A 243,793-nucleotide genomic window follows, 5' to 3' on the forward strand; every position below is an offset into this window, starting at 1 on the left:
TGCTATTTCCCTGCCTCAGACTGTGTGATCTCCCATGGACGGCCTCCTTTCTATCCTCAATGCTGGTGCTGAATATATGACCTTTATTGTGAATATCTGTCCATGCAGTTTTCCCATTCTTATTTTTTACCATGGGAAATCTTTAGCCAGAAAATGCAGCTTTCATCTGTGGTCATTTTCTGGATATTAGCAGAGCAGCTGTCTCTGAGTTTGAAAATTCATTTGTCCCAACATTATTGAAGGTACGAGGTGTGTTTCTTCATACATAAGCAGTATTTATTCATAATCAACTGCTAGAATGAATTGAAGAGATGGAAAAAAACACTTTCAGAGTAATGTATTTAAAATTCATACTCTTAAATATCAAATAGTCATTTGCTATATACTATGGATGAGAATGATTTTGTTGGATTATAAGTCACATGCAAAGTAATTTCTTCCCTGAAAACTATTTATAATGAATAACTATCTTTATTTTTTCCCAATCTTTACCATCTTACAAAGTCTTGCTACTGCATTCTCAAACATATTTTCACTTCTTTTTACAATAACTATTATAAAATTAGAAGTCTGTACCTCTCCCTGGTAACTGCCAGTGGCTTCATCTGGTTCCTCGTTAGGCTCAGAGCTCTGTGTCTCCTACTTCCCTTCTTTCCTATTCTCTTTTACATTTCCTTCCATGCACTCTTTGTTTTCACTCTCTCTGAAGAAATATATTGAAGTTTCCAAAGCTCTCAGACACATACCTCAGCCATGTGCCTTGAGAAATAGTTAGATGCAATGAACAGAACTTGATATCTTTATAATGATAATTTAATGGCTGTTCCACTTGATGTTAGGAAATTCCTCAAAGTAGTCAGGAAAAGATTACAATGTGTGCAATCATTAAGAATATCTGATAGGCATGGCATGAATCATAGATTAAAATGTGTCCCGACTTAAATTTTAAGCATTAGCTTAAACAATTCTCCACAGAATAAATACTATCTTGACCTAGATTTTGATTATTACCTTTCATTCAATCCCAAGAAGACCTTCAGGCCTACTTGCCTAAGGCAATCCTAAACTCCAAGGTTTTCACATTCATGAAAGAAAGATAAGAATCACTGTTGAGAAGTAAGAAATCCTCCTCTAGTATGGGGAAAAATATATCAGTGTGGAGTTCTCTCTTTGTATCTATTAGCAAAATCAATCACACTTTTGTAAAACCCTAATTTATCACTACCAGTTCACTTGCCTCTCCAGCCATAATCCATGTTAAACTGTGGGTGTCACTGGAACTGACTGCAGAGCTGCAGTGGCTCTGGAGCCCCTGTGGAAGCCACCCCGAGGGATTATGTGGGCTTTGTGGGAGGGCTGGCATGAACGGAATTAGTGTCTTCTTATAAGAGGCTGGAAGGCATGTTCAATTCCCTTCCAGGAAGTGACGAGCCACAGGACAAAGCTGCTGTGAACCCGGAAAGTGGACCCACAAGGAGACACCGCGTCTGCCCGTGTTTCCCTAGGACTTCCCAGGCTCTAGAACTAAGAGCAGATCTGCCTTGTTTATTAGCCACCACTTTTGCCTTGTGTTGTTTTTTAAAATATATAGGCTAAGACCAAGAACACGGTTAGAGTGTTCAATAATCCCCACAGATACAATCCAAATGCCGCAGTTTTAACGTTGACAACATAAAGTCATAGTCCCAAAGCCCTAGAAGAAGATGAAAACCACAACATAAATTTAAAACACTTTAAATTCTTGGGTTTTTTTTTCTCCAATTCTTTTATGATACAAACTCCCCCAATCCATTCCTATCTCCTAGCACCACATCTTTGTCTTGCTGCTCTGGTGTTTGCGACCCAAGGAGACCTGTTGTCGGTCGTAGCCACATGGCCTAGACAGCCTGGTTCCACTCTACACAGTTGCTGTCTGCGCTAGACAAAGGGGGACTTCATTTCAGTAAATCCTTCTAGAATTGCATTAGCTGGCAGGGAGGCCGGAGTGGTTATGTGGTGGCATTCTGAGCTGTGCTCCTCCCTCTGTCACATAACTGAAAGAGCCCAGAATATAAAACTGTAAGCCCAAACATATTTTGGGAAAATTGAAGCTGACAGCCACTGTTAACTTTTAACAACCCCTTTCTGCCTTAAGAGCAGGCATCCTGGCAGCTACTATGTAGGTAAACTTTTAACAATGTCTTCCTGCCGCCCAGCTAAGCAGTTTCCAGTTAGGCAGTTACTGTGGACAAAGATTAGCTTCTAACTATCACCTCTCCGGGACTCCCTGCTCTGTATTCCCGAACTTTCAACTGTCCCCCTATGGAACTCTACTCTCTGCCTTACCTCCTGTCAGGGACGACGAAAAGCAGCTGTGTCAGTTACAGGCTTTCGCAAACATCTTAAATTAGCATCCTAAAATCACGGGTCATAAATCTTAAACTGTAACATGACTGTAGCCTGACCACAAGATTATAAAAGCTCACACCTGGTACTATGAGAAGAGGCTCAAAACCTGCTTCCATGGTCACAGTGTTAGAAGCCTGAAATGACCCATGTCCCCAGCAAGCAGGAAGTTTTTTGTACCCCATAGTGATTGGAATAAAGTTTATTTCTGGTTCCTAGACTTTGGTAGTTTGTACCCCATTATTTGTGTGCCGTTGGGACCCAATAATGATAAGGCCAATTCATTTCTCTGAATTGTTTGCCAAATACATTGGGCCAAATGGAAAAGCAAGACTTTACTGATAGACTTTGAAATTCGCTTGTAGATACCATGACCACACCTAATTCCAAATTTGTTATTATGGTTTAGGGACTCAAACAAATTCACTGCCCTGGGTAATCTCCTCCAAATCTTCAAATAAGCATTTATAAAACATCTTGTCTTTACCTGTCTTTAATATATAAACAAACTGATAGGTTCTAGAATTTCTAGACCTAGCCTGAGTATGAATTCCATACAGTTGATAACAACCAGAAGGACAGTTTGAAAGGCCTGCCATCATCAAAATAAGGCACATGCCAGGTGTTTTTTCTGTGCTACATTTAATTCAATTATTGAAGGCTTTGGGCACAACTCATTCATTACGTAGTGTTTCTTGGGACCTAAGAGTGTTGGGTCCACGGGGGTCACACAAAGATGGGGACAGACCACAGAAGTCTAATACACAAGAAGCAAACTTTATTCCAGGAAAAAAAAATTTAAAAAAATAATCTCCATGGGTCGCAAAAAGCTTACCAGCTAGCTGTGACCAGAGCCAGGGATGGGTTTGTAAAGTCGTGGCAAAGGACAGATTTTGTACCCTCCCTTTCTATAGTAAGAAGCAACAAGCATTAGGCAATAATAACAAAGGAATCTTTACAATCTTGAAGTGAAACTCAGATACAAATCGCCCTTCTTTACAATTTCCATTGACCGAGTTGTTCAGTTAAACTAGTGCTTGTATTTAGTGCATTGTTTTCCCCTGGCGTTCCTTGATAGTGTTTACCAAGGCTCTGCACCTCCCCTGATGCTGCCAATTTCGCATGGCAGAGAAGGGTATGGGAAAATGCACAACCAAAAAGGGAAAAGTCACGTACATCCCATCATTTAAAAGTTAACTCAGCCCACATCAGTTGCTGGTCATGAGTGGCCAGGGGGTTATCTAAAGCCTGATCCTCAGTTTGCAGAGTGACCCTAAGTCTGCAGAGGACCACTTTAGCCCTACAAACAGAGCTATGGGTTGTAAAGCAGAGTAACCCACTGTTAATAGTTAACCCTTAAGCTGCTGACAGCCTGCTCTCATTCTTCTAGGCTTACAACTTTATGTTTCTTTAATTTTGCATTCTTATTTCTGGAATCCACATTTCTGTATTCTTATTCTTGGACTGTTCAGGAACAGCCTCGTATCGGCAAGTCTTTGGACCAGAAAGTCACCAGGCTGACTCAGGACCTCACTCCTTGACTCCATTTTAAAGGGTCTAAAACTGTTTATTGAGCACTGTTTACCAAGAGTGATAGCACACAGTACACAGGGGGCACTCTGAGGCTAGGAAGTTACACCCCTGCCTGCTGTTGAACATAACCCAAATACCAAGACCATCTGAATCTACTAGCAAGGAAGAACTCAGGGCAACGCACAAAGCTCCATAATCACCCATCAACATTGGCAGGCCTAACTCTGCAATGGCACGTCTGTGAGCCATATTGGCTAATATAGGAATTGTTACCTTGCAGTGCGTCTCAGCTTTCTGTAACGGAGTTCCTGGCTAAGGAGCCCGGATGTTTCCATTCGGGGCTTGCTCAGCAGAAGAAAACACGCTTGAGCTCCGCGGTTTCCTTGGCTGAGTCAGGATTGGGCAGTAACCAATTTTTGATTTTCAGGAATTTCTCAAATAAAGCATTGTATTTCAATGGTAATAAGGAGATGAATTCTGATCTTCCTGCTTTTGAAGCTGCCAGACAAAGTTGTCTGATTATCTATCAATCAACTCCTCATTTTGAAAGGTTAAGGCTTCGGCAAACTATCAGTTTTTCCTGATGTGACTTTGCTGGCTCTTCAGGAATAGAGTCCCCTGAATGTCAGTTATCACTCATGCTTTTTGTTTGCATGAATATTTTCAAAAAACTATCTACATAAGTATTTTATGTATTCTACAAAAAACAACCCCCCCAAATGGTCCTTCTGTATGCCTATTAAAAATAAATTGTGCCACGCAAGACTTCCGTGGAGGGACTGGGACGCCAACCCAGCCACAAAACTTTCAGCCTACAATTTGTCTGCCTACAAGATGAGCTGTGGTAGTAACAGCGGCGCAGAGTTTATGGAGAAGGCAACCAATAACTAGTGCAGGCTGAGACTTAGGCCACGAGAGAGAACCCACCCCCTGACCCCCTGACCTCTTGACCCCCTGACCCTGCCCAGAGAACCAGGACTGGATGGCCCAGAGGACTAGGGTAGAACCAAGCATGACATCAATGTAATGATTCCTAATGCTATTCTGCTAGACTCAGACTGGTACCTAGACCAATGGTCATCAGAGAGGCTTCATTCATCAACTGATAGAAACAGATATCCACAGCCAAACATTAGGTTGAGCTCAGGGAAGCCAGCTGAAGAGAGGGAAGAAGGATTGTAGGAGCCAGAGGGGTCAAGGACATCACAAGAAAACGCAAAGAATCAACTAACCTGGTCTCATAAAGGCTCACAGAGATGGAAGTGACAACCAGGGAGCCTGCATGGGACTGAGCTAGATCCTCTTCATAATGTTATGGTTGTGTTGCTTGGTGCTCTTGTGGGACTCCTAACATTGGGAGCAGGGCTGTCTCCAACTCTTTTGAGGGCTTTTGGGACCCTATTCTTTATACTGGGCTGCCTTGCCCAGCCTTAAAACAAGATGAGGTGCCCGAGTCTTACTGCAACTTGATATGCCATGTTTGGTTGGTATCCATGGGAGGCCTGCCCCTTTCTGAATAGAAATGGAGGAGGAGTGGGTAGGGGGCACAGCAAAGGTGAGGAGGAGGGACTGGGAGACAGGAGGGAGAGGAAACTGCTGTTGAGCTGCAAGTAATAAATAATAATAACAGTAATAATAATGTAATTAAAATAAGTTCTTCTTGAGTAACAACCGGCGAATTTCCTCACCGTTTAGAAGAAGCTGTCCTCATGTGGAGGAAGCATACTACAGACTCAAATATTCTATTCTGTTACAGGGGCAACCATGAAAGGTTTTCTTTGTTCAAAGTAATCTGTGTCTTTTGATGCAAACCAAAAACCAAAAGCAAACAAAAAAAATCCCAGTACCTGTCAATATTTGAAAACCAACAGATCAAACTTTAATACAGTTTTTTAACAAACACAAGCACACATACAGACAGACAGACACACACACACATACACACACCTGTAAGCCCACCCTTCTTCAGGAAGGACATGGCTTCCTGTCTATCCAGTTGCTGCTCTTGATCCAACTGCTTCCCAGCCAGCCCCTTTGCACTTCCACCACAAATTCTTCAGACTCCGCGGCTTCCACTTGTTTATCCTTTCTGTCCTGTTTCCTTCCCATTGATCTCAGACTTGAAAAATTCACACATCGGACGCCATGAGTCCAATGGCAACTTTGGATCATGCACCTCAGATTAAATTGCATCCCTAAATTTTTCTTTTTTTTGGAATATTTTTATTGAAAATATATTATCCTTATATTAATTATTTATGTTAGGAAATTCAAATTTTAGGACTTAAAATATTCCTGTTTTGCACTTATTTTAATAAGGAAAATGCATAGTTAATATGTAGTAAAAACCTATAGGCCCTGTTAACATACAGTTCTCTGAGCTTTGGCAATAGTATCACTTTTCTTTATGTAAAATGTAAAATTTCATTGCCATTTACACTGCTAAGTACACAGTTCCATCACTTTTGACAGCACAATTAAGACTGAGGAACAGTATGGTCTTCCCCCGGTTTTTGCACGGCGCCTCCTCCTGAGTCATGCCCTGTCCCTGGAGGCCTCCCTCTGTCTTCTGTGTCTGGATTTCCTTTCCTAAGCTGACACATAGCCGGACCTACCATGACATAGGCTGAAATCACAATTAGGACTGTGGCTGTGGATCTCGATGAAGAGCATGGCACGTGTTGGATCCTGTGCTTGTGAATTCCTTTATTTTCTCCTTTTTTGGGTTTCTGTTTTTCTTCTCCCCCTCTTTTATATATATAATATAATGTATTATATCATATATAATATTATTTTAATCACACAGTATAATCTGAATACAGTTTCCCCTCCCTTTACTCCTCTAAGATTTTTCCCACCTCCTCTCCCATCAAGATCCACTCCTTTTCTGTTTCTCCTTAGAAAAGAACAGGCTTCTAAGAGATAACAATAAAACATGACAAAATAAAATATAACAAGATAAAACAAAACCTATCATATGGAAGCACTAACTCTTATCAGTGGAGAAAGTCAGCAATAGATCAGAAAGTCTACATGGTGAACAAGGATTTCAAAGAGTCTGGTGACCTGGAGGAGGGAGCTTTGGGTCTCTATAAGATGCATCGTGACGTGTGATCTTAAACTGGACTTTCCCTTGGAGTAGTCCCTAGCTTCTCTGCATGCTGCCAGTAGGGACTTGTCAGGGTCTGGGTCACCCTATGCCTTCTGCTTTCCCCCACCAGTTATGACATCATCTCTTCTAGACAACCTATACTTACAGCGGTGGAAGCCAGGCTGCACAGGCGGCTGAGAACAGTTTTTATGGAGAGAGAAAGTGCATTAGTGAAGACGCACTGATGTCAAACAGGAGGAGATGTACGGGCATCACATTCATGATGTAAGAGGCGTAGGATAGTTTAGGCGGATGCTACAGTTCTCAGTCATAAGTACAGCTTGCTAATCATATTGATTGCTATTATTACTACATGCTGTCCTGCTTATTAACGTGGCTTGAAACTGTAGGAGGAGACTGCTTACATTCTCTGCACCATTTCTATCCATAATCCATGCTTAGCTCCAGTTAGTGGAGCATAATGGCTGGGATCATAGAATCTGGAAAATGAGGCCTGAAAAACATGTCTGTCGAAATCTCAGCTGTACAGCTTTCTCCTGGGAGAACTGAAGTGACGTGGGAGCTGTGTACTCACCACACACCTGCAGGTAGCTTGACTTGGCTGTTGTGAGGCACTGTTCCAGGGGAGACATGAAACATTGTCTACCTACCCCAAAAAGGGAATCAGTGACAGACGCAGGGAAACATACCACCAAAGTCCAATTTCCTGAAGCAGTGAGTGTATGGGGGTTACTTATAGAAGCATGGTAAAGCATTATAGGAGCAGAAACAGCTCACAGAAAGTCACATCATCAAAGCCCACCCAGCATTGGTGATGGCTCGTGAAAGCTAGGATCCTGGAACTCAGCACACAGCTGCAAAGGCAATGCTGTTGGGCTTTGTCTTCTTCCAGGCTGCTATGCCTGTCTGAGAGTGTCTCTCAGCAGTTCTTACTGCCTACATCAACCTGGAGAGGGAAGAGCATAGTAAATCTGGTCAGTTTCAGGAACTTCCTGAAGATATTGAATTGTTTGCTTCCTGACTATAAAAGAGTTCTCCTGTAAGATGGAATGCTTCCATTCCCTTTAGAACAGTGGTTCTCCACCTTCCTAATGTTGAAACCCTTTCATGCAGTTCCTCATGTTGCAGTGACCCCCCTCAACCAGAATATTATTTTTGTTGTTACTCATAACTATAATTTTGCTACGGCTATGACATTAGTGCAAATATTTTTGAGAATCACTTTAGAAATTCTTAGTCTTAATTAGTTTCTCTCAAAATGAAATTCTATTATTCTGTAGTCTAATTAAAGTAGAAATTAGGAAGAATATCTCCTGCTCCATTCTGCTCATTTTAATTTTAGTGATAGTTTCAATTTAATTCTTGATAATATTTCATATATGGGTACTTTTTATCTTGACCATCCCACCTGCCCCCCCTTGGTTTCCAACACATCCTCATCCTGTCTTCAGGCTCCTTTTTCTATAGTTCACTGAGTCCAGTTTGGGCTGCTGTAATGCACCTGGGTGTGGCACCATCCCTCAGAGAGACAGGTTCTGTTGAACTCTGGCCTTGCGTAACCTGATACAAAATGAGGAGAAGAATTTAGCAAAGTTTCTAGATGAATTGTCCAGGGTCTTTCCAGAAAGTTGATATATAAATGGCTTAGAATGCAAAGATTTTATCTAAAGAGATGTCTATTTGAAATAAAATTAAGAGAAATCTGAAGAAGACCAAAAAACTGATATAATTTTGCCTCCAGGTGAAGAGGAGATTAAAAGAAGGGGAAGTAACTGCCTGTTAGACTGTTAGTAGGCAGGAGAAAGTCACAGGAGAGTCCTTAACCAATATGGCTGTCACAAATGCCAGGGTGTCTCAGTGCCCCTGCTGCTCCCAATCACTGATTAGAGACCATCTAAAGGAGGCCAAGAAGTCAGACATTTGAAACACAGCTCCTGGCCCTTCACTCCTGGAATCGTTTATCTGTGGAGAACATTCTCATGCCAACAAGAGAGATTGCAGGTAAGTGCTATCCTACTCCCAGGAAAATTACATTACTGGTAAAATTTTTCATAAAGCAGCTAGTGTTACTTTCTGGTTCTAGTTTTTAATATCCAAAATTCTTCCTTTCCAGTTAAGTTACTGTAGTCTGAAGATGTCCCCCTTAACTCGTGTGTTCAAACTTGTCACCAACACAATATTACTAAGAAACGGAGCTTTAAGGGGTGATTAAATTACAAAGGCAGAGCTCTCACAGGTGTGAGCATGGTTCTTATAGCAGAGTGTGGTCTCATTGTGGTTTCATATATAGAGGTAATCTTGGAGGTCAGGTCCTCACCACAGACTAAACATACTTATTGTTTGGTTTAATCTTAAGAAAATCTGCTCGGCCAATGCAAAGAACTCCAATCAAACGAGATCAGACCGTGTTTAATAAATGCGGCACTCTCGGGTGCACGAGACAGCATGGTGGGAAGACGAGCCCATGCAAACCCAAAACCACATATTCCTTTCTCCAGAGGGATCCTAAATTTCCTGTGGGAGAGTCAGTGCTCAGCAAGCTGGGAGTTAGAGTCCAAGTGCTTCACAGGCTGGGAATTGGAGTCCAACTCAATATTACATTCTAGATTCTTTGGATATAGTGGTGTTAGAGGGCTTGGGTCTCACTTTTGACCAAACACTTATACCGAGGGCTTGGATTTCTCAGTTTCCAAATATTCTTTATAAATTTCCTAGTTCTTAGAAAAGGCAGAACAAACAGACCAAGAGATTGCTAACCAAGTTCATTTCCTATTCTTTTACAATTCTTTATGGCTCTCAAAAAAGTTTCGATAAAACTCACAGCTTTCTCATTACCACAATAACTGGGGAAGGAGGCTAAAATAGGCCACCCCAGTGGCAGTCAATGGTCCTAAAGTATCCCTCATTGAATTTCCATTTTGCCTAAGCTACTCCAATCAGACGTCTGCTCCCCAAGCTTTGCAGGTCTGTAAACTCTGCAGCGTACCCAGAGCTCCATCTTAGAAAAGGCCTTAGCCAAATTCCCACATACTGAACATTTCAGCTACCTTTCTGCTGCTGTGATGGAGGATGACCAAATGAACTCAGGAAAGAAGGGTCTTGTTGTAAATCATGACTGCAGAGAGGATGCAGTTCATCACAGCAGCAAGCACGGCCACAGAGAGCATGGGCAAGCCTATGGCAGCAGGAAAGAGAAGTTGATTGGTCACATTTCATGTGTACATGGGGAGAATAAAAAAGGAACAGGAAGTGGTGTGAGGATGCAAAACCTCAAAGCCCACCCCCAGTGATGTACTTCCTCTATCAAAGCCTACCCCCAGTGACGTACTTCCTTTGCCAAAGCCCACCCCCTCAGTGACGTCCTTTCTTCATCAAAGCCCAACCCTAGTGACATACTTCCTCCATCAAGGTTCCATCTCTTTGCAAAGATTCCTTATTTCTCCAACAGCATCACCAGCTGGGGACCTCGTGTTCAAGCACATAACTCAATTCATGGTCAGAATGTAACTTTCAAGAGAATCTCAGCATTAACCTGTATATACTCTCAGTTAACCAGAATCACTCCAATCTGTTGAGGAGTCTCTACACAGAGAAAGTTAAGAATGTGGTCATCCTTAATTGTTGATCATTAAATCAGAGGAAACAAAATTAAATAAAGACAGCGATGTAAGAGAGAAGCTTTGGAGAAGGCAGACCAAGTCTCTTTGTCAAATGATCTTGTAGGTAACAGACTGCCTGTAAAGAAACCTATGACTTTAAATGTTTAATCTCAAAATAATTACTTTATTTCAATTATTGCAGGAGTTCTCCCATATCTAGACTATAGGTAAGACTATAAGATCACTATTTATTTAAATTATAATATTAAATAACTTAATATGTTTATACATATGTAGATATACATATATGTGTGCAACAACAATCTATGAAAAAAAGGACCATGAATTTGAATTTGAAAGAGAGTAAGAAGGAAGACACGACAGTGTTTGGAGGGAGAGAAAAAGGGAGAAAGGATGTAATTAGATTATAATCTCAAAAAACAAAAGAAAAATTATATGCTACTATATATTTCTAAGTATATCAGTTACTATATATTCAAGTCTTCATGGTCTTTGTTGTGGCGCTCCTCTGTTTGGGGGCTGGTTGTGTCCTCCACAACGTTCTGCCTGGCGTTAAGTGAGCTATGTGTGTCTATTACGGTCACCTCAGCGTTCCAGGTACAGTACCAGTTTTCAAGCTTTTAAAGCTCACGTTGCAAGCACCATCCCATCTTTGTAGTTTTCCGTGACTTCCCAAGGCTACAGCTGTATGGTCCCTCCTCAGAGCAGTGATTATGAGGCTGCACTGCACTGCGGACCGGGACTGGGAGGCTCCAGAGGGGAGCATCTGCAGCAATGATCTGCCCTCTGTCCAGCTAAATGGTTAGGCAAAGTGGTGGGACACAGATAGCTAGTGGTACTTGAATGACTTGATGGGTCAGGGATTGGTACCTAGGAATCAGGAGTTGATCATGGTGATGAGTTGGTTGGAGACCTTAAAGAAGGAATTAGTCTGGAACAGAGAGGATTAGGAACCGATTGGGACCTGACAGGAAAACAGCTAAAACCGTTAATTCAGACCATTAGGAAAGCAAGAATATTGCAGTCCTCTTTATTGCTAAGGGACAGAGCTAAGAAAATAAAAATGCAGCATATAGTACTTATCCGTCTTCACTCCTAGAGGTGAACTCCTGGAACACATAACCTATCCTAATATTCCCACTTGCATTTGAATGAGAAATGTCCCCAGAGGCTCAAGTATTTGAAATTTTGCTTCCCACTTGGGAGTGCTGTTTAGAAGTTTGTGGAATCTATAGGATAAGGAGCCTTGCTGTGGAAAGCACATCAGCCGGTGCTGGCTTTGAGGGCTGTAAATTCACTCTCTCTGCTCTCTCTGCTGCTTGTGTGCAATTGAGATGTGGTTGCTTAGCTTCCTGGGTCTGCCACTGAGCCTGCCGCCATGATGGACTCATATCCCTCCGGAACTGTAGGCCAACATTAACACATCTGTAAGTTGCTTTTGGTCATGGCGTTTTTTCCCATGGCAACAGATAAGTAACTGATAGACTACCCTACCCAAAGCCTTGTTTGAGGAAACAAAGATGTTCAAATCCAATGGTTAGCTCCATTATTTCATTATTCCCTTTATACATCTATTTCAGCTTGCACGAATACCTTTATACCTAACAACTTGTTTTCTTGTGTGGTGTATTGGGAGCTAAGGTAAGATTTTTACCAAGCATGGAGTTTGTCACTTCTTGCAGCAATCTTTGCGAAATATCATTGCATTCTACATCTGTTCTGAATTTAGAGTTCCCCTTGCACACACAGTTACAGATTTTTATTGTTAGGAAATCAGAAACTGCCATTTTACATTACATCAGGAAAATACTAATATTGTTTCCTAATACTTCTGTCTCACGCTCATGGGTGTGTGAGTGAGTGGCTTGATAGAACTTTACACACGTTGATCATCGTGCTGTGGTAGGGCAGCTCTTGAGTGTCCTCCAAAAGCCTGGAGGCTGAGAGCTTGTTGTCCATCCTGTGACACTGTGGGAGGTTGTGGAGCCTTTAGTACTCGGGGCCTAATGGAAGGAAGGTCTGTCACTGGGGACGTGCCCTTGAAGAGCACACAGGAAACTAAGCTCCTCCCACCTCTCTCTTTGCTTCTCGAATGCTATGATGTAAACAAAGTCTCTCTACAAAACACTTTTATCATGATGTGCTGTGTCAAGCCAGACCAAAGTGATGAGCCAAGTGTCTATGAACTAAAACCCCTGAAACCATGAGTCAAAACAAGTCTTTCTCTTTGTAAGTTTATTTATCTCAGGCACCATTCATAACAGAAGAAAGCTGGCTTCCATGAACGTACACACATAACTAAAGTGTGTAAATGTACACACATAACTTATGTCTGTAAAGAGATTTGGTTGAGTATTCAAACATTATTTTATGGAGATTAATCTCCACTTGGAGAAAACATTCCTATTATAATTGTACCCATTGTGAAAAGGCATAGAAGTATAAGTAAATTTTCAAGAAAGCACATTTCCCTGTTCAAGTTCAAATGGCATTCTTTTTAAATTAGCAGATTTATCAAATTGAGGAAGGAGAACTTCACCCAGACAAAAGCGAAGTGTGAAGACTCCAAAGCATGCGCAATAAATTACTGTAATGCCAAATGGGACTCGCATGCTAAAAGGTGACAGATTCTTTGTATACTTTATAAGTTTTGAAGAAAAAGCACCTGTAATTCGACTTCAAACCAAGGAGTACAGACTAGATACCAAACAAGATGCCAAACTAAATGCCAAAGTCCCGAAGAGTTCCCAGGGCACATTAGGTGGTGAGAGTTCTAAGGAAATCATTTCTGAGGCCCTCAAACTTCAAATGTGCCCTCTCGTATCACTGATGTGAGCACCGTGCCACCAACCTGCCTCTGCGTGGCCCACTCACTTCTCCTCGTTAAAGTCCCACCGAGCAACGGGACGGCTGGGAAGTGTCTGCCGGTTGTGTTTGATTAGATCTCAAGTGATGTTTCATAAGTTCTCTTAACCGCAAAGCACTTATGACAGTCACAAAAGAGCTGCCCACGCCAGTAAAACCTATAAAGGCCTTTACATTCTGTGTTTAGTGCAAAAATTACTTTCAAACATCAATAAGCAAATTACTTGTTTTACCTTTAAATAACTGCTTGATTGCACTGTTTACAGTAGATCAATAAATATCGACTAGACTTCTCCATCTGATTTAGCATACAGATCCAAAATGTTTGAACCTCAAATAGCTCATGATATTTTCAGTCTGATCAATAACATCCCAAGATATGGTACAATATAAATAAAATACTTCAGCCTTAACTTTTCAAAACTAGTGTTACTAAATCTCTGAGTACCAATAGAAAATAAATGCAATTATTATGTATATTCTTTCTTGCCATTTCTCAAATAAATTGCAAGGTTTCAAGTTTTACTTTAGAAGAAATACAATACTCTAAAATGCTTACTGTGAGCAAATATATGTAACTAAGACATACAAGTGTGTGTCTAAATTAAATTTATTATATTTGCATTATTTAATACAAATATAGTATTTAATAGTTTCTTAATTGGTATCAAATAGTACCCTTTATAATAACCAAAACGTCTGTTTTAGCTAGTGTCCTAATTACCTTTCTTTTGCTGTGCTATAGTAAGCTGACCAAAGTGATTCAGGGCAGGAAGGGCTTCCTGCAGCTCACAGGCACAGGTACATCACTGCAGATGTTGAAGCAACAGGAGCTTGAGTGTCCAGCTACATCCCCAGTCAAATGCAGAGAGAGAATGTGTGTGTGCAGGCTTGCCAGCGCTCAGCCAGCTCCCTCCTTTATATGTCATCTAGGACCAACCCTTGAAACAGAGCCATTCTCACCCAGGGTGGGCCTTCCTGCTCCTGTTATCCCAGTTAAGAAAATCCCTTACAGGCACAGCGCAGGTCAACCTTACCTAGACAATTCTTCATTGGATCTCTCTTCCCATGAGATTTATCGGAGTGCATGGTATTGTGGGATTGCTTGCTGAATCACTTTGAAGCCAGATGCAGCTCAAGGCAGATGCTAAACGAGAACTGTAATTTTCTCACAATAGAGTGAGCTATAAAGATGGTGAGAGATTGTAATTCATATCAGGCCACAGGAGGTAAAAAGCAGGCAGTAGGGCCAATGAGAAGACTCTGCAGGTTAAAGTGATTGCTGCCGGACCAATGACCTGAGTTCAGGTCCTAGGACTCACACGGTAGAAAGAGACTGAACCTCACATACATAAACAACACAAATACAAGCACTTTTTAAAGGATGGGCAAAGATAAATCCAACAACATCAAAAATAGGCAAGCATTTAGTGAGATGAAAACACTGTGAGAAATTGCCCTCCACCTTGTAGTATTCAGCCATTTAGAGATCACCCCTTAACAAATGCCACTGAGATGAAATATTGCTCCATCACAATGTGCACGGAGAACACTGGCTATTTCTTACTCTTGGTTTTTTAAATGCCTATCCGTGTGCTGAGCCACTATGATTGTGTGTATCCCAGAGTAAGCGGTAGGAAGACAGAGAGAGAGACAGACAGGGACAGAGAATTAAGTCTCTTATAGTCTAAATTGCAGAACAAAAAAGTCACAGTTGACAAATTACTACTACACTGGAAAATGAAAGTACAGTTAGCCCTGCTAGGCAAAAGCAAATTATTTTCATCTTATCTAATAACACAGAGGTGAGAACAGTGTGTGCTACATATGACTTTTCTCCAGCGAAAGGTGCTGTCAAAACGATACAGTCACTGTCAGCTTACCCAGTTTTCTTCCATCTGCTTCCCCCAGCAAACATGCAGATTATATGGGAACAGTCAATGAATTATTAGCAGCTATTCTTCAAATCTGAATTCCGACAGCAAAAGAGTATTTGTTTGCAATTAATGTTTTGAGAATTGCATTCATGATTGCTGTACTTAAATCATTTCCAATTCTTTTCTCTCCCCACAGCACTTCCTACGCCCCCATTCTCCCTCAAATTTATGCCCTCTTCTTCCTTAATCACTAAAGTCACACACATACGGGGGAGGGGGAGAGACAGAGAATGAGAGAGAGAAAGAGAGAGAGAGAAAAATAGAGAGACAAATAGAGAGACAGAGAGAAGCAGTAAGCAGACTTACCTAAAATAATACATAGAATCCACAATGTAGTCTGTGGACCAACATATGGTTCTCCAAGCAGCCCCAGCTCATAAAATACACTGTAGTTGAGTCTGCCTAAGGGAGAGAGATAAGAACCTGAAAGGCTGGGCCTGGGAACTCCAGGGACAGAAGTAGAATCTGAGATTAAGATGACCGAGTCAAAACATGACTTTTAGGCAGTAATTGCCTTCAAAGGAGGCCACTGATTGTATGGAATAAATGACAAATATTATTAGATTTTTTTTTGCTTTGCTATTCAAACTTCAAATTCTAAGGCATGGCATTTAGATATTCAAAATATAGCTGGCATTTTCCTGCCTGCTTGGTCACATGCCCAAGCCCTTGCTGGTGGGCTAAAGCAGCAGTTTGTTCGCCTTGGGATGGGTATGCCAAGCACGCCATATTCTTCTGCATATGCATCCTCAGATAAACAGCAGATGCTGTGGCTGGGTTGCAGAGACTGTCTTAAGAAGGGACTCCATACCCAGTTAAGCTGTAAATCAGATGCTAGGACTATTGTTGATTTCTGCTCCTGGAAGCGGAATCTACTGATAATCACTATAGCAGCCAAGAATGATAGGTTATGCAAAATGTTAACATTAAACAAGGAAAAACTTTCCTGCAGGCAAATATAATTCATAGAAAAAAATACAGCCTTAAAAATCTGATAACTGAGAAGAGATTCTGTTCATGAAGAAGAATCTATTAAAAAACGGTAGCAGCAGAGCTCAGAGGTAAACACTTAGCATGTATGGGTTGGGGGGCTGGGGCTGGTCCAGCACCTCCAACTAGAAGGCTATCCTGGATCAGCAAGATGGCAAGGTACAGGCACTTGTCTCTAATCCCCGGAAACTTAGTTTGATCCTTGGGCCACACAGAATGGAACAAGAAAAAACTAACTGACCCAGGTTATTTTCTGACCTCCACATGTGTGTGTGCATGCACACACACACACACACACACACACATGCACATACACATACACGCAACTTAAAAATTCTAAGCCAGGCAGTGGTGGCACACATCTTTAATTCTAGCACTCAGAAGGCAGAGGCAGGCAGATCTCTGTGAGCTTGAGATCAACCTGGTCTATAGAGCGAGTTCCAGGACAGCCAAGGCTACAGAGTGAAAACCTGCCTTGCAAAACCAAACAAGTCTAAAGGAGCAATGGAAGCGACCTCCCAAATACTAAACATACGTTTCTTTCCACATGCAAAAGCATCAAAAAGGGACTAACAAATGACATTTTTAAATGTTACAGATAACATAACAAAGTGGTTAACAACAAAAAAAATTAAACACCATATTTGTCAGGGTTAAAAATTCGAAGCAGGAGCTCAACATTAATAAACAGGATCGAAGAAGAAAACATCTAAAAGGGAGAATACTTTCAAAGCAATAGCTCACAGTTATCTGAATGTGAAGAAGGGTATGGAAAACTGACTGCAAGAACCTAATGAAATGTCTAAGCAAAAAAGTAGAAAGGAGAATTAAGCAAGTCTGGTGAGACACACCTACACACGCAGCACTCAGCAGGATTGGATGCTCCAGGCCAGCCTCAGCCACGTAAGACTTCCTCAGAAAGAAAAAGTCACGGTGGCCATCATTCGTAGGAGTTTCCAGTTTCCTCTTTTCTGACAGTTGAGCAGGACTTAGAAGCCAATGGGCCATTTTCTACCATTATCATCTCTCTGTTACAGGTAAGTCATGTTTGCAGGTGACGGTCCTCTCAGCCCAGTTCTCCTGTGGCAGTAGCATGGAGCAAAACCCAAAGTTGCCTTGTGACAGCTCATAGTGTAATTCAGAAATGACTTTGATGTTTTAAACCACTGAGATGTGTGATTGCCGTTGACAACATAGATCTTCTTAGGGGTCACGTAGGAAAGGACAAGGAAACCGGCTTTAGAGCTCTCGTCATGAGCACCGGACTAGGCTAGGTAAGAGGGTACTTTCTAAGTGTTACAGCCCCTTAGCCAAAGGACAATGTCAGCCTGAAAGGATTGAGATTCTCTAGAATATTCTTTATTCAGTGTTGCACAGGGACACACGAGCCAAACAAAAAGGATTCAGGGAAGTTTTCCTATCGAAATTGATGAGTGAGGTGTCAAAACCGCACTGAGATCTCTTGTGGGGAGTGGCTAGGATGTGGTGGCATCACTGGAGCAGTGGAGGTAGCATTGAGGAGAGTGTGACATATCCTAAATACCTGTCTCTGCAGCAAAGATCAAAAGGCACTCTGGGTGTCGCAGGTCAGTGACAGCCTCAAACAGCAGTTTGTATCTGCCCCCATTCCCCTTGGAATTCTACATGCAGAACACGAGTCAACTGGAGGAACTTCCGTCTTTCCTGTCATTCACCCAGTTCGTTCAAAACCTGTGTGAACGTGTATCACACCACAGCCCCCACAGAGGAGCTACTACAGGAAGTTATACAAGAAAAGGAAAAGATTAAAGCTCACATTTACATGGATCTCATACCCTCAGGGAAGATGGACTCATAGAGTAAAGACATCTATGAGCACGAGGAGTTAAACAAGATGCCCCATTAGGGAAAAATTAAACTCCTGAGTTTTAGAAATGAGAACAAATAAGGACAGAGTAATTCCAAGAGACCTTAGACTTCTTAGCTGACCACAACTCAAAGTCGGCTTGTCGTTCTAGAGACAGGCTTAGCAAAGTCATTTCTGTGGAGGCTGAGGAAGAGAACAATGGCTCTTTTATTTCAATGGATAGTTTCATGAGGTTAATGGGCATGTTGGATGCCAATCTGTGGGTTTTTCATCAATCTCGTGGACGAAGGAGAAACACTGAAAAATATTGAGAAAAAGAAGTGCCCTGAAGGAAGCAGCTTAGGGGCATTCTCAAACTCAAAGTCCTTGGATTGTGGAGATTTCTCTGTTGGGTCCACTTAGAGACCAAGCTCCTCCTACAGGCCACGCCCACTCATCAACAAACCTCCCCCTCCAAGCATCACCCCTGTGCTCAAAGAGTCTGGGAGCTGCCCAATCCCAAAGGCCATTTTAGCCTAACTCCGCCCCCTCCCGTCCCGCCGCGCCCCTCCGTTGCCCCGGAGACGCTCTCCGCGTCCCGCGGCTGCACTTAGGTCACTAACCTGGGAAGAGAGGCCAAGGGGGCGCCCAGCACCCGAGCCTGCAGGAGTTTCGTCAGGGGACACAGAGACTCAGTTGTCCCCAAAGCCCAGTTTTCTGAGGTTTGTGGGACAAGGCTGGAGACAGGACCCGGTCATCCCCCGGGAGAACGAGCTGCTCTTTCTTCCCAGGACCCCTTCCTCCATTACAGGGCCTGCAGCTTCCTGAGATCTACCTGCAGACACAACCCTCTCCCTAGAGGAGCGAGACCACCCAGCCCACTAAGAAAAGACAAACAGATGTGGGACCAGGCACACCAGCCTGTTCAGAGGTGGGCGGAAGCAGAGCTGAAGGCTTGCTCCGTGCCCTAAAGAGCCGGCTATCCTAAAGCATGCTTGAGATGGTCTGTGTCAACACACACGTAGTTCTGCTGTTTGGGGGGCGTTTTGTTGAGTTAGTGAATAGTCCCATAGCGACTAATTGGGGCGTTTCACTTTTCAGTTCTAAATATATACTGGCTACTTTTACTAATTTTCTTTTTTAACCCATCTGGGTGAGTTTTGTTTCTTGATTTGGGGAGTACAGAGGAAGTATTTTACTGAGTAATTTTTTTTTTTCTTTTTCCTTTGCTTTTGTACTTTGCTTATTGATTTTGCAGACTGGCACCCGAGGGCCCAGAGAGATCCGTTATCTGCAAATGTAAGTTGGATGAAATATGTCCTTCCTTCTACTTGATGCTTTGATTGAGTCACTAATAAATGTCAGGCGGTGAGGAATGTGTGATTGCTACTTATTTTACAACCTATCCAATTGACCACCACAAAGTGCTAAGAGTGTCCAAAAGTTTTAAACTTATTATTATGTGAACTTGTTTTCCACTCTTGTGAGAGGTATAAACCACTAATGTATCCTGCAGTTTCTTTCATATTTTGTAGCAAAAGGACTCTTATAGTGTGGAATCTACAGTGTGGGAAAATCATATATTTTGCGTTTTCTCGGTGGTACACAACAAACTTGCTTGCTGGAGTTGTCGCCTTTGCTTCTCACATCTCTGTTTTCGCTGTACAGCGATTGGACCTGGAGGTCTTGTCATTCACACATAGCCTTCTCTAAACAGCCTCTGTGGATGCAGTCACCTGCCCTCCTTTGTGGCTCCTTTGAGGACAGGTCAAGGGGGAGCGGGCAGGAGGGTTACCCTTTGAAGTTTCACTTGGGTCCAGAAACTTCCACTCACACCGTAGGACACATTCGGCCTGACCCAGGCTCCCAAGCCTTTCATCCTCTGCTTCCCCATTCTCATTTGTCTTTGTATGTAAGGCCAAACGTATAGGCTGTAACTGCGGCTGATGTGAGCGCCAACCAGCAGATCAAAGAATGTGCCAAATCTTTTCTGAATACCAACTGTGGGATGGCTTCAGGCGGCCTTTTGATCTTTGTCTCAGCCCCTGTGGTTCCACATATAACACTGCCCATTCGCTGGCACCGGAGGGAGGGGCGATGCCCCTGGGTCCTCCTCATGCACTGCTTGAACTGGGTTCCAGGGGCTCAGCACATCCTGGTCACTTCCTTCTCCCTTTCCTGAGCGACTGCCCTTCTTGCAGCTTTCTTCTGTGGGCACAGATTGGGGTAGACCATGGCCAAGGGGTTGGGGATGACTTCCATCTCTGCTGCTGACCTAGGCAGGTGGTGCACAGCAGGAGCGGACTAAATTCCTCATTACTGAGTTGAGGTTAGAACGCCAAAGACTGGGAATGATGGGGAATGACTCAAGTCAAGTTCACAGTGAACAAGAAGCTTTTGTCACTCTACAAACCACACCCCACCTTTTTGTGTGGGGTTGTGTACCATAGCTCCCTGACACACTGGCATTTCCCCACGACTTCGGGTCTCCTCAGCCCTCATTCCTTATGACAATGACGCTACTTCCTGCTTTAATAAATGTCAGCATCAATAAGCCCAAACTTATGAGGCATGAAAGGGAGGAGAGTAACCTAGGAAGAGAATTTGACCCAGGATCACACTGAATACTGAGTATATTTCAAATCCCACATGAAGATGTGGTTCAAGTTGCACATTATTTATTGCATAAATAAATACAGTGGCGACCACACATTGATTATAATAAACAAAACACCTTTGCCTAAACCATAAGCAAAGTAGGGTGTGGGTTCAGAACAAGGAGAGAGGCTGCTAGACATCCACCCTAATGCTTAGCTTCAACTTTCCAGGACAGATGGGTTGAGCAACATTTTTCCAACATGCAGTTAATAACTTTTTTCCCCACTTTATAATTCAGCTCTGACCACCCCTCATTCAGAGTTTGTGCCTTGAGGCTTGCCAGCAGGGCTTGCAATACTTACATTAAACTAAATTTAAGAGTAAAGGTGTTCCCGCTGCTCATGTTCTCAGATCAGAGGAGAGCAAAATGAAGGAACTGGCAGCTGAAACTTTAATGGTGGGAAACGTTGACTTAGAATTTGAAGGAAAAAAAAATCGCAGTTGATCTGTGTGACAAAGAAGACACATTCTTTTCCATGTCTATCATTCGCATTTGGCTTCATTATAAGCTTATATTGCCTTGCAAACTTCAGCTAACCCTCTTGGTTTTGTATAATATACTGGAAGACCTAATTTGAGGGGTGACAAGGATATATGCTGGCCATACTGGAGCTTCTGGAGGCTTCTCCATCTGCCTGCACATAGCTGAGTCTTCCCAGCATTTGAGAAGCTCTCCATGAATTTTTTAAAGATTTCTGGAACTGTGAAGACCCCGAGGCTCTAGTTCCCATCCTATAATATTCTGGAAAGCAGGATGGGGCCTCGGGGTGTATTCATTTGTGGGACGTGCTGAGCAGAGGAAGGGCTCGTTGTTGTCTCTATTAGAAACGCACTGGGCATCGATGGGGACCGAGACTAAGTACATTCCCATTTATTCTGTAGTACTGAATATTCCGGAAGAAAGGTTTCATAGATTCTGGAGTATGCTTCTGGAAATAGGGTTTGAGGAGCCTTTGTGTGTTCATTCAAACACATCCATGAGAGTTTTCCTATGCTAGTCAAAACTCCTTAACACATGTATGTGTAAGACTTTGATTGAACAAGTTCTGGGCATCCAGATAAACCAACTTATTGATATTACATTTGATCAGAAAAAAATCAGATCTTTTCAAGTTGCAAGAGAGTTAGGTCATTATATTATCCTATAATTAGGATATTATATTATAATATCCACTTCTGGTGCCTATTCTGCAGAAAAAAAAACAATACTTTGTGTCTAGACTGTGTTTTAACTACATATTATGCGCAGGCTACAAATGCATAGAAAAAGTTGTCTTTTGATTCATGCAGTTAAACAAGTCTGCATAAATAGGGTAATAGGATTCTAGTGTATCAAAAGTAAAACACTAATCTGTATTTAAATTTTCCTTTTAATTATGTAAAAATATTTTAGTCCAATGTGATCATCTTTTTTAGGAACTTGAGACCAACACTATCAATATTGACTTTCACAAGATTTCCCCTCAAATTTTAGTGTTTCCTCCCCGTACCCCAGCCCTAGAGTGTCACGATACTATAGCACTCCACTGTGTGGATGTCTGACCGCATCTCTCAGTTCTGCTTCTCCCTCCCAACCTCTCCTGCCAGATCCCCAGCAGCCTCCGCGGCACCGGTCTGCATCCCAGCGTTTGTTTCTCTATGTTTTTTTTTTTTTTTTTCTGCATTCACATGACCTGTGTCTGGACAGGTTTGTCACTACTGGAAGTGATGCTGTGAGGACTGCGGGCCCAGCCTAAGAGAGATTCAGCTTTCTTTCTTTGGGGTACTTGCCTTTGGAGCACTGTGTTGTCCCTAAGAAATCCTGAGGCTGCTATGCGATGAGGAAACCAAAAATATATGACCACACTCCATGTATGTGCTCTGGAGGACAGCTCTGTTTGGGGTCCCCGCTGGTGGCCCTTGCCATCAGATAAATGAATGGAAATGAGTCTTGTCCTTAGTTGGGTTACTTGAGCTTCTAACACACAGAAGGGGTTCCAGTGATTTAGGGTCAAAGAAAAGCTAGGTGTGAGAGCGAAAGTGGTTTTAAACAACAACTTAGCCAGGCGGTGGTGGCGCAGGCCTTTAATGCAAGCACTCGGGAGGCAGAGGCAGGCGGATCTCTGTGAGTTCGAGACCAGCCTGGTCTACAAGAGCTAGTTCCAGGACAGGCTCCAAAACCACAGAGAAACCCTATCTCGAAACACCAAAAAAAAAAAAAAAAAAAAAAACAACTTTTAAGCCAATGCGTTTTGAAATGATTACGTGGTTTAGCTATCTGCCTCCTCAGGAAAGCTGCCTTCTTCATGGGAATTAGTCTTAGCATCTATCGCATTAAAGGGAAACCTTTATTTGTGAGTGTTGAGGTTTCTAGGAAACAGCAAAATCTGACCTAATCTCCATCATCGGTTGTGACAGGAAAGTGACAGGAAAGTAAAGCATGAATCGCGGAACCCAGTGACCTCCTCATTCTTGCGTTGTTACCATGTCCCTTAACAGAACTATCTACAAAGCTGAACCATCAATGCATTTATGGATTCTCTCCTAAGCCACTTTGGGGTAGAGGTACAGACAATTGTGCAAAAGACAGACAGAGGAGGGGATGAGAGGCGCAGCCTGTGGAATCCACTCTCTCAGTAGCTTTCCTGCCTAACAAAAGCAGTAGCTCGGCATAGAGAGGCTTCCTCACCTCAGACAACACCTAATTCATTGCTGATGATATCTTGTCTTTGTGGATTCTTTAAAGATTTATCCTATTAAAACCAACATTCTGCTTACATTTTGCAGTCACCAATGACCACCTTCCCCCCAGTTCCTGTGGCGCGTACAAGGCTTGCTGTCTTGGCCAGGCAGAAACTGCCATGCTCTCCAGGAACAATTCCAAGGTATGAGTCCCTGCTTCTCTTCTCTCATCCTACAGAGTACAGTTTTGGCAATCATGGATGTCAATAGCACATCTCAAAAATTGCAATTGCATAAGGAAAAAAGATAATACATTATATAGTAAAATGTTCAAATTCATTGTTTTGAAAGGCTTAATGAATCTTGCTCAAATATAATCAGTGTTTACCAGGCTGGTGGTCATTTAATAATTTTATTTCCTATGAAATTATTTTATGTTTTCTACAGAATTTTGAGATGTTTTCTTTTTGATATAGGCACAGAGGGACTGAAGGAGAAGCTTTAAGATGGAGACATCTTAGCTCACAAAGTCTTACAGGCTGACTTCTGTTTTGGGGAGTTATTTCAATAGGAAATTGCTTCCGAGTAGGCTACATTGGCAGGCAGGATTTAGCTCAGAAATAACAATGGAAATCTGAAAATGCACCTCCTACTGCTGCTGCTGAGGATTCTGAGGATCTGAGGATCTTGAGGATGCTGAGGACGGCTCCCAAGCTGCCGGAGCTGTCACAAAATGCAGAAGAGGAAATTGGTTCAGTTATCATATTTACGGCTATTAACAGATACTGAGATACTTCAAAGTTGCCATTTGTCAGGGTATTAACTTTTAGAAATGCACACATTGCTAATAACTAGAAAGAGCTTGCAGATGTACCCTTTGCCATTTTCTTTTTATGCATTGTGTCAATTCCTGCAGAGTATGACAATCAAATTAGTGCGAGATTTCTTTGTTATCACGTCTCATTTTTAGTATCTCCTAGAAAGACCAAAGCCCCTGAACCAAAGCATATTCATAACCAAACCAACATAAATATTCTTTTAAAACTGTAAATCAAATACTTGGCTTTAGGAAGGTAAGAAATCTTTCAATAGTGCATGTAGACATACTTTTGTGTGTTTAATTTTTAAAATATTTACAAAATTTGAAAAGCTTGCTCCATCTTGCTTACTTTTCAGTGATTAAGATTACAGATACATACTTTTTCTAAGTGAACAGTAAACACAACTGATCTCACTTCCTAAAAATAAGATGGATTTTACAAAGAATCTTAATTAAAGAAAATATTTTCATGGTTACTATTTGGGAAAAAGCTTTTACAAACATTCTTTAATAAAAACTCGAGGTAAATCATTACTGTTTGGGGACGTTTAGCACCATCCACATAGGTTCTGGGGATTTAATGCACTTTTGTCTTTAAAAAATATAGGTGCTAATAATTTACACATTTTTAAATGAAGTCTCTTTTAAATTTTTTGCATCTTGAACCTCAATAGTTAGAGATGTATGTGTGATTTAAGAAAAAAACACAAGCAAGTTCTTAGTAGGGCATGATGGGGCACATTCGGAATTGACCAGTGCCTGGAGGCTGAGGCAGGCGGTTGACAGGACTGGGTGTTCAGTGAGAGCTGTCTGAAACACAAGAACAAAACAAACAGAACAAGTGGAGAAAATGACCTTTTCAAAGAGCATTCCAGCGAAAACTTTGCTAATGTTTGGAACACACACGTTTAACACATTTGTATCAGCAGTAGTTTTTGACTCAAGGTCCTGTACCAAAGAAAATAGCGAGAGGGTTATACAGCAAAATCCATGCGTGAGATGGAAGACAGTGCAAGCCTTGCGAGAAAACGTCGCTACTCGAACACGTAACCTGTTGCTATGTTGATGTGTCTCCCTCTACCCGCTGGATCTACTCTTCCCTAACTTCTTACCGTGAAGGTTTTGGAAATGATCCTAACAACTTTAGGTTGCAGCTGGGGCAGAGCGTTCGCCGACGCTTTGTCTGCCGAAACAACTTCCCTTCTGGTACTGTTTTGTGCGTTGGAAGCTCTTTAACTTGGTCAGCCGATATTTTAATATTTTTTTCCATATCATTTAGGGCTCGATTGATCAAAGAGAAAGACGACATAGATCATTACCTGGAGCAGAATTTCAAAGGCCTGTCGAAGGAAGAGGTTGCTGCGTAAGTCTGACCTCTTAACGGGGCTTTAATACAAAGTTTGTTTCTTTTGTCTGAATTCTCTCTTGGAATTTCAATTTTCCTGTGCAGTAAACTTTTTTCCACTGGAACATGGCATTTAAAAATTAAAACTGATATTAAATAGTGATAAGTCACGTCTATTGATCTTACACACATCAAAGTCTTTAATTTTCGGGCTCTCAAAATTCTTATATTTAGCAAGATATTATACCAGCACATTTGCAATATTGAGTTAAGTATGAGCCATTAATTGCTTATTAATCTCCATTTTAGGGTATGTTGCCTCTGTGGGGAAGAAAAGAGTTTTCAGAGAAAGATGTATATTTTTTTATTAGTAATTTAAAAGGTAAAAAAGAACTCTTAGTGGTACATTTTGTTTCCTCTGTCCAAAAACCCTCAAAAATGTCAATGGATAGCAGTTTGTTTTTAAATGTAAAATTTCTTTTAAATTGTCTGGATTTATTCTTTTAATGAACAGTATGAACACTGCTATTTTATCACTAGCCAGAATCTAATCTATGGGAGGAATAGCAGTATATATATATAAAAAAAAAATCCATGTATGTTAGAGGGATAGGTAGAAATCTTAAAGAACAGTTGGAGAGCCTTAAGGATCTTCACATCCAGGGTTAGCCGTTAGGCACAAGGATTGAAGATTGGCATCTCCAAAGGGTTATATGCATCGCACTGAATTCACTAGATTTCTTCTGTAATGCTTAATGCAAATGTTTTTAAAAGATTCTCCCAGCATATTGCTTAATGCAAATTCAATCAAAAAATATGCCTAATAATGTTTTTGTCATAGGCTACATACAATACAAAATTTTGTCTCTTAATATATTCCATTATGTTTGATTTGACTTTTGCCAACATGAGTATTGCATAAACAAACAAAATAGCTCATCTTGTCAATAACACCAGCATAGAATGACAAAATTTTATAATAATTGGACTGGGGGAATGGCTCAGTTGACAGAGTGCTTGCCTAGCATGCACGAAGCTCTTGGTTCAATCCCCAGCCAGAATGAACCAGGCATGGTGGGAGACCCATGCCTGTAAATCCCAGCACTCAGAAGTCAAAGGCAGGAAGATCAGGAGTTCAAGTCTATCCTTTATTACTTAGAGAATTGGAGGATTGCCTGGAGTACCTTGAGACACTATCTAAAAATAACTTTAAAAATTACAATAGTTAACAAAGCTGTTCTGAAGAGTGTTGTGTGCGATTGGGATGTTTGATTGTAACTTGGATTGATAACTCATTAGCTTGCCTCGGTAACCTGTTGAACAAAATTAAAGGTTATTATTGTATGATAGTGTGGTTACTAACTTTAAGAAATATATATAGCCGGGCGGTGGTGGCACACGCCTTTAATCCCAGCACTCGGGAGGCAGAGGCAGGCGGATCTCTGAGAGTTCAAGGCCAGCCTGGTCTACAAGAGCTAGTGCCAGGACAGGCTCCAAAGCTACAGAGAAACCCTGCCTCGAAAAACTAAAAAAAAAAAAGAAAAAAAGAAAAAAAGAAAAAAAAGAAATATATATAAAATACTTGTATACTTACTTAAGTATAATTATGTCCAAATAGCTTAGTTGTGCCTAAGTGTTAAGAATTAAAATAAGAACTAAATATATATATATATATGGAGAGAGAGAGAGAGAGAGAGAGAGAGAGAGAGAGAGAGAGCAAAAGTCAACACGGTGGAAATTTTGTGCGCACGAACACTTTGCAGACTATTCAACCCAAGAGAGTCCAAGATAGATGATGTTTATGACTCTTGGCTAATTATAGCAACACTATTACTCTTTCACTAAGTACATCACAGATCGATTTCAAATTCATCACTGTGTTACTGCAAACAGTAGCACGGAGCAGTTTTGAACCTCTCATATTACCTCCTCCTCAAAGCTGAACCTGCATGTGAGTCACAGAAGCCTTTCCTGCTAGAACTAGATGCAGACCATTAGTGTGCAGAGAGCTTGCACACAACTCACAGTTACGCTCTTGATTGATACTCCTTCCAGGCTGCACCCTAGACAAACTAATTGAATAACACATAAAGGAGAAAACTGATGAATGATTGCAGCATCTCCCAGAAATGCCCAGCAGGTGCCGAGAAGAATTGTGCATATTCTATTAGCTGAGGAATTGCTACATAAAGCGTTTTATTAGCCATTCAACTCTAAAAAGATAAATTGGTCAACAAGTAGGTACTAAATACTTACCTCATATCTACTATGAGATTTTTCACATTGGGAGAGACAGTGACATTTTACTGTAAGATACTTGACCCTATCCCAAAGTCTTAACATGCATTTGAGATATTAAGGCCTATGTGTAATAGACAGATATGTTACGGATGAGTGCCAGTGCGCTGGGAAGTGCAGCCTAGAGACCAAGGATAAAGCAGAAACAATAGAGATGGCAGGAGGAAGCTTATCAAGGAATAGCACAGTAAAGTGATCGGACTGATAAGGTACGGGTAACCAGCACGGTAGCAGCAGGTAGAGCAGGTATGCCATGTAAGGCATACCTCAAATTCCCTCTACTGCCTTATTCTTCATTAGAATGCTAAAACATTGTGTTTACTCACTATGACACTCGATACACACTAGATTTAGTATCTCCTAATATGCTGCGTTGGCTTGTTTCCAGATGACCTCTTGCACATGCCCCCAAATGCAGCAGCTTACGCACATCTAAATGCGTACGCGGTGGCTCTCCTGGTTGTGGTGAGTGGGAAGGTCCCAGTCTTGTTCTAAGTACTTCTTGATCCTTCTATCTGTCTCCTTCCCTCCCACTCCTCCTTCAGTAAACACCGTCAAGTTCTTCCTCTCCAATGAATCCACGGCACTAGTGTTCAAACCTCCGTTAGTATTTCTGGTCTTTTTATGCCTGCAAGTGCTTTCTCACATCCCCCTCCCTGCCTTTTGCAGCAAGCAAAAGCATCATGCTAATATTTTTCAATGCATTTGTAGTGGCTATCCTTATGAATGTCTCTCCTTTTGCTCTGGCATCCTTCCTCTCTGCCACATCTGACAGGCCTGTCCTCATCTTGAGTGCCGCCTTCTCTGCGTTCGACAGAATGCACTCGGTCCGTTCTTGTGGCTTTTGGTAAATTTTGTTGGATGACATTCCTCCCGACAACATCACCTCAGCCTCCTCTGATGACTGCATCTCTGTTTTCAGATTCTCAATGGGAAGGAAGCCGAGGGCTCTGCCCTAGGCCCACTCCTCCAGCTATCATCTCAACTGGCCCCAGTACTACCTGTAAACACTAGCAGCAACGTCATAGCTCCCAGCACCGAGCTCTCCAGCCTCCAGTCTTACATCCAGATGCCTCCTTGGTGTGTCTACTGAAGACACAAAAGACATATCACACGGTTACAGCACCCTGAAACTAGGGTCTTGGCTCTCTTACACTGCTCTCCCACGGTCCGCTCCGGGAGGCTCCTACAGTTGTCCTGCAAGGCAGCCTTTACCATGCCCCATGCCCAGCAGCAGCAAGGTAAAATATCCCTAAGCCCCAGCCCTTCTCCCCATTATCTCACTGCCCATCTCGCCAAGGTCTTCAGCACAATCTTCTAGTTGCTCTTCCTAATCTACCAAACCTAGTGAAACTTAAAAAAAAAAAAAAATTGATCTAGACACGCTTTTCTCTAAAATTTCCTAGAGAACATTCCATTACTTCTGTGGCTCATTTAAACTCAGCAGTTCTGAAGCCGCGTGTGGCTGTGGCTTGGCTGGCCTCTCTGACTATGGCCCTGGTTTGGCCGCATCTGTCCTTGTGGTGTGGCTTTATTACTGATGCTCCTTCTTACCATGTGGCATGTCACTCTGAATGTGCCCATGCTTAGGACCTCTTTCCCGTTTCCTAATGTGGTTTAAATAAGTCCCCAAGCAGAGTAATTGAACAATCGTCACTAGAGAAATCATATTTTGCTTTGGAATGGGTAGAATGGTTCAAAGCAAAGACTTCAGGCTTTATCTAACCTATATATACAGAAGGAGTTGCAGTATCCTTTTTAAAATCTTTACTGAGCTTGCTCTTTGACAAAACCATACATGTATAATGTGCATTCTAATTATTATAACCCTCTCTACTCAACCTCCACCATTCTCAACCTTTCCCTCATTCCTAAAAGTCTCCCCCTTATTCTCCTGGCTTTGTTGTTGTTTTATTTGAGAGTTACTGAGTTTACCCAGGATCATGTGTGGCTGTGGCTCTAGAACTATAGCTGGAGCTTAGTGGCTTCTCAGTGGGCACACAACTGAAGACAGTGACATCCCTTTCCCCAGAAGTCACCAATGGTCAATAGTCCATGGGTAAAGAATAGAATCCTTTAAACTCTTCCATGAGTGACTGTTGATGGGCCCGGTCCTGTGTCATAACTGCATTGACTAACTTTGCCTCTCCTGGAAGATAAAATGTCATGCCCCTTTTATCTTCTGACTCTTATGCTTGTTCTACCCCATCATCTGCCATCTCAAGCAGCCTGGGCTTTAGCAAGAATATAAATGTCTTTTTAGAGTTGCTCGTTCAACTGTTACTTATCCTCAGCACCTTGAGCAGTCAGGAGCCCCTGCATTCACTGCTGTTTATTGCAAAGAGAAGCCTTTCCTATTAAAGTGGCGTTGGTCTATGGGGATAACTGTAACTATTTAGAAGGTAGTTTGGGACCATGACAATCTAGGTAATCAACAGTATTACGCTTACCCTGAAGGTCATGGGTTTTTAATTAGGTTTGCAGTACCAGGAATAAATTCTCTCTTGAGGAGCAGACTACACTACCAGTCAGACAGTGGTTGGTTACCCCCATTCCACTCATTTTGCTTGATGGGTTGATATAAATCATAGCGTTCCCATCTGGACAAGATCACTGGTGCCCTTCTTTCCCATCAGCCTGTGTGGCACCTTCCACCATTATAAAGGCAGGGAGGAAGCTTCCAGATCAGTTCCTGCTGGGTTCCTTTATACCTTTCGAGCAAGGTGTGTGGTATCTTCAGTGACAGACAGGATCCTAGCTCTTGAGACAGGGCCTTTCACAGTCCAGCTGGCCTTGAACACACTCTGAAGCTGAGCATGGCTTTGAACTCTTGACTTGTCTGCCTCCATTTCTAAAGGCACACACACCATCATACCCAGCTTTATGTTTTTTAATTTGTGTATACCTATGTGTGAGTATACCAATGAGTATGCGTTGGCAGACACCTGTGAGACCCAAAGAGAGCCTGTGGCTTTGGATACCTGATGCTGGAGGTGCAGGTGGCTGTGAGCCACCCGTTGTGGGTTGTGGGTGCTGAGAGCTGAACCTGGACTCTCTACAAGAGCAGCCAGCACTCTTACCACAGAGCTGTTGCCCCAGCCTCTACTTTAGTAATTGTTAAGTGGGCCTTTTTATCTATATCTTAGATATTGCATTATTCAAAATAATCTACTCCGCATTTGTACTTGACAGCAACTCAGCCTTATTACGTAGGTCTGTGTGATATGTTTACTGATATTGATCTTTTAACAGCTGACAATGGGTGAATCAGAACCCTTGGAGCACTTTGGATTTTTATTTATGTATATTATCAGAATGTAGTATGGCTTTTCTAAAAACACTTAAAATATCACTTATTATCGTGTCTTAATTCCCCATGAAGCTAAGTAATAAAATGCCATCTATAGATACAAATACAGATCTCTGGGGGCAGTTTTTGTAACATTGTATGTAAAGATACAAATGAGCAAAAATCATTTGAGGACAGATAATGTTAATATGCTCTGTATTATTTTCTGTTTCAAATCCCAAACTCTAGCATGTGGACAAAGAAGGTAGATTTAGACCTGTGTGCTTCTCTGAGCTACCGCTTTCTTTGGGAGTGTCTGACTCTGAGCCTCATCAGGTATTTGTGAGTCGGAGGAAAGGCAGCAAGGACATCCATTTCTATAGCCAGCAGGTTTGTGGTGGCAGCTGGGTTGGTAAGGGGCTTGGTGCACAAGCATGAGATCCTGAGTTTGCAACCCCAGCACCCAGATAAAGCCAGATGTGGCACTGAGCACCGGCAGTCCCAGCAGGGGAGGATCCCTGGAGCTCCGTAGCCAGCCAGTCTGGATCAACTGGTAAACTCCGGGCCTAATGAGGAGGGCAGTGAACATTGTTTTAAAGCTGCTTCCTGTTTCATTCTGAGCTGTGTATCTCCTGTTGGTACCAAATAAATTAGCATTTCACTGAGTGGCTTCCGTCTGGATCTGAGAGCCATCTAGACAGGCTTTCCAGGTTTGCCAGTTACCCACCAATCAGGTCCGGGGTTTGCATAAGGACCAGAGGCTCTAGATGTGAACTAGACCTTAGTCCGGATTTAACAGTTCAGAGCATACAGCGGGAGTTTAAACTCCTCCAGGTGTGCTCGTCCTCTGCCCTGTTCATTTCTTTTGTGAAATCAGTTTGTTTTCCTTTAAAACATTGCTCTTCTGTAAGATAATAGGATCTCTAAGGCAGTTAGCAAATTAAAACTTCTAAAGAAGTCAGTTGCCGAGTAAATGGTGATACGAGGGTGTTAAGCAGGGGTTGTCTTTGATAATGTATTCTGTCAGTATTAAAACAGGGAAGACTCAAAGCTATTCAGAACATTTTAGATTTCTATCATGGTTGAAAAACAATCCCTAAAATATTGATATCGCAGTGCTTATAAAAATATCATTCTCCTGGCCCACACATTCACCCCACTGTTTTGTTTTTTGTTTTTTTTATTTTGGAAAGCGGGGATGTTATTAGGCCAAGAGTGGCACTTCTCAGTGCTTAAGGCAACACAGGCTGTCGGCTCGCAAGGATGCTTCTGTGTACTCAGTCTCTCCAGAAATGGCTACATGAGGGTCTTTCCTAGCCAGTGCAATTGTGTGTGTGTGTGTGTGTGTCTGTGTGTCTGTCTGTCTCTTGTCTGTCCATTTAAAAAGTACATTATTCTTTTTGTTAAAAAAGTTTGATCTAACTATGAGAAATGATGAAAAGAAAAAATAAGGCAATATGTTTCCTTTGGTTTTTAATTATATTATTTAGAAATGTCCAGCTGCCCTTCATCTGGAAGATAATTACCAAGATACACACATGTGAATTACATGTTTGTAAATATGTGTATATTGATCTCTACGTAAGTATGTATCTTCAGACTTGTGTTTAACTGTTAATATTAATTTTCTGTATATCACTCAAAAATCATACAATAAATTTTGACCATTTTCTTCAGGTTAACAAATACCTTAAAATTAAACACATCCAGGAAAGCCAGAAATAGAAAAACACATCCTTTTCTTCTTGATGAGCCACATACCCAGGCAAAATTCAGCAGTCCTTTTCTTGTAAGGCTGACAGGGATACCCCACTAATTCAGGTATGAGAGTTAGACTAACCAACATTTAAAAATCTAGAAAAGACTCATGTATGTCACCATCAGGAAGAGTGCAAACCTGTCATTGGGCCAAGGCAGTCAACTCAGAAATTACTTGAAATTAGAGGGGTTTTAATTGAATAGACTTGTTTGTGTTTTTCCAGTTAGATGATCAAAGCCAACAAGAAAGAAGCTAAATAATGAGATATCAATTCACAGAACCCACCCAAGGGATTAGCCCCCACCGCAAGGGGGGCGGGAAAGGGCAGGGCACTGGAGCCTCCTCCAGCCTCCTCGCCTCCCGTGGTCATGAAGTCAGGAGTCAGTAGCAGTGCACCACTCTTTGCTCGTCTTCCAGTCCCCTCCCTGAGACAGGAAAGGGTGACACATTTCAGGAAGACTGCAATTATACCTTCACTTATTAGTATTTGTTCTGCTTTAACTTTTTGGTATGACTTTTATTGTTTGGAAATTAACCAATGTTGATCCCCAGCCCCTAAATTAATTAAATCTAATAAAATGTTCTTAAATTAATTAAAACTAATGAATTATATATGCATTTAGTCATTTATTAATTGACTAATTAATCACCAAAGTATCTTCCAAAATTCTTAGGTGATCAATGAGAAAGAATTTTTTTCAAATTTCTTTTGTGTAGTTTATTTCTCTCATTCCATGCAGACTGTTCTTGAGGGATCAGATGTTCCTTCCTCAGAATAATTTCTGAGGAGACTAACCTTTATTCTAAATCTGTTAGGAAATTTTTGGTGTATTTTCTACAAGGAGGTGATCCCTCATTCTAGTGTGAGCTCAAGACTGCTCTGCTCCGCACATGTCTTTCTGTGGAGTGGTCCCAGCTGAGAGCTGAGAGTGGCCTAAGCAGGGTGAGTTAAAGGAGATTGTGGGAGGGTGGATGCAGGGGCGAATAGAGGAGAAACAGATGATGAGCTGATAGGAGATTGTGGGAGAATGGATGCAGGGGTGAGGGAAGGCAGAAAGAGATAATGACTCTGCTGACCGCACCTGAACAGCTGGGGCAATGTCTTCCTCCCAGCCGAGTCCCCGTTCCTCCAACAATGTGCAGCACACAGCAGACCCTTAATAAATCCCCTTCACGTCAGGCTGCTCTTCCCCAGCATATCCTGCCCTTCCCAGCTAAGCCCTTCCATTCCCACTCTGAAATCGCTGCTGTAAAATAACAGCTGCAGTGAGCACTTGAAATGTTTGGGTTTCACATGTGTAGTCTGTACTCGTCTTTTAATCCTAGGAGAAATGTCTGTCAGTTCTGTCTATAACCAAGAATAAAAGTATGAAGTTACTTGACCAAGGTCACCCAGGTAATCAGGACCAGCGCTGAACTTGAATCCTGGTTCCAGCTCTGTGATCCACCTTTGTCCCTTGATGCCACCCTGACTCGGAAGCTACCCGGGGCTTTACTAAGTGCTCATCCTTCTCTTCTTCCATCCTGAGGGCACTGCCATACTTGCCCTAGACTTCATGGTCCCTTTGTGTCACTGAGTGGCTCGGTGGCATCAGGTAAACTTGCTGCTCGTCTGTGCCCTCCTCCCATCGCAGCACTTCCAATGCGGTCACTGCCATTCTGCTTCCTTCACCACGCTCTGTCAGGATGGAGGCAATGCTTTGTTTATTGGTGCACCTATGGGGCTGATGACAGCCCCAGCTCGCAGGCAGTGGGGACTCTATGAGCCTGCTACCTGTGCTGTGCCTGGACCGCCTTCCATTCCTTGTCCTCCCTCATTACCTGAGAAGCTCTTTCTTTTTCTCCTCCTCCTCCTTGGTCTGCTGGTTTCTCACTGTGAGGCCCCCTTCGCCCCCTGCTCTCACCCACACAGCAGAACTCCAAGCTCTTGTTGCTGCTCTCTGAACAGCTGTGGACCATCAGAAACATGGACTTTATTTCCCTGAGTGCTACTACTTAATAAACTATATATTGTGACCCATTAGTTTGGGGACCACTGCTAGCATTTTAAAACTAAACTGAGAGTTTGTAAAATAGAATAGGAAAAAGTGTGTGTGTGTTCAGTGAGAGGCTTACTGGAGCAGAGGATAGACATTAAACCCGGATGCGGGACTAACTTCCAGCTCTACACTCACAAAGAACTGGCTGGATTTGGATAACTCACTTAATCTCCTCTAAACTCAACTTCTTCATGTGGAAAAATAGGTAAAGTGATAGAAAGGGTCTCATAGGATGTCTATAAGGATTGTGCTGATTTATCAAAGGAAGAATGAAATATTGTGTGTAGCAGGACTTTTAAACTTTTGTTTTAATTTTCTATATGCACTGTATGTGCATGTACAGGGAGACACTCGGCAATGGGCACTGTGTGTATACATACAGGGAGACACTCAGCAATGGGCACTGTATGTGCATGTACAGGGAGACACTCGGCAATGGGCACTGTGTGTGCACGTACAGGGAGACACTCGGCAATGGGCACTGTGTGTGCACACACAGGGAGACACTCGGCAATGGGCACTGTGTGTGCACACACAGGGAGACATTCGGCAATGGGCACTGTGTGTGCATGTACAGGGAGACACTTGGCAACAAGCAAGCATCCAAAAGGCAAGGGGAGCCGGGCGGTGGTGGCGCACGCCTTTAATCCCAGCACTTGAGAGGCAGAGGCAGGCGGATCTCTGTGAATTCGAGACCAGCCTGGTCTACAAGAGCTAGTTCCAGGACAGGCTCCAAAACCACAGGGAAACCCTGTCTCGAAAACCAAAAAAAAAAAAAAAAAGACAAGGGGAGCTAAGCTGGGGAGAAAATGAATGATACAAATTAGGCCGGATTCCAGACCCCTCCAGAATCCGCAGGATGGCACTAGACGCTGCACCCACCCACCAACCTTTCTGCATTCCTCTCTCCCTCCCTCTGTCCTTCCTCCCTTTACTCCTCTCCTTTTATGTATTTATACATTTTATACATAAGCATTCCCGTGCAATGGATTTCCCTTTAAGGGCCACATCAGCTATATTATGTACAGCTTGAAATGCTGTTTTTTCCTTTTCTTTTGTTTGCTGTGTTTTTTGAAATGCTTTGTTATTTTGTCTTCTGAGGTGGATACTCTGAACTTCCTTTTTATAAAAATAAAAAATAGATTCAATGCTAACACAGGAAAGAAATATTAAAAATGTGAACAGAAAACCATTGAGAAAATAAATGGAATTTTTGGCTGTTTTTTTTTTTTTTTGTGAAGAAGACAAACGCAAATAATCTTTAATCAAACTATTAAGAAAAAATAGGAAATACTATATGCCAACTTTCAAGTCTTGTTTTTTTGGTTTGACTTGAGAATGTGGACACATATTTAAACTGAAACATGGTATCAAAGCAACAAGAAAGGAAAGGAAAATGTGTTTTTTTAAAAAAAATTACTTAAATATGTTCTCATGAAATTGCAGAATATTACATGTAAAGAGGAGAGGCTTTCCCTACTGAGCAGGGGAAGGAGCTAACACCAAGATCAGATTCCTACTTTTATCTACAAAAGAGTCTGAGTCAAGAACAAGAAAGGAGTTTTCCAGATTGCAGGATGCTACAGCCGGGCAACATCAGAATGTTCACATACGATGCAAAAACTGACAGCATCCATGCACATGCTCACAGACACACACAGAGAGACACATATGCACACACACACACAGCACATGCATGAGTGCACACACAAACATACACAGACACACAGAGAGACACACCTATGCATGCACACGTGGACACACAGACACACACAGAGAGAGATAGACACGCACACATGCACACAGATACACATGCATGCACACATAGAGACATACATACACACATGCACACAAGGCAGACACACACCCACACAGCTACACACATTCTTTCTAGACACCCCTCTTCCTCATAAATGGACGTACTAGTAGAATGGGAGGATACAGAATTCAAAGAAAAGATGACTATTCAAGCCAAGAAACAATTCCAAATACAGAAGTTCAAAATACATGTCATTAGGGTTACTATCAGAAGAGCTAGGATCACGTGCCGAAAGATATGGGGATGGCATTGCTCCAAGCCTATCATGTATCATAGCGACAGAAAGATGATTAGAAAGCAGATTTCATGTGTGAAGTAAAATGCAGAGTGGTAACACAGCATGTGCAATGTATGTTGCATATATGTACAAGACTGTTAAGAAATAGGCTTCAAAATCAGCAAATGAATCAATTGCCCCCAAGTCTTTCCCCAAACTGATTAAATGTCAGGTTTCCACGTTTACATTCTTATGCCTCCCACATCCGTGAGCATATGTGTTCTGTCCTTCTAATTTATTTGTCTTTCCTGGCAGCAATGCACAGCCCTCTTCGTCGGTATGGTTGCAACAGTGCACCTCTTTGTTCTAAATGCTTTTCCTAAATATGGCTATTTTGTATGGATTTTAAAGTGATCTTGTCAAGAGTCAGGAAAATCTCATTGCATTTCCAGTGAGGATTTCACCAGATTTAAATGTCATCATTAAAATCCTGAGCCCCCACACTAACAAGAACTCTGCTTTTGTGCAGTGTTAAGTGGATACAGTAACAGCAGCGTGCCTTCGCGTACCTGGCGAGAATATTCTGATGGACTGAAAATGTCAAGGGTTTTTCAGTGTATTTCTATAGATACATATTGCCAACAAAAGTTTCCTTAATTTCTACTTTTTTTAAACATTATGGGTTTTTAATATTACTAAGTAATTTCCTGGTAGTTGTGTGTGTGTGTGTGTGTGTGTTTGCTTGCTCATCAGTTTTTTTTTTCTGAGATGATCATAAATTTTGCTGAAGAGATCATGAAGTTACTAGGTTTTTAAATACTGAACTATCTTTCAATTCTGAGTAAACCCTACTTATATGGTATATGTTTAATTTGCTTTCTCTGTGTGTGTGTGTGAGTGAGTGCGCGTGTGTGCGTGTGTGCATGCATGTGTGCATTTTCATCTAAATAGTGTTAACCTGCAATCTTCCTTTTCCTGCCCTACAGTTTTATAGATAAATCGGATAGTTCTATGGCCAGTGTTGTGAGTGTCATCTGAACACACCATAATTGATAGCTGTTGCTGTAACCAAGGTTGTGTTGCTGCTCTGCACATCTGCTTCTGTGCACATCTGCTTCTGTGTTCCTGCTACCATTTCCTTCTCCGTACGATGTGAAGCAACTTCTTTGTCTTTTTCTGTAAGCAGTTGTTTGTTTTGTGAGACCCCCCATGCCTCCCCCTCTTTTATTAGTTTCCATTTTACTCCTGATGTTTTCTCTCTTGCTTTTTCTTTGGGCTTATGTTACCGTGTCTATTTCATCAGGGTTTCCCCTGTCATCCTGAGCCGAGAGCTCCTTGCTCACTCAGAACAGCTGCTCCCGACTGTCTCTTCGGGAAGACGCTGCCTTTTCAGGGATGTGATGTTTGCGTATCTTTAAGATCCAAAATATTTTAAATTTACATAAAGGGTTTCACTTTGAAGCAGTGAATAAATTAGAGTTACATTTCTGCATTTGCGGGTGAATGGATGTTGCTGTTTGCTTTCTTCCTATCATTCAGTGGGAATAAGCAGTTGAGGAGGGAGCCTTGGCTTAGAAGATACGCTGTGCACAATATCCATTTATAAAATTCCAAGTGTAGCTAGTACATGGTGGATTTTTATGAAAAATTCTTATACATTTGAGAAATTAATCCATTTTCTATATTTGAAATTGGGATCTGGTCGCCAGCTGGAGTCTGTTGTTGCCATCAGCCCGGGCATGTGGCAGCCATGGAATCTCTAAGTTTCAGAGAGAGAATGCATTGCTGTTGATTTTCTACTCTTTGAAGCTATGGAATCGGGTGCATTTTTTTCTAGCTGCTGCATTTCTCAATAATCTATCTATTTATAACTCTCTGAGTATTTTTTCTGCTTGAATTCTGTTTTGTGTGCTATTGATAACACTGCAAATACTGCAAATGCCGCAAATGCTGCAAATGCTGTAAATGCTGTAAATGCTGCAAATGTTGCAAATGCTGCAAATGCTGCAAATGCTGCAAATGCTGTAAATGCTGTAAATGCTGCAAACGCCACAAATGCTGCAAGCTTTCCTCCTGTTGGCATTCTCACTGTTGTGGGGAACAGAAAGAAAGAGATGCACACTTTCTGCCTAGCACCTATCTATTCAGCACTGTTTTGTATTCTCAAAAATACCACCTTCCTGTTTTACAATAGTCTTACTAATGTATTATTTGATTTTCAGTGTTGCTGGTCCTAACTAGTGATGTTTCCTAAATGTTTATGATAGCTGCAATAAGGATGATATGATGCTTAGATGAGCTATTGATTCCTAGATGCTATCTTGCCAACGCATCAGAATGATCAAGTTATATTATTTTTATTCATGTAGTTTTTACCATTTTTTGGAAGCTTGATCCTCTCTGCACACAGCCAGTCTGTGAGAAATCTTTGTTTCTCTATTCACCTGTGTGGTACCCCTCACTTTGCAATGATAACTAAAAAGCATGAAATATGGACGGTTTCTTCATATGCCTTATAATTTTGTACTTATCGCAAGTGGGACAAAGAAAACAGATTCTCAACTTGTTTTCTGTGTGGGAGAAAGGTAAAGGGCTCTTCCTGGAGAGCTGGGCCATTGCTGTGGTAGAAACTGGAGAACCCGGAAAACAGAGTTCAGCTGCTGCCCTTGGATCTAACTCTCTTTAGTTAATTCACAACAGGCTTTCTTCCTTTTTTAAATGAACTTAATTTTTAAAAAGGAAAAGGAAGATAAAGGAGGGATCAATGGTGTGGCTAAGGAGTACGTGGAAGGCAAGGAGGGAATTGAGAGGAGACGAAAGAGCTGATGTTTTTGTTTTCATGACAAATGTCATCACCTCGCCAGAACTGTCATAATATGAGAAATCAAAATCCCGACTTTGCTATATATTTTAGATTAAATAATGTTTTGTTTTTATTTTAAATTATGTAGTTTTCTTTTTGTGTTTTAAGGGTGTTTCATTTCTCTTCAATACTTGTCATGCCTATAGCTTCATTTACATGACATTTCCTGTCAACATTTTAATGCTTTTTAAATAGCCTAAAGAAATAGGTGTGTGTGTGTACGCACGCGCACGTGCGCGCGCGCAAGTACAAGCGCAAGAGTGTGTGTGAGTGTGCTTAAGTGTGTTTGAGTATGTGTGTCGGTTTGGAGGCAGCAACATGAGAACAGTTCCAAAACTGTAGGTGTAAAGAATCGATTGGTTTACTTTCCCCCCAAAAACCCACTTGTGTAGTTGTTTTCTGTGAAAGGTTTAAAAAAAAAAACAAGTTGAAAAAGTTCTAATCAACTTTTGTACATTATGTAGAACTTCATTTTCTAAACTCTGCAAAAGAAAGTTTCATATTTAATGGGAAATCATGAATTATTCCATTTAGTATCTACTTCCTCCTTTCAAAGACTTGATCTGGATAAAAGGCGGGGTGAATAATTTCAAAAAATACAATACATTTTTAATGGGAAGGTGCAAACTACAGACTCTCATGACTCCCAGCAAGAGTGCAAGAAACAGAATTTTATTTGCAGAACTCAGCAAACTCTGGCACAAGCAGTGTGAGACTCTTGCAAACAGCATGGCAAGCCCGCCCTCGTCTTACGGCAAATGTCGGTCCCTAAGATCAGTCAGGGCATCCTCCAGCTTCCTGTTTCTATTATTGCATAGTTCACTCAATTCGTGTGAAAAATTAACTGCTTCGTTTATAAAGATGAGAACCAGAATAAAGAAGGTGGGTAGGTTTTGTTAGTTCGTTTTGAGACAAACAATCCCAAATAATACGATTTTAAAATTGTGATAGACACAACAAATTACGTTTTAAGAAAAGCACCGCTCCAATATCCTGTGGAGGTTATGCTAACACAAATTACCGTATTAATTTACGCAAAAATAGTCAGCTGCTGCAGCAATGTTAATACTTCTGTGTGTTCACAGTCGTGACATATAAAACTAATTTTTAATTCATATTCAATGTTTTATTCGGACATAATATAATACATTTATATTACTGCTCAAATTTCCTCTTTCTCACTAAAAAATTGCTTTAAAGGGGGGTTTTCTGTTGCCTTTCCAAGGGTTGAAAACTACAGTGTAATTTGGACAAAAAAAACATGAATCCACGTGGCTCCCCCCATACCCAAAGGTGTTCAGACTTCTGTTGCTTTCTGACTTGAGCCTCATTCCCTGGAAAATTCTTACACATGGCATTCGGTTCATGGCTCTTCTGCAAGGGAGTGTGACTTTCCCAGGAAGGTCGGCAACTAGTTAGATCACATACAACTGGAAGCTCGCAGAATGAGCTTTCTTCTAGTTTTTTAAATCAAAATTCCCAAAGATGCTTTTTTTTTTTTAAAATGTGGCTAAGTTTGAGGTTTTTTCAGCAAAGCTGTATGCTGCTAAAATTGTGTGTGACAGCTTTGTGGACGGCTAGTTGGTGCTGTGCTACCCTGGTGGATGTGCTGTTGATTCGTGCCCAAATAATACACTGTGGTTCAGCGCCTTGACTGAATGGAATCACATTTAACATGATCTATACATTAAAATGCATTTATATTACTAAGAGAACTATTTAAAACCATTCAAAGGCTGAGGTCCTAGGCTGCCCGCTGAACCAAACAAATCCCAAATCTTGTGATATCCAGTAACTGTGGCCAGCAGGATACTGTTGGGTTGATAAACATCACCGGTCTTGTAAGAGTCACTGCATTGAGAGCCAAACATCAGTTCCAACAGTTGAATATGTGACTTAACTTTTGTTTCGCAAACAGAAATATTTTATGTAGTCTAAAATGAAGTCACTCATCTTGAAATGAATTCTTATTGAGAGAATTCTTTGTTGACCATGTTTAAGATGTGTTAGCCATCAAAAGAATTACATTAGTAATGTCCCACAATGAGTTAATATTATTACTAGGTATCTTGAAAAAAATGAAAAGTTGTGCTTGGGTTAAATAAAATTTTTCAAATATTTTCAAATTTGTGTGAGTGCCATAAAAACATTGAAAGTTTGTACTTTCTGCTTTGTTAATAGATATGAATTTGTATTTTTCAAAATTATAGAGCAAAACTTGCATGCATAATAGTTTTCCCAAAGATTCAGATTAATAAATTTATAGTTGTTAAGACAATTTCATAACAATTTTATTTAGTCATATAGTAGATTTTACTTTTAAATTAAGAAGTTAATTTAGATACTTAATTGAATCTAAATCTAAATGGAATATCCTCTTATATTAATATGGACATTCTAACTGTTGACTATACTTTTATTTTCATTTTTTAAAGCTTACATAATGGATGATACCATACTTACTTGGGTAGTGAGTCTAATGAGATTTTATAAGGAACATTTTACACAATATTGTAACAGCATATAAAATCTATAATGCCACAATTTATAGCACAGTACCTGTACATCCAAAATTGTTTTGAAAATTTTCCTTTAAATATATACCCTTAAATTTCATAATAAATCAAGATGGTGATCATGATTATGCCATGAAAATTCTTATCATATGAGTAGACATAAGTAAACAATATGAGACTTTCTTTGTTGAGGTGTTTGTGTAAAATATCCATATGCTCTGTGCTTACATCATGTCCATCACATGTGCATAGTTCTCCAGGTGTTGAAATGTCTGGGAAAATGAGCCGTGTTAATCCTAATGAGCAATTCTAACTGTAATGAGCAGTCATAATAAAAAGTTTTAACATTAAATAACCAAATTTAATCGTATAGAAAATAAACGGCATTTGGCTGTCTGTAATTAGTGGATGTCCCAATACGCAATGTTGCTTTCAGGGAAACCATCACAGTTGGAAAGTGTTTCCGTTTTTCTTAGGTGAATAGAAAATCCTTATTAAGTGTGGGGTGTTTGTGACTGAATCAGCACCCTAATTCTTCCCCGATGAGAGCGGAAAGGTTCGAACAGAGTGACGTGAGGTGCCACCTTGTCAGTGTACGTCTGAAGCAAGGGAGTATTGTTCACTGATCTCACAGACAGCTTCGGTCTTTGTTCTCGACAGCTGGATGAGGTAGAACACCGTGCATAACTTTACAGTTATATTATTTGTGTGACACCTTGTTTGCATTTCAATTAAAATAATTTTTGTATTAAGATGGAGAATCAAAGTTATCAGGTTTACATGACTGCAGTTTGCTAAATCTCCAGTAGATGCCCCCAGAGACCAGTCAACTCATCAGGAGTGCTTGCACTTGGGAAAGCAAGGGATTTTGTTTTTCTTCTTTTTAACGTTAAAACTCTATTTCTAATTATATTTGGAAGTACATGGGAAATAAAACAAAAGTACTGAAAGTGTTACGTCCCTTCGTGTGTCACTCCCCGGCGTAGATTACACAGAGAGGATGTTCTCAGTCAGCACTAGTCACTACCGGGACTAAGGAGTATTGAACGCTGACGTTTATGTAATGAAAGCCTCATTGTTCACGGAAATTCCATCTATTTTTAAAATAAAGTCATTCTAAGTGCTGTGGGGATTTTTTTTTTTTTGTCTCTTTTCTATAGCTTTATGTGTTTATAGAGAAATTCTTCATGGCGTTTTAGTTTGGTTGTTTGTTTTAGCTTTGGAGAAATTTTTGAAAAAAAAATGTGTTCAAACAGTGTTTGTTTTAGCTTTTGAAAAAAAATTTGGAAAGAAAATAGCGTTTGAACTGACCCGAAGCGCTTACTGCAATCAGCGTGTCTATGCCAGGGAAATAACTTCTTCTTTTTTTTTTTTTTTTTCATTTTGATCGTGTGTGATATTTACCTACATTGAAAAGCAGGAGTAAGAATAGTGTTTCACTTTATTTTATGGAAATTATATTAGCTGAAGCTGTTTCAGTATTCGTTAAGTAATATGATTATCCCGCAGGTGATTCCAGGAACATTTATCCCTCTGATATGAGTGCAAAAGTGTTAAAACTGACACAGATAACCCACCAGTGGCTTATAAATATTAGCTTAATGGAATAAAAGTATTATCCTGACTTTTGATGAGCTCTAACAGGTATTTTGAGTTTATCTTTGTCAGATTAAATAAAAAATTATGATCTTGTCTCAAAGTATTTTTTTTTTTTTTTTTTTTTTTTTTAGAAACTGTGTTTGAAATCTTTGAACGTGAAGGTTTACTCTGGTAGCGTACACTCCAGACCACCCCTTAAAGAAATGCATTGCCTTCATTCCCCAGATACTTAGAGAGGCGATAATGCTTAGATTTTGAAAGTGCACCTTCAGTTGACGCATGCTCACATGCACAGAGAATAAAGGAAGTTACCAAGCCTGTCTGTTTCATCCCTTGACCTTTTCCATGTGCAGAAGGGTGAGGTTTTCATTCTTTTTAACTGTTTGCCTGTGTGCTGCCTTTATACCCTCTAATGAGACTCACAGCTATCTAATCCATTTGTCATGGGCATTATCACCTGCCAGCCCCTCGGTTTAAGGAGGATCCTCTGGAGAGTCACAGAATGACTCCTGGTCACTTTCCCTGGCCCAGCCTGAACACAGATTAGCTCCGATAAAGAGAACATCATTCAAACTGGAGACTGTGTCATAGTTGTCAGGCTACGTCGTTTTTAAATAAACAATGCAAATAAGCAGAACACTGTAGAGAGAAGGAAGAACATAAAATAATTTGTGTAATTGTCAGCACCATGGAGAAGTGGGAAAGGTTACGAATTGGTAAGCAGAAGTGCGTGCGAATCTCAACTCTTCCACCTACATACAGGCTTCTGTGACTTTGGGCAGCATAGAGATTTTAAAGGATTCTTTCTGTAAATTAGAATAGTTTACCAGACTGCCATTGAGTGTTACTTTTAAATGGCAGTAGATCCCATGTAGATAAAACTAGATTCAATTCTGTTTTAAAATCCATTCTCCATCTGCAGCCCCCATCTGGTGTTGTAGTCAGGGTTTCTATTAATACAAGAAAACATCATGACCAAAAGCAACCTAGGTAAGAAGGGTTTGTTTGTCTTTCTCTCCCACATCACAGTTCATCATTGAAGGCAGAAACTCAAATGGGAGTGGGAGGAACCTGGAGGCAGGAACTGAAGCAGAAGCCATGGAGGGGTGCTGCTTACTGGCTTGCTCTCCATAGCTTGTTTAGCTTGCTTTCCAAGCCCACCAGCCCAGAGGTGACAGCAACCATAATGGGCTGGACTCTCCTACATTAATCGCTAATTAAGAAGATGCCCTACAGGTTTGCCCATAGCCCCACGTTATGGTAGCATTTTCTCCACTGAGGTTCCCTCCTCTCAGATGACTCTCTAGCTTTCATCCACTTGGTGTAAATACTAGCCCATATGCCCTGGAAGTCTCCTGTACCTGCAGTGATAGCTTCCCAGATTTTATATAGATGGTTGGTGTGTTCATGAATGTCTCCACTTTTATTTCCATGACATTTGTTTTCTGTGAGCAATTTGCCTCAAATTCCATGATATTAAATCCCTATGTTGTGGGATATTTCATCACACTGTGAACGCCTAGTTTGTTATTTGTGTTAACTAAATAAAATCAACCTTGGATCAGAAGGTGGAACCTGCAGCTAGTTGACAGAAAGTAACCATAGAGAGTCAGAGGGAGTCTGGAAGACAGAGACACACAGGAAGTAGTAGGAGGGACTTTGAGTGTGGCAGTCATTTTTGGTTTGGTGGAGCGGAAGGGAGGCTCTTTTTCGGAGATGTTTGTGAAACGGAAGGTCAGCTGCTTGCTCCTCAGCCTTGGTGAGTTTGTAGGTTTTCACCCCAGCCTCTCACTCCCGAGTCTTATTCATAAAAGGAATAATAGATACTTAATTAAAAACTACATTTGGTGGCATTGATGGGAGGAGGGTGCAGCAGGACTTTGCTGGCCGCTGCCTGAGAAGCTGGCCGGTAAATGTGGAGCTGCGATTACAGTTTCTGGCTAAAACAGCAGTAGATTGGTTACTGCAGCCGCACTGATGGAAAAACGACATGCCTTCATGACATCTCTAGGACTCCTCATTTCTCCAGCACAAAGTGTTCTGATGCCTGAAAAAGTAGCATATTTTTGAAATGGATACTAATTCTATATTGTGGATGTTTGGAGACTGAGAGCTGAAACAACCTCAGTCCAGCCTTCCGAAGCGTTCACGGTTTGGGCCCAGAGGGAGCAGCAACTCATCTTGAGTAAATTAAGAGGAAAAGGCCATATTGGAAGGATTTTGGTAACTGTTATACACAGATCATGAAGTACCCCCAAAACCAACTAGGGGATCAAGTCCTTTCTGTAAAATCAAAAAGCCTTTATTCTCATACAAGTTTGCAAACTTGGACTCTCTGAGTGATGAAGAGCCCCGAGCTCAGTTGGGGTTGGGGTTTTTATAATAGCACTGGTAGTGGTGAGGGATTTCTAAGGTTCAGGACGCCTGGTTGGCTGATTTGTCTAGGGTGTCCCAGGGAAAAGCGATGGTGTGTGCTGGCAGGTGATTCTATTTACAACTTCTCCTGATCGCCCACCACCACTGCCTGGCTCCAGCCCCACAGCCTTCCTTACTCATGACCAGCAATCTTCCTCTCCCCTCTGCTTCCAGGCTTAGCCTCCTCCATCCCTTCTCAGGACTACTAAATTGAAAGTCTTTATATTTTTATAATCTCATTTTAATTTCTGGCCCTGAGACTTAATCCTCCCTGGTGTCAAATCTTGTCAATCAGAAGAAGCCAGACCAGTCCAGTGATCTCTGAGATTGTACAAAATGCAAAAGTCACTCCCCCCTATTCTATGCCCCCATAATGGAAAAAAAAAAACATTGCACTGTGAGGTTCAAAAGGGAATGAAATTACTGGATCCAGCAAGCATAAGTATATGAAAGTTCTGTTTTATATAAAAGGTAACTCAGAAAGTTACCTTTTAGTTTAAATATATCTGATGCAATATTTAGGATATTCTAATATTTTTAAAAAATCATTTATTGTTTTCTGGCCTTCAATTTGAACTGGATCTTACCTGGCAACCTGGGCAAGTGAGTGACAGGCTGTGACAGCATATGCTTCCAGGCCTTGATCGGGGACCTTGCACCTATTGCTGCATTTAACTACCCAGTCCCCACTCTTCCTTGCTCTAGCAGGATGCCCAAGCTGAGGCAGACTCCCTGAATCTTAACAAGGTAGCATTTGACACAGTTCTGACCAATGAGACACAAACAGGGATTTGCTCTTCTCAGAAACGCTTTTGTTTTCCTGGTAAGGAAAGGCACAGCCATGCCACACCATATTCCTCTTTCTGCTCTTGGGTAAAGTAACAGCGAACAGGATGGCTGGACTTGTGGTGGGCTAAGAGTGCTCAGCTGGAGACAAACAACAAGAGAATCCTAGAGACCTCACCTTAAATCCACCAGGCCTCTCAACAAGACCTTTGGCTGTGTGGCATTAGCAGCAATTAGGAGCTTTGATTTTCTAAGAACATGGGAGGTAAATTCTCTGACTGAATGTATTCCTGAACTGGGGTTCCTGCAGAGATGACCATCTCTGGTGCACCTGACCAAGTTTTGCTCCATCCGCTCTTCAGATGAGCTAGCCTGAGCCACCAGACCTCTCCAGTGCTCGCTGTGTCATGGCTGTCCCTGTGAGCAGCCTATATGGTTTGTATACCTAAAGTCTTTCTGCATACACACCTTGCCACCATTTGAAAATATGGTGGCAGGAATGGTGGCCCTCTCTTTCCATGAACTGAGTTAGGGATGGTACACAGAGCTCCCGGAATGATATGGCACTCTTCCCATGTTAGTTTAGATCCTTGAGAAATTAAAGGGCCAGCTGCTTTCTGATGATGGCCAATGTCCTGATGGTTGGTCATTTACCCATGCACTGTCCTGGGGGTGGAGGGGGACAAGGAGACTGTGATCAGCTTTGTACCTTCAAGCATCCCATGAGAGAGATGAGTACGGTTGCTCCCATCTTGGTTTGCTGGATGTTGCAGGAAGTTGAATTCCATTTCCAGTCTACTGTTTGAGGGGGAGAAGGAAGGGAAGGAGGACCTGGCCCGTTCACAGCCTCACCGTTAACCCTTCCATCCCGTGTCCTTCTCCCTGGATCAGAGGACAGGACCGCATGCTGAGTGTCTTAATCTCCTGTCACATGATGGCTCTTGATCTTTTGGCTTAGAAAGATGGTTTCTGCATTCTGTATGTCAGCAGACTCTATAGTAATCTGGCTGTCAGATGGAAGGGACAACAGTTCAAGCTCATCCAGGACTTCTAGACACTTCTCAAAGGCAGTCGTGTGTACGGGGTGGAGCTCAGTGGTAAAGTGCTCGCCTAGCACACTCCGTACTCCACATTCCGCGCCTAGCGCATCAATAACAACGCTCTGCAGTTAACCCGTGTTAACATGGCCCGGGGCCAGGCTCTGCAGTTACCCGTGTTAACACAGTCCGGAGCCAGGCTCTGCAGTTACCCCTGATAACACGGCCTGGAGCCAGGCTCTGCAGTTACCCCTGATAACACGGCCCGGAGCCAGGCTCTGCAGCTACCCCTGATAACACGGCCCAGAGCCAGGCTCTGCAGTTACCCCTGTTAGCACGGCCCAGAGCCAGGCTCTGCAGTTACCCCTGTTAGCACAGTCCGGAGCCAGGCTCTGCAGTTATCCGTGTTAGCACGGCCTGGAGCCAGGCACCCCCACAGTTAGTGCTCTTGGTGGGTTGTGCTGTGCTTTGTTTTTGAACCTCCACAGGTGAATCCAAGGCATAGCTAAGAAGCGAGAGCCAAGCATTCTGGGTTTGTGCTTCCCACGTGTTTGCACATACTTCATCCCACAGGTCCTAGAGGAGTACTAACCTGCAATATGGTTAGTACTGACTTTTACACAGGAAGGAAATGGAGCATGAAGAAGTCAGGTCATGCCGGCTCCGCCTCAGGACTTCTGATTCTGAGAGATCGGACAGATCCACTGTCACTCAGGTCTGTATCACAGTCTAAAAACATCTCCCTTTAAAGAAAGAACGTAAATTAATTAACATCTTTGACTTGATGATGACTGCCGGTAGCTGTTCTCCATAAGCACATGCATATCTTTTTCCTTTCCTTTCTTTAACTTTGAGTCAGGGTCTCCCTCTACACACCTCTAGCTGGCTGGGAACTCATTAGTAGACCAGGCTAGCCTCTAACTCAGAGAGATCCACCTGCCTCTGCCTCCTGACAGCTGGGAATAAAGGCATGTGCCACCACTGCCTGGCAGCACATGTATTTTTTAAATAAACATATTCAATCATTGTTTGCTGTGTATCTACTTAACTGTTGTCTGTGTCTTCCCCCAGAAGATACACAGATGTCACAAGGGCAGTGAATCTATTTAGTCTAGAACAGTCTATTGGGGGAGGAGCAGGGGCTGTGGAGATGGCTCAGTTCTTGGGCTCAGTGTTAAATCGCTTGTCACACAATTGTGAAGACTGAGGTTCAGGTCACCAGAACCACACGCATGCCAGGCGAGTGTATCAGCCAGTCTTTCATTCAGAGTCTGCAGAGCAAATGGACCACATCTGTGTGGCCTGGGCTCGACTTAGAGACTGCCTCAAAGAATCACGGATGACTCCTGACATCATCCTCTGCACACACGTGAATTTGTGCCTACACATGCAAACAGCACGCATGCAAACACACATGCACATCACACCCACACAAGACAATGGAAATGAAGAAAATAGTTCATCATAAGAAACTGATTGGGATTTGCTGAATAAACACATGGGAAAATCATCTGTCTCTTTATCCCTGCAGATGAATCATGAAGTACATTGGGGAGATTTTAATTGGCTTTTATCTTTTGAGACAGGCTCATACTATGTTGTCTAGGCTGAACTTAAACGAGTAAATCTCCTTCCTCAGCTTTCCAGTGCAGAGCTAGGAAATGAATTTCTATATGCTTATCTACTGATGTAGGAGGGTCTTCTATCTATCTGTTGCTTTCATTGCTTAATTAATAAAGAAAACTGCTTGGCCTGATAGGTCAGAACATAGGTAGGTGGAGTAGACCGAACAGAATGCTGGGAGAAAGAAGCAGAGTCAGGCAGACACCATGCTTCTCCTACCCAAGACGGATGGTGGTTAGAATCTTCCCGGTAAGCCACCACCTTGTGGGGGTACACAGCTTATTAGAAATGGGTTAATCAAGATGTGAGAGTTAGCCAATACGAGGCTAGAACTAATGGGCCGGGCAGTGTTTAAATGAATACAATTTGTGTGTTGTTATTTTGGGTGTAAAGCTAGCAGTGCGGGAGCCGGGCGGGACGAAAAGCAGGCCTGCTCGCCTCATCACTACAATCTACTTATTATGAACTGCAATATCAAGTCTTTAATTTGGTCTTACCTGTAAAAGATTATGTAGATATTTAGTGTAATTTTTAAAGCATTCAATTAAGAAGCATGATTGACTAAGTTGGTGTGGAGCTGGGGTGGTGTATGAAGAACTTTTGAATAGTCAGGTGGCTTATTTGTCCTTTTCAAACTTAACGTAACTTTGTCCTTTTCAAACATAACATAACTACGCTAGGTAAGCACCAGGCATTGGTCATGAAGCTGAAGAGGCTTGATTTGCCGCAAAGATGTCTTGACATGTAAGAAAACGTGCTCTGAGTGCTGCTCATGTTTCCAGCCACAGGAACTCATACAAGAAGAGCATTTGCGTGGACATGCTGCGCGATGGCTACCACAAGTCCTTCACCGAGCTCTTCGCCCTGATGGAGCAGTGGGATGCGCTGCGGCACGCTGCTGAGGTACGGTCCCTCTTCTGGATGCAGAGGCCGCTGGAGGAGCAGCCGGACAAGCTGGACAATTTCTACCACTACCTGACTAGGGCCGAGGCTGCGGAGAGGCAGGGTAGGTGCCAGGATTGGCGGAGGGGGTGGGGTGCACAGAGTCGGGGGAGTGCACCCCAGGGAAGATTCCAAACTGTTGCCTTGTGAATTTGATACATTGAGACAAATTGTACAATTCAAGCTGGCCCACTGAGAGGCTTTAAGGAGTGAATGACTAGGCATCAGGCTCGCTAGGTACAAAGACATTCTGGCGAGGTCACTGCAAGCCTGGGAAGACAGCATAGACAACCAAACATCTTCAGAGGTCCCCAACAGGTTTGAAAACCAAGGAGGCTTCAAAGCACTATCGCTTGAAACCCACAGTGGTTTAGTTTGTTTTATCTTAGCATTTATATAGCGAGTTTTGAAAATTTTGTCATGAGAGCCTGTTGGTTTGGATATTAGTTAAAAGACATAGGCAGGCTCTGCAGGATCGAGGCCAACCTGGTCTACAAGAGCTAGTTCCAGCACAGCTAGGACTGTTACACAGAGAAACCCTGTCTCGAAAAAAACAAAAACAAACAAACAAACAAACAAACAAAACCAAAGACATGAAAAGCCTTTAATTTCCAGGTGACTGTTAGGCTGCACTCCCAGCTCTTAGGTGACAAAGACAGGAGGCTCAGTGTGAGCTTGAGGTTTGCCTCAGCTATAGTGTGGGACACTTTCTCAGAAGCAAGGGGAAAATAGTCCACAATATATGGTTGTTATTTCAATAGTTAATTTCCTGTTTTCTACAAAATAATTTTAGTGTATTTCTTTGTCATATTTTAATATTTTTCATAAAGCTAGTATTTTATGTTTAAAGTATTAATACTTTAAACTGTTTATTTATTTAATACTTTGAAGTATTTAAGAACTAAGTACTTAATCTCTGTTGTGTATGGACTTTGTTGTTTAACATTTTTAGGTCTGCATTAGGATTTTGTTTTCATTGGAAAAGTAAAAGAAAATTCTAGAATTTGGCATTCCACATTATTTTTCCCCCAACATTCTCACTGAAAAAACAAAAGCTTTCTTAAGGAGAAGAAAAGCCAACACTGTATGCGACAGCATGGTCTTTCACTTGGCCTTTACACGGTCAATAGGCCATTCTGTCTACCACCATGCTGTGTACCATGAAGACAGAGAGAGAGAGCATGAGGGGCAGCCTGGTCCTCAGCTCGAAGCATCAGACTGTCAAATGGAGGAGAGGTGGCACTAGACACGGGCTAGGAGGATTCAGTAAGAGAAGGTTATCTATATTGTGGAAAATATTCTAACCTGCAGAATGACATAAAATAGTCTTTTGATGAACTTTAAAAACACAATTTAAAGATTAGAAATTAACTATTATAAATAAATATGTCATGTTATTACAAAACAAACAAAACTTAAGTCCCAAATTCTACTATCACAATAAAATCCTGAATTGGTATTTACTCCAGAAATGGAATTAGCCAAGATAGAGCCTGTCCGTTATTTATTTTATAAAGTTTAATTTCATCATCAGCTTAAATTGGAGGCTTTCATTTGAGTAGCATGAGTGTGAGGCAGGTATCTGCCCTGCCGCCATGTGTCATCAACACCCAGTCCGTCACGGAGCGTCTGCAGGATGATGGACCAGAAGATGCTCAGGCTAAAGGAAAGTACTTCTCTAATGTAAAAGCCAAATGACAATGCCCCAGCTTTGTAACAGCTAAAGTCTCATTCACGTGTGTGAGAAATAAAGGTGCAGCTATTAATAGGACTAAGTTACCTGTGCTCAAAACACACATACGGTTATCTCCTATAAGATGGTATGGTTTTTGCCTTGCTGAAATATAGAAAATTAGAATTACTGCAGAAAGTATCACATAAGTATTTATACAGTCATTACTGAGAACTTCATACAATTTTTTCACCCTTCACACATAAAGTTTATCAGAGAAAACTTGTGATCTGAATAAAACTTGCCCCAGAAAACGTGGAATCTGCATGCTTGCTATATGATTACCTTGAATGAATCCTAAATCTGAAAACACATGTGTATATTTATATGTTTACATGTGCATCTAGAATGCAGAGATCTGTCTTGGGGCTCCCAGGTCCCATTGAATGTCATCTTGGGCTGTGAGATGGTGACCCTGAAGTAATGTGTCTCTGAGAGTTTTCATTGCTTCCTCAGAAAGACCATCTATTCTAGGCTTATAGTGAAGTTCATTTCATCAAAGCTATGGCAGAAACGGTGTCATCCGTGGCAGGAACTGTGTCATCTGTGGCAGAAACAGTGTCATCTGTGACAGGAATGGTGTCATCCGTGGCAGGAACTGTGTCATCCATGGCAGGAAGTGTCAGTCCAGCCTCTGCAGATGTGCACAGCAGTAACCTGGGTTATTTAAATCACCAAACATCGCTTGCTGCTTTATAGCAAAATTGCTTTCAAAGCAATCTAGCCATTCCTTTTTTGGGTTGTCTTCCTTGGTTAAAGTGCCATCTATGGCACAAAGCTCGCATTCCCCAGTGTGAACTCTCTCTGTGCCACTTGTAACATTATTCTTCATGAGCCCCAAGAAGCTGAGGAAGAAATGGTGATATTGATAACTGCAGACTGAAGGTAGAGACAATTCAAAAGGGCCTCATATTTGACTTGTAAATTTTGGTCCAGGGTTGAGTAGTTTCTTTGCAAAATTTTTTAGTACACACAAAATCTGCTGTACCCAAGTAGACTTTCCTATGATGTAAGCTTTATGCAGAGTAGAAAAGGGAGTGAAACATTGTCCAGTAAAGGAAGTTTGAGCGACTCTGGGTTAATTACCACTGGGCTTAGGCTTAACTTTCCACATCATCAGAACCAGAGCATTGCGTGTACTTTTGTGTGTTGTGCTATTTCACTAGTAGGGAAAATTAGCAAGAATATCTCTCTGGCCTCCTTAATTTTCCAACAATATCATAATGCAAAATGCATCCATTCAAACTTCAAAAGTCCCCATAGTCTACCACAGTCTCAGCACTGTTTAAAAGTCAGAAGTTCAAAGTCTCTTCTGAGTCATATAGTCTCTGTAGTCCCCTACAAAACCAAAATCAAAAAACAGATCACATACTACCAACAAATAATGGCATAATATGTACATTACAGTTCCAAAAACACAGGGAAGGGAACATAGGAAATGCTGGACCAAAGCAAGACCAAAAACCAGCTGGGCAAACTCCAAACTGCATCTAAAACGCTCTTCAGATCTCCAACTCCACTCGGCTTTGTTGAGTGCAGCACACTTCTGTCTCTTGGGCTGGTTCCACTTCCTGTTAGCCACTCTCCTCAGCAGCTATCCCATGACTCTGATATCTCTAACATCTTGGGGTCTTAATGGAAATCCGTGCTTCACCTTCACAGCTTCACATATGGCCTCCATTCAGGGACACCCCTGACACATCCCTGGCCTCGGTGGCTTTATTCCCTAACTCTTCTTTCTTCTGTCTTTAAATTCAGAACCACGTGATTAGACCTGTAACACGGCCCTCTCATTCTTCGATCTTCCTGGATTCCTTCCTTCTCTGCCTCAGCTTGTCTGTCCTGAAACTTGATCTGTAGACCAGGGTGGCCTCAAATTCTGAGATCCACCAACCTCTGCCTTCCTGATGTTGGAATTAAAGGTATGCCCCAACACACCTGGGCTCTCAGCTTTTCTTTAGTTCCTTTTCACAAGTTGAAAAATTAGTTGCATGGGATTTTACCCTGAGGTCATGGCTCCCTTTACTTCATTTCTTAATCCAGTTACCTCAGCGAGCACAGGATTGAGCTTCATTCCACTTCTGCTGCTCTTTTCTCCTCAAAATTTTCATTCTGTAATTTACCCTGCCCAGCTTGCTCCTTTTCATTATAAATCTTCATTAGAGTTACCACTAAATACCGCATGACAGAGTCTATACTAGGCTGTTTGGAGGTTTCTTCTGCCAACAGAATTAATCCAAAGCTCTTAACTTTAGCCTCAGACAGACTCCTTGGACAAAGGCAAAAGGCAACCACTTTCTTCACCAAAATATCACAAGAACAATATCTAAGCAACATACTAAAATTCTGTTCCTCCGAAACCTCCTGAGCAAGTCCCCCAGAGTTCAAATAACTCTTAGCATCACTGTCTTCCATGCTCCTACTAGTGTGGCCCATTTAATAGTGCTTAAAGCATTCCACTGCTTTCCTAACCCAAAGTAAAAAGTCCAAATTTCTTCAAACAAACACAGGGTCAGGCCCAACACAATAATGCCCCAGGCCCTGGTGCCAATTTCTGTCCTAATTAGGGTTTCTTCTACTGTTGTGAAAAGACACCACAACCATGGAAACTCTTATAAGGAAAACATGTAATTGAGGACGCTCACTTACAGTTTCAGTCCATTATCATCGTGGTGGGAGCATGGCATTGTGCAGGCAGACATGGTGCTGGAGAAGGAGCTGAGAGAACTACATCTTGCAGGCAGCAGGAAGTCAACTGACTCACTGGGCAGTATCTTGACCATAAGAATCCTCAAAGCCTGCCCCCATGGTGGCATACTTCCACTAACAAGGCCAAGCCCACATCAACAAAGCCACACCTCCTAAGTTCCACTCCCTATTGACTCCTGTGTACAATGACTGCTGTTTAAAGGTCATTTCGACAAGGCTGCAGTGACTCACTTCCACTTCCGTGATGTCAGTCCTTGGTTACACAGAGGCAGGAAGATTATCATATATTTGAGGCAAGTGTGGGCCCCTAGGTTTACAGGATCAAGGCATACTTTGTTACCATGCAAACATCTTTGCTCAAGTTCACTATTGTAGCAGCATTTGGGAAACAGATTACACAAATACACGTGGCCACACACTTATAAATACAGATGTTACTTTAGGAGAAAAAGTCGAAGATGCATGTAACAAATTACCAGAAATTTGAGTAAAAGGAATGACTGGTATGCTCACATTTTCAGTTTTAAAAAAGTATCCCAAACAGAAGCATAGACGTCTACATTTTTAGCCTCACCACACACTTATATTTCTTGAATGATTGGTAGAAAATGGAGACACACATATATCATCCTGCCCTAAGTATCTTGGGCTTCTATTTCCTTTTCTCCTTTTGCATTTGCTTTTATTTTGCCATGGTTTGGAAACATTGATTTCTCCAGGCTTAGTGATACATGCCTTTAGACCCATCACTGGGATATGGAACAGTCCCCTCCCACCCCTTTTTCTCTCACCCTCCCCCATATATATGTGTGTGTGTGTGTGTGTGTGTGTGTGTGTGTGTGTGTGTGTGTGTGTGTGTGACCACTGGCCCCACTATCCTCCTCCAAGAGGACCACATTCCTAACAGGTATAGTACAGTTCTGTAGTTCTGTTATATAAATAAGTCCTTTTACAGTGAATTATGTCTCAATTTCTAGTGCATCTGCATTTTTGGAAAGACGCTTGCCTATTGCTTGCCTTTGATTTATGTGATTATTTTAACAGTTAAATGATGTTTTGCGTCAATTTTAGTTTTCAAGACAGTTGGCCATGAATTTAAGAAAAATATGGAAGTAATTTGCGGTATTCTGTGTGTTTTGAGTGGTGTTTCTGATGCAGTCTGGCTTTTCCTCTGTGTACAGAATACTACGAAGAAGTGTATAACAACTTATATGCTCTGGCCTGTTACTTCGACAATTCTGAAGACAAGTGGGTGCGGAATCACTTCTATGAACGGTGCTTTAGTGTTGCTCAGCTGATCAAAGTTGATGGTGGGAAGAAAGAAGCAGAGGCGCAGGCGCACATGGGCCTTCTATTCGAGGAAGAGGGTGAGTGGGCACTCTCTGGGGAAGATGCGGGGGCTAGGATGGGGGAATCCTGAGGCCAAAACCACTGTGACGATTAAGAAGAGGACCTGAAGGTAAGGAGGCAAATTATTGCAGTTAAACAGCAAAAGCGTGGGAATGACGAGTCCGTGTCAGTGTTCATCCAAGAACAGTCCTCGCGCAACTGCTTGCTGTCCCTGCAGGAGCAGCCGACCTAGAACAGCCAGCATTTCTTCCTGAATCATTCCCACACCTTTTCTGCATCCCCTACCGCCTCTCTCAGGTCACACGCTGCAGCCTTTGTGTGTTTGTGGTGGTTTGGTTTTATGTGGTTACAGAACTGTTTGGAAAAATGGAAGGTTCCTTTGTGAATTTCTTAGTGCTCCTCCTCCTCTTGCGTGGATTGAAGTATAAAAACTATAGAAATTAGATTCTACCTTGAGATTTTACAGTAATTGCTGAAGGAAATGCTTCTTTAAAAAAAACTTTGTGTTTAATGTTATAATAAGACAATCCAATAGCAAAACAGTCAGGGAACTGTAGAATGATTTCACATAGAACGTTAAGAAACACATGAAAGAGTGAATGCAGATAATATGCACAGAGTATGTAGGGGGATGAAAATAGTTTATGAAGCTGCTGTTTTAATGCTACAGTTCTCTGGGGAGGTGGTCAAACTGATTGTATATAATATTATATATTTTATATATAATAAAATATGTGTAATATATAATTTGTGGCTAGGGTGATGTGGGACTCTGCTTCTGTGCTCTGGGAAGCTGTGACTAAGTTGGCTGTACCCTAGAGCACAGAGGTCACTACAAAGTGACCAGGGACCAGGGACCATGCAATGTGAACAGCACAGGTGATGTTGGAAACGCCAGCTGCGGAGAGGGATCCTGCAGACTGAACTCAAGCTGGGGGGTATTGATAGGACTTGGAGGTTGCTGGGAGTTAGAGCCATGCTCTGAAAGAGGAAGCACAGTGGCAGGAGGCGGCAGGAACTCCATGCTTCCAGTGGGAATCACAGTGGAAAGGACAGGCAGGAATGGCAGCATCTGTAGTCTGAAGGTGAGACTCTACACAGTCCCACAAGGAATGGCAGGTCTTTCAAGCAAACCTGCGATGCCAACCATGGGGGAAGGGGAAGAGGAGGGGATGTGGCTGAAAAGCTGCCACCATGATGTAAGTCAGAAGAAGCAGATAAGAGGTATCTGAGAGGATGAATTATGCCGCCCCATTACAATTCCAGTTTGTGATGTCTAAATAAGCACTTCTGTGCCACCAACCACCATGTGGTCATGAACTTACAACTGAGCAAGACCCATTCAGTATTCAATGTTCCAGTGCATTTATCAAATACTTTAGAGCATAGTGCCCAGGGTGAACAAGAACACGTCCTGGTCCACAAGGAACCCAGCTATTTCTAAACGTGTAGCCGAGTGTGTTGAGTAAATTCACATTACTGAGTGACCAATCTCCAGCCCTTCACCTTGCCAAATGGACACTCTGGGCCCATCTCCCTCCTCCTTAGTTTTAGAATCTCTGAGCACGTTTTGATGACCATATTTATGCATCACTGTCTTAACTGTTTCATTTGGTCATTTGTTCATTCATTCCACAACTCTTGGGAGTGTCCCTTAGCCCTAGCTCTGTGGTTGGTCATCTGGTTTGATGGCATACACAGGAGCTGAGCCGAGATTGAGTGTGGGAAGTGTGATTCCTGGGGACTGCTGCAAGGTAACACTTGCGGGTGTTTGCACTGTTCACACTTATATCATTGTAAAATGCACTAGTGTGTGTACTAAGGTTAGTGTTTGTCTTAAAAACATTTTAAAGACTTTGCCTTCAAAGCTATGTTAAAATCAGAGTCTGTTGGTTTACTCTAGAACTGCTTTTTGTTGGATGTAAAATTGTGCTATCTGTGCTCTGAACAGCACTAGCCCATTTGCATTGTGGCATAAACAAACAGCCAAGCCAGTGTTGGCTGCAAGTCTAGAGATTGCGTGCTTGGTGACGAGGACTGTCTGTGAAGATACTGCAGCCTGGGAAACTCACAGAGTATCGATACATGCAGCTAGAAGCAGGGCCTCACCTGCTGTAGGGTTCCTGCTGAGGCCACGGTGCTGTCCCTTCCACTTGTCTGACCTGATTGGTCCAGACAGGCAAATGGAGGCCCCACAGCAGCATCCAGTCAACAGCTGTGCTCCGGGGCAGGTGGCAGCTTCCTGATTCTGTGGGTGCCCCCCTTCAGGTTTAAAGAGGATGCTAGCCAGCAGATGGCAACGGGCAGGTTGTCAGGGCTCGAGCTAGCAGGCTATGGCTCAGGGCAGGGCTCCAGGTCCCCCAGGGAACTGTAGAGCAAATGAGGGACACAAGCAGATGCCATTGTCAGAGACTGGGCACATGGCTGCAGTCAGGGGTAATGTGCAGCCCACAGGCACAAATGTAACCAGAGCTCGTCCAGAGCTTCTTGGCCAAGTCAAATATAACAGAGACTCACATCCCTGATGCTGCTAAGGATGGGTGCTGTATCCAGTGAGCGTTGGCTCCTGTCTCAAAGGCAGGCAGACTTTCTTCAGTGCTAATATCTACGACTTATGGCAGAGTAGTAGGCACGGAGCACTCAGATGCTGACTAAGTCTTGCAGTAATTCACTGGCTGCACCCTCCTTTAGAGTCATGATCTTGTCCATAAGGACCGTATCATGAGGCCAGTGCTCACACTGTATCTGGTGGCTGTTGCAGAGAGTACCCAGATACTGGAGCATTAGGAGATGTGCTCATTAATTCTGGAGCAGGTCATGGAGGGCCAGAAGAGCCACCAGTCAGACTTGGGAGAACATGCAACCAAAGGGAAGAGCCATCTCCTCCCTTTAGATGAGCCAAGGCCAAGACACATAGCAAGATGGCGTGACATGCTAAGTTCCCCCTAAACTGACAACACCAGCCTTTTCTCTGTCATCATAAGAGGGCTGTGTCCCTTTCCTGTCATCATAAGAGGGCTGGGTCCCTTTCCTGTCATCATAAGAGAGCTGGCTCTGCTTGAAGTTGCAGTAGCATTATTGTTGGATAGAGGGAGTGGGAGAGGTGCAAAGTCACATGGTTGGTGGAGGAAACAGTAGCCCTTCCCCCTTCCACTTTCAGTGACTTAGTACCTGAGCCAAGTCTTGCTTTTTGCCCACTAGACAGAAGCAAGGAGACTTGCTTGTTTCCATAGAGCCGTGTGGAGGCCAGTCTGGTTTTGGATGGACTAGGTTGGAAGGGTCGGCATGGACAACTTAGCCCTTCACTTCAGTCCACCTTACCTTCCCAAGCCCTGCTCCTTGTAGAGGTGATAAATGTTCTCCCGAGTGATAAATGTTCGGGGCAGAGCATGTACAGAGATAGGCAGGGGAACTCTTGGAAGAAGAGCTTAAGAAGGGCATATTTTCCAGTGCAGAGAGCACGCCACCACAATATTAGTAGAGAGACTGTGCTAAGCTTAATTGGTCTTTACAACATAGACCCTAAATTCTTTCAGTGCCTGGGAAACTTTGTAAGAAAGAGAGAGCCTTCATGCTTGGCTCACCTCAGTTTAAGCCCTGGAATTGATTGCTAACTGTCAGTCTGCTGGATAGATACTAGATAATGTCTCAGTACAGATTACCTGGAGGCCAGATGTCTCCAGGACCATCATGAGAACACACTAGGGTGACCACCAGCTCATTCCTGTCTCATCCAGGAGTGGAAGGCAGTTCTGGCAATAATGACAGAGGAGGGCACATCCCTAAGGGACTGTCTTTACTATTTTGATTTCATTGAGAAGAGGTAGAATTTCTGCTCTCTCTTTTTCTTGTATACCGATGATGAGAGATCAGACATCTTCCCCTATCTCCATATTTATCCATCTTTTTAAATTAATGCATGTGTTTGTGGGGCATGTGGAGGCCAGAGGTCACCTCTGGGTGTTATTCCTCAGTTTCTTTATTCTTGGGTTTTGGAGACAGTGTCTCTCACTGTCCTGGAACTTGCTCATTAGTCTACACTGACGAGGTAGTCGAACTGGGATCCACCTGTCTCTGGATCCCCAGTGCTGAGACTGTAAGCATGCACCACTATACTTGGCTTTTAGTTTTTTCATGTGTGTGTGTGTGAGGTCTGTGTGCATGTTTATGGGGCTGGGGGCTTGTGCATATGCACACATGCATTTTTGTCTGAGTATTCATCTTGATTATTCTTAAACCCAGAACTCACTAATTCAACTCTTCTAGTTAGCCAGCTTACCACAAGGACACTGTCTCTGCCATGGCTGCCTGACATTTACATGAATGCTGGGAATCCTAACTTTTTTTTTTTTTTTTTTTTTGGTTTTGGTTTTTCGAGACAGGGTTTCTCTGTGGTTTTTTGGAGCCTGTCCTGGAACTAGCTCTTGTAGACCAGGCTGGTCTCGAACTCACAGAGATCTGCCTGCCTCTGCCTCCCAGGGAATCCTAACTTTTATCTTCCATCTGGAAGGCAATCAGTGTACCCACTGAACTATTTCCCCAGAACCCATAACCAACTTTTTTACATGGCTTCTGGGGATTGAAGTCAAGTCCTCATGCTTGTATGCAAACACTTTACTGATAAGCCATCTCTTAGACTCCTAGTCCTTAATGTGCTGTGCAATAATACTTCTGTACTCTGTAAAGATTTGTCACTCATATTGGTTTAAGAAAATGCTGATTGGCCAGTAACCAAACAGGAAATACAGGCAGACTAAGAGAATTCTTGGAAAAGGAAAAGAGAGGCACCGTCACCAGTCAGGCATAGAGGAAGAAAGATGAGAATGCCTTACTGAGAAAAGGTACCAAGTCATATGGCTAAACATAGATAAGAATTATGGATGAATTTAAGTCATAAGAGATAGTTAATAATAAGCCTGAGCTAATAGACCTAGCAGTTTATAATTAATATAAGCCTCTGTGTGTTTCTTTGGGACTAAAAGGCCATAGAATTAGACAGGACAGAAACTTCCATCTACATTAATGATCATGAGGAATATGTCCCCAACTGTGATTTTTTTATCACCAAATTTTATCGAGGTTAATTAAGGTTGATACTTCCTATCATTAAAGTATCCCACTTTAGCTAGAGGTAACTTTAGTTAGAGGTAACTTCCTTTAGCCAGTCAGTCTCTTGTCTGACTCTGTCTCTGTCTCTCTGTCTCCCTCCTCCTCCTCTCCCCCTTCCTCTCTCTGCCTCTCTCCCTCCTTCTATTTTCTTATTCTTCTCCCTCCCTCCCCTTCTGTCACATACAAAGAATTCCAGGCTAAGCGCCTTAACCTCCTGCTGATTCCTGCTAAGAGTCATTGACTCTTGAAGTCACACTCTAAGTGGACACTTGTCACTCTAGTTTGGGACTATTGAGCTGATGCTAGTTTGGACTTATTTGAGAAGTGTGCTGTGTGCCCTGGGTAGGTGAGTAGCTTGTTGGGACAGCTGTCATGCTAATGAGAGACCAAGGCAAACTACTCTGGCAGCACCTTCCTAGTACTGCAGCCCTCAGAAGACTCACAAGGGCAGGAAGGAAGAACAGAGCAAGGGTGGGCCCCTCTGTTCTACAGGCTCGGGATGGCTCAGGAAGTGTCATTACCCACCTGGTACGGTTAGAACCCAACACAGTAGCCACTGGATATGGAAGAGCCTTGATGCAAGCCAGTTGAGCATTAAGGATTTGTGCATCTTCCCCTCCCCTGCAGGACTGGAAGGGGCAAGAGGGTGGGGGAAAGGACAGGAGGAGAGGCTTGCACTCAGTCTTAGGGGATGGTATCTACAAAGCATGCATAGCTACAGAGGCTTTCAGAATTTGGAAAACACACCAACCTCTCCTCTCCATGAAAGGACCACAGGGTCAAGATCAAGATCAGTTGCCTCTAGCTCCCACCTAATGGGTTTCCATGGAGCTTCTGAGAAACTAGCATGTAGGGATCTTTTCATCCTAGATCTGGGGATTCTGCATAAGGACTGCTCTCCTTAAAGAGAGTAGTTGGCCCAGTGTAAACATTTGTCTGTGATGTCTACAAAAAACTGGAACAAATGCCTCAAACTGTAAAGGAAGAATAAGAGATAAAGACAATGAAACAATGATAAATAAGGAGTGTCTGGGGGAAGAACACACCTGGGAGGAAAGCAATGACCAGAATTATCTCAAAAAGGCTTTGTTGACCCTAAAATACCTTATGATTAAAAGAGCTTTTCTACTCCAATGAATGTTCATAAAGAGAGGTCCATATTTTGAAGCCTACTTGAAAGTCTTTTGAATACTTCATGAAGAACAATGTCTACCTACATGAAAGAGAAAACAGACTGCATTGAGACAGGAGGCAAACAAGGTTCTGTCTGCTCATCTCAGCGACAAACACCAGAGGACAGAAGAGTCTAGTGGGAGGAAGAGACAGGGGCACTGGGCGCCGGAGGAGAATACACAGTCTACATCCTGGTTCTCCCACAAAGCCACCGGAAAACATGCTTAGCAATCCCTGCTTTAAAAGCACCATTAACAGGCTGAAGCCATTAAGAACACTAACTGCTCTTCTAGAGATCCTGAGTTCAATTCCTAGCACCCACATGGTGGCTCACAACCATCTTGGAGGGATCTGATGTCCTCTTCCGGCATAAGAGCATATATGCAGATAGAGCACTCATACATAAAATAATTTAAAAAAAAAAAAGGTACCCTGAACGTAGCTTTCACATGTACTGTAGTCTAGAGCCAAACTGGTCAAAATGAGAAATTCAGGACAAGGGAAGCCTCATACAAAAGAACTAGCCGTAAACATTCAACCCAAGTATCTACAAAGCCATGTTTACTAAAAAGAAATTAAATGGTTTTAGTAGATGATACATAAAATTAAGTACAATAAAATAAAATAATTTTAATTTTCTCTTTATGCTTTTCCATATTTACAAAACATTTAGAAATAATGTTTATTACTCCTTTAGTTTATTTTATTTTTAACTCTTATAAGACATACTTATTATTGTCCTTACCAGAATGCAAAATGATTTTTAAATCTTTTTAAACTACATCTATGAAAAAGAGAATATAAAGTGCAAATGGGAAATGCAAACATTAGCTTGCTTTTTCTAATTTGTTCTAACCCTATGTAGTAGGAGCTATGGGCCACTTCCCACCGCTCAGTTTCTGGCCACCGGCTAGCTTTATCAGAAATAATTACACGGAAACTGTATTCTTTTAAACACTGCTTGGTCCATTAGTTTTAACCTCTTATTAGTTAGCTCTTACATATTGATCTAACCCATTTCTAATATTCTGTGTAGTACCACGAGCTGGCTTACCAGGAAAGATCTTAACCTGCGTCTGTCTGGAGTGGGAGAATCATGGCGACTGACTGACTCGGCTTCTTTCTCCCAGCATTCTGTTCAGTCTTCTCTGCCTACCTAATTTTCTGTCCTATCAAAGGGCCAACGCAGTCTCTTTATTTAACCAATGAAATTAACACAAAACAGAAGACTCTCCCCCATCAACCCTGTATTAGTCTAGCAAATAAAACAGAAAACCTTTGACTGTTACTAAAATGAACTGAGTCATTTTAATAAAATTTTGTTTATTCTTTGAGAATTTCATACATGTAAAATGTGTTTTGATCCCAGATTGCCACCAACGTGTCTCCTTCCCAACATGATGGCCTTCTATCCCTTTCTAAATAACCCATGAATTCATTTAATGTTGCCTTATGTGCATGGGTGTGAGGTGACAGACTGATGCTCACGGCTCAGAGAAAACTGACTGTCCCTCACCAGCAGCCATCAGGTGCCAATAGTTCCTCAGGTACCAGGGAAACCTCAGAAGCTCTCCCTCAGAGAGAATTACACATGTATTTTAGAGGTCCACTGCCAGCAGTTATGTTAAGATCAGTTTAACTGGGCAGAGGGAGTGGCTCAGTGGGTAAGGTGTTTGCAGAACATGCATGGGGACCTGAGTTCAGATCCCCAGCACTCATGCAAAAGCTGGTCATGGAAGCATGAGTTGGCAAGCCCTGCACTGGCACGGGGACAGGTGGAGACATGTGGGTGCATGGAGTGCGTGGTCAGCCAGCACAGCTGGACTGATGAGCTTCAGGTTCAGTGAGAGACTCTCGGAATCCAAGATGGCGGACGATCGAAGGATCAAGCAAGTAAACCTAGTGTCAAGCTCTGACCTCCACATGCACACATGTACCCACACAGCATGTGCACATAGCACACACACACACACACACACACACACATCAATTCATACACACCAAACATTTAGTTTATCCTAAATATCATAGACAAAAGGAACCCGAGTCGTTGGATCTGGTCTTGACACACATTCTCAGATTGTGTCAAATCTAGCTTATTTTAAAATAAGATTGCATGAGAAACTTTTCTTAAATGAACTGTAAAGAACAGGTAGGCTATGTGGCTGCATATTTATGGTTTTCCATGAGGAAAACCTTTGAAACAAAGACCAAACAAGACAAAAGGATGAGGAAAGCCATTGTTGATTATGCCCCTCTCGTGCCAAGTATAGGATGGATTCAAAGGACAAGATACCTCAGACTGTCCTTGGACAACAGGGTTTATATCTGTCCATTTCTCTGTCTTCTTGGGAATTAGTCTTTTTTTTATTTTTAAAAATAGATTTACTTTATTTTATGTGTCTCTGTTTGCCTTTTTGTATGTATAGGAACCACATGCGTTACTGGTGCCCATAGAATCCAGAAAAGCACATTGAATTGCAGGGAACTAGAGCTAAAGATGGCTGTGAGCCACCATGTGGATGCTGGCTCCTGCTCAAGAGCTGCAAGGGCTCCTAACGAGTGAACCAACTCTGCAGCCTCCCGGAGATTAATCCTAACCTCCAGTCCCTGCAGACAGCTCTGCTCAGAGCAGCCCTCCCTCTCTGTGTGCCTCAAAACAGTGTTCAGAGACTTCCCCTCCTGCAGACCGAAGCCAGAGTGTACCGAGTTCAGAGTTCCCCCAAGCAGGCTTGTCTCTGTGCAGAAGCAGAGAGAGGGAAAAGTCCCTGAGGTCAGAGGTGGGAGTAGAGAGCTTTCTATCAGAAACAAAGTTGAGAAATTTGAAGTGCAGTTTTTTAAATTGGTTTTTAAAGACCCAATTCAAATGCATTAAACAAAAGTAGAAACTATTTTAAACACTCATAACCATGGATTAATTAATATTCTTAGGTAAAAGACATTTACAAATTGGTGAGAAAAGCCTCTAAATAGGAACTGGAACTAAGAGAATAAATAATTGAAAGAAAAGAATTCAATTTAATCAGATAATAAACAAGGAAAAGACCAATGCTAATACTTTTTTTTTTAAGTTTTTTAGGTTCGTATGTGTGTGTATGTCTGTGTGAGAGTTTATTTTCATCATGAGCACACATGCCCATGGAGGCAAGCAGTGTTGAACACCCTTAAATCTGTAGTCACAAGCATTTGTGAGTTGACGTGGCTGCTGGGAACCACAATTGGGTCATTTGCAAGAATAGCGTGCATGCTTAACCACTGAGCCATCTCTCCAGCTCCAACATGGTATCTTAAAAAGTAAATCACTCAAAAACTTTGGTGGTATGTTATAAAAAAAAATTCGTGGGTCTGGAGAGATGTCTGAGTATTCAAAATTGTGTTCTATGCTCTCTTCTGGCCTCCGCTGACACCTGCACACATGTGCACACACATGCACACACGTGCACACACGTGACTTATGTCCACAAAGACACATACACGTAAATAAATATTTTAAAATATTAAAAGGTCAAAGCTAAGAGAAGCAGAAAGAAGTTAATTTAAAGTTCCTTCTCCACTTCACATAAAAATGTTTTTTATCACCCCAATAAGTAAATAAGGTGGCACACGTATCCACAGAAATCAGAAGACGAGTTAAGGTAGATACTATGTACTCTAACCTCCCCTTTAGAGACAAGGAAGCTAGTGCTCAGTGACGAGACAACCCACTTTCCAGAGTTAGTAAGTGGAGTATAGGAATCTCAGTGTGGTCAACTTAAAGCCCCATCTGCTTCTTCACTGTTTGACGCCATGTAAGCATAGAACCAAGGCATTGGCTCAATGCCTCTCAGCTACTTTAAACCTCCATGTATCAATCTGCAGGATTTCACTGATTTTATGAACATCTATGCTGTGCATTTGTGTGGATATACGCATGTCAAGCATATGAGTGGTGTTCAGGGGCCAACTTAGAAGAGTTAGTTCTTCCCTTCTTTCACATGGGCCCATAGTTCAAATGGACTGAATTCAGGTCATCAGGCCCGTGTTTGACCTGTTGATCCAGCTCGCATGCCCCTCCAATTGCTATTTTTATTTCAAATCCTCATCTGATATTTAAGGTCTCTCAAAAGCAGTCTTCCTTTGCTATGTGATGATCATTTGATTTATAATGAAATTCATGTTTCTGGTACCCAGGCCTCACACTTTCCCACTCTGTGGTCCTGGTCTAGACCTCTAGTTCTTCGGGCTCCATCGTTATCTCTTAAAACTTTCTGTCCTTTTTATAGTGCCTCTGCGAGGTTTCTACTGGCTAGTTTTGCCCTAACTGAAAAAGAACACACACACACACACAGAGAGAGAGAGAGAGAGAGAGAGAGAGAGAGAGAGAGAGAGAGAGAGAGAGAGAGAGATCAGTTCTAACACTACAAAAAGGCTCACCCTGCAAAGTGAGCCCCATTATTCTGCTTCAATACCCTTCTCTAGAGGCCTCCCCAGTTGAGATCTTGTAAATCTGAAGGGTTTTAAATCCTCTCAACAGCGCTTACATCTCTATTAATTTTTAATAAAATGAAAGAGAAAATAAAATACCACACTAAAAACTGATATATCCTTTGCATGTCTTTTAGTTATTAAGGTTGTTTTTCTAATAAACTGGCAAATGCTATCCCATGACAAATAAGAAATTACAATAAAATTTCTATCAATTTTGGTGTGACATCTTTGGTTATATTAAATGATTATATTTTTACCTTTTTTAGCACTGAATATCATGATAATCAACTTCACTTTAAATGCTAAAGAATAAAAATAAAATTACATTTATAACAGAATATGTAATAAAATAAAAAGCCAAAATGCTAGGAAGGGATTATTTATAGGAGACACTAAAGAGTTTTTGAAAGTCATTTTGTGTTGTTTCAGATTCTGTTCAATGGATCACTCCCCCCATGACTGTGCTATTTGGCTCGTCTAAAATGAGCCTCTCATTCTTCATGTGCACTGAGGAGATCCTTGACAGACTGTTTTTCCCTGAAGTAATATCTTTCCTTAAAGAAATCTTTGTCACTGGACTGTATTGGTTTTCTGGGGCTTCCGCAGCAAAATACTGCTAACAGGGTGAGCTAAACAGCAGGAATGTGTGGATTCACGGTTTTAGAAACGTGGAGGCTAAAATCAAGATGACCTCAGAGTTTGGTTCCTTCTGGGATCTGTGAAGAAAGCCTGTTTCAGGCCCTCTCCAGCCTCTGGTGGCCCAGGAGCTCCTTGGTTTGTACACTGTGCCCACTCTTCACGTCATCTCCCCTCTATATGTGATCGCCCTGTTGATGCAGGCTGTCACAATGTCCCCTCAGAACTGGACAAAGACCCTCACCCACACAGTCGTATTCACAGCTACTGAGGGGTGAGCTCTCAGCCCCACAGCATCCTTGGAAAGCACCCACAGCCTGTGGTGCTACTGAGAGGAGTTGGAAGCTTCAGGGGCTAGCAGAGGAAGTTAAATTGTTCGGGAGTCTGACTCTTCCTCTGTAGCTCCACTTACCATGCTAAAGATGAGCGGTTCTGCTTCAGTGAGCCTTCTTGCCCTGATGTTCAATCATGCCACAGAAACTGAAGCAAAGAAGCCAGGAGCTAAAATAACATTTTCTTCTTCTGAGTTGACTTTCTCATCTAGTTTACCATAGTAACAAAAATCTAGTGCAGACCCATAACAGACACGGCTTTCAAAGTCTTGTGAAATGAGGAGAGTATCTTTAAGGCTTACTGCAGTTGTTCTGGAGCAGCTCTGAGAGCACTCAGCATCAGCAGTACAGACGCAGAAGGGGAGCAGTTTCGATGTTTGCGCAAATGATCTTTGTAAGATTCATGATTGTTTATTATGTGTATGTGTGTGTGGTGGCAAGAGGTGGGAATTGGACCTCCTGGAGCTAGAGTTAGAGGGGGTTGTCAGCCACCTGATGTGGTGTTGGAAACGGAACTCAAATCTCCTGGAAGAGTCGAAAGCACTCTTAATTGAGACCCTCTTTATCTCTTCTTAATTGTCAAAAATAAGTCTTAGGAATGTTATTTCGAGAGTAAACAGGATTGTGAGGAGTGTGGTGCTCTGCTCACCACAACGCCATTTGTAAGCTGATTTCTGTGCCCATCGTCAAGTGTGGCTATGAAGGATGCGTGGTGCTGGGGTACATCAGTAGCAAGCTTGCAAACCCCAGCTCTAGAGAATGCATTTGGAATTTGAGAAAGTCTTCAGAGAAACAGAGTAGAAGTCGGAGCAGCAGCAGGATAAGGTGTCTGCAGGGACCCCATTCTCTAACAAGTGAACCACCTCTGCAGCCTCCCGGAGATTCATCCTAACCTCCAGTCCCTGCAGACAGCTCTGTACTCGCCTGTGGCATCTCCCATCACATCTCCCGATATTCCATCTCTGTCCTCAAATCGGCCTTGTCATCAAGTGCTCCAAGTACCCTCTGTAGGTCTACATAGATAGTGTTTACCCACATGAAGGAAAGTAGAAAGTTATAGAAAATAACTTCATGAGCCACTTTTGGGAGCTTATGCCTTCCATGAAGACACAAAAATCTGCTGCAGTTGGTTTTTAAGGTGGTCTTATCTTTTCTTGGAAACATCAATATCCCAGACACGTGGAACGGGCAGCCCTGCTGCAGTAACGGGATCCTGTGGCAGGAGGCACAGAAAGCAGTTGTCTCCACCTCGGTCGGGCGTTTGCTGCCCTTCCTGCAGGTCCCTCTAGTCCCACTTTGCCATTGCTTGCCAATGGGTCAACACGTGCAAGAGCAGTCCTTGGGTCAGCGTGGAAGAAGCAAAAAGTGTTTACGGCTGCTACTTCTCATGAGTTGGGATTACTAAGAGCTGATGTCCAAGAAGAGGCATGATGTGGATAGAGAGGTCAGGAGACCTGTGTCCTAGACTAGAGCAATGAGACGAATGTAGTAAGCTGTAGATGATATCCATTCGCTTAAACTAAGCTGGGAAATAACAGTGTGAGTTCCTTTAGATAAAGGAGTCTTAGTGCCATGCCGAATCTTCACAGCTATCTAGTGAACTTGACACAAAGGAATAAGTGAACAATTTGGTCACCACCATATGGTTGGTAAGTAGCTGGTCACCAACTTGAATCCAGAATTCTTTATTCTCTTTCCTTTCTCTGTGTTATACTCAGGATAGCTAGACACACACTGCTTCTTTTGAGGGATTTAAGAACAGAACTTGAGGCTAGGCAGTAGTGGTGTATCCCTTTAATCCCAGCACTCAAGAGGCAGACACAGGCAGATCTCTGTGAGTTCAAGGCAACCCTCGTCTACAGAGTGAGTTCCAGGACAGGTTCCAAAGCTACACAGAGAAACCCTGTCTCAAAAAAACAAAAAGAAAAACAAAAGAGAGAATAGAATAGAATTTGGGTCCCCAGGGTGCCTACCTAAGAAAGCCTGCTGCCCATGGCAGCCTGATCAACTCGGCTGACATCAGGCATGTCAGTCAACACCAACACCTACTCCATCTACCTGCTACTAGACCACAAGGAGGAGCCAGTGGTCTAGAACCATATTCGGGATCAAGTCATTGTCCCTGAAGATAAAAACCTGAAGCATGACTGTGATCAAAGAAGTTTATATGATGCTTCAGAGACCAGAGGCCTTGAGAGTCGAGGCAATGAGTGTTTGCATGTAGAGCTGCATGGGCAAAAAAATATACCAAGTGACACACTGCAGTCTCCAGTGCCACTGGGACTAATGAATCTGTGATGGAGGAAGAGAGCAGTGCCTACTCTGTGGGGAGAGATTGAACCATGTCAACGTCCAAGACCTGAGCTGCCTCTAGAGGGCATGTTGATGTCCATATGCCACACTGGGCCCATGTTACTACCAAAGGCCACACTGATGCCTTGGTTTTTGCCACCAATACTTGAGGCCATGTTGACGCCCATGGGCTGTGATGCTGCTGGAGGTCATGAAGATATGTTGTCAACTGAGACCACATTGATGTCTATGGTCCATGTTGCCAAAGGGGGCCATGTCTTAGTCTGTGGTTCTGCTGCACCCAGGGACTGTGTTGATGTCCATGGCCCATGTTTGTAAGTGGAGACTGCTCATACATTTCCCAGATGCCCAGACCCAAATAAACATAGAAATTATATTAATTACAACACTGTTTGGCCAATGACTTAGGTGTATTCCTAGCTAGCTCTTTTCTTAAATTCACAAATTACTATTAATCTGTGTATCATCACAAGGCTCTGGCTTACCAGAAAAGGTTCTGGGTGTCTCTCTCCTTTGGCAGCGACATGGCATCTCCTTGACTCTGCCTACTCTCTCTCGAGATCTCTTCCAGCCTGGCTATATTCTGCCCTGCCATAGGCTGAAGCAGTTTCTTTATTAACTAATATTAATAAAACATATTCACAAGATATGGAGGAAAATCCCACATCATCTCCTCTTTTCTGTCTAAATAAAAAGAAAGGTTTTAACTTTACCATAGTAAAATTACATATACGAAACAGTTATCAAGCAAGAATTATAGTTACAACATTTAATCCATTTACATTTGGCAAATTAAGAAAATATTCTATCATCTATCCTATCTCTGTGAGTCTAAAGTTTTATACCTAATTTATCCTTTATCATAACTAAGGAAACTGTAACTATCTATTTTCAACTCTTCAAAGACCACAGAAGGATATAATATTACCTAAGCAAACAGGAAGTGCATTGTAAAGAACTTCCAAAACTCTAGAATTGACAGAGACATCTTGCTGCCTAGACAGTCACTTAAAGTTCTTCTGTAACATTGGAGCATCCATCTTTAGCCTACAGGCCCATAGTATCTGGGAGACTTTTCTATAAAGCAGGAAATTTGAAAAACTGTTTTGCCTTTATTAGCAGTTTTTTCAGTCACTTTCTTCTGGGTCCTGCAGAATGTCTGGCAGACTCTTTCATGAAGCAGAAACCCTGAAGGTACCTGTCTTATCTTCTTTAGGCAAGTTCAGCAGTCATTTTTCTGTGAGTCCTGCATGTATAGTTCATGTAGCATACCGTCAATGGTTCAGGAAAGAACAGTTTCTTGCCCAAATGGCTAGCCTTGTCACACTGAAAGCAAATTCCATAATGAGTTTCTTAGATGGCCGTCAGTCTCTCTGAAGTAATTGGTGATGCCTGAAACAGACATGTCTCACTGTCAAGAAAAGTCTAAGTTCTTAAAACATTTTAAGTACCATATTCTGTATGTCTTCGAAGTGTTAAAGATTATATATCTAACTGAAATATATCTCTGTATATCTAGAAAACCTAATTATCATGACTATAAGTTTGATTATCATAAATGACTACCTATTAAACTGTAGTTTTTAATTATACATTACATTTTTAAATGAGCTGTATAAACATACCTTAAACAAGAGAAGAAATATATATGCATATATTGTGTATAGTGCATTACAAAATTGACCTTAAATTTGTATCAATAGACAAAGATTCATACTAATGCAAAGTATTCATTTCTATATCATATCCATTTTTTATTGAGAAAAACATTGATTGTGACCATTAACAATTTATAATCAACCTCCTTTAAATAAAAACAAACATTTATAAGCAATCATTTTGGAAATTTGGATGTAGTTTTCTCCAAACTGTTTGTTTTCTCCTGCTGTTTGTTGGGGAAAGTACTTGTAGGTTCATGGAGACCTTTTGGGGGAGTCTTGTTCCATCAAACCACATTAATCTGAAAGGAATCTACAGGTTTCAGTCCTCTGTAGAAACAAAAGCAGAATATTTTTTTCAAAGTAACATGTCCTTAGACTCAAATTTTGAAGTCAAGATACCTTTAAAATATATATTTTGGTTTAGCTTAGCAGACTGTACAATGAAATGTTTCTCTGTATATAGCTTATTTACAGTCAAATTTTTAAAGAAAACATAATAATATGCATAATCTATACTCTCTGTGTATTTTCCATCTTTAAGTGGCTTATTTTTCTTTACCCCTTTAATCTATGGTTGTACTCTTTTCTATTACTTTTTCTCTTTTTTGGACATCTCCTCCAATTTTTTAAACACATTGTGACTCATTCAGGGGTTTATTTTTGTCTGACTCTGTCTTTATTGCATATCTGTAATCATTTTCTGACCAGAAGTGCCTTTTAAAAAAAAATGCTAAGTGGGCATGCCTAGGAACAGCTCCACAGTTCTGCCTGTTGACTGCCCAGTCCAACATGGTTAAGGTATGTTCACTGCCTCTGCTAGCCACACTTATATCCCCAGCTCAACTGGGACACAGAGGGTCTATATTACCATTAAACAGCTAGTAGCATGATGCTCACAAACCCCATTTAAGTGTTCCCATAACAGGACCAGCATGAACCAGGAAGCTGGCTATTAAAGGAGCCATGCAAGAAGCCTTCTCTTAAAGGAGCTGCACCTCTACTTGTGGCCAGAAAACAGAGCCTATCTGAAAAAATGTGGCTACCAAGAAGCTACCCTTGGCTCCTGTTTTTATGGTTCTAGAAATCCTTTTTTTTTTTTTTTTTTTTGGTTTTATGTGGATCCATACCCCAGATAGTGGGTGCCATTTTGTAAGTGGAGATTACTTATATGTTTCCCAGCCATCCAGACCCAAAGAACCAAAAGCTACATGGATGCCTGTGGCCTGTGCTGCTGCCTGAAGCCATGTTGATATCAATGGACTGGACTGGGCTGCCACCAGGGACTGCACTTGTGTCTGTGGCCCTTTGTGCCACCAGAGACCATGCTGAGGTCTGTGGCATGTGTTGATGCCTGATGCCAGGTGGATGTCCATGGTTCATGCTGCGGCCAGATATCATGTGGAAGTCCATGAACTTTGTTCCTGCTGATTATAAAAGACAAGGAAAGCTGCTTCTGCTCTGATACAAATAATGGCAAACTCTTAGTTGGGAAAGAGAGATGTAGAAAGCTTCTGTGACATATCCTACCCCCACCCAAAAAGTAACAACCTAGACAGAAAGCCATTAAAGAGAACTCTTAAAATTTGTGATAAGGATAATAAAGTGTACCTCTCTACAATAGAAGCATACTGGTAGGGTGGGGAGTGGGAAATGACTCACTTTTCTGGGAATTTGACCATGCTCCAGAGACTACATAAACAATATAAATTGGACTTGCATTTTTTTTAAAAAAAATCTCTTCCTGGTGGGAGACCAGAAGGGTACAGAGTAGACTTGGAAGGACTGGGAAGTAAGGGTGACTAAGATGCATTATATTCTCAGATAATCAATAAAAACACTAGACTAATTTAAAAAAAATAGATTTGAGCAAACAGAATAAATCAGATGTATCGTCAATGCACAAAATGACAGAGTAAGGACATTGTTATGAAATACCCATGTTTCCCTCACTTACAAGGTAGGTGCTCCCATTCCCACTATAAAGATGCATAAACAGGGTAGCAAGAATTTGAGGTTTTTTTTTTTTTCAAAAATGGATTTGCGGTGTTATCTTATTGCAGCTAATACCAAATATGAGGCCTAGTTTCTTAACAGACAAGTTCATAAAATAACATGTAAGCTGTAGGCACAATGCCCTACAGAGTGTCCAGGACTGAGACTTTGTCTTGGCTGGTGACCCCCTGAGTCCTGCCCCCTGCTCTTTCTTCCAGGAATTTGTTTAGTTTGGTTCCTTATGTACACAGAATTGCAGCTTCTGCTCTGTTCGTCATCCCACGGGATGATGTCCTCAAGGCTCCTCCATGCCACATACTCAGGGTTGCCTTCGATTTTAAACTTGAGTAATATTAGCTGACAACTGGAGCTGTCAGCATCCAAAGGCTCCGTGTCCCCTCCCGGCCTCCACTGCCTCCCAGTGCAGGTGGTCAACAGTCACCTTGCAAGGCTCCCTTTGGTTTTATTTTGTCCTTGATCTATACTTATAAAAATTATAATAAGAAAAGGTGTCTGAAAGAGGAAGGCTCAGATAAAATTAAGAATGTAAATGTTTGGGGAGGGTTGTTGTTATTGTTTGTTTTTGTTTTTTCAAAACAGGGTTTCTCTGTGTAGCCCTGGCTGTTCTGGAACTTGCTCCGCAGACCAGGCTGGTCTCGAACTCACAGAAATTCACTGCCCTCTACCTCCCTAGTGCTGGGATTAAAGGTGTGCGCCACCACTGCCCAGCAAGAATATGAGTGTTCTATCTCACTTTTTAAGTCATCTTGCATTTGTTAACCAATCAAACAGTTGGTCTTCTTGCTTCTGTGCTCAGCTCTACACCAACCCAGGAATCCAGTGCAGTGTTAGCAAATATGTCATGGCACAGTAGACACCAGCGCTAAACCCTCTCATTCCTCAGTGCATGCTACCCTCTGGGCTATCCAGATGACACATTATAAAAGTGTTTTTTAAAAGACTCAAGAGATAGCTCCATCTCAGAAACAGTTACTGATCTTGCAGAGGACCTGGGTTTGGTTCCCGGCACCTACCTTGTGGTTTGTAACCATCTACAACTCCAGTTCTAAGATATTGATTGATGCCTCCCTTGACCTCTGCAGGCACTGCATTCATGTGGTACAGATACATGTATCCTGGCAACACTTCTACACAACCTGAATTTTTAAAAAGCAGGGTTTTTTTTTTTTTTGACAAAAGCTAGCTCTCTGAAAATTAGTACAGCATAGAGCCCTTCCAGAGATGGAGAGCAAGTGAGAAAGGAGAAAGACTGGGAAAGCCAGTCAGTGGGAACAAGAGGGTTTGTTTGTCTCCTATAGAAGACAGGGTTTCCTGTCCTACTCTGAAACACAGTGGAAATCAGGCTGCTTACTCGCTGTGGATGGAGTAACTCAGGACAAGGGAATCTAGTCTGGGGTGGAGAGAGTTGCACAGCCCTGGAATGTGCTGTGTTAACTGGATAAATGCAAAGGACACTACATGGGAGGGACAATTAGTCCTCAGAGGTCAGCAGGGAGGGGAAATCCATGAAAACTTTATCTTTGCATATAAATACAAACTTTATATTTGTATATGCATATCACACATACACGTAAGGAAGAAGGGGCGGATGTATTCCTCGTGAAAAGTGTATCACCTAAGAAATTTTTCTGATGGTTTAACTTCATAGGAAAGGCTAATAGCTGAAGAAGAAATAGAGCAGGCTAGCAGGAGAATCGGTATCTTAAAAACTCACTGGAATAATTGTGAGGTTCCATTAAATACTTTCTAAAATTTAAAAAGGAAAAGGTACCTGTGATTCAGTGTGTATTGGTGGTGGTATTGGGACTCACTGAAATGGTTTTAGAATGTAATATACATGATTTCAGGATGCTGTTATGAAAACACACAACATGGAAAGGAATCCTTATAAAATAATAAGAATCAGAAGAAAACTACATCGTTCTTTACAACTGTGTAAAAAGATATGAATGGGTATAGAAAAGATTAGCATAAAACTTGAGCAAAATAAGTCAATTTTGATGATGAATGATATTGTTGCTAGGAATATTTTAAGATTTTTTTCCCCAGTAGTTTCAGCTTGGCTGCTGCTGTTTTGGCACTCATGTATCTTGCTGCTGCTGTTTTTGCATGTATGGGTTTTTGGTGTAGGAGTTCCTTCTGTTTGTGTATTGCTTTCATTGGTTAATGAATAAAGAAACTGCCTTGGCCTAGTTGACAGGGTGGAACTTAGGTAGGTGGAGAAAATAGAACTGAATGCTGGGAGGAAGAAGGGCAGAGTCGGAGAAGCCATGGATCCTCTGCCTGAGATGGATGCCAGTTAGAATCTCCGGTAACCCACTGCCACTTGTCAATATAGAGATTATGGGAGATGGGTTAAACTAATATGTAGGAGTTAGCTAATAAAAAGTTAGAGCTAATGGCCAAGCAGTGTTTCAATTAATACAGATTCTGTGTGGTTATTTCTGGTGTAAGCCAGCCAGGTCGTTCGAACAAGCAAGCAGGCCCTTCCCCTGTGCTGCTGCTGTTTTTGCACACATGTGTCTTGCTGCTGCTGTTTTTGCACGCATGTGTCTTGCTGCTGATGTTTTGCACGTTTGTGTCTTGCTGCTGATGTTTTGCATGCATGTGTCTTGCTAGAAGCAACTTTTCTGTTTTGTTGAGTTCTAGTTTCAAAGTTTATTTGTATCATGGGTCATAGATAGGATAATTGGCACCATCCAAAATTCCCCAGAATACACGGAGTCCCTGGGACTCAAGGCTTTGGGGGTTAGAATCAGGCAAGTCATTGGTAAACTTGCATGAATTGGTCACCCTAAGTAGAGTGATACATATCTCTAAATCCTAGCATTTTATTCATGTGCTAACAGTAGTGAGAGCAACAGTGTCTGCGTTATTTGCTGCTAATAGATTGTTGACAAGCATTGTAGGAGTATTTGGGGCTTTGAAAGATTTTATTCTCCATCTAAATTGCCATCAATTTTAAAATTTATTGCAGTGAAACCTCCCTTCCATGCGAGAGAAAATGGCACTTAGAATGTCAGAGCCTTCTGAGCAAAGCGTCAGGCTACTCTTTGTTATTCTCCCATACCATACATCTCAACCGTAGCCTCCCCTCCCTCCATTCCTCTCAGCCCCCATTCTACCTCCCCTCTGCTCCAGATCCGCTCTTCCTGTTTCCTTTCAGAAAAGAGGAGACTTCCCAGGGATATCAACTGAATATGGCATGACTAGTAAGACAAGGCACAAACCCTATATCAAGGCTGGATGAGGTGACCCAATAGGAGGAAAAGGATCCCAAGAGCAGGCAAAAGAGTCAGAGACACTCCCACTCCCACTGTTAGGAATCCCACAAAAACCCCAAGCTGAACAACCACAGTGTATATGCAGAGGACCTATTGAAGACCCATGCAGACTCCATGACTGCCATTTCAGTCTCTGTGAGCCCCTATGGTCCCTGCTTAGTTGATTCTGTGGGCTATGTTCTCCTGGTGTCCTTGACCCTCTGGCTCTTACAATCCTTCCTCACCCTCTTCTGTGGGGTTGCTCAAGATCTGCCAAATATTTGTCTGTGGGTGTCTGCATATGTTCCCATCAGTTACTGGAGGAAGCCTTCTGATAACTATTGGAGTAAGCATTCATCTATGAGTATAGCAGACTATCATTAGGAATCATTTTCATTGATTTTTTTCAAGTCATGTTTGATTCTACCCTAGGTCTCTGGGCCATCCAGCTTCCAGTTCCTGGCTACCCAGGCCATGTTAGTCATGGGTTCCCTCTTGTCATGTGAGCTTCAAGTTAGACCAGTCACTCCCACAGTTCTGAGTGACCATTACCTCAGCACATCTTTCAGGCAGGACAGGTTGTAGATTGAAGGTTTAGTTGCTGGGTTGGTGTCTCAGTCCCACCACTGGAAGTCTTGCCTGGTTACAGAAGATGCCTGTTCAGGTTCTGTATCCTCCATTGCTAGGAGTTCTCACTAGGGTCACCCTCATAGGCTCAGGAAGTTTCCACTGTACTAGGTTTCCACATCTCACACACACACACACACACACATACACAGACATACACAGACACACACACACAGCCTGAATTACAGCTGTCTCTCACATATGCTCTCCCTCAGTAATCTCTGTATATCTCTCTCCGACTTCATCCTTCCTGTTCCCACCCACCCCAGTCCACCCACAAAATCTACTCTATCTTCCCTTCCCTGGGGATCCACGCCACTCCACTCCCCTCCTCCAATCCCCACTCCACCTTCCTTGTTACTTAACCTGTCTGAGTCTATGGATTGCAGAATGATTATCCTTTGCTTAACAGTTAATATCTACTTATATGTAAATATATATCAATCTGGATCTAGGATGCCTCACTCAGGATGATTTTTTTCTAGTTTCATCCATTAGCTTGCAAATTTTCTGATGTCATTGATTTTAACATCTGAGTAATACTCCAACTGTGTTACTGTACCACATTTTCTTTATCCATTCTTCAGTTTGGGGACATCAAGGTTGTTTGCAGTTTCTGGGTATCATGAATAAAACTATTGTGAATGTAGTTGTGCAAGTGTCCTTGTGGTATGGTGGAGGCTCCTTTGTAGGTGGATCTTAGGGTAGATAGATTCTCATCTTTCTGAGGAACAGCTACAGTGATTTCAATAGTGTACATGTTTGCACTCCCACCAGCAATGGAAGAGGATTCCCCTTAACACTACATCCTCTCCAATATGAGCTGTAACTTGTGTTATTGGTCTTGGCCATTCTGACAGGTGTAAAATGGAATCTCAGAATCATTTTGATTTGCATTTCCCTGATGGCTAAGGATGTTGAACATCTCCTTAAAGTGTTTCTCGGTCATTTGAGATTCTTCTGTTGAGAAATCTCTGTTTAGAACTATACCCCATTTTTAAATTGGATTATTTGGGGGTTTGATGTCTAGTTTCTAGAGTTCTTTATATATTTCAGAAATTAGCTCTCTGACAGACATAGGGATGGCAAATAACTTTTCCCATTCCTTAGGGTACCATTTTGGTGTTTTGTTCTTTACCTTACAGAAGCTTCTCCATTTCATGAGATCCCATTTTTAATGGCTGATCTTAGAGTCTCCATTATTGGTGTGTTGTTCAGGAAGTTGTCTCCTTTGCCAATACGTTCAAAGCTATTTCCTACTTTCTCTTCTATCGGGTTTAGTGTATCTGGCTTTAGTTGAGGTCTTTGATCCACTTGGACTTGGGTTTTGTGGAGGGTGATAAATATGAATCTATTTGCATTCTTCTACATGCGGACATCCAGTTATGCCAGCACCATTTGTTGAAGATGCTGTCTTTTTTAACCATTGTTTGTTGACAATGTTCTTTTTTATTCCCATTGTGTATTTCTGGCTTCTTTATCAAAACTCAAGTATCCATAGGTGTGTGGATTTACATCTGGGTCTTCAATTCTATTCCACTCATTCTTTTGCCTGTTTTTATGTCAACACCATGCAGATTTTATTACGTTAGCTCTGTGCTACAGCTTGAAATCAGGGATACTGGTACCTCTGGAAGTTCTTTTAGTGTTCAGGATTGTTTTTTGCTATCCTGCATGTTTTGTTTTTCCATATGAGATTGTGGATTGTTCTTTCAAGTCTGTGAATAATTGTCTTGGAATTTTGTTGGGGATTGCAGTTGCATCAAATCTATGGATTACTCCTGGCAGGATTGTCATTTTTACTATGTTCAAAGCATTAGTCTTGAAAACATAAATGTATTCATGGGCACTTCAGGTATCTGAAGGAGGGGAAAAAGTAGAAACAAAGCAATCTCCCAGGACACCTTGCAAAGCTCTTTGTGGGTTTTCCTGATAGTGTAGCCGAGTCCTAGCCACACCTGTTGTAAAACTAAGCTGGTTCCTGGAGAATTTTCCCTCCTGGGTCATAGTTAAAAATAAACCCTAGGACTCAGGAAGTAGTTCAGTTGTCAGAGTGTTTGCCTAGCATGTATGAAGCCCTGGGTTCAAGCCCAGCCTCCAGATAAGTAAAATAAGAAAATCCAGACATCTGCCTATAAATTGCTTTTGAAACTGCATCTTAAACATCTTTTGGAGGACAGTGCCCCAGAAGTGTCTCTGTTTGCTAGTGAGGAGAAGGGAGAAGTCACAAAGCCATGCAAACACAGGAGACCCAGAGCACGGGGAGGGGAGAGGACGGAGTGGGGAAGGGGGATTGCACAGACAAGAGCAGGACTGTCCAGAACCCCTCCCTGGGGCGAATGTGCCATTGACAGACTCAAAACTGCCAGCTCTTTTATCACACACTTAGATTTTGCTGGAAACCCCAGGAGTTAGTTGTGGGTGTGACTCCTATCATACATTTTCCGAGATCCACGTGATCAGATACTGCTGGACTGAGGCACCTCACAGCTCATGCACTCAAACTTTTCTAAGGACACCACCTGGCCTCATGCTGCTGTTTCTGCACAGAGTAACTGTCCCCTTTTGGGCTCTGTCAGTTTAGCACCCATCTGCGCTGTGTACACATGCGGAAGACCTTACAGGATTTAATGAAGAGATTCTTTTTAAGTATTGATAGCCAAGAGAAAATTATACCGTGTTTGATCTGTGTAAAAGAATCAAAGTCCGAGATCTTTGAATGGAACTTCGGATAAAAATGTAAATAGGTTACATCCCTGAAGTCTGATATATCTTTAAACAAGACTGCAATGAAACTTTATTAAAGCTTCAAATGAATTATTTCATGCCTTTTTTTTAGTTCATTTTCTTCCCCTTTCTCTTTCATGTCTGTGTTCCTGACATTGTGGCTTGTATTTTACCTGTCTTTTTCAGGGTGTTTTAATTATTTACTGCTTAACGAGTAGCACAGAGAGGAAGCCCCGCCTGGTTCAGGGGTGCTGCTGCCTATGCAGCAGGGTTTTCTGTTTGAAGGCTTTGCAAGGGGCCTTGGCTGGCTGCACCAAGCCCTCAGCCATCTCTGCAGCAGGTAACTGCCCTGGGCCTGTGCTTTCTTTGCCGCTGAGAAACACTGCTCCAAACTGCGTCTGCAGAGAGGCATGCCTACCAAGGACCAGAGGAGAGAAAATGCTTTCTAATTAGAGTCTTCAGTAGCAGTCAATGGGTTGAGGAAGGCTCTTCCATATAAAAGAAAGGAAAAGAGAAAAGAACGGGTGTGGGGGGCAGTGGAAAGTAGAGAGGAGGGAAGGGGAAAGGGAGGAAAGGGAAGAGAAAAACAGGCAATAGACAAATAAAACACAGACAACCTTGTAGCAAAAGTTACTGAGTCTGTGAAGTACAGGTATAAGCATGGGGTTCACACCATCTTTTCCCCAAGATCTGCAGCTAAACTGAGCCGAGCTGGTGTCGGGTTTCAGAGGGCAAGCTCTGCAGGCTTTGTGAAAGGGTGATTGGGTCCTGATGCTGGAGCTCAAACCTGAAATCAAGGCCTCTCTTCCCTCTTCTGCACCATCAGCAGCCATCGCTAGCATCAACAGCAAGCAAGACAGTCACTAAGGCTGTTACTATAGACCTAAGGTGTGGACACATAGATGCTAATCCTCAGGGTCAAATGAGGAGACAAGGAGGGAGGGAAGAAGGGAGGGAGAGTGGGCGGGAAGGAAGGGAGGGAGGGAGGAAGGAAAGAAGGAAGGGAAGAGAGGAGGAAAAACCTGTCATGAGAATCATTTACTAGTGTGCCTGGCAAGTAAGTGGCTAACTATGTGGTTTATCTCCTTCACACTCACCTAAATCAAACATTTTCAGTCTGTTCATTGATTCTCCCTCTGTAGTATCCCAAATAGCATGTTCATTACCCACCCAACAAAGATGTGGAGAACAGCTTGCTCCCTGGCTCCTCACTGCCCGCCTCTGCCCACTCCCCTCACTCACATGCTTACAGAGTCTGGCAGATAGTCTCCTACATCTTTCTCTTTGCTCATAGAAATGTATTCAAAGCAGGCTGAATGTAGTTTATTTAAAGCCATGAGCAGCGTGGACTGCAGGTAAAAGCAATACCGCTAAAACTAATGGACGGTCCCTCGTTAGTGCTAAAGTCCATCTGGGACCTTGATCTGCAGGCTTGTGTGCCTAAGGACACGTGGGAGTGTCTGAGCACGCAGCACACTGGCCTCGTGTGCACAAAATACTGCCTTACATTTCTAGGGCTTTTCTGTTGTTATTGCTTGATATTTTAAGAAGACTTTAAAACTATAATAGGAATTTTCAAATAAGGTAAAACCATGAATGTAAAGTAATGTTATCTGAAGAAAACTGGACGTTCCATAGGTTTCTTCATGAGAAATACTGATTCCATGTGTACAAATTTTACAAATGTTTTACCTTTTCTTTGAGATGGAGTCTCATGTAACTCAGGGTAGCCCCCAATTCAATATGTAGCTAGGGCTGACCTTGAATTCCTGATCCTTGTGCCTCCACCTTCCAAAGGCTAAATTACAGCTGTGTACCATCACACCCGGATTTGGTGGTGCTAGGGCTTGAACCCAGTGTTTGATGTTTGGGGGGGGGTTGTTTGTTTTAATTTTGAGACAATCTGATATCTTCAGTTTATCCTCCCTCCCTTTCTCTCTCTCTTGTTTTAATTTTGAGACAATCTGATATCTTCAGTTTATCCTCCCTCCCTTTCTCTCTCTCTCTCTCTCTCTCTCTCTCTCTCTCTCTCTCTCTCTCTCTCGGTTTTTCAAGAGAGGGTTTTTCTGCATAACAATCCTTGAATCCTTGGTGTCCTGGAACTTGCTCTGTAGACCAGGCTGGCCTCGAACTTGCAGAGATCCAACTACCTCTGCCTCCCGAGTGTTGGAATTAAAGGCGTGTGCCACCACTGCTTGGCTTGTTTATGCATTTTTTAAGACCAAAGAAAATGTATTAGGCAGACTTATTACAGCTGTGACACACACCAAGAGAAACAGTTTAAAGGGTAATGGTTTGTCTTGGGTTGTGGTTTCAGAAGTTTCTCAGCTTTGGGCTGGAAGTGAGATAGGACCTCATGTTAGAGAGAGCTGCAAGAAGCTGAACTGCTCACTGCATGGAAGCCAGGAAGCAGAGAGGAAAACAATAGCAAGAGGAGTCTTTCCAGGACCCTGGGGCCTCTTCTTCCAATCAGACACAGCTTCCAAATAATACTATCATAGTTTGGATCTGCCAAGGGACCAATCCTTTGATTAGGGCAAATCCCAAAGGGTCTCTTTTCCCAAAGCCAGCAGCTCATAAGCACACCTTTGGGGTGGGCACTTCGTATCTATCCCCAAACTCAGACAGCAACTGTTGGCATTTGGCAGTGGCATGTGTGCACTGAGCACACCTGGGCTACATAAATATCAAAACAACAAGTGTTAACAACAAACACCTCCTCCAGGGCCTGTGAAGGTCAAGGCAGGCTTTACCCTGATCTGATGTGGCCATCATCATAATAAAGGCCTTGTGAGTCTCCCCTCTGACTCCAACACACACCCACGCACACATACACACACATAGAAACAGATTTACACATACAGCACACAAAGAGGCACAAATACACACAGAGGCACACATACACACACTGAGAGACATACATACATGCATACAGAGACACACATGCACACACAGAGAGACACACGTACACAGAGAGAGAGACACAAGTATACACACACAGAGATGCACACACACACAGAAAGAGACACACGTACACACACAGAGAGAAACACATACACATACATAAACATACACAGACACAAACACACATGCACAGTCACACACACAAGCCCACCTGATATCTGTTGAAAAGAAACTTAGCTCGCTAAGGTTCCTCCCTGCATCTCACAGTGGCTTCTTGAAAGGGCACACTTCCTGTCCTGTTGTTAGGGTTGTTATTGTTATTGAGTGTGGAAGCAAACCTTTGTCAATGGCCTTCCATTTTGCCATGGCATACACAGGAGATGAATGATGGAATTCTGTCTTTCCCATTGGCAGGATGGTAAGCCTCAGCTATGCCAGCATGTATAGTGCCGTCATAGTCATTATAATTGAATGTAAATATGGAAAGATGATGTAAATTGCTTTTGCAGTTAAGCCAAAATGGAAAGCAATGTCTTTTGCTTTTATGTAGGGTGGTAGCATTTTTCTCGTTTTGCTTCTGCTCACTATTGCTTCTAGCACATTTTGTGTCCACATTGTACAGGACAGTAACGTATGCCAAAGATGGCCCAGTGGTTCCAGACTGAAATACAACACAATATACATAAAGCTTTATTGTTCCTTGGGTTGTTGTTTTAAACTAAAGTGGGATATTTCCCTAAAGTCTTCAACAAATGCACACAATTTAGAACTAAATACGCTTACAATATATGCCCAAGTCGCTGAGGAAATGGGTCTTATGGACCTGTCAAATTATTTTTGTGCAATTGTTTTTGCAGTGTTGTTTTTACTGGCAAATGTACAAGTTGATAGAAAAACAAATAGTTAGTTACTCTCAGACTTGCTGATGTATGGAGCTAAAGCAGGACAGGCCTCTGCATCTGAGGGCTGTGACATTTCAAATTACTTGAACAATACCGGCAGCCATCTTTGGACATAATTAACACATTGCCTAATTAATGTCAGGCTAGCATGAGTAACACTTTATTAAACGTTATTGTCTTCATACTTGCCTCACCCCCCTGTCTTTCAGACTCCAAGTGTCTGCCGTTTTCCTGAAGTGGAACAACTTCTTTTTCTTTCTTTCTTTTTTCTTCTTTCTTTCCCTTGTTTCCCTCCCCCTTCAAGTAATCAATGCAGTGCTGAATGAGTTCATTTTAATGCATTCAATCATGCCTCTAATGTTCGTAGCTTACGGGCGCAAGCATCAGTAATGCAGGAATGTTATATGGCTTTAGTTTGGGCCATTTCATAAAATATTCATGGAATCAAAAATGTGCATCAAAATAGCGGCTGGGAGAATTACATTTATGTTCCTGCCTTTATGGCAGCTTCACATTTAAACCCATTTGTGTTAATATCTAGTCAATCTTCCTACTTTAAAAAAAAACTAAAATGGGGGAGATCATATACATTTCCCTTTACTTAATATTTGTTCTAGACATCTGCTGTGAGACAACAAATATCTATAAACTTCCAGAGATGGTGTGCAGAGAGGGAAAGCCACAATTTGGGTAATATCCAAATATATAAAATTGTATTTTCTCCACATTGTGTTTGTCTTAACATCCTACAAAGCATTTTGCAGTTTACAGCAGCATTGTTTGGCTTTTGTTTGTGTTTTTAAATAAGTGTGTGGATCTCTTGTTTGTGTGAGTCTTAGATACAATGAGTGTGACTGTTTTAGGAGCACGCTTTGCTTGAGGTGAAAAACTATAAATGCATGCCCAAGTCTTTATTGCTTATGTAGATGTCGTATAATTGTTAAAAGCAAAATGAAATAAAATCGAGGCTTGGGCCACCTTCTGTCTATCTAGGTATTGCTGTCCCACACAGTTGTTCACTTAGGCTCTCCTAAGATGTGATTTGCAGTCTACTTTGTGGTTTGTAAATAAATGGACACCGGCAGTGTCTATGATGGCTGCCTTTCATCCCTCCAGTGACAGTTCGGCCGTTTTCTCCCCTGACTCACGTGAAGGAGTGTGGCCCGTGCTGCATGACGTAGAACCACGGCCTGCAGAAACACAGCTCAGCAGTGCTCTCACTGACTGCTGCCCTGACGTTACAGGGCTGAAGATTTGCTGATGATCCTGCTGCCCATGTGATCAAAACTCCCCTCCCTCAGGAGACTTTAACAGATATGAGGTTTCTACTAAGTCTTATTTTGTTTTGTTTTTTTTTGTTTTTTTTTCTTGCTGATTTTTTTTATTAATTAATTAATTTAATTATTAAAGATTTCTGCCTCTTCCCCGCCACCACCTCCCATTCCCTCCCCCTCCCCCAATCAAGTCTTCCTTCCTCCTCAGCCCAAAGAGCAAGCAGGTTTCTCTGCCCTGTGGGAGGTCCAAGGACCACCCACCTCCATCCAGGTCTATTAAGGTGAGCATCCAAACTACCTGGGCTCCCACAAAGCCATTACATGCAATAGGATCAAGAACCCATTGCCATTGTTCTTCAGTTCTCAGTAGTCCTCATTGTCCATTATGTTCAGCGAGACCGGTTTTGTCCCATGCTTTTTCAGTCCCCGGCCAGCTGGCCTTGGTGAGTTCCCAATAGATCATCCCCATTGCCTCAGTGTGTGGGTGCACCGCTCGCCGTCCTGAGTTCCTTGCTCGTGCTCACTCTCCTTCTGCTCCTCCTTTGGATCGTGAGACTTCAGTCCAGTGCTCCAATGTTGGTCTCTGTCTCTGTCTTCTTTCATCGCCCGATGAAGGTTAATATTCAGGGGGATGCTTATATGTTTTTCTTTGGGTTCACCTTCTTATTTAGCTTCTCTAGAGTCACGAATTATAGTCTCAATGTCCTTTATTTATGGCTAGAAACCAAATATGAGTGAGTACATCCCATGTTCCTCTTTTTGGGTCTGGCTTACCTCACTCAGGATAGTGTTTTCAATTTCCGTCCATTTGTATGCAAAATTCAAGAAGTCATTGTTTTTTACTGCTGAGTAGTACTCTAATATGTATATATTCCATACTTTCTTCATCCATTCTTCCATTGAAGGACATCTAGGTTGTTTCCAGGTTCTGGCAATTACAAACAATGCTGCTATGAACATAGTTGAGCATATACTTTTGTTGTATGTTTGGGCATCTCTTGGGTATATTCCCAATAGTGGTATTGCTGGGTCAAGAGGTAGGTTGAACCCGACTTTCCTGAGAAACCGCCACACTGCTTTCCAAAGTGGTTGCACAAGTTTGCATTCCCACCAGCAATGGATGAGAGTGCCCCTTTCTCCACAACCTCTCCAGCAGAGGCTATCATTGGTGTTTTTGATTTTAGCCATTCTGACCGGTGTAAGATGGTATCTTAATGTTGTCTTGATTTGCATTTCCCTGATTGCTAAGGAAGTTGAGCACGATCTTAAGTGACTTTTGGCCATTTGAACTTCTTCTGTTGAAAAGTCTCTGTTCAGCTCAGTGCCTCATTTTATAATTGGATTGATTAACCTTTTACGGTCTAATTTCTTGAGTTCTTTGTATATTTTGGATATCAGACCTTTGTCAGTTGCGGGGTTGGTGAAGATCTTCTCCCAGTCAGTGGGTTGCCTTTCTGTCTTAGTGACAGTGTCCTTTGCTTTACAGAAGCTTCTCAGTCTCAGGAGGTCCCATTTATTCAATGATGTCCTTAGTGTTTGTGCTGCTGGGGTTATACGTAGGAAGTGTTCTCCTGTGCCCATGTGTTGTAGAGTACTTCCCACTTTCTCTTCTAGCAGGTTCAGTGTGTTTGGACTGATATTGAGGTCTTTAATCCATTTGGACTTGATAAGTCTTATTTTGTGATACCGGATTCTCCCTCCCTCTGTTCCTGTTCCTCCGTGGAAAATAATGTCCACACTTGACCACCTCAGACTCTTGCATCACCCGCTCACACTTACTATTCTAAGACTGATGGCGGGGTCTAGAAAGATCTCTCCAGGTCCCGATATGCTAAATTTTATTTGGAAATGAAGGGTGGGTTTTATATGAACACTTCAAGGGAGTTATAAAGAATGTTATGAGCCAGATTTGAAAATTTAGCTGTAGTGATTTCAATGAGATACCCTCCAGTTGGTCCCCAATTAATGGTGCCGTTGGGGAGCTTTGGGACAGTGTAGGTTTGTTGGAGGAAGTACGTCACTGAAGAGTTGCTCCAGTCACCATGCCTGCCCCTGGCTGCCTCCACTCACCACAATGGACTCTTGCCCTCTGGAACTATAATCCCAGATGAACCCTTTCTGATCTAAATTGCCTAGGTCACGGCATTTACCACAGCAAAGAAAAAGAACTAAGGCACTGTTTGCTATTTTCATTGGTGTTTGCACTTAGCTTGGTCAAAAGGAGTTTTGTTTATGGCCTTTGCCAAACTTTAGTAACATTATGTAAGTTTTCAGATAAAAGCAGTAGGCATTATATTTCAATAGATACCTATTCGACTGGCCATCAGAACACTTAGTCATAACATTAAATAATTGCTTAGGTCTTTGTTGCCATTGGAGATAGATTGGACAGAAATAATACCGTTGTTGATCCTGCTTCAAGGGAGTAACTACATTTAAGTTACTAAACTCTTATCATGCCGTACGCTTACCTTTTAATATTTTAAGTCAAGTATATACCGTATTATAAAGAGTGCTTTCGAGTTCTGACCAGCCGTTAGCCATTGTGTGCTTGTGGTCCTTTGAACCAAATCTTTACTGCCTTATTTGCTTCCATCAAGAAATGTAAGGACTGAAACCTTCCCTGGGAGGACTGAAAGCTCTCCTCCTAGGCAGCTGATCAGAACCCCAAGGACCCACCTCAGCAGCGCCAAAGCAGTGGCAGGTGGGACTGAAGCCATCACTGGTTGGCTGAAGTCACAACATGTGGGACTTCCAAAGACTTCCAAGTGTCCCTAAGGAATCCCCACACAGTTGAGGAGAAAACAGAGAATTTGAATGGCACTGATTATAAATCTGGGTATTCAGGAAGGCGTGATGGGTTGTCACTTCCTTTCTTGGTACGGGTTACAGGAACGGACTGGCTTGAGTGAACACATTAGGGGTCTAGAAGAGACCAGGAAGCATTAACTCAAGCATTGCTTCATTCATAGAGATGTTGGCTGCAGTTTCAAGGGAGACAACCTAAGTTCCTGACAGTTTGTGATGCCATAGCTGATGTGGTAGAACTGGTTATACAGGGCTTTGGTGACCAGGAATTCAGCCTCTAACCATAAAAAAATGTTTTAAATGTGGTTTACAGATTTCAGTCATTTACTCTTTATGAGCCTCCATTTCCTCATCAGTGAAAACTTGGAGATTACATCCCTTTGCCAGTCTGGGGACATTCAAAGGATAATATGTGAGGAAGAAAGCCTTTGTTTTCAATGCCTTACTCCATCAGGAAAGGCTACTTCCTGGTTCTTTCATCCAAGCCTCTTAGACCCTTTTCCATGGAGGTCACAACCCCACTCTTCTGAGACCTGACTCCCAGACAGTCTTGAACTAGGCAGTCCCCTGATGCTAACCCCAAATCTCTAGAAAACCCTAAATTCACACAAAATGATTCTTTCTGATTACCCCAAGATGGTCTTTCATAGTGACCAGTACCCCAAAGTCTCCCAGGCATTATTCCTCCTTACACATGTGAGTTGTCCAGAAACCTAACAACCCTCAAAACTCAGGAGCAAGGAGGGAAGAGTGGCTCACAGGGAAGGCAGAGACAGGACCTCAGCCCATTCTGACCATTTCCATCCTCGGGTTTTTTCATTCATTGTAAAGCCTATGAAATGAAGTATTCTTTGGCAATTCAGTTTAGAGCTGTGTGCTCTCCTTTCTCCAAGGCTTTGTGATAGGTTTCCAAACAGCTCTGTAGGACTCCTTGCCCTCTGGTTTGCTCCCCACCCCAGCCCACAAGGTAAGGACTTTTTCTGGCTGACTTTACTGTATTCTGCTGTCACTTAATCGCTAGGGGATCTCCACTTGTTTCACCTGTCTTTGGAAATGTCACTCTTATTTTTGATGTATTTTTTGAGACCCTGTCTTGCCATGCTGCCTATGATAGTATCCTATTATAATCCGATTCTCACACAGAAGTTTCCCGAGTGCTGGGGTTATCCAGGTGTGTGCCAGGGTTATCCAGGTGTGTGCCAACACTCCTAGCTTGTCTGTGTATTCGCTAAGAGTCTGAATATCAAAGTTAGTATAACAAATGTTGGTGAGTTATATAATCAGTCAAGGCAGCACCATGCCTGCCTGTACCATGCAGTGAAGGAACTTGAGGAAATGTAGTGTTCCTAGTAGGAACCGTGAGGGTTCATTTAAACTGTCACGGTAGTATTGTTAGAAAGACTAATTCTTAAATTGTGCAGGATAAGCTGAATTAAAGTATAACTATAGTGACTATATTGCAACTGATTGTTAGTTATTGTAGAAATGCTATTGCTATGCCCACTGTTAACACTTCTATGTTTATTTTACACACTAACTCCATAATACACTAAATGTGCTTTAATTAATTCTGAATAGCTTCACTACATGCCTGTTTGACAGACTAGTAAACTAAGACATGGAATTTGGTAGTAATTAGCCTAACCAAACAAACAAACAAACAAAAAAGGAGTAAAACTGAATTAAGAACCTTTGCTCTTTTTCCCTGCTGCAGTTGAAATGCCTGGGTGGGTTGGCCTAGCTTAGAGCAGTGCAGTGTGTCACCTGATGCTGCCACAGCTGCTTGTGCTGCCGGCCGGCGTGCAGGAGTGTGCCTGAAGGGTATTATCATCTAGAGTGCATCTGCATTGTGGCCTGCAGACCACTCTCCCAGAAACAGACTTTCTCAGATTTTAAGGAAAGAAATGGTTTAAGGCTAATTTAGAGTTTGGGATTTAAGAAGAGACATTTGGGAGTGACTGGTAGGATAGCATCCGGAACATCATCCAGATCTAGGCAGACAATGGAAGAGCCTGAAGTGTGTAACTGGTCCATGCCTCTCACAATGCCTAAGTGCTCCCTAAGAGTGAGTCAGACACCACCTCCAGAAAGCAATAATGGTGACAAGCACAAGCTCTGGAGAAGCCTTCACAGTTCTACACCCTCTAGACACCCAATGTTGAGCTGAGCCTCTCCTCTCCCTTCTGTAAAATGGAGTCATGTGAATTCCACGGCATCACACTGCAGTTAAACAGAGAAGGCACGCAGTGCCTGAGACACTGGTCAACTTAGTGAGGCTGTAGCACTGACGGATCTTCATGCTGTCGCAGGGCTTGCACAGTGGCCGTCATTTCTACCGACCGAGGTCACCCCCCCTTGGAGATGTCTCACCAGAGTTCAGTGCTGAGATCTGAGGCCTCATTAGATCGTTTTCCACTTCAAGTCCTTTGACCGCATCTGTCCCTACCCTTTATGAGCAATGGTTGACACACGTGTCCCCTGTGTCTCCCCATTTATGAGTAATTCTAACACACATGCACAATTTTGAAAACAAGTTTTTGACCCGTGCTTTCTACTTATGAATGGCTCTTATTCTGCAGGTGAGCTGCTGGAAGCTGCCCAACATTATGAAGCCTTCCATGAATTGACGCAGGGCCGGATATGGAAGGATGAGACAGGCCACTATCTCAACTTGCTCGCCTGTGAAAGTCTCGTGAGGACCTACAGATTGCTCTCAGACAGAATGTTGGAAAACAAAGAATACAAACAGGCCATCAAAATTCTAATAAAAGCTTCTGAAATAGCCAAAGAAGGTGGGTGGAAGAGAGTGCTCTCACACTGATTTCTTTAATGGACAGACACTGGTTCTCCCAAGAGAGGAGTAAAAATTGTCAAGTGTTAGGGTAATTATTTCCTATGAAATGCAAAGACAAATGCCATCAATACGCTTTCAGATTTTGCTGTAAGGCAGAAGGAGAGCCCTTAATGCTGACAATGAGATATCCATTAGTTTCTTGAAAGCTTTATTTCCAAAATTACAATTCACTGGGGGTACTGTTGTAAAACAAGGAATTCACAAAGAGGAGATAAGGTCATCTGTAAATTTGTGTGCATGGGGGGAGGTGTCTTGGTGGGGGGTGGGTGTGTATAGATTATTTTTCTTTTTTTTCAATCTGAGAAACATTTTATTGTTTATAAATTCCCTATAGTCAGATCCTTGGGAAACTGCAGTAAATATTTAGTTAGCAATAACAAGGAAATAACACTGTAATATCTTTAGACCTTTGCCCCTCTCAAACCTCAGCCTTTGGATTAGCGCTCTCAACATGACCAGGAGGCATGCTATAAAAGTCACACTCTGCCCCACCCCAGACTGGCAGCATCAGCGTCTGCAGGCGGCCAGGATGCCCACATGATTCTCATTTAAACTCTAAGCAGTAAGAATACTTTTAGGAAAATTGCTCACGCCCTTAATGTTTTATAGCATCTTTATTTGTATAAGCATAATGAAAATGAAGCATTTTCTTATAAACTTTTAATTCATAACATGCAGAAAAAATACACCCCTTTCATTACTACATCACCACACAGTAATTTTCTAATAGACTAGTTTTTCCATGAAGGAAAAAAAAGAAGCTACAGTCTTGAACTAAAGTTTATTGATTCATGGACATATTTAATGAATTCATTTGTTAAGCAGGTAATGGCTTATTTGGGGCAAAACAGGACTGGTCTTGTGGTATGATTTTAATTTATTTTAGAGGAAAAGTAAACATTTGAGTTCATTTGTTCTTCTGTTATTTTATTTAAATAACCTTAGTTGAAATATTTAAAGAAAATTCTTATCACTGAAAGACAAATTCCATCAGATTAACGGCTTCTGCATAAATGATGGTCTATATCTTCTCTAGAGGGAGTAAAGGGGACGCAAATCCTGAGCACTTGGACCAATGTCAAGAGCAAATTTTGATAACACAGAAAGTTGCACAAGAATCACAAGAAAAAAAAAAACCCACTGATTGGCCAGTAGCCAGGCAGGAAGTATAGGCAGGGCAACCAGACAAGGAGAATTCCGGGGAGAGGAAAGTCAGAGAGTCCAATGCAGAGAAAGCAAGGTGAGAACACCTTAGTGAGAAAAGGTACCAAGTCACGTGGCTAAACATAGATAAGAATTATGGGTTAATTTAAGTTGTAAGAGCTAGTTAATATTAAACCTGAGCTAATAGGCCAAGCAATTTATAATTACTATAAACCTCTGTGTGTTTATTTGTGACTGAATGGCTGTGGGACTGGGCAGGACAGAAACTTTTGCCTACATTATATCATAGTTTTCTATAGCCAGTGAAATATCTTGAAAACAAAGCAGGTACTGTCCCAGGCATTTGCTGTCTGTCTGCCTTGGCATCTTACATCCTCACCAGCAGTAACTCCATGGGTAGAGAGACTGAACACAGCAAGGAGGATTTCTAACTCCTGAAATCCAGAACCCGGGATTCAGATACCTAAAGACATTGCAGAGACATGCCAGCAGGGATTTCTGCCATCTGTGTTTCCAGGATTTGGATGACTGTGAAAGCCAGCGACATCTAAAGGCAGAAAGCAAAACAAAACAAACAAACAAACAAAAAACAATGAAGACTGATGAGAAGCCAAGGACAATGGCACTAGGTTTCGATCCTAATACATGAACTGGCTTTGTGGGAACTTAGCCTGTTTGGACGCTCACCTTTCTGGACGTAGATAGAAGGACCTTGGTCTTCCCGCAGGGCAGGGAATTTGGACTGCTCTTCAGTATCGAGAGGGAGGGGGAATGGAGTGGGGGGAAGAGAAGAGGAGTGGGGATAGGGGGAGGGAAGTGGGGGGAGGGCAATATTTGGGAGGAGGGGAGGGAAATGGGAAATGGGGAGCAGGTGGAAATTTTAATTAAAAAAGAATAAAAATAAATAAATAAGTAAAAAAAAAAAAAAAACAACAACAACCCCCGGTATTCTTATTTTATTTTTTTATTTTTTTTATTTTTTTTTTTTTTTGGTTTTTCGAGACAAGGTTTCTCTGTGGTTTTGGAGCCTGTCCTGGAACTAGCTCTTGTAGACCAGGCTGGTCTCGAACTCACAGAGATCCGACTGCCTCTGCCTCCCGAGTGCTGGGATTAAAGGCATGCGCCATCACCGCCCGGCAGTATTCTTATTTTAAAGAGAACTTTTAATGTATTGTTTCTAATACATAAAATTCGCACATGACATTTCCATAGTCACGTGAACAAGCTGTGCAGGCATCTGCAGTATGCCACGCCTCATACTGGACCACACATTGCACCTTCACACTCTTGCCTTTGGAAAGAATTGGGTCATTGCGAAACAAAAATATTCCAGAAATTAGGAAGGAGAAAGCGTAGGTAGAGAAGGAAAGCATTTTTCCATCCCAGTGCAGGCTCTGCTGGTCATTCTCGCATTAGCCTGCACCAGGAATGCTGAATTCAACATAGCCAGACTGACATCCTTAACTTGTTAATCATGCGTCCTGTTGGAAACGGAGAGGATTGGCAGGAGTGTGTAACCATTTAAGCTGTTACGTGTTGCTGGTTGTTTCATGTAAGCTGTCACAGGCATGCTGGACAATGGTAGGTCTACACATGGTAGACTAACATCAACATTCTATGACATGTGCAAAGTATGTAGTAGGCTGTGTGTCTGTGTGTATAGAAAGAACTCCTTATAATTATAATGCTAAAATGCCTTAACCTGTTATTTGAGATCCAGATAAGTTTTACCTAAATCTCTCTCTCTCTCTCTCTCTCTCTCTCTCTCTCTCTCTCTCTCTCTCACACACACACACACACACACACACACACACACACAGCCTTTTTTTTAAATGAAGGTTAGTCTCAAAGATCATTGGTATATGTGCAAGTTTTTTTAAGATTTATTTATTTATTGTATATGAGCATTCTACCTGCATTACAACTTTATGTGAGAAGATCCCATTATAAGTGATTGTGAGCCACCATGTGGTTACTGGGATTTGAACTCAGGACCTCTGGAAGAGCAGCCAGTGCACTCAACCATAGAGTCATCTCTCCAGCCATGTGTGTAAGCTTTTAAAAGAGTGACTGTTGTATTGACTGACGATGGTTTGCATCTGTGTGATGACTCTGTCCCCAAATACCGTGGTGACTTCTCTACCTTCCCACTTCAGGAAATGACAGGAGCATGGAAGGAGAAGCTGCTCTCTACCTTGGCTCAGCCCACTTGGCTGCTGGAGAATATGAAACTGCTCTCACAGTAAGTCAAAGTGAACATCATTTTATAACATGACGTTATCATAAGGTCAGAAGAGATGGGTTGGGTCTGACATCAGAGCACCTATTTATGGAGAGCTAAACTGAATATCAGTCTCTTAGAAGGATGTAAAAGTGGGATCTATTGGTCTTCGAAGGTGAGTTATGGTTAACTACTATGAAACAATGTAAGGTATGGGAAGTCCCATGCACTGAGTAGTATGACCCTCTACTCTGCTCCGTCCAGAGCAAGGGAAAGTGGTTTCAGATGAAAGAAGATGGAGCAGTGAAGATGCAGTGATTTTATGGGGTGAATTGGGATAATTCATTTTGAGCATATGTTCCTGTTAAACAGGAGTGATATTTGCTCTGATCCGGGTCTGGGGGTGCGTCAGCAAGAGGCTGATAGTCCCAATCTTCAACACACCTTACTCCATGACAGAGTTAGTGCTTGCCTAGTTCATCCCTGGGCCTGCTCTGTTTGGATGAGACACAGACAGCAAGAGCTGTGCTTTCTTTATTGTAATTAAGTCGGGTTTCTTTCCTCATGCTATCTGCAATGCTTATCAAACACAGCTTTTTAACCATTTATGTCCCATGCACTTACCTTACTTTGTATAGTACGGGTTTAATGCAGAGCTTCGGAATCTCATTGACCCCTTTAGATCTTTATGTTAAGCAGGATTTGTATAATTTGGGTCACATGTCATTTTCTAGCTCCCTTGAAACTGGTCATCATAGAAAGCACAACTTTTCCTAGACGACTCTTCCATTAAAATTTTGTGGTCAGTGACAAGTGTTTGGCAAAACTCTGTTCTGGTGCTTGGAGAGCAGACAAACCACCAAGAGCATGAGTTCTTGCAGGAGCTAATGCAATGTGGTCAACTGAGAAGACGCATGCGTTCCTGCAGGAGCTAATGCAATGTGGTCAACTGAGAAGACGCATGCGTTCCTGCAGGAGAGCTGCTTCATGAAGAGAAAAGAGGAGGCGGTTTCCAACCCTGAAAACCGGGACGTTACACAGAACAGTGGTGTGTGGGTGGGTGGGGGTTCTATTTGTAGAAAACACACAAAGATAATGATGGAAGAGTACACATAAATACAGTCACACACACACACACACACATCGGTATGCTTTGTTTGTGAAGCAATGAATTGTTTGAGGGACGACAAAATGTATTAAGAGATGAAGCTAAAATCTATAAAACAAGATGGTATAGGCCAGCCTCAGGAAACTGAAGTTGGAGGATTATTTGCATTGGGGGGAGCAGCCTGAGTTATACAGCAAGACTGTCTCAAAAAAGAAACAAAAGGAGGGGAACAAAAGTAGAATAAAAATTAAATTAGGTGAAAACTAGCTCATAGCTTCACATTCCCTCCTTCTTTATCCCTCCCCCATCCACCCCTTTGCTCTGTGTCTATAGCAAGGTAACTTCAAGTAACACAGTAGCATTTACAACAGAAAGCTCCCTTCCATCCCTACACTTAGCTCCACAATTCTTTTCCTCAAATACAGTTACAAATTTAGGACTTATCTTTCTAAAACACTCAGTGTGTGGGACACAGATAAGGGGGTGGAGATGCGTTTCCTTTCGTTATGTTTGAAGCCTTGCATTTTCCACACACAGCTCTGTGCCTTCCGTGAACTTCTTTCACACTAGTTCAGGCGAACTTCACTTTAGTCTTCATTATTACAGGTTCATCACGGGATGGTTAGCAGATAAATGTGTGTATTTTGGAGGCGAACATGCAACATGCCATTTTGAAATGCATGTAGGCTGGAAAGAGATTGTGATCAGCCTATCATTTCAAGATCTAATCTCTTAGAAATTTCATATGTAATTATAGGTATGCTGCATTTTAAAAGGGCTGGATCATGAATGCTTTAACATCCGATAGGGGGACACTAAGGTTATTTTCAATAAATTTTTATTATAAATTATGTGTGTTATGGTTTGAATATGAAATAACCCCTTAAAAGATCCTATGTTTTGGTCCCCAGTGCGGCATTCCAAGATGAGGCTTTAGTATGTGAAGGGGCCATGAATAGACTTCCCTCCCTGACAGACTAAATCTCATTATGGATTTGATGACCTGGTGGCAGACTCAGGAGGTAGCAGTGCTGCTGTTCTGCAGTGTGGCCCAGTGGTGAGAGGGAAAGTTACACCACACAACAGGACTCAGGGGGGAGGTTTGCTGGGGGAGGGGAAGGGAAGGAAGAGAGTGACAGAAGAGACCTCTGGAATGGAAGTGGTGGAAAAGAGAGGGAGACACAGGAGGGGCCTGCTTTTTATGAAGGGCTTTGGTGCATGAGCTTGATGACGTATTCAATCAGCGCCCTTAGGAACTCCAGTGCACGCACAAAGAGTGCTCTTAGTGACTGCATTTGAAGACCTCAAGGGTGGGCCAGTGTAGTGCCTGAATGCTTACAAGCAGAAACTTTACAGCTAGGAACTTCGATGAAACAGATTGAATCAGTCACCGTGGCTCATCATGCTGTATAGCTTTATGTCAACTTGACATAAGCAAAAGTCATCTCAGAGAAGGAAACCTCAATTGAGAAAATGCCTCCATAAAATTTGGCTGTAGGCAAGCCTCTGGGCATTTTTGTAATTATTTTGTGATTGATGTGGAAAGGCCCAGGCCATTGTGAGTGGGGCCACCCTTGGACCAGTCATCCTGGGTTCTATAAGAAAGTAGGCTGAGCAAGTCATGTGAAGAAAGCCAGTTAGCAGCAACTTCCATGGCTTCTGCATCAGCTTCTGCTTCCTGGTTCCCACCCTGTGTAAGTTCCTTTCCTGACTTCCTTCAATGATGGACAGTAATAATGGAAATGTAAGCCAAATAAATCCTTTCCTCCCAAAGTTGCGTTTGGTCATGGTGTTTCATCATAGCAACAGCAACCCTAACTAAGAGACTAACCCTTGTAATGTTAATACTTGAAATTCTCACCCTTTTAATGCCTATACTTGAAATTCTAAGGCTGGAGATTGCCATGAGTTCCAGGCCAACTTGGATTACCAAGTAAGGCCTTGCTTCAAAACAACATCAAAGGAAAAAAGAAAATTTTAGCAACAATAACTAGGGACCAAGAAGATGGCTTGATTGGCAAAGGCACTTGCTGCTGTCAAACATATGGACTATATATATATATATATATATATATATATATATATATATATATATATATATATAGTAGAAGTAGGTGCCTACTTATCTCTTATGCCCTTTGATACCAGATAATGTAAGGATTTGGTTTTGGAAAAGGCATCTCTATCATTCTTTAGCATTTCCTTTGTGAATAGGTAAGGAGATCAACTTTAAGTTTTAATCTCAATGATTTCTTATAATATTAAAATAGTGTGAGAAACTTAAAAAAAAGAAGTAGGTGTCTTAAGATGTGAGAGTGTGTACTTCAGGCCCATTTCCTGCTTTGTTGTGTCCTGGGCTCCTTCACAGTCTCTGCCTACTGTTGAGATGAGGTGAGTCACTTTGCCACAGTCCCTCTACTGTGGTGCCCTGCCTCTCCGTGCACAACCCCGCAACAATGGCTCCAAGTGCCATAGACTGAGATCTCTGAACCCATGGTCCAAAGACACCCTTCTTCCCGGATTTGTTTTCCTCAGGCATTTTGTCACAGTCATGAAAAAACGCTAACACCATGGGCAACAATCAAACTGATCAGACGTGACTAATTACCTATAGAATGACTGTGTGAAGCTGGGGATTCTAGTGCACCCTATGATGTCAGTGGTAAAAGATAGTCCAGTAAAAATGGATTGCAGAAATTATCTTTGACATCCAAATGGAAAATCCTGGAAACTTTTACTCTTTTAGACAATTTTTTTTTTCTGGAAGTAAATGTGAATCTCACGTTCACGGCTTGTCATCTGGAAAACCTCGGGCCAGTTCTTCGAGCTCATCATCTCAATTGCTTCTCATCCCTTTCGGGAGCATAAGTTGGCTGGCTCTGCTGAGTGCAATAGGTTACAGGGTGCTGCCCCAGCCACTTCTTAATCCCTGCAACTGGTGGATACAGATATGATCAGCTTAAAAACCTGGAGATGAGATGATTGTCCTGGATTGATTGGGGTGGGCTCCAATTCCAAAGTCAAACATCCTTCTAAGAAAAGGGCAGAAGAGGCTGTGACACAGACAGAAGAACAAAAGACAGCACAGAGAGAGAAGGACCATGGAAGGGTGAAGAAGGAGAGGACAGCTAGTATAGGAGGTCCTTCTGTCTGTGTGTTGCTTTCATTGGATAATGAATAAGGAAACTGCCTTGGCCTTGTTGATAGGGCAGAACTTAGGTAGGCAGGGAAGACAGAACTGAATGCTGGGAGAACAGAAGTAGAGTAGGAAGGAGATGCTATGGAGCCTGTGCCAGAGTCAGACATGCTTCATCTTTGCCGGTAAGCCACTGCCATGTGGCAATACAGAGATTAATAGAAATGGATTAAATCAAGATGTGAGAGTTAGCCAATAAGAGGCTAGAGCTAATGGGCTAAGCAGTGATTTAATCAATACAATTACTTCGGGGCTAAGCCATTCGGCCCAGATGAACAAGCGGGCCCTCCTCCTACAGGCAGCAATGTAAATCCAAGTCCAAAAACACCAGGGGGTGAGCGGCAGGCAAGCAACCCTCTCAGAGCCATCAGAGGGTCAGGATGCTGCTCAACACCTGATTTCAAGCTTCTTCCCTTCTAAACTTTGAAAGGACAGACTTCATCATGTCAGCTCCAAGGGACTACCCCTAATAAAGAAGAGTTTCTTTATATAAAGTTCTGAAAGAGTATCTGCCTGGTCTGCTAGAAAGTCTGTAACAGGCCAGTATCTTCTATATTTACTGGGTACACTAGAGACACAATGACTGGATAAAATTAAATATGCAAGGTGATTCCCTAATTGATCGGAGATAGAACTAGTCTTCTAATCACAAAGCAAATACAAAGAATATTTTTAAATTTTTTTTTTATTCTTGTTTTAAATTCTTAGAAACCTAGTTTCATTGCTGATACGATCATAAAATATCCTGAGGAAAAGTGACACGTGGGAGAAAGAGCTGCAATTCCAGCTTACAGTTCATCACTGAAAGGAAGTTCAGACAGGGACTTGAGAGTCACATCCACAGACAGAAGCAGAGGGAATTACACCTCTGTCATGTCTGCTTGCTCTCAGAGAGCTAACTTTGGTTTCTCTTAGACAGTCCTGCCCAGTCCAGGGCCCAGCCCGTGAAAAGGCCACAACCTGGGTCTCTCCACCTCCAAGAATGATCAAGACAATCCCCACAGACATACCCACAAGCCAATCTGATCTGCCTATTCCCTCTTCAAGACTCTCTTCCCAGATGAGCCTAGGTTGAGTCAAGCTGACAGTCAAAACGCCCCAGCACAGTTAGTGTACAAAATTATGGGCTCAATGATGGCATTGCCGTGCACACCCCTCACTATATTCAGCTTGTGCTTCTTGCTACTCTCACCATTCCTACCGGTTCCCTTCCTCTGAAACTGTCCCCTGATTCCTTCGCGCCATTCGTAGACAGATAGATGGATGACTGATAATAGATAATAATGACAGGTAGGTGATAGATAGATGATTGATAGCAGGACTCCATTTACGTGAGGGAAACAGGCAGCATTTGCCTCTGTTCTCTCCTTGAAGCCACTTCTAATCATATGCTGCCAGAATCATCAATAACATCTCAATATGTCATCTCATGTCAGTGTGTCCGCCCTGTGTGACTGTGGAGAGGAGTGAGACTGCCCCCATCTGCTGTGTCATCTTGGAACCCCTAAGAGATGTCTGTTGTTAGCTGATGCTATTAAAGCTATTGGCTTTTATCCAGTCAGTTGTATTTTAATACCTAAACTCAAATATCATCAAATTTTTAATATTTTTCCTCTAGACTCAACCTTGACCTCTCATGCTTTTTCCCTTCCGATAATACTAGTGATCCATTTAATAATTCCATTATGTCTTTTTAAAGAAACATTCTTACTCAATAGTTCTGTTCATCAGAGAGGCATTTTAAATTTGTGTTAATGTGCCTCTATTTAAAGACTTTTATTAATAAATGACTAATATATTTAACAAAAGAATGTATTGGAAAGAATAAGAATAAAAGCTTAGTGATCAACCCCTTGCTGGCTATTGTGGTTTAGGTATATTCCTACAATTCATTTGTTAGTGATTTAATCCCCGAAGGCATATGCTGATAGTATTTGGTGAGGACTTTGGGAGTCAGTTAGACCTAGATGAAGTCAGGAGGGGTTGTGCCCATGACGGTAGAGTCTAAGAGCGGATACCCCAGGTAGCATGCCTGCTCTGCCTTACAGTGTAGGGCTCTTCATCACATTACAGCTCAGTGAGAAGTCCCGCTCATATTGCAGCCCTAAAGAAAGAGCCTCCCTCAGTCTTGCTGGCTGCGCAGGTCCCCTCCTTCCTAATACCTCATTCTCCTTCAAAGTTCCAGAAACCAACTTCACTCAGTTGTTCATTCTGTGAGCCATCTGTTTTCCATTATTCCAGTGATATAGTTTAATCAGAACGTGTACCAGGGGCTAGAGAGAGAGCTCAGCAGTTGAGAATTCTTGCTGTTCTTCTAGGGGACCAGAGTTTGGTTCCCAGCACCCAATTGGGTGACTCACAACCACTTGTAGCTCCAGTTCCAGGGGCTGGGCACCTTCCTCTAGCCTCTGCAGGCACTATACTCACGTGCACAAATACACACACACACATAAATACAGTAAAGTTATTTTAAAATATTTATGATGAAAGCAAAAATTCATTGGATTGAAATTTCCTTTGCTTTTATAGAACAAGATTCAATGTACTATTATTTAATTATTTCACATGCCCAACGTAGCCATTTCCATGGCTAATATGTCAGCATCTTTATGACACTGTAGAAAGCTTCCAGTACAGTTGTTAACTTGTATGCATGGCTGACCTATATCTTTGTCATTGCCCGGTAGTATTACATAGGAAGAATGTGAGTACAGGCTATATGTCAGAAAAAAAAATACTGACATAAACATTCTGGCAACCTACAACTTGCTTGATACATATCCACTAATAATGGAGCATATTAATCATATTTATAAAGCATTCTGAGGGTTTCATTAAGTAATTGCAGTGAATTTTTATTTACCCTTTCAACCTAACAGATGCAAGATACCCATAAAAGTCATTCCTCGCCAAGAGTGGCTTATTCTCTCTATAGCACTTCACTGATAGAAAGTCAGGGGTTGAGGAGATAACTCTTAATAATTGCTCCTTTTTAGTTTCTTTCTGTATACAGCTCCCTTCACAGTAGAGTAGTGAGCTCCTGTCAACCTAGCTGACGTGCATACCCTGGCAGGTTCTGGAGCAGCATGCATAGAACAAAGTTCCTTTTCGGGCATTTTGTAAATGTCATTACCTGTGGTGGAAACTGCTTTCTTAAAAAAAAAAAAAAAAAAAAAAAACAAAAAAAAAAAAACAGTTCAAACAGTGCTCTCTCTCTCTCTTTCCCTCTGTGTGTGCATGAGTGTGGAGTGTGGAGGTCAAAGAACAACTTGAAGGAGTGAGTTTGCTCCTACCACTATGTGGGTCCCAGGAACCCCTAAGAGATGATGATCAGCCTAAGCTCAGCAGAAGTGTCCTTCACACACTGAGCCATCACACCAGGCCTATTACTTTGTCTCTTAACTACCATTTACTAATCTTCCCATGTACGTATTTACACAATACTTAAATTTGTCTTTTAATTGACATTCATTTTTATAATAAAAATAAGGCAACATTTTGTGGGAAACTGTTTGCATCGTTTTTCTTTGAGGAAAAGAAAAGGCATCCTTCAAAAAGGATCTGAGCCATGTTTTAATTAACTATAACATCTTTCACTACCCATGAAACAGAATGTCTTTAATTAACATTAGGAATCCTTTCCTACAGCCTGAGGAACATGTGAACTCGGGCTCCCCTTGCAGCTTGAGGCTGTGCCTGTGAGCTTGGGTTCCGGCAGCCATTCTCTCACTTGGCATGGAGTTTTTCAGCACACTTTATTCCTCTGTTGAATAATCTCTTCTCCTGCTCCAGCCTCAGACTGTCCCCTTGAGAACTCTACAAGGAGCTGCTCGTGCAGACCCTTAATCCACCACTCATCGCTGCTCAGGCCTTAGTTTGGCAGCACACCTGCTGGAATGCACACATATACGTGCACACACGTGCACACACACGCACACATACACACATGTGCACACACGTACACACACATAAGAAACATACACATGCACACACGCACACACACACGCACACACACATACAGAAGCACACACACATGCATGCACACAAACGTGCACACACATACAGAAGCATGCACACGCACACATACAGAAACACATACACACACACGTGCACACACGCATACAGAAACACACACACATGCACGCACCGACATGTGCACACACACACATACAGAAGCACACCTGCCAGCGTGCAAACAGCACTTCACTTTCACTTCCTACGTGGTGCTAAGAAGAGAAATGTCCAGAATACCTGGTATCAAACAAGCGTAAGAAAGGACTGCTGAAAGAAGTGTAAAAAGAAAGTAGTGAAACCTCCTCATTTAAAAAATGGATTTATTTTCCAACCACATTGAAAAAACATGGTTCACAGTTACTTAGCAGTGATCATATGTGGAAAGTGGCTGTGTAAGGAGTATAGGGAAATTTGTCTTAATAATTTGCAGAATGGAGAAGCAATTGTTTTATGGATAACTTTTTATTTGGCTTTGTATTTAAGTTATGGCCTTCCTGAAACATTGAACAAGGTAGCTTTATAGTAATTACTAAAGTTTATGTAGCACAGAAGAATAAATCATATCATATCATATCATAGGATTTTTAATTTCCCAATTAATGAGCTATATAACCCTAGGAACCTTTTCTTACTTGAGTGAAATTCTTAGTGGTTTTCAACACTGGTATAGTTTTAGAAAATAATGTGTGCGTTTTTTGTTTTCTTTTTCTTGGCTTTTATTTTATGTTTTTGGCAGTGAATGAAGACATAGAAATAAAAGGAGGACAGGGTTGCTCCCAAAGTAGAAGGGAGATTTTTAGTGTAGATGTAAGGGAGAAAGCTGGCGGAGGGAAGAGTCCAGGCAGAACACAGCCGGCAAACTAAGCCAGACCATGAGAGGAAAGAGGGGAGGGGGGGAAAGAGGGGATGAGGGCCTCCGGGCTCCCACCTCCCCCCAGGAGGAGACCCGTGCAAAGGAAAGGTGTAGCCAAAACTGCTGAGTGACCTAGGGGTCAGGCTAGGCAAGGAAAGGGGAAGCCCCGCCCCTGGGAGGAAGGGGTCTAGGGTAGGGACAGGATGAAGAGTGCAGGGAGGAGCCACAGGTACTGTGGGAAACTGGGCTTGAGACCTAAAAGGGGGCAAGTTCTCACCCTATCCCAGACTTGCCTGGCCTGAAACTTGTAACAATGCCATCGACAATCCTCTTGCCTCAGCCTGTTATCTTTGTCTTCTTCTAAACTGAGCAATACATGAAAGGCCATATCTGTAAAATAAACGATGAAAATGTTATGTAAACACATCAATTCAGAAGCTCCGAAGGGAAAATGAAAATTTGTATAATTTATAAAGTATTTATTTGTGTGTGTGTGTGTGTGCGCGCGCGCTTGCGTGTGTGCGTGTGTGCCTGTGAGTGTGCTTACGGAGGCTACAAGCTGGTGTTTAGTGTCTTTCTCTACAGCAACTTAGTTTTTGGAGAGACAGTCTTTCCCTGAGCCTTGCTCTCTGAATTCTACTAGGCTGGCCAGCCAGCAAGCCCCTGGGTCTGCCAATCTCTGCTCTCAAACACAGAGCTTACAGCCAGTGCTTCCATGGCTGCCTTTTCCCTTGTGTGCTGGGTCCTAAAGTTTAGTCCATCCTCACGCTGAGAAACTGAGCTTTTGAAATCAAAATTACTAAACTGAAAACTCAAATTTTTATCAAAATTGTGAAATGTTTTATGTCAGAAAAAACTTTATGGCCTAAATTACAATAAAAACCAATTTCCTGGTAATAACACATATTGTGTTTTTAGTATAAACCTAGTTTTAGATTCCCTGGATATCTGAAATACCACATTAGCCAATACTTTGTGATTCTCTAACATATTCATTTTTGAAAAAAAAATTGCTGCTACAGGGTCTTTACAGACTTGCTGAGTTTTCAGCTTCCAATCATTCTGACTTTACAAAATACTGCAAAAAGATTCTGATATTAATTTCAAGAGCAGATGAATATATGGATAATAGTTTTCATTTGTCTCTTCAAAAAGAAAAAAACAAAGGACTTGAAGTCTGCAGCCACCTGTTCTGAGAAGTGCCACGTGGACCGTGCGTGGTGCGTGCAACTGCGTAAAGCTCAAGGGCTTGCACACGCAAACGTCCTCTGCAGCAAGAGCGCGGCCTGCACAGCTCATCACCAGGCAAAGGTGCGGCAGACCTGGGGGCAGAGGCACAGCTGTCAGCGCACTCGGATCTAGGGCTGCGAGGGGAGAGGCGCCACGCCTGGAGAACCGGGGGATGCTTGCCTGATTAGAGGGGTGAGGAGAGATAATGGTTCGTGCTTCACCGTAAGGAAGTTAGTCAGATCGTATATCTTTCCTCAAGATAAGGAGTTGTAACAGAGAAAAGCAATTGAACATTTCTTTTAATTCAGGGTCTGGAAGTCTGGCCTCAGACTCTCAATCCTCCAGTGTCAACAGTTATCCAGAGTTAGAGGTGAAGCTCAGGGCAAATTACCTGTCTAGCCCTCATGAGATCTAAATCTGATTCGCAACACAAGGAAAATATGTATTCTCAAATGTATCTGAATACGAGAAATTGGTTGCTTTCCACTTAATAGCAATATTGAGTTTAGATATACAGAATAATTAGTCCTCAATAAAATAATTTACACTAAAATTTGAATGGAACATCCATTCTATATGCCTAGTACTTAATTCATAGATTTGTAAAAAATTCATTTTATCCAAAACTTAGACTTCCTACATTCATAAATCCAGAGCTTTAAATAATAACTAATAAAATGTACTTGTTTAAGACAGAGCTTTCTTTTTTTCCTAAACATCTTATTGTTTTATGTGTGTGTGTGTGTGTGTGTGTGCGCACGTGCACTTGCGCGCGCACCCACTCATGATAACAGTCAGGGATAGTCAGAAAAAAAGAAGAAAGTAATGAACACATTCAATCACAAAACAGTATCCTGTCCCTGAATGGCAGAGAGTTAGTCGTGCAGGCATATAATGTAACTTTCACTTGTGAGGATTTCAAGGAAGGAACTTAATATCATTTTGCATAAAATCATGACTTAGAGGCACAAAAGCAGAATTCAAGTAGAATCAGAGGCTGGTGAGCGTCTGAGAGAGCGGGGAACAGTTAGGGGTGTCTGCTGGTACCCACAGTCTGAGGATAGTGGAAAGGGTGTTCTGCATGCCATTCCTCCTATGCTGGTGGAACCATTCCTGGGTATATCTACCCGGAAAGATTCTTGGGGACATGAGGCCAGTGGGCCAGCGAGAGGAACAGGAACGGGGAGGAAAGATGAGCATTAAGGGACAAAAGATGGGTGCTTAAACTGTGGCTAACTCAACTTGACTCCTCTCAATAAGAACAAAAACAGCTTAATCGGGACTACTTTCAATTGCATCCTGAATGTGTCTGATCATTCTTACTCGAATATGTATTTTTACATATTTTGTGAAATGTAACAGGGCATGCTTTGTGTTTCTGTGTTAACTGTGGGCCTTGGTGGGCAAGAGCATTTCTTCACTCTGAAACTAGCAACTACAGGCTGAGGTTTGAGTTTCCCTGGGAGCCAACCTTGAGACACAGATCTGAGTATCAGTGGTTTGAGAAGATTTAGTCACAAGAAAGAAGAGTGCATAAGGATTTTCCACACTTGCCACCGCACACAAAGGAAGCCCAGGAAGATGAGGAAGTTCGTGTTTTTCCCCACCAGTTAGTGTTCACCAGGCACTGAGTAGAAGCTTTGGCAGTCACCTCTGGTATTCCAGGTTGCTATGCCTCCTATCATGAGGTAGTGAAAGCCTGAGAACCAGCCAGAGCATCCATGGCTATGGAGATTCTGAGAGGGGACACGGACGGGGACACAGATGCTGGGGTGGTAGGCTACATACATTCCTCATACCTGTAAAATGGAGACACGGTTACCTCATGACTAATCAAACTAAAGATATACTGCTTCTATCACTTAGTAAATAGTCAGTAAATACCAGGTTTTTTTTAAGGTGTTCAAATTTGTGCATCTTTTGACTCAGGAATATTGATTTTAGAATTTATCTGAAGAAAATAAATGGAAAGCATACAAATATTTATCCACAATATTATCTGCATAGCTAATATGCATAGAGATTTAGCTGTGACCTTTATGTACAATTTTATAAGCACTATTTGTCATGATGGAAAATCCATAAACAAAATAAATGTAAAAGAAGAACAAATTGTTCAAAGCACAGCTGAGCATCCTGAACAGACAACAGGAATTAAACAATAAACGTTTATAACAATAGAATCGTTATTGATATATGGAGGTAAAGAATCAGGTTATAAAACACTGTACGTTACAATCCTATTTACATATGTATATATGCAAACATATATATACATACTTCATAAATATATAGAAAATACTAGAAACATCAAGTTGTTTTCTGTGATAATTGGTGGAAGTAGAAATAACAAATGACTTTAATTTTCTATTGGTAAAGACAATGAGACGCATACTCTCCACATTTTACACAATTAACATATTGATTTTATATTTTTAAAAACAAAAAGCTATGTAAAAAGCAAGCTATTATGCCTTTGTATTCCACTGAAGTGCAACGGTCTTAGCTGACACTTTCCATAGGTTTATGTAGACTGCCTTTAGTAAGAGGCTTCCTGCACCACTGGTCACATCTCTGAGTCGTGGGAACGCCTCATCTCAGTCCAAAGCATTAAAGGAAATTATTGAGTGCTTAGCTGATAATAAAAGGAATCTGAAGATGATTTCAGGTTGGAGCTAGAATGTCAGAGAAGTGGGGCTGTTTGGGGGAAGGGGCTGCTGGAGAGAGGCTAAGGAGAGGAAAGCTGAGCCTCCTGCCCATGCTATCAGGGTCAGCAAGTACACAGTGGCCAGCAGCCTCTGCCCCCAGCTGGTGGACGCTGCTCCTGCTGCACTGGCGGAGGTGGCACTAGCTTGATCTCTAAACCCAGTTGTTGAGTCTCATCACAAATTGCACACATAGATTATTTAGATTTATTTTATTTTATGTGTACATGAGATTGCATGCATGTGTGTATGTGCACCGTGGGCATGCCTGGTGACCAAAGAGGTCAGAAGAAGACATCAGACCCCCTTGAACAGGAGTTACAGATGGTCGTGAGTTACCACATGGATGCTGGGAACCAGACCCAAGTCCCCTGGAAGAACAGCCAGTGCTCTTAACCACTGAGCCGTCTCTCTAGACCCCATATAAATTTTTAATAAAATCCTCATCTGTTCTCCTTACTGAATGATTCACTGGTGTGAATAACATCTTGTTATTATTGCCCAGGAGGAATTATTATGCAATAACACTTGAAGCTTCAAACAGAAACCCCAGTGAAGTCAGGTTAGCCCACCGAGAATCAATACACAGATTAGGGAAGCGTGAGAAAGAACACAGGAAGCAGATGAGTCCTCCCACCAGGCCAGCCATGGATCCCTCCCTACACTATAGCCTCTCCAGAAAAAGTCAGGCATGCTTGCTTCCTGCTTCTTGCCTCCACTCCCTCTTCCTCTCCGCTCTCCGCCGAGGAGAAAGGGCTTCCAATGGAGTTCTCTTTCAGCTCATCTGTTTCGGTTTCTCTTCAGGGTTTTGTTGTTGTTGTTGTTGTTGTTTTGTTTTGTTGTTGTCAATGCCTCTGTGTGCCTTTGGGTCAATACAAATCCAAAACAGAGAAGTAGTAGGTCTGTCTCATAAGTAACGTCTTCAGCATATTGCTGCAACCCTAGCTGGCAATCCTTGCTTTGGAAGCAAGCAGCTCATCAAATATAAGGAATAGAGGTACTAAAAACTACCAGTTGTTTAGACTTGCAGTTGAAAAGCTCTCTCGGAGAAGACAAGGTTTGGAATTTTCAATAAACAGAAATAGGACAGGAACAGGTCCTCGACTTACATATAGATCTACTTTCCTCATTGCCAGCTCAGCTGTTCTCACAGAAGGAAGAATTAGTTCAGAGGTTGGTCCCTGGAGTTGAAGCACTTGAAATGCTGGTCCTAGCACTTCTAAACCTCCCTTATGCCTCAGTTTCCCCTCCTGCAGCATGAATGCCTGACTCACCTGGAAGTGGTGGCGAAGTGAGGATTAGGAGGCATTGTGAGGTGCTGAGCGTCCCTAGCACTGGGCGACAGCACAAGGACCACCTCGCTGGGTCAGCATGCAGTGTGGTGTTCCTGCTTCTGCTGACTTCTGAGATCCTGGGCGACTTTCTCAGCTCCCTGCTTTGTAAAAATGAACATGGTATTTATTAATATAGTGTGTTGATGAAATTCCAATGGAACAGTAAGGAGATAATGGTTTATTGGTCGTTATTATTGTAGCACAAATGATTTAACTATACGTTTTTCCCAAATTTAATTAAACATATTCATTTTCCCTATGAGCTTATATTAGCTTACAGCAGAGCGTGTGTTTATTATGTACATTTTATATGTTTATAATACCAAAGATATTAAAAAATCAATGTTTTCCTTTAAAAGCATTATGTAAATAAACATTAATATTCGTCACAAGATTTCAAAGCTAAAATTACTTTTTAATTGTTTACTGTAATAGATGACATGGGAATAGGATTGTGCCATCTCTGCAGTCATTGCCTCTTCAAAATTGGTTTTTAAAGTAACAGAAAAACTTGCAAATTGGGGATCAGCCATCCGGGATTCTGGTTCTGCTTTGTCATGAAGCTCTTTGGCCTAGATTCTGTTCTGTCCCCTAAATGACACTGTTGCCTGACACCATTGTTAAAATCTTGATTGGTTGACAGCAAGACAGACTGTATCAAAAAGGTCTAGAAGCCTGGATCTAGCCTCCATGGAAGCAGTATTAGACACCATATTGGCAGGGAGATGGGAGAGACTGCTGGACAGGGGTGCTATTGAGTGTGGTCATCACTTCCATGAGGAATGACCACCATCAAGCAAGAGAAGAATGAATTCTTGGACTTTAATCCACAGCCTGCTGCCCATTAAATGGATAGGCAGGTAGGATAGGCAGGTATCCCTTGCCCGATGAGTAGGTGTTCCTTCTCTGTTCTTCCTTTTTTTAAAAAAAGAACACATTGAGTCTTTCCTGATACAGTTCTCACATTTTTAGACCCAGATGCACCGTGATGTCTACAGTGACGTCATAATATCTCCAAGGACAAACTGGTTACCACTCTGTGTCTTACACTAGAAAGAAATGTCTTGGAAAATGTCATATAAATGACCATTGGAAAACTACTAGATGCTAGCCTACCACAGTGACCTGATAAAAAGCCTATTTCTATTTTTGTTTATGAACAAGACTAATATCTCTCTCCTCTCTCTTTTGTGTGTGTGTGAGAGAGAGAGAGAGTGAGTATATAAGTTTTTGTGTGTGCATATGTGTGTCGGGGTGTGTGTGCTTGTTTATGGAGGGCAGAGGTCAACTTCAGGCAACCTCCCCAAACACTTTCCACCTTAGTTTTTGAGATATAGGGTCTCTCACTCAAACTGGAGCTCACCAATTTGAGTAGACTGGCTGGCTGACCAACCCTAGGTGTACTCCTGCCCCGACCTCACTAGCAGTAGGGTTGCAGGTTCTTGCTGTGTGCTGGACTTTTACACAGTAGCTTGTGACCCAAACTCAATTCTTCTGATTTTTGAGCTATGCTCTCACCCGCTGGGCTGTCTTCCAGTTCTGCCATCTCTCTTGATGCATGCCAGCTCTCTGCAGTTAGAGCGGAAATTAAACCTTTGCCTGAGAAGTTTCTACTCTGCTTCAGCTTTTTCCACTCTAAGCTAAAAGATCCCTTCTTCCACACGACCACGCTCCAGATGCGTGACATGGCTCAGTGGCTTCATCTCTGTGTGCTTCAGTGTCCACACATTAAAGAGCTGGTAATTCTGAACTAGCTAATGTGTTGGCTTGACAAAGTCCGAGTTCTTCATACTGCACATGGTTCTGAATGCCTGTGGCCATACTGTTTGGGAGCATGGGATATAGTAGCAACAAAAAAGGAAAGAAAGTTTTATTCTCATAGAGTTTCTATTCCATGGGGAAAGAGATAATGAAGACTTACCAGAATAAGCAAGTGCACTTTATTAGACAATGATAAGTCCTAAAAAGAAGAGAGTGGGAGGTGCCCACCGTTCAAAGGAATAATACTCGTGTACTCGGAGAGCGGCTGAACAGAGGGAATTTTAAACAGGTGATGGAGAAACTGGCACATGAATATTGACTAGGAGCAGTCAAGAGTCAACCATGGAGTCACTGTGGGCTGAACACGCCAGGCAGAGGGAATGGGCAGCTCAGAGTCCTGGGTGGCAATACTGCCAGCAGCTTGGTGCTAATGGGGCCATATGAAAGTCAAAGGAGGAACATAGGAGGTGGTCAGAAAGATGAAGAATGGGTACAGAGAGGACCCTGGAGGCCGTGATCAAAAAAGCAAGCAAGACTTTTTTTTTCTGATTTAAAAAAATATATATGGTGCTGGCAATATAGTTCAGTTGATAGAGATCTTGTCTAGAATGTATGACGCCCTGGGTTCGACCCCCAGCAACATAAAAATCAAGTACGGTGGTTTACAGACTCAGGAGGTGCATGCAGGATAGTAAGAACTTCAAGGTTATCCTCAGCTACGTAGAGAGTCCAATTCAAGTCTGGGATACATGATAACCGATCTTTAAAAAAAAAGACAGAATGTAATAATAATAAGTGATAAAAGTGAAAGATGCTGGCTGCACGCAAATGAAAAACATGAAAGTTCTTGGGGTTGACTTTTCTTGATGATTATAAGTAAACAATGTTAATAAAATGGCGGCAGGTGGAGGCCAAGCAGTGACCAGAAGCCGGGAGCAAACATTTAGAGTATCAGGAGGTTGGGGCTGCAGTGACTGTCTCTGTCAGCAGCTGGAGAAGGGCTTTAGGCAACCGAGGCATAGGATGGCAGTTTTCAGTGACAGTGGCGGTCAGCACAGTACTGTTCAGGATGGCCCAGCAGCAAGCATCGTGCCAAGCTTTCAACACTGGCTCTGCTGTCCGATACAGCCGCTCAAACCCCTCCCCCACCCTGCTCACTGTGCATCTTACAGAGAGGCATTTGGTGTCTCTGTATTTTGTCTCTCCTGATTACACATTGGGAATCTTAATACTTATTTCAAGGCTTTGTGAAGATCAAACACACAATTAACGGAAAAATATTGCACATGTAGGCTTTAATCTGTGCTAGCAACTGTCAACAGCAAGTGGCAGCCACCGAGTCACAAGGGGCATGGGGCTCTAGGGTGAGACTCCTTCACACAGGCGTGTAGATCTCTGAATATGGTCTGTGGCAAGCTGCGGCAATGCCAAGCTCCTACAAGAAGGTCCAAAATCGAGATTGAGGGCTTGGCTGATGAGGACAGAGAAAGGACTATTAACAAATACTGCAGTAGAGATTGCAGGATCCCATGGAACTTGCTGCTTCTCAGAGCTTATATATTGATAAGCAACTCGGAAATGCCAGCTATGATGGGCTCTGCAAGCCCAAAGCTGACGCTGGGGATGCTGTGGGCTGCTTGTTTTCCATTGTCTTCAGCTTGGATGTTATTCCAGAGATGATCAAAGGCAGTGGTTAGAAATGATAAAATAAATCGCACTTCTAAACAAACCACTAAAAAGTGTTAAATTGATTTACGTAATTTGGGGGAATATTAATATTTAAAACTTCTGTGTCCGACGCATCTTTATGGCCAACTATGGCAACAATAACCATCGTTTCATTCCACCATTCTTCATTTTATAATATTGCACAATAAACTGTGTGAAAACTTATTCTTTTGCTTTGGAACGAAAGTCTCAGAATGCGGCCGCTTGTTTATGTTTAAATATCTTGAATTTTATTCAGTCGATAAAAGTATATTCAATTAAGGCTTTATTATTCTCTTTGCATAGTTGAGGTGAAAAAAAATATTGTGTTTGGCTTTATTATTTTTAAAAACTCCTTGCCTCACATTCATCCCTTTGCAGTGAATTTGATTTTGAGCAACGTGTATTTCAGGTTCCTTCCAGTTTCAAGCGAGTTTTCTAACTTCATGATTTGGTACCTTGGGCTTATCTGAGAACATTCCTAAAATGGCAAAAGTGATTTTCATAGATTTTTTTTAAAAATCATAGTGGAGAGGCACAGTATAAATGGAATATTATCCATAAATGCCCCTTAGCAGCAGGAGGTCTTGGATTCCCAAATGTCCCATGCATCATCCGCTCTGACTTGAATTTACCTGGTCTGCTCAATGTGACAGTCAGGCAGATGAGAGAAGACACACTGTGTGATAAAGACAACTCAGACATCTGGATCACAGTGCGAACACTCCAAGGCGTTTCTGAAACATTCAAACATCTGGAACACAGTGCGAGCATTCCAAGGCGTTTCTGAGCTGTTCATGCATTTGCACTTACCTAGCCACACCCCTGCTCCCACACCAACCTTATCTCAGGCTCCCTCTTCCTTTTCTCCCTCTCTGCTGCCTTCATCTTTCTTTGTACTCCAACAGCCTCCTCCACCTGCTTGTGTTAGCACAGTCCTTGCTCCACTAGCTTGCAGAGGAATTCTGCCAATGAGGAGCAGGGTGGTCCCCCTGCCTCTGCCTCCATGCCATCTCCTGCCTGTCATCGCTCAGCGGTCTGTGCCACGCTGGCTTGTTTTGTCAATAACCATTTATTTGTTGCTGGGATAGTAGCAGCCATTACATCTGACCTCCCTGTTTCATCAATTATGGATAGATTATTGGATGTGAACATCTGCCAAACCTTGCTGCTGCAGTCCCCTCCTGGCTAAGATAAGATAAAGTACTAAACTGTTGTTTATTGTCTGGCGAAACTCTACCAAGGAGCCAGGGAATCGCAAGACTACTAGCAACCCCTCAGCAGTCCCCAAAACGGCTTGCTATCGCCACCACGTCCCCTAGGAGTCCAGCCATTTATTATTTACACTTATCATGAGTTGCTATAACCTACTTGATAAAAGCTCTTGGTGGCTTCTCATTTCCCATCAGAATGGAAATGGCTCATAAATTGTTTCCTTGTCTTTTCTGCCACCGAGGAAGGGCCATAGACAAAGCCTCCTTGGTGTGGAAGCAATCAGATGAAGCCTTTTCTAACATGTTTTATTTGAAAGAATTGGGTTCTCACATTCTAACAGGGAAGCATGACATTGCAAACATAAATTAGGGTTTACAGAGTTTACCAGAAGAATGCCTTGTGGTTAAAGGGACATTGCACTGTCCACAGAGCATCCACTCAAAATGCTTTGCAAGACTTCTGGGGATTTCTCAGAATGGGAAATGAGAATGAATTTTTATTGAATTTTGCCTTCCACGAGAAAGGAAATCTAGTGTGAGGGATTATGGATAGATGATGGCTTCCCGCCAGAGGAGAGAGAAATCTCCTGGTAATAGGTTCATGCAAGAATATGAAAACCTTTGTGGTCTTCGTGCTTGTTAAAACCTTCTGACAAATGTAGAGCCATTCAGAACCTTTCCTGTGAGCCAGACACAGTTTCATAGAAGGCGTCCAGACGGAGGAACGTGAATGAGCTGCTAACGAGAGGTGGGGCCCACTGGGCTGCTTGCTCGGCACCTGTTCCCCTTGCACACATCCACGGAAAGAGTGCAGCGCTTGTCTCTCATTGTTCTGTAAGGAAAATGAAGGAGGAAATGCCTGGCGTTCATTCCACAGATAGGGCCAGATAGTTCCTGTTGTTCTCAAATCGCTCCAGCCTGACTTGCTGGTCCTTAGCATCCCGGGACCTGATGGGAAAACACCTGTTTGTTTGAGACTGTGTCTGGACAAAGCAATCACACAGTTAGACAGGGAAGTCTCAAGTTGTTTTGAAATTCATCTACATCCTTTTAAACCTAGTTGCTGATGCTTCAGCTCTCCGGGCATGTTATCCACCCTTTCCGTTTGTCCTAGGTATGAGGTGCCACGCTTATTCTTTATTTCCGGGGATCTAAGGCAAAAATACGTACCACATCTTATCACAGCTACATCAGAGTCTCAGTAGGACTTCACTCTTGACACCTTGCTTGGGTTCTACCACATCTATTCAAAAACATTCAGTGCTAACATGACTAGGATATAAGAGCCCAACAGAGAACAAAAGAAAGGATTTTTGTCCATACCAACTCACAGTGATAAAAATTAGATGCACAGGACACTGTGGGTGGAGCTCAGCTCGGACAAAGACAAAGGCAGCTCCCTGTCAGAAAGCTCTGGAAAATCAAGAGAAAAGCAAGAAAGAACAGTGCAGACTTCCCAGAACAGGTTGAAGGTTCCCCAGTCTAGAGGCTGAGGGAAGTGGAGTCAAGACTGAGAACCAAATGGTTGGAGATAAGGGCCTGCGGTCCAGCCTACCCCAGCAACTTGCAAATGCTGTCGTTCCTGCATGAGCAAAGTGAGTAGCAAGGTGCATCTAATCTGATTAGATCTGACTGGCACTAAATATGATTCAGCTTGTCACAACCATCTCCAGTGTTTGTAAATAACAGAGAACTGGTACTATTTCCAATGTCATCACAGATGCAGTGCGATCATCTGTCATACTCTTCTTCCTACTGGAGTTTGGGGTTTCTTAATTAAAGCAATACATGGGACAAAACCCCTCAACCTTTGGCATCTTTGTCTCATCCCATTAATGAAATTACCCATGTCTTCCACTCTGTGTCTCTCACCAGGGCAAGAATCTTCCCACGATGTTTTTCACTGACAAACAAAAAGGGGGAAGGCTAAAATTATTAACCTGTCACGCCAGCTCTCAATGACTATTTTGTCTCAAAGTGTTTCTGTTTTTTCAAGAAAGAGATCCGTTCGTTACATCAAGTAGCAGAGGAGAACATAAGATTCCTGTGGCTCTGCTCAGACCACAATTCCAGGAATCCCAAGAGCAGTCGACGGTGGGCCCCACTGAGATGGGGAGACTCCTGGAAAAGGAGGCTTAACTTTCATGTTACCCTTTAGCCGTGGTCCTTCCTCCTGCGGCTGTGTCTGCCTTGAACACCCCTCCCTCTGCCATGCCTCACCGCTCAACAGTCTGAGTGTCATACGAAGACGCTATTGAACTAAGTTATGCTCTAGTCATGCTCCAATCCTCCACCAAGCAGGAAGTGACATCAGGCCACTGCACTGAGAGCCAGTTGCCTGAAAATCGACTACCCTTTGGTCATGGCCTCTGAACAAAGTATAAAGCAAAGACTCCAGTGAGTCTCCTCTGCGGGAGGTCAAGGACAAGGAGATATTTTCTTCCGAGGAGCTGCAAATATAACACTAAGATTGGCCTGCACCTGATAGTAGCCCCTGTGCTTTCTGACCTCTGATCTAGAATGACGAGTGAGAAGCACAGTAAGAATGTTCAGATGTGGTATTATTGTCACGGTAGTACGAAACTGAGATGAGCAACTATGGAAGTAACAATCTAGAGCAATATATTTCAATTCAGGACTAAGGAAAGGTTCCTTTTCCACTTGTATGTGGAATTTTATCTGTCTTGAGACTGAGTTTCATCTACAACTTAGATGTGCAGGGGGGCAATTTTAGGTAGAGACTGAAATTTTCTGGGGGTCTGTTTCTATCCTTCGAAGGCTGTTGAAGTTGTGGTATCAATTTACAGTGCGTTCGGGATTATCCAGCACTGGTGTGAACCCTAAGGATGACCACGAATTTTCATAGAGTTCTTCCAGCTGTACAGCAAATGCTTGCTGTGCCTGAAGAACAATGAGTCTGTATTGATTACCTCTTAAGACTAGCAGGTTACCACCATAAACCCGCCTCTTGCTTGCTGTTCTTCTTGTGCAGTGACAGTTAAAACAATCAGTTCCAGGGATTTCAGCATGCTCTAGCGAGGAGACAGTGTCCCTTGGAGCTAGAGTTACTGTTGTTTCCAGGGTGCCCAGACTGTTACTCAGGTTCTGGAATCCGAGTTCTAGTCCTCATGACTGCCCAACAAGTGTTCTGAAGCACTGAGCCATCTTTCCAGTCCCTGATCAGGAATTATTTTATTTCTAAGTGTGTGTGTGTGTGTGTGTGTGTGTGTGTGTGTGTGTGTGTGTGTGTAGGAACCTAGAGAGGCCAGAAGATGATGTTGAAGTCCTTACAACTGGAGTTATATGCCACCTGTTGTAGGTGATGGGAACAAAATTTGGGTCCTCTGGAAAGCTAAATGTTCTTTTAACCTCTGAGCCATCTTGCTCCCTGATCAGAAATTCTTAAGCTAACATTAAATTATTGAAAACAAGTAGAATATTCCTTACATGACTGAACACATCAGTCTAGAGTCCTAAACTCCAAATTGTATTTCTAGAATGGAGAATTCTAGGCTGTTCACTCCACTGCCTTCATATTGCAGAACTGGGAAATAAAATCCACAGGATGACACTTCTTGTCTAAGAGCACACAGATCTGGTCAGTCAGGAGAAACCGGAACACACGTTTCTCACACTCAGCCCTTTCTGCCCACATCACACAACCTCGGGGTTGTGTGCTAGACAGCACAAGTCATCAATGTGGGGCAAATGGGCTCAAGGGTGAGCAACGGCTTTCCAGGACAAAGAATGCAGAGTTAGGGGCAGTAAAGCAGAACGCCTCCGACTGAAGGAAAGAATTTCAGAAAAGACGAGGGAAGCTACTTCTGCAAAGATTACCAAGTCATGCCCTCAGGTGCTCCGCTCAGGGTAGCATAGCTGTAGGAAAGTGTCAATGTGTTTATGACACATCAGCTGGGGCTTTCCTGAAAGGACATGCGAACCCTACCCCATTCTCAGCATTTCCTACAATGCCTCTCTCCATCTCCAGGAAGATAGCCCTGGATGCTGAAGATGCCCTGGCTGGTCACAGCCTGCTGCTGCAGTGCCTGTCAGAAGTCATTAGCCACTGATTTCTTTGACTAATGTTGCAGCTGACTGTCTGCATCGGGCTCATACACTGCAAATGACGCAGAAGCAGCCTCTCTGCTCGCCGACTGTGTGATGCTAAAGGGGCGAGTGTGCCAGAAATCAGAATAAATGTATTTCCAATAAGATTTGACAATGGTTTCAAGCTCACGGTGGCAAACATGACTTTTCAAATTTTCTGTGTTTATTATTTTATTATTATGCTAGTAAAAATCAGTATTGTTTTTTTTTTCTTCAAAGCAAGCAGTGAGCTGGGACTAATGCCGAACCTTTTGTCATGAAATGGTACCATCTGGGGCTTCTCTAAGGTGTGGATAGCAAAATTTAGGTGTACTACCTTTTTATAGTGATCAAGTGGGGGAGAAGTTAAAAACTGTGCCCCGGGCAGTCACTCATAACTCGTTTACAGACGTATCTGCTGGGTGTCCTTCATGGCTTCACAGACGATGGTGCGTCCAAGTGGGCTTATTTTGACTCTTCTTGTCCTCGGAGACTTTTTTTTTGGGGGGGGGGGACCAGGAGGAAGCATTTATATGTGGCTAAATGATAGTAAACTCGTTCTTCCTTGTCTCCAAATGACTCCAAATTTGCTGAAAAGCTCGGTGGAGAACACAGACATGCCTCAGGATTAGAAATTGATATATAGAGATGGGCAAATTCACCTTGGTGCCCACAAGGCACAATCTTGGCTTAGCAGGTGGGAGCTACAGATCTTACCTCAAATCAACCTATAGTTTGTTTATGAAGCTTTCTGGTGAGCATGTGGCTAACTTCCCAAGAGAATAGTTTCCAGTGAAGAAAGCTGTTTAAGCGGAGGCTGGGTCATGCTGGGTCAGTCTGGGTCAAGCTGGGTCAGGGTTTCTCACCAGGCAATTCTTTACCATGGGGGTATATGGTGTGTACTGCAGAGGTGTGTACTGCAGAGGTGTGTACTGCAGAGGTGTGTACTACAGAGGTGTGTACTGCAGAGGTGTGTACTACAGAGGTGTGTACTGCAGAGGTGTGTACCAGCAATCGTCCTCTAATACTAGCAACAAGAAATATTTTCAGATGTTGAAAGATGTCCCTCCGCTTGAGACGGGCTAGGTTAGATGAGGATGAGAAAAAAGCCAGGGTGTTGCTTCACCCAAACCCTTGATAAATACTTTAAATACCACACCACAGAGGACCCTTCTAACACTCCTTCAAGGAAGACTTTGTTTCCATTCCACCTAAGGAAGTAAGTTCAGGAAGGTGGAGCTGCTTGACACGTGACATTCAGTTCCTTAGTAGACCGGCCCATGCCTGTGGTATTCAGAGGAAATCTGAATACTCAGAGGGAGATTCGATTAATGCTTGCATGAGCCCCCTCCATGGCCTTGTTAATGCTTGCACAAGGTCTGTTGGTGGCCTGCTCTGTGCCTCCTCAGTAGGAGTATTTCTGCCAGCTCAGGAAGAAAGAGAGGGTGAAGGAGGGTGGCAAATGGTGACAGAAAAAAAATATTTTTAAATACCTCCAGATGTGAATTTTAAAATGAATTAGTGATCTAGGGGTGGTTTATTTAGTAAAGCCCTTGCCTCAGAAGTTGTAGACCTGAGTTCAAGCCCCAGAACCCATGCAAAGCTACCCTGCTTGACACATGACATTCAGTTCCTGTAGTCCCAGTCCTGGAGGTGATGACAGAGAAGCTCACTGTCACTGGCCGATTGGTTTGGCCTAATTGGTGAGCTACAGGCCAATGAGAGACCTGGTCTCAGACAGGGTTAGATGGCATTCCTGGGGTTGCCTCTGGTCTCCACATGCACAAACCCCCATATGCATATACAACATACACACATGTATAACAATAAGAATTAGCATCCATTGACCTAGGCATCCCATTTCATGTGAGCTACATTCTAGACCTTCTTGATGGTTGCTTTGAGATGTCTCTTTGTAGAAACAGTGGTAGTGAGGGTCACCAGCAGGACCAGGGGCTTATCTAAATCTCAGGCTGTTGCCTGGGAGACCTGGTAGCACTGATTTGAGCTGTCCGTGCTTAGTGATACATGAGGAGAGAAACGAAACACGTTCTGTGCCCTTGCTCTAGACACGGGAACAAGTGCCCCCAGTTTCAAGGCACAGGACGTGCACGGGCTCTGGCATGACCGTGAATGTGGGGACCTTGGCCAAGCTCCTCAAGCTGCCCTGGGAAGAGACACAGAGATTACAGTTGTTCAGAAAATGCTGTGTTAGCACTCTTTCATGGAACAGGATGAAGAGCTACAGCCAATGGTCTGCCTGGTTTCCCCAGCAACAAATAAATCATAATCAAACTGATAAGTTGTAATTTGAGAGGTTTTTTTTTTTTTTTTTTTTTTGTTTTTTTTTTGTTGTTTTTTTTTTTTTTTTGAGACAGGGTTTCCCTGTGTAGCCCTGGCTGTCCTGGAACTAGCTCTGTAGACCAGGCTGGCCTTGAACTCACAGAGATCTATCTGCCTGCATCTGCCTCCCTGGGTGCTGGGATGAAAGGCATGAGCCTCCATCACGCAGCGTAATTTGAGTTTTCACTTAATATTATCAGTTAAAACTAGGATTACCCATTCTTTATTACTAGGTAAGCTTTGAAGCAGATATTCCTGCCGGATATTGCTGCATCTTCATTCCCTGGCACAAACCCTTCTTTCTCCAGTGCCATCATTCATTCTATTTCGAGACAGCTGCTCAAGCCGTTCCCCTAACTCCTGAACCCCCTCCTGTTCTTCTTAAATGTAGACTGATGTCCTCTTCATATGAAGCTTCTTGTTCTATTTCCTCCAGAATTCCTGCAAATTTCTAAAATTGCTTCATTCACTAATTTAATTACAAATTTTCTTCATCCCTCCAAACCTAATGCTGGCTGCACAGGGCCGGGGACAGTTTTATAGTAGGTTTTAGCACCTAGAGAACAGCTTGGCTTCTAGAAGGTTCTGTATCTTTATTCCTTTGCATAGATTCAATGTGTAATGCCGACCCCTCTGGACTGGAAGGTCTTCACGAGCAGAGATGTAACTTTACAGCTGGTCACCATTTGGAATGGAATGTGCTGCATGAACTCTTCAGATGGTCCCAGCCACTGGTTCTGAAGTCTGGACAATATGACAAAAGTGGTACCAGGAGGGGATTAAGGCAGCATAGTGTTACCTCTGCCAGTGTCACTGCTGTGATGCTTCCGTGCCACCGGATATATGAGCTGACTCTCTCCACTGTGCTGGCATTGAGTTGACATAGCAGTGTACAAGATCAGTGTTTCTCTTTCTTCAAGGCTCATGAGCTTCACTGACTATATATTTGACTTCTTCATCTATTCGGATACCGTACACCTAAGGATTCCCGCTTCTCTGACTTACATTGGTAGATTTTAACCATCCAGGCTATAGATATGTGTCCAACATATTCACAGCCCAAGTCTGTTGAACCAAGTGTCCTTCAGTTTTCCACAGCTGCTGCTAGAACCCCATGCATCTTCTTACATGATGTGTCTTGGGGAAACAGCCCCACTCTTTGGTTTTTCTCGCTGATTTCAATTAACCAATACTTGCTAGCAACCTGTACATCACAGCTTATCTACTGTCAAAGTCAGATAAGGGTTCCTGTTAGACTTTTGGCAGTGTGACAGAATACCTGCTTTAGACAAGCTAAATGAGGAAGTATGTTCAGGGTAATGTCTTCAGAGGTGTGTGCCTGTCCTTGGAACTAGAGGCTTCTCTTCCCACCTGGTCCCACAGCAACTTTTAAAATAACCACTCAGAGGCTTAATATTAATTATAAAAGTTTGATCAATGGCTCAGGCTTATTATTAACTAGCTCTTATTATTTTAAATTAATTCATTTCTATTAGTTTATATGTTACCATGAGGTTTGTGGCTTGTGGCTCCTTCTGACTCCATCTTCTTTCTCCCTGTATTCTATTTGGCTCTCCTGCCTAGGTATATTCCGCTCTGCCACAGGCCAAAGCATCTTTTTTATTATCCAATGATAATAAAACATATTCACAGAATACAGAAGGGCCTCCCACATCACATCCTGGGGCGGGGGTGTCAGAGCAGAGAACTCCACATCATGGAGGCCAGGAAAGAACGAAACCTGCACTAAAGGCTTTCCCTTTCTCCCCTTTTATTCCATCACAGGCCTTACTTAGTCTGTGAAACAGTGCTAGCCATGTCCAAGGTTGGTCAGTCCCTGCTAGTCCACCCTCTCCAGAGATGCCCCTCACACACACCTGGGACCACACCTCTTCATGGGGTCAAGGTGACGAGATTGACCATCACAGTAGCTTGTCACAATCAGTGTAGACACTTCTGTCTTTCACAGAATTTGCAATTCCATGATATTTTTCTACTTAAAGTCCTATTTTTTCTTTTTACTTTGATAAGAACTCCTTACTCCCTCCATCCTGCATCTCCTTAAATATCTACCACATATATTTGTCTTCTCTTAAGCTCATGCTCCTAGAGCAGAGAAATCCCTCTGAGAGCAGATCCTCCATAAGATGCCCAGTACGGCTCTTGAGTACATTAACACTTCCCTATTTGGCAAAAAACGAACCCTATCTCTCCAACTGCCTATGTGTCTCCTGGTTCTGGGGCTACTGTTTAAACAAATACCAGATTCACCCAAGCCACAGGTAAAATTGGTGGTCTTCACTTTGGGGAGGGAACTCCTGCCAGGGGTACTCCTGGAGGCTGGTAAGGAGAGCTAGAACTCTTATCTAGTGTGCAAGCTACATGGCATGATGTGTGGAATCCCGGGAACCGGAGGACAGCTTCTGGCTGTCTTCCATAGTGAGGAAATTAAATACAAAGAGCTCTCTTGGCCTGCATGTTGGAGTATGGAACAGACACGGAAGAACTAAGGCCTACATCTCAATAATCTTACTCTGAGTTTGAGGCTGGGTAAGAGCCTCTAGTTCCAGTGGCTCAAGAGCCTAAGGAAAGGATGCTTGACCCCAGAGTATGAGGCCAGCTTGGGGAACAGAGCGAGGTCCCTTCTCACAGAAGAGGTTGTGATGAGCAAGAGAAAGAGGGAACATTTGGGTCAGTTGTTCACTCGGGAGACCATGTTCATCACTATAAAGAAGCCAAAGGGCAACTAGGAACATGAGCGAGTTTCGGGGTGCAGGCTGCTTATGCCCCGGAGAATCCTGCCTTGGATCATTGCTGATTTACACAGTCGCATCAACACAAGCCTGGACTAGTGGGTAATCTATAAATGTTCTCAGTGTTGCAAACAAGTCTCCATTGTAAGATTCCTGAAGCTTAAAAATAGTGCTGGAGTCACAGTGATAGTTTCTACTCAAAGAGAGCAAGTGGACTAGTTGGGGCACAAAATATATTAATAGCTATCTTTAATCTGAGATTCTAGAATGTCATCTAAAAATATGTGGACCAAAATAAAGTTCCATAGAGTCTCTTTCTATGCATTTTGGGCATCAGTTCAACAAGGTTTCCTTATTTTAAACTTAAAAAAAATTCAGAGGTTCTGTATCACACCTCAGAAGATGCTCTGCGGAGTCACCTCAGGTTAAACCCATGAATTGTCATCTGTGAGGACAGGATGAGAAGAATAGCCTCAGGTTTCTGCAGAGCTTCATTAGGAAGCCTAAAAATAAGGATCAAGGGGTGTTATATATTCCAAAACCGCTAAGGGCCGGTTAGAGACAAGGTTCATAGGTAGAAAGCTTGCTGTGCATATGTGGGACCTGGGTTTAGATCACCAGCACCTGTGCAAAGCCAGACATGATTGCGCATAAGTGCAGTCGTGATAGCACGTGTGTAAGTGCAGATGTGATGGCGTGTGTGTTATTCCCCAGAAGGCCCCTGAGCGTGGTTCGCCTGGGGAACTACATTTCCCAGGAGCCCCTAGCATTCCACGCAAAGGCTGTGCAGGCGCAGAACGTGGCGCTTGACGCACGCACGTGGGGGACCCTTTAAAAAGGCTGAACCGCCGTCCCTTCTCTCTCTTTCCCTTCTCTCCTGCACGCAATAAACCTCGTGCGCCGAGCTTTGTTGTGTCTTGCGTCCTCCTTTCCCTCCGGTTGCGGCGAAAAACAGTAGAAGACGAAGACGAAGAAGAAGACTAAGAAGACTAAGACGAACAGGCGAAGATTTAAGAAGAGAAGAACAGCGTGAGTAAGTGCAGATGTGATAGCGCGTGTGTAAGTACAGACGTGATGGCGCATGTGTAAGTGCAGACATGATAATGCATGTGTAAGTGCAGTATTTCTACAACAAAACAGGGGTTGGAGAACTCTGTGGGAGCATGTGGGCCAGTGTTACACAGTGAGAACAAGAACCCTGTTCCGAAAAGGTGAATGGTGAGGTCGGAAACCTGAGGTCATTCTCTGGCCTCCACACATGTGCCATGACATATGTGTACCCACGTTCACACACATGAACACACACAGATTTTAAAAATTGATGAAAATATATTATGTATATTTTTTGTTTGTATGCTTTTTGAACATTATTTCCGTAAAGCAATAACAAGTTGGGAGGTTGATGAGTGGACCCCCGTTATACACAGGACAAAGCACCACTCTGTATCTTATAACTAAATGCAATCATTACTTGCCAATTAAAACTATTGAAAGTATTTTCAAAATGTAAAACTTTGTGTGTTTAACAAGAATCAGAATACCAGGGCTGATGTAGACCCATAGATAGGTCTCGACATGAGCAATCTCTTGTAAACCACAGGAGAGCTACTTCTAGTGAGAAATCATGATGGCATCATGGAGTTGTTTACCGGATGTTAACTGCAGAAATAACGGTGAATGGGGCATGAGAGCAGCTGGGGAGGGGACTGTCTCAGGGAGGAACGAGACAAGCAAATGGGAGAAGGGTTCAAGGCAGGGTAGTGTGTGGGTGTAGAAAAGAAACGAGAAAAAGAAAAGAACATCAGCCCTGATTTAGTCCCCAAACCCTTCGAGCTGTCTAACTGAAACAGAGCACACCAGGCAGACGGATGCCCCACCCCCACCGACTCACTCTCTCAAATGCCATAAAGTGACTTCTCTAATTCTTTTCTAGAAAACGTGCAAAAAGGATTTTCATAGAGGTCTTTGGAGACTTCTTGTGTCCTCATGTGTGTAATAGGTTGGGTCACATAACAATAAAGGGAGGAGAAAGAGAGGGAAAGCTGGTTTCTGTATTTCCCTCCTCTGACCAGGGAGTGGAGTGGGGAATTAGGAATGAAAATGACAGCGCAGCAACGATGTCAGTGCTAAATGAAATTAAGATCATATGTTTTGTGGTGGCAGCTGTAATCTTTTGATTATCAGGGAGATTGCTGGCAATGAAGCACATTTGTAAGAAGTATTTTTAGTGTGCCCTGTGCACATAGCATGCGAGACAAGCCTGTCCTAGATGACAGATTCAGAGAAGGCCCTAACCTAAATTCATCCTTTCCAAAGAGCTATGTATAGAAAAAACCACGAGACTTGAACTACTATAGCAGAACATCCTAATCTGCCTTATATTACCTTAGGTAATATTCTCCATATTTTAAAATAATGCTATAAACCATTCAATTATTTATTTGCATCTACATTATGTAAATGGAAGGGTTTGGAGAACTGAGATGGTTTGATAAAAAAAAATAATTACAAAACTAAGACTTCACTGTCATGACTCAGAGATGACCACGAAACAAGCCACAGCACAGACAAAAATAAAGCAAGCCAGGGTGAATCTTTAATAAACAAAAAAAAATTAGATGATTAAAATGATGAATTTTCCTCTTCTCTGTGATGTGGATGTGGACAGGCTTCCTGCTCAGCGTGTTCCTCTCCCCATAGGTGCTGCGCAGGTACAGCGAGATTGCTACAAGCATGGATGATGATCTGAACCTGGGGAGAGCCTACGAGGCGATCGCCAAGGTCCTGCAGAGGTAAGTTAGCACAGCCTCGCCCTGCTGTCACTGTGGATTCACCCAGCTGGGAAAGACTTAAATTGTTTGAGGTCTGTCGCTTTCCATTACTGCCTGCTTAAATTTTAAGCAGTGCCCTTCTTAAGTGACCCTTTGATGGTAAGTTACAGTAAACCAGTGTGATGTTTTTCCCTTTCTTTTCTGTGAGTTTAGTGATGACCTTGAATGAACCCGAGAGGGAAAGAAATCAGGTCACATCTCTCATAGCCAGGGATGCAGAGTGCCTGTACCAGGCACTGCGCCTGGATGCTGTGACCTGCTAGCCTTCCCCAAGTTCTTCAGGAAGTGTTTCCACTTACACTTCGGCCACGCCTCTTTCGTTAAGCAAACCTGGCTTAACAGTTGGGTGCAAACCAGCGTTTCCAACATTTTATCTGAAACAGAAAAGTTCATAAACATCTCTGCGAAGAGCTTCTGATACGGCCTTTGGTGGAAAACTTGGTGGCTGCCCCTCACTTATGGTATTGCAGCCACTGTGTGATCTAGTTCACCATTGTGTGTGTGTAAGCCACTCACTATACCAAAAGTCATCAAACACAGTCTTGGTTTTCAGTATGTCAGCCTAGAGCCAAAATATAGCCTGTTCATCATCATCATTATCATCATCATCATCATCATCATCATCATAGTAGCATGATGGAGGAAGGTCATTTGTCAATAAACAAACTGCCTTGGCCCATTTGATAGGCTACCCCTTAGGTGGGTGGAGTAGACAGAATAGAATGCTGGGAGGAAGAGGAAGTGAGCTCAGATGCAAGACAGCTCCTCTCAGAGACAGACGCCATGCTCTCCTCTCCAGAACAGACGCGATGAAACTCCAACCCAGGATGGATGTAGGCTAGAATCTTCCCGGTAAGCGCACCTGGGGTGCTACATACATGAATAGAAATGGGCCAAGCAGTGTTTAAAAGAATAGAGTTTGTGTGTCGTTATTTTGGGGCATAAGCTAGCCAGGCAACCATGAGCCGGGCTGTGGGAAGAGGCCCGCAGCCCCTACTACAATATTTAATTACTGATGGAGGGACTTGTTCTGTAAGTATTAATTTATATATATATATATATATGTCTTAAACTTTCTTTGCTTTTCCTCATATCTGTGTCTTTCTTTATATGTCAGTATATGTCCTTGTTGTTAATGTTTACATTTCCCATAACAAGCAACAAATTTTCCTACAGTAATCTTTAAAGTTTCCAGGATGAAGATGGGGCCCCACAACATCAACTTCATCTGGTTTTTATGACGTCATAAATTTTTTTTTTAAAGCGCTAATATTAGACCTGTTTTTTGGTACCAACTACAAGAGACAATTTTGAATGGTACACATTTTTGACAACACTCTGGTCGGACCTTCTCAAAACGCTCTGAGACTAGTTATAATTTTCTTAGGTCAAAGGTTAATTTGGGAATTTTACCATCATTTGCTTTCACAGGACCCCCTAATAAGAACGTCGCCCCCATATCAACTAAAGCAATCTTAGAGGACGACGTCCCCTCTCCCAACAGAGTTTGCCCTCAGGGTTGGGGACATCTTTTAGTAGTTGGTTTAGGGTTGAGGGGATGGGGTGATAATTTTTTGAAAAAAAAAAAAAAAAAAAAAAAAGAGAAAAGAGGAAGAAGAAGGGGGATTAACTGGTTTTTTGGGATGATTGGTATTTGTGAATTACTGTTTATAGAAAATTGTACTGGTACTGTTTCTTGTATACTGATATGTTAAATATTGAATGTGAGTGTTCCTACCTCTATTTTTGTATGAGTATGCTTATAACTTTGTCTATATTGTATTGATACATCTACCATATTACATTGTACATTTCTACCTCTGATACTATGACATTGTTTACAGTTGAAGATCATTGTCTTCATATATTGCACAGTTGTTTATTCTTTTAGTCTTCAAAGTTAGATAGGTATTGAGAATTATATGTTTGTCATATTTATTTTTAAGTTTATCAGGTCTTTTAGTTACATAGAGATTATATTTAGTATAGATAGTATGATCTTCAGCCTCTTCGAAGAGCTGTAAAAAATGGCCTTTAATCTAACCTAAAATTTCTATGCCAAAGAGACACAATTACTCCTGGCAACACCACTCTACTCCCGAGAGAACGTTGAGCACCAAAGACACTCCACTGGGAGCTTGTCTTCTTGGCAAAACTGGCCTTTGGGTTAAGAAAAGCCCATACCTCAACTTCTGACAAAGATACAAAATATCCCTAAGTGGATAAAACAGGATTGTCTTATCTTGCCAAGACAGGGTAGGATAGTCCTAAGAAAGTTCCTTGCCTTTAATAATGGTATGCCAGTTATGTTAGGCCTTAGCCAAAGTTGGTTGACTCAACATTACAAACGAGACTTTGGGTGATTGCCCAGGTAGTCAGTTGTCTCTGTCAATTGTTGCACATTTTTGGATATCTCTCGATTGTTAAGTAATCTTTATTCCCTTCTCAGATCTTTGACGGAGTTAAAGATTATATAATTGTAGTTACTCTCTATGTTATTTAGACTCCTTGAGATAAAATGTTTAGCAAAAGTTTTGTTCTCAATATTGTTTGTTATATTTATTATTTGTTATTATTGTATATAGTTGTATTTGGTTTGGTTCTATCTTATTTAGACAAAAGGGGGAGATGTAGGGACATAGCCCCACCCATTGGGGGCGTGTTCGCCTCGGGCTAATGTTTACGGATAAATCTGCCGGGCGTGAGCCCAGCAGCCCTTTTTGTCTTTTGCTCCGCCGCGGGAACCTGTGGTCCTGTAAGTCTATTTCCTTATTAAAGCTGTATATATCTATATAATCTGTCTACATTCATTTGCTCCGCCACAGTAGCAGGTATAAAAATTGCTACATTGTAACTTCTTTGTAGTTATCTTCCATTGTAAATATATATAGGGCAGTCTGAAAAGGTGGGGGGATGTTATTGAAAGACATTTAATGCTTATATACTACATTCTACTTTTAAGTAGAATCATTGCATAAATATTACTAATGTAGGAAACAATGCTTAAAAATGCTGATACCAATGAAATGGAAGGTAAAATATTAGTTAAAACCTGGTCACTATTGGGCAAATGTCTTGGAAAAAGGTGTACAGATGAGAGGAGAGAGACAGGGCCAGCCAGTCACACATGAGGAAAGCAAGCAAATACACATGGTGACCAGTCCCCAGGAGACCAACCAGCTGACTCACGAAAGCTCTAGTCTCTAAATAGCAGCTAAGATGAGATTGGTTAGAATTCAACTTAATATCTGTTTGGACTTCTGTACCCTGTGCACTTCTTTGTCTAGTTCATTTCAACTACTAAACTACTTGCCTCCGGTATCACCATTACTGCAAATCAGTAGAAAAAGTTGAGATTTTTGGGAGGGCTTGTTGTTGGTGGGTGGTGGTTTTGTTTTTATTTCCTTTTTGTTTTGTTATTTATTATGTAGGCATGTTTTATATGTGTGTATGCCTGTGGAACATATGCATGCCTGAAGTCCACAGGAGCCAGAACAGGAAGAGATCAGATTCCCTGGGACTAAAGTTAGAGGTGGTTGACAGCCATCATGTGGATGTTGGGAATGGAACCTGGGTCCTCTAGACAAGCAGTCAGTGCTCTAACTGCTGAGCCATCCCTCCCTCCCCTAGAGAATAGTCGAATTCCTCATATCACTTCGTAGTGACAAGCCTGGTCTAAGTTCACACAGGAATATTAAATTGTCTTTCACGCGCTTATAAAGTCATTCTTACAAAGGGAGATTCCCATTGCATCCCGTACAGCTAAAGAGATTAAACTCTTGAAAGATTAGTTTCCCCTAAAACCTTTTCTGAGCATTTGCTGTGCCATGGGACACTCGACGCTGGCTTCAAGTTATCTGCACAGGTTTGCTGTGTGTGTCATCTGGAGATTTCGGATCTGTACCTCAGGATCTGAGTTCTGGATCTGTGCAGTCAACGCTTGGGGGAAAGTTGAGTGGTGATCTGATAATTCTGACAGAGTCTCTAGCGTGTCCAAGGTGGGAAGCCTGCAGTGTACATGATAGGCCGGGTAGCAAGTTTTAATGAAAGGGGAAAATACTTTTCTTCCATTCTCAGCAACGCCGCAGACAGAGCCCCGGGAATGACCCAGTTGGGAAAGTGCTTCTTGGGAAAGCATAGAGACCCGTGTTCAGATCTCCAGCGTCCACATAAACGCCAGGCATAGTCATACCTGCACTAATCCCAGTGATACAGAGGTCAAGACAGGCATCTGCCCTGGGGCTTGCTGGAGAGTTAGTCTAAGATGAGTTCCAGGCTCTGTAAAAAACCCTGTCTCATAAGAAAATACTGCAGAGATGCCAGCAACGGTGGCACACACCTTTAATCCCAGCACCCGTGAGGCAGACACAGGCGGGGCTCTGTGAGTTTGGGGCCAGTCTGGTCTACAAAGCTAGTTCCAGGACAGCTAGGGCTACATAGAGGAACACTATCTCAAAGAAAAAAAATTGTGTGGAGAGAATCAAGAAAGACTCCTAATATCACCCTCTGACACACACAGAGAGAGACAAAGACACAGAAAAGCAGATACACATTTTACTTTTATGCCAAATAAAACTGATAATTCCGCATAGAAATTGTTTTCTACTATAGTAAAGCCTTTAGTGATTTGTGCATATGGCAGACAAGAGTCCTTAATTTTGTAATGCCACATACACTATACAGTGTGTAGGAGGGTACAGAAATGCTTTTTCTATAGCCATAGGAGAAAATACCCCAGGCCATGACCTTCCCAACTCGGAGCTGCCATGTTGCAGCCCTGGTTCAAGGGAGCATTCGGGGAGCATGGCCCTGGCCACAGCTAGACTCTGTTGACAAAACATTCTGGACAGCAACAGCACTGGCTGTTTGGAAAGCTTGAATGTAAATCAAGTCTATTAAGCTGTCGAAACCTTACTTGTTTTGTGGTCATTTTTAGGATAATGTTACTCTGGGAGGGTGGTATTAACTTTACTAAGAGTGCCCACACATGTGCAAGCACACACAAGTACATACGTGACAACCCCACTCACCGTCCTCAATTGTCCTTCTGTCTCAGCGGGCATCACACAAAAGGCAACACAGGCAAAACAGAAAAATTGTGGCAGTGGTGGCTGAGAAATGAATCAGGTTGTGTGTGAAGCTTGGCATCCCCCTAAATCTCTTCTTCCTAACCTGCGTGATGGCACCAGTTTCACTAATGGCAGCCCTAAGTCTATAAACATATTTTATCTCTTTAAAAGAAATGGAAGGGGATCGCCATGTCTAGGGTAAGTGGTGTCTAAGGCCGTCAGCCGACCGTGTATGAGAGCTGTATAAGCTGGAAGCTCCTAAAATCCCTACAGGAATTTATATTACGCCTTCTCTGGGAAGCATGCCATTCTCTTAGATTTGGTGATATGGAGTTACCCTTTGGTGTTGCTCAAGCCAGACCTGGTGTGACATCATCGGAGAGGTCTAGTAGCGGACAACCTATTTTCTGTCAGGGTAAACAATACACGCTGCATATGGACATAAACACATTTACAATGCCATTTCTTCCCTACTTGAAATAGCACTGAAGAGAAGAATCAGTTCCAAAAGAGCTGCATGACACTTTAAGACACTACACAAAAGTCAGCTGGGATTCATAGTGGAAAAGCCAGCTGAGGGAGTACCAAGGAAATAGTCTGTTATTGTGCTGATGGTTTGGGGAGAGATGGTTGAGATGGTTCAAGTGCATGCGCTTTTCCTGATGGAATATGCATGCTTGTATATTCTCATCTATGAATTCACTTACTAAAATGCACAACTCTTCAACATGATATGGAAAACTACTTAAAAGAACCCAGACAAAAGCTACATTGGCCACAGCTCTCCCACTTCTGGGCTTGGTTTGTGCCCATTGTAAATTTCCTCACACACTCAAGTTAAATGATTTCCTGGAAACTTTCCACAGTGAAGACCTTCAGATCAATACCAACAAAGTTTCCAGTGTGAAAATTACCTTTCTGTTAGAGCCAAAGATTAATTTCCTCTTGCGTGAGAGAAATGACACGCCCTAGTAATTTTCATAGATTCTCTAAAATGGAACATTCAGGCTTCCATATGAAATTTGCTAAAAATGGCAAAAAAAAAAAGACCACCAGAAACATTTCTATTAATTCATGGAATTAAGAATAGCTTTTTACATTTTCTCCTGCCACTGGTCCCATTTGCCTTATTACTTTCATCTGTGGCCCACAAACTTGGTGGCACAATCAGCAAACCCCTCAGTGGCTGTCTCATCTCTGCCCTGGTTGATTTCTCCTCTCTGAGTAAATGATTAAGTTTTCATGCATTGGTTCAGCCAAAATCTATGTTCACTCAACCACGTCCTTTATTGATTACTTCTCCGGCAAACACTAGGCCGAGTGTGATCTACATAATTGGACAGTTGTCAGGGGACAGGGGCGTTAACAGTCCTGTTTTCCCAGCTGGAAACGGGAATCACCTTGATACACAAATATTCTGCCCTGTTTCATTCCCACTCTTTGGACCGAGGAGCCCTGGTCCTCAGGATATATGTCTTTAAGTCTCTGAGGACTGGTTGAGTGAATTTAATGATTATACCATATAATCTGATGTTGAAGTTGCACCTGTGCACTGCGTATAGGAAAACTGGAATTAATATTTGTCTAACATTTAACCTTGTCTTTGAACTTCTATAAGTAATCGGTGGCCTTTCTCTAGGAAAAAAAAATTGTTTTTTCCCCTCCCAAGGACAAACTAGCTTCTAAATCTGTCGTTGCCGTCCACATTGGGAGCTCTTTCCACCCTGTATTGTTTATATTCCAGCCGGTGCACTGATAGCATGCATTGCGGGTAGGAGTGGAGCATATCACTTATGATGAGAGAGCTTTCCCGAGCATCGCTTTAAAGAAGTCCTGGATAACTCTGGGAAATCTGTTGCATGTCAGGGGCTGGATAGAAGTTCAAAACACCCTGTATTCACTGTATTTACACCATTTTGGCTATTTTTTTCTACTAAACTTCTTTTTGTACTGCTGCTTGAATATGGTATGAATTAACTATCCTCAGCAGGCCAAAGCTAATGTAAACTGCACTTCTGCCCAAAACATGCACACTTTTGGAAGAGTGGTAAACACACATAAGATCTGGGGAGTCTAAAATAGCTAAATACCAAGATGAATTGTCTCTGTGATTTTAAAATGATATGTAAAGATGTCTCCTTTGTTCTGGGATATTAGAGTACAGAAAAGAGCTTGAAACATTAAAATCAGTTTGACAAACTATTCTTAGCCCTAAAAATACTATATTTTATACTTCACTTTTATTATTAGTATTTTAGTTATTGTCTTATATGTTTTGTTTATGTTCATTTTATTTATCAATATTTAATACTCAGTAAATTTGAATACTTTTGTATTTTTTGAAATTATAATATAGTTACATTTTTGTTTGTTTTTTGAGAAAGGATTTCTCTGTGTAGCTTCAGAGTTTGTCCTAGAACTTGTTCTGTAGACTAGGCTGACCTCGAAGAGATCTTCTGGGCTCTGCCTCCTGAGTGCTGGGATTAAAGGCATGTGCCACCTCTACCTGGCATAACTATATAACTTAACCTTCTTTTTCCTCCTCCTAAACCTTCTCATGTACCACCAAGCACCTTGTTCTTTTATGTTCACACCCTCCTTTTGTAATTTTTGTTACACATATATATATATGTATATGTGTGTGTGCGTATGTGCATATATATATATATATATATATATATATATATATATATATATCCTTAAATACATAAATACAACCTGCTCAGTTTGTGTTAGCAATCGCAGACAAAGACATACAGGTAACTAAGAAATGCTGAGAGCTGGAGAAATAGTCTTCCTTAGGGAAAAGCACACCAATTGATTATCTAATACCAGGTGATCTTCCTGAAAATATATACATACAGACAAATATTTAGTTAAAATAGCTAGTGCCCCTCTCCTTATATTTTAATCTGTGCTCCATGAGCAGCATAACTTTTCCAGAGAATTGACCTACACCTCACTCTGGAAAAGAAGTCATGATTTTGGCAGGAAAAATGATGCATATGGAATTGTGAAAGGAAATAATCACAACGCTGGGGAACACTAGCAGTGGTGGCACACACCTTTAATTCTAACACTCAGGAGACAGAGACAGGCGGATCTTTGTGAGTTTGAGACCAGCCTGGCCTATAGAGTGAGCTCCAGGACAGCTAGGGCTGTTGCATAGATAAACCCTGTCTCAAAAAAACAAACAACAAACAAACAAACACCAGCTTTGGGAAACATGAAATTCCATTTTGTTTCTGCTCTGTAGAGTATAAATTTACCAACAAGAAAGAAAGGAAGAAAGAATGGATTCAATAAGCTCTGGTAACCAGGGCTTCGTGTTTGTCTGTTCAGAGTAATCAGTGCACTACACCATAGCAGTTTTCACAGCGGATTTTTGGCTACACTGAGTTTGTCTTTCATGTTAGACGGTCTCTAGCAGAGTTGTGAATGCTGTCTCCTGTTACTTCACTGACGTCATTGTTGAATCCCTGCCATGTACCCCGCTGCCTCATTTTCACAGCTTTCACCTCAGAGCTAATTATAGTCTTGTTAAAAATGAAGAAATGGGAGTTTTCTCTAAGTCTATACAACTTTAATATTATCAATATTATCCATCCATGAGAACAGAAGAGGAACAAAAGGAGGATACCCAACTATGTGTGTGACCTGACTCCTCCCAGGGTCCACCACCTTCCAGCTTTAAGAACAAACCAGTTGATAACATGAATGTCACCATCCAGAGCTAGAGAGCCCATGCAAGATATATTAAGCTTTCATCCCATAACCTGTTTTGAGCACATGCCCATAAACACGCCTCTGACACATCCTTGTTTCATATTCTTTTGAACCACCCAATAGCAGCACATCATTGCAGATTTGAAGGTATATTTACTCATTTGAAAGAGAAAAATTAGAGTCATACTTAGAAAATAATTTGTTATGGTGTTTGTTTGGGGTTTTTGTTTGTTTGTCGAGACAGGGTTTCTCTGTGTAGCCCTGGCCGTCCTGGAACTTGGTCTGTACACCAGGCTGGCTTTGAACTCACAGAGATCTACCTGCCTTTGTCTCCTGAATGCTGGGATTAAAAGCATATGCCACCCTACCCCCAGCCTTAGAAAACAATTTTTAAAGAAGAAAAGAAGACAAAGAGATGGAAAGAAAGAAAAGGAAAAAAAGAGAAATAAAGGAAAAAAGAAAAGGAAAGAAGAGAGAAGGAAGGAAGGAAGGAAGGAAGGAAGGAAGGAAGGAAGGAAGGAAGGAAGGAAGGAAGGGGAAAATCTCTACTCAGAATCCTATTTCAGGACAAAATTCAGTAACTTATTTTCACCACCATGCTATGACAGAGTCAGCAGGGGCTGTGCCTGAGACTGACAGCTTGAAGGGAACGGCCCTCCTTCTTATGCTAAGAGGAGCTGGGAATGGGAAAGGCAGATCTGCACTTTGGAGGAAAACCAGAGCACCCCAGAAGAGAGATCTGCCAAACATGTGGTCAGAGCAGGTCACACCAAGTGGCGTATGAAACACACTCAGGGTAACCATTCTTTGAAAGGCAGAGCAAGACACTGAAGTGAGGGAGTCCCCATTTGTTTGTCCCTGCTGTTGGCAGCTGAGCCCTGAAATAACCACTCAGAAACTGTATTAGTTAAATTACTGCTTGGCCCATTAGCTCTGGTTTCTTATTGGCTAACTCTTACATATTAATTTAACCCATTTCTAGTAATCTGTGTATCTCCACATGGCTGTGGCTTACCGGGTAAAGTTTCAGCATCTATGTCTGGCGGGGCTTACGACTTCTCTCTTACCCTGCCTCCTTTCTCCCAGCATTCAGTTTAATTCCCCACCACCACCTCTATACCCTGCGCAGGCCCAAGACAGTTTCTTTATTAACCAATGGTATTCACAGTATACAAAGGGAAATCCCACATCACTAAAGGGAAGTCCAGAGAGAGGGAACCCTGGGCTCAATTTCAGAGTGAGATTCAGGGACAGAGTGAAATCAGAGAGCAGATGTGGGGATGTGCAGAACACGGAAGGAGGACAGACATTTGGAGGAAGAAGCTGGGGCTCATTCACAGTGGTGCCCCTAGCCTATGTGTTGGCCTAGGTGAGGGGAAGGAGGAGGAGGTGGTGTATGGTCTGAAAAGTGCACTAAAGGATGTAGGAGAGACCCAGCCAATCACCTTGCTGGTAGGGCGGGGTCCCCCGAGGATAAAGATTGTGGGCGTGCTCCCTGCCTCCCCTTCTGCTTTCCTGTTCTCTGTTGGAACCATGCGTTCTGTGAGTTTTTCCCTAATTAAAGCTGTATATATTATTACAATTTCTGTCTGCCTTCATTTTACACCGATACACTTGGCGCCCAATATTCATAAGTGGATGAAACAGGATTGTCTTATCTTGCCAAGACAGGGTAGGATAGTTCTAAGAAAGTTCCTTGCCTTTAATAATGGTATGTCAGTTATGTGAGGCCTTAGTCAAAGTTGGTTGACTCAACATTGCAAATAAGACTTTGGGTGATTGCCCAGGTAGTCAGTTGTCTCTGTCATTTGTTACACATTTTGGATATCTCTCGTTTGTTAAGTAATATTAATTCCCTTCTCAGATCTTTGACGGAGTTGAAGATTAGATAATTGTAGTTATTCTTTACATTATTTAGACTCCTTGAAATAAAATGTTTAGTGTATTTATTATTTGTTCCTATTGTATATAGTTGTATTTGGTTTGGCTCTACCTTATTTAGACAAAAAGGGGAGATGTAGGGGAGACCCAGCCAATCACCTTGCTGGTAGGGCGGGGTCCCCCGAGGATATTTTTTACTTATAAAGATTGCTGGCCGCGCTCCCCGCCGCCCCTTCTGCTTTCCTGTCCTCCGTTGGAACCACACGTTCTGTAAGTTTTTCCCTAATTAAAGCTGTGTATATTATTATAATTTCTGTCTGCCTTCATTTTACGCTGATACAAAAGGTTACCTACAGTTCAAAATGCAATGGTGGCTGCCTGTGTGTGTTACATCTTATCTAACCTCGGTGAGAGCTTCAAGGTAGTCAAGCATTGTGCTCAAGAGATTTGATCTTAAGTTCCTTTGAACTGCCTTTTAAGACCACATTTACTCTTCAGACACCAGCCTTGCTCTTACACTGACTGTCAAATGAATGTGCTCCAGGGTGTTAGTGACTGTGTACCAGGGCAGTGGCAATCACAGTTCCATCTGCATAGTGATTTCTACTCTTAGCTCACGCAACTGACAGTGAATTCTGATATCAGGACGCCCACTAGGCTTGCTTGCCTGTTTGTTTTGAGACATGGCTTTATGTATCTCAATCTGGCCTGGAACTCACAAGGATGAGCTTGAACTTCTGATGCCACCATCTCTACCTCCGGTACTAGGATGACACACACGGTTCATGAGGTGCTGGAGATCAAACGCAGGACTTGTGCTGACCAGGCAAACACCCTTCCAGCTCAGCTGTGTTCCCTTCTCATCAAGCATCCCAATGTGACTGAAAAGACAAGATCTCCAGATACCCACGTGGCTGAGGCTCCCTCGGTTTCCTTGATGCTCAGCTCATGTGGACTGCATCTTTCCTCTATCCAGCTTCCATCTGTGCCTTCCTTCTAAAGGATCTGCATGGCCAGGACACGCCGTGCACTCTGCTGGAAAGTGCACAAATCTTTGAGAATTCTGCTAGAACATGTGCAACTTTAGTGAGACCTGAAATTTCACTGCTGAGAGACACAAGGAAAGTACTCACTGTGTGCACATGTGAGAGAGGTGGGGGGAGCTGACTGGTTCACTCACTCGCTCGCTCACTCACTCACTCACTATGTAATTCTGGCTAGCCTCAAACTCAGATCCTCCCAAATTCTGGGATTAAAGGGGTGCACTGCCCATCTAACAGCTTCACTTCTGATAAACATTTTAGAAACTTTTAAAGAAATTTATTGAGACAATTCATAAAATGACATACAAATTTTCCCTTGAAATTCCACAGCTCGGTGATTTTTAATACCTTCACAGAATTATGTGCCCATGATTACCTTCTGATATCAAGAACTTTCCATTATCCCTGAAAGAAGTCCTGTATGAATTACTAATGACCCTTCCTCCAGCTCTCTCAGCCTCTAGCAACCATTAGTCTACTTTGTCTTTGTTGATTTGTATAAAAAGCATAAAATGAATACACAACATATAACTTCATGTCTAATTTTTTTACCTATTTTCTTTTTTATAGACTTCATTGTTTTTAATTGAGCTATATACATTTTCCCCACTCTTCCTTCCTTCCCCTCCTCTCCTGTGCTCCCAATTTACTCAGGAGATCTTGTCTTTTTTTCCTTTCTAGCGAATCCATGCATGTCTCTCTTAGGGTCTTCTTTGTTGTCTAGGTTCCCTGGGGCTGTGGACTGTAGGGTGGTTTTTCTCTGCTTTATGTCTAAAAGTCACTTATGAGTTAGTACAAATTATATTTCTCTTTCTGGATCTGGGTCACCTTACTCAGTATAATTTTTTTCTAATTCCATCCATTTGCCTGCAAATTTTAAGATGTCATTATTTTTTACTGCTGAGTAGTACTCCATTGTGTAAATGTGCCACGTTTTCCTTATTTATTCTTCAGTTGAGGGGCATCTATGTTGTTTTCAAGTTCTGGCTATTATAAATAATGTTGCTATGAACACAGTTAAGCAGATGTCCTTGTAGTATGATTGAGCATCCTTTGGGTATATGCCCAAGAGTGGTATTGCTGGATCTTGAGGTAAGTTGATTCCCAATTTTCTGAGAAACTGCCATACTGATTTCCAGAGTGGTTGTACAAGTTTGCATTCCCATCAGCAATGGAGGAATGTTTCCCTTACTCTACATCCTCTCCAACATAGACTGTCATTGGTGTTTTTGATCTTAGCCATTCTAACTTGTGCAAAATGGTATCTCAGAGTCATTTTGATTCGCATTTCCATGATGGCTAAGAATGTTTAACATTTCCTTAAGTGTCTTTCAGATTTAGATTCCTCAGTTGAGAGTTCTCTATTTAGGTCTGTACTCCATTTTTTTAAATTGGATTATTCTTTTTTTTCTATTTATTTATTTATTAAAGATTTCTGTCTCCTGCCCACCACCGCCTCCCATTTTCCTCCCCCAATCAACTCCCCCTCTCCTGTCAGCCTAAAGAGCAGTCAGGATTCCCTGCTCTGTGGGAAGTCCAAGGACCCCCCACCTCCATCCAGGTCTAGTAAGGTGAGCATCCAAACAGCCTAGGCTTGCACAAAGTCAGTACATGCAGTAGGATCAAAACCTAGTGCCATTGTTCTTGACTTCTCAGCAGTCCTCATTGTCCGCTATGTTCAGCGAGTCCGGTTTTATCCCATGCTTTTTCAGACCCAGTCCAGCTGGCCTTGGTGAGTTCCCGATAGAACATCCCCATTGTCTCAGTGTGTGGGTGCACCCCTCGCAGTCCTGAGTTCCTTGCTCGTGTTCTCTCTCCTTCTGCTCCTGATTCGGACCTTGGGGTTTCAGTTTGGTGCTCCAATGTTGGACTCTGACTCTGTCTCCTTTCATCGCCTGATGAAGGTTAATATCCAGGAGGATGACTATATGTTTTTCTTTGGGTTCACCTTCTTATTTAGCTTCCCTAGGATCACGAATTATAGGCTCAATGTCCTTTATTTATGGCTAGAAACCAATTATGAGTGAGTACATCCCATGTTCCTCTTTTTGGGTCTGGCTTACCTAACTCAGGATAGTGTTTTCTATTTCCATCCATTTGTATGCAAAATTCAAGAAGTCATTGTTTTTTACTGCTGAGTAGTACTCTAATATGTATATATTCTATACTTTCTTCATCCATTCTTCCACTGAAGGGCATCTAGGTTGTTTCCAGGTTCTGGCTACTACAAACAATGCTGCTATGAACATAGTTGAGCATATACTTTTGTTGTATGATATGGCATCTCTTGGGTATATTCCCAAGAGTGATATTGCTGGGTCCAGGGGTAGGTTGATCTCGAATTTCCTGAGAAACTGCCACACTGCTTTCCAAAGTGGTGGCACAAGTTTGCATTCCCACCAGCAATGGATGAGTGTACCCCTTTCTCCACAACCTCTCCAGCAAAGACCATCATTGGTGCTTTTAATTTTAGCCAGTCTGACAGGTATCTTAAAGTTGTCTTGATTTGCATTTCCCTGATTGCTAAGCAAGTTGAACATGACCTTAGGTGTCTTTTGGCCATTTGAACTTCTTCTGTTGAGAATTCTCTGTTCAGCTCAGTGCCCTATTTTATAACTGGGTTGATTAGCCTTTTATGGTCTAGTTTCTTGAGTTCTTTATATATTTTGGAGATCAGACCTTTGTCAGTTGTGGGGTTGGTGAAGATCTTCTCCCAGTCAGTAGGTTGCCTTTTTGTCTTAGTGACAGTGTCCTTTGCTCTACATAAGCTTCTCAGTCTCAGGAGGTCCCATTTATTCTATGATGCCCTTAATGTCTGTGCTGCTGGGGTTATACGTAGGAAGTGGTCTCCTGTGCCCATGTGTTGTAGAGTACTTCCCACTTTCTCTTCTATCAGGTTCAGTGTGTTCAGACTGATATTGAGGTCTTTAATCCATTTGGACTTGAGTTTTGTGCATGGTGATAGATATGGATCTATTTTCATTCTTCTACAGATTGACATCCAGTTTTGCCAGCACAATTTGTTGAAGATGCCCTCTTTTTTCCATTGCATACTTTTAGCTCTTTATCGAAAATCAGGTGTTCGTAGGTTTGTGGGTTAAGGTCCGGGTCTTCTATTCGATTCCATTGGTCGACCTCTCTGTTTTTATGCCAATACCAAGCTGTTTTCAATACTGTAGCTCTGTAATAGAGTTTGAAGTCAGGGATGGTAATGCCTCCAGACAATCCTTTATTGTATAAGATTGTTTTGGTTATACTGGGTTTTTTGTTTTTCCATATAAAGTTGATTATTGTCTTCTCAAGGTCTGTGAAGAATTTTGGTGGGATTTTGATGGGGATTGCATTGAATCTATAGATTGCTTTTGGTAGAATTGCCATTTTTACTATATTGATCCTCCCAATCCAAGAACAAGGGAGATCCTTCCATTTTCTGGTGTCCTCTTCAATTTCTTTCTTCAAAGACTTAAAGTTCTTGTCAAATAGATCTTTCACTTCCTTGGTCAGAGTTACCCCAAGGTATTTTATGCTATTTGTGGCTATTGTGAAAGGTGATGCTTCTCTGATTTCCCTCTCTGCTTCCCTATCCTTAGTGTATAGGAAGGCAACTGATTTTTTGGAGTTTATCTTGTATCCTGCCACATTACCAAAGGTGTTTATCAGCTGTAGGAATTCTTTGGTAGAGTTTTTGGGGTCACTTATGTATACTATCATATCATCTGCAAATAATGCAAGTTTAACTTCTTCCTTTCCAATACGAATTACTTGATCCCCTTATGTTGTCTTATTGCTATTGCTAGAACTTCAAGCACTATATTGAAGAGGTATGGAGAGAATCAACAGCCTTGTTGTGTTCCTCATTTTAGTGGGATGGCTTTGAGTTTTTCTCCATTTAATTTAATGTTGGCTGTCGGCTTGCTGTAAATAGCTTTTATTATATTTAGGTATGATCCTTGTATCCCTAGTCTCTCCAAGACCTTTATCATAAAGCGGTGTTGAATTTTGTCGAATGCTTTTTCAGCATCTAATGAAATGATCATATGGCTTTTTTCTTTCAGTTTATTTATATGATTGATTACATTGATAGATTTGCGTATGTTGAACCAGCCCTGCATCTCTGGGATGAAGTCTACTTGATCATAATGGATAATTTTTCTAATGTGTTCTTGGATTCGGTTTGCCAGTATTTTATTGAGAATTTTTGCGTCGATGTTCATGAGTGAGATTGGGCTGTAATTCTCTTTCTTGGTTAATTCTTTGTGAGGTTTTGGTATCAGGGTGACTGTAGCTTCATAAAAGAAATTTGGCAATGACTCTTCTTTTTCTATATTGTGGAATACCTTAAGGAGTATAGGTATTAGCTTTTCTTGGAAGTTCTGGTAGAATTCCACATTGAAACCATCTGGTCCTGGGCTTTTTTTGGAAGGGAGGTTTTTGATAACAGCTTCTAATTCTTTGTAACTAACAGGTCTATTTAGATTGTTCACCTGGTCTTGGTTTAACTTTGGTATATAGTACTTATCTAAAAAAATGTCCATTTCTTTTGCATTTTCCAGTTTTGTGGCATACAGGCTTTTGTAGTAAGATCTAATGATTCTCTGAATTTCCTCTGTGTCTGTGGTTATGTCCCCCTTTTCATTTCTGATCTTATTTATTTGCGTGTTCTCTCTCTGTCGTTTAATTAGTTTGGATAGGGGTTTGTCGATCTTGTCGATTTTCCCCAAGAACCAACTTTTTGTTTCATTGATTCTTTGGATTGTTTTCTGTGTTTCTATTTTGTTGATTTCAGCCCTCAGTTTAATTATTTCCAGTCTTCTACTTCTTCTGGGCACGTTTGCTTCTTTTTTTTTCTAGAGCTTTCAGGTGTGCTGTTAAGTCCCCAATGTATGCTTTCTCCGTTTTCTTTAAGTGGGCACTTAGTGCTATGAACTTTCCTCTTAGCACTGCTTTCATCGTGTCCCATAGGTTTGAGTATGTTGTCTCTTTATTTTCATTAATTTTAAGGAAGACTTTAATTTTTTTCTTAATTTCTTCCTTGACCCAGGTGTGGTTCAGTAGTTGACTGTTCAGTTTCCATGAGTTTGTCGGTTTTCTGGGGATAGCATTGCTGTTGCCTTCTAACTTTAATCCGTGGTGATCTGATAAGACACAGGTGGACACTGATATTTTTGTATCTGTGAAGGTTTCCTTTGTTACCGAATATGTGGTCAATTTTCGAGAAGGTTCCATGAGCTGCAGAGAAGAAGGTGTATTCTTTCCTATTTGGGTGGAGTGTTCTATAGATGTCTGTTAAGTCCATGTACTTCATTACCTCCAATAATCTTTCTCAGTTCTCTATTAGGTTTCTGTCTGATTGACCTGCCCATTGGTGAGAGAGGTGTGTTGAAGTCTCCTACTACTAGTGTGTGTGGTTTGACGTCTGCCTTGAGTTCTAGTAATATTTCTTTTACATAAGTGGGTGCTTTTATATTAGAGGCATAGATATTCAGGATTGAGACTTCATCCTGATGAATTGTTCCTGTTATGAGTATAAAATGTCCATCTCGATCTCTTCTGATTGATTTTAGTTTGAAGTCAGTTTTGATAGAAATTAGTATGGCCACACCTGCTTGTTTCTTAGGCCCATTTGCTTGAAAAACCTTTTCCCAACACTTTACTCTGAGTAGATGCCTGTCTTTGTGGTTGAGATGTGTTTCTTGTAAGCAGCAGAATGTTGGATCCTGTTTTCGTATCCAATCTCTTAGCCTGTGCCTTTTTATAGGTGAATTGAGTCCATTAATATTAAGTGATATTAGTGACCAGTGGTTGTTTGCTCCGGTTATTCTTATTATTTTTGGTAGCAGAGTTTGTGTGTCTCCCTTCTTGGAGTTGTGTTGGTGAAGGGTCGCTAGATGCCCTAGTTATTGTAAGCAGTGTTAGCAATGTTGGATTTCTTGGGTTATGATTTTCCTTCTATTACTTTCTGTAAGGCTGGATTTGTGGCTATGTATTGTTTAAATTTGTTCTTATCCTGGAATGTTTTGTTTTTTTCATTGATAGTGAATGATAGCTTGGCTGGGTATAGTAGTTTGGGCTTGCATCCATGGACTCTTAGTTTCCACAGTACCTCTATCCAAGATCTATCCAGGACCTTCTGGCTTTCATGGTTTCCATAGAGAAGTCAGGTATAAGTCTGATCGGTTTACCTTTATAAGTTACTTCCGTTTTTCCTTTGCAACTCTTAATAGTCTTTCTTTAATCTGTATGTTTGGTGTCTTGATTATTATATGGTGAGGGGATGGTTTTTTTCTTTGATCCAGTCTGTTTGGTGTTCTGTATCCTTCTTGAATATTCAATGGAATATCTTTCTTTATGTTGGGAAAATTTTCTTCCATAATTTTGTTAAAAATATTTTCTGGGCCTTTGAGCTGTGACTCTTCTCCTTCTTCTATCCCTATTATTTTTAGATTTGGTCTTTTTATTGTGTCCCATATTTCCTGAATGTTTTGTGATGAGAATTTGTTGGCTTTGCTGTTTTCTTTGATCAGTCCGTTTATTTTCTCTATGGTGTCCTCAGAATCTGAGATTCTTTCTTCTATCTCTTATATTCTATTGATTATGCTTGTTTCTGTAGTCTCTGCTCGTTGACCTAGATTTTCCATATCCAGCTGGTCCTCAGTGTGTTTTTTCTTCCTTGCTTCTATTTCAGTTTTCAATTCTTGAACTGTTTCCATTACCTGTTTGATCATTTTTTCTTGGTTTCCCAGGGTGTCATTTACGTATTTACTCATTTCTTCAAACTTTTTGTTATACTTCTCATCCATTTCTATAAGGGCATTTTTTACATGTTGTTTGAGGTACTCTATTGCTTTCATAAAGTCAATTTTTTCCACTTCTCTGTTAAGGTGTTCAAGTCCTTGTGTTGTAAGATCATTGGGTTCTGTTGTTTTCATGTTGTTTTTCAGATTGTTGGGTGAATTCTTGCCTTGGAGCCTGCCCATCTCTTTCCACAGATGCTATCTAGTGGGTCTTCTAAAACAGGATCAGATTTCCCTGCTGGCCAGGGGCCCCGCTTACAAAATGCCCCCGCTCCGTTTCCTGGCTCCCACTGCTGGCCAAGATCACTCTCACGACTCAGGAGGGTCTACAGGAACCTGACCAGGCTCCCTGTTCGCCAGGGACCTCGCCAACAAGAGGCCTACCACTCTGCAGGCCAGCCACCAAAACAAAGACACTCCCGCTGCCCTCTGCCCCGAGCACCCGACCAGCGCCCAAACAGTCTGAACTGGGTGATCCCACGGCCCCGTGGAAAGGAGGGAGACGGAAGGTAGCCTCTGGGGGCAAGCTGGGATGGGCCAGGGAGAGAGAGGTCGCAGCAGAGGGTACCAGCCCTCACAGACTGACCGGGTAGTCAAGGGGGTCGGGGAATGCTCCTGCTCCGTTTCCTGGGTCCCACCGCAAGTCAAGAACACTCTCACCACTCAGGAGGGACTTCAGGGACAGAACCAGGTTCCCATCTGCGCCACCAGTGTCCGCTGTGGGTCTGCGCCGCCGGTGTCCACCGCTGGTCTGTGCTGCAGGTGTGCGCCATGGTTCTGCGCCGCCGGTGTGCACAGCCTATTTGTTCTTTTGAAGACCAATTTTTTGAGTTCTTTGTATATTTTGGAGATCAGACTTCAGTCAGATGTGGGATTGGTAAAGATCCTTTCCTATTCTGTAGGCTGCATTTTGTCTGTGCCCTTTTCTTTACAGAATCTGCTCTGATTCAGGATATTGGAGTTATAATTAGGAAGTGCTCTCCTATGCCAATGAGTTCAAGTGTATTTCCCACTTTCTCTTCTATGAGGTTCCCTGTAGTTGGCTTTATATTGAGGTCTTTGATCATTTGTACTTGAGTTTCGTGCATGGCAATAGATACAAATCTATTTGTATTCCTTTTCATGTCATATCCAATTATGCCAGCATCATTTGTTGAACATGCTTTATTTTTTCCATTTGATATTTTTGGCTTCTTGTCAAAAATCAAGTGTTTATAAGTGTGTGGATTGATATCTAGGTCTTCAATTCGGTTCCATGGTCTTCCTGGTTTTTTTTTTTTGTCTTTTTTTTAATCAGTTTTTATTGAACTCTACATTTTTCTCTGCTTCCCTCCCTGCCTCTCCTCTCCCTTTAAACTCTCCCCCAAGGTCCACATATTCCCAATTTACTCAGGAGATCTTGTCTTTTTCTACTTCCCATGTAGGCTAGATCTATGTAAGTTTTTCTTTCTTAGTGTCCTCATTATTGTCTAAGTTCTCTGGGATTGTGGTTTGTAGGCTGGTTTTCTTTGCTTCATGCTTAAAAGCCACTTATGAGTGAGTACATATGATAATTGTCTTTCTGTATCTGGGATACGTCACTCAAAATACTGTCTCCTAGCTCCATCCATTTTCTTGCAAAATTCAAGATGTCATTATTTTTTTCTGCTGTGTAATACTCCATTGTGTAAATGTACCACATTTTCCTTATCCATTCTTCAGTCGAGGGGCATTTAGGTTGTTTCCTGGTTCTATCTATGAAAAACAATGTTGCTATGAACATAGTTGAGCATATGTCCTTGTGACACGATTGAGCATCCTTTGGATATATACAAAAAGTGGTATTACTGGGTCTTGGGGAAGGTTGTTTCCTAATTTTATGAGAAATCGCCATACTGACATTCAAAGGGGGTGTACCAGCTTGCACTCCCATTAGCGATGCATTAGTGTTCCCTTTATGCCATAACCTCTTCAGCATACGTTGTCATCAGAGCCATTCGTACAGGTATAAGATGGAAACTCAGAGTTGTTTTGATTTGCATCTCTGATAACTAAGGATGTTGAACATTTCCTTAAGTATCTTTCAGCCATTTTAGATTCCTCTGTTGAGAGTTCTCTGTTTAGGTCTGTACTCCATTTTTTATTGGATTATTTGTTCTTTTGATGACCAATTTCTTGAGTTCTTTGTATATCTGTCTGATGTGGGGTTAGTGAAGATCTTTTCCCATTCTGTAGGCTGTCATTTTGTCTTGTTGACCATGTCCTTTGCTTTACAGAAGCTTTTCAGTTTCAGGAGGTCCCATTTATTAATTGTTTCTCTCAGCGTCTGTGCTACTGGGGTTCTATTTAGGAAGTGGTCGCCTGTGCCAATGTGTTCAAGTGTACTTCCCACTTTCTCTTCAAAGAGGTTCAGTGTGGCTGGCTTTATGTTGAGGTCTTTAATCAGTTTGGACTTGAGTTTCGTGCATGTTGATAGATATGTGTCTATTTTCATTTTTTACATGTTGATATCCAGTTATGCCAGCACCATTTGTTAAATATGCTGTTGATATCCAGTTATGGCAGCACCATTTGTTAAATATGCTTTCTTTTTCTATTTGATATTTTTTGCTCCTTTGTCGAAAATCAGGTGTTTGAAGGTGTGTGGATTAACATCCGGTCTTCAATTCAGTTCCATTGGTCCTTCTATCTATTTTTATGCCAATACCAGGCTGTTTTCAGTACTGTAGTTCTGTAGTATAGTTTGAAGTCATGGATCTGTGATGCCTCCATAAGTTCCTTTATTGTACAGGACTGTTTTGGCTATTCTGAGTTTTTTTAAATGCCTAACTAGCCGAAATATATCTCCATAAATCTAGAAAATCTAACTAGCATGACTAGCATGATTAACTATTAAAGATAACTCTCTATTAACCTATATTTCTTAATTATACATTACACTTTTAAATGAGCTACACAATCACAATACCTTAATCAAGATCAAAACTACATATACATATAACAAAATTGACTTTAAATTTGTATCAATAAACCAAGCTCCACATCAATGTAAATCTCTATAGCTTATCCTCCTTTAAATGTAAAAGAACATTTATAAACAATATTTGGGAATCTGGGTGTAGTTCTGTCCATACTATTTCCTGCTGTTTGGGGGAGCTGTTATTCAGGTTTTTAAAGGTGTATCCTGTGTGCTATGTTCATCTCAGTCAGCAGTTGGGGGAAGTAATTTTTTGAGGGTGTTCATGGTGACCTTTCAGGGGGATGTGGTCTATCAAACCATATTTGTCTAGAAGCAATCCACAGGTTCTCATCTTCTATGAAAACAAAAGAAGAACCTCTTTTCCAATGCACCATATCCTTAGACCCAAATTCTGAAGTCATAATACCTTTATAATATACATGCTGGTTTAGATTAGCATCCCATACAATGAAATGTCTCCTTGTACTTCGCTTCTTCACAGTCAAAAAATTCAAAGAAAATACAATAATATACATAATCCAGACTCTCTGTGTATACTCCATCTTTATATGGCTTATTTTTCTTTACTCCTTTTAATCTATGACTATCTGTACATTGTCTCTTTAAAGACTACCTTTCTTAAGCATTAACTTTATTTAATGACTTTCTATATTCTTTTTCTTCTCTCTTCCAAGCCTACATACATTTATCCAACATTATGAACCATTTATAGGTCATTTATGTCTGAATTTGTTCTATTGGAATCTGTAATTCTTTACTGTTCAGGAGCACTTCTTAAAATGCTAAGCACTTCTTAAAAACTTAAATTGCGCCATTAGTAGGAGTAATATAGAACCTCCTGTTTGTCAGCCCAGTCTAAAACTTAATCTGTGTTATTATTATGATAAATACGGTAGTTCCTGCTAAGCCTCTACACAATTCAGCATGGTGGAGCCTCTTGTGTCTCTGAGCCACATGCATTGCCCCACTTCCAGGCACGCAGTGAGTCCACATTTCCATAAAGCAAACCATAGCACTTTACTCACAAACCCCATCCAAATGCTCCATCTCCCACAAGAGACAGAGGTCATGCTAGCAGCATAGCCCAGAAAGCCAGCATTTTAAAACCAACACTTTTTTCCTGCTGCGGCTAAGTCAGGAAAATCTCTCTTAAAGGAGCCAGTAAACAGCAAAAAGCTGTGTTGAACTATATTTTTGTGTTTAAAATTAAGCTCTCTCAGGTTTTCAAGTGGATTTAGTCCATCACATTGGCGCCAATTGTTAGAGGAGGTCTACTTGTTCATCCCAGCTGCCAGGCTAGCTTAGCTCCAAAATAACCACACGGAAACTATATTAATTAAAACACTGCTTGGCCCATTAGCCCTAACTTCTTATTGGCTAACGCTTACATCTCAGTTTAACCCATTTCTATTTATTTGTGTATTGCCACATGGCAGTGGCTTACTGGGAAAGATTCGACATGTCTGATTCTGATGGCTCCATGGTGACTCTTCTACTCTGCCTTTGTTCCTCCAAGCATTAGTTCTGTCTTTCCCACCTACCTAAGTTCTGCCCTATCAACAGGCCAAGGAAGTTTCTTTATTCATTAACCAACAAAAGCAACACACAAGCAGAAGGAACTCCTATACCACCAGCTGGCATGCTGTTGTAGATGGGAAACTCTCTTAAGTCCACACCCTAGGTGAAGAGCTATTAATGGCAGAGAAATGGGGGTTCAGTCTTCCCTAGAGAGAAGACCCAGATAGGTTACCCAATCCTAAGTGGTCATCCCTAAAAATATACAGATGAGCAATATTAGATGGACCTAGCAGGCTATGTATGCATATATGTATTGCTTTGTATGCATGCGTGTATGTATGTGTGTGTGTGTGTGTGTGTGAGAGAGAGAGAGAGAGAGAGAGAGAGAGAGAGAGAGAGAGAGTGAGTGTGTAAAATGTTATTAAGGAGGAAGAGGTTATGAATTTGGGAAGGAGTGGAGGGGACATGGAAGTAGTTGGAGTAGAAAAGGATAAAGTGGAAATGGTGTATAGAATTTTGAAAAAATAACTTAAGTTTTGAGTTTTAATTCATTGTATACCCGACAGAGATAAGCCATGTCTGGTCATGCACTGTGTGCTGTAAGTCTGACATCCTGAGCCACGTGTCTGCTACTGCATGGTGTGTGCTGTAAATCTGACATCCTGAGCCACGTGTCTGCTAATGCACAGTGTGTGCTGTAAGTCTAACCATCTGACCAACACCCCACACTTTTTACAGCAAAGACACAAAATTCCTTCTTTTCACAACGATGAGATGTACACTAATGGTTTCCCGTTTTATTCCAGCCAAGGACAGATGACAGAAGCAATTAAATACCTGGAAAAGGTTGTGAAAATCGCAAGGAACAACTTCCAAAGCCTCGACGTGATACGCGCAAGCACAATGCTTGGCGACATCTACAATGAAAAGGTGAGTTGCGTGTTCCTTTTTTGTGGAAAAGCTTGCAGATTTGGAAAATCTCTTCTCGCTTTATGCTTGTTGTCTCACTAGTCAGTGTGGACAATGACTGCAGTTGCAGGATGTGGTACAGACACGGGCAAGGGCAGAATTAGAAATGCCTCTTTCCTACTCATCTGGGGGGGAGACACCCCACATCAGCAACCACTGCCATTCAGTATTCAAGGTGACTGAATGTGGGGAGCAAGGTAAAGATTTAAATTCAAAGGCACTTTGTGATAACTATTGACTCTTACCAGCTTACTCTGACATTCCTCTCTCAGTCCAAATTCTTATTTCTTTTTAATCCAGTTGGGAGGCCTACCAGGCAAAGAAATGAAAATCCTAAGAATGACTCCGCAGGGAATTTAGAGTGTGGTTTTCACAGCATCCCAGGAGCCGAGATTAGTAAATGCACAGTTGTAATCCCAGTTTTACTGTCTTCAGCTGCCCAGGGTCTCCAGTAGAAATTGTATGGGAGAAGCCTGCTTCTCTGGTTATAATTGCCATTTTGATCATGATTCAGATCCATCATTTTTTAGGGTAATTATATTCTCCAACTGTGTTCATACACTCTGTGCTAATCTGAGTGCTCGGTGATTGAAAGCACTGCCGTGGAGCCCACTGTTCGGGTGACAAGCCCAGCTCCTTCATTCGTAAGATCTGGAACCTGCCACAAGTTATTTACACTTCTAGGTGCATTGACTTTTGCCTCAAGTGGGGTTATTGTAAGGATTAAATTAAGTGGCATGAAAGGAGAAGGGCAACTCCGGAAGAAAGAACCCTGAGAGGGTGGGGAAGGAGGGCTGTGGAGGGGGCAGTAATTACGAACAGGGTGCCATGGTATATGCATATGAAAGTGTCATAAGGAAACCCAGGATTTATATACCAACTAAAATATTAATTTAAAAAAAATCAACCCCAGGGGACTTGAGAGCAGGCTCAGTGATTAAAAGTCCTTGCCACTCTTGAAAAAGACTTTTGCTGAGGCAGGCCCAGGTGGCGGAGGCACCGGCAGGCAGGCCTAGGCGGCGGAAGCACCCGCGCACAGACAGTTCCGGGCGGCGGAGGCACCGACAGGCAGGCCCTGGTGGAGGAGGCACCAGCAGGCACGCCTAGGCAGTTGAAGCACCAGCGCGCAGGCAGGCCCAGGCGGCGGAGGCATCGGCAGGCAGGCCTAGGCGGCGGAAGCACCGACGCGCAGGCAGGCCCGGGCGGCGGAGGCACTGGCACGCAGGCAAGTCCGGGCGGCGGAGGCACCGGAGCGCAGGTAGGCCCGGGTAGCGGAGGCACCGGCAGTCAGGCCCAAGCGGCGGAGGCACCGGTAGGCAGGCCTAGGCGGCGGAAGCACCGGCGCACAGACAGTTCCGGGCGGCGGAGGCACCGGCAGGCAGGCCCGGGCGGCGGAGGCACTGGCAGGCAGGCCTGGGCGGCGGAGGCACCGGCGTACAGACAGTTCCGGGCGGCGGAGGCACCGGCAGGCAGGCCTAGGCGGCGGAAGCACCGGCGCGCAGGCAGGCCCGGGAGGCAGAGACACCGGCAGGCAGGCCCGGGTGGCAGAGGCACCGGCAGGCAGGCAAGTCCGGGCGGCAGAGGCACCGGCGTGCAGGCAGGCCCAGGTGGCGGAAGCACCGGCAGGCAGGCCTAGGCGGCGGAAGCACCGGCGCACAGACAGTTCCGGGCGGCGGAGGCACCGGCAGGCAGGCCTGGGCGGCAGAGGCACTGGATGCAGGATAGTGCGGGCAAGAAACAGTGAAGCCTGCACTGAGAGCAGATTGCCCCGCTACAATTAAATCAAACCCAATAGATAGCATCGGTAAGAGGAGATGGGCAGACACCAAGGCAAGAATTCACCCAACAATCTGAAAAACAACATGAAAACACCAGAACCCAATGATCTTACAACACAAGGACTTGAACACCCTAACACAGGAGAAGAGGAAAAAACTGACTTTTTGAAAGCAATAGAGTCCCTTAAACAACATGTAAAAAACGCCCTCATAGAAATGGATGAGAAGTATAACAAAAAGTTTGAAGAAATGAGTAAATACGTAAATGATACCCTGGGAAGCCAAGAAAAAACGATCAAACAGGTAATGGAAACAGTCCAAGAATTGAAAACTGAAATGGAAGCAAGGAAGAAAACACAAACTGAGGACCAGCTGGATATGGCAAATATAGGTCAACGAGCAGAGACTACAGAAACAAGCATAATCAATAGAATACAAGAGATAGAAGAAAGAATCTCAGATTCTGAAGACAACATAGAGAAAATAAACGGACTGATCAAAGAAAACACCAAAACCAACAAATTCTCATCACAAAACATTCAGGAAATATGGGACACAATAAAAAGACCAAACCTAAGAATAATAGGGATAGAAGAAGGAGAAGAGGCACAGCTCAAAGGTCCAGAAAACATTTTTAACAAAATTATGGAAGAAAACATCCCCAACATAAAGAAAGATATTCCTTTGAATATTCAAGAAGCATACAGAACACCAAACAGACTGGATCAAAAAAAAAACGTCCCCTCGCCATATAATAATCAAAACACAAAATATACAGATTAAAGAAAGAATATTAAGAGCTGCAAAGGAAAAAGGTCAAGTAACTTATAAAGGTAAACCGATCAGACTTACACCTGACTTCTCTATGGAAACCATGAAAGCCAGAAGGTCCTGGATAGAGGTACTACAGAAACTAAGAGACCATGGATGCAAACCCAAACTACTATACCCAGCCAAGCTATCGTTCACTATCAATGGAGAAAACAAGATATTCCAGGATAAGAACAAATTTAAACAATACGTTGCCACAAATCCAGCCCTACAGAAAGTAATAGAAGGAAAATCATAACCCAAGGAATCCAACATTGCCAACACTGCCTACAATAACCCAGGCATCTAGCGACCCTTCAACAGCACAACTCAAAGAAGGGAGACACACAAACTCTTCTACCAGAAGCAGTAAGAATAACCGGAGTTAACAACCACTGGTCATTAATATCACTTAATATTAATGGTCTCAATTCACCAATAAAAAGGCACAGGCTAAGAGATTGGATACGAAAACAGGATCCAACAGTCTGCTGTTTGCAAGAAACTCATCTCAACCACAAAGACAGGCATCTACTCAGAGTAAAGGGTTGGGAAAAAGTTTTTCAAGCAAATGGTCCTAAGAAAAAAGCAGGTGTGGCCATACTAATTTCTAACAAAACTGACTTCAAACTAAAATCAATCAGAAGAGATCGACAGGGACACTTTATACTCATAACAGGAACGATTCAGCAGGATGAAGTCTCAATCCTGAATATCTATGCCCCTAATATAAAAGCACCCACTTATGTAAAAGAAATATTGCTAAAACTCAAGGCAGACATCAAATCACACACACTAGTAGTAGGAGACTTCAACACACCTCTCTCACCAATGGGCAGGTCAATCAGACAGAAAACTAATAGAGAATTAAGAGAATTGTTGGAGGTAATGAATCAAATGGACTTAACAGACATCTATAGAACACTCCACCCAAATAGGAATGAATACACCTTCTTCTCTGCAGCTCATGGAACCTTCTCGAAAATTGACCACATACTTGGAAACAAAGGAAACCTCCACAGATACAAAAAAATATCAGTGTCCACCTGTGTCTTATCAGATCACCATGGATTAAAGTTAGAAGCCACCAACAAAGCTACCCCCAGAAAGCTGACAAACTCATGGAAACTGAACAGTCAACTACTGAACCACACCTGGGTCAAGGAAAAAATTAAGAAAGAAATTAAAGTCTTCCTTGAATTTAATGAAAACAAAGAGACAACATACTCAAACCTATGGGACACGATGAAAGCAGTGCTAAGAGGAAAGTTCATAGCACTAAGTGCCCACTTAAAGAAAACGGAGAAAGCATACATTGGGGACTTAACAGCACACCTGAAAGCTCTAGAAAAAAAAGAAGCAGACGCGCCCAGGAGGAGTAGAAGACTGGAAATAATCAAACTGAGGGCAGAAATCAACAAAATAGAAACACAGAAAACAGTCCAAAGAATCAATGAAACCAAAAGTTGGTTCTTGGAGAAAATCAACAAGATTGACAAACCCCTATCCAAACTAATTAAACGACAGAGAGAGAACACGCAAATAAATAAGATCAGAAATGAAAAGGGGGACATAACCACAGACACAGAGGAAATTCAGAGAATCATTAGATCTTACTACAAAAGCCTGTATGCCACAAAACTGGAAAATGCAAAAGAAATGGACACTTTTTTAGATAAGTACCATATACCAAACCTAAACCAAGACCAGGTGAACGATCTAAATAGACCTGTTAGTCGCGAAGAATTAGAAACAGTTATCAAAAATCTCCCTTCCAAAAAAAGCCCAGGGCCAGATGGTTTCAATGCAGAATTCTACCAGAACTTCCAAGAAGAGCTAATACCTATACTTCTTAATGTATTTCACAATATAGAAACAGAAGAGTCATTGCCAAATTCCTTTTATGAAGCTACAGTTACCCTGATACCAAAACCACACAAAGACCCAACCAAGAAAGAGAATTACAGGCCTATCTCACTCATGAACATCGACGCAAAAATTCTCAATAAAATACTGGCAAACCGAATCCAAGAACACATTAGAAAAGTTATCCATTATGATCAAGTAGGCTTCATTCCAGAGACGCAGGGCTGGTTCAACATACGCAAATCTATCAAGGTAATCAACCATATAAATAAACTGAAAGAAAAAAACCATATGATCATTTCATTAGATGCTGAAAAAGCATTCGACAAAATTCAACACTCCTTTATGATAAAGGTCTTGGAGAGATTAGGGATACAAGGGTCATACCTAAATATAATAAAAGCTATTTACAGCAAGCCGACAGCTAATATTAAATTAAATGGAGAAAAACTCAAAGCCATCCCACTAAAATCAGGAACACGACAAGGATGTCCACTCTCCCCATACCTCTTCAATATAGTGCTTGAAGTTCTAGCAATAGCAATAAGACAACATAAGGGGATCAAGGGGATCCATATTGGAAAGGAAGAAGTTAAGCTTTCATTATTTGCAGATGATATGATAGTATACATAAGCGACCCCAAAAACTCTACCAAAGAACTCCTACAGCTGATAAACACCTTTGGTAATGTGGCAGGATACAAAATCAACTCCAAAAAAATCAGTTGCCTTCCTATACACTAAGGATAAGGAAGCAGAGAGGGAAATCAGAGAAGCATCACCTTTCACAATAGCCACAATTAGCATAAAATACCTTGGGGTAACTCTGACCAAGGAAGTGAAAGATCTATTTGACAAGAACTTTAAGTCTTTGAAGAAAGAAATTGAAGAGGACACCAGAAAATGGAAGGACCTCCCTTGCTCTTGGATTGGGAGGATCAACATAGTAAAAATGGCAATTCTACCAAAAGCAATCTATAGATTCAACGCAATACCCATCAAAATCCCATCAAAATTCTTCACAGATCTGGAGAAGACAATAATCAACTTTATATTGAAAAACAAAAAACCCAGGATAGCCAAAACAATCTTATACAATAAAGGATCGTCTGGAGGCATTACCATCCCTGACTTCAAACTCTATTACAGAGCTACAGTACTGAAAATGGCTTGGTACTGGCATAAAAACAGAGAAGTCGACCAATGGAATAGAATAGAAGAGCCTGACTTTAGCCCACAAACCTATGAACACCTGATTTTCGATAAAGGAGCTAAAAGTATACAATGGAAAAAAGAGAGCATCTTCAACAAATTGTGCTGGCAAAACTGGAAGTCAATCTGTAGAAGAATGAAAATAGATCCATATCTATCACCATGCACAAAACTCAAGTCCAAATGGATTAAAGACCTCAATATCAGTCCAAACACACTGAACCTGATAGAAGAGAAAGTGGGAAGTACTCTACAACACATGGGCACAGGAGAACACTTCCTACGTATAACCCCAGCAGCACAAACACTAAGGACATCATTGAATAAATGGGACCTCCTGAGACTGAGAAGCTTCTGTAAAGCAAAGGACACTGTCACTAAGACAGAAAGGCAACCCACTGACTGGGAGAAGATCTTCACCAACCCCGCAACTGACAAAGGTCTGATATCCAAAATATACAAAGAACTCAAGAAATTAGACCGTAAAAGGTTAATCAATCCAATTATAAAATGGGGCACTGAGCTGAACAGAGACTTTTCAACAGAAGAAGTTCAAATGGCCAAAAGACACTTAAGATCGTGCTCAACTTCCTTAGCAATCAGGGAAATGCAAATCAAGACAACATTAAGATACCATCTTACACCGGTCAGAATGGCTAAAATCAAAAACACCAATGATAGCCTCTGCTGGAGAGGTTGTGGAGAAAGGGGCACACTCATCCATTGCTGGTGGGAATGCAAACTTGTGCAACCACTTTGGAAAGCAGTGTGGCGGTTTCTCAGGAAAGTCGGGTTCAACTTACCTCTCGACCCAGCAATACCACTATTGGGAATATACCCAAGAGATGCCCGAACATACAACAAAAGTATATGCTCAACTATGTTCATAGCAGCATTGTTCGTAATAGCCAGAACCTGGAAACAACCTAGATGTCCTTCAATGGAAGAATGGATGAAGAAAGTATGGAATATATACATATTAGAGTACTACTCAGCAGTAAAAAACAATGACTTCTTGAATTTTGCATACAAATGGACGGAAATTGAAAACACTATCCTGAGTGAGGTAAGCCAGACCCAAAAAGAGGAACATGGGATGTACTCACTCATATTTGGTTTCTAGCCATAAATAAAGGACATTGAGACTATAATTCGTGATTCTAGAGAAGCTAAATAAGAAGGTGAACCCAAAGAAAAACATATAAGCATCCCCCTGAATATTAACCTTCATCAGGCGATGAAAGAAGACAGAGACAGAGACCCACATTGGCGCACTGGACTGAAGTCTCACGATCCAAAGGAGGAGCAGAAGGAGAGTGAGCACGAGCAAGGAACTCAGGACTGCGAGGGGTGCACCCACACACTGAGGCAATGGGGATGTTCTATCGGGAACTCACCAAGGCCAGCTGGCCGGGGACTGAAAAAGCATGGGACAAAACCGGTCTCACTGAACATAATGGACAATGAGGACTACTGAGAACTGAAGAACAATGGCAATGGGTTCTTGATCCTATTGCACGTAATGGCTTTGTGGGAGCCCAGGTAGTTTGGATGCTCACCTTAATAGACCTGGATGGAGGTGGGTGGTCCTTGGACCTCCCACAGGGCAGAGAAACCTGCTTGCTCTTTGGGCTGAGGAGGAAGGAAGACTTGATTGGGGGAGGGGGAGGAAATGGGAGGTGGTGGCGGGGAAGAGGCAGAAATCTTTAATAATTAAATAAATTAATTAATAAAAAAAAGACTTTTGCCTCCAAGCACACACACCTGACAGCTCACAGCTACCTACAACTCCAGCTCCATGGGGCCTGACACCATCTTCTGACCTATGTGGGCACCTACATGCAGGAGATACACATAAACTCAGATAGTTACACACACACACACACACACGGTAAATAAATACTGGACTGGATTGGGGAAATGGCCCTGTCATTAAAGTATCTGTTTTGCAAGTATGGAGACCTGATTTCAGATCCCCAGCACCTGTGTGGAAAACAGTGTGTAGCGCATCTTATAACCCCAGTGATGCGAGGGAAGGGCCAGTGGGCCAATGGAGCACACTGGCCAGCCATGCTAGCCAAATCAGTGAGCCCAGGCTCAATGAGAGAGATCCTGACTCAAAAAAACAACATAGAAAGCACTCGAGGGAGAAACTAGACATTGACCTCTGACCTCCATACATATGTACATACACAAGCATGTATACATACATGAGCAGAGACACAATCCATATGAACACAAGCATGCACTACATGCAATGTAAATACTGAGGAGAAAAGGAGTTGGCCTAGTAAGGACAGCACCTTGGGCTAACCCTGTGTCTCAGGCTACGACTCTGCTATGACTCTATGACGTCTGCGATCTTCTGTTCCAGAGCCTCTGGGAGTCTGTCTCACTCCAAGTCTCCTAGATTCAAAGCAGCTGTAACAGTCCAATCCACACTCTTAACCACTACCATAATCTTTAGTAAAATGAGTTTCAAATGAACACAAATTCATGAACGTAGTGTTTTGTTTCGTTTTTGCTCTGAGGAAAATTTCTGCAAGCAAGTCCTGGCCTCCCATTCCTCTCAGCTACCTGTGGCACCCCTAGCTCCTTTGCTCTCCACAGGAGAAGAAGCCACCATCCCAAAAGTGACTCTAAAGGGAATTTATAATGGGTTTCTCAAAGCACAAAGCCACCAGGATTAGTCAATGTGCTGACAGTGACGCCATTTCTTTCCTTGCCCAGAGACTGCTGTTGAGACCCTGGGGAAGGGGCTCACAGTCTCAAGGCCTCCTGTCTCCTTGGTTTCCCACTTCACCTCCTTCACCTCTCCCCTGCTTTCCTGCCTTCTCCTTCCTCACCTTAGCTGACTCCCACTCCATTTCTCCTTTTTCTACCTTCCACATCCGTCCCCAAGGACCTTCTCTTATGCTTCACCTGCCGTTTCTACCTCCTGGATCACTTCTGCTCTGTTGGTCCCCAAAATGGGGTTTTGTTTAATTTTCAAGATAAAGCGGTAGTGCACAGCCATGCCAAGACTACTCTAGAGAAGCTTGCGTCAGAGGGGACTGCACCCCACACTAGCTGAATTAACAACTGACTCCTTAAAAGGATGACTCTTCAGAAATACAGCAAAGCATACATTGCTACAGCTTTCCTATCCTACCAAACAACACACTGAACACCCACAGTCCACTTGACAGCAATGCCAAGTATCCACCTGTTTCCCTCATGACTGAAAGATAAGAAAAATGAGACAAACAGAAATACTAACTTTATGCTTTCATTTTCATTTCTCAAGTTTTGTCAAGGGTTTTTAATGTCACTAGTGTGATTTATTCTCTGGTGTTTGATTCTTGAACAGTTTAACTTGCAAATACTGTGTCAACAACTAAAAGTTAATTTTTGCCCATTTATTCTCATTATAAAATTTGGAGGATTCTGGACATTCATTTCATCTTTTTATATATGTGTTCATATATATGCTTTATATATATATGTATATAATTTATTCAGAGAAAGAGATAGACAGACAGACAGACACATAGATAGACAGATGGATAATGGGTGGGTGGTGGATGGATGGATGGATAGATAGATAATCAGGTAGACAGACAGATAGACACTATATTAATTACTTTTCTGCTATTGTGATAAATGCTATGACCAAGGTAGATTATAGAAGGATGAGTTTGTGTGGGGCTATGGTTCCAGAGGTATATGAGTCTGCTGCCATCATGGTGGGAGGCATGGCAGCAGATTTGTGTGGCAGCTAGATCAGAAGGTTGAGAGCTCATGTATGAAACCAAAAGCAGGAAGCACAGAGCAAACTGAGAATTGTGTCTGAGTAAAGACTCAGCAAACTGAGTCCTTGAACACTCAAAACCCACCCATGGTGATGCACTCCCTCCATCGAGGCCACACTTCCCAAGCCTCCTAAACAGCAGCACCCACTAGCATCCTGAGCCAATGCTGGGGCATTCTCATTCACACCACCAGTGAAAGACAGACAGACGGATGGTTCAAATACACAAGTTGATACAATACTTTGGTGAATAGTCTTAATGACAATGACAAATAATGTAACACCGAGTACATAATTTTATAAACACGTGCCCTTCAAAACAAAGCTTGATCTGCTTCTCAAATTATTAAAGTTACATTTAATCTTTTCTCATTGCCACTCCTCACACTGTCGTCATTTCAAAGCGTTCTGCTGGCGATGGCTCAGGCTAACCTGAATTGTCCCATCATTTCTTCTCGGCAGTGATACTTCTCAGTGCAGTTTGAAAGGTAGTAGTTCTAACAAAGGAGACTAATTAGAACTGAGTGATGGCTGCTATTTTAATTTTCTCTAAATTCCTCAGAATCTCTTTCTAAGAAAACATTGACAATAAATAACTTAATACCTCTTCACTTGGTGGCTGTGGACAGTTCGCAATTATTTTAAGTGCTGATATCCTAGTTACACAGCTGAATAATCCCATAAGTTATTTGTGAAAGTTGGAATTAATGCCTTTCTGGAGGGAGATTATAGCAAGGCAAAGAGGATATACCCCGGGTTTTGTCCACCTGATTTTGAAATGTGCGCAGTTGATAATTAAGACATTGGGTGGCCTAGTTCCCAGTTTCCTCACCTAGTTGGCAGCAACAAGAAAACTTAACACTAGAGGCAAGCACCTATACCTGCTATGACATCTGAGCAGCCCTAATATGTGATTGTCTATATATTTAAGACATTTATTAGAAAACAGTACTTAAAATGTTAGGATAAGTTATTATACTTGAATTGAAATGTTTTAAAATTTTGAATTTTCATACAAACCTTAAAATGCTGAGTGATTAAATGTTTCCTGCAATGTTGGCCTATTCATTGAGTAGCCAGAGTGTGGCCGATATTCAGAGGATGTCTAAAGGGGTGTATGGAGGGTAGAGAGGGGGCTTAGTGGAGGAGCGCACACGGCTCTTCCAGAGAACATGAATTAGGTTCCCATAGCCAACTAGCAAACACCTGTAACTCCAACTCCAGGGAGATCCAATGCCTCTGGCATCTGCACTCATGTGCAGTTCCATACATCCACATCCACCCCACATACAGACGCACGCGCACACACATGCACACACACACACACACACACACGCTGGACTGGGCATCGTAAAATAAGCATGGAGCGCATGATAGGGTTCCCATTGCACACTGAGTACATAATCACTGTTTGTTCCTTGATATATCAAGCTCCCCCCTCCTCATCAAGTCCAGATTCATAGCCCTTCGGCTGTCTGACATTCTTAACCTGATCTCTTTAGATATAAACTATTAGTGCTAAGCCAATTCATCTTCTCTCCCTTCTATTCTACTTCTCTGTCATACTCACAACTCCAAATCCTCGCACCCCCCCCCAGCTTCTAGCCTTGAGCATCCATCCATCTGCTCACTTTCACCTGTACCAGATCCCTAGTAGGCACGACAAACATTACACAATAATAAACACCACTTTATCCATCGTCCCCTAGTAGACACGGCAAACATAATAATAAACACCACTTTATCCATCATTCCCCTTGTTCAAAGTCCACCAGCCATTTTCGCCCATCCCAAATATGCCCTCTCCAGTAAGCCTGTCCGCGGCAGAAGGCATAAGCTACGTCCTCACCCTGTCCTGAACTATGAGTCGGCATCACCCGACCTCTGACCTCAGAGCTCCCTGATCTCTCCTTCACCAACTCCACCACAGCCAGACTTCTCAATAGTTGTCACACATTCAAGGCTAGTTCTGACTGAGCGTGGGAGCCTCAGCTGGAAGGTTCTCTCTGGACTGTTCTCCAGTCTCAGTTTACATTCTTGCCATTTGGAACTCTGTGTAGGTCTATGTGCTGCTGGTATCTACCCTTGGTGGCCAAAAGTGACCACTGGGAAACTTCATCACTGCTGTATTTTAATAGTCCATGCTGTGTTTGTTGCATGGTTTTCTTGCCTGCCTTGCTTTCTTGCTGTTGTTTTGTTGGCTAGAACATAACTTTTGTGAGAGCCGAGACCCTGTCTGCAGTTCCTGTCTAAGAAATGAGCCTGATGTGCTTGGGAAGCAGAAGGGCATCAGTCCACGGACCTCATTTGGGAACCAGCATCACACCACTTGAGAAAGCACTGTCACTTCTGAAATCCCACACGCTTTCAGTTTCCTAAAGTATCCTGTCACTTAGAAAACTTGTCCCGAATCCTTAAAAACAAACCAGACGCAGCTGTGACTCAGCAGGCTCGCACCTGTGAGACCCCTGTACTGTGTTTTTTGTCATTTTGGCACAGCTAGGGCCATCTGGGAAGAGGGAACCTTAATTTCTCCTCAGATTGGCGGGGGAGTCTGTGTGGTTGGTGTCGGGGACTCCACCCGTCTGTGGATGGGGCTACCCCTGGGTAGGCTCAGTGAGACATGAGCAACAGTAAATAGAGTTCCTTCCTGTCCTCTGCTTCAGTTCCTAACTGGAGTTCCCACCCTGGCTTCCCTTCATGATAAGCTGTAAGCTGTAAGGGGAAATAAATGCATTCCTCCCCAAGTTATTTTGGTCATGGCGTTTAATCAGAGCAATAGCCACAAGCAGAACAGCTCCCTACTGGCTGCCGTATCTCCTCCTTTCTGCCTTCACATTGCTGGGGCCGCTGGTGTTAATGGTATTGTCAGCAACAAGTTTCAAAGCATAGCATTGTGAGACAGAAGTTACAAGGCAAAATTATCATTTTGAAAAATACTGAATTGGCATATTCTGTGATTACAGTAGTGCTTTTATTATTTAAATTAGTGCATCTTAAAAATAGTCTTTATCTTAGTTAGCCTTTTATTATAAAATCTGGGGGAAGGGATGTCCCATGCCACTCTCTAGACGTGATCTTTTGATAGAATGTTAATTGAAAATATATAATTGCTACAAAGTGACCAAAGGGCAGCCTTTTATGAGATTTCTCATTCCCTGTTAAGATCAAAAATAATCACAGTTCAAAATACAGTCATTATTATGTCAAAATAGCAGGAAAAAGCCAGTGAGATGGGTCTGTGGGTCAGAGCACTTGCCACACAGCCTGGTGACATGGGTGTGATCCTTCGAACCCATAAAAGAGGAAAATTGATTCTTGAATATTGTCCTCTGACCTCCCCAAGTGTGCCATGGCATGTGCAAGCCCACACTCATACATAAGCACATCACACAGGGGCACACACACACACACTGAGAGAGAGAGAGAGAGAGAGAGAGAGAGAGAGAGAGAGAGAGAGAGAGAGAGAGAAGAAAGAGAGAGAGAGAGAAAGAAAGAGAGAGAGAGATTATTTACCCTTAGAAAACACCCAATTTTTTTACTTTGCTTGTTAGATCTGTAAGAAACAGAATACCCATAAAAATTCTATTATGAGCTTTGTTTCATTATCTATGATGTCACTGAGATTGTACCCTGGAACTGTCAGAGATTTCAGGGTGCCATGCAGACTCACGCATAGTGGCTGCCTCATGACTCAGCAGACAAATGATGGTTCATCTTAACCTATGTCGGTAAATCATCCTGGAAATTTAAATATGTGTCCATTTGTTTAGAGCCCTTGTGCTAACAGATTCAAACTCCCAACCTAATCAATAAACAGCCCAAAACTCAGAAATATAACAGGAACAATTAGATGCTTCAATTTCTATTTTTTTAAACAAAGCTATCCTTGACCAAATTGTGCTTTTTGTGTGTGTGTAGTTTTCCTTTCTCATTGGTATCTATCAAGGATGTCTGTATTTTCAGTATCTTTAATATGTGTCATAGTTCTCAATCATATATAATTGGAACAGATACCACCTTTCATTTGTTTTAATTAAATAATCTTTTCTCATTATAAACCTTTTTATGATTTAAAAAGAATTGCTTACAGCATCAAATAATAACTATTACTTATACAATATGAAGGCGCTTCTCATCAACGAGCAAATTTGATAGAAGGAATTAACTAGGGAGTGCACATAGACTGCCCTATGGACAGGACATGCAGTGTTGCATTGCTGCGTGGGAGAGGAACCACTCATCACGCTGTCAGGTATCTCTTATTCAATCAGTGTGACCACTCATCCAACTGCTCCACTACACAGAGGGCCTCGGAGCTGAAGCTTCACCCCATCTGTGCAGGTGTGCTCACCCCATCTGTGCAGTCTGTGCAGGTATGCCCACCCCATCTGTGCAGGTGTGCCCACCCCATCTGTGCAGGCGTGCCCACCCCATCTGTGCAGGTGTGCCCACCCCATCTGTGCAGGTGTGCTCACCCCATCTGTGCAGGTGTGCCCACCCCATCTGTGCAGGTGTGCCCACCCCATCTGTGCAGGTGTGCCCACCCCATCTGTGCAGGTGTGCCCACCCCATCTGTGCAGGTGTGCCCACCCCATCTGTGCCCACCCCATCTGTGCAGGTGTGCTCACCCCATCTGTGCAGGTGTGCCCACCCCATCTGTGCAGGTGTGCTCACCTCATCTGTGCAGGTGTGCTCACCCCATCTGTGCAGGTGTGCTTACCCCATCTGTGCAGGTGTGCCCACCCCATCTGTGCAGGTGTGCCCACCCCATCTGTGCAGGTGTGCCCACCTCATCTGTGCAGGTGTGCTCACCCCATCTGTGCAGGTGTGCTTACCCCATCTGTGCAGGTGTGCCCACCCCATCTGTGCAGGTGTTCCCACCCCATTTATGCGGGTGTGCCCACCCCATCTGTGCGGGTGTGTCCACCCCATCTGTGCAGGTGTGTGGCATGGAGATGTGTCCATGGTGCTTTGAATTCCCACTTCTTTTGACAACGTTTGGGAATATGGCTAAAAATTTTATTGTAAAAAATTTCCTCTCCTGTGAAAGTTTCTTTTGAAAGGAGTATTCAACAATGTTTTAAATATCTCTATTTTGTCTGTGTGTGTCTGAGTGCTCAAACACACTCAGGGGGCACAGCTGTGTGGGTACACAGGCGTGTGTCTGCAGAAGCATGTAGAGATGAGGGGTTGAAGTCATGTATCTTGCTCAACCCCTCTCACCTTTGCTTTGTTCTAGCCCTATATTACAATGACATGTTTTAAATCTAGACTCTCCCATGTCCTTAGCTAAACGACAGCATGTGCATCGAAGGAAAGAGAAGCAGTGACCAGAGTTGGCAGAGAGATGTGTCTGTCAGTTGTGGCCACTAGGTTGGCGCCAAGGGCCTTCCTACTATAAATGAAAACAAAAGACAATTAAATATATTTCACTGGATAAATACAATGGTATAATTAGTAAAACTGTGTTGAAATTGTGTCTACTTCCTTCCCCTGCTGCTATGCACTTCAGTGTTTCAGCCATAGATGCAGATTTTTAACCGAATTAATCTCAAGGTTCTGACCATCACATGAGCTCTGCTTACAGAAGACAGCCTTTTCTGATGAAAGAAACGGGTGTGCCGAGGTGAGGTGAGCAAGTGTGTGAGATGGGCAAGGTAAGAAATAAAACAGCGTTCTCTCTTTCTCACTAGGGGCAGTACAGCAAGGCTTCCGAGTACTTCCAGCAAGCTTTCAGCACCACTGTGGAGCTCATGAAAACAGCGCTGATGGAAGAAACCAAAGTTCACTATGGGATAGCCAGAGCCCACCAGCTGATGCTGACCATGACGAGTTACATAGAGTCTGCAGATATGGACAGCCTCAACTGCTTGCTGTCCTGGAAGGAAAGCAGAACGCAAGTCAAACATGACCCCGTTCTGGGTAAGGCTTTGGCTTTTAGATTTTGTATCATTCTTAGTAGCCAAGGTATTTGTGTTGGAAATGTCTATTCGCACGTTACTGACTTGAATTTGCTTGGTAATTTTGTTCTTGTTCTTTGGTTACTACGTTGGAAGCTAGGTGCGCTCTCCTGCTGTATCTTACTGGTGGTGTTTAAGAGAAGCACAAAACAGTGGGAATGATGTGTCTGCCAATCATTCTCCACTCCTGAGCAGGAACTTCCCAGTAATCTTCGAGGCCACACTCTGTACCGACGGGTTGTAAGGAACAATTTACAAGGAGTAAGACACGTGAAATCAGCTTGTGCTTTCTAGTACTATCTGGTCGGACGGTGCACAGATGAGAGCAACCGTAGACACACTGCTTAGATAATGTGCTTCACGGATAGTGGTTAATGTTACTTTTATTGTTTTGAGTTTGGAAAATATTTTATAGCAATGCCCCTTAAACTATCTTTTCTTATGAATAATTATATTATTTTATTATAAACAGCCAGGTTAGTATAAGGGTCAGCTTTCTGTTTTAGCTTCATTCGACTCTAGGTGACTTCAGGTCACCAAGCTTGGTGGGAAGCACATTTACCCACTGAGCCACCCTGAATACCAAACTTTTTTTAAAACTCATTGTTAGATCCTGGAGAGCTCATCACACATCTTGGAATTACCTACATCTTAGATTTTCATGTTTTCTGCCCAGAATACCAGGAAATGACCCATGTCAGCTGTCATAAACTGAAAAGGGTCAGCCAGCAATTCAGTGTCTCAGTTTGTCTTGAATAAACTCTTATCATCCTATGATACTGTGAGAAAAACTCTCTTGCAGGGAGAAAGGCCGGAAAAGCCATGTGCTGGTGGGTTCCGGGTGCGTCTCACAGTCCTAGTGTGCAGTTTCTGAAAACCCTTCTGCTTTTGCCCATCTGTACCGCTTACATTTGTGGCTCTTTGGTTTCTCAAGAGCTAAATTTTCTTCTGAAGGGCTTGAGAGCAACCATCTATTTTCCTCTGTGCTTCAGACACTAACGCTCATGGTCTGCACAGGCATGGAGTGCTCGAGAAATCACAACCGGCACTGCTTCATCTCATGTGACTCAGCTCTGCAGGGATGAGCATCTTCCCTGCAGAAGTAAAACGTAGACAGTGCAAGTACTGAGTTCTCAGTCTGCTGACACAGTTCACGCTGTATCTTTTCTTCTTGGGAATAAAACCCACAGGAAACTATTTAACACGTGTGACTGTTTGCACATGTGCATTCGTAGGTCAAAGTGCACTAAAATCTGACGTAAGACACCCCGTTTTCACTCTGCTCAAAACTCCTCCCTGGCTCTTCTCTGGGTTCTGGATAAAGGCTTCTTGACCTTTGACCGGGTTCTTTCCCGGCTGCTCCCCTACACACACTCCACCAGCCCTGCCCACGTGGCTGTCCCAACGACCTCCTTCCTTCCAGCTCAGTTCAGTCAGGTCCTTAGACAGGATGCCTGAGGCCCCTACTACTTGAAAATGCTCTCTTCTCTGATCTCAGTGGCTGTCATTTATTTCTCTGCTATCATTTATTTCTCTGCAAGCCATTTCATTTCATTTTCTACCACGACCATCTTTTTAATCACCTTAGCTGCTCAGTTGAGAGCGTGGGTCTCTCAAACACACATTCTGAACTCTTGGTATTTTTCTGAGAAGGAAGATGTGATATTTGACATCTACAAGTTGCCAAGTAAATGCTTAAATCAAACAGAATCCAAGATGAGTATGTAAGCCCAACCACAAGCTAGTTTGCACTAACCACGTTTTAAGCTTGTGCGTGATGTGTCCTTGGGAAGCATATGATACCACACTATTTGGATTACCATCCAATTACCACATGAGGGAAGGATGGTGCTCACCAAACACGATGTTGACAAAATGGAAAAGTACAAAAATATTGTTTGGAAATATGAGCTTTTAAGTTTTCAACTCCCACCTTCCTTGTAGGATGAGGCATCTTTAATCTTGCTATTGAGGGTCCCCTGTATTCAGAGAAAAAAAAACACATCAAAGATCAAAAAGCTATATTATTAAAGCTGTGCGTGTGTTATTGGCACCTTGGAGACTTCCACCCTCCAAACAAATCGTTAGCTCAAAGAACTGCCAATATTCTTGTAAGCAGAGAGCTTGCCCCTAAGGGAACTGTGCAGTGAGAACACTGAGGTCCCCAAATGAAACGGAGCGGTGACTCACCAGAACCCACGGTCATCTTTGTCCCTCTCGGAGGGACACGCAAGAACAGGCACCTTCAGACTCTTCTAATACCGGGAGATGGTGGGAATGACTCATACCGCCTGCCCTTCCTTCCGCCATTGAGTCTCCCAAATTTAAAAGTTGAGGGGGGGAAATCAAGTTTATTACACCTCACCAAAACAACTTGATGCTGAAGCAACTCCAATTGTTTGGTTCTGGAAGGCTCAGGGGCCTATAACCTTCTCCTGAATTCTCCAGAGTATTGTTTGCTCCCCAAACCCAAGACGTCTTCCCAATCAAGGAAATGTGTGTTTTTATAGAAAAATGTAATTCACATTGTAACCACAGACACAGCAACATAGAAAGAAATGCTTTCCCCATTCATATTAACAGCGGTGTTAATCCAGGCATGCGGTTATGCCCATTTAAGTGGCAATATCATGAGCTCCACCACTGGGGAGAACTGTTTCAGTGGCAGGATCTCTATCCACTTTCTCATTGAGGCCAAAGGCAAATTACATCAGAAAAAGAAAACAGATGAGCACACCAGCTGGTTGGAATGTGAGGACACAATTCTCAGTGAGATGTTATGTGAAGGCTTACAGGAATGGGAAAGTCATCATCTGGATTTTATGGCTCCTACAATATTCTTCAAGAAATGCCATGACTTGGTCTCACAGTTTTGCCTCTACGTTGGCTTCACGTGGCGTGCATTGTTTAGTACCAAGCTGTTGCTACTGTAGACTTTGCTTGCATTTCTCAGTCATGTGCTTATCTCACCCTTTTAAAGAAATGAAAAGTTCATCTTCATAACCAAGCCTTCATACTCTCCTGTGACTGGATACCTTTCCTATAGCTTAATAACCATAAATATGAAGAGACAATAATGAAATTATCCAATAGGCTAGCAAGCAAGATTTAAGAAATACAAAAACTTTCATTGAATTTGCTTTTTTGACAGTTTTGTACATGTACATGGTATATCCTGATTATTGTTACCCCACCCTCTCTGAATTCCTACCTAGCCCCTTTGTGCCTCTCTTGCCTACAAGTCCCTCTACCCTTTGGTGTCTTTTTGTTTTGTGACCCACTGAGATTAACTAGGGCCTTCTCTGTGATGGTGGGTTTGGGACTAATACTGGAGCCCAGTGGACTTATCAATGGCTAACTGACTGCAATGATGTCTTCCCCTTGCCACAGCGTCCATCAGTAACCAGTAGTTCAGGAGTGAGAGGTAGGACTTTCCCAAGCCCTATTGAATTGATGTACCTGTTGACGAGCCCAGTGCACTCAGGCAAAGCTCCTGTGAGATCATGATCGCCATGCCAGAAGCTAGCATTTCACAGCCCCTCTTTCTGTTTTCCTGTTTCTACATTTTTTTCTACTTCCTCTTCTGCCATGTTCCCTAAACCATTGTGGCAATTGTATAAATGTCTTGTTTAAGGCTAAGCATTCAACGGTCTATAATTCTCAGCATCTTGAGCAGCCAAGGCTTCTCTGTATTCACCATCACTCATTACAAAGAGAAGCATCTCTGATTAAGGCTGAGTTTAGCACTTGTATATGGGCATAAACATACATACTCAGAAAGCAGTGTGATGTTACGATAAACTAAAGAAGAGTAATAAACAGAAGTTCCCCAGTAGAGTTGAAGACTTCATCAACCATGAGTTTTGTTTTTTATTTGTTTGCTTATTTGATTTTTTTTTACTGCATTTACATTATCAGGCAAGGATTCCCTACTAGGGTCAAGCCTCATATCTACTCAAAGTGCATTTGGCTACTCCTATAACGTGCCATTATTGCTTCAGTAGGCACACCTTGCCTGACTGGATGATATTGTGGTTTTTAGGATTCACACCTGGGTGAAACAGTTGATGCCTTGCAACACCATGAAAACTAGTCATCAGTGGGGAAGCTTTCTCTTCAGTTTCAGCTTGGTGGCTCTGTCTTGTTGTCATCAGTGGGGAAACTTCCTGTTCGGTTCCATCTTGGTCGCTCTGTCCTCTAATCAAGAGATGAAGTACCTTCAGCAATGGGGCCTTGTCACCTAGTTCTGATGAGAAAGTACTAGTGGCAGGACTTGTTGGGTAATCTTGTGAACTTGCCATACCAGGGCTCATAAAGACACCTTACACTCTTTGTTTGATAACCTATGGCTTTTAGGAGAAGACATATAGGATGTCAGTCTCCATCCACATATAGGTTTCCATATTGCTTAGCCTACTCTGACTCCAGAAGCCCCAGAATCCTTTTCAATATCTTCCAGGACTGAAGCAGTAAGGGTGCTGGTGACAGGCTTGGGGCAGCTGTCTCTGTAGGGCAATTGGCATTTATATTCTCCGGGTCTGCCTGTGATTTATTTTAAAGATAGAAACCCTTTAAATACTGCATTAAACTCCCATTTTTAGTCACAGCAAACAAGTTGGATGAGACAAATGGGTGGGATAGAAGCATTAAAATACATTCTTTATGTGTTCCACACTTGTGTCAGAAGAAGAAAACCAATGTGCACCTCACTGTCAGCCTTACTTAAAGTGATCATGTGAATCAGGTCCTCACAGACATCAGGGAAAGCATCCGGTGCCTTCCGCAACTTTTCCTAAATGAGCATAACACCAAAATGTCTGAAAAGCAGTACTTGGCTGCAACCAATTCTAAAAGAAAAAGGAAGAATTTGTGTGTGGATTTTCAATCTCTTCGTTAAAATACACAATACCACCCTTCGTCTATTTTGTATAGCACAGTGACAAGTTACTTCTTACAGAATAAAGTATTTTTTCAAAGCTAAAACTAGTTTCATTGGAAACTAATAATATGACTCCAGTTCCCTCAGGTTGAGAGATTTGCTTCTTGTTTGTTTCTTCCTGAACTCTGAGAATCTCCTTCTCTATCTGCTGCCTTGGTTCAATAAAAGAGAATTCTTGATTGCTCCAACAGAAAAATAACCCTTCTTTAGATTCTGCTCACAATGCTTGCTAGTTGGTGGTGCATCTGGGCTTAACTTTCCAAAGCACAGTGAGCACACCTCTCCTAAGAAAAATGGAAGTAGGCTCTCCTACTGTGCTGTTGACATTTTGTTTTTATTGATAATTTTAGAATCCCATGAACAGTCTTTGGATTATTTAAACCATGCAAAACCAAGGTAATGCCAGAACTGAGTCAGCCAGGGGTTTGCATTTGTGGGGCTGGGCGAACCCCCTCTCCCCAGGTCATATTTGTTTCACTGCCTGAGAAGTGTCTGTCTCCTCCCTCCTGCTGTAACCCTTGACTTGTGGCCATGAGTCCGACACACTATGAATGTAGCTAACTCCTTCCACCACTGCCAGAGTTGGGGGACATGAGGCGCTCTCCCCTAGGTCCTTGTCACCCATCTTTGGCAAATTTCTGTTAGGACAATTCTGTTACCATCTCGTTTAAATTTTTCTTCTAAAGAAAGAGGTGACACACTGTTGGTACTTGAAGCATGAGCGATAGAGACATCAATTTTAATTCTTCCTAAACCTTCCCCAATTGGGAATTCCTCTTTAAAATTATAAACTGGTTCCAGAATTTACTTTTCTAGAAATTTTCTTACTCTACAACCCTTGTGTTTTTTTAACTTAGTTTTCAAAGTTTTTACAATATTTTTATTTTTAAATTATAATATAATTACGTTATTCTACCGCCTGGGGCATGGTTTTTATTTCTTTTATTTTTTACATTATAATATAATGACATCATTTCCCGTTCCCTTTCCTCCCTCCAAACCCTCCCACATTCCCCTCTTTGCTCTTTCAAATTTGTGCCCTCTTTTTTCATTAAATGTTGTGACATGCATGTGTGTGTGTATGTGTGCGTGTGTGTGTGCACGTGTGAGTGTGTGTATGTGTGTGTGTGCACGCATGTGCATGTGTGCACATTATTCCTAAACTCATAAGTACAACCTGCCCAAGTGTATGAGTTATTAGTGTATATGTTTTCAGCATTGATCGGTTGGCATGCACTTTCCAGGGGAAGACTGTTTTAACTCTCAGATATGAGTGAAAGCTGTGTAACTCGGATATTTGACAAAATTATCAAAAAACTGCACATTTCTCATGGCAATTTCTCTTCTAGAAATTGCTTACAGTGACTTAGAAGCAGCACTGACTAGAATAGCAACCTGTGGACATATTTGTAACTCTTCCTGCATGATGGTAGCCTCCTGGGGTTATATAGACCATATATAGCACAATATAGACCATATGGGAAGCACTGGGCCAGGATCTGGAGAAGAAATGCAATGTCCATCTCTACCTTTTAGCCCAGGCCAGTCTGAGCTGCGTCAATGCTTCTGAAATGCATATTGACGTCACTATGAACATACTTGAATAGACTTGCTTCCTGAACTCTCAGAAGTACTGTGGTAATATTTACTATGGTCAAATCCTTCAATGATGTTATGATTGGATAGCAAGAGTACTCCCTAAAAACATCAATGTCCAAGCTGCTGACTTAGCTACCGACATCTGAGTGAGTTCACAGATACGTTGTTCATCCGCCTTCACCTAAGGCCTCACAGTTAATTTGACTTGAAAATGTATGTGATGAAACATGAACGTAGTATGTTCCTTAGTAATTTGATTGGCAGGAAGCAGAGAGAAAAACATTACAAGCTCTACTTTTTAATAATTGATAGTTACTTACATGGATCCACTAAGTTTAGGCACACAATTATATGACTAATTACGCTGAAAATTCAAGTGGATGCTTAAGTAGACGACCATGCCCCGAGGCCCTTCCCATTGTTCCTGCTGTCTCATTTAGCCATGCAAATGTTATTAAGCTTTCCTGGCTAAAAATCTTCAAGCCAGGGCAAGTGTAATTGCATAGATAATTATGCATAATTTTGTCACTTTCTATATCTAACACAGAATTTTTTTTAACTTTTGCTTCCATTGAGTAGCCTTCTCAGTAAAATATAAAACCATATCTCTTCAAGACTACCTTTTGACTCTTGCAAACCTATTTAAAGAAAAAAAATAATGAAAATAATAATAATAAAGCTATCTACAGAAATTAAAGATACCTGTGAATGAAAACCTGCATTCATGAATAAATCAAATTGAAGAAGTAACTAAACAATCAGATAGGATTATAATCACACTTAGGGGAACCTAGGTCTGCGTAAACATGTGTACAAACTGAGCAGCCGGGATCCAAGACGGTGACTCCCAAATCAAAATGCAGGTACAAATCTTTCAGGTTTATATGTATCAAATCCAAGATTTGATAACAGTGAGAAAAGCCTTAGCTGGACAATAGTGGCACACATCTTTAGTTCCAGCACTCAGAAGGCAGAGGCAGGTGAATCTCTGTGAGTTTGAGGCCAGCCTGATCTCGAGTTCCAGGGCAGCCAGGGCTGCTACACAATGTATATGTTTTGGCGGGCTGATCTGTTGTCGTGGGAAATATTAAGAATGCTTTAGAGTACAGATCTTGCCTGGCGCCATCCCTTGCTGGATTGGGTTCTGGATAGCCTTGGATCACTGCCTCTGGCTCCCAACAGCAGGCGCAAAGATGATAGGTGAACCCTGGCTCACAAGCATCCCACCATCTGTGAGGCAAAGCAGCAAAATGCATCCCCTTTTAATATAGACAGTGAGCACACATCTCAGCCTCCCACCTGAGTTTATAAAGTTGGGAATCCTGTCAGCAAAGAAGCAGGTTAAGACGCTGGCAGGCAGTCCCTAGAAGTAGTGGTAGCAATGAAGATAAAGAAGATAAGAAAGTAAAGCAGCATAAGAAGAGAGCTCGCCCAGCGGTGTGGGACCAGTCCAGATGGAAGCCCTCACAGCAGGCCTGGGAAAGGAAGCAGCAAGGTCTTCTGGGAAAGGTCTTCCCCAGGCACATCCAGACTCCGTCGTGGAACAGCAGTGTGAAGGGAGCAGAAACAGGCGCAGAAGGGGAGAAGGGGGAAGAGAAAGGAGTAGAGGGGAGAGGGAGAGAAGGAGGGGGAGGACGGAAAGGTAAAGGAGAGAGACAGAGAGGGCAGATGGGAAAGGAAGGAGCCAGGAGAGAGGGGGAAAGGAGAAGGGAGGGAGAAAGATAGGAAAAGAGGAAGGAGGGGAGAGAAGGGGAGAAGGGAAGGATTTGGGGGCAGCTGGTTAATAGTTCTCTTAAACCACAGCGAGTGCTTTGGATTTCATTACAAACGTAAGAAAAAAACCACTGAGGTCTGCCTGAGAAGACCTCTCTGGTTGGCTTTCAGCTATTCTGTGAAGATGGGCTGTAGGTAGAACAAGGAACTGAGCCAAGATGTTGACAAACACGATTTGTGCCGCCTGGGAAGCGCTCTGACATTCTCTGTCCTATAGTCCCCATTCCGGTCTTTTCATTTTGGGTAGGAGAGTCTTACAAGGAAAACGACACAAACAGCCCTGGAGCTGGAAGAACCCCTTGGTGAATCCGGACTCTGTTGCGGTTTCTACTGTACACAGGTGCTTTAAGGCGACCTATGGTTAAAACTAAAGCTTACATTAACTCCAGGCAGTTTCTCAAGGTGGAATTCAAAATCACTTGTATTAAAGCTGTGAGGGTGGCACAGAGTTGTTGTAAATGAGTGTTCCAGGGCCCTCGGAACTAATGAATACAGACCTCCAGTGATGGAACCCCAGAGCCTGCTTTCAGAGCAAGCTGGATTCTCATGTGTGAGAGGTCTTAGATGTCCTGTCTTTCAGCGTTTGAGCTGATTGTGTAGTAGCTTTCCCCTGACTACATGTCACTTCACATAAGCCCATGCACCGACTCCAAACTCCTTCTGCCTGTCAAATGTGTGCAGACAGCTCTTTCCATCTCGGTGCTGTCTCTGCCGCACCGTTCCCCAGTTCCTAGAGATGCGGTCCGTGGGAAGAGATTGCAGGTTCACGTGTGAGGGGTGACCACTGAGTGGACGCCATGTGCCTGCCGCAGGGGCTCAAGCATCTGTCTGGTTCACACTCTGACCGCACCCAGTTGCGGTGCCAGCTTTCCGGAACAAGTGCTGTCTCTCGTCTCAGCCCCGTGTCACTACTTGCGGTGTCCTGATTTACCTAAAATGATCTACTTTTTTCTACCCAGCTTTGTCTCCCTAACAAGCTGCTCTGACTGTGCTACATGTAAGCCCTTTGCTGCTCCACACTTCCAAGTGTGGGCACCCCATTTCCTGGCATGCCGCAACTGGCTTTCAGTGTGCTCTATGCTCCCCCGTGGCACAAGTAGGTTCCCCTTGCCGTGCCGTTCATTCTCTTTAGACACGCTCTGGACACAACAGGTTCCATGGTTTCTCTAGGAGATTATTTTCCAAATACTACTGATTTATACAGGAAGTTTTATCTGGTTGATTGTAAAATGAAATGCAGGAAACCCCATAGAGACGCTGCATTAAAGCTGGTGAGATGGCTCAGTGGGCTGGGGGCTTGTGCCGAGCTTGACTTCCTGAGTTCAATCCCTGGGACCCATGGGTTGAAAGGAAAAAACACCTGCGAGTTGTCCTCTGATCTCCACATGGGTGCTGTGACACACACACACACACAGACGCATGCGCACACGGACACACACTAAATAAATAAGTATAAAGAGAAACAATGTCATATGTCATATGCCTACAAAATAAGGCTCCCATCCCACCATTGGATGTTTGTAAAAGAAATGAGTTTTAATACCTCATGTTATAAAGTCATTTTGTAAAATGCTGTCCAATTTCCTGCCTGTTTTTCCTGTGGCTGCAATAATACTGCGTCCCACTCTATGCTCTCTCCCCTCGGGGAGTTCCCTACAGGGAAGCACAGAACAGAGACCGTTTCCTTGTCCTTTGGCCAAAGCAAAATATTCAGACTCTTAGGAGTGTGCATCAAAAGAAGCACCTCCGGTCAATTCAAGCTTTGAACCAGAAAGGGGCCAGATTTCTCACGTGTTCCGGGGCAACATGGGGTTAAGGTGGACTGCATCCCAGTAAGTGCTGAGTTGGCTCACTCTGCAGTAAGAGGCTGCACAGTCTGGCTAACGCAGGTACTGAGTGCTCAGGTCTCTCAGGTGGGTTCAGTGAAGATAGAATCAGCTGACAGTTGCTACTCATGGGAGGCTGCGAGCTGCTACACCCAGGCAGCTGAGACCCTGGGAGCCCTCTTCCCTAAACAAAGGCTTCCACCACAATGAGCAATGAACTCAAGGAAGAAAAAACAGAAATGGAGGCGGATTGGCAGCTGGTGACCGACAGGAGGAGGGAAGGAGGGAAAGTAGAAAACACAGCAATTGTTGGCTAATTAGAAGTCATTCCCACCCACTTAACACCAACCCATTAAGCAGAAAACACTCCCTCCTTTCTCCCCTGCTACACATGACATTATCCTCCAATCGATCCCCCTACGGCTGTCTCTGTGCCCACAAATGAACACCCTGCCAGTTTAAGAATGCAGTAATTGATTTGGGACAGTGGAGCGGCAGCTCTCATGGCCCGTTTTCTGAAGATGCCAGTGCGGCATTGGTGAGGCCCAGATAAAGCAGTCAGACCTGCAAACTGACATCTGTCAAAGATTGGCAAACACAGGAGGAAACCTCAGTCTGTTGGACTGACTTGAGCCTAAACAAACAATTGTGTAAATCGGTTTCCCCACATTGGTGAGAATGACTCAAATATTTGCCTTGATTATCTTAACTACCTAAAGACTATCTCTATTCTCACACACACACACATACTCACACACACACTCACACACATATACACTACTTTTTAAGACTATATGACATTTATAATAGGTGAATATACAACTACCTCACATTATTTTTTGAGCAGTATGGTTAAGTAAAATTCTTAGTCTCACTTTTAGGCTTTTGGGAACCTATTCTCTGACGGCTCACATGAACTGCTAAGTTGTACCTGATGCAGTAAGACGCTGCACACATGCACGGACCTTCAGATTGTTTTAAAGTCCCAGTCCTGGCTAGGTAAGCTTGGCGGTGCTCAGAAACACACTGAACCCCAGTTCTCCACTGGCAAACAAAGCATCTGTCCCAAATGTTATTATGCAACTCAGTTCTTTGATTTTCTTTTTACCTAGGACAGAATATTTCCCTGAGCTTACATATCAGCTTCCACATTTTATGAAGATTTTTCAAATGATCCATTCTTTTTATACTATTTCAAGAAAATATCTCACAATATTGGCCAAATGTTTATAGTGTTAGATTAAGGACTGGAAGTAAAAGGCTATTTTCCTCTGAAGATACATCAGAATGACCAGAAGAGTTGAGGAACCAATAGGATTTGGGAAGGGTGCTCTGGGAGGTCCCTGGGGAGTGCAGGGGACCATCTGCATAGAGAACATTTTGGAAATGAAGGTGGCCACAGAACAGAGCATGGTTCCATCCCTGTCCATAAAGCAAGTGAGGCTGACATCTAAGAGAGCATATTGTTCAGATTTGTGCATGCGTGTACCTGCGCAAGGGTCAGTCTCGAGTGGCACTGTCGTTTTTTGTTGTTTGTGTTTTGGGATTTTGGAGGAGGCGGTTGTTTGTTTGTTTGAGTCAGGGTCTCCCACTGGGACCTGGGCTTGTCAGCGAGCCCCAGCTATCCTCCCACTTCTACCAGCGCAGCACTGCTACGGTGCCCAGTGTTTTCGTGGGTACCGCATTTCACCGAGGACTGTGCAGAGACCCCATGCTTCTGTGGCAAAACCTCACTGGCTGAGCCATTTCCCCAGTCCCTCTAAGTCAGTGTTCAGTCTTCCTAGTGCTGTGACCCTTTAGCAGAGTTCCTCATGTTGTGGTGACCCCCAAGCATTAATTATTTTCATAGCTACTTCACAACTGCAATTTTGCTACTTTTATGAATTGTAAAGTAAATATCTGTGTTTTCTGATGGTCTTAGGCAACTGTGAAAGGGTTGTTCGACTCCCAAAGGGGTCACAACCCACAGGTTGAGAACCCTGTTCTAAATGACCTTTTAACCAGTGTGCGTAGAATGGATTAACTACTAACTGACTCGGTGTTAATCTAAAGCATGTATTTCAAACATAGGCTCATTATGTCGAGCACAGCCTAGCAATTCCATGCTTTCCTAGGAAAACAGATAGGAAGCCCTTGTGCACTGCTGCTCACACACAGCTACCAGGGGAGGAGCCTGGAAAGGCAGTGCAGCAGGCGGGAGCCATCCTGCTTGAACACCATGGCCTGGTTCTTCTCGGCTAACCTCAAAGGATCAACACAAAGCCTTAAAAGCAGCTCACCAAATTCTTGTATCCCAAGCAAAGTCTGTTAGAGTGTATGTGAGAGATACATACGTGCACACATTAGAGGGTATTGAGAGATACATACATACAGCTGTCCTTTAATAATGATGCTGGAAAGAATGTAATTTCCTCAGTTACACCACTTTAGTGACCTTTCATTAAATGCTCAAACCCTGATTTCAGATTAACCATTTTTAAAAGTGTTGGTATTACTTTACATGAAATCAGATGTAATGATTTTATTATTTGACCACAATTTTGGGGATGGGGGTTGCAAGCTCAAAAGATACACAAAATCGTGGAAAATCATTTTCAGAATTGTTATGGGAAAGTTTGATCATTTGGAAAATGTGTCACATGAGCAAAGGCTGTAACTCCTCAGACTGTGGGAAGGAAGGTTCTCTAATGACCCGGGAGCTGTGGCCAAAGAGGCAGGCATCATTAAGCAAAGGGTGCTTTAACAGCTGTCCTCCAGCTCCTGAGAGGAGGGGACGAGGCAAGCAGACTGATAATTACAGCACAGCAGGCTTTTTTGGTTTTTTTGTTTTTTTGGTTTTTTTTTTTTGAGATCTTTTGTCTATTAGAGTGTAGAAATCCCTCATTGTCCACCCTTCAAATCCTGGTGGCTTCAAGAAATTTCGACCAGCCCAACTTGTTGTTGTTACTGTTGCTTAGGAAATCACAGTCTTTCAAAGATATATTTGCTCCTCGATGATTTGTAAACTCGATAACAAAGTCAATAACTCTCTCTCTCTCTCTCTTTCTCGTTCATCCAAACATATAGAATTCTTGAGCTATTTGTTGTGGGAGTGAACCTAGAGTCCTTGCAAACTCCATGGCCTCATATTAACTTACCCGATCAACTCTTCTATCAATGTCCCTCAACCACATGGAAAAATTCAGGTTTAGTTCATCTGTTTAAGGGAAAATCTAAGGAAGCACTTGTGTAGAAGTCTATGATAGTAAAGGCTCTGATTTCTAATCTACCCTTACTGGGAAGACAGAAGAACAAGCTCAGCAAAGATGAGGTTTTCTGCTCCCCTCGTCTGCTGAGGCCGTGTAACCTAACCCCTCCCAGAACCCATTGGCAATGCCATCTCCTGAGAGTTAGGATTTCAGCTCCATGGCTGAGGATATGAACAATGAAGTTAGAAATCCTGCCCAAGGCCACCTAGAGGATGCGTCAGGACTCATAGGCACATCCAAGAGCACACCTGCTACCTTTCCCAGCAACCTGTGCCGTTGTCATTGCTTAGTTTTGACACAGCGTAAATTTAATTTACTGAAAGTGTTTACCATCTTCCTTCTCAAGAGATGCTAGAAAAGAAGGGGAGACAGTGTTATTGTGTGTTTGGCATAGTTTAGTACTGTGTCCCTCTGATATTCAGCAAATAGTGTGGTGAATAGAGGACTCCCATCATGTATATATAGTATGTGCTTACGGTATTGTGTTTATATACTATGTTGTGTTATTCTGTACCGTAACTGAAATCGCAGTTCTTTCTCAGTGGAGACAACTGGCTTCAGCACCTGTTCTTGGTTGAGACTGTTTTCCTTGCCTCTGGAAGACGGTTAAGAATTACATGCCTTAAGTTACCAGTCTGAAGCATTGTGTGCCGGTGAAGACCTAAGTTAATCGCTCTCTAAACTTCTTGCTGGCCTGTGGAACCATCTTCCCCCTTTTATCTTGAAAAAAATGATGAAGGTATTTGTGACGTTTGCCAGGTTATAGCCTAAAATGTGGCACTATTTTCACAAGTACAGAAGACAAATATCACAAGTGTTCCTATGTTAATAAATCTAAGAGGGCACGTCTCCCCTCCCTGGAGCTGGTAGGTGCCCCCACATGAGCTTTAGCACGGTCACTTTTGAGAAAGACAAGTATGGAGAATGACTGAGACCATAAATTCTTCTGTTCATGTGTGCCTCATGCAGCTGTCCATCTCAGAACACATGCTAGGGAGGCTGTGGCAAAGTACAGCAACGAAAGCTGACTTTCTGTATAAGGACACGGTAGAAAAAACAGGTGTAAAAAAGACGAAGATGATTGGGAAGGAGGACGAGAGCAGTAGACAGTGAAGCACTGAGGAACTAGCAAGAAACAGTTTCTAGAAGTAAAATAGATTTGTCACAGGCTATTGTCCCGTAAGACTCATGAAGAAAGGCGCTATGTCCAAGACTGTGTGCTACCTGTGCAGTGAGCTGAGAAAGTGACACCGCCCTGGGCATGCTTGCCAATAGAAAGATCTTGAAGTTTGCTTGTGGCTTTTGTATCATGTTTTCATTCTCTAAAAATTAAAGCTCAAGGTTTCTCCTTCACTGTTGGGATCTTTATTGAGTTCACTTTGCCACCAAATCTATTTCCTATGAGTCTCAGGGAGTTTCTTAAGTAGTCTTCACATGCATAAAATGACTCTTGCAGCATTTCCTGGCACACAGCTGGATAGATTTCATTTTCTCGAGATTCCGAGGTGAAACATTTCCAAGTAGCACTGTGATAAAATTTCATTTTCTAGTAGTCCTACACGGCAGGTGAATAACTTGAGCTGATGCAGTACTGGAACAGCATGCTTCTGACTTCACTTGTAATGACGTTCTACCAAGCCTCAAATATAGAGAATTTGTCTTATATAGTACTTGCTTCTATTGAATAAATCTTTCATAACACAGTCTTCACATTAATTTTAGTCTACCCGGTTTTGGAATATGCGGGTAGGCCTTTTTTGTTCTGTTTGTTTTCAACTCTCAGCTTCAGAAGTATTTTTTTAAAGGAACTTTCAGTGATTAACTTAATTTTCTAAATCTCTATGCTTGATACTCAAGTTAGCTCATTTCAGAATGATGTTATTGGGATATTTGTATTAACTTTGTATGTCTTGATTGGAGTGGGGTCAAGCCTTGTAATACTGGGTTATCTAACCTAGCGGTTCTTCTGCTCACACGTGGTTACCTGTTTTTATTATATTACACTTCCTTCTGGAGTTAGAGTGGTGGGTACATTCCTTCTGGAGTTAGAGTGGCGGGTACATTCCTTCTGGAGTTATGATGGCAGGTAAATTCCTTCTGGAGTTATGGTGGTGTGTATATTTCTTCTGGAGTTATGGTGGTGGGTATATTCTCTGTCTGGAGTTATGGTGGCAGGTATATTTCTTCTGGACTTATGGTGGAGGGAATATTTCTGAACTAAGTTGCTAGGGTGTTTGATTCTTGTAAGATCACCCAAGTTCACAAAGGGAGGAAACAAGAATTGTCTATATGGAGCCGTGGAAGATGTGGCTTCTAATAGCAATCCCACCATCTAGTTTTTATTTTCTGATTTGTTACATGAGCAAATCATTCATATTAACAGGGTGGTTATGGATTTACATGGAGTCCAACCAAGTGTCAGCTACTGGGTGTGCTGCAGTTGAAGTTGAAGGGAGTTGTTAAGAAGTAAGAGGACAGGGTAGGACTAATTATGTCGTGGAGTGTGGTGGAGGAAGAGATTAACCTAGTTCTCTTAGGCCACCATTAGTTCCAGAAAGAATGAGCTCTTATTTTAAAAATAAAATAATAAAGTAAACTTGGCCCCTTTATCTCTCTGGCTTCCTGTCTCACTGTGTGACCTTTCCTCTCATGGGGTTCCCACCGTGAAGACATCTGCCATGATCTGATGCAGCCCCTGAACCAATAGAGTCCAAGATGTTATTCCGATAAAGAACCCAGCCCTTGGCATCTTTAATTATTACATTTATTCCTTAAGATTATAATATAAATAATTATATCATTTCCCCCTTTCCTCCAAACACTCTCATATACCCCTCCTTGCTCTCTTTCAAATGTATGGCCTCTTTTTTCATTAACTGTTTTACATATATATGCATATATTCATATTCCTAAATATATAAATATGACCTGCTCAGTCTCTGTAATGCTTCTTGTATGTATGTTTTCAGGGCTGACTATTTGGTATTGGATAACCAGCTGAGATTTCTCTGCTCTCCACATTCCTTAGTTGTCTGTTCCTCTTTGTGTAGTGTTCATTATTTTATTATAGCAACAGAAACCACACTAATAGAGAACTATTGGAGCAAGCGTTAGCCCTGACACACTGATAATTTATGCACATGTAAATAAATATTTTTTACAAATTTGAGAAATAACTTCTAGAGTAAACCAATGGAAAGTGTGACTTTGCATTTTGTGTTTGTGAAACATTTTAAAATTTTAAGCTATGTAAGTATTTTTCATGTAAAAGACAAAGGTTCTCATAACACATGCACGCAAACAAACACAGCGTGACGCTCAGAAAGTGCCATCATTTGCTCACACACTGTCTTGAAGACAAATAGCCACTGTATTCCCCAGACCCCCAAGACACCGTGGCCTTTCCTTACATACACCAGAGAAGAAGAGTTCCACAAAGCTCAGTTCGGGGAGAAATGAAGGCTTTAGCAAATTTGGAAGAAAATATGGGAATTTTATAATTTTAAAACTTCCCTTTCACAACTATTTAATTAAAATATTTGCAAAAACATACCACAACTGTAATATCAATTTTTTTCAAGTAGCAGGATTTCAGAAGGCAGTAGTTAATTGCATGTTTTAAACAGTAGTTTCCTTTTGTCTCCTATACTGAAATTTGATACTATTTTTATCTTACTTAAATGTTCTTTGCTTCTTTTTAAGGCTAAAAGTTTCGTTAGGGTTGTGTTTACTATCCCTGACACTTCATGGGGAGATAAAAATATGTATAATACTTTCACACTGTAAAATGTTCCAATTTTTGAGAATATGTTCAAGTCTGGGATCCCAAGTAACTCTAAATGTCATTACTTAGCCCTGGTGGTGGTAAGATATAACATTTTATCAGGCAAGAAGATTGTTTGAATGTTTGAATGGAGTGGTGAATTTAAGATTCACTTTCTGGCCTCAGCCATCTAGTTATGAGGGGCTTTAAAAGCAGTAGAAATAGCAGGTGCTTCCATTCTACATGAAAACCTATAAATTCGGTCTGATTTTTGACTAGCTTCCAGGTTAGTCTTCCATTAAGTAGAGATTCAGAACCAATGTAAAGGAAGTAAAATGAGCCTTTGGCAGTCTCCCCAGTAGTTGGGAGCCAGTGACCGTAGATGAAGAGTGATGGCCAGACCCAGCCACACAGTGCCTAATCTATTTAATTAGAACCCGGTCTGTAGCCCCAGACTACAGAAGCCCATTGTGACAAAGACGAAGCAGATGATCAAGTCATCCTCTTTTACCTAAAGTCATTTAGCTAATTTGCCAAATATTAAACTAGTGCTACAACTTGAGATTTTTACCAATGCAGCCAATTTAAGAAGATGCCTTATATCTTGTTTGAATTCAATTTATAATATTACATAAAAAGCTGTCTGTAAGCCATGCAAACATCCTTTAAAATGTATTGATCTTGGTTATGTTCTCAAGCTATACCTAAACATTGGGGAAAGTAAAAATTATTTATTAAAAAAAAAGGAAATTAGTTGGAAGAAAGCACACTGTAAGGAAACACCACGAACTGTAACTAGGTTACATTCATTGACAGTGCCAAAAATGATTATTACAAAATCTTTTTCTAAAGTTGTCCCAAAGTAATTGCAAAATTAGATATTCCTTTCATTTTTATATAGTACCTCTAAATGAACTCTTAGCAAGTGGTACTGGGACCAAGTTCTTCATTCATTGCCGAAAGCTGTTTCCCACAGGGGGTCTGACACAGCTTCTCAGAAGTGCTTCTGTGTGAAGTTACTCATTTTTTCTCCTCATTTCCGGTAGCCAATTCTTTATATAGTTCATTTGCTCCCACGTGTAGACATCTGTATTCACATGCAAACAAGGGACAAACACCAGCTGTGATTAAGTTGAAAATAACAGTATGGAAGTAGCTGTTTGGGTTTGTTTGTTTTATTTTTGTGATTCTGGGGATGAACCCAGGACCTTGCACATGCTAAGCAGGTGCTCTATGGTAGAGCTCTGCCTCCACCTGGGAACTGCTGTCTGACCTGTGCAGACACATGTAGTAGGGAGCTGCGGGCTGCATTCCTGCCACCCAGCTCCTGGCCTCCTGGCTAGCTTATGCCCCAAAATAACAACACACAAATTGTATTCATTTAAACACTGCTTGGTCCATTAGCTCTAGCCCTTTCTGGCTAATTCTCACGTATTAATTTAGCCCATTTCTAATAATCTGTGTAGCACCCCAAGGTGCACTTACCAGGAAGATTCTAGCCTACATTCATCCTGGGTCGGAGCTTCATCGCATCTGCCCTGGAGAAGAACTACATTGGCATCTAAGCTCACTTCCTCTTCCTCCCAGCATTCTGTTCTGTTTACTCCACCCACCTATGTTCTAACCTATGAGGGCCAAGCAGTTTCTTTATTAATTAAACAATGACCTTCCTCCATCAGACACAGATGCTTCCTTGCTGTAGGCAGTCAGAGAAGAAGTCTGCCAAAACCCCCGTGCAAAGGAAAGGAGGCCTTTCAACCTAATTCCTGCCCCCCCCAAAAAAAACCTGAATTAAAAGAAGGAAAAGGGGAGGAAGAGGAAGAAGGAAGAAGATGAAGATGACGACGAAGAAGAGGAAGAAGAAGAAGAAGAAGAAGAAGAAGAAGAAGAAGAAGAAGAAGAAGAAGAAGAAGAAGAAGAAGAAGAAAGAAAGAAGATTAAATGGCATACTGAAGTTGTCCCCCTGAAAATTTGACTGGCAACAGGGTAGTGATACCAATGTGATGACAAAGAGGAACAGAGAGAATTGAGACACGTTTCTGCACAGGACCAAGACTTTGATGGATCACATTCAAGAGAAAAAAAATAAAAGTTAGAATCTATGCTTGGTATTGAAATCCATGATACTTCATGAAATAAATCTGAGAGAGTACAAAGAGAAAAGATGAACAGTGTCTGGGTTGTGCTCTGAGGAGCAGGCAGCAGAGTGGAAGAAGGCAGGAGAGTACAGGTGGCTCACCCTAAAATCATTGCACCGGGGAGCATTTTATTTCCACTGAAATGTGGTAAATGTTTGCCAAAGTTTCGAAAATGCAGAGCTTAGCTGAAACTCAGTGTGCTTGCATGCTTACGAAACAGCAAATGAGTCCGTTTGATTTTGCAGGAGAAATCTCACCAGAAGCCCAGTGGTAAGAGAAAAGGTCTCAAAGCTCATGGTTTGTGGTATGTGAAACTCAGTGAAAAAGGAAGAGATTCCAGTAAAATGGAGAATAGCAAAGAGAAACGTCCCTGTTTAGGAAAGACAAATGAGACCTGCCGCAAGAAGAGCAATACTGGCTTTGGGCCTGAGCCTGGACACATACATCTCTGTTCACATGGGAATGCAGGCACAAAGTATGCTAGGTGAGCTGATGACACCCCCACATCAGAGCTGACAGGTTGGACGTTCCAGCTTCTATAGTGCGGTAGGAAATTATCACCTAGAGACAAAGACAAAATGACTGTGTTGATCAGTGCTCTGCTGCTATGTCAAATGCTCCAGACATTCAGTCTGTGAAAAGGGTGGTTTGCCCTCACAGTTCCGAAGGTTCCATCGATGATCAGGCAAATACATTGCTGTTAGGGTCCAGCCCGGCATGGGGGGCGTGAGGAGGATGCAGAGACTGTGGTGATTCACCTCATGGCTGGAAAGCAGACAGGAGACGAAGGGTCCAGACAGACTCCTACTTCACTCAAAGACCCCCCGCAACAAGTCCCCCTAAAGGCTCCACACTCCCCAGCAGCGTCACTCAGGGAAACAAGGCTTGAAGGGGCCTGTAGAGAACATGCAAAGCCCAGACTGTGGCCGACACGCAGTTCTTTTTTAGAATGAAAGTACGTGTGCTGGGTCAGTACATGGCTATTCCAAAATGAAGATGCAGGACCGCTTGAGATAGGTCCCTTGATTTAAGGAAAGACCTTTCAGCCTGCTGTGACTCCTCTCTACCAAATGTGAAGGTGTCCAGACCACAGTATGCTTTGAATACTAAGTTAATAATCAAAAAACAACAGGAAGAATTAAGAGCTAATGTAAAAGAGAAAATAATATGATAAATAATGAACCATGATTGCCCCATAGTCAGACTGATGAATATCTTAAATATCACCATAGAACCTTCATCCAACAACTGATGGAGACAGAGGCAGAAACCCACATTGGAGCACTGCACTGAGCTCCCAAAGTATAGTGGAAGAGTGGGAAGAGTGAGAATATGAGCACAGAGGTCAAGACCATGATGGGGACACTCACTGAAACAGTCTACCTGAGCTAATGCGAGCTCACCAACTCCAGTTAGACGAGGAAGGAGCAAGCACTAGACCAAACTAGTCCCTCTGAATGTGGTTGACAGTTGCATGGCTGGGGGGGGGGGGACTGAGGGGCCACTGGCAGTGGCACCAGGATTTATTCCTACTGCTTGTTCTGGCTTTTTTGGGATCCTATTCTCTTTGGATGATATCTCGCTCAACCTAGATATAGTAGGGAGAGCGTTGGACCTTCCCCAAAGCACTGTGCCTTACCCTCTCTGAGGAGTGGATGGAAGGTGGGGTGGGGAGGGTATGTGGAGGAAATGGGAGGAGGGGAGAGAGTGGGAACTTGGATTGTTGTGTTTAATGAAAAAAAAAAGATAGCTTGTTTTCTTTTTTTAAAAGAATGAAATGTGAAAGAAATTTTGACAAAGCCCTCAAGGATGTGCTAAGCATCAGATGAGATCCAGTTAATTGCAAAATAGACAAACTAAAAAGCACGCCAAAAAAGTAAAAAATGGAGCATGTTGGTGGACAAAAGAAAAGATACTGTTGACAAACAATCGTCATCAAAGACAGAGTAAACAAGTAATGGAGAGGTGAAGATATGGCTTAGCAACAAAAAGCATTTGCTGCTTCTGCAGATGGCCAGGATTAGGGTTTGGTTTCCAGTACCTACATGGTCACTCACAACCATGCTTAACTCCAGTTCAAAGGGATCCAACAACTTATTCTAGATCTGTGGTCACCAGACACACTCATGTGGCACATACATACATACAGGCAAAATGCAGATACAAATAAAATAAATAAATCCTGTTTTAAAAATTTAGAATACCTTTGATACAATAATTGGAGCACTGGACCATGAAAAAATTAAGAGAAAGGCAGAGTCCAACAGCCCAGTGGTTGAGAAGGGCCAAAAGAGGAGAACTCAACACAGCCAAGGCGAAGTTTAAAAAAGGATCCACAATTTAGAAACCATACAGTAAAATGGCAGAACTTCAGGAGGAGAGCATGACAAGATATCAAATGACAAGGATTAAATCAGGACATGTAACAACCTTGATCTAGGAAGAGAAGTCATGATCAGCCTTGGATGGTAAATACAGAAAACCTTAAGACCAAGGGCAGAATAAAGGCATTTGCAGAAAAACAAACTGGTCCGTTCTGTGAGCCACATCACGTAGATTCTAAAGTTCTTACTAAAGGACAAAGGAGCCGCAGCAGACAGATCTGAAGGAGAGGTGTGGGGAAAAGGAAAAGCTAAATCTAAAGGAAATCTAGACAATCAATGGTCCTATACAAAGAAACTGTGAATTCTAGTCAGACCGTTTTTTTTTAAAATGGTGGAATTGATGGCTTCTCCAGGAATAATTAGTCAGCCTTGAGCTCACATACGCACGGTGGCATACAGGCATGCCAGCCGCGCCGCTTGTGTTCCCTTAAAGTGGAGAAACCCTACAAGCACACTATTAAAAAGTTCTGTAAAATTTTAGACATGCTGAGGTTACCATGAAACTTCAAAGGTGAAAATTGAGCCCTCTGCTCAATCAGGAAGGGAGTCTAGTTGCCAGCAGCAGAGCAGGAAGTAAGAGAGAGCGAGGAGGGAAGTGGCCGCTTTTTTAAAGGGAGAGAGACCACGCCCCAATGGGCTGGTATCTCAGCGGCTATTGGCTGGAGGAGCAGAAGGACCTCCCGCAACACTGGCTTCCAAGCCTGACAGCCTGAATTCCATCCTTGAGCCCTGAATGACAACAGGACAGCCAACTCCTCCAAGTTACCCTCTGACTTCCACACATGCCACATACACAGTAAAGAAAAAGAAAACCAAGAAAACCCTTGGGATGGCTGGGGGTGTACTGTGTAGAGCACTTACCCATCATGCCCAGGCCCTGGGTTCCATCACATTGGCCTCTTTATGCCAGTTTACTCGTGAGGGGAGATACCAAGGTCAAGTACTTGTTTATTCTTGAGGTGTCAGGGTGAGGCCTCGGGTTTTTAATTTTGTTTTTAATGTGTATGGGTGTTTTGCTTGTATGTATGTGTGTATCATGTGTGTACCCAGAAGTGGAGCTAAAGACAGCTGTGAGCTGCCATGTGGGTGCTAGGAATTGAACTTGGGTCCTTCGGAAGAATAAGCAGTTCTCTTAACCATTGAGCCATCTCTCAAGTCTACCATGCTCAGGATGTGCCCAACCTTCCAGAGGAAGCCACATTCCTCAGTGCCAGCCACAGTCACCCAAGCAGAACAAGAGGCAAGGGTGGTCTTGTTTGTCCTTCTTAACTGCTTAACTTTTGGGATTTTGGGCCTCAAAAAAAGAGGATGAGACAGATTTTGTGTGCCCTCATAGTTTAAGCTACTTGATAGGCTGAGGCCAGGAGAGCTCAACTTCAAGGCCATCTGGGCAATGTAGTCAGATCCTGATTCAGAACAAAAATTGAAGAAAAAAAAAGTGCTGGGGATTTAGCTTAGTGGTAGAGGGCTTGTCTAGCATGCATAAGGCCCCAAGTTCCTCATTACTAGGCTGAAAAATCGGCCAAAGCCATAGAGACTCTTCCCTAGAGGAAACAGAAACCACCCAACCCAAAGGATTCACAGATTCTTCCCTCCTTGGGCTAGAATCACTCTGAACCTCCAGATAGCCAAGAGTCAGGCAGTAAGGAACCTGGAAAGCCTGTGTTGCTGGACCCCACAAGGAAAGGCTGCCCTCTGCCTGGGGAAATGGCAGCCTTTTCCCTAGGGGGCTGATCTGAGGTTCCCACACATGCATGGGACTTGCTGCCCTGGTTGCCATGGTTACCATAGTCCGACTTGCCTCTTTTTTCCCAGAGGTCAGTAGTCCAGGCCACTCCACAGACCAAAGCTGAACCCGGTACAGCAGCTGACCGTGCAGGGATTGCAGCCAGTTCACGTTGCTCAAGAGGTGCGTGTCTCATCTCTCTGTGTCGGGGCAATCAGACTGGTGCTGGGCTGTGGTTGGGGGTACAGGCACTAAATCTCGAGGGAGGAATGGAGCCATCTTGGGGCCCAGAAGGGCGGAGACAATGGGAGCCTTCGATATTTGAAGGCCTGCACAAGTCAGGCTTCCCTCGGGCCCTGGGCAGCTGACTCCATTCTGAATCCCCATCTGGGCACCTGACCGCTCAGGACAAGGGGCTTGTTAAGAGAGGTCTGGATTTGAATCCTGCTTCTTTCTGATACTACCCAGTCCATTCCTCACGTCCCTAACAAGACACCAGGTGGGGAATCTTCAGCCGGTTGGCCTTGTGCACACAGCCCGGTGACCCCCCAGTGTCTCTGTTTGTCCTCCAGAGCTCAGGCAGTCAGTTTCCCACTGGGAATGCACAGCAGCGAGAACCCCATTCTGCCCCGGCCTCCCGGTCCCGGGCCAGCATGCTGTGGTGAGGCCTCGCAACTAGGCAGCCCTGAGCAGCCGCTGCCCCCACACCTGCTCCTGCTGCAGCAGAGGGTAGTGTTCGAGCCACTGCCGGGGCTCTCGGCCCGAGCCAGCCCCGACCTGAGGGTCAGGATCCACAGAATACCCCAGGTGCTAGTGTTAGGCACCGCCCTGCGAACGCACAGCGGGGGGGGGGTCCAGAGAGTGGGCGGGGCGTCCTTCCCCCCTCTAAGCCAAGTCCAGTCCTTCCAGTCCTCAGACTCCGCCCCTGCAGTCCAAGGAGGGAGGGGTGAGACGTCTGTCCCGCCCTCCAAACTGCTGTCAGTCATTTCAGGTTCTGCCTCTGTTTTGTACCTCTGGGTGTCACTACAGGTCCCTAGCTTATTTACAGGTACGGGCGAGCTTCTGCGATTTTTTAAGGCTGTGTTTGTTATAGGACTTATTCAGGCTAGATGACTTATGTAATCTTTGGGGACTTGACGACTTGGTTGACCTTTTTGGATTGACATCTTTACACTGCATTGCATGGATGACTTATCAGTATTTGCACATCTCATTGAATTTTGTGCATTGGATGGTATGCATGGCTTTTCCAGACTTCAAGGTTTATCTGGTTTTATTGTATCATTTGGTATAGTAGATACCACTACTGTTAAGGGGCCATCAGGTGTTGTTGACGACTCTCATCACTTGTATCACGTTGACAGGTTGATCGCTTCAATTTCTGGAAGAAACTAAACCACAGAAAACTTTGAGTGTCATAATTTAAAACAAAAGTACTATTGCTATCATCAGGAAATATAATGCTAGCTTAGGGTATGGATTTTTCCAGAGTAAAAGTTAAACACAGTAACAATTAGAGTGTGCTGACAGCTGTAACACATGTTATACATATGAATTCATAAATAATGTTTCTTACAGAATATTTTTAATATTTCAAAGGCATTATAACTTTTAGACCCAAGTATGGGAGGACACAAAATTGTCAATAATAATAAAGATGTGGTAGGTATGTATATTATACTATAACTTAGGTATAAAATTAAAATTTGCAGGGGAAATGAGTGGATTTGTACATGAGTAACCCAGGATAAAAAGGACAAATTGCACAAGTTCTCTTTCATCATATGAGGATCCTAGTTTTAGTACATTTTACCTAGTGGAGTACCTGTGCGGATAGGAAACAAAAAAAACAAAGCAAGTGTGTGTATGTATGTATGTATGTATGTATGTATGTATGTATGTGCAGCATGTGTGTATACCTTGGCAAGGGTAGTAGAACATAGATAAAAGGAAGAGGGATTCTGAGAGGAAATGTTTAGACAGAGAGAGAGGCAGAGAGAGAGGGAATTGGGGAGATGAAAGTGTGGGATGGAGGAGGATTAATTGGAATAAAAGGAGTATAAAAAACCATTTGGAAAGCTAGATATACCCACCTATGCAATAACAGCTTGACTGTTTTAGTAGTGGTGCTAGCCAACTGCTCTCTGAATGGATTCTAGAGTCTCAGTCTGGGTGATGGGAAGGGGACCAGTAAGCTAGACTAACAACTCAAGAATAGGAGGTGGTATGCCCACAGGAAGAATGGACTTCTGACAGTTAATTAAACTGATATAGCAGCAAACTGCTTTCTAAACACCTATGTGTATACCCACAGGAAAAAGCAGCTTCAGCCTTAATCAAGGAAGCCTCTCCTTACAATAAACAGTGGAGAATTTAGAAAATATGCCACAGATGTGGATTTAGCCCCAGGCAAGTCACTTATACCACCACTTCTTGGAATCAGGGAATGCTGTGGAAGAGGTGGCCAGAAGTCTTTAAGAGCTGGAAGCTAAGGTGAAAGGCCATTCCCTCCACTTGATGATGCAGCTGCTGTAATCATTAACTCACATCAACTGTTGTTACCTGCACTAAGACCACACCAAACATCATAGTCTCCTTGTCCATTCACACTCAGGTATCAATCCTGCAACAATCTGTCTCCATCTACCTGGGTCCCCTTGATTGATCTCCAATACATTAAAGTCAGTAAGAGTGGGGACCCTCAACCCTTATACACCCTTAATTTCATCCATAAATGCAGAGAATAACTTGATGTTCATCTTGTAAATGAGTTTAGGGCTCAACTCTTAAAGACACAATGTTTGGTAGGTTAACAGATAATAGTTTTGGAGGCTATTGAAAAGGGACCCCTCCCTTCCATCATCTTCCTCTTCCAAAGTTTACTATACTGAAGACTTCCCCATGCCCTCTCTGAGGAGGATACAGACCCTGTCAAGTGAGGGATACAAAAAGAAAAACTATTCTGTTTTTCACTGGTATAATCGAAACAAAAGTCAGGAAATGTTGTTCATAGTCATGACATTTTGTAAAACTCCTACATTTTGATTAAACAGTGACAATTTTGGAAGCTAACATCAAATTTCTAGAATAAAAGCAACTTGCTTCGTTAGATTCCTGCCTTCCTTTCTCTATCAACCTCCAGTAAGGGACTAGCCATGAAAGATGTTTATTAATTACCTAACATCCTTTGGCTGACCTGGAACTTACTATGTAGATCAGGCTGACCTCAAACTTATAGATCTCCACCTACCTCTGACTCCCAAGTGGTGGGATAAAACATGTGTGCCGTCATCCTTTTCCCAATTTTCTGTCCCTTGGCTACCCCACATTGTAATCAGATAGTGAGCTCTTACTCTTTTAATTAAAAAATAATAATTTAATTTTATGTATATGGGTATTTTGCTTGCATGTATGTCTTTACATCATGTTTGTGCTTGATGCCTGTAGGGGCTAGACGATGACAATGATCCTCTAGACCTAGAGTTACAGATGGTTTTGAGCTGCTGGGTAGGTGCTGAGAATCAAACCCAGGACTTCTCATAGAACAGCCAGTGCTCTTAACTGCTGAGCTATCTCTCTTTACAACAGAGATTTCTTCTGAAGAACTTCCTTTCCCCCAAATAAATGCCTGTATGATTGGGGCTCGAGACATGGCTTAGTGATTAAGAGTGCTTGCAGTTCTTGCATAGAAACTGAGTTTAGTTAACAGGACCCACTGTGGCCTCCAAGCATCTTTAACTCCATTTCTAAGGGATTTGATGCCCTCTTTTGGCTCCTGTGGGTACTGCATGCACATGATGCACATTTGTATATGCAGACTAATTAATACTCATACATATAGAAATAAATACCTGCCTTTCTTTCTCATAGATCTTTCACTTAAAACTCAAGTAAAAAGTTGTGTATGGTAGCATATGCTTGTACCCCACATGTGAGGGAGAGGTTGCTGGAGAAGATTGCTGGGGTTTCCTACCTGTAAGCCAACATTTAGGTTCAGTGACACACCCTGTCTCAGTTCAATAAGGCATAAAACGATAGAGCAGGACACATCTGACATCATCTTCTGGTTTCTGCATGTGCACACACACCTGTGCACAAATACTTCACCCACCCACATACACACACAACATACACACACTTTTCATTCTTAAAGATGTAAAACTTACTTTTTTACTGGTTGGGCCTTGAGGATACAGTAATATAAGCAACAACAATGTTCAATAATATGTAGTGTCGCTATTATGCCAAGGAAAACGAATAGCATAATATGTCGATACTTCTTCAATTTTCTTTCTGTAGAATAAGTTATTTTTGCTGTAATAGATTGTATCATCAGCAGATGTGCTAGGTAACCCAGTTTCCCCACACACACTTTGAGAGTGATTTGCCACTGTACATCTCTTTCTCAATGATTTTTTGAAAAATATGTTGAAGTCTATGAATGTTTGCCTATGTGTTGGAGTTTTTGCTTGGATGTATTTATGTATACCATATGCATGTATGCTTAGTATCTGGCAGAGGTTAGAAGAGAGTGTCAGATACTCTGAAACTGTTGTTACAAATGCTTGTGAACTACCATATGAGTGTACCAGGAACTGAACTCAGCCCTCTGTAAGAGAAACTTAACTACTGAGTTATCTCTCTAGTCCTTCACCGATTCCTTTTTAAGTTTAAGAAACTTTCCTTCAGCCGGGCGGTGGTGGCGCACGCCTTTAATCCCAGCACTTGGGAGGCAGAGGCAGGCAGATGTCTGTGAGTTCGAGACCAGCCTGGTCTACAAGAGCTAGTTCCAGGACAGGCTCCAAAACCACAGAGAAACCCTGTCTCGAAAAACCAAAAAAAAAAAAAAAAAGAAACTTTCCTTCATAATTTTCTTGTGTGTGTGCATACATAAGGGCATGTACATATGCAAATGCATGTACGTATGTACATGCATGTGCATGTGAATGTCTGAGGAGGACTTTAGGTATTTTCCTCAATCACTATCTTATTTTTTGAAATATCTCTCTTTCTCTTTCTCTCTCCCTATCCATATATATATATGGATATATATATAATTTGTTGTGTGCATATGGATTTGTCTGTGTGTGGACAAGTGCATGTTTCAATGTACGTGTGGAGGTCAGAGGACACCTTGGGTGTCATTCCCTGTCTTCTACCTTGTTTGAGACAGGGTCTCTGTAGCATGAGTTCTAATTGGTCTTAAGAATAAAAACTCAGGAGTCAGCTATCAGGGGGTGAAAGCTGAAGGATCAGAGAAGCAGAGTGGACAGGCACTAGAGTACTTACCTCTACCAATGCTAAGACCAAAAGGTCTTCAGACTGCATCCTCAGACTGCATCCTCAGATTGACTGCTGCTCAGACTTCTACCTCCTATTGCTCCTCATACTACACTGACCTCCTGTCTCCTCCCACCTTATCTTCCCCTCTCTGCCCATTCATATCACTCCTGTCTCCACCTCTCTAGTGCTGGGATTAAAGGCGTGTGATCTGAAGTGCTGGGATCACCTTTGTGTGAGCTCTGTTTCTCTTTTAGACTGGATCAATTTTGTATCACCCAGGGTGGCCTTGAACTAACAGAGATCCAGAGTTCTGTGATTAAAGGTGTGTTCCACCACTGTCTGGCCTCTTGTGACTTAGCTCTAAACTCTGATCTTCAGGCAAGCTTTATTTGTTAGATTACAAACAAAATATCACTACATGCAAAAGGAGTGATATGGCTTGGTGTAGAAAGGAATATAAGGCAGAAGGATATAAGAGCTCAGTGCAGTCTGAGGAACAGTCTGAAGCAATCAGTCTGAGGAACAGTCTGAGGCAGCGGTCTGAGCCAGCAGTCTGAGCAGCAATAATTCTGAGGTTGCAGTCTAAGCAGTCAGTCTAAGGATGCAATCTGAGGAGACAGTCTGTGGGCAGGATTGCCCTTTTGGCCTGAGCATTGGTAGAGGTAAGAACTCTCTAGTGGCCGGCTGCCCTGGTTCTCTGATCCTTCACCGTTCACCCCCCTATTATGAGAAAATAGTCTCATCTGGCAGTTTCAACAATATCACCTTTCATATGCCCTGTAGTTGGGGGCAACAGAAAAAGTTAACCTTGACAAAAGTGTCAGAAAAAGGCCTATATTTGGGGACTCCAACCCCTCAATATCAACACCTGTATAACCTAACTCTCCCTAGTCCCAGGATGACAGGAAACTGGTACCCTCTAAAGCTCAGGATTGAGATTTTTGGCCAAATAAAAGGAAGGAATGTAAAACTTTAAGACAACTCTGAGGCCTCTCAACCTTAGTGTTCCCCCCTTCCCTGGGAACCAGGAATCTAACAATTGGGGCAAGATAACCCTTAAGATGTGACTCAGTTCCTGATGTTTTGACTCAGTCCCTGGGAAGGGGTCAAAGTAACCCTCAAATGTTTCCTCTTACCTCACTTGATCTGGTAACCGCCCTCCAGTCCTGGCTCAGACCAATCATTGCTAATAGCCCTTTGAATAAGCCAATCCCAATAGTTGAAGAACAACCCCCCAGACTCCTCCCTTTTTCCTGTGGCTTTTTGCTTTAAAAGTAGCCTGTACCTGCTATTTGGGGTCTTTCTGGCTTCTCGAATGCTGATAGACCCTGTCACGACAGAATTAATTAAAATACTCATGCTTTTGCATCAACTGAGGTGTGAGCGTGTTTTCTTGAGGCAACTCCTCCTCGGTAATTGGACTCCAGTGTCCAACAAGAGCTGATTCCAAGTTTTATTATTAATACTGATTAGAATTCATGTTACTGGTCTCTTTGGCTGTTTATTGCTGCACTGAAAACCAGGTTACCTGATTAATGAGTTTGTGAAGATTCTCCTGTCTAGCTCATATCCCACTGTAGGAACATTGGGATTTAGATAACTTGTCATTGTGCTCAGTTTATGTGTGTTCTGGGGCTCTGAATTTGTCACCACACTTGTGCAGCAATTGCCTTACCCACTTGGCCTTCCAGTGTAATTTTCTTTCCTTGAGCACATCCTGGCTTTGTGGACAGAGACTGCTTTTTCATTTCCTGACTCCTCAGACCCAAATAATCACACAGAAACTATACTATTTGGCCAATATTTGGCTTAGTCTGTATTCCTTGCTAGCTCTTGCATCTTGAATTAACCCATTTTTCTTTATCTATGTATTGGCACAAGGCTGTGGTTTACTGGTAAGGATCCAGCTTCTGTCTCCTTCGGCAGCTACATGGTGACTCCCTGACTCTGCCTACTCTCTCTATCTCTGTTCTGATGTCCCACCTGGCTTTACTCTGCTAAGCATTTGGCCCAAACAGCTTTATTCATTATCCAATAAAAGCAACTCATATACAGAAGGACAGCCCACATCATGGCTATAAATGTCAAATGTGAGTAGTATCTATGGCTAATTTGTATCATTATCAGCATTACCTCTGAATCATGGGTGGTTATTGCAGTAACTAAGATTTGAGCATATGCTGTGCATAGGTGAGTACAGTTGAGTGTTACTATGTATGTGGCAGGAAATATGACAGGATAACAACAGACCATGCTCATAGTCAATGGTATATTAGTAACAGCCACTTCAGAGGCTAAGAATGGAGGGTCATTCAGCTCAGGTACTTGAAAGGAGCCTGAACAACACAGAAAGAACCTAACTCTAACAACTAAACCCAAATCAAAACAAACCCCTGCTTCTTAAGTCCTATGGTAGATTTATTCCCATAAGGCTGTCTAGTTCGGTTGGCAGACAGGGTGTTAAAGGGAAGTCAGGGGGGACTGTAACTCTATATTCTTTAGATTTCGAATTTCCACAAAGAACTTAAATTACCAACTATTGTACTGCAAATTCTTAAAGCCCTCTTAACAGTAACACCATTATAAGAGCATATTTCTTAATCCAGCATTCTTAATAACATAATACATTAATAATATGATAATACATTTTGAACATTAAGCTTAGGCAAGTACCTTGGGTGCTGGCAGCAGATGACTCATTAGTATAATTCATATTTAAACAAGTTTTTATAAAAATAGAGGCCAAACATATGAAGGTGTAAACTTTCATGGCTAGGTGTAGCCAAATGCATCTTTGACAGACGTATCTCCTCAGGCTGGTCTTGGGGTTTGTGACATCAGTTTTGCATCAGACACTGACATCATAATCTCACTGTGGAAAAGCAGAAAAAAAGACTAAAGAGTCAGGCTTGGTGGTACATTACTATAATCACAGCATTTGGAAGGCAAGGCAGGAAGCTCATACGTTTGAGGCCAAACTGAATTACACAGTAAGGCCTTGTCACGAACAACTCTTAACATTCTCCAACAACAACAACAACACATCCATTTCAATCTGGGGGAGAGAGATAAGGGAAGAGATTTCTTAGTTAGGGTCTCTTTTGCTATATTAAAATACCATGTCCAAAAGTAGCTTATGAAAGAAAGGGTTTATTGAAGCTTACAGTTCCACATCACAGTCTATCATGAAGGAAAGTTAGGGAAGAAATTCATGGCAAGAACCTGAAGGCAGGATAAAGCACCTGAAGTACTAGGTAGAGGTCTGATTTCACAGTAGTGTCAAAAGAATGATCTTATATTTGAAAACAACAGCAACAGCAAAGCTATGTTTCTTTGGTAAAACATATTGGATGTCTCAAGAAGTGGCTTTGTTCCAAGCTAGAATTCCTTCTGCCTTTGCATAGGGACTTATTGTTACTTATTGAATCTTAGTGCAACCAAGAATTTATGATTTTTTTTTACATTTCTCAATTTCTTTACTATGTTACAATATTCTCTCACATTGCAAGGGGAAATTATAATTTAAATTTGCATGTTTTATGTTACAAGGTTTGTAACTATCCTGAATGCAATTAGCAGTCTTTGAGCAAAATAAATATTGTAAAAAATGAAAACTAATTTATTTGAAATGGTATTTCCTTTGCAATTATGATTAGCTTATCTCTCTTTAACTAATATAGGAACTATCTTTCTTTACTAATGGATCAATGCCAGACACTTTCTGTGTCAGTGCCACCCAAAGTGGAAATCAAGTTAGCTAATGAATTTTTAAAAATGTTCACAAACTACTACTTAGTTAACTATTGGTTATTTTGTCAGAGAAAAATACACCCAGAGATTGTTTTCACTAGAGATGTACAACATCTAAAATTCTATTACATGAAAAAAAAACTGTAAAGACATGTGCTAAACTTAGGAGACAAAAATTCAACACACAAGTAACTTTAGATTTAGGTAGAAGTGTAAATAGAACTTTAAATAATAAATATGTTAAAGTGTCTCCCAAGAAATAATCAGATCCACACGGTTATTGCTGAGATGAGTCTCAAATCAATAAATAAAGTCATGAAGGATGAACCTTGAGTCTCTGTAGGCAGAGATTTCTTGTGCTAGCAGTGAATCTCGAATAACCAGTCAGAGTCTTAATATTAATTATAAATGCTCAGCAAATAGCTCCAGTTTATTACTAACTAGCTCGTACAACTTAAGTTAACCCATTTCTATTAATCTATGTGCTGTTGTTGTGATAAGAGAGGCAGGCTATGTCCCCGGCACCCAGCCGCCCGCATGGCTAGTTTATGCCCCGAAATAATTACACGGAAACTGTATTCTTTTAAACACTGCCTGGCCCATTAGTTCCAGCCTCTTATTGGCTAGCTCTTACATATTGATCTAACTCATTTCTAATATTCTGTGTAGCACCATGAGCTGGCTTACCAGAAAAGATCTTAACCTGCGTCTGTTTGGAGTGGGAGAATCATGGTGACTGCCTGACTCAGCTTCTTTCTCCCAGCATTCTGTTCTGTTACTCCACCCACTTAAAGGTTGGCCTATCAAATGGGCCTAGTCAGTTTCTTTATTAATTAACCAATGAAAGCAACAGATTAGAAAGAAATCACTCTCACATCACAGATTGCATAGCTCAGAGTCCAGATGTGCATAGCTCAGAGTCCAGATGTGCATAGCTCAGAGTCCAGATGTGCATAACTCAGAGTCCAGATGTGCATAGCTCAGAATCTAGATGCGTGTAGCTAAGAGTCGCTGAGCTCGAGTCAGCACAGACAGTGGTCCACCTCACTTCACCACTGAGACATTTTGCAGCCATCTGCAGACCAATGGTGGCTTTCTGATTTTCACCCAGCAGCCCTCTCTTGGTAATATCCATGTCCACTCTTCTCTTTTCACACCTACATCCAGTTAATGATTGAAGTCCACTGGCTCACCCATTACTTTTGCAATTCACTATATTTTCTAAAGTGGAGAAAACCCCTAAGTATCCTGTTATACATTTTGGTAGAATTTTAGATGTGTTGAGGTTAGCACAAAATTTTAAAGGCATTATAGTGGGAGTGTGGGAGTGTCTGGCTTAGAAAGCTACAACTGGAAAACAGACGGCCGAGGAAGCACTGCTCTGTGGAAAGCAATGCAAAGGGCACACAAGGTGATGCTGGAACATCCTCCATGCTTCTAGAAGCCATCCTGAGCACTGCAACCCAAATCCCTTTTCCTTTCCCATCTACAGCTTCTTGGCTCAAATAGAAAATGGTCTGACAAATAAGTTCTCAAAAAATAAAATAAAATAAAAAAAGTAAAGGAACTCAGCCGGTAAAGACACCTGCTGGAAAGTCTGCTCATCTGAATTTATCCCCCTGAGCCACAGAGGGAAAGAAAGACCAATGCCCACAGGTTGTCCTGCAACCTCAACAAGTGCACTGTAGCATGATCATAGGCACACATGCGCACACAGACACACACACACAAATATAAATTAATGAATAAATAAATAAATATAATTTTAAAAGAACTGTCTAGGACACATGAATAAGAATAGTGTGACCTCTTTCCTAATTTAAAAAGAAAAAGAGGATTGGCATGGGACATGACCACCAATTTGAGTCTCTTGTTCCTGACTCTGAGTTACTGAACTCATGGAAGAATTCCAACACTCTATGCCTGTTACCCCATGTGTGCGGAGAAAGCAGACTTTCTGTAACCCCGGAAATACCTTCTTACACAGACCAGGATGCTCAGAGATGGGGTACTGAATAGAGTGGCAATGGCACCCCGTAATTTATCCATCCAGGAAGGATGCAGGATGGAGTGCAAACCAAACACGTGTGTGTTGGAAAAGGGTATTTCTGTGCCCGACATTTGCAGCCTCTGTGACAAACATGGCTGGAACAATGTGAAATGTGATATGAGAAACATCTGGCACTCATACTTTAATCCTGTGTCTTCCCGTGCACATCTCCCATTTATTTAGGCAAAACATCTCCTTTTACCCTCCCCACAGTTAAGTTTTTCCCATGAGAGAAGTGTATTTTAAACTCTACATGCTGAAAACTTTATGACCTCCTAAGAGTGTAGCTCGATGGGAGAATACTTGCCTACTCTGTCAGAGGCCCTGGGTCCAAAGCTCAGTATCAAAAGTTAACAATGACAAAAAAAATTATCTCTTCAAATGCAAAAAGCAGAAGATCTCTTTTAAAAGAAAATACAAAAGTAAAATGAGCAATTTCAAAAAGTGATGAATGAATGTGATATAAAGCATTTATTAATAACTTTGCATTCAATGGAATATTTTTAAATTTTTTGACAATCTTGCCATTATTCATATTTACAGATCACTTTGGCAGACATGCTTGTCTGTTTTCTTAGAAGCAACATGGAACCTTTGGCCACAAACTGACCATAAAGCTAACAGCCAAAGTCCATGCACTTCTTAATGAAGAAGGCTTTTCTCTTTGCTCTCAGGCATATTCACATAACGTGCCTGTAAGGCCTGTTCTGCATCCAAAATTATGATTAGTATATTTAATCAATGGCTCCTGTCCTTATTAGGCTATCAACAAATCAAGGCAGCATGTACTAATTGGACATAATAATAGAAAAGACTTTAGCACTAATACAAAATAATGACTAAGATTTATGGAGCCCTTGAACGTTCAGTCGGATACTAAGCAATATGCAGGCATCACTCTCTCTTGGTACAAAGAAACTGCTGGCTGCAGGTAGGATGCCTTGCTCTTCTCTGGAGTGCAGGGTTTGATGTACTTAGTAACTAGCATGGCTCCTGTACCTTTCTTACTTAGAGAAGGAGGCTCAGCTGCATGAGGCCGCGTACTAGTGTCTGACTGAGCTGGAATCCTCCCCTAGGCTTGTTCGTAGATCTATACTTAGAACTACTGGCGAAGCCCTTCTTGGTCTTATTCCCAAGTGTTCTAACTGGAGACTTATCTTTTACAAGATTATTTAACTTGGAACAGACTGAAGTTTAGGATTGAACTAAATGTGTTTCTGTGAAGCCACATACAATCCAATGAAGTCAAAGAAATTACAGGCCCATTCAAGGACATATTTCCATCTAAGTCCTTCAATACAGAGAACCTCTGGAGAGACATCGTTTGCCCGGCGAGATATCCCTGGGGCCCTGGTGTGAAGGAAGAGTAATCTGACACTCAGCATGTGCTCTCTGCCTGTCGGGTCAGACTCTCAGGTTCCCCCAGATGTGCTGACCACAGTCTGCATTTTAACAAGATCCCGGGGCCCTCTGCCCTAGATGCACTTTTTAAACCTGCTAAAACTCCTGGAAGCAGGAGAGTGACTGCTGAGCTTGGGAGCATAGCGATGGTTGAGGGTGATAGTAAAATGGACGTTTTTTTAAAGCTAGAAGAAAGAAATTTGAGTGCTTTCATTACAAACAAATGATACATGTTTGAGGAGGTAAATATGTTTACTCTAGCTTAATATTATACAATGTATACATGTATCAAAATATCATGAGGTACCTTGTATCTTTATGAAAATAAAAGCTGATGGAGGGACTGCACCACCAAGAGATTTGGGCATCAAAGTGAGAGACATTCCAACAACGTGTAAGTTTCCCCTAGTGAGTCCAGGGAGTAGCCAGAACTGAGAACCTCTTTCATTATAAGCCCGGAAACTATATCCTAGGCTCTTCCCCTAGTACCCTAACTGACTGAACCAATCAGCTAACTGTTCTAGATCTTCCTTTTAAATCCCCAATAGAGATACTGTATGTACCTTCTGCCTGCTCCAAAGGACCTGTAGCAAACAGAAACAAAAAGCTCTGAGAAGTATCGAACACAACCAAAAAATATTTCTGATGCACACAGCCACACATCCAATCCCTAAATTCATCATTCAAATGTTATCCTCGCCTGACTCTAAATGACATAAAACGTGTAGAGTCATTTTGTCCAGAAAGTCAGAAACCATGAAGACAGCCGAAGATGTGCAGGCGCCTTTGATTATTCCACTATCAGCAGAATAGTGTCAGAACTAACTCAGGTCCCATACACTGCTGTACACCGTTGATCTTCAGCCCAGTGTCACTCGGTGTCACTCGGAGAGTGACTGCATCTGGGCAGCCCATGAAGCTGTCCGACACGTTCATCCAGGCCTGTTAAGTCACAGTAGGAACAAGGCTTTCTTCCTGTTTTGTTCTTCTGTATCTTTGAATCTGCAGCTTTCTTCTGAGCCTGTGAAAAGGAGGCTCTTTGTCTCTGTTTTAATGTCTGAAAACCGTACTTGACCAGCGGCTGGCTCGCCGCCACTTTCCTACATCTTTTATAGAGAAGAAACTGGAGTCACATTCTACAGTTACTGGAGAAATCTGTATTTTAAGTACTAGAAATCTGGAAAAGATTTGGAAGCATGATTTAAAAGCTTGAGAGTTTCACTATTTTATCTGGATGAATCTAATTTTGTATTTAAGTAGGTGCCTACCTTAAAGGAAGCTAAGAATATGTGTTGCCACTGTAGCAGAGCTCACATGAGTTCACGTATCCAGAGCTCATTCTACCAGCCCTAACACTGGGCATCTTACTCAAAGCTCAGAGACCTTAGGACAATTCAGTCCTGAGAGAATACAGACTGGGAATGGAGGACAATGGTGGAAAGCAGCATTTTGTGACTGAAAGTTGGGCATAGTTAATAGGTTAATTTCTGTTTATTGAATAAGAGGGCCCAATGCTGATTGATATAGTAATTTCAGTGTTTGCTATGGCAAATATTTAGCTCATTATCAGTTTTAATAGCATTTTGCAGAACAAGCCTTTTCTTGACATCCAGAAAACACTATTAAATTCCCTGCATAGATACATTGTTATGACATGCAATAACTATTTGGATATAAAAGGGATTAATAATGTAAAAGGTGTTAACAAATTAGGGCCATCATTAAAAATAGACTTTGAACCATTTTGTAGCAAAATCAGATTGAGGTAATGCTCCACTCTTATGATAAAGAATTGCTGCATTAATCCTGCAAAGTGAACTTATTACTCCTATTCGTCTCCAAAACCCTGGAGCATTCAAACCAGGAAGAGGGAAATGATGACTACATTTTTTTCAGACACACCAGCTCAAATATTTCCATCACAATTTCAGAGCCCGGCCAGCCTCATTGTGTTTGGGGAGCAGGTTCGAAGCAGCATCTCTTCCCTTAATTCTGCTCTTAGCCTGTTGTCTAAAATTGAACTACATTTTATCCAACCATTCACAATAATAAATAGAGAATGGTACTTAAACTTGAACAACATCAGTATTGGTTACTCGATCTTGTTTCACATCTGGCATTTCACAGTGTAGCCCGTGAGTGTGTGGATGCTGGCGTCCCACACTGGTGACACCACTGAGAACTCCAGTTAATTCAGCCTCTGGGATGGTCGAATGTTGCCACCACTTCCCCTACTGTATATGATTTTAAAACCAAGCACTTTGAGATACAACACAATCCCACTGGAGGTGCTTCTGTGCCAACCCATCACCCCTCAGCTTGAATCTTGGCAATCAAACTCTCAGTTTTCTGTATTTTTGCTTTTTTAAAACATTTTGAAATGCTGTTAGATTCTCTGGAAACTGCAAACTCCTTGTACAATATATAAAGTGAAAAGAAAATGAAAATTGACATTAAAACTATGATGCCTATATGTTCATAAAACTATATTATCTTCAAACTGAAGTGGGCCCCAAGCACTGTCTTGTCCAACACTTCCATTTTATTTTTTGGTTTTTCGAGACAGGGTTTCTCTGTAGCTTTGGAGCCTGTTCTGGAACTAGCTCTTGTTGACCAGGCTGGCCTCGAACTCCCAGAGATCCGCCTGCCTCTGCCTCCCGAGTACTAGGATTAAAGGCATGCGCCACCAGCGCCTGGCGTAAACAACACTTCCATTTTAAAGGGAAAGAAACTGAGGCCTGGAAAAGCTTGCCTTCATCACACTTACCTGTGAATGGCAGGCAGTGCCTCTCCAGGGCTGCCTTCATGGTGTCAAACACCCAGGGTGAAATTCACGTGTTTCTCAATGTCCTCTCAGCAGAACAAATGGCTACTCCAGACCTTGGGTGCTGAATTATGTGTGCACCTTGAGAAAGCAGTCATTTTCCTGCTTATTACTACCCCTCATCCATGGAGTGTAGGTTAGGATCCTACCTCAGGTGTGCTGTGTGGATTAACTGAGATTTTACTGTATAAACTGCAACTCATTGTACAGGTGTGGGTTATGATGGAGAAGGATGTCTGCTTCCACTAAATTAAGGCATTTTAGTGTCTGAGAGGCGAATTATTAGTAAGCAGACATATTAACCCAGCCTGAAGCAATGGGACAAAGTGTTCAGTTTTCATTTGGGAAAGAAGAAAGGCAGAGAGATCTAGGCATTGCCAATCCGAACAGAATTATGAGGGACTCGAGGCAGTTGTCAAAGCAGGATGAGGAATGTGGAGGATGGGAGCTCCCCACGGCAGTGAGTGGGTGAAAGTTTCCCCCAGTGTTCCAGCCACAGGGGGACAGGACATAACTAAGACCAGTGGGGTCCGGGAGAGGCTCTGTGGGCAAAGGGCTTACTCTGCAAACATGAAGTCCTGAGTTCAGATCCCCAGAACCCCAATAAAAAAGCTTGGTGTGGTTCCACATGCTTGTGATCTTAGTGTGGAGAGATGGAGACAGAGGATCCCAATCAAAGGCTTATTGACCATCAGTCATTGGCCAGCGTCAAGGACAGCAAGAGGCACTGCTCAAAACGTAAGGTGGAGCAGGATATCAGCCTCTGGCCTCCACCCATGGGCACGCACACACACAAATACACACAGAGAGAACCATACCAAGGTTCACTGCTTCTAGACTAACTGATAGTCTCTGTTCTAGGGTCACGAGGGAACATCCCAAAGTGATGGCAGTATCTGTAGGTGACTGCTCCGGGTGATTCCTAGGGGGTCTGCAGAGGAGCTCTGTGATGGCGCATCCCTTACACAATGATGGCTCGCTGCCTGGCTGCTCGCTGACTGGCTGGCTGGCTCTGGGTTTGATTGGCAGCACAAGTTAGCCAGTGATTCTAAAGGAATTCCCACTGATCTCTTCCTTAATCACGTCCACATGTCTAGCTGTAAGGACACGAAGCTGCCCTCTGTCTGACTTCCTCCAAGCTCCCAATCCTTGTAAGATCTCTTCTAACCTAACTAGAAGCTTTAGTTTCCTTTAGAGTGAGAAAAAAAAGTTGCCATTTGTTACACCTTATGATTTCATGCATTTAACAATGATCCCACAAAATGTAACGCTGAGGTCTGTCCATCCACAAGGTCATTAACCCCAATTCAGAAAATCACTGCAGTGGGATTTAATAATTATGAGACTAATGGTTTTATCACAAAGCCTCATGAAAAAAAAATAGAGAGATTTAGGTTTTCTCTTTAATCTTTATCAGACAGGAAGTCTGTACAACAAACAGATCATTCCAGTCGTTTAGGGAAACTTACCCCTTCCCACCCCCTTGACAAAATGAAACTGCCCTTGCATACCTGTTAATGCCAGGGAGATGTTAGGGAATTAGAAAGCTTCTCTTTGGCAATATGGGTTGGTGTAGAAATAAAGAAGGGTGACCATAAAACAGCTTCAAGGAAGCGAGAGCTGGCCAGGCAGTTAAGAGCTCTATTGCTCCTGCAGAGGGCTAGGGTTGCATTTTCAGTCTCTATCAGGAGGCTCACAACTGCCAGTAAGTTCATCCCCAAGGAATCTATTACCCTCTTCTGGCCTCCAAAGACACCTACATATATCATACACACATGCAAATACACACGGGGGTAGGTGACTAAAAATTAAGTCTAAAGAAAAACAAAGAGGAGCCCCAGCTTGTATATAATGATCTGACCATATGCATGTCTACCTGTGTTCCTTATGCAACAGTAATCTTCTGTTTGAGGTTTGGCAACTGAGTGTGTCTGTAAGTTTACCGACAACGTTTTTAAATGCAAATATTTGCATGAAGATTTGACCACTGATACATTAGAATTCTTCTCTTCTTCCTTCCATTCCTCCTCCTTTCCTTCTTTCTTCTTCCTCTGCTTGCACTTAGCTGCCCAGGGATGTGCAAAGAGACTGACCTCTCTGGTCAAGACCTCTCTGGTCCTCAGATTCACTCTATCCCTAGGATTCTCACCTTGCCCTGAGGTCTCTGTGCACCCCAAGAATGCAGTTACCTGACCTGCATGAGGCCGTAAGCACTGAGCAGCAGAGCCCTCTAGAGGGCTGGCTCTCTGCACTGCAGTCCACATTGTTGACAGTTGATTTATGTCCTTTGCCCTCCTAGACCAAGCATCTTTTCCCGCACTGCCACCAAGTATCATCATCGTGGACAGCAGTAAATGTGGGTGCAGGCTTAGGTTACCCATCTTCTCAGATGCTCTTGGTTTAGGGTCACATGATATACATACCCAACTGGAAGTGCAAACTAGCAAGTATGTTGGCATGGGCAATACTAGAAGTATCTCATCAAGTCATGTACTTAGCTGCAGAAGATAAAAATTAGAGCTCTGTTCCCAAACTTATCCCATTCTTTAGTTGGACTAGTGTAGTGGAAAGTCATCTAACACATTTTGTTTATACATTTCCTTATGATTTCCTGTTTCTTTTAAAGAAATAATTATACATTTAAATTATTATTTGAATTTATTATAATTTACTTCTGTGAAACTGTGTTGTCAACTTTTCTTTCTTTGGTCATTTTGTTGCCTTTGTTTTGAGACAGGGTCTCACTACGTAGCCTTGACTGACCTGCAACTCGCTATATTGAACTCACAGAGATCCCCCTGCCTCTGCCTCCCAAGTGCTGGGATTAGAGGTGTGCACCGTACCTGGCTCTTTTCCTTTAGACAGGTCTTCGCTCTGCAACCCTGCTAGCCTGAAACATTTATGTACGTTGTCCTGGCTGGTCTTGGACTTGTGGGAGTCATCTGCTTCTGTCCCGGAGTGGTGGGATGAAAGGCCTGTGCCACCACATCTGGCTCTTCTTGTTTGTCTTGAGGGAACAATGTTCTAAATTTGTAAAATAGTTAAATAAAACCATTGAACTTTTAAATATATTAGCGTGCACATGCCTTTAAGGTGTATATGAGGCAGCCATAATCCCTGCACTTGGGAAGTTAAGGCAGGAGAAACTTGAGTTCAAATCCAGCCTGAGATTCATAGCAAGACTGTCTTGAAAAAATAATGGGCTATTGTTGCTCAGTGGTAGTGCATTTGCCTGGCATGCACAAGGTCCAGGAGTTAATTCATTAATCCCCAGAATTGCATAACACCAAAAAGCCAAAGCCCCCCCCATGTCTCTTTCTCTCTCTCTCTCTCTCTCTCTCTCTCTCAGAGCTTCATCCCCAATCTAAGACCAATACATTTTAAATAAACCCAAAATCCTTCCAAATTAATGATATTTTTGTTTTGATTTGGTTGTTTGTTTTTTTATTTTTATGTTGTTGTGATAGGATGTCAAAAGACCAGCTGAGGCTGGCCTCAACCTTACCAGGTAGCCAGGGATGACCTTCAACCCCTAATGTTCCTGCCCCTACCTCCAGACCATTGAAATCATCACATGCAGCTGTACTGTGTGTTTCAACTCGTTGCGGGATGAGATGGTACATCAGGTTTTGAGAAGGAGATTCCATCACATAAGAATGTGTAAGGAATGCTGATGTCAAAGTTAACATCTTGTCCGTGGAAGGTGAAGTCAATAAACTGGAAACTGACGATCTTTGAGAAAAGCAAAGAACAAACCCTGTCTGCACGCTTGCTGTCACTTTCTGCAGACAATAGGAAAAAACAGGTGCATTAGTGGTACCTCAGGACATGAGCATCTTGTTTGAACTGAATTTATTCAGCGCCTTCCTGCTCCTCAGCACAGTGTCTCCAAGCGTTACGGCTCAGCGTTGTTAAGAGCTTTTGTCTGGCAGCAATCCTTTTATTGTATTTTGATCATCTTTAGATAGAGTGTCAAGCCCAAGTGATGAAATAGGAGTAAACGACACCTATGTTTGAACATGATAAAAACAAAGCAGGAAAATGCTAGCTGACTAGGGAGGATGTACGCCCTAGCACACTGACTCTAAGGTGTTTTCCTTCAGGTTCGATTGTTCTTAGTGACGCACTTATAAACCAATTAAGCATAGAGCTGAAAGTCAGCAGCGCCCTAAGAAATACTGTTTATTGGGGTGACTGAGACTGTTCTCTGCCCCTCCCACTCAGACCACCACAGAGGTGCAGGCTGCATCTCTGTCTCTCTGAGTAGTCCCTTGAGGTTAGCTTAGAGCAGCATGCCTGTTTAGGAAGAAACTGTCAGCCCTCTGGGCTACAGGAATGTGCTGTTTTTAATAAGAATCTAGCACAAGACAGTGAATGCGGATTGGAGTCCGTTTTCCCCCTCTGTCACCCTTGAAATGGAACCAATCACAATGTGATTGAATACTTACTGCAAAACCTAGCTCCGAGTGTTAGAAATCACCAGGAATCTCTCATCAGGATGTTGTCACACTTTCAGAGTGTGTGCTGGCAGGTGCTTTAGGGGCCGTTTTCCTCTGCTCTGAGCTCTTGAAAGGCCAGTGGGTCACTTCATCGTAGCAGAAGGGCCACAAGGAGAGAACTAAGTTCAGCTGGACATGGCCGCTGTCTTCCCTGTGGCTTAGCAATAATCAGCCCCGATCATGAGTGGTACTTTTCTCTAGAGCAAAATTTAGCACTTCCATGGGCTCAGCCTATAAAAATCAAGACCCCATATGTGAACCTGGAATAGGTGAAGATGAAATCAGAGGCACTCTAACAAAGGCCATGGGTGTAAGTTGGGTGGTCACAGTGCCTGCTGTATGACTTCCCTTTCTTTTTTGTAACTTACTTTAGACGCTGACCAAGATAATCTGATGCTACTTCTATGTCTGTCTTCTTGCCCTGTGCTCTCTGCCTCGTTCATCTAGTCTCTGAATTAGATGATTTTAGGAGGTGAAAAGATGGCTTCGCTTGCTGCTCTTGTAAAGGACCCAACTTTGCTTCCCAGCACTTACATGGAAGGTCATACCCATCTATAACTCCAACTCTATGGGCTCTGGCACCCTCTTCTGGCCTCTACGGGCATCAGTAACACATACGGTGCAATGCATATATGCAGGTAAACACACACACACAAAATATCTTTTTTAAAAGATTAGATGTTTTTTTAAAATATGTGTCATTCAACTAAATCTATCTGAAGGGTATTAGACAATTACTCTTCCCTTTTCCCTATTCTAATGAAATAACAGAAGCTGGGGCCTATAACCCTCCATGGAATAAGCTAGACTTGGATCCAGTGTGCTAAAAATAAAAATGCCTTAATTTATTAAGGTCAAAACAGGAGAAAATAAAGGGACGGGGGAGGCTCAGGAAAATCTTCATCTGACAAAAGATGGTTTTGCCACTTTTAACACAACGAGGTCTAGGAGAACTCATCACTTACTTAGCGCGGGCATTGTTGAGGAGGGGACAGACATCAAAAGTGAAGAGCAAAAGCGAAGAGCCTCTCAGGCATACTAAAGTGAAAGTCACACAAATGAAACAAAAGCCGAGGGGAAGAACCGGTGTGCCTGGAGTCCTGAATCAACAACCAAGGAGGAGAGCCGAAGGCCAAAAATGCAAAGATGGACCACAACAGAACTCTGTGCCCAGGCAATGTGGCACAAGCCTCAATCACAAAAATCACCCGCTAAACAGTTAGAGCTCAAAGTAGAAACAGCACTTTGTTTTGGTTGTCCAACCTGATAACTGGTATAGATCATGAGCATAAGTTACGTTTGTGTGTCTGTGTATACAAGTATGTACATATGTGTATAAATATGTAACACATATGTAGTGCTGGTGATCACAGGGCCTTGTGCCGCCTAGGCAAGCTCACTGCCATCGAGCCATATCTGTGACCATAATGTGTGTGTGTGTGTGTTCTATGTTTTGAAAATGTATCAGAAATCAGAAAAACATGGCAAATTATTCTCCAATTGTATGCCTTGATACTAGACAAGACAAGCAAACTTTAAGTTTGTTGCCATTAGAAGGCAAATTTATCATCTGCATATTAACCTTGAATTCTTTCATGACTATTTTAATAGTTAAAACCTTTAACTGTCATAAGGTATATATGTGAAATGTGCCTTGTTCTTTAAAAGAAGTATGTGAATTAATGAACAGAAAAAAAAAGAAATTGAAAGTATATGTGCCGTAAATACAATAGGTGCCTTGCTGTTCTTGCTTTTGTTGGGAGGGGTGGGCTGATGAAAATACTTGACTCCAAGTCGTTCAGGCACACAGGTGAATTACTTCACAGTTTCTTGAAATCAAGATAGACTATACCACAAATTATGGAGTCACTGTTCTTGTAAACCCAAATTGGTTTTTTTTTTTTTTTTTTTTTGCACAGAAGGTCATCTTCTTTAGACAGGGGATAAACAAGGCTGCCTGGCCTGGAGAGCCTGATTACCCAGGGCCAAGCTACAACAAACATCAAGGAGATACAAGGAAAGGCGCAGCTGTCAGATTTGGTCTTGAACTTGGAGGTGGATGAACGCTGACTGTGGGAAGGGGACAGCAGGAGTCAAAATGTGGGGTAGCCTGGATGACTGGGTTGGGAGGGAAGGCACTTGGCTCAGTCTCCTGTCCCCACCCATGCAAGAGCTGGTTGTTCCTCGCCTTTCAGTGGCCCAGAGGCTGTTCCTGGTTGAGCCTCTGGAAAAAGCTTTTGCCGAACTTGTATGTGCTGATCATGATGGCACAGGAGGGAGCGGCCTTGATGATCCTTGGGAGGAAACCTGCAAAGAGTCCCCTGGTGCCCGATTCAGCTCGGATTCTCCGAAGCAAGAGCCAGGTGGAATCAACTCTTGGGGGCTTCACTCTCACGGCCTCCACTGCTCCCAGTGCAATCTGCCGCTGGGTCTTCACCACGTCGAAGGGTAGAGTGAGGGTGGCAGCCACCATTCCTGAGATGCCACCAGCCACAAAGCTGATGGCCACGGATGTCTGGTCCTTTGGTCTTAGCCCGCTCAGCCAGCTCTTCACCAGCTCGTAGTTGAACCAGTACAGAGCTGAGAAGGGCACATCTCGCAGGGCTGTGGGACCCCAGCCCAGCAACAGTGAGCGCCAGCCCCCCTGGGCCACCGAAGCTTGAACACAGGTAGCCAGTTCCCGGTATGACACGTGCTGAGCCTGTAGCTTGGTCCGCACAAGCTCCAAGGGGCTGATCACCGTCACAGTGCCCATGCGGGCAAGGGCACCAGCCACCATGGGTGCGTAGAGATCAGAGGTCAAGGACTGACCACATAGGAAAGCCTTGAGTTGGTCGTAGGCAGTGAAGTAGATGGCAGTAGCTGGCACAGTCATCACCAGGGTGGCTGGGAGGCCGCTCCACAGGGTCCTAGTGCCCTCATGCTTCACGATCTTCACAAAGGCATCCAAGGTGCCAGTGAAGCGGGTCGGATCCTGAAACCAGGTGGCCGTTGGGGCACAGGTACAGGGGCTCCAGGACACCGTTGCAGTAGAGGAGACACTTCCATTTGGTGTAAGAGAGACTCCAGAATCTGGAAGGAGGTGTCAATTCACTGGCTACTGAGGGCCTCTGAGACTGAAGGCGGACCTTCACCACATCCAGGGGTGTCATGAAGAGGGAGGTGACCACAGCCCCAGCTCCTGAGGCCACCATTTGCTGAAGGGGGCTAATGCCCCCAGGATCCTGATCTTCCATCTTGGAGGTTCAATCCTGGCTCTGAGCCGGTGCTTGCGCTGCGCCGCGCCAGGGGCCTGGCGGGCCCATAGCGGCTCCGGCTCCGCGGCCGGTGCAGGGTCCGCGCGCTCCCGGTGCAGGGTCCGCGCGCTCCCGCTTCGCTGTAAACCCAAATTGTATATTCAACACTTTTCCACCACATACTTTGCCTAGGGAGAGACCTCCCTCTCTGCTGTAACAGCAGAGGAAACCAAATCACGGTCAACAATGGTAGCAGTTTTTACAGACTACAGGCTTTTCTACCTGAGAGACACTGAGACCAGCAGAGGAAAAGAAAGAAGAAAAGAAAGGGGGAAAGAGGGAGGGAGGGAGGGAGGGAGGGAGGGAGGGAGGGAGGGAGGGAGGGAGGGAGGGAGGGAGGGAGGGACCAAACAGCGGCTGGGGAAATGGCTCAGAAGTTAAGAACACTGCCTGCTCTTCCAGAAGACCTGGTTCCATTCCCAGCTTCAACATGGCAGCTCTCCTGCTGCACAAGTCACCATTAAATTCATACGTCCCGGCCCTGGAACAGAAATTTGGTTACAAAGAATCTGCTGTATTAATGCTTGAGAAATGAATGGGGCCTGAGGATTCAAGATCAGCACTATTTGTTGAACAGTCAAAATCCTATAAAAGGAGGTTCTAAATATCCTCATGTAAGACACCCAAATGAAAGAAAGTTTAGCAGAAAATCAACCTGAATAGCAAAGAAAAGCAACAGCTATAACACACAGTCTGAAGTAAGCATCCTCCTGAAGGGGCACCTTCTGTCAGCCTTGCTTTCCCACCTGTAGGCTGACAGAGCACAGTGGAGAGCTAACACGGGAGACTTGCGTCTGCGCATCGGCATCGCTAAAGACCGTGGTGGTTTACAACATCCTGGGCACTTCACATCCATACAGCAGGAAGTGGGGCCCTGCACCAGGCGCATTTCTGTGTTTCCTCTCCTCCTCTGGAGAGGGATGAAGGAGAGCCTCTGCGAAGACCATGTTCATGCAGGGAAATCGTCACCTCTAGGGAGGTCGTCATCACTGGAAAGGCTTCATCCGAATTCTTAGCAGAGTTTTCCAGGTTCCTGAAGACAATCAGCTCTACTCAAATTAGGGACTCTGGTAAATCATCATTAACTAGCTAACTAACATAAGCCAGCAGGCAGCTTCAAGTGCAGAGATGCTTCTTGGTTATTTAAATTATGACTTTTACACCACGCTGAAGAATGACTCGGTAGAGGAGAGCAACAGAGACAAACTCTAAAAATAAATTCTGTTTAGAGACAGTGCAGAGTGGATATGTGCAGAGCCCACCTCCTAGCCATAGGCGTACAAGGCGGCTTTGCCCTCCCAACTCAGTACCCCACGGTGACATTGGTTCTCAGCTCCACACTGACACTACATGCAGTAGACCAGATGTTCTTGGGAAGCTCCGCGGATACATTTGCTCTAGAAAGATGGTCAATTGCTAAAGAATGGGGAGCGAGAGTTGTTTTCCATGCATGTGACATGAAAAGAGTCTCTGTCCTTCTGTTCTTTAATTGACCTACTCTAATTTGTGTAATTGAGGGTATTCCCTAGACCGTAAAACCTGATGAAGATACTCTGTAGCCAGCTACCATCTCAAGTAGTTAACAGCCTGCAGTTAGCTGTTGTACAAGACTGCTTTGACTTTTAAAAGGGCTTGTCCATAGACAATGTTTCTCTCTCTTTTTCTTATGTGTCTGGGTGATTTATCTGCATAGATGCCTGTCCATCATATGCATGCAATGCCATCAGAGGCCAGAAAACAGCATCTTGAATTACCCATGGTTGTGAGTCTCCATGTAGGTGTTGGGCCTAGAACCTGTGTCCTCTAGAGGAGCAACCAGCAATCTTAACCCCTGAGTCATTTCCCCAGCCTGTGGCTCCATGTCTTAATCCTATTAGGAAATGCAGTTATCCTTTCGTCCTGACGCTGCCTCCACAGGCAGTGAGTCTTTGCTTGGTCTAAGCACAGCCACTTTGTACAACATCATGGTGGACTCCAGATACAGCTTTATTCTGGTATTGGCCCATAGTATCCTTTGAACTTCACAGGTGATAGGGTTTCTCACACATAAAAATACCAGAATGGGCATCAAACCCTGACTAAATAAAGTCTTTTCTAAGGAAAGGCACAGGTTCTGACTCTGTTTAAACATGAGAGTTGAAATTCAGTCAACTACAATAAGCTGAGTCTGGAGATCACTGTTCCTTTTCAGATCAGAGGCCCTTTGGATGACAGCTCCCAAACGAAAACCCACTCCTGGGACAGTGGACATGGGGTTCTGGGTCATTCTTTGATCTATATTTCAACCCGTGATGTAAGACCTAAATTAAATTTTCAGTCATTCCCGAAAGATGGGGTGTTTACACTGAACTGTGAAATCAGAGAAGCAGGTAGTCCTGTCAACATTCACCTAACCCCTCCTTCTTCCAGGACTCGGGAATAGGGTGATGAACCCCCGGTACATGTTCACTACAGGAAAATTACCCAGAGCTAACTGATCAGCCAATACTTCCCTCTATCTGCATATTAAAAACAGAATCTCAGTTGTTTTAATTCTCAGAACTTAACATTCACCCTCAAAGTGCATAACTGCTTCACAAATACCAATACCTAACAGCATAGTGTTGAGCCCACTGGAAAATTAATCCCAAGTCTATTTAGCCTCTGTGACATCGTCCACATCTCCGATGCTTGAAACGAACCTCCCTTTTCGAGAATATTTAGTCCTGCATCCCGTTCTAGCCCTGCCTGGTTCTGAGAGGCAGGTACTGGCATTGCTGGCTCTTGTAGCCATAGCCTTTGATATCTTTTATTTTCCTTTAGGTTTGTAAAAATGTTGTGGCTACTGCTGTTCACCAATATTTTATTTATTAAATCTGTCCTCCCCTAGGGCTGGCACAGAGGATCTGCAAGCTGAAAGCTAGTCTGTAAACTACACTGCTCACTCTAGGAGACTGAACTTTCTCCAACATCAATCGCTGAGCTGGGAGTTTAGACAGAGGGAATTGGCTATGCATCCCAGCTGTAGTCCAGAAAGCAAAGTCTCTCTTTGCAAATGGCATTCTTTACATAACAGGAGGAATCCACTGTGAGCTGACAGTGTCCTATCTGAGGAAACTTCTAGCTGAAGGTAGAGGAGCACAGAATTCTGCTTCATGACTATTACCAAATTTAAATTAACATTTGAATAATGAGTCGTGCACACTGTAACTTCAAACACTATGAGTTTGCACACACACCACACTGTGGGCACTTGACTGTGCAGTGATTTACAACATGAGAAGCACTGTAGGAGAGGCAGAGCCGCAGTCTTCATGTATCAGAAGACCTGAAGCTTCCAACGCCATGAGGTTGCTCCTATCAGTGATGATACACGCAAGCTTCTTCCTGTGGAATATAAAACACAGTTACTGCCAATAGACCGACCCCCACACTCGACGCATTCACCCCTGAATGTGAACTTGGAGGAGAGTGATGTACTAGAGGCCTAGGAGTGGAGCCAAGCTCAATGCTTCCTTGTGCAATAAACCGAAAGCTGCACTGTATCCCATGCTTTGCTGCCTCTAATGCATGAAAGCGGGGAGATCACCAAGCAGCAGCAGCCCGGCTGTGCAGGCAATTTGCTTTTGAACTCTCCAAACCATCCAGCTCTAACTCAACCTGACACTGCTAATTTTGGCATTAGAGTTTGAAATGAAAATCAATATCTGTTTGGAGCTTGCAAACGGCATGGCTGAACCCTGGGTGGCATCTGGTTTGCCTCTTATTTTCAGTGATCTGTAAAGGAGGTGAAGGAAATTCTCCCTTTCAGAGCATTTGAAGCATTCGACTAAAACCTAAGTCTTCCCAAAATTAACTAGGCACTAATAGTAGAGTGTGGGGGGTGCCCTCACTCTCCTAACCGATGAGGACACGTTTTCAAAAGCTGCTTCTATTGTTTAAATTAAAATATAATTGTATCATCTCCTCCTTTCCTCCCACCAACTTTTCTCATGTCCCCCACCATGTGCCCTCTCAAATTCATAACTTTTTTTTAATTGTTATATTTTGTTTATAAATGCATAAATATATGAATACAACCTGCTCGGTCCATTTAGTGATGCTTTGACATATATGATTTCAGGGCTGACCACTTGGCATTGGCTCATTTCTTATTTACCTATAGTTCATTGTCTAGACTTGGGACCCCATGAGTTTTTCCCCTTTGGGGCAAGCAAGCATGTTGGTGTTGTACTTGTTCAGGTCTTGTTTAAGCAACCATACTGCCTGAGGTCTCATGGGTGAAGCATCCCTGTTATTTCTAGAAGACATAGTCTCTCATCATTTATGTTTTTAACTGTGTCCCTGGAAATATTTTCCACATGATATTTAGAGACACTGCCAGGAGCTGTCTGTGACTAACATCAGTGAAGGCTGAAGAGCCGATGTCTGAGGAGTAAGTTGTCCATGGGGTCCAGGGTAGAAGCTAGCTGAAGTTTTAGGCAAACTAGCTTCCCATTGTGATCCCTGTCATCTTAGTTGGTTTTATGTTTCCACTAAAATTTCTCGGGAAAGAGAAATGATCCCACTGAGTGAGAGCAGGCAGGGGGAACCTTGTCTAATACAACTGGTGTTTCCCTCTACTACCGTCAACAAGTTTATGTTAACGGGGGAAAAGAAGAGAAAAGGAAGGGGAAGAGGAAAAGAGAAAGGAAGGGAAGAAATAAGGAAAGGAGGGAAAACGGAGAAAGGAAGGATAATGAATATCCTTAGAAAAGATTTTTCAGTGTTTTGAAGTGTCATTCGCTTTGTTAGATGTATGCACTACACACTGATCTGTACCATCCCACCTCTAACAGGTTCAAGGAGTCACATGCCCCCAAAGTAGGCCAGGTTAACTCACCAGTAAGCCCCAGATAGCTCACCAACAAGCACTGGGAAGTGCCCAGATGTACACTCCCACACCTGGATTTTTACATAAATTCTGGGAATCAAACTCAAGCCCCTGAGTCTGTGTACCGGGCACTTTCCAGTCTGAGCGTCCCCTAGCAGCGCACCCTGTTTCTGAGTTCTGTGATTGCTCCATGTGCACACTCTGAGTGTCCCCTAGCAGCGCACCCTGTTTCTGAGTTCTGTGATTGCTCCATGTGCACACTCTGCTTTCTGGTGCCACAGAGAAATCCACCTGGTTGAGTTGCAGCAGCTTGTGTCCCAAGGAGTGCACCTGATCAGACTCTGACCTGCCAAGAGCAATGTGTTCACTTACACCCATATGCTAAAGGCTTCCCTGAACCCCTCACTGACTCCTCAGCCCGACAAAGGAAGGCCTTCATTTCTTAGAAGTTTCTAAAACATGCATGAAACACAATGTTGTTTCACTCAGAGAAGAAAAATATATTCCACTCAGCTAAATGCTCGGATGCCCTGAGGAGAGTTTGGAAAAGACAGAGAGAAGTGAAGAGAGAGAACTCTGTGGATGGAGAGCTCATTCAACAGATAAAGTAAATCAAAGTGACAACCGCTGAGTCCGGTGGCCTGGGTGCAGATCAGGACCCCAGCGTTTAGCAGCTGTGTCACAGGCTGTGATTTAACACTCAATATTGATTTGCCTCCTGTAGCTCCTTGTCTAGGGGAAGGGCCACGTGAAATTTTCCCAGTCCAAATTGGCATGTCAACTGGTGTTACTGTGGTGGTCTTGGCCAGACAACACTATTGTCCAGGGTTATTGGGAGCATTTTCCCAGACATTTCCAGGGCACACAATTTATCAACAGGCACCTGAACTTCTGACTCTTTGGTTCTCCCACTCACTCCTCTTCAGTTTTCTCTGTTTGGGGCTGAGTACCCCACATCTTGGTCAGTTGTGTCAGCTGTGGATCTCTTCAATAGTCTTCATCTGCTATAAAAAATGAACTCTAAAAGTTTTAAAGTAAGCAGAACTCTATTTAAGTAATAGATCTGATAATGTTTTAAATATACTTACTGAAGTCCCATTGCCATCTTTTCGAGGAGAATAGGTAGAAATGAACAAGCTCGTGCCTGCCACTATTTTATACAAGCTCTGACGTGCAATATTGGTTGAAGACATTTTTCATTCGTTTACGCTGTGGAACTTTTGTTCAATGATGTAAAGATGTGTTGCATTCTTTTATGTTGCATTACTTTAACTCTGTGAGGCTGTGTTGCTTTGCCTGAGTTCTAGACCAATGCCTGGTTCATCTAATAAGGAGCTGAGCAGCCAGTAACTAGGCAGAAGAGGGATAGGTGGGGCTGACAGGCAAAGAGAATAACTAGGAGAATTCTGGGAAGAGAGATGGAAGAGCGAGAGAAGGAGGACTCCAGGGGCCAGCACCCAGCTACACAGCCAGCGTCAAAGTAAGAAGTAAAGAAAGGGCCAGAGTGGGCCTGGAACAGTGAACTCCATGGGAGCAGGAGCAGATCCAGACCAGGGACATTTACGGAAGCAGGACTGGGCCAACAACCTACCCCAGAACAGGCCTGAGACAGCAAACTCCACACACAAGCAGGTACAGAGGAACAACTGCTGAGTGAGTGGGCCAGAGCCAGAGACCACTGCAGGTCTGGCCGTGAATCTGGGACTTTCAAGGGACTAGACTTTCAAGGGATTCCCGCAGGTTTGGGCATGGGTCTGGGACCTCTGAGAGAGTAGGCCTGAGCCAGGTCCTCTGCAGGTCCAGGCACACCTGAGTTTGGGACTTCCGAGGGAGAAGATCAGAGCCAGAGACCTTTGCAGGAACAACACCAAGCCAGGGACCTCCACAGGTGCAGACCCAGACCAGGGACATTTATAGAAACAGATCTGAGCTGGCAACCTAAACCAGAGCAGGCTTGAGACAGCAAACTCCATGGGAGCAGAGCAAACCCCGAAAGTGTTGAGCGACCTCTAGGAAAACAGGGGGAACCAACAGGGTAACCAGATACGGTACACTGACTGTACCATGAGGAACAACCGTCTGAGTCTTGGATCCAGTGACACCTAGAAGTTTAATCACCAGAGTCACAGACAGCCCCAACCACACCAATTAGAGGAAAAAAATAGTAGACAAGGTAAGAACACATGCAACACCACAAAGAGCAACATGACACCAGTAAAATCTAGAGACCTTACAACTGCAAGACTTGAACCAAATATAATTGAAGCAGAAGAAAATGACCTAAAAAAATAACTTCAGGAGAATGTTTAAGATTCTTTTATTAAAAATATATATATATATATATATATTTAAAAAAATATAAATTCCCTCAAAGAAATGGTGGAAAACACAAACAAAAAATTGGAAGACATCAGCAAATCCCTTAAATAAAACCAAGAAAAAGCAATCAAACATATGAAAGAAATTATTCAAGACTTGAAAACTGAAATAGAGACAATAAAGAAAACACAAGCCATGGGAATTTTAAGGAAACAGAAATCATGAAAAATGATCAGGAACCACAAATGCAAAATGAAGAGCAGAATACAAGAAATAAAAGAGAGAATCTCAAGCGCTAAAGATATAATAGAGGAGAGCCGGGTGGTGGTGGCGCATGCCTTTAATCCTGCACTTGGGAGGCAGAGGCAGGTGAATCTCTGTGAGTTCGAGACCAGCCTCATCTACAAGAGCTAGTTCCAGGACAGGCTCCAAAACCACAGAGAAACCCTGTCTCGAAAAACCAAAAAAAAAAAAAAAACAATAGAGGAAATATACTCATCAGTCAAAGAAAACATTAAATCTAGAAAAGCTTAACCCAAAATATCCAGGAAATATGGGACACCATGAAAAAAACAAACCTAAAAATAATAGGTATAGAAGAAGGAGAAGTTCAACTCAAAAGCACAGAAAATATATTTAACAAAATCATAGTGGAAAACTTTCCCAACCTAAAGAAAGATATGCCTATGAAGATACAAGAAACTTACAGAACACCAAATAGACTGGTTTAAAAAAAAAACCCTTGCCACATAATAATCAAAACACTAAACATACAAAATAAAGAAAGAATATTAAGAGCTGCAAAGGAAAAAGGCCAAGTAACATATAAAAGCAGACCTATCAGAACTACACCTGACTTCTCATTGGATACAATGAAAGCCAGAAGGTCATGGTCAAGCATTATGCAGACATAAAGATACCATGGATGCCAGCCCAGAATACTATAACCAGCAAAACATTCAATCACCATAGAAGGACAAAACAAGATATTCCACGTCAAAACCAGATTTAACCAATAACTAGCCACAAACCCAGCCCTACACAAAGTACTAGAGGAAAAACTCCAACTCAAGGAAGTTGGCTACATTAATAAAAACACAGACAGTCGATGATCTCACAGCAGCAAATCCCAAAGAAGGGAAAAATATATAAATTAACATCACCAACAATGAAAACTAGATTAATGGGGGTAACAATCACTGATCATTAATATCCCTTAATATAAATGGACTCAACTCACAGGCTAGCAGATTGGATACAAAAACAGAATCCATCTTTCTGCTGCATACAAGAAATATACCTCAACCTCAAAGACAGACATTGCCTCAAAGTAAAGCCCTGGAAAAAAATTCCAATCAAAGGGACCTAAGAAACAGGCTGGTATAGCTATCCTAATATCTAACAAAATAGACTTCAAACTAAAATCAATCAAAAGAGACAAAGAAGGTCATTTCATATTAGTCACAGGAAAACTCCATCAAGAGGAAATCTCAATACTGAACAACTATGCCCCAAATACAAGGGCATGCTCATATGTAAATAAAAATTGACAGAGATATAAGGGAACTAACAGATGTTATAACTCAAATGGACTTAACACACATCTATAGAATATTCCATCCAAACATAAAAGAATATACCTTCTTCTCAGCACCTCATGGAACCTTCTCAAAAATTGATCACATACTCAGTAACAAAACAAACCTCAACAAATACAAAAAAATTGGAATAACCCAATGTACCTTATCAGATTACCATGGCTTAAAACTAGAACTGAACAGCAATACTAATTCCAGAAAGGCCACAAATGTGTGGAAATTAATTAATGCTTACTGAATCATCAATGGGTCAAGGAATAAAAAAAGGGAGAAATTAAAGACTTTCTAAAATTTAATGAAAATGACCACACAACATACCCAAATTTATGGGACACAATGAAAATAGTGGTAAGAGGAAAGTTCATAGCACTAAATGCTTACATAAAGAAAAATCCCACACTAGTGAATTAACAGAACATTTGAAAACTTTAGAACAAAAAGAAGCAAACTCACCCAAAAGAACTAGATGACCGGAAATAATCAAATTGAGAGCTGAAATCAACAATATAGAAACAAAGAAAACAACACAAAGAATCAATGAGACAAAGAGTTGATTCTTCGAGAAAATAGACAAACCTTTATCCAAACTAACCAAAAGGCAGAGAGAGAATATCCAAATTAACAAAATCAGCAATGAAAAGGGGGACATAACAACAGACACGGAGAAAATACAGAGAATCATCAGGTCATATTTTGAAAACCTGTACTCCATAAAACTGGAAAACTTAAAGGAAATGAACAACTTTCTGGGTAATTATCACTTACCAAAATTAAATCAAGACCAGATAAGAAAATTAAACAGACCTATAACTGCTGAAGAAATAGAAACAGTCATCAAAAGGCTCCCAACCAAAAAAGCCCAGGATAAAATGGATTTAGCTCAAAATTCTACAAGATTTCCATGATATCCAAAACACATAAAGATATTACTAAGAAAGAGAATTATAGACCAGTCTCACTCATGAAGATTGATGCAAAAATAATAAAATACCGACAACTCGAATCCAAGAATACACACATCAGAACCATCATCCACCATGATCAAGTCGACTTCATTCCAGAGATGCAAGGATGGTTCAACATAAGAAAATCTGTCAACATAGTCCACCATAAACAAATTGAAAAATAAAATCCACATAATCATCTCCTTAGATGCTGAAAAAGCTTTCAACAAAATACAACATCTCTTCATGATAAATGTCTTGGAGAGAGCAGAGATATAAGGAACATAACTAAACATAATGAAGGCAATATACAACAAGCCAATACCAACATCAAACTAATTGGAGAAAAACTCACAGAGATTCCACTGAAATCAGGAACAAGACAAGGTTGTCCACTCTCTCCATATCTATTCAATATAATTCTTGAGGTCCTAACTAGAGCAATAAGACACCAAAAGGAAGCCGGGCGGTGGTGGCGCACGCCTTTAATCCCAGCACTCGGGAGGCAGAGGCAGGCGGATCTCTGTGAATTGGAGGTCAGCTTGGTCTACAAGAGCTAGCTCGAGGATGGGAATCAAAAAGCTACCGAGAAACCCTCTCTCAAAAAAAAAAAGACACCAAAGGGAGATCAAGGGGATACAAATTGGAAAAGAAGAAGTCAAACTCTCACTATTTGCTTATGATATGATAGTTTACATAAGTGATCCCAAAATTCTACCAAGGAACTTCTACAACTCATAAACACTTTCATTAATGTAGCAGGATACAAGATTAACTCAAAAACATCTGTAGCCCTCCTATACACAGATGATAAATGGGCTGAGAAAGAAATCAGAGAAACATCACCCTTCACAATAGTCACAAATAACACAAAATATCTCAGAATAACTCTAACCAAACAAGTGGAAGACCTGTATGACAAGAACTTAAAATCTTTGAAGAAAAAAATTGAAGAAGACACCAGAAAGTGAAAAGATCTCCCATGCTCTTAGGTAGATAGGATTAACATAGTAAAAATGGCAATCTTACCAAAAGCAATCTACAGATTCAATGCAATGCCCATCAAACTCCCAGCAAAACTCTTCACAGACCTCAAAAGAACAATACTCAACTTCATATGTAAAAGCAAAACACCCAGGATATCCAAAACAATCCTGTACAATAAAATAATTTCTGGAGGCATCACAATCACTGACTCAAGCTCTACTACAGAGCTACAGTACTGAAAACAGCCTGGTATTGACATAAAAACAGACAGGAGGACCAATGGAACTGAATAGAAGACCCAGATGTTAATCTACACACCTTTGAATACCTGATTTTTGGCAAAAACAAAAATATTAAATGTAAAAAAGAAAGCATGTTTAACAAATGGTGCTGGCATACCTGGATATCAACATGTAGAAGAATAAAAACAGATCCATATCTATCACCATGCACAAAACTCAAGTCCAAATGGATCAAAGACCTCAACATAAAGTCAGTCACACTGAGCCTCACAGAAGAGAAAGTGGCAAGTACACTTGAACGCATTGGCACAGGAGACCACTTCCTAAATATAAACCGAGCAGCACAGACACTGAGAGAAACAATTAATAAATGGGACCTCCTGAAACTGAAAAGCTTCTGTAAAGCAAAGGGTTCAGTCAACAAGACAAAACAACAGCCTACAGAATGGGAAAAGATCTTCACTAACCCCACATCAGACAGAGGTCTGATCTCCAACATATACAAAGAACTCAAATTGGTCATCAATAGAACAAATAATCCAATACAAAAAAGAAATGGAGTACAGACCTAAACAGACAACTCTCTACAGAGGAATCTAAAATGGCTGAAAGACACTTAAGGAAATGCTCGACATCCTTAGTCATCAGAGAAATGCAAATCAAAACAACTCTGAGATTCCATCTTATACCTGTAAGAATGGCCAAAATCAAAAACACTGAGGACAACTTATGCTGGAGAAGTTGTGGGGAAAAGGGAACACTTCTGCATTGCTGGTGGGAGTACAAGCTGGTACAGCCCCTTTGGATGTTAATGTGGCGATTTCTCAGAAAATTAGGAAACAGCCTTCTCAAGACCCAGCAATACCAGTATCCAAAGGATGCTCAATCGTGCCACAAGGACATGTGCTTAGCTATGTTCATAGCAGCATTGCTTGTCATACCCAGAACCCGCAAACAACCTAAATGCCCCTCGACCAAAGAATGGATAAGGAAAATGTGGTATATTTACACAATGGAGTAATACACAGCAGAAAAAAATAACGACATCTTGAATTTTGCAGGAAAATGGATGGAGCTAGAAAACATTATTTAAGTGAGGTAACCCAAACCCAGAAAGACAATTATCATATGTATTCACTTGTAAGTGGTTCTTAAACATAAAGCAAAGAAAACCAGCCTACAAATCATAATCCCAGAGAACCTAGAAAGCAATGAGGACACTAAGAGACTTACATGGATCTAATCTACATGGGAAGTAGAAAGTAGAAAAAGACAAGATCTCCTGAGTAAATTGGGAGCACAGGGACCTTGGGGGATGACTGAAGGGAGGAGGGTAGAGGCAGGGAGGGGAGCAAAGAAAAATGTAGAGTTCAATAAAAAATTAAAAAATAAAGAAAATGTAAATAACAAAAAAGAAGTAAAGAAAGGAATATAGACTACAGAAAAGATAAAAAGGTAGATGGGAGGGGACTGGAGAGATGGCTCAGTGGTTAAGAGCATTGCCTGCTCTTCCAGAGGTCCTGAGTTCAATTCCCGGCAACCACATGGTGGCTCACAACCATCTGTAGTGAGGTCTGGTGCCCTCTTGTGGCCTGCAGACACACAGACAGACAGAATATTGTATAAATAATAAATAAATATTTAAAAAAAAGGTAGATGGGATAATTTAAGTTAAGAAAAGCTGGCTAGAAGCAAGCTAAGCTAAGGCCAAGCATTCATAAGTAAGAATAAGACTCTATTTATTTGGCAGCTGAGTAGTATTTCCCGCAAAACCAAAAAGTAAAAAACAACTAACTACAAAGCTCCTATATGTCATATTTACAGAAATATTTAAAAGACATATTTCATCAAAATATTTAAGTATTAGTCAAAATATAATGTTGTTTCCTAGCATATCAAACCCATACTGAACTAGAATGTTCAGAATCCAGGTTCACCGCTATCCATACCCTGGCTGCCTCATGGTCCCTTTTAGCACGGCCTATGTGACATGGACAGCAAACAAATGCTAATCTCCCTGCATTCTCCTGACCATAACTTCATCTGCATAGCCTTCCTTCTTCTCTCCTACGGCAACGCTTGCAGTGAGCTGTCAGGAACTCGTGGCCAAACAAAGTAATATCCTCCCATGCTCCCAGTGTCCCCTCCGTGTGGGAGCTGGAAGCAGGCTGGCTCTAGAGTCATTGTTTCTCTGCAGTTCTCACAGAAGCATTTTCTCTATGTGGGACGTAATCCTTACCTTATTGCCGCTTCTGGCCGTCTAAGACATGGTCCGTACGTCTCAAATAATACATCTTTGTGATCCTGCTTTTCTGATTGTACCCTCTACCTGGCCGCTTCTCCTCATCCTCGCATCTTCTGGCTCCTGACTCACTGTCTGCCCAGCAGTAAGGCTGATACATTCGGACAATGTCAGTGTCCCCGTGGTGATTCTCCACCTCCGCCTTTATCGCTCCCATGGTGTCTACTCCTCAGCAGGCTGGTCTTCCATCTTATCCAATAGTTTCCCATAGTTAATGAGGCTTTTCCAACGCCTACGGCTGCACAGTGCCCCAAACCCTTGGCAGCTAATCGGCTCCTTTCCTGTTCTCTTCAGTTCTCTGATACCACCATTTCTACTTGTCCAAATTCCCAGTAAATTAATCTCAGGTTCTTGGGAATGAAAAATAGAATTTCTAGGAAACCATCAGATTCCACAAATGATGTTTTTCTTACAATACTTCTAGCAAAAAACCAAGGCCTGTAGCAAATAATCAAACCCTGCTGAGCCTCGGCAACACCCCAGCTAGTATTCACACAAATAAAGTACCGCACAGATACCCTACTTCTTCTTCAGGTAAAATCCCTATGATTAGGCATGGAGATGCACACCTGTTGAAAGCATGCGCCCACCTACATGCCTGCACACTGGTGCTTGTAACAGATCTATCCTTCAAGGTGAAACCGTGAGAGCAACCGGAAGCCAACTCTAAACTCTGGATTTAGGATGGCAGGCGTCAGCGCGGGTCTGTGGGTAGAGCAGTGGCGGAAGGGGTGGATGGTAGAACGCTGGGACAAGGAGTTCGTTCTGCAGCTTTACTGGAGCCTGAAATAACTCTGAAGAAAATTGGTGTACTTAAGAAGAGAGAGCATAATGTCCAATATCTACTGCTTCTATACAGAATTGGGAATATGGTGTACTGGCATTTGTGTAAATATAAAGCATAAATATGTACTGCGCTGTATGTGTATATGGATTCTTTATCTTTTTAAAAATGCATAGAATGTTTCTGAGAAGAATGCCCAACCAACAGCAGCAGTGGTTGCCTCCAGGGGAGAAGAAATAAGAAGCTGAGGATAGAAGAGTTGAGATTTTCCAGTAGCCATCCTTTTAAAAAATCGTATCATGGATATACCTCCTCTACACAAGTAATAATTAACCTCTACAGTATGAATATGATGTATAAGGGATAATTACAGATTTCTAGGGACCCATTGTTTACTCTTTTATAAAAGATTTAGTAAGATTTTTCTATAATCTCAATATAGAGGGACTATTCTATTTATTTTCTTCCCATAGTTCAAAGCCCTTTACTGTTTATATGACATATAGTTTGGCAAAAGTGGTCCCATGGAGTCCCCAGTGGTAAGGATAAAGCAGTAGGCACTTAACATTATTTCAAATAAATTTATGAGTCGTCTTAGTGAAAAATAGCACCCAAGCCTGAGCAAGATAGCAAATATCAAGGAGAAGTGAATGATCTTATGAGGGTATTTAAACATAAAAATGTAAATAGAAACATGTTAAATATAATAAATATATTTTAAAGAACAGGCCAACCTAAGTAAGAAATGCAACTGAACAGAGAACATGTAAAGGAAAGTTTGTTTGTTTGTTTGTTTGTTTTTCAAGTCAGGGTTTCTCTGTTTAGTCCTTGCTGTCCTGTAACTCACTTTGCCAATGAAACTGGCATTGAACTCACAGAGATCCTTCAGCCTCTGCCTCCTAAGTGTTGGGATTAAAGGCGTGCGCCACCACCGCCCGGCTTGGCAGGAAAATTTTTAAAAAATAATTTAGATGTGAAAAACATTCCATTCAGCCAAACGTTCAATTTACTTTCTTCCCTGATATGTGTGATGAAATCTCCCAAATTTGGGAACAAATTAACCAAAATTTAAGTGAGATGTAGTTAGTACATGAGTTTTTAGTTAGGGGTTAAAATTTATTTAGTTCATTAATTTGTGTGCATATGTGTGTGCCTGGTTCTGTCACCACATAGATGCAGGAGCCAGGGCAGGCCTGAAGAGGACAGTGAATTCCCTGAATTAGTTAGAGGTGGTTGTGAGCCTCTGTGTGGGTGCTGGGAACTGAACCCACATCCTCTGCAAGAGCAGCCATTGCTCTTAACCTGCTGGCCTCCTGTCCCTGGTGCTTTTATTCCTAGCTTTTTAGATTAGACAATGGTAAAAATGATGCAAGTTATCATCTTAATGAAAGGTGGGAAAAGGATAAAAATATCAATAGAATTAAGTTCTTGAGGATAAAATATCAGGTTTTTCTCTAACTTAATTGACATGAGGTTATCCATAAAGTCATCTTTTCCCCCAACTGTCAACATTGAATACAGCACATTTTATAATTGATAATCCCATCCCATTTGCAAAACTATAATTTATACAATCTCTTCCTACATAAAGTATTTTTGGCTTTAAGGTACGATGCTTTACTTTCTAGTTATGATGTAACAAAATCTAAAACGTTCAGCCAGAGAAGGCCAGTCACACTTGTAGAAGGGTTACAGTCTCCCAGCTCCTGGTGTTCCTTCCTCCTCCATGCCCACACCCACAAATCCTGTGGTCCTGTAGTGAGGGTAGAGGGGGTGCCTGGCTACCTCCTAATTCTGTAAGAAATCAAGCCGTGAGAATACATGTATATGTGTGGCTGAAACCTTCCACTAAAACAGGAGGCAAAACTAAACAGGCCGTTTTCTTTTTGATTGTTTTAAGTTATTTGAAGAGGTTGGACATTAAAACATATCACTTCTTCTCTGAAAATCAGAACTAGATATTTTCTTACTCTACCTGTAAGATGAGCCAATAAAGTATTCATAAAAAAAAAAAAAACAAACAAACAAGCTCTCCAAACTTACTTCTGCCCAGTGTGATGGCTGTGCCACAATCAGAAGATCACAGCAGAAGAGTGTCAAAGTTGAAGTCAGCCTGAGTACATAATGAGAGTCTGTAACAAGAACAAGAAAGACACAGATAAATCCACTTCCCATATTCTTATTAGACTGTATATGGAGCCTGTTCAAACAAGATTTCAAAAGCTTTGTTTTTAACATATAACTTGGTGCTCTTATCTAAAAATTTAAGAATAGACATATTTATTCTGTCTTTCAACATTTAGTAACTTTTATATGTTCTGTTCAATATTTTAATATATTTTAAAGCAAATGATAAACTACAAACCATTTTCATTTTTAAATTAAATACATACTATCAATTTGAGGTCAGCCTGCTATACATAGCTTGTTTCAGACCAGCCAGGGCTGCACAGACAGACACTATCTAAAAAAAAAAAAAAAAGAAAAGAAAAAAAGAAAAAAGTTGAAGCCATTATGCAAGGTATAGAGAACAATGTATAAGTTTCAGAAGAGAAACATCTACTGTCTGAACGTTTTGTTTTGTTTTCTGACCTCTAGTGGGGCTGTAGAGATGGGTTAGAGATTAAGAGCCTGCACCGCTTTCCCAGGTTACAGCAGCTAAGTCAAGTGACTTACAACCCAATGCTGATGGCTCATGCAGGCAGCTGCACGCATGTGTGCATGCCCATGAACAGACATGCACACATAGTCAGACTTCAAGATTATGTAAAATCCTTTGCAAAATGGCCACTACTCATGTACCCATCGATAGAGTCATAAGCGTACATAGGTTGAATGTTGGGTGTTCTAACCAGTAATGCTGACTTTCAATGTTTTGTCCACTGATCATGCCAGAAAATTTGAACCCCGGTGACAATCCCAGCAGGCTCTTCCTGAGACGAGACTGTTCTGCATTTATATGAACTCTATGGAAGTCAGTCTTCATTTTAGAAATCTGGACCTCCTGTCGAATTCAATGATTTTAATAAGTTAAAATATATAACAAATTGCATTTCTTTCCTGAAGACCATGCCCTGATCTAAAGATGGCAGTTGAGTGTGTTTCCACTCACACCAGCCACACCTCGTATCCCTCTAATTAGAGCTGTGCTATAAACTGCCCCACGGCACCAGTGCCCCGAATACGTTTTTCTCCCAATGGGTGCTCAGTGACCAGCTGATGAGTCCATGAGGAATGGATGGAGATTACCCCTGTGAGCATCCAGTGACCATCTACGGGACAATCTAGTCAGCATAAACATACCACATTTGGAGAATGTGGCTTCTACCTTCCGGAATACTGGAATGTGAAAGTCCTTGTCTTATTTATTGTGATACAAGTGAATTTATTTTTAAAGGCTCAGGCAAAAAAAAAAAAATGGTTAGCTTTTGCTACTCAGACTCCAGGTCTAAAATGGCAGTAATGGAATTTTGAAAGTTTTTGTATCCGATTTTTATTTCTCCTTAACTTCACCTTCTCTGAAAAAGAACGGAGGACCGCTCCGCCTCTTTGTGCCCTGGCTTTGAGAGTGTTGTTTCATCTCTATTTAAAGACTAGCCCTACCTACACTTGTTGTGTGTAATTACTGCTTTGTGTAGCATAAGAAAACTCTGGGATATGATGCCCAGGAAGTAAGAAGAATGCTGGAAGGAAAAGCAAGGTCTTTTCACAGCTGCGTGTTCACGGTGATGCCTTGTGTAGGTGGGCCTTCGGGGGAGTTCTCGTCAACGCAACAGAAGCTCACCACTTCTGCCTTCAGAAATCATTTCCATTGGTTTTGTTCTGAGCATGTCAAAGTCCTATTACATAAGGGCTCAGAGTGAACATTAGCACTTTACATCTCAGAGTCTTTGCTAAATCCTTTCCTGATCATTCTGATATGGAACAGATCTAGATCGATTTCTTCAACACTTGTTTATGATATTTATTTTGACATAGCTAGGATTCAAAGCCAAATTAACAGGTGTAATTCATTTCTGAGTGTTAGAGAAAAGCCCCGGACTACCCCTAGGCACATTCATCTAGGGCTTAAAGCTAAAAATTTAGGTGAAGATGCTATAATAAGCGAATCGATTCATTCAATCGCAGAGCATAAAAACATTAGCCCTGGGACAGCCCTTCTCTCTGTGTGCTTCCGCTGGCGAGGCACACTTGTGTGCACCAACTGATTTGCATTTTTAGAGAAATTTCATGTCTGCAGTGGAGCTCCAATGAAAAGCATGAATAAATTGCCACATCCCCCCTTTTCTGACTTCATGACGCTGAATCCATCAGGACCTGAGTTAAAATAGATGAAATAAAGGCAAGTTCCCTGCCACAATCCCAGGATTAACTGTCTCCCAAACTCAACTGTCAGCTGTCAAACTCAACTGGCCAGTACTGTAGATTGATAGTTTTGGAGGAGGTGCCTTGAATACCTGGCTATTGTTGTTGTTGCCATAGTGATTTATTAGTCTCTAAAACACAAGAAATTAAACAATTAACAGACGGACAATTAAGAACTGAATAAGCTGTTGGCAGCTCTTCCTGCCACAAAGTCCCATCATTCAACCTGGATAAACCCAGCTCACCTAAGTGGTTACTCCCTTCCCTCTGGAGACTGCATTGGTATAAGATGAATAAGGGCTGCATGCAAAGTTTTGACTCTCCCACAATCCTTTTATTGTCTTTGATGTGAGACTTGAGCAAATTAGTCTAATCATTGGTCTTCCAAGATCCTTGTCTGTAAACAAGCAAACCTTGCACAGACCTAGAGGTTTAAATGAAATGCTAACCACGTTCCTAGAACAAGATACATCCTAGACCCGGAAAAACACATTTCATTTTCACTTATGTTCTCAAAGCATCCTGGGACTCCTACATCTACTGTCGTTCCTTTTCCTGAACATGTTATTCTACCCCAATATTAAGCAGTTGGACATAAATTAGAGCAAATGTATGTAAAATAATGATTCTCAAACATGTATGAGCCAACCACTCTCTTAGGATTCTGTACTGATTCGCTACATCTAAAAAAAATAGTTTTTTTTTATTTTTTTTTTTGTTTTGTTTTTTTGTTTTTTGTTTTTTGTTTTTTTTTTTTTTTTTCCGAGACAGGGTTTCTCTGTGGTTTTGGAGCCTGTCTTGGAACTAGCTCTTGTAGACCAGGCTGGTCTCGAACTCACAGAGATCCGCCTGCCTCTGCCTCCCAAGTGCTGGGATTAAAGGCATGCGCCACCACCGCCCGGCAAAAAAAAGGTTTTGTGTGTGGATGACTTTCAACTTCTGTTCCTTTGACACCACCTCCTTAGGGCTGAGATTGTGGGTGCACCCTCTATGCTGTGACTATGGGGTGGAAAAGAGGCTCAGAGCTTCATGCATGCCTGGCAAGCACTCTGTCAACTGAGCAACATCCCTGGGTCTGAAACTGTGCAGCTGAAAAGCTCCAGATAAAGTGATAACAAGAGGTCACCTGCTTGGAGGCCACACTTTAGAGGGCAGATAATATGTATTGCCTGGACAATGGGCTTACTTTACAATTTAATTTGTCATGGGCATTGCTTTAAATAGACTCATTCGCTCTTATAAATAAAAATAAAGAGGAATCTATAAGAGTTTGACTCTGTGTTTTGGTAGAGAAATAGTTTCATTTTTCAAAAGAAACAACATTTTCAAGAACTGTTTTTGCTGCTGCAGAGATCCATATTTACTTGGCTTATGATGCTTGTACTAGAAATTGTATATATAGTAGCTTTTCTTGGAAAACCTTGCTGCCTCTTGGGATATTCAGTTTTTACAAAACTTCATTTTTTACATCTCTGAGTTATTCAATTAAGATAGCATCTAGTCAATAGATGTGCTTATGCATAGATTGTGCCAATGGTTTCAGATGCATGCTTGTTTCCAAACTTGCAGGCTGTGTAAATCTAATGTGTGTTGATCATTCAGAACTCAAATTAGTAGCTTTTAGGAAAACTCTCCTAGACAATTCTCTGTTCTGAAACAGCCAACCTGTGAAAGAACACAGCTGCGGAGTCTATGTGTCTTCCACCGTATTTCACAAAGAAACCAGAAAAAAACATCAATGTCCATAGTAATATTTGATTTCATACTAGGTGTATCAGACTTCACATAATTTGTCCAAGGAAAATTAATCTTTAGGAATAAAAATAAAACAGTTCTTGCTTTGAGTTCATTCATTCATTCATGAACTTTTAGGAAATACAGGCAACATACAAATTTTCAAACCATTGTTTCAGTTAGAGACAGGCTTTCTCCTTTTCAGATTCGAGAAATATTGATTTTGCAAATATTGTTGTCTTTTTTTCTTTTTAACCAAAATAACTGAAATGTGTAGGCTAAAGCATAAAAACTAAAGTAATAACAAGCACATATTTGGTATTCTTGGTTGATCCAGTTTGTGCTGTTGAACTTGTGTTTTTTTTTCCTCCTCCTTTGCACTACTGTTCCTCTGCTCTTGACTTTTGCATGTGTGTATGAATCTCACACTGTGCTGTGTGTGGTGTGTGTGTATACTTTTTGTGTATGCACATGTATATATTCAGGTGTGTGTGTGAGTATGCGCGTGTGCGTGTGCATGTGTGTGCACGCGCACATGTGCATGCCAGAGGTCAACGTTGGTTGTCTTCCCCTATCATCCTCTGTCTCTTGAGACATGGACCCTCACGGAACTTAGAGTTCTCACATTCAGTAAGGGTGGCTGATCAGGGGATGCCAGGGTCCACCTGTCTGTGCCTCACCATCACTGGCTTGTAGGGACACAATATTAAACACAGCTTTTTACATAGGTCCTATGTAAAAAGGCACCCAGTGTAGGCCCCTGGGACTTGACTTGCACTTTACCAACAGAGCCATTTCCCCAGCCTTATTGTTATTATTTAATATGTTTTAACTCCTTTTATAATTTCTCCTATACTCGGAATTTCTGCTCCTCATCAGTTCTCTGCCAAGACCAAGATTCCCATCAGGCACCTTGCTCCTTCTCCCGCGCACCTTACTGTCCCTGGTCAAGCAGGTCTGCTGGGATGGATTGCTTCAGCTGTTGTCTGTCTGAAAGTACTGTTTACAAGATTATTGTTTTTACTGGGGATAGAATTCTTTATTATTTTAAATTTTGTATTGTTTTTACTGTGCTATACATTTTTCTCTACTCCTCTCCCTTCCTCTGCTCTCCCTTTCTACACTCTCTTCATGACTCACACGCCTCCAATTTACTCAGGAGATCTTGTCTCACTAGAGATAGAATTCTAAGATAAGATACACAAGGCTTTTCTTTTTCTTTTTACCTTTTCTTTCTCTTTTTTATTTTTGGTGACTTTTTTTTTTTGAGGCAGGGTTTCAGGCTGTCCTGGAACTCACTTACCAGACCAGACCAGGTAGGCCTCACACTCGAAACCCCAGAAATCTGCCTGCCTCTGTTTCCTGAGAGCTGCTATTAAAGAAAGGTATGGGCCACCACCACCCAGCTGGTGACCTTCTTAGATCTGTGTATTTATGAAGTTCATCTATTTTGAAAATTTTTCAGTCATTATTTCTTAAAATCTTTTTAAATTATCCCTCCATCTCTTCCCCAAATTCCAGCAGTGGGTGTACAGTACTTACTGTCTTGTGTTGTTTCTGTCGCCAGTGGTCAACCACCATTTAAAAATGCTAAAAGAAAAAAACTTCAGCATAATGAATTCTCTGACTTCGCAGTCTTCTGAGTGACAGGGTGACGTGTGGTGCTACCCCACTCCATCCTGCTTGGGGCATACGTGCCATCCTTTTGCTCAGCATACCCATGCTCACACGCCACCCACCCATTCCAGGCACTCTATATGGGGGCCGTACCCTCTGTGTGTTAAGGAGCTACCGTGGATCACAAAGTGAATCCCCCTGGACAGACAGCCAGCCCCAGACAGCTCTAATAGGCTGTTTGAACTTGTCCTATAGGTTATAAAGTAAGTTATTATTTTAACTTTTAGCAGTTTCTACCACTCTGTCTTCACGTTCATTATTTTCTTTTTTGTGCATTCTGTATTTTTAAGCAATCCAAATGTTTAGAATATAAATATAGTAACCATTTTCATCCTAAAGACTGCGTCAATTTGAATAATTGATTTTTCTCTTCATTATACTTTTTAATCTGTATATCTTTTTTTTATTGAAAAAAAAATTTTCCACTCCCTCCCTGCCTCCCATTTCCCTCCCCCTCCTCCCGCCCCTCTCCCCCTCCCCCCACTCCTCTTCTTCTCCCTCTCCAGTCCCAAGAGCAGTCAGGGTTCCCTGCTCTGTGGAAAGTCCAAGGTCCTCCCCCCTCCATCCAGGTCTAGGAAGGTGAACATCCAAACTGTCTAGGCTCCCACAAAGCCAGAACATGAAGTAGGATCAAAACCCCGTGCCATGTTCAGAGAGTTAATCTGTATATCTTGTAAATTTTTCCTGAATATCAGACATTACAAACTTGAACCTTTTTTGGAGCTATGTAGTTTTCCATTCCCATAAATATTTTTAAGCTTTGATCTGATATGCAGTAAAGTAACCCGGAAGCAGTTTGGTCTTAAAGGGCTTACTTTTATGATCTGTTATAGAGGGTAGGGTCAGAGTGTGGTCAGTCTAGTGTTGGGTTAACTCTTATTCACAATGAGGCAAGACTCAACATCCTGTGCAACAGGAAGTGACCTGATATGGCTGTCAATAGCAGATAAAAGTTGCAGCTTTCTGTAGACACTCTGCACTTTATTCTATGTCCACATGGTGTTTTCTTTCTCCGACTCCAGACTAAAGACCCTGATATGTACTTGTGTAAATACTTGAGGTTTAATTTACCTGTCCAGATCTCCAGCCTTCTCATCTCTGGCTCTTTGCTCGCTTATAGCCTTCTCTCAGTCTGTTTGGCCTGCTCTGTTACCAATGGCCTTAGTCTCATCAGCATGTAATACAATATAATAAAGAAAATATATTATAACATAATATAATAAACTTATTCTTGCAGTTTGAAACTTAGGAAGTCTAAGGTCAGAGTGCTAACATGGTCAGTTTCTGTTGAGCATCCTTCATAACTTTGCAAAGGGACTCTTTGTAACTTCACATCTGCCTCCTGTCTTTAGTTACAAGTGTACTCACCTAGCCTTGATGTTCCACCCTCATAATCTAATCGCCTTCCAAAGGCCACACCACTAGGTCCTTCATCATGAATAAGCTTCATCTTAGACATCCTGGGGACATAGACCTTCAGTCCACTGGAGCACTCATTGTAAGCTCTGGTTGGCTGGGTATCCCTAGACTCTCCAGACCATTTATGCCTTCAACTCAGGGACTGTAATGGGCTCCTGGGTTTCCAGCCCCTCAGTCTGAAGCCTGACAACTTAATCAAAGAAAGAATCCAAGACAACTGAGGTTCGCGCTGCCGGTTCTCCACCCTTGGGTGACCATGGATTTTGTTCTTGATACCAATGTTCAAAACTCATAGGTTCTACATCTTATTCAGATGCGGGGTTTGTTTTTGTTTTTTAGGGGAGGGGACTCTAGATAGAGGGAAATCTCATTTCTATTATCCCAACTTCCCTACTTCTACTCAGCTCTGACTGTTTTTATCAGGTAATCCTCTTTCTAAATCTTAGCCCTAGGAGCCATAATGGAACGGCAGCTTTCTTTGATTTATACCAAAGGCCTTTGATATCCTTAGGAAGCCCTGTCTTTATCTCCTACTAACACTTCATTAAAGGGTCACCAGAGCCCCGATGGGCACACCATCTCTTTCTTTCTGACTGATTGCCACTCCTCTACTGTGAAAGTCAAGTCAGAAGCTAAACTCAAGCAAGAAGAAGAAATATTTGTAATTTCCACATACTGAGAAGCTCTGTTGAGAGGCGAACAGTGCTAAGGGGCCAAACTTAGCACCTGGCTGTGTTCCCGGATCACAGCCTGTGTCCCTGTCCAGCCGTTTCACACACCATCAGGTAAGGGAGACCATGCCAGAGAGTACCTGCGAATGTGCCAAGCCAGCACCGTTTCCAAGATCATAATTAAAGGCATCGCTGTGCAGGGGTTGGTTTCTCAGCCATCTTTGTTCCTAGGAGACAGTTTTTGTAATGTTATCCTAATGAAACTGTATATATGTTATTTTAAGTAATAAAACCCTACTTCTCAATATCTATACATTTACTAGAAAGAATTTTCTGGTTACCAAATGTGAGTGGCAAATTTTCATTTTCTGCATGTATTTCTCCACAAAGCAAGTCTGTTCTCCAGGAAAACCACGTTGTGAAGCCGTGCTGGGGTCAGAGCATCATAGGCACGCTGTTGCCACCGGTGTGATGCTCATTTTCTCTGTGTTAATCTGGTGTGATTGAAATGCATGCTCGGAAAGAAATGGACCCCTTTCCTGAGAAATCTATTTTCAAGACATTACTATCAGTGAAGTGGAGGTGCCATTTCTCCAGAAATTAAGTATGTGGTTTCAAATAAAATGTGTTGAAAGACAAAAAAAAAAATCTCCAACACTGGCAGAATTCCAAGGCCCTCCAGAAAATAGGACCATTTTATTTATGGTATCTGTCCTTAATCAACTTCATAATGCATAATCGAAGTTTTATTTTTTTTTAACAATTTTTTGAAGCATTTTGATAAGGTCAACAGAAAGCATGGTCTTTTAACATTAGGTGATCAACGTTTTGACAATGGCAGGGCCAGCACAGCTAATGGAATAATAGCCTGCAGGGTCCAGCTAAATATGATAGACGAATGTAATCAACCTCTGCAGTGACTATTCAAAAGTAATCCCTTTAGCTTTGAACTGCAGCGCATATTTCAGCCAGGCAAAGCCCGCATGAAGAAATTCTCTGCAGAGCACACTGGTCCAATGCAGCCTTCACACCCTGCTTTCTGGGTTTGCCGCTTTTGGTACGTTTTAAATTTAAGGTAATGACCACTGTATATCCATGTGAGCACACAACAATACTTTTGATTTGTTGTGGAAAGGTTGAATCCATTACCAGGGGTCTAGTCTATAAACCCTGGCACAACCTTTACGTATGAGTTATGATTTACCCTTTTCTAAGATATGGCCACTAAAATATTTTGCATGACAGAATTTTAAAAATTCATTCACTTATCTAGTCACCAAACTGCCAGAGAGTGTCTGTTTCATTTCAGTCCAAACTGATCTACAGGACAGATCTTTGAGAACGCATTTACACCCCACACCGCATTTCATGAGGATTATACAGCACTGCTTTCAAACAAAGGGATGAGAAAGATGACGACCATTCGACACTGCCCAGCTTGCTCTGTCGCGGGGTAAACCAGACGACAGGATGAATCATGTCTTCCCGCTGCCCACTTGAAAGAATCTACAGTCGAAGGATGTCTTCACTGTTAGCAAAAGAGAGATGCTCCTTTCTGCAGACATGGAAGAGGACAGGAACAAATGTCACACCTGAGCTCTCTTGTTGACTATCGGTTCGGTCTTCCTGCTTTGAAGCCCTGCAGATGAAACATTTCAAATCCTACCCTAAGTCAGACCCATAGTCCAAAACCTAGACAAGGACCAAAAATGAGTGTCCCAGCAAAGATGGAATCACCAGTCCTGTGGTGCTCACCTGGTTTCAAGTGACTTCAACAGAGGATCAGAACACTTGAAGGGGAAAGGGTTCCCAACCGTGAGTTAGCCATCGCCAAGACTTCTTAGCACAGACAGCATGAAACATCTTTGCATTCCTCTAGAGCTGGAATCGAATATTAGCAACATATGTAGCTATTCTCCGAGAGTCTTCATGGACAATATTCCCAGAATAAACATCACCTTCCTTCAGCCAAGGGTAGTGGATCTGGATCCCAAATGACTGAAACCAAACTTGACAACTCCAAGGAAGACTTCTGTAGTCTACCTCACGGTTTCATTCACCACACCAAAAGGAATGATGAATCTAAGACACTAGAGAAAAAACCATGCGCAGGAGATGTAGCTCAGTCGGTAGAGTGCTCGTCTAGAATACACCAGTCCTGGGTTCAGTTCCCAGCACCGCATAAACCCATCCATTGTGGTGTTACATGTCTGCAATCCCAGCACTTGGGAGGTCCAGGCAGGGAATCAAAAATATAAGGCTATCTTTGACTACAAATCAAATTTGAGAATAGTCCTAGATCAGAACTGAAATTGAATGCTTTGGCAGTGATGGGGCCAGGAGTCCCCAGTTCTGTGGAGCTCACCTTGCTTGAAACCCTGTCTAAGGATACTGGGGTATTTCCATATATTCAGTGGAAACATTTAACTGAAAAGTCACAAGGGGCTCTTATCCAAAACAAGGCAGCCAGGCATAGTGGTACACACCTTTAATCCCAGCCCTTGGGAGACAGAGGCAGGCAGATCTCAGAGTTAAGACCAGCCTAGAATACAGAAGAGAGTTCAGGGGTGCAGCCAGAGGTCACAGTGAGAGTAGCGGGGCATTATTATGAGAAAGGCTCTGCTCCTACCATAGAAAGCCTAGACGCACAGTGGCTTAAGGATGTAGCATTTCTCCCTCGCCGTGAGCACACTTCATAAGCATTCCTTACATATGCCAGAGCAGCACGGGCACCTGGAGGTGGTGATTTTCTGTCTTATTGTTCTCTGTGCCCTACCCCCTTCTGGGGCGAGGTTTCTCAACTTTATTAAAAGAATCATTTCTAAGGACAGGGTTTGTCTGTCATGTGTGTCACTGGACACTGAGGAAAACACATTAGATCCTCTTTTTGCTAAATTCCAGTAGCACCTCCTCCTATCAGTTACAACAAGAAAAACATCTCCAGAAATTTCCAAATGTCCTATAGGTGAACAAAGCCACCCCTCCTACAGCTGAGAACGTAAGTCTTATCAGCCCTTGGAAGACAGACTCTGAATGATTCCAGACTGAGGAAAAGGTGCGCAGAGTACCACAGGATGTGTCTTCAATCCCAGGGCTTAGGAGGCAGAGACCAGAGGATCAAGTTCAAGGCCAGTCCTAGGACAGCTAAGACTAACTCATTTAAACAAACAATGAACGAATGAATAAATGAATGAGACTGAGGAAAGGGAGAAAGGCAAAGAGAAGCCATGCCCAATGACTAACACTGGTCTCGTGTGCAGTACATATAACTCTGACATAAACTCTGTTAAATAGCAGATGCACAGAAAGATCTACTACAAAGCAAAGCATTGTGATCTGAGTGTGACGTTTGAGCACTTTTTCCCGTGGCTTAGGTGTGCTGTTTAGAAAGATTATGGAGTCTTTAGGAAGAGGAGTCTTGCTGGGGGAAGTGAGTCACTAAGGGTGGGCCTTAAGGTTTTTTAGCCCAGCCCCACTTTCTGTCTACTCTGCTTCCTGACTACAGTCACCTCCCCTTCCTGCCTTTACCCATGGCAAATTGTCAGCCAAAGGAAACCTAAAAGTTGCTGCTAATCAGGCGCTGGATCATGTACCAAATAGCCTACTAAATGAAAAGCAGAAGCGATTGCGGAGTGGTGTTTTGTGTGCACAAGAAGTAAAAAGATGTAGGGAAGGAGTGCAAGCGGCTCCTCTAAAGAGCGAGCACAGCACGCATGCGAGCGTCACTCTTGCAACACAGTCTGTAGAATGTCCTTCCTAGTGTTATTCATTTCCAATATGAAACCAGAAAATACGTCACTGGATGAGAATAAATATCAAGTGGAAAGCTGAGAAAATGCAGCAGCTAAAAAGGCATCTAATAGAGACAAAGACTAAACAAACAAAGAGTGTCTAAAGGAAAGCATGAATAGTGCTGCCACTGGTTGTGCCCATAGACTTAGCGCGAGCTTTCTCTGCCTGGCTGCACGTCTTCTCCAGCTGAATGGAGCTATAGATTAATGGAATGAAACAGACGGGAACTTGATTTGACTAGTGATGAAGATCTGTCAGGTATGTGACATGACACACCAGGGAAGCGCTAAAGAGTTCAGGGGGGTGGCCTTAAAGTTTAAAGTGTAGGAAGGAAGGAAAGAAGATGGTAAATGCCAAGGAACAAGACAAGGTGGCGGGGCTACAGGCAGAACAGAAGGATTACTGGAGTTAAGGTATCAGAGAAAGAAAGAAAAAGATGGCAGCTAAGTCGATGATGTAGGAAATTGAGACTGGGAAGGGATTGCACTAACTGATAATAGTCAGTTGTACATATGACCCAGGAAATTGATGGCTGAGTAAGGAGTGTATTTCAAGAGCGAAGTGATCAGGAGCTTTACGGATTCCCACCCAAAGTGGGATAATTCACACCGAGAACAAACATCCTACTTCCAGTTGGAGAGCACTGAGCATGAATGGTTGGTTGTATAATCTGGCAAGGGTGCTAAGAAGGGGAAGACAAATGATCTACAGGAACGGCAGTCCACATGGATTTGTATCCATCTCCAGAGCCAGTAGCAAGAAAAGGGGACAAAAAGGGCTTCTGGACTCTCCAAACAGAAACACGAAAGGAATTTCAGGAAACAGGGTGATAGAGAGTGTGGTGCTAATAGCATGCCAAGTTTTGTATCTCCCATATTCAAATATAGAACACAGGAAATGAGGCCACCTGAAAACTGCCACTGGCAAGGATGAACTCAAGTCAAAAGCAAAAGAGAGAATGTGAAAGTTACATAGCAGATTGGTAAAAGCAGACAGACATACAGACAGACTTGTCGCATTTGAATCATTATTTGGGTAATTTATACTATATCTAAATTAGCACGGTTTCTGAGTACCATTTTAACAGTCCAGCTTACCAGCAGCAGGCATTGCCCAGCGTCATTTTAATCACATCACAGAATTCTGTGAGTTAAAATTTCAGGCAGGATTTGGATAGATAGCAGTTGGGTGACTTAAGTCATACTGAGATAATAAATGAGGTAGTTGGGAAGGTCAAAGACAGGCTTGCTCACACACTGGAACATTGGGGCCAACAGGGAGGTTGCAGGCCTTTTCTGAGATAGGCTTGGAAGTCATGGACATGGCAACTTCTGAGCTTCTGAGCTAGACTTGAAGTCATGCACATGCTCGCTTCTGAGCTAGCCTTGGAAGTCATGTATATGGTCACCTCTAATGTGACTGTTGATTTTTAAACCCTGAAGGATAGTTCAAGAGAAGAAAAAGAGACTGAATTTCTTGGTGGGAGACTGAAAAGGCCATGCTACAGGAATGTGGAATGGGAGGTATGGTTGAGGCCATCTTTGGACTACCCAACCTTCCCTAAGGATACATACATGTACCTTTAGTATTTAAGTGCTAAAGACTGCAGTCCCTGAAAAGACATTTGCAATGATTGACCAGTCTGACTCCATCTTAAGATTAGAAGCTATCTTGTTACAAGTTCAAAACAAGTTTCTTCCTGTTTTCTGTAAAACCTGGGATTGGCCAGGTCTTGACCCATTTTCTGGAATCTCCACACCCTATACTGATTTACACCCTGGTAAGATGTTCTGCCAAATAATTTTGAGATGTGATGCCAAGTTCCTATATAAACAAAATTCCTTAAAAGCTCCCTAGCCTTGCCGGGCAGTGGTGGTGCACCCCTTTAATCCCAGGCAGAGGCAGGCAGATCTCCGTGAGTTCAAGCCCAGCCTGGGCTACAAGAGCTAGTTCCAAGACAGGTTCCAAAGCTACAGAGAAACCCTGTCTCGAAAAGCAAAGAAGAAGAAGAAGAAGAAGAAGAAGAAGAAGAAGAAGAAGAAGAAGAAGAAGAAGAAGAAGAAGAAGAAGAAGAAGAAGAAGAAGAAGAGAGGAGGAGGAGGAGGAGGAGGAGGAGGAGGAGGAGGAGGAGGAGGAGGAGCTCCCTAGCCTTGCAATTTTGTAGCTATAAAAACCTCATTTCTCCTTAATGCAGGGCTATTCTCTCAAACTCCGCTTTAGGGAGATAACCGTGTCTGACAGAAAATAAAACTTGCTTGATTCAACAAAAATATTTGGGTGGGTGGTTTTTACTCTTCTTCAATGGGATTAACACCAGTTCACAATTTTGTTTTTCTTTTTCCTTTAGGAGAGTCTAGAAGAGCCACAGAGGATAACATATATCAATACTCAGATAATCAGGAAGAAGTAAAAAGGTACCAAACAAATAAAACCTTTCTACTAAGTGCCAATTTTGTTTCGGATACTAAACATAATCTTTTTTTGTTTGTTTGTTTTACTTTATGAGTGTAAGTTTCCATCTGCATGTATGTACTGCACCACGTGTATGCCTAATGCCCTAGGAGGCCAGAAAAAGGCATCAGATCCCCTGGAGGTGGAATATCACGCAGTTGTGAGCCACCATGTGAATTCTGAGAACCAAATCAAGCCGCCTGCCCAGTCCCTGAGCACAGTTGTAGTCCTCACACTAGACACCCGCCTTACCTGGTCGCCTGGTCGCAGTGAGCTAACACTGATGCACTGTCCCTAAACACCCCAGATTCACTTTCAAATATTGTACACTTTAAGTAATTTTCATCTTCAAGGTATGCTTTTAAACACAGAAAGCAAAATTTTCTTTGAAAGTAAGTTGTTTTTAACTTTGAAGCACAATGCAAAAGTTAATCTTATCATTTATTTTATTTCAGATCTCCAGATAATCAATAAGATGAATCTTAAGTGACTCGACATCAAGGCAAGAAGAAATTGAGTGTCTTAGACTTCGGCTTCATCTGAGAGGAGCATGTAAGGAGTGATGCAGAGTTATAAAGGAGATTACAGTTGCTTTTATTAAACTTTGTGCTGCAGTGACTATGCAAGTTTAGGAAGATGAAGAACAGCTCACCTGGTTAGGAAGGTCAATAGTTACTCATAAAATAAACTAAAATGTATCCTCTTACCTGCTCTTACCCAAGAAGTCATGGCATCCAAGAACCAAATTTTAGTTATTCCTGATTGTAAATATTTCCCAAGTTGAAGAAACCATTCATGCTGAATAAATATATGATAATATTTGCTAAAATTCCAGGGAAATGTCCCAGTGCACAAAGGGTCCTAACCAGTCCAAGGTGTGCTCGAACAGTGTGGCTAAGCACTGCTCAGTTTGCTTGATTTGTGGAAACTTAGATTGATGGCAGGTTTAGCTGATAAGTCACGACCTAGTATACACATGTCCATTTGAGACAGGAAGAGAAACCTTTGATCTCAGGAACCTCTGCTGGCAGGCTTGTGACTGAAAGGAGGTAGCTGAAACGGTTACCTTGGAAACATATGGACCCCTCAGGTGAATCCATCAAGGTAGTACATGACCAAGAATAAAGACTGTTCCCTTTCAGTGCGGTCAAGGTCTACTCTAGTTCTGCTTCCTTTCCTGTTTTGCCATTGCAGAGCAGAGACTAATCCTGGAAGTGGTCAGAGGTGTTCAGGTGTGCCTACTACTATCAGCCCAAGAAGTGGATCGGTTCAGCAACAATATGATAAAGATGATCCGCTGCCAACACCAGGAAGCCTAGGGGAATGTGCAGAAGGGAAATGGCTCTTGTGGCTTGTAAGCCAATTTCCACAGCACCCAGTCCCTGGGCCGTGTCTTTGGTTCTTCACCCTAAAATTAGAATTAAAATGTGTGACCCTTCCCCAGGCCTGCCC

The 243,793-nt window shown here is 42.3% G+C and overlaps 2 protein-coding genes across 2 annotated transcripts; one reads left to right on the forward strand and one right to left on the reverse strand.

Annotated features, from left to right (window-relative positions):
* The first annotated feature begins 23,697 nt into the window (after positions 1 to 23,697).
* Ttc29 (tetratricopeptide repeat domain 29) lies at positions 23,698 to 243,364 on the forward strand. The gene is made up of 11 exons (XM_057753904.1): positions 23,698 to 23,789; positions 25,686 to 25,769; positions 50,794 to 51,017; positions 56,576 to 56,761; positions 91,533 to 91,745; positions 95,128 to 95,213; positions 126,197 to 126,288; positions 150,124 to 150,247; positions 165,439 to 165,667; positions 242,238 to 242,304; positions 242,797 to 243,364. Exons 1-11 carry the CDS (start codon positions 23,698 to 23,700, stop codon positions 242,813 to 242,815), a joined length of 1,416 nt encoding a protein of 471 aa, XP_057609887.1. The 3' UTR covers positions 242,816 to 243,364.
* On the reverse strand, positions 210,828 to 212,244 carry LOC130863697 (probable mitochondrial glutathione transporter SLC25A39). Its single transcript, XM_057753907.1, is given in 2 exon segments — positions 210,828 to 211,895; positions 211,897 to 212,244. Coding segments are annotated over 2 exon segments (1,044 nt in total). The 5' UTR covers positions 212,145 to 212,244; the 3' UTR covers positions 210,828 to 211,099.
* Positions 243,365 to 243,793: the final 429 nt, after the last annotated feature.

Source organism: Chionomys nivalis, chromosome 21, assembly GCF_950005125.1.
Source record: "Chionomys nivalis chromosome 21, mChiNiv1.1, whole genome shotgun sequence".
Classification (NCBI taxonomy): Eukaryota; Metazoa; Chordata; class Mammalia; order Rodentia; family Cricetidae; genus Chionomys; species Chionomys nivalis.

Bases quoted from the DNA above. Each gene is read 5' to 3' on its own strand.
- Ttc29 (XM_057753904.1), top strand. From the start codon at position 23,698: ATGACCACCTTCCCCCCAGTTCCTGTGGCGCGTACAAGGCTTGCTGTC. The intron at 126,289-150,123 runs GTAAGTTAGCAC...GTTTTATTCCAG, and splicing joins ATCGCCAAGGTCCTGCAGAG to CCAAGGACAGATGACAGAAG. The intron at 150,248-165,438 runs GTGAGTTGCGTG...CTTTCTCACTAG, and splicing joins GCGACATCTACAATGAAAAG to GGGCAGTACAGCAAGGCTTC.